Source organism: Tachyglossus aculeatus, chromosome 10 (assembly GCF_015852505.1).
Source record: "Tachyglossus aculeatus isolate mTacAcu1 chromosome 10, mTacAcu1.pri, whole genome shotgun sequence".
Lineage (NCBI taxonomy): Eukaryota > Metazoa > Chordata > Mammalia > Monotremata > Tachyglossidae > Tachyglossus > Tachyglossus aculeatus.
Window position 1 is genome coordinate 39,742,499 of NC_052075.1, and position 263,492 is coordinate 40,005,990.

At 42.6% G+C, this 263,492-nt stretch overlaps 4 protein-coding genes and 1 non-coding gene across 10 annotated transcripts; all 5 read right to left on the reverse strand.

Moving 5' to 3' along the window:
• Positions 1 to 6,598: 6,598 nt before the first annotated feature.
• Positions 6,599 to 96,371, reverse strand: SLC13A1 (solute carrier family 13 member 1). Of its 3 annotated transcripts, none has more exons than XM_038752622.1 (15): positions 96,293 to 96,371; positions 51,482 to 51,610; positions 48,291 to 48,427; positions 47,400 to 47,587; positions 45,700 to 45,757; positions 45,567 to 45,609; positions 41,108 to 41,259; positions 28,587 to 28,706; positions 22,336 to 22,434; positions 22,121 to 22,222; positions 14,582 to 14,688; positions 13,643 to 13,752; positions 10,259 to 10,420; positions 9,154 to 9,291; positions 6,599 to 7,172 (listed from the first exon to the last, which is right to left on the reverse strand). In XM_038752622.1, the coding sequence occupies exons 2-15, from the start codon at positions 51,578 to 51,580 to the stop codon at positions 7,038 to 7,040; spliced, it is 1,650 nt and encodes a 549-aa protein (XP_038608550.1). In that variant the 5' UTR covers positions 51,581 to 51,610; positions 96,293 to 96,371; the 3' UTR covers positions 6,599 to 7,037. The 3 variants fall into 3 exon arrangements, with proteins under 3 accessions (XP_038608550.1, XP_038608548.1, XP_038608549.1); XM_038752620.1 differs by lacking the exon at positions 96,293 to 96,371 and adding an exon at positions 62,040 to 62,196; XM_038752621.1 differs by lacking the exons at positions 22,121 to 22,222; positions 96,293 to 96,371 and adding an exon at positions 62,040 to 62,196.
• An 8,612-nt stretch (positions 96,372 to 104,983) lies between these two features.
• LOC119932856 (V-type proton ATPase subunit S1-like) lies at positions 104,984 to 154,689 on the reverse strand. The gene is made up of 11 exons (XM_038751978.1): positions 154,630 to 154,689; positions 153,572 to 153,698; positions 153,397 to 153,465; positions 151,119 to 151,312; positions 145,504 to 145,654; positions 141,959 to 142,010; positions 139,368 to 139,453; positions 121,304 to 121,545; positions 118,711 to 118,764; positions 107,842 to 108,079; positions 104,984 to 105,295 (listed from the first exon to the last, which is right to left on the reverse strand). The coding sequence occupies exons 1-11, from the start codon at positions 154,656 to 154,658 to the stop codon at positions 105,086 to 105,088; spliced, it is 1,452 nt and encodes a 483-aa protein (XP_038607906.1). The 5' UTR covers positions 154,659 to 154,689; the 3' UTR covers positions 104,984 to 105,085.
• Positions 154,690 to 155,159: 470 nt separating this feature from the next.
• On the reverse strand, positions 155,160 to 155,297 carry LOC119933867. Its single transcript, XR_005452735.1, has one exon. It is a non-coding gene; the product is annotated as a small nucleolar RNA SNORA7 (small nucleolar RNA).
• Positions 155,298 to 177,543: 22,246 nt separating this feature from the next.
• Positions 177,544 to 231,294, reverse strand: IQUB (IQ motif and ubiquitin domain containing). Of its 3 annotated transcripts, none has more exons than XM_038753221.1 (15): positions 231,213 to 231,294; positions 230,044 to 230,240; positions 228,713 to 228,904; positions 222,193 to 222,755; positions 220,561 to 220,695; positions 211,548 to 211,715; positions 211,263 to 211,435; positions 210,772 to 210,927; positions 209,295 to 209,505; positions 202,688 to 202,863; positions 192,178 to 192,348; positions 189,103 to 189,279; positions 187,869 to 188,120; positions 183,378 to 183,563; positions 177,544 to 177,950 (listed from the first exon to the last, which is right to left on the reverse strand). In XM_038753221.1, exons 3-15 carry the CDS (start codon positions 228,748 to 228,750, stop codon positions 177,747 to 177,749), a joined length of 2,610 nt encoding a protein of 869 aa, XP_038609149.1. In that variant the 5' UTR covers positions 228,751 to 228,904; positions 230,044 to 230,240; positions 231,213 to 231,294; the 3' UTR covers positions 177,544 to 177,746. The 3 variants fall into 3 exon arrangements, with proteins under 3 accessions (XP_038609149.1, XP_038609148.1, XP_038609150.1); XM_038753220.1 differs by having other exon boundaries at positions 228,713 to 228,907; XM_038753222.1 differs by lacking the exons at positions 230,044 to 230,240; positions 231,213 to 231,294 and adding an exon at positions 229,993 to 230,014.
• Positions 231,295 to 242,377: 11,083 nt separating this feature from the next.
• Positions 242,378 to 253,569, reverse strand: NDUFA5 (NADH:ubiquinone oxidoreductase subunit A5). Of its 2 annotated transcripts, XM_038753081.1 has the most exons (5): positions 253,417 to 253,475; positions 253,252 to 253,296; positions 247,722 to 247,838; positions 244,958 to 245,023; positions 242,379 to 242,539 (listed from the first exon to the last, which is right to left on the reverse strand). In XM_038753081.1, exons 1-5 carry the CDS (start codon positions 253,435 to 253,437, stop codon positions 242,438 to 242,440), a joined length of 351 nt encoding a protein of 116 aa, XP_038609009.1. In that variant the 5' UTR covers positions 253,438 to 253,475; the 3' UTR covers positions 242,379 to 242,437. The 2 variants fall into 2 exon arrangements, with proteins under 2 accessions (XP_038609010.1, XP_038609009.1); XM_038753082.1 differs by lacking the exon at positions 244,958 to 245,023 and having other exon boundaries at positions 242,378 to 242,539; positions 253,417 to 253,569.
• Positions 253,570 to 263,492: the final 9,923 nt, after the last annotated feature.

Genomic DNA, 263,492 nt, shown 5'->3' on the forward strand with positions numbered 1-263,492 from the left:
CTGTGTTCTAGTCCACTAGGCCACCAGGACATGAGACCACACTTGTCTTCTAATGAATGCACCTGAATGAGGTTGTCTTGAACTACAGGACTTCTAGTAGGAGCAGATTTTTCTTGCATTTAGTAGCTTTTGAGTAGTTTGCTCTCTGAAGGAAAAAGATTTTGCCTACTTTTTGACACTTCAGCCACAATTGGGGGAAGCAACAACACTTTTGAGTGTTTCCTGGATTACTCTTAGAATTTCCCAATGCTTTGCAGCCACTGAGCTTAATTCCACTGCTGAATAATAATGATGGTATTTGTTAAGTGCTTACTATATGCCAAGCACTGTACTAAGCGCTGGGGTGGGTACAAGCAAATCGAGTTGGATATAGTCCTTGTCCCTTGTGGGGCTCACAGTCTCGACCCCCATTTTACAGATGAGGTAACTGAGATGCATAGAAGTAAAGTGACTTGCTCAAAATCACACAGCAAACAAGTGGCAGAGCTGGGATTAGAAACCATGACCTTCTGACTCCCAGGGCCATGCTCTATCCATTATGGTTGTATATTGCTCAGTTGCTCACAGTTTAGACTGTGAGCCCACTGTTGGGTAGGGACTGTCTCTATATGTTGCCAACTTGTACTTCCCAAGAGCTTAGTACAGTGCTTTGCGCTCAGTAAGCGCTCAATAAATACGATTGATTGATTACTGGATGTGAATTAATTTAGTCTTGCAGATGGATTGAGAAAAACACTACTGGTCTCCTGGCAGTTTCACCTCAATTGACCTGCCCCTTAACCCTTTCCTACCTCCCTTTTCTTTCCAGGCCACTCATTGGTATGCTGGATATCTAAATTCCCTCTTCAACACACCCCCATCCTCACCTTCTAAAGGGGTGACAAGTCAAAGAAAAGTTTGATTTTAGAAAGAGAAATGATTAAATTAACCAACTCTCTGAAAAGAGAAGTGAATTTATAAGGATTTTTCAGGTGAAATGGTTTTTAAAGGGGTTAGGTGCAGATGTAGCATGTAGCATGCCCAATTTCAGTTCTTTTCCTGGGGAGTCAGATTTAATTTAATTTAATTTAATTTAATTATTTATGGTATTTGATAAGCACTTGTTAGGTGTTAAGCACTATTCTAAGCACTGGGTTAGAAACAAGTTTATCTGTTAGATTAACAAGTTAGAAACAAGTTTATCTGATTAGGCACAGTCCTTGTCTACCATGGAGCTGACAGTCTAAGAAGGAGGGAAAGCAGATATTTAATACCCATTTATAAGGATAATGAAACTAAGGCACAGAGAAGTTGTGACTTGTCCAAGGTTACATAGCAAACAATAGACAGACCTAGGATTAGAACTAAGGTCATCTGATTCCCAAGCCTATGTTCTTTCAAATAGGCCATGGTGTTTCTCATCGTAGATTTCATGACAAGGTGTTATTGTGATCTTCCCTCTTCCTGCTCAGGGAAATTGTGAAGACTTTTAGTACCTGTGCCATGGAAATTGAGGAGGGACACAATTGTCCCCTCTCTTAGAAACCTGGGAGTCACTGTGGAAAATGACTATTTCCCGAGACATAGAGGGTAGGGGAGAGGTTCCTAGTCAAATGCTTCATGGGTTAATCCTTTAATTAATCAATCAATTTGTATTTATTCAGTGCTTATTGTGTGCAGAGCACTGTATTAAGTGCTTGGGAGAATACAACAGAGACACTCTCCCTGCCTATGATAAGCTTACAATCCAGAGGACATATTAATATAAATAAATTACTATGTTCATAAGTGCTGTGGGACTGAGGATGGGTGAATAAAGGATTCAAATCTAAGTGCAAAAGTAATGTAGAAGGGAGAAGAGTAGGGGAAATGGGCTTAGAAAAGGAAGGAGTCTTGGAGATGTGGTTTTATCAAGACTGAAGGTGGAAGAGTGATCGTCTGTCATATACGAAGGTCGAGGGAGTTGTAGGCTAGAGGCAGGACAAGGGTGAGGGGTTGGTGGTGACATAGATGAGATCACAGAGAAGTTAAGAGACTTGCCCAAAGTCACACAGCTGACAATTGGTGGAGCTGGGATTTGAACCCATAACCTCTGACTCCAAAGCCCATGCTCTTTCCACTGAGCAATGCTGTATCCCCCAACATGTGTCTTCATGGAAGTCAGAGGTCATGGGTTCTAAAACCGGCTCCACCGCTTGTCAGCTGTGTGACTTTGGGCAAGTCACTTAACTTCTCTGTGCCTCAGTTTCCTCATCTGTAAAATGGGGATTAAGACTGTGAGCCCCACATGGGACAACCTGATTAACTTTTATCTATCTCAGTGCTTAGAACAGTGCTTGGCACATAGTAAGCACTTAACAAATACCATCATAACCTGATTATCATGTATCTGCCCCAGAGCTTAGTATAGTGTCTGGCACACTCTAAGTGCTTAACAAGCTGCGTGGTCTAATGGTTAGAACATGGGCCTGAGAGTCAGAAGGACCTGGATTCTAGTCCCAGCTCCTCCGCTTGTCTGCTGTGTGACCTTGGGCAAGTCACTTCACTTCTCTGTGCCTCAGTTACCTCATCTATAAAATGGGGAATAAGACTATGAGCCCCAAATGGGACATGGACTGTGTTCAGCCTAATTAGCATGCATCTACTCAGTGTTTAGAACAGTGCCTGCACATAGTAAGTGCTTAACAATTAAAAAAAAAATGAATTAACATGAAAAATACAAAGCAGAGTAATAGTAGTAACATTACTGAACACCCACTTCAGTTGGGGCTCCATACTAGGCATTTAGGAATTTCAGAATAAGGATGCAACATGTTCCCTGTCCCTAAGGAGCTTACATTTTAATTAGTACTAGTACTTGCATTCCTTTGAGGAGGAAAGAGATGAGTAGAAAACAGAACTTTGGACACCTTTGAGTAGGGCAGGGAGGCAGCTATCTTTGGGAGAAGCTGGACACCATCTTTCAAAAGGCTGTCCCCCACCATCCAGTGCCCTAAGGTGACAAGCAGAGAAGTGGCAGTGTCATATGAACTCTCAAAAGAATTAGCAGATATGATCCTCAATGCTCCTTTTCCCAAAATAATCATTTGTATGTTGTTTTCTTTGTTTTTAATTATTTTGCTCTTTCATTGTCCTTCACCCTATTGCTTGCCGCCCTCTCATTCTTAGATTGTGAGCCTCTTGTGGGCTAGATGGTATATGAATTATTCATCAATCACTAGTGCTTACTGAGTGCTTACCTGATGCAGAGCACTGTACTCATTTACTTGAGAGAGTACAATAGAGTACAATATCCTTGTACTTCCCCCAGCCCTTAGCAAGTGCTTGGCACACAGAAGGCCTTAGATAAAGATGAAATACATCTACTCAACTATCACCATGAATGAGGCACACTCAGTGTTTGTTTAATGCAGGAGTTGCATTCTTGTGTTAAGGAAAACTCCTGTTTGTAGTACGCACCTGGTCTGACCCCAGGTGCGTGTTGACAAACCTTTTCTTCTGACTCTGCGGCATGCTGCTTCCAAACAGGGTCATTTTTGTTTAACGCCATTTAACAAGAGTTTAATATGTGCCAAGCACTTTACTAAGCACAAGACAATCAGGTTGAACACAGTCCATGTCCCACATGGGGCTCGCAATATTAATCCTCATTTTGCAGATGAGGTAACTGAGGCAGGGAGAAATTAAGTGACTTGCTCAAGGTCACACAGCAGACAAGTGGCAGAGCCAGTATTAGAACCCAGGTCCTGACTGCCAGGCCTGTGCTCTTCCTACTAAGCCCCACTGCTTCCCAGCATGGAAAAACTGCTCCCCGGTGTTATAGGAAAAACATTCCCCAATTCCCTAATGACATTATGATCAAGGTGTTTAGAGAAGACACATGTTGGGGGAGACAGCGTGGCTCAGTGGAAAGAGCACGGGCTTTGGAGTCAGAGGTTATGGGTTCAAATCCCAGCTCCGCCAATTGTCAGCTGTGTGACTTTGGGAAGTCTCTTAACTTCTCTGTGCCTCAGTTACCTCATCTGTAAAATGGGGATTGAGACTGTGAGCGCCCCCGGGACAACCTGATCACCTTGTAACCTCCCCAGTGCTTAGAACAGTGCTTTGCACATAGTAAGTGCTTAATAAATGCCATCATCATTATTATTATGGTAGAACTGAATTTATTCATTCACTCATTCAATCACATTTATTGAGCACTTACTGTGTGCAGAGTGCTGTATTAAGTGTTGAATGGACTGTATGTGAGTCTAATTGTTTCTAATGCACAGTATACCCCATGCAAGCCTGAATATCTAACTAGGAAGTACACGGACAACTTAGACGTGTTTTTGTTAAATGGTATTTTCTTTGTACTCTACTGAAGGCTCTTAAGAAAAATATGTTAAAATCATTCAAGCTTCAGTGTGGGCATTTTTCTTGAGTGTGGATCAAAATTCCTTATTGCAATTGTGAACTATATTTTATTTTCTGATAGTTTGTCCCATACAATACGATGCAGCTGAGATAAACTCAATGACAGCAGAAATAGCAAAAAAATGTAGTAAATTACCTAGATAGCGAATAAATGGGTTGAACTCAATAAGGCAAAATGCATTTGGGAATAGAATGAATGTGAAATATTTTTGAAGATGAGAAACACAAAAAGTTGAAACATTCAGGATTTTTCTGCAAAACTGATTTAATTCCCCATTAAAAATGCTTCACCTTTATACAGAGTATGCATAAATAATTAACATTAAAAATGTACCACATTTTAAAATTCCTCAAAGTATGTTGTAAATACTGTATCAGTCAATCAATAAGATCCTTGTGGTCAGGGACTGTGTCTACCAACTCTGTTATTTTGTAATAATAATAATAATTGTGGTAATTGTTAAATGCTTACTATGTACCAAGCACTGTACTAAGCAGTGGGATAGATATAAGATAATCAGGACCTACTTGGAGCTCACGGTTTAAGTAGGATGGAGAACAGACACTGAATTCCCATTTTGCAGAGGAGGGAACTGAGGACCAGTTATTGTTAGCTGTGCTGCTCTTAGTCATTGTTGTTTCAGGAGTAAAGACAAATAGGAAAATGGAGACATACAAAGGGCTCTGCTGTGTGTAGGGTCTGGGATGAACTGCAGGGGGATGACTGGCCTTCAGCAGCTTCTGGTTCACCTACCCAGTCCACAGATCACCATGGCTCACTGAGTGAGGGCATAGACCCTATTATTTAGCAGCAGCCCCTGAGCCCGTCAGCTACATTTGGACCTTCCAGCCAACACTTGATACATGGTGGCAATAGGCAGGCATCAAAGACTCTAACTGTGGAGCATAAGGGGGGCAGGTGCAAAAACAGCAAAAGGGTCATTGGAGAGGAGGCTTGTGGCAACTGCAGAGGAGTTACGTTGGGGTGGGGCAGAGCAAAGCCTCAGGACTCTGATCGTTGGGTAAATACATAAAAATCAGTGCCTTGGGGTCAGAGTGCAATGCCCTAGAGTTACACACTTGTCTAACAGTTCAGGAAGTAGCACAACCTGATCTCTGAATTTTCGTGTTTCCATGGGTTCACACCCAACTATCAACACAATTGTCTCTGGTATCAGAACAATTACGCCTTTGTTTTAACACGGTTTTTTTGCATTTCACTGACTCCACCACATTAAACACAACTGGAGGGTGATTTTGATTTTTTTTCTAAATGCTGCACTCCCCCCCCCCCCCCACTCTCTCCCAAAACACACAGACACACACACACACAGACACACACACACAAACACACACACACACACCCGCCCACCCTCAATCACCTCAGCTCTGGGTTTAAAGGAGAGCCCCTTCACTAAAAATGACAAAAATTTACCACAACTGTAATTGTTTAGTTCACAAGTCCGTAACCTTAGTGTTATCGTTGACTCATCTTTCTCCACACACATATTCAATGTCATAAATTCTACCAGTTCAACCTTCAAAACATCATAAAAATCCACCCTTTTCTCTCTAAACTGCTACCACATTAGTTCAAGCGTTTAGCCTATCCCGCCTTGATTACTGCATCAGCCTCCTTGCTGACCTCCGTGCCTCCTGTCTCTCCCCATTCCAGTCCATACTTCATTCTGCTACCCAGATCATTTTTCTACAAAAACATTCAGTCCACGTTTTCCCATTCCTCAAGAATCTCCAGGGGTTGCCTTCCATCCCCACATAAAACAGAAACTCCTTACCATCTGCTTTAAAGCACTCAGTCACCTTGCCTCCTCACCTCATTACTCTATTACTACAACCCAGCCCGCACACTTCTCTCCTCTAATGCCAACTTACTCACTGTACCTCGATCTTGTCTATCTGCCTCTGGTCTGGAGCACACTCCCTCTTCATATCCGATAGACAGTTACTCTCCCCACTTTCAAAGTTTTATTGAAGACACATCTCCACCAAGAGACCTTCCCTGACTAAGCCCTTATTTCCTATTCCCCCACTCCTTTCTGCATAACCATGATCTATTCCCTTTATTCACCCCACAGCATTTATGTACATATCTGTAATGTATTTCTTTATATAAATGTCTGTCTCCCCCACTAGACTGTAAGCTCATCGTGGGCAGGAACTGTGCCTGTTATACTGTACTCCCCCAAGCACTTAATATTGTGCTCTTCACACAGTAAGCACTCAATAAATACGATTGATTGATTGAAGATTGCTTCTGTATTACATCTCCAAATTAGCACCAAAACACAAGGTCAAAACACACTTGGAGGATTCTTAATATAACTACCTGTCCAATAATGAGGCGACTGCTCATGTTTTAGTGCATAGCAAGGTACAAGTGACCAGAAGTAAAAAATCATGTACTGCTTTTTAAAACCGAGTTGTTGGTGAAGGAGACCAGGAACCGAGGACAAGGGCCTGGCTGGATCAACTTTGAGTTAAGTAAGGATTCCAGTTGTGAGAGTTCCAATGAGTTCTGCTCCTATTTCTGTCCATCATCTCAGTCCTGGTTGTGATGAGAGTGCTCTGGTGTTCCTCAAAACTTGCTGCAGGCCTTCCCGGAAAGTCACCCAGGTGCAGTATCATGGCCCCGTCTTATTTATAGGATTTGCCCAGCTGGGGAAGTTGTGGAGGTCAAACATGGGCACTGCCCATGTGGTGATGCCAAGCATCACTATGAGAACCCCAATGATATTAACGCCCAATCCAGCTTTTACCTAAAGCAGGAACAAATGTAGTAGTGAATATCTCAAGCAAAAGAAAGAAACAAAATCTACATAGTTTTTATGGTATTTGTTAAGCATTTACTATGTGTCAGGTACCGTACCAAGTGCTATGGTAGATACAGGCTAATTAGATTGGACACAGTCTGTGTCCTACATGGGGTTCACAGTCTTCATCCACATTTTACAGATGAGGTGACTGAGACACCGAGAAGTGAAGTGAGTTGCCCAAGGTCACACAGAAGTCAAATGGAGGAGTTGGATTTAGAATCCAGGTCCATTTGACACCCAGGCCTGTGCTCTATCCAGGTCAGGCTGCTTCTCATCTTGAGAATATAGTTTCAGGATGCCCTATTCTGAATTGCTCAGTTTGCTCACTTATGACCCAGAAACTTGGGGTGAAGGGCTGCATTAAATGAGACAGGAGAATTCCTCTAATTAAAAAGGTTGATGAACTATGCTAGAACAATTTCTTTGCAAGTTGATGAGTTTGACTGATTGATTGATTGACTGCCTCCAGTTGGGACTAAGGCTAAATTGTCTGATCCTAGTGAGCATCATCAATTGCAAATTTAAAAAGTTTGAGCACCTCCCTTGGAATGTCACTCTGGTGATGGGGAAAACCCTCCTAGTTGGGGCAGATCACTCTAATATATCATTTAAAGCTTTCCTGTTTCCTTTTGAGCTGATTCCATTGGTTTTCTTAGCTGGTCACCATCCACTGTATGTCCCATCTTCATGTAGTTGAAGAGCATTATTGCACAACTTCAGCAGTCTTCTTTTAGAGTGGAATAATTTTTTCACCCTTCCACCAACTCTAGACTGTATGCTCTCTGTGTGAAGGGAAGTTGTCTATGACCTTCCCGTTGTTGGTTAGGGATTGTCTCTATCTGTTGCCGAATTGCACTTCCCAAGCGCTAAGTACAGTGCACTGCACAGAGTAAGCACTCAGGCTATGACTGAATGAGTGAATGAATGAACTTTATACTCTTCCAAGCACTTAGTTCAGTGATGGACAAGCAGCAATCACTAAATAAATACCATTGATGATGATGAGGAGGAGGAAGATGATTTTTTCAAGAATCATTTTTCAACTCTACTCCTCTTCTTTGATCTCCTCTGAACCTTATTCAAATTCTCCACATCCCTGAACTGAATACAGCAGAGTCTAGCCAGCCCTAAGATAAAGGTGAGGATGACAACCCATTTCCTACATATTCTACTCCCAAGCATACAAACAGTGCTTAGTGCTCAATGAAAGTCTCTCCTTTAGTTTGTGGTTCACTGGAACCCCTTGAACTTTGAATTCCAGGCTTGCCCCTAGGCAGATGGTTCCTATAATTTAAGTTTTTAACCTTTTTTGTTTATCCTTAGTCCCCCAAGATTTCCCGTTTCCACCCTTAATCGGTTCTAATCTCGCCACCCTGGGAACAAGTAATTAGGGTCAGCTGGGATCTTAGGTAGTCCAGCAGCATATTGTAGTGGATAGAGCATGGGTCTGGGAGTTGGAAGGTCATGGGTTCTAATCCTGGCTCTGCCGCTTGTCTGCTGTGTGGCCTTGGGCAAGTTATTTCACTGCTCTGTGCCTCAGTTATCTCATCTGTAAAATGGGGATTAAGACTGTGAGCCTGATGAGGGACAGAGACTGCACCCAACCTGGTTTGCTTCTATCCACCCCAGTGCTTAGTACAGTGCCTGACACATATTAAGTGCTTAACTAATACCACAATTATTGTTATTATTATTATTATTCACTCCATCCCATCGCATTATATGGCACTCCAGAGCTAATTGCTGGGCTGCTCCACATGGCAGGTACCTCCAAGGTTAGCTCTCTCTGAAAATAACCCCCCAACAAGTTGTGCAGCTCCTTAGCAATGCTTCAGGCAAAATGGTATTTTTTTCTAGTTTATCTCAATTCTAAAGTACAAATAGAACAGTGCTAAGAATAAGAGAATTCCTTACGTTTACTCACCATGTCAGTGACTTTTAGATGGCCATAGGAATAGATAATGGCATTAGGTGGATTTGAAACTGGTAGGAGAAATGCAAAGGAAGTACAGAGAGTTGAAGGTATCAGAATGTAAAGTGGATTCACACCAATAGCTTCAGCCTGTGGGATGAGAGAAACAGAAAGAACAGAAAGATTTTTAGACAAAGTAGTTCCTTTAAGGCAATCTAACTTTATAGACAGAAATCTTCATTTTTGGTGAGTCCTCAAAGATTGACCATTATTGAGCCAGTTTATGAAAGCAGTTTATCCCCTTCATCATATGTACTAAGGCTTAATTTTGGCATTGCTAGGATGAAAGGATGTGGGGGAGAGGGGAGGTAGGGTGGGACTCTCTTTTGTAGCCAGGTCAGGATCGGATGGTCGGGTGTTCAAGAAGGAGATTCCCCATGGCCCTTCTGGGCTCCAGACTTGCTCCTCTCCCCTCTCCACCCCTTGGGCCTGGAGACAGAGCCAAGGTCCCGTCTGGGACAAGCAGGAGGGAGTTCTGGGTCATCCTCCCAATTGTTTCCAAACTGGACCGGAGGAGTCAATGGGCAGATTTTCCTATCAATCAGATGATGGTGAATACTCAACAGACAGATTTACCCACCGATCAGATCCTGCCTAAAGGAACCAATCACAGGAGGGGGCAGGAGGGGCAGATGGTAAACCAATTGTTTTTTCACTGGAAGTATCTAAATAACAAAGGCTTCCCAGAAGCCTATGATTTGCTGTGTGAGCCATAGATTAATAGGCCTGCTAGGTATCTGATAAAATCATCTCGTCAATGAAACAAAATCAACTTATACATGCCACAGTAAAGAACCACAGCAGTACATTCAATTAAAACTTGAATGGGTCACATTTATTTGTTGCAAGATCTTAGCGAGAAAATTGAATTTGAATAGGGAAAGTGTGACAGTAAATTCCCTGAACATCTTGGCAGAACTGACTGGCATTTATTTATTTACCAAGACCTTTTCCTTTTGCTAAAACCCCTGTCAAATGGATTCATTTCTTGCCCTTTTCTTACCTTGGAAAATGCTACCATCATTCTCGTAGTACACGGTGCAAATGAGATACTCACCAGTGGTGCTAATATAGGCATAAGTATAGTAATGGTAGCCGGATTGCTGGCTACTTCTGTCACAGTTGTGACCAACAAACATGAGATCAGGATTATTAGCCATGTTGGTAATGATCCCAGAGGTGTTAACTTGCTGCCTATCCATTTAGAGAGTCCTGACTCCTGTAAAAGGAATAAAATGTTATTAGCAGAATTTAACCTGGATGAAAAAGATACTGTTCAAAAGGCATTAAATTGGTACTCTGGGTCTGATTTAGACAACTCCATTTCTGGGTCAGAGCAGTTGTCCATCGACCCCAGGATTCTGTCTGACAGCGACCCCAAAGATATTTGGGGTTACTAGCTTCACATTAGCTTCTAGACTGTAAGCTCACTTTGTTTAGGGAACTTATCTACCAATTCTGTTGTATTGTAGTGTCCCAAGCACTTGCTCATAGTGTTCTACACAGCAAGTGCTCAATAAATATCATTGATTGATTCACATCCATTCTGGGGTCTTAAAGTACCATCTCTAACATTCCCTTTAGTGTTCCATTCTGGATATCTTGTCTCAATTTATCCAGACTCCTGGAATCTCTTGAGATTTTTGGACAACATAACTCCTCATCCTGTACATTTATGACCTACTTACTGTATGAAAGAAATTCTCCTTCTGTTTGTTTGAACCTACCACCTTCAAAATTCAGTACGGGTCCCCTCTTCCTAGGGATATGGAATTTGGTGAACCAATTTGTCAATTTCAACTTGTGCCTTTCATACTAAAGAGTACTAATCTTCACAGACTTTAAGTGGAAGTTCATTGGCATTTTTCCTAGTGCTTAACACAGTGCACATTCATTCATTCATTCATTCAATCACATTTATTGAGCACTTACTGTGTGCAGAGCACTGTACTAAGGACTTGGGAAGTACAGGTTGGCAACATACAGAGACGGTCCCTACCCAACAACGGGCTCACAGTCTAGAAGGGGGAGACAGACAACAAAACAAAACATGTGGACAGCTGTCAAGTCATCAGAATAAGCAGAGGTAAAGCTAGATGCACAGCATTAACAAAATAAATAGAATAGTAAATATGTACAAGTGAAATAAATAGAGTAATGAACCTGTACAAATATATAAACAGGTGTTGTGGGGAAGGGAAGGAGGTAGGGCTGGGGGGGATGGGGAGGAGGAGAGGAAAAAAGGGGCTCAATCTGGGAAGGTCTCCTGGAGGAGGTGAGCTCTCAGTAGGGCTTTGAAAGGAGGAAGAGAGCTAGCTTGGCAGATGTGTGGAGGGAGGGCATTCCAGGCCAGGGGGAGGACATGCCTGGGGGTCAACGGCAGACAAGCGAGAATGAGGCACAGTGAGGAGGTTAGCGGCAGAGGAGTGAAGGGTGTGGGTTGGGCTGTAGAAGGAGAGAAGGGAGGTGAGGTAGTAGGGGCGAGATTATGGAGAGCCTTGAAGCCGAGAGTGAGGAGTTTTTGCTTGATGAGTAGGTTGACTGGTAGCCACTGGAGATTTTTGAGGAGGGGAGTAACATGTCCAGAGCATTTCTGTAGAAAGATAATCCGGGCAGCAGCATGAAGTATAGACTGAAGTGGGGAGAGACAGGAGGTTGGGAGATCAGAGAGGAGGCTGATGCAGTAATCCAGTCAGTATAGGATGAGAGATTGAACCAGCAAGGTAGTGGTTTGGATGCACAGCTCAGTGTAGGCACTTAACACCAAATACCACAGTCAGTCACACCCTGCAATGATGCAGGGGAGAAGTTCTAAGGATTTCTGATAGTCACTTCAAAAATCAGACACCCCCGGCTCCTGGCCTGAAGTGAGCTCTTTGCCTCGGACTCCTCGTTGCTCCAATTTCCAGGAAAGGACTTCGCTATAGGGTTTATTATTATTTCAGCTGCATGTTGAGTGTCACTGAGGAGAATTTCCATTTCTTTAATTTCCCCAATTTGAAATGCTGAGGGCCTCAACCATCTCAAAGAAACCCAGGAAGAGAGTGAGTTTAGTTCTAAATTCAGCTCATTATAGGCAGGGAACATGTCTGCTAATTCTGCTGCATTGTACTCTTCCAAGTGCTTAGTACAGTGCTCTGTACATAGTAAGTGCTCAATAAATAGCACTGATTAACTGAAACCTATTTCAGACTGAAGCAGACACTTTGGATTGCGCGCTGTGGTGACTAACCTCTTAGTACAGATTTCAGAGTACAATTTTTGATCATTAGAGTTAGTACTGACTTGCTGCTCATGCAGTCCCAAAGTACCCGAGGGTTTTTATGGTATTTGTTAAGTGCTTACTAAGTACCAGGCACTGTATTAAGCACTGGGGTAGATACAAGCTAATCAGATTGGACACAGTCCATATTCCACATGGGGCTAACAGCTTTATTCTCCATTTTACAGATGAGGCAACTGAGGCACAGAAAAGTTAAGTAACTGGCCCAAAGTCACACAGCAGACAAGTAGAACCGGAATTAGAACTCAGATCCTCTGACTCCCAGGCCCCTATTCTTTCCACTAGGCCATGTTGCGTCCAGGGTTAGAAATAAACTGTGAAGGAAAGGAAAACCAAAATCCAGCCCAGGCCACATGGATCCTGCATGTTTCCTGGACTGCAGCTCCCTCTAGACTGTAAGCTCGTTTTGGGCAGGGAATGTGTCTGTTATAGTACTGTATTGCGTTGTACTCTCCCAGGCACTTAGTACAGTCCTTGGCACACAGTAAGCACTCAATGAATATGGCTGATGGATTGTTTGAGTGAATGATGTCAAGCTCACCAGACTGGGGCTTTGGGAACAAGGACTGATTCCAATGGAGAAACCTTTTCCTTCAGCTCTACTAAATTCAAAGCAGGAAAAAGATCTCCCTGGCAACGAGGAACCTAACAATAAAAGGGTTTTATAGCCCATCTCACAGAAAGGGAAATGCTAGAAAATCAACATTTGTGACCACCTTTATTCACAGTGTCAAAGAACTGTTGTATAACGCTTCCCATCTTTGTATAAGGCCACATTTAAAATCATTAGAAGCCACATACATTACATAGGAGGGTTCATAAATACATGTGCATGTGTATATGAAATGGCCTCTATAAAGACTCTGCAGTGTGTCTGATGCACATATATTATTTCATGTATGGAGCTTTTAATTTTTACTGTACTGGATTGTTCCCTTCTGTCAAACCAAAATATCACTAAAAAAAGAGGTATCTTATGCTTCTGCCTTGAAATAATGCTAGACCTCTGAACTCATCTAAGTCTGTGTGTTTTCTAAGAGGTCTGCCTTGTCTGAAATCTACAGCAGAAGAACGACCTTGAAAGAGTTGGAATCTCCTTGGCATTGTTCTTTAGAAAAGTCAGGAGACTGATTCGATATCTTGAACTCCATGTATTACCTCACAGCCGTCCGCCAAGGCAAAGCCACCACCAACAAGAATAACTATGTCCCAGGGCATGAAATTCTGAAATTCTTTCCAGGTAATCAGTGGAGAGTAATCAAAAGCAACTGGAAAAAAAATTAGAAAGAATTCAATAGACTGCCACTTGAAAAATAGCCACCTGACAGGAAAACTTTCTGAGAAACATGTGGGTCATCTCTAAAGTTAACACTGTTTTCATCATCTGAGGCAGTCCCTTTTTCAATTCAATAATAATAATAACAATGTTATTTGTCAAGTGCTTACTATATGCCAAGCACCTCCTACTTAGACTGTGAGCCCCATGTGGGACAGGGACTATGCCTAACTAGATTAACTTGTACCTACCCCTGCACTTAGAACAGTGTTTGACACATAGTAAATGCTTAACATATACCACAATAAAAAAGTATTGTACTAAGTGTTGGGGCAGGTACAAGAGAATCAGGTCCCACATGGGGTTAACAATCTTCAGTAGGCGGTAGAACAGATACTGTAATCTGATTTTTGCAGATGAGGGAACTGAGGCACAAAGAAGTTAAGTGACTTGCCCAAGGTCACCCTGCAAGTAGATGGCAGAGCTGGGATTTGAACTCAGGACCTCTGATGCCCAGACCGGTGTTCTTTCCACTAGGCCAAGCTGCTCCCCAAGTTTCACCTGGAAATTGAATTCTCTAGGCTTGCTGGGGACACTGGTGGAATGAGAGCTCTATTCCTTCTGGGGCTAGAATGAGCTTTGATCTTCACAAAGTGGCTCAGGAGGAGATTGCACACTAAAAGGGGGGAAATCGGTTCAAAATAGCAGCATGGAGAACAGTCCCTAAGGTATTTCCCCACTTCTCGAAGGAAATATTTTGCTGGTAGAATGGACAACTGTAAATACAAAATCACTATAATATGGAATTCATAATACTCAACTGATTTCTCCAGTGGCTGTGGTCTTGGTCAGTCTCTTGGCTGGGATAAGGAAGAAAAGAATGCCCACTATTAAGGCGACTGTTGAATCTGTAGCGTAACCTTTATACCTGAGGGGAAATTACAAGATCTATTTATGGCCTGCAGCATCAAGCTCTTGTCCAAAACACCAATGAATTATGCTAATACCATGGCAGCCTTGGAGCCACAATTAGAGCATGAAATAAAAAATCACTCACCATAACCCTGAACTGTGGACTCCTCCCAAGACTATTCACAACCAATCACAGTACCACATCAAATGGTAAAAAAAATCAGTGTTCCCACCTTTATTCAACTAAGCCTCCTAATAGTAGCAATTGGTATCCACTGGACAAATTAATTCTTTAAAGTTTTATCACTCGCATGTTCAATGTCTATTTTTTTTAACATCCAGATTGTTGACCAAAACATTCAAAAATGAAGTCCTCATTCTAGCATCATCATCACCATCTTCATCCTCGAGGGTATTTTTTGAGGACCTGCTGTGGGCACAGCCCAGCACTCAGCATTTGGGAAAGTCAAACAGAAGAAAACAATCCAGTCCTTGCTTTCAAGGGGCTTAAAATCTAATTCAGCCACTCTCTCATTAATCATTGAGAGTCTTGTACTCACTGACCAAACCTGCATAGGGAACGTGATGATTTGGAAGGGGACTTTTCTAGGGCAAAATTCCATTTGTGATATGTGTCTGCTTGGAATAAAATCTTACCCTCAGTATTTGTTTGAACTTAGTGCTTCTGGTTGGGTTGGAAGCTTCATGTTTTTAGGTCACTCTCTCCCTAAAAATGCTGCCCAGTCCCAAAGGCATTCAACTATTTTCTTTATCCTGGTTTCCTTGCCTTCAAATGTAGCCAGTTCAGAGGTTATCGTCCCTGGAAGGGGGAAGCATTTTTCTATTAGGAACTGATGTTTTCATCATCATGTGTGATTCTTCTTATTCCTCTCTGGTGAGTCAAACAGGCATTTCATAATGAAATTCCTAAAAGTGACATAGTTCATTGTGTGTATCTCTGAAGCTGGAGCATCAGACCTCTCCAAGAAAGATTTCCTGAAAACAAATTTTCAATTTGCTGGATGGCCATCTGCAATGTGAATTGGGTGGTTCTTGTTCTAGTGGCTCAGCTGGATTGTCAGCTTTAGGTTGCCATAGGTAATAAAGAAGCATATCTCTGGGGGAAGAAGGGGAGAAGAACAAGTGGAAGAGGAAGAATGATTGCTCAAAGCTCAGGACTTCAGCACTGTTATCACTGGACCAAACTATAATGAAATACGCAAATCAGAAATGAAGAAGCACATCTTGATGATTTCAAGACTGAATGGTGTAATCCACCAGTGCCCTCAAATTGTCCTTTTGTGTCTTTTGAATTGCACATTGGAACAGTGGTCATCATCCAGACAAAGCATTTTTCTCCAAGCAAGTGTGAGTCCATTGAGAGCTAGAGCAGATTTGATTTTCTTTGGTTATAGCAGCAAAAACAATCCATTATGAGATGAGTCACTCCACTGAAGTAACCAGGGTCTAGAGTGCTCTTTGTGCTGGGTTTCATTTATTTCGATTGCAGTCACTAGCTTTGGAGTTTGCTGAGTTGGTCAGGCACTGTGTAACATGACTGCTTAATATGAAAAGACCCACTTGCTTTCAGTCCAGATCCCAACAGATGGGCTCTAAAGGTTAGGAGGTATCCATAAGACACAGAATTTAGACTGCCCAATTCTGAGGATTCAGTATCTCCAATTTATGACCCCAAATTCTCTATTCCCAAAAGATCCAACAGAATGCTCATTTAAAAAAAACCTTGCTCCATTTGCTCCAGTGAGACAAATCCTGAATATCCCAATACCCATTTTGTTCGAGAATTTTCCTTGGCCTCTTGGATGAAGGCTAGGATGAAGTTCGGCAAATTATTTTAAAAAAAATTGTCCAGTGCCCATTGTTTCTGTATAACCCAGGCCCCACATTAAGGAAAACTCACATGGTACAGTTGACCCTGTGACCTCTGCTATGAACATGTACTCAGTTCCTTCTCACCAACTCAATCTCTGATCCCTTCAACCATCATATTCACCCTCCCATCCTTCCTGATCATTGCCCAAGAGAAGTTTTGCCAACTCATTTTGAAATCTTTCTCTTCCCCTTCACACCATAATAAAAACACTTGTGCCCACCCTCTGGCTGCTCTCTTTAATGGCTCACTCTCCATGACTCCTTCCCCTCTGCTTTCAAACACGCCAATGTATCCTCTATCTTAAAATATCCCTCCCTTAACTCTATCTCCCTCTTACTATTCCTGATCACACTCCTTGAACAAGTTGTTTACTTCCTCTGTGTCCACTTCCTTTCCTCCAACTTCTTCTTGATCCTCTGCAATTTGGTTTCTAAACCTTCCACTTCACTGAAACTGTCCTCTCCAAGTTTACCAATGACCTTCTTCCTGACAAATCCACAGACTCTACTCCCTTCTAATTCTCCTTGACTTCTTAGCTGCTTTTTAAAAAAAATATTTACCAAGTGCTTACTATGTGCCAGGCATTGGAGGCACAGTATCAATTCTCATTTTAGAGTTGAGGTAACTGAGTCACAGAGAAGTTAAGTGACTTGTCCAAGATAAGACTTGTTCTGATAAGTGGCAGAACCACCTTATGATTCCCAGGTCCATGCTATGTCCATTGGGCCTTGCTGCTTCTCACACTGCATTTGACACTGTGGACTACACTCTTGTTCTGGAAACAATATAAAACTTTTGTTTCACTGACACTATCCTTTCCTGGTTCTCCTCCTATCACTCTGTCTGCTCTTTCTAGTAATAGTATCAATAATGACAATGATAATAATAATAACAATATTTGTTAAGCACTTACTGTGTATCAAGCAATGCCTAGGCTCTGGGGTAGATACAAGTTAATCAGTCCCAACACAGTCCCTGTCCCACATTGGGCTCGTAGTCTAAGTAGGAGGGAGAACATGTATTGAATCCCCATTTTACAGATGAGAAAACTGAGGCACACAAAGTGAAGTGACTTGCTCAAGATTATGCAGCAGGTGATAGGTAGAGCTGGGATTAGAACCAGGTCCTCTGAGTCCCAGGCCCAGGTTCTTTCCATTATGCCACGCTGCTTCTTAGGATCACTTACCAGTTCTTCTTCTGCTCCCCAACCCCTAACTGTAGGGAGTCCCTCAAGATTCAGGTCTGAATCCCCTTCTATTCCCCATTTAATAATAATAATATTAATAATAATGGCATTTATTAAGCACTTACTATGTGTAAAGCACTGTTCTAAGCGCTGGGGAGGTTACAAGGTGATCAGGTTGTCCCACGGGAGGCTCACAGTCTTAATCCCCATTTTACAGATGAGGTAACTGAGGCACAGAGAAGTTAAGTGAATTGCCCAAAGTCACACAGCTGACAACTGGTGGAGCCTGGATTTGAACCCCTGACCTCTGACTCCAAAGCCCATGTTCATTTCTACTGAGCCACACCATTTACATTCACTTCCTTGGTGAGTTCATCCACTCAGGGCTTTGACTGTCATTTCTATGTTGATGACTCCCAAATCTACATACATCTCTAGTTCCAACCTCTTCCCTTCTTTGCAAGCTCTCATCCCTTCTGCCTCAGGACATCTCTACTTGGATATCCTACCAACATCTCAAATTCAACATGTCCAAAATGAACTCATCTTCCCTCCAAAACTTTCTCCCCATCAGAACTTTCTTATCACTATTGGCAATACCCTCACCTTCCCTATCTCACAAGCCTGCAACCTTAGCTTTATCTTCAACTCATCTCTCTTCTCCAGTCCTCATATTCAGTTAATCACTAAATATTGCTGATTCTACCTTCACAACATCTCCAGAATTTACTTCACACGGGTTCAATTACTTATTGTATTACATCTCTATTATTGCATCAGCCTCCTCATTGACCTCCCTGCCTCTAGCCTCTCCCCTCTCCAATCCATACTTCACTCTGCTACCTAGATCATTTTTCTAAAAATATTCATTCAATCAGTCGTATTTATTGAGCACTTACTGTGTGCAGAACAATGTACTAAGTGCTTAGGAAAGTACACTACAACAATAAATAGTGACATTCCCTGCCCACAACAAGCTCTCAGTCTAAGGTGGGGGAGACAGACATCAATAGAAGTAAATAAAATTACAGATATGTACCTAAGTGCTTTGGGGTTTGGAGGGGGAAGAGCAAAGGGATAAATAAAATTACAGATATGAACATAATGTACAAGTCTCACCAGTCCTCAAATACCTCTGATGATTGCCTATCTAACCCTAAGCTCTCATTCCCTCCACCTTATTTTCCCTCCCTACTGTGTGTCATCCATTTCCCTCAATCCTACCTCCTATGCATTTATGTATGCCCTCCAATATTTAGCCCCACAGCATTTAAGTACATATACTGGGTTGCTTTCCTGAGCTGTATTGCATTTGAACACCTGCCTCCCTATCAATCAATCAATCAGTTGTATTTATTGAGTGCTTACTGTGTGCAGAGCACTGTACTAAGCGCTTGGGAAGTACAAGTTGGCAACATATAGAGACAGTCCCTACCCAACAGTGGGCTCACAGTCTAGAAGGGGGAGACAGAGAACAAAACCAAACATATTAACAAAATAAAATAAACAGAATAGATATGTACAAGTAAAATAAATAAATAGAGTAATAAATATGTACAAACATATATACATATATACAGGTGCTGTGGGGAAGGGAAGGAGGTAAGACGGGGGGATAGAGAGGGGAACGAGGGGGAGAGGAAGGAGGGGGCTCAGTCTGGGAAGGCCTCCTGGAGGAGGTGAGCTCTCAGTAGGGCCTTGAAGGGAGGAAGAGAGCTAGCTTGGCGGATGTGGGGAGGGAGGGCATTCCAGGCCAGGGGGATGACGTGGGCCGGGGGTCGATGGCGGGACAGGCTAGAACGAGGCAAGGTGAGGAGATTAGAGGCAGAGGAGTGGAGGGTGTGGGCTGGGCTGTAGAAGGAGAGAAGGGAGGTGAGGTAGGAGGGGGCGAGGTGATGGAGAGCCTTGAAGCCAAGGGTAAGGAGTTTCTGCCTGATGCGCAGATTGATTGGTAGCCACTGGAGATTTTTGAGGAGGGGAGTAAAATGCCCAGAGCGTTTCTGGTCAGAGACAATCTGGGCAGTGGCATGAAGTATGGATTGAAGTGGGGAGAGACACGAGGATGGGAGATCAGAGAGGAGGCTGATGCAGTAGTCCAGACGGGGTAGGTTGAGAGCTTGAACGAGCAGGGTAGCAGTTTGGATGGAGAGGAAAGGGTGGATCTTGGCAATGTTGCGGAGCTGAGAAAGGCAGGTTTTGGTGACGGCTTGGATGTGAGGGGTGAATGAGAGAGCGGAGTCGAGGATGATACCAAGTTTGTGGGCTTGTGAGACGGGAAGGATGGTAGTGCCATCAACAGTGATGGGAAAGTCAGGGAGAGGGCAGGGGATTGTGTTTCTCACAGAGTAAATGTTCAATAGAGAAGCAGTGTGACCTAGTAGATAGAGCATGGTCCTGGGAGTGAAAAGAACCTGGGTTCGTAACCCGGCTCCACCACTTGTCTGCTGTGTGTGACTTTAGTCAAATCGCTGTGCCTCATTCACCTCATGTGCAAAATGAGGATTAAGACTGTGAGCCCCATGTGGGACATGGACTGCAGATTATCTTGTAATCTGATTATCTTGAATCTGTCTCAGCACTTAGTATGGTGCCTGGCACACAGTAAGCATTTAATAAATACCATTAAATATACCATTGATTGTTTGATTGATTTTTCCCAACACGGCATCATGTTGAATCCAGACAGATGTGATTTGTTGGAAGTGTTACTTGGCAACTGAGATGACTTTCTCAGAATGCATCATTGTGGTTGGCTTATTGCAGACTCAAGAATCACCAGGCTGCACCTGTTAGAAGAACTTTCCCTAATTCTGCCACTTCATACCATCCAAAGCTCAGACTGAAATCAAGCACTGTGGAAGATGTGACTGCAATGAATTTACAGATTATTCATTGATCCCTGCCACACTTTTCAAATCATACTCTCTTTCTCTCACCACTTACCCTGCTTCCCATATCACTATGTTCACAAACATAGATTCCTATTAAAGGTGATATGAAGGAGAGGTAGAGTGGGTTGAATTTCTCATTAGGCCTGTTGCTCAATTCTCATTAGACCAGTCCTTATTTCTTTCAGACTCTGGTATGTAAGCCCATGCTAAATTGCCTATTATTTTTGATCATCTAGAGCTGATCAGACTCCTCAGTGAACCTCTTTCAAAAAAAAGGCCTTGAGCCCTGGTGTGGTGCTTATTTTCAAGGGCAGATCTTTGGAAAAAAGCTTATGTCTTGAAAAGGAAAAAGGAAACCAAAATATTTTGAAGTCTCTAGGTGTTCCATTTCCACAAAGATTTTCCCCTAGATTATAAACTCTTCAAGGGCAGTGTTTGTGTCTTATATATTCATAGTACACTCCAAGTGCCTAAAACAATGCTTTGCATACAGTTGTTCCTCAGTACACTGTTTTGCAGACAGTAGGTATTCAGTACAAGTGCTCTGCTCAGAACAGATACTCACTAGAGTGCTTAGCTCAAAGTAGGTGCTCAGTTCAATGCTCTGACACAGTAGGTGCTTAGTACAGTGCTTGGTATACAGCAGGGGCTTAGGCAGCACTGGGAACTGGAGGTGTTCAGTACAGTGCTCTGCACACAGTAGGTGCCAAGTAGAATGCTCTGCTCAGAAGAGGTGTTCAAGTAAAGCACCCTGCACCCAGGAGACATTTGATAAGAACTGTGTGAGTGGTGATGCTGTCCAAGAACAGTTCATGCCTCCCCATTCCTCAAGAACCTCCAATAGCTGCCTGCCCACCTCTGTATCAAGCAGAAACTCCTTATCATTAACTTTGAAGTACTTAATCAGCTCACCTCATCCTACCTCACCTTACTGATCTACTACAGCCCAGCTCGCACACTTTGCTCCTCTAGTGCCAGCCTACTCCTGTGCCCTGATCTCATCTATCTCACTGCCGACCCCTTTCCCTCATCCTCCCCCTAACCTGGACTCCTTCCTCTTCCATATATGCCAGACCACCACTCCCCCCACTTCAAAAGGTTTAAGGTCACAACTCTTCCAAGAGGCTTTCCCTGATTAAGTCCTCTGCTTGGTCTCCCTTCTGCATCATCTATACACTTGGATCTGTGACCTTTGTACATTTGATATTCACCTTACCTCCAACCCCACAGCACTTAAATGTACCTATTTTAAAATTATATATTATAAATCATTTATATATATTAATGTCTGTCTCCCCCTCTAGACTGAAAGCTCATTATGGGCAGGGAATTTCTGCTAATTCTGTTATATAGGGCAGGGAATGTATCTGTTCATCATTGTATTGTACTCTCCCAAACTCTTAGTACAGTGCTCAGCACACAGTAAGCCCTCAGTAAACAACATTGGTTGATCATGAGTGGACTGCATGTTACTTACTCTTTAAAAAGCACAGACCAGCCTGGAATGAATCCAGGATCTCTGCTGAACCATAACAAGGCCATTGCAAAGAACAGAACAAGGGTCACGATTTCTTGATACCTGGGGGAAAAGACCAAACGCGTGATCAGCTACTAAACTGCCGAGTAACAGACTTTCACATGCCTACTTGTTTCCTCTTTCTGTCTATTGCACAGATAAACCGGGGCCTGTACCTTATCGGTCCCAGTTTTCTGTACTCTTCTTTAATCACTTCTCTGGTGGATTTTTCTCTGATGGTCTTGGTCTTGCCACAGTAGAACACTTCTTTGAAGCTGAAAGGACAATCAGGATCAACAAGGGGAGTCCTTGGATTAAGGCCAACATTTTTCTCACCCACTTGATGACAAATGATCATTTTAAGAGGCTAGGAGCAGAATCTCTGCTCCCTCCTCCTCTTCCTCCTCTCTCTCCCATGTTCATTTGGCATCAACAACTGCACTTATTGAGTACTACTTTGTTCAAAGTCCTGTATCAGGCACAGGAAGGTTGTCCTGCTTTCTTCCAAGGTGGAATCAGATGCCTTAAAGGCCACATAATATCGTAAGCTTCTCCGCTAAGTAATAAGCTCCTTGAGGGCAGGGATCATGTCTACTTACTCTATTGCACTCTCCCAAGTGCTTAGTACAGTGCTCTGCACTCACAGTAAGCATAAGCACTCAATAAATGCCACTGCTATTGATTGATTGAACTGTGCATCCAGTACAGGAAAAGGTTGTAATAGAACAGGTGGGGATCTCTCTGATGAGCTACTGTGAGAGGGATAGGAGATATACAGGAGCACAGTCCTGGAAATATGCAATCAATCATTTGATGAATCATCAATGGTATCTATCAAGTGCTCACTGTGTGCAGAGCACTGTACTAAGTACTTGGAAGAGCAATACACTAGAGTTGGTAGACACACTCCCTGCCCACATCGATGTGGGGAGATTAGTGGAATGACAAAGGTCCTGGGAATCAGGAGATTTGGGTCTCAGGCCCACTTCTGCTACAGCTCTGTTGTGTGACTTTGGGCAAATTCCTTAGCTTCTGTATGCTTCAGTGTCCTCAGTTTTTAAATTGGGAACAATATATACCTTGCCGGATGGTGTGAGATTAACATGTGAAAACTGAGAGTATTTAGGAAATCTGAAAGTGTGTTACAAATTTAAGGGATTATAATCACAAACATGGAGTATTTCAGTAGATTACCCTGAGATGCAGCAATGACAGGCAGTCCAGCCTAGTCAAGATGAAGATCCTTTGGGAAGATCATTAGTGTAAGAGGCATAATCCAAAATGGGCTATTAGTAGCTGATATTGTGATACTACTGAGGATGGAATTTTCAGTACATAGAAGGGGTCATTCCTTCCTCCCTCCAACCACCCATTCCTGCCATAGACAGAGAGCAGTCACTATTTTAGATCCCATGTGAGATCATGAAACAGTTTACCAAAGATCATTAAATACTACTTCTACTACTACTAATAATAATTGTGGTATTTGTTCTGTTCTAGCTCTGGGATGGATACATGCAAATAATGTTGGACACAGTCCCTGTCATTCATTCAACCATACTTATTGAGTGCTTACTGTGTGCAGAGCACAATACTAAGCACTTGGGAGAGTACAATATAACAGACACATTCCTTCCCACAATGAGCTTACAGTCTAGAGGGGGAGATAGATAGCCCACCCTCGGCTGATCCTCCCTGAGCTGGAGGGCAGTCCTGACACACACACACACACACACACACACACACACACACACAGGTGGTTTAGAGGGTTCTGAACCCAGGTGTACACACCCCAGGGGTGAGGGGGGCAATGAAAGGCCACACATTTTGGGGCTGGACTCCCAACCTCACTGAATCCAGGTCTCTGACAAAACCTGAGAGTAGCCATTCAGGACTGAAAGAGCCCCAAGTGGCAACTTTTTGGCTGTCACTCCCAGGAAGCTTTCTGACTCACCTCTCCTTCCCTTACAATGATAATAATAATTGCTATTATACGATAATAACAATGTATTATATACTATATTATATATTAATATATTATATATTAATATATTATGTATTATCAATTATTATAATACTTATATTGTAATTATTATTATTATTATAGTATTTGTTAACCACTTACTATGTGCCAAGCACTGTTCTAAAAACTGGGGAAGAGACAAGGTAGTCAGTTTGGACACAGTCCCTGTCCAATATGGTGCTCACACTCTTAATCCCCATTTTACAGATGAGGCAACTGAGGCCCAGAAAAATGAAGTGACTTGCTCAAGGTCACATAGCAGACAAGTGGCAGAGCTGGTATTAGAACCCATGACTTTTTGACTCCCAGGCCCGTGCCTTATCCACTATGCTAGACTGCTTATAGAGCAGTCACCTAAGAAGAATAAAGCGTAAAATGATCAGGCCAAAGTTCTGGGTTCCAGTTTTATGCTTTCATCCTGGCGTATGCACCAACAATGAACGGCCTCTGGTACAAAGACGAATGTCCAGAAGTTCCTGCTTATGGATGCCTTCTGAAACTTAGAAATTGAATGGGCTCTTTTTCAGGTTTTCCCTCAGCCAGTGAGTACTCTGCAAAGGACTTGGGAGAGTAAAATATAACAATAAACAGACAAGTTTATTGTCTAGAGGGAGAGACAGACAAGAATCACTAGTTCTCCCCTCAGTATCCTTACTCTCCCATGAGATTGCTAGTTTTGCTCCTTTTCCTTGGAGAAGTAATATGGCCTTAGTAGAAAGAGCACAGGACTGGGAGTCAGAAGACCTGAGTTCTAATTCCAGCTTTGCTGCTTGACTGCTGAGGGACTCTGGACAAATAACTTATCTGAGCCTCAATTTCATTATCTGTAAAATGGGGATGCAACACCTGTTCTACTACTCCCTTAGACTATGAATCCTGTGTGGAACATGGTTCATGCCTGATATTACTGCCCTGTATATATCTACCCCAGCACTTACCACAGTGGCTGGCACATTGTAAGTGCTTAACAAATATCAAAATTGTAATTCCTTCCCACTCTTCCCTCCGTATCCAGACTTTTACTCCTCGATTCAGATTCCCCCTAGGTCCCCCAACAATATCTACTAGCTCCAGGAACCACGTATAAGCTATGAATTTACAAGACTTCTTTCCTCTCCCCAGCTTTGGAAGACTTTGGACTAGAAGGAAGTAACTAAGTCCATGGGGGAAGCAAACGCAGAACGAAGGCTAGTTTCTAAATTAAAGGGCACTTGGCAACCTTGTGCTTATCTGAGCCAAGGCACCAGAAAGTCAACTTCTACTACAAAACGGCTAAGCTGTGTTGCTCCCTATGAGATGACATGATGGAGAAAGCATGGAACCTTCTCTCTAGGGGAAACCACAGTTGAGAGACAACTGTCAGAAGGTTTCATTCCAATGATGCTCTTCTATCACAGAGCACCAGGGTCTAAGTCAGAAGCCAGACCCGCTCCCTGCAAACAAACATTAATGCATTTACAAAGGAATCAATGAAGCTCATGACAAATACATCAGCCTCTGCACTGGAATACATCCTGCGGCACTGATGAATGAGAATACCTCCCGTCCATATGTTTGGGTCATTTATAATGGGTGAGGTAACTGTGTTCTCAGCAAGCCCACTAATCAGGATGTAGGGTCCTGCGCCAGAGAGGCGGCTTATCATTTCTGTTTTTCAATCTCTCGCCTCTGGAGGTGACACCCCTGGAGGACTGAAAAGGACGCTGAAAAATTAGCTCAAGAATAGAACTGTGCAGCTGTGACACCATAGTGAAATGGAAGGGGGACTGTTTAACCATGCTGCTGATCATGATTTATGGACTTTTCATGATGAAGGCACCTCATGGGTCTGTTTTCCACGCAGGCTACCGTTAAAATGCACTGGCCCTTAATTTTCTTCATTTGTCTTTTTTGGGGTAATTGCAAACACATGCATCTTTCCCAAAGCATCCTGTAAGAGAGCAGCATGGGCCTGGGAGTCAGAGGATCATGGGTTCTAATTTTGGCTTTGCCACTTGTCAGCTGTGTGACCGTGGGCAAGTCACTTCACTTCTCTGTGCCTCAGTTACCTCATCTGTAAACTGGGGATTGAAACTCTGAGCCTCATATGGGATGGGGTTCTGAGACCAACTCAGTTTGCTTGTATCCACCCCAGCGCTTAGTACAGTGCCTGGTACATAGTAAGCACTTAACAAATACCATCATTATCATTGTTATAGCCACAAACCAACTGATTTTTCCCTCAATTGGGATGCTCAAAACCCCATTCTGTAGCATTACTCCCTGAAAACTGGTGGAGTTTCACCAACTCTGTGTGATTGGAGAAAGGAGTACAGGGTTAAGCAGGCAAAAATCTTCTCTCCTCCAATGTGCACCTGCCAATCCTTGTGACACTCAGTTTTCTCCCTCCCCCCGCTGCTCATATAATCTGGACACAAAGATTGGAGAAGTTCCAATCTCTCCTCGCCTTTCGGATGGAGACTCAGCAGCTCCAGAGAAAAAACAGGAAGAGGAATAAGGAGATATTAAAAATGTCAGCAATCTGGCCAGCTTGAAAAATCTGTGTCAAAAACTGCTTGGTGCAGGCATGCTTACGACCCAATGGAATGTAACACAACAAGCCCGTCCCCAAGGTAATAGAAGAAATAGCTCTTGTTCACCAATTGGAAGCACACCAACACTTGTGTCATTGACAGCACACCAATGGCTGCAGGAGCAATTAATCAATCAATCAATTGATGGTATTAATTTAGCTCTCACTATGTGCAGAGCACTGCACTAAGGACTTGGGAGAAGACAATTCAACAGAATTAGCAGGCCTGCTCCCAGCATGAAAGAATTTGAATCTTTGGTGGGGGGCTAGCTCTTATGCAAAGAATTGTACACAATTACAGTTTCTTATCTTAGAAAAGATCCCTCCAAGTTCTAAATCCAGGGGGATATTCAAAGCCTGTAATTTAAGAGGCTTATAATTTTCCAATGAAATCTACCATGGACGCCCACCTTCTGTTTTTATCGGGAATGTCCCCAAACAGGGAGGTGCTTGGAAATCTCCCCTATCTCACTCTCAACCCATCAGGCAAAAAAAAAAAGGATTTATGAATAACTTTCAGAGGGGACACATGAATGATATCGACAATATTTTCCATCAATCATTCAAGCATTATTTACTGAGCACTTATTGTGTGCAGAGCACTGAATTACATGGTGGGGAGAGACTGGGAACTCACTATGGGCAGGGAACATGTCTGTTTATTCTCTTGTGTTGTACTCTTCCAAGTGCTTAGAACAGTGCTTTGCACATAGTAAGTGCTCAATAAATTCCACTGATTGATGGATTACAATATAACAGAGTTGGAAGATAGGTTCCCTGCCCACAACGGATACTGCCTTGTGTGATATAAAAGTCCATGCATTGTTTTTTTTGAGAGACAGCATAAGAGATTTGAAGGGGATATTTTGCTGTAAGGTGATGAGATGAATGTGAAGTTATCTCTTGTAAAGGGGAGGCTGAACAGCATGGTTCACAACCATCAGAAATGTACTAGCTTTAATTGAGTTGAGGCTTTGGAAAGATTGGGATACCAAGAGGCAATCTGAAGACCATACAAAACATTGCAAATATCCCATTCCACAGCACAAAGAAAGGGCTAAGACTGTCAGTCACAGATCTATCTTTTCAGTCACTTCCACCAGCGTGGATGGATAAAACTTACAATCTGGGGCATCATCTTTGAACACGGAGAGAGAGCAAAGAGAAGCCCAGATTATTAAAATGTTCTAAAAATGTTTCAATGTCCAGCTCCCTCAAGGACAACACAGGCATAAGAATTAGTGTAAATAACTGTGACTGTGTGGTATTTATTAAGCATTTACTATGTGTCTGGAACTGTACTAAATGCTGGGGAAGTTATAAAATAATCAGGTTGAACACAGCCCTTGTCCCATAAAGGACTCACAGTCTTAATTCCCAATTTATAGATAAGGAAACTGAGACACAGAGAAGTTAAGTGACTTGCCCAAGGTCACACAGCTGTGTGCTCTAGATACATTTTCCTGGAATTTTTCATAGATGATTCATTTTTGTTTTAGCTTTTTGATTCAAAAGGTGTTAAAGTAATAATAATAGTAATATTTCTTAAGCTCTTACTATGTGTCAAGCACTGGGGTAGATAAGGACAATCAGGCTGGATATAGTCCTTGTCCCACATGGGACTCTCCATCTAAGAGGGAGGGAGAACAAGTATTGTATCCCCACTTTGCAGAGGAGGAAACTGAGGCCCAGGGAAATTAAATGGCTTGCCTAAGATCACATAGCAGGTAAGTGACAGAGCTAGGATTAGAACTCAGGTCTCCAGACTCCTGGTCCTGTGCTCTTTCCACTAGGCCACAGTGCTTCACCACCTGCTTCTCCTTAGTGCTTACCTGAAACCCAGGAAAAGCCACTGGAGCCAAATCCAGGACAAGATGAGCATGAAAACAGCAGCAGGAAAGGAAAGCAGAAACCAAGATCCAAAGTTGATGCACTGACAATCTGGGTAGCGCCTGAGAAAGAAACAAACATGATTAGTGTTGGGTCCGCTAGGGGAATTGAAACATACCATGTGGAGTAAACCCTAAAGGTCGGCAGCTGGTCTTACAAAGAGGGGAAATTCTTCAAACCAAGGAAATGATTTCTCACCATTGCTAGCTAAAGTGCAAAATTTCCCAGACAGAAACAGCAGGCTTACTGTCCTGGCCTGTTCTATTTTTGCACTAGGCTGACTCTGCTTTTTCTCCCCCAACACACACCTGTCATCTCTCCTTCTCACTCTCTCTTTCCCCACCCTCGTTACCTCCCACCTTGTCCTTTCTCAGTGTCCTCTTCCCCCCACTCCATCTCCTGTTTTTCTCTCTTTAAAATACACACACAGACACACACACACACACACACACACACACACAGTCACTGAGACATAATACCTCAGGAGATCTCCTGCCTTCTCTTAAAATCCACCTCGTCCAATTGCGCCTTTGACCCTTTCCCTTTGCACCTTATCAAAGCACATGCCCCCTCCCTTCTTCCCTCTCTGACTGCCATCTTCAACTGTTCACTCTCCAATGCCTTTTCCCCCCACTGCTTTCAAACATGCCCATGTCTCCCTTATTCTGAAAAAAAGTATCTTGACCTCATAGCTCCCTTCAGTAATCTCCTCATTTTCCTGCTACCATTCCTCTCCAAAATCCTTGAGCAATTTGTCTACTCCTGCTGCCTCCAGTTCCTCTCCTGCAACTCTCTCCTTAACACTCTTCAATCTGGCTTTCATCCCCTTCACTGTACAGAAACTGCCATCTCGATGATCTCCTTCTTGCCAAATACATTCATTCATTTATTCATTCATTCAATAGTATTTATTGAGTGCTTACTGTGTGCAGAGCACTGTACTAAGTGCTTGGGAAGTTCAAGTCGGCAACATATAGAGACGGTCCCTACCCAACAATGGGCTCACAGTCTAAAAGGGGGAGACAGACAGCAAAACAGAACAAGTAGACAGGTGTCAATACCATCAAAGTAAATAGAATTATATATATATATATATATATATATATATATATAAATATATATATACACATCATTACTAAAATAAATAGAACAATACAAGCAAAAGCAATAGAGTAATAAATCTGTACAAATATATACAAGTGCTGTGGGGAGGAGAAGGAGGTAGGGCGGGGGGGATGGGGAGGAGGGGAGGACAACCAAATCCAAGCACAACCAGAGGTAGAAACTGAATCAAGATCGCGTGAGAAAAAGAGAAGAAAAAATAAAAGAAAAGGAATCTGACTTCATATTTCCAATGGAACTGACGGTTCCAGAGGACTGTGGGCTCCATGCTTCAAAACTGCTGAGGCACCTGGATTCACCCCAATACCACCTCTGACTTGAATGATTTCATCTTGGCACTGGAGCTGCAATAGCCTTTACCCCATTTTAATCCTCCTTGACCTCTCATCTGCCTTAGATACTGTCGCTCATCCCCTTCTCCTGTGAACATTATCTGATCTTGGCTTCACTGACACTATCCTCTCCTGGTTCTCTTCTTTCACTCATTCATTCAGTTGTATTTATTTAGCACTTACTGTTTGCAGTACACTGTACTAAGCACTTGGAAAGTACAATTCGGCAACAGATAGAGACAATCCCTACCCAACAATGGGCTCACAGTATAGATCAAAAAATAAAACAAGTAGACAGGCATCAATAGCATCTTATCTCTCTGGCCGCTCATTTTCAGTCTCTTTCATGGGCGCCTCCTCTGCCTCCCATCCCCTAACTGTGGAAGTCTCTAAAGGCTCAGTTCTGGGTCCCCTTCTATTCTCCATCTACACCCACTCCCTTGGAGAACTCATTCACTCCCATGGCTTCAACTATTACCTCTTTGTGGATAATTCCCAAATCTCCATCTCCTCTGCGGTCTTACATTTCCTCTTGTTCTAGTACACCTCTACTTGGATGACCTGACAACATCTCAAACTTAACAGTTGTAAAATAGAATTCCTTATCTTCTCATCGAAATCCTGTCTGCCCCCAATTTTCCTGTCACTGCAGACAACACTACTATCCTCCCTGTTGAAAGAGCCTGGGTTTAAGAGTCAGAGGTAATCCCAACTCCGTCACCTTTCAGCTGTGTGACCTTGGGCAAGTCACTTAACTTCTCTGTGTCTCAGTTACCTCATCTGAAAATGTGGATTAAGACTTTGAGCCCCACGTGGGACAACCTGATTACCTTGTACCTACCCCAGTACTTAGAGCAGTGCTAGGTACATAGTAAGCGCTTAACAAATACCATCATCATCATCATAATCTTGTCATTATCCTCGACATCTCTCTTTCAACCCTCATATTCAATCTGCCACTAAATTCTGTCAATTAAACCTTCATGACCCTTAAAATCCACCCTTTCCATTTCATCCAAACTGCAACCATGCTAGTCTAAGCACTTTCCGTATCCCATCTTGATTACTGCATTAGTCTCCTTGCTGCCCTGCTTGTTTCCTGTTTTCTCCCCACTCCAGTCCAGATTTCACTCTGCTGCCTGGGTCATTTTTCTACAAAACAGTTCAGTCCATATTTCCCCACTCCTCTAGAATTTCCAGTGGTTGACCATCCACCTCTGCATCAAACAGAAACTCTTTACCATCAACTAAAATCAACTTGCCCTTTCCTACCTTTCCTCCCTGATTTCCTATTAATCAATTAATCAATTGTATTTATTGAGCACTTACTGTGTGAAGAGCACTAAGCGCTTGGGAAGTACAAGTTGGCAAAATATAGAGATGGTCCCTACCCAACAGTGGGCTCACAGTCTAGAAGGAGGAGACAGAGAACAAAACCAAACATATTAACAAAATAAAATAAATAGAATAGATATGTACAAGTAAAATAGAGTAATAAACATGTACAAACATATATACATATATACAGGTATATATGTATACCTATTAGAACCCGACCTGCAAAATTAGCTCCTCTAATGCCAACCTACTCACTGTATTTTGATCTCATCTATCTCAGTGTCAACCTCTCACCCACATCCTACCTCTTGCCTAGAATACCCTCCCTCTTCATATTCAACAGATAATTCCTATCCCCACCTCAGTGAAGGCACATCTCTTCCATGAGGCCTTCCCAGACTAAGCCCTTATTTTTCTTCTTCCACTCCTTTCAGGTTCACCCTAGCACTTGGATTTGCACCCTTTATTCACCCCTCCTTCAGCCCCACTGAACTTATATATATAACTGTAATTTATTTATTTACATAATGTCTAGCTCCCGCTCTAGACTATAAGCTCCTTGTGGGCAAGGAACACTTCTACCAACTCTTTTATGTTGTTCTCTACCAAGCACTTAGAACAGTGTTCTGCACACAGTAAGCACTCAATAAATTCCATTGATCGATTGATAATAGGAGCTTTCTCTGCTTTTAAGATCTGACTTTAGGACCTCCCTCTCAAAATTACCTCTCTCATTCCCTTCTTCCCTTTCTCCTCCTAACTAACCCTGCTTCCTCCTCCTTTCCCACCACCCCTCCTCCCTAATCCCCTCTTCTTTTGGAGTTGGAGTGGGAAGTAGGTTGGAGAGGAAGAACCTGGGAAGAGTTTATGAATGATTCAGCAGCCAAGGCTATTACTATTAGATTATGTTTATCTAGGGTCAAAGGGCTTAAGCTGCAGGGAATGCTAAATATAACTCTCCTTCGTGACATGGACTCTACATCATTTCTGTGGAACATCTGACAGCAGGACACCATCCCAAGCTTACACAGTTTCTCCTTCTGGCTCAATGACCCAGGTGAGGCATTAAGAGGAGAAGGAAGAAAGGGTGAAAACCCTTGGCATTCTAGAATGCCCCCACTTCAGGTTCCAGAATGCTAAGGAGTAAACTAACTTCAGTTAGTCAATCAATCGTATTTATTAAGGGCATGCTGGGTGCAGAGCACTGTACTAAGCACATGGGAGAGTACAATATAATATAGCTGGTAGGCATGCTCCCTGCCCACAAGCGCTCACAGTCTAGAAGGGAAGATAGACATTAAAATAAATTAAATGTACATAAATTCTGAGGGGCTGAGGGTGGAATGAATGAAGCATACAAATCCAAGCACAAGGACGACATAGAAAGGACTTCAGACTGAGTGTGAACCAGTCTGGATATGGATGTTTGGAAATTAAAATTAGCTCAAGCAGCTGGGAATAGAGGGGTGTTGACCTACTGGGCCGGAACAGTTCCCATCCAAGATGTACAGTTCCCATCCAGGATGTCAGCTTATTTTTCTCAAACTGTCAACTTTTAAAGCTGGAACTTTACCAGCTAAACGTTGCTCTATATAGAATCCACCTTGGAAGCATCGCCTCAGACTCTTCTGTTCTGCATCAGTTCCAAAAACCCTACCGAGCCCAGGGCAAACTCTTTTATTAGTTCTCCCCGGAATTACACTGGAGGAACATGGGAAGACTTCCCTGCTGCTCAGTGCTCTATCCAGGTGTAGGGCTGATTTATCAAGCAAACTGAGCACCACCAACTTCACTGTTCTCTTTCCGCAGGCTGTGCTCAGCCCTTGTACTTCCCACCCAAGGGACCATCCTCCTACTGCTGTTTCTATAGTCAGCCTGTGTGTTTTATCAGCAGCCTTCCCTAGCCTTGTTTCTGGTTCCTCATAGGGCATACTTGCCTTTGAGAAGCAGTGTGGCCTAGTGGAAAGAACACTAGTCTGGGAGTCAGAGGACCTGGGTTATAATAATAATAATAATGGCATTTATTAAGCACTTACTATGTGCAAAGCACTGTTCTAAGTGCTGGGGAGGTTACAAGGTGATCAGGTTGTCCCACGGGGGGCTCACAGTCTTCATCCTCATTTTACAGATGAGGTCACTGAGGCAAAGAGAAGGTAAGTGACTTGCCCAAAGTCACACAGCTGACAGTTGGCAGAGCCGGGATTTGAACCCATGACCTCTGATTCCACAGCCCGTGCTCATTCCACTGAGCTATGCTGCTTCTCGGATCCTGGATCTGCCACATGTCTGCTGTGTGACCTTGGACAAACCATTTAATTTCTCGGTGACTCAGTTCCCTCATATGTAAAATGGGGATTAGAACTGTGAGCCCTATGTGGGACAGAGATTGTATCCAACCCCATTATCTTTTATCTACCCCAGAGCTCAGTACAGTTCCTGACACATAGTAAGCACTTAATGAACACCACAATTATTATTATTATCATTATTTCCCAGGAATTATAGCACTGGGTGGCATCCTCTTTTAATGCTAAAGGTAAACAACAGATTTGGGGGATTCTAGAAGCAGTTGTTTATTGTTTATTATCTAGCCAGGGGGCTTTTTCAAATAGAGTATCTAGATTAGCAGACATGTTCCTAGTTAACCTGAAAGTAACACTGTGCCATGTTGACCTATAAATTAACTCTGCGTGGAGTCTGGAGGACTTGAGAATCGTTTATCAGTAAGACAGGAAGGAATTTGCCTGTGGGGACAGTTTTGCTGGTCATCTAGCTTTCTTTCTATTTATTTTGATGACACCTGTCCACATGTTTTGTTTTGTTGTCTGTCTTCCCCTTCTAGACTGTGAGCCCAATGTTGGGTAGAGACCATCTCCATATGTTGCCAACTTGTACTTCCCAAGCGCTTAGTACAGTGCTCTGCACACAGTAAGTGCTCAATAAATATGATTGAATGAATGAATGAATACACACACACACACACACACACACACACATACACAGAAAGTGTACTATCTATTACCCACAGTGCTCTGTACCTTCACGCTCAGGGTGTTCTTTGGTTCATGCCAAAAATGCAGGGAGATCTAATGGAAAGCCAGGGATTTGGTAAGACTCATATTCACACTTTTCCACTGATCAGGAAGAGGAAAGGTTTTTGAGACTAAATTACCTCATCTTCCAGAGCCCCTGATTTCTCAGTAGCACCTCAAGGTGCTATGTCCAAGGGTTTCCTTCTAAACATGAAAAAGGGCTCGGCCACAATAAATAGGAGATAGTTCCACCAAATTGGGGGCTCAAGGAAAATCTCTTTTTGCTGTCCCACCAGAAGCTCTGCTCAGGTCTGCTTATTTGTAAACGGAACCCTTTTCTTGGTGTTCCGTATGCATGTATCCCCTACCTAAGATAAGGAAAAATAACATCTAAAAAAGCTTAAATGTTTGGTTTGGAGGAGTTCATTAGATGGGGAGCTGATCAAGGTCTCCCCTCTGCCTTTTACCCAACATAACTGGCTTGTAATGACACTCTGGTGTGGTAAAAAATAATAACAACCAATTCAGTTTCACTATGCAGCATTTCACAACAAAGTTCTATAGCCTCTGCCTCCCTGCTAATTAATTAATCAATCAATCCGTGGTATTTATTGAGCATTTATTGTGTGCAGAGCACTGTACACAATTGGGAGAGTTTGGGAGAATACAACAGAGAGTACACATTTGGGAGAGTACAACAGAATTAGCAGATACATTCCCTGTTAACCTGAAAGTAACACTGTGCCATGTTCACCTATAAATTAACTCTGCATGGAGTTTGGAGGACTTGAGGATTGTTTATCAATAAGACAGGCAGGAATTTGCCTGTGGGACAGTTTTATTGGTCATGTTTAAGTTTGGAAGTCCTAAACCTTGTTTAATGTGGTATTTGTTAAGCACTGTGTGTGTCAAGCACTGTTCTAAGCACTGGAGTACTGTTCCAAACTCTGAAGCAGTGTTCGAAGCGTTTGTTTCTTCAGGGGCCAGGTGCAAACTGGAGGCGAATTGATCAATCAGTCAATGGAATCAACTTTGTAATTAATTTGATTCCTGTAAGATCTAGGGATTTTTTTGACAGAAACTCGATTAAGTCTTGAGATTCACAGATTCAAGTAATGCAAAGTTAAATGTCTAAAGTACTCTTGCACATCTGCTGCTCCTGCAGACCCCTGCTTCCAACCCCCCCCCCCAACTTAGGCGACCTTCCTTACAGTGCCCCCCAACCCCCCTTGCCGGTCCGGTCCTGACTGACTCTCCCCCCACCCGCCGCCACCCCGGGAAAAAGGCCCTTGTTATCACCAAGTTACATTAACGACAACCTCATTTGCACCTACTCAGCCTTTCTGTTCCACCATCGACCCCCGGCCCACGTCCTCCCGCTTGGCCTGGAATGCCCTCCCTCTGCCCATCCGACAAGCTAGTTCTCTTCCTCCCTTCAAGGCCCTACTGAGAGCTCATCTCCTCCAGAAGGCCTTCCCAAACTGAGCCCCTTCCTTCCTCTCCCCCTCGTCCCCCCCTCCATCCCCACCATCTTACCACCTTCCCTTCCCCACAGCACCTGTATATATGTATATATGTTTGTACATAGTTGTTACTCTATTTATTTATTTATTTTACTTGTATCTATCTATTCTATTTATTTTATTTTGTTAGTATGTTTGGTTTTGTTCTCTGTCTCCCCCTTCTAGACTGTGAGCCCACTGTTGGGTAGGGACTGTCCCTATATGTTGCCAGTTTGTACTTCCCAAGCGCTTAGTACAGTGCTCTGCACACAGTAAGCGCTCAATAAATACTATTGATTGATTGATTGATTGATTTGGGCACACAAAATGAGTATCTGGGGTAAAGGCAGACCTCATGTCAGCTCAGAGACCCCTGCCTCTGTCAGGGAAAAGTTTGGGATAATAGATTTGGTTCCCAATACTGGAGTTGTATTTTATCCTTGACACTTGAAAAATTATTAAAATGCAGGAAAATCTTATGCTGACAAAAACCTCAGGAAATGGTCTAAAAAATATGGAAGTAATAAGGGCATTTTACAGGGAGAGCACAGAATCTGGCCTTTTGAGTGACTCTAAGCTTAAGTCTAGGCCGATTATTATCTCACTGATTAATGTCCTAGTTGATTGTTTCTGAACTGGGGAGAATTCCTGGCTTCCTATCTCAGTGAGTCTTCAGAGGGTTCATTCCAAAATACAAGCAGAGATCACATGGACCCTTCTTTGGATGAACTGTCTATGAGAGACATGCCTTCTGAGCTGTCATCTCAAAAATGCCAACACCTCTCACTCTTCTATTTGGATCTTTTTTCCTGAATTAATCATATTTACTGAGCACTTACTGCGTGCAGAGCACTGTACTAAATGCTTGGAAGAGTGCAATATAACAGAGTTGGTAGACGTTCTCTAACCACAATGAGCTTACAGTCTAGAGGGGGAAACAGATATTAACATAAATAAATTACAGATATAACAAGTGAATCATGGATACAAATAAGTTATGGATATAAATAAATTATGGGTATAATAAATACATTGTGGCTATTATAAATAAATCTGATATATAAATAAATTAACTATATTAATAAATCATGGGCATATAAATTACTACTATGGATGCATATAAATTATGGATATGAATAAATTATGGGTATACTAAATACATTATGGCTGTAATAAATAAACCAGATATATAAATAAATTATGACTATATCAATAAATCATGGGCCTATAAATTACAGATATAATGAATAAATTACAGATGTATTAATGAATTATGGCTATGAATCTCCAGGATCATGCCAACTTGACAAGCAGGAATTTGGAATGTTCCTGGCTCCAGCAGGGAGAAGATTCCTGGGAGACAGGACTTACATGAAAGCCAGATGATTTGCTCACACTGCCTGTCAAAGCCCAGTATTCTCCACTGGTTTCCAAGTTGTGCATCTACCCAGAAATAATAATGATAATTATGGTATTGGTTAAGCACTTACTTTGTGCCAGGCACTATACTAAGTGCTGGGGTGGTTCAAGCAAGTCAGGTTAGGCAGAGTCCCTGTCCCACATGGGGCTCAATGTCTTAATTCCCATTTTACAAATGAGGTAACTGTGGCAGAGAGAAGTGAAGTGACTTGCCCAAGATCACACAGCAGACAAGTGGTGGAGACAGGATTAGAACCCATGACCTTCTGATTCCCAGGCCCGTGCTTTATCCACTACACCATGCTAATGCCCAGAAACTCAGCCCTTCATACTCCTTGAACACCAACCTACTCACTGTTTCTCACTCTCATCTCTTTCATTGTCAACCCCTTGCTCACATCCTCCCTCCTTTCTGGAACTCCCACTTCACATCCAGCAGACCAATCAATCCATCAGTGGTATTTCATGAATGCTTCCTTTGTGCAGAGCACTGTACTAAGGATTTGGGAGAGTATGACAAAGTTGGCATACATAGGCCCTGCCCTTAAGGAACTCACAGTCTAGTGGGACCTCTACCCTTTCTCTCTAGGTTGTAAGTTCCATGCAGGCAGGGAACATGTTTACCAATTCTGTCATATTGAACTCTCCCTAGTTCTTAGTATGATGCTCTTCACACAGTGTGTTCAATAAATACCACTTACTGATTGTTTCAAAGCCCTAGTAAAATTACATCTCCCCCATAAATCCTTCCCTGATTAATTTCTCTTCTCCCCACTATATTTTCCTTTCTTATTGTGCCGATTATGAAGTTGAATCCACACCCACTAAGCACTTAGGTATTCACTTCACTCCTTCTCCCTACAGTCCTTATGCATATATCCTTATTCTTGGATGCTTACTCCATTTATTAGGGATTTTAATGTCAGTCCCTCCAGCTGGACTCTAAGCTCCTTGAGGTCAGGGATCATTTCTAGTTACTCCACTGTACTCTCCCAAGCAGTTAATATAGTGCTCTGCACATTGTAAGTGTTCAGGAAATACCACTGATTGATTGATTAACTGATTGATAGAAGGAAACAAACATCTTGGATGAATGGTCCTAAATTTCAAAAGAGAAAACCCACAAATTGGCATCTCCTGCTTTAAATCTGAATTTTCAAACTTTTTCATTTTATTTGTTCTTTTCAATTCCCTAATGGTTAAGATTTGGACATGATATGGATTGGGATAGATTTGATATGGATTATACTAAGGAAGAGCAAGTGATTTAATGTCTCACATAGATGTGTGTTTCATCAAATGCTCGTCCACTACTAGATGTAAGTGGCAGCCAGACTTTGACTCCAATAGAGCTGCTGGGCCCTTCTGAGATGGGAGAGGCACAAAATGATCATCATCAATATTACTCCAAAAGGTGCCAGGAGAATTAGATTGCAATGTTTCAGCAAGGACAATCTGAGTCTAGTTCCAATCTTTATCCAGGAGAACAAGCCCTTTTCTTATGTTGGAACCAAATACCGTTAACATCTGTCCCCAGTGAAGCTAATGTTCTCTGCTTATAGGTATTTCAGGAGTGCACTCCATTTTGTGGGCAGACTGCTTTGACACTTTGAATATCGAATACATAGTCCAGCAAGACTTCCAAGACATCCATCTCCCGACTGGCCTTGCTTGGACCCTCAAAGCCAGGACCCTTGGCCCCTCCCTCTCTTTTAAATATCGAATGCATAGTCCAGCAAGACTTCCAAGACATCCATCTCCTCACTGGCCTTGCTTGGACCCTCAAAGCCAGGACGTTTGACCCCTCCCTCTCTTTTGAGTGTGCTTACATTCCCAGATGACAGTGTTTACATGGTGCTTTTAGGGAAGGGTGCTGGAGGGGTTTGGTGGCTGACATTGTTGCCATAGCATCAACCTGCCTCAGTTGCAGGTCCCTAGTGGCCTGAAAGCCACTAACCAAAGCCTCTAACCTAAAACCCTGAGAGAATTGACTTCAGTATTTCAAAGGACCACCCCCAGCCCCAAACCCCCTTGCATACTTCCTACATTTTTTTCATTCCTCCATTTTTGGCTGGGACATGCTACCTTTGACGTATGCAACAAAATAATACTAATTATAATAGTAATAATAATAATAATGGTACTTGTTAAGCACTTACTATATGCCAAATACTCTTCTAATTGCTGGGGGAGATTCAAGGTAATCAGGTTGGATACAGACCCTGTCCCACATGGGGCTCACAGACTCAATTCTCATATTACAGATGAGGTGACTGAGTCCCAGAGAAGTTAAGTCATTTGCCCAAGGTCACACAGCAGACATGTGAATAGGGAACATCATTTTTCTTCATAGACATAAGAACTGTGTGTGTCTAGGGTGGTATACAGGACAATCTTATCATTACAACTACAATAGAAGGTGTAACATAGTTTAACAGTTGTAACTCATAACTGAAGAAATAGTTCCATTTATGCTGAGCAGAATAATAATTATTAATAAAAATGATAACAACAACAATAATAGTAACAATACCTGTTGAGTACTTTCTGTATGTTAAGAACTGTCCTTAGCACAGAGGTAGGGGCTCACAGAGTAAATAGGTGGGAGAACAGGTATTGAATCCCCATTTTGCATATGAGGGCACTGAGGCACAGGGAAGTTTAAGTGATTTGCCCAAAGTCACACAGCAGGTAAGTGGTGGAGCCAGAATTCCTCTACTCCAGTTCTTTCCTTGACTGCTGCCAAACACCCTGCCCTTAGCCCCATAGCACTTGTATGCATATTGATTATTTATTTATATTACTGTCTGTCTCCCCCTCTAGACCTCAAGCTCCTTGTGTTCAGGAAACTTGTCTACCAACTCTGTTATATTGTACTTTCTTAAGCATTTGGTACAGTGCTCTGCACACAGTAAGTGCTCAATAAATATCGTTCATTGATTAGAATCCAGGTCCTATGACCCCAGGCCCAGGCTCTTACCACTAGGCCAGAGTATGACATAACCATTAGACCTCAAGAAGGATTTTCCTCCTGGCAGATTAAGGCCTGGAATCATCTATTTCTGAGTTTTAGTCAGCAATGCAACCAAAAGTAGAGTAAGAGGCCTCAGTAATGTTGGTTCTGTAGAAAGGAGCTTTGAACACTTGAATAGACTTTTGGTGGAACCAGAATTGCTTGTATTTTCGAAGATGCTCTTTGTACATTTATCTTAGACAATCTGTACATATGACATTTGCTGGGTCCTACTGGGTACATTTCAGTATTTCTCACTGGCATTATCAGTGGTATCTAAAATTCTTAACTAGCTTTCCTACAGAGAATAAGTGTTAAATCTATAAAGAATTCTGATGCAGAGATTCAGGACTGACTGACTTCAACTAAGAATATGAGCATGATCCTCAAGCTTTGAGGGTCAGGATTTTGGGAGACACCAGCATATATTACCAGGTGTAGCCTCTGGAAATGATTAAGAATGAGATAGACAACTACCTTTCTGGGATGTTTTAATGTAGACCACTTGGAGGGAGAGGATTGGATTAGTTGACCTACTGTAGCCCTCTAGACTGTAAGCATTTTGTGGAAGGAGAAAATATCTACCAACTCTGTTGTAGTGTACTCTCCCAAGTGTGTAGTCCAGTGCTCTGCACATAGTAAGTGTTCAAAAAATACCACTGATTGATAGATTGCAGCCCTGAATCAGTCAATGGCTCCACTCACCCGTTGAAATGTTCTGCAAAGATCAGATTGGTGGATGTGCCGGTGATGGTGGTCAGCCCGCCAATGGTCGAAGAGTAAGCAATGCATAAGCACATCAGCTTGCACATCTGGTGGTCCCGCTGGGTTCGATATTTCCTTCCTGGCTCTGGATCCTGTTCAAACAAGAGAAAGGGCTAACGTCAAGCTGGTTATATTTGCATTCCTCCCCAACTTTCCATTCCCTTCTAACATCTGCAGGAGTGCAATCCAAGCTCTGTTCATGAAATTGGAAATAATGTGGCATACATGACAGCAGGGGTGACGGCTTATCCTTTTTTGAGTCTGCGGCATGGGCCTGTCCTCCAAGACTCCCCTTCCCTCTAACCCATCACTTTCTTTTGAACCATCTCCTCTAACAATGATGGCAGAGGCTGGATCGGCTATTCACACTTCCAGGACACTGCTGTGTGGCTCAGGGCAAGCAATGATGGACACCAGTGAGGCTGCTGGGGTGGCAGACTTTTGTCATCCGAGCAGATCTGGATCCCTTCAGTAGTTGGTGAAGGCTCTGTAACTCCATCTTCAAGACATAGAGTGCAGGACATGGTCACACAGCCAGATTCTGCACTGGATTGTGGATCTCATAGTCTCCTGGAAGGTGGTGATTTTGTATCTTGCTTCTGTTGTATTCTCTCAGCCCAGGGCTTCACACTCAGTAGGCATTTAATAAGTACCATCAGTGATGCCAATCTTGCCCCTTGGTTGTGTCCACATGGTTGCATTTTTGCCCCACATTTGCCATAAGTCAGGTAGCCTTCCTTATACCTCAGATGTTAGAGTCAGCTCAGTCATTTCCTTTCAAAAGTGGGGTGGGTAATCTAAATCTCAAATGTTCAGTAATCAGCCAGGGTGTGGTAGGGGGATGATGATAAAGAGCACCTGAAGGCCCCCTTCACCCTGGAATCAGCTCTGAAAAATACATCACCTTTCCACTCGAGAGGAGAGACTTTTTTTTAAAGTGGTATTAAGTGCTATGTTCCAGGCACTGTACTAAGCACTGGAATAGATACAAGTTTGTCATGTTGGACATGGTCCCTGTCCCACATAGGACTCACATTCATTATCTCCATTTTACAGATGAGGGAATGAGGCACAGAGAAGTTAAGTGATTTGCCCCAGATCACACAGCAGAGTCAGAATTAGAACCCAGGTCCCTCTGACTCCTAGGCCCATGTTCTATGCACTAGGCCAAGCTGCTCCTTCCATAGGTTGTTGTTGATTCCCTTCTTTGGATGTCAGCAGTCCCTTCTCTCTAGACTACCTCCATTCCTGTTCAAGTCTCAGAGGTCTTTCCTAGATCTGGTCCTTTGATAAGGCCTAAAATGACTGTAGACTTCTTGTCAGTCAAGGTCTAGAGTTCCCAATACCTTAAAACATTTACTCTCTGCTTGTGGTTGATGTGCACCCCTTCAAATTCTTAGGGGATTTATAAACCCTCATCTGTTAGGAAAATACTCAGTTCCCATCGCAACCCCATACCCTTCCTACTAAATTAACAATGCTTGCCTTTACCAATAAGAATCCATTTAACTAGGGGATCATTACCTCTTTCAGTGATTTGAGTTTCTTGAACTACACAAGCGTCTGTCAAACTTTAGGAGTTAACGCTACCTCAAATTTCTGTTAGTACTTTTACAGGTAAACAATCTGAAAACCTGAGTAAAATATGCTTAAATTCATAATACCGAATAAAAACGATTATAATGTTTTTTTATTAAGAGCTTAGTCTGTGCCAAGTGCTAGGACAGATAAAAGATAAGGGCTCAGTTACTGTACCTCATGGGGCACACTTTCAAAGAGAAAGGGAGAGCAACTATTTTATTCCAATTTTAAAGATAAGGAAACAGTCATGAAAAGGTTAAGTGACTTGCCTAAAATAACATGGTAGACAAGCGATGGAGCCAGGACTAGAACCCAGGTCTCCTGGTTTTTCCAATAGGCCATGCTGCTGATTTTATGAATTGATTCTAGCATCTTTCATGGGAAGATGCCAGGAAAGTTTACCCTCTAAAGAGCTATCAGCTTCATCTTCAACTTCACTGACCCTTATCTTCTTTCCTAATTACCCCTTTTAATCTCCCATCTTTAATCACTTTGGTAACTTTCCCAGGGAATTCAACCAAGCATAGGTCTCCCAACCTCTTGAAGCAAAGAAAAGTCTCCTTTGCTCTGCGCCATCTGAGCTGTCAACATCCTCTCAATCAATCGTATTTTTTGAGCACTCATTGTGCATAGAGCACTGTACTAAGCACTTGGGAGAGTACAATGTAACATAGTTGGTACATATGTTTCCTCACCACAAGGAGTTCTCTGTCTACCTGAACTTTGAGGTACAAAAACAGTGTTACTCAAATTGAAAATGATGAAGAATCGTCATTTCAGTTTAGAATATTTTTAACTGCACTACTTGTCAAGCACCTTCAGAATGGAAGGCTTTAAGTCCACCGGGAGTCTCCTGGTTACACTGCAAATGCTTTAATTAGCCATTTTACCTTCTTTAAAGACTCAGTCTATGTAACTGAAATGTAACACATTTTTCTCAAATCAATCTGCAAATTCCCCTTTTCTTAAAGATTTTTGTGAACACCAAAGGATACTATTTCTTCCTAAGAAACTGTGCATTATTAGGCTACAGACAAAGTTATAACCCACACATCTTCCTCCAGTCACTATGGCTACCTGTGGTCTATTTTGAGACCAAATTACTGTTTCTGTTGACTCAAAGCATGCCACTTCCAAAGAAAGATGGTATATAATTTTTTATATGAAAGAGCAGATTGATTAGTTGTTTACAGAAACTGCATTTTCTGGGTTATGTTACTTGATCTTCCTCTTCTATTTAATGCCTGGAGGGAGATAGCAGAAAACTTCTTCCACTTCATCTTTGTTTGGAAAACAGTGGTTAATTCTTTAAACCAAGATGCCCACCATGATATAGTACACATGATGCATATATTAAGTGTGTAACAGTGACAACATATGACATAACTGAGTGACAAAATTCAAGAATGTTTTATAACCAGCCATGCAAATTAATGGCCTGAGGTAAGTCAGGAAGCATCTGATAAAAATTAGACTGTTGGTAAGCAGAATTAAAAAAATTAAAACATGAAAATATCAGCCACAGAAAATTTACAAGTATTGGAGCTGCCCTTGGAAACAAAGAGGATGCTGCTGACAGAGATTCTTTCTGAGTGAGAATGTTGAGGAGAGAGAATGAATACCTGCTTACTGTGGCCTTGAAAATGTAGCAGTGGACATTTTCTGATCTATTGCCATTTGGGGTGAATACTGACAAGGCATCAAACTACAGAATACAGATAACTAATTTAATAACAATGATAATAATAATATGCTTATAATAATTGTAGCATTTGTTTAGCGCATATTGTGTCCCAAGCACTGTACTATGCACTGTGGTAGATATAGGCTAATCAGGTCCCACAAGGGTCTCCCAGTCTGTAGGAGGGAGAACATGTATTGAATTTCCATTTTGCAGGTGCAGAAACTGAAGCACAAAGAAGTTACGTGAGTTATCCAAGATCACCCACAGGCTCATGGCAGAGTGGGGATTAGAACCCAGGTCCTCTGACTCCCAGGCCTGAGCTCTTTCCACTAGGCCACACATTTCTTCACTGAAATGCACTGTCATCATTACTGAACTAACTTAATGAGACAATGTTGGATGGAAATTTGGGAGTGAACTAAAACTCCTTGCAGGCCCGAAGATGTCTCTGAATTTAATAATTGTGTTATTTGTTAAGTGCTTACTATGCATCAAGCACTGTAATAATAATAATAATGATGGTATTTGTTAAGCACTTACTATGTGCCAAGCACTGTTCTAAACCCTGCGGGGGGTGGGGGAATAAAAGGTAATCAGGTTGTCCCACGTGGGGCTCACAATCTTAATTACATTTTACAGATAAGGTAACTGAGGCACAGAGAAATTAAGTGACTTGCACACAGCTGACAAGTAGCAGAGCCAGGATTAGAACCCATGACCTCTGACTCCCAAGCCTGTGCTCTTTCCATTGAGCCAAGCTGCTTCTCAAGCACACTGTACTAAGCACTGGGGGTAGATACAAGATCCCCATTTTACAGATGAGGGAACTGAGGCACAGAGAAGTTAAGTGACTTGCCCCAGGTCAAATAGCCAACAAGTGGTGGAGTGGGATTAGAACTCAGGACCTTTGACTTTCAGGCCCGAGTGCCTTCCATTAAGTCCATGCTACTTCCCAATTTACTTGAGAGATTGCATTCAACTATAAAATCACCTTCTGGAAACAATTGAAGCAAAACAATTCTCAATTCATAGCCAGAGAAAGGGTGCCTTGAGGAAAATTAAACACATGTGATGATTTGTCCACCTAGTATATACCATAGAGAATTATTTAGAAACAAATTCAGTACAAAATACCTTTTCCTGCTCGATCTTGCTTGCAGTTTGACCTGCATCGTTGCTGTATATAAAAACATATTTTCTCAGTTCATATTGTGGTTACAGTATTTTTAAGAAAAACATGATATAAAATCAAGTCTGTGCTCTTTACCATGTAACTTGTATGCTTTTCTCTTTACAGTCATTAGTTCCACTCTCGTTAGCACTTTCTGAAATATATTAATGAAAACATAGGCATGGTCAACAAGGAGATCTTTTGCGGGTGGGAGCCAGAATTCAATAATAGTTGCAAAGAGAGGTCACAAGCTCTGTTCTCTCTCTTGCTTAGATTGTGAGCACCACATGGGACAGAGTCTGTGACTGGTCTAATTTATTGCATCTATTCCAGCACTTAGCACAGTGCTTGACACAGAGCATCAAGCAGAAACTCCTTACCATCAGCTTTAAAACACAAAATCAGTTCGCCCCCTTACCATGCCTTGCTGATTTCCTACTACAACCCATTTTCTCCTTCAATACCAACAATTTTCTCCTCTAATGCCAACCTAATCACTGTACCTAGATCTCATTTATCTCACTGCCAACTTCTTGCCTATGTCCACCACTCTCCCCACCTTCAAAGTTTTACTAAAATCACATCTCTTCCAAGAGTCCTTTTCTGACTAAAATCCTCAACTCCCTTCTGCTTCTCTTATGCACTTAGATCTGTACCCATAGAGATTGATATTCACCCCACCCTCAGCCATGGCATTTATGTACATATCTATAATTTAGCATCTATCTCTCCCTCCACATTGTAAGCTCTTTGTGGGCAAGGAATGTGCCTCCCAACTCTGCTGCACTATACTCTCCTGAGTTCTTAGTACAGTGTTCTGCACATTTAGGAGGAAGGTAAGCAGTAGCAAAACGAAGTATGAGTGAGAACCCACTTGTTAAATCAAATTCAATTTTAGACGTAGGTCGCTGGGTGAATGATAAAGTACACTGTAATGGGATTTACTCTTAAAAAAGGTGCACAAAATGCATGACCTTAATCAAATGCCTTTCCATTCAGCTTTATTAACTTGCCCCTAAGAGAGCTGAGAATGAACTCCCCTTTCCCACATTTGAAAATGAGGCCTCCCAGATTCTGTTAAGTAGCACTTTTATTTTTCCAAAGCACTTTCACATCAAATATCTCATTTGGCTCTTAAAATGTCCCTTTCATTCATTTATTCAATTCATTCAATTGTATTTATTGAGTGCTTACTGTGAGCAAAGCACTATTCTAAGCATCTGGGAGAGTACACTATAACAATAAACAGACAAATTCCCTGCCTACAATGAATTTAGAGTCTAGAGATTATGTGCAGTAGGAATGGGCAGGTATTATTAACCCCGTTTTTTAGATGAGGAACTGAGGCCCAGTTCAAATCAAATGACTTACCCAGCAGGTTAATGGCAGAGCTAGGACTAGAATAATAATAATAATGAATAATTATGATCTTTGTTAAATGCACACTCTGTGTCAAGCACTGTACTACGTGCTGGGGCAGTTACAAGATATGAGGGTTTTACACAGTTCTTGTCCTACATGGGGCTCACAGTTTAAGTAGCCTAGGTCTCCTGATTCCAAGCCTTGGGTTCTTTGCACTAGCCCATAAGAACAAATGAATCCTGAAATTTTGGTTTTCCTCTCCAATAGGATGCTTGTTTTGGCCTTGTGCAGATGGGAACCAGAATGGTGCAAGTCACCAGAGCTCTCCAGTGACCTAGCTGGGGAAAAGAATCCCGACTCACCCTCCTCCAATACTCTACCCTAACCACTGCTCCTCCTTCCCACCCCTCCGCCACCCGGAGAAACCTCTTTACCTTCAACTTCCAAGCCGAGGTTGGTGGATCCATTGAAATAAGTCATCTGGGTGGCATCCACCTCTGCTTCCACACGCATTATCTGCTGGAGGACGGCCTCCACGATTGGCATCACCATGGCAGTAGTAGAGGTGTTGCTAAGCCACATGGACAGGAAGGCTGTGCTGACCATGAATCCCATCGTTAGCCTGGAATTAGAAGTCTCTTAGTATGCAGGGAATGTGTCGGTTTATTTTTGTATTTGTTTTCTCCTAAGAGCTTAGTACAGTGCTTTGCACACAGTAAGCACTCAATAAACATGATTGAATGACTGAATAGATGGTGACTGCTTCATCAGGGTGGGTAGCAGCACACAATAAGCCCTCAGCAAATACTATTGATTAAATAAGCAGTTATTGAATCCACATTTTATGTGAGGAAACTGAGGCACAGAAATCTCAAGTGACTTGCCCGAGGTCACACAGCAAGCAAGTGGAATTGAAGGCAATAAGCAACTCATACCTGAAATCTATTTAGATATCGACCCAGGGCATCTGTGGTGATTGCACATTCTTTTCAGCTTTTCCACCTGTGGTGCAGTTTAGGGGGAGTTAATACAGGTTTATTGGGATTGCAAGAAGGGAGAAGCCTCTCTAATTCAAACCTGACCTCCAGTTGCATTTTAACAAGAAAGAATCCTTATCACCATCATCATCAATAGTATTTACTGAGTGCTTACCATGTGAAGTTGGGAGATTATAATATGACAGAGTTGGTAGACACATTCCCTGCCCACAACCAGCTTACAGCCTAGAAGATCAAATACTAGACTAAGAAACTAGCAACATGTGATTTCCATGGCTCGGTGTTTTCAGTCAGCAATGAGGGTCAAGAAGTCATTTTCAGACTCACCGGGCTGGATTCACACCAACCATCATGACCATTCTCAGTGCAATCCTCTTGTGCAAGTTCCATTTTTCTATTGATGTTGCCAGGCAGATGACTCCAGTGAGCAGTATATGGAAATCTTTGAAATAAGACGATGCCACCTAAAATGATAATTAAACCCATCATCACTGCTGTCATTTGACAGAGAATTGAATTTATTCAATCCTTTATTCCCCCCTTCCTCTGCTGCACACCACTTAAGTACATATCTGTCATTTATTTATATCAATGTCTGTCTCTCCCTGTAGACTGCAAGCTCTTTGTGGTCAGGGAACACATCCTCCAACTCTGTTATAGCGTACTCTCCCAAGTGCTTAGTACAGTGTTGTGCACACAGTAAGTGCTCAATAAATCTGGTTTATTGATTGATTGATTAAATTTTACCTTGGTCCAACTAAACCCTGTTTTGAAACTGGGTTTGGAGGCGTTTTAAAAAGGAAAGAAAAACTTCATTCTTACAGACTTCTTTTAAGTCAACCAGTCAATCAATGATATTTATTGAGTGCTTACAGTGTCCAGAGCACTGTAATATGCAATTGGGAAAGTATGTTAACATAGGGTAGATGCAATCCCGGCCCACAAGGAGCTTAGTCTATAGGAGTTGTGTAAAATGTGTTTGATTTGTTTATTGGGACCATACAAAGTGTGACATGATCTTGAGAACAGGGGCTTTAGGCTCTTCTCTTTGCTAGTGGAGCTCCTTCAGAACCCTTAGGTTTGAGATGATGGGAGCGGGTGCACGTGACCTGAAAGGGAAGAGGAACTGGGGAGGGTGCAGCAATCTTTATGTGGGATTTATAAGGCTGTGTTATAATCCTTGTGTTTCTGTGGCTCCCATCCCATTGTTAATAGTCACTGAATGCCGGGGCAGCCTGACATTTTCTATACGGAACATAAAACTGAGAGCAATCCCTTGGACCCCAGTCCAAAAAGCGAGAGCAGCATTGCCTGCTGGAAAGAGCATGGGCCTGGGAATCAGAAAATCTGAACTTTAATCCTGGTTTTGCCAGCTGTGTGACCTTGGACAAGTCACTTAATTTATCTGTGCCTCGGTTTCGTCACCTGTGAAATGGGAATTCAATTTCCTGTTCTCTCTCCTACTTAGACTGTGAGCTAGTATGTGTGACTGGGATTGTGTCCAACCTGATTATCATCATTACTCAAACATTGGTATTTGTTCACGGAAGTGGTATGTGCTGAGGTGGGTAGTGCATGGGAGCTAAAACCAATTTCTCAGTGAAAAACGAAACTTTTTTTATGATATTTGTTCTGAACTTGCTTGCATGGGAGCTAAAACCAACTCCTCAATGAAAAACGAAACTTTTTTTATGATGTTTGTTCTGAGCTTGCTATGTGTCAAGTACTGTTCTAAGTGTTGGGCTTAGACACAAGATAATCAGGTTGGACAAAGTTCATGCCCCACCTGGGGCTCACAGTTTAATTCCCATTTGACAGATGAGGTAACTGAGGCTCAGAGAAGTTAAGTGACTTGCTTAAGGTTGCACAGCAGACGAGTGGCAGACCAGGAATTAGAATACAGGTTCTCTGACTCCCAGGCCCCTGCTCTTTCCAATGGGCCATGCTGCTTCTCAAACCTCTTCCTAGTGTCAGTTTGAGGAAGTGGAGAGATTTTTTCAGTGACAGATCGTCCAGATTCTTGAAGGAATGATACAAAGAAATCCTTCAAACACATGGGCAAGGGAGAAGATGAGAATAAAGATTGCAACTTTGGCTTTGTGCCCATTTGCTGAGATGATGAATTCCACTGACAAGGATCTTGAATAGACAACTTTCTCTCCTTAGCTTGCTTCATTGCTAGGGAACTTCTGGGTCTTGGCTAGCTAATGTCTGCATAGATACAGAGATTCTGGTTCTAATGGGTTTCAGATTATTAATGGGAAACCAAATGTATTTTCTTCAGAGCAGTACTCTTAAATTATGTCAAGGTAAGAAAAACCTCTCAACATGAATAAACTCCTCTCAGCATGAGCAAAGTAGAAATACATGAGAAACTTAATTTGGATTTCTCTTTTGAAATGTCAGGTTCTTGCAAAGGAAAATGGGTATGGTCCTTCCTTTTTTAAAAAAATTATTTTTTCAAACCTCTGGGGAAGATTGAATTCTGCTGAGTGGAAATGGTCTATTCAGTGTGAGGAGATCTTGTACTAGACACTTAGGCAATCACAGGTGTGTTGATGCCAGCACAAACAAATGGGTAGCTAGCATTTTCCCTGGCTAAAATGCAACTACCTTCATCAGTATCCTCAATATTTCCTGAGTTTCTACTGTGGGCAAAGCACTGTTCTGCTCCTTGTGGGCAGGGATAGTGTCTACTAATCATATTGTTCTCTCCCAAATGCTTAATATAGTCCTTTGCACATAGAAAGCGCTCAATAAATACTACTGATGGATTGATTTTACTAGACCGCAATGTAATTAGAGGACACAGTCCCAATAATAATAACTGTGGTATGTCTTAATTTCTTTCTGTCAATTAGTGGTATCTACTGAGTGCTTATGGTGTGCTGAGAACTGTACTAAGAACTTGGGAGAGTACAGTAATAATAGGGTTGGTAAACACATTCCCTGTTTATGAAGAGCTAACAGTCTAGAGTAAATAGTATATATGTATTTTACCTCTTTTTTACAGAAAAGGGAACTGAGGCCCAGAGAAATTAAGTGATTTGCCCAAGGTCTCACAGCAGGCAAGTGACAGAGACAGGATTAGAACCCAGGTCCTTCTGACTCTCAGGCCCATACTCTTGTCCCTAGGCCATGCTGTTGTTTCTGTAACATTAGAGTTTGTATACAGTTTGGGTCTGCCTTTCTCCCCCATTAGATTGTAAGCCTCTTCAGGGAAGAGACTTGCCTTCTACTTGTTCACTCTCACAAAGCATAGAAAAGTGGGTATTGGTTGGAAATGCCACTTGGAGGAGGTGGCTTTTCAGGAAGGTTTTGAATGTGGGGAAACCCGTGGTTTGGAAGATTTGAAGAGTAAATACATCAGATCCTCTTTCTCCTTGTTTTGGAAGAGCAGGTCAAAGAGCAGAGATCACTGGGAAAGATATAATATGATCTTAGGTGGCATGGGGAGAACAGTGTAGAATGTTCAGAATAATTCTGGGAAGTTATTAATTGAATGGCAGGGAACATACCTTCTTAGAAGACATGATTCCAAACAAAGGAAACATCAGAGCAGGGAGGAGGGCCGCCACAGACAGAGGAACAGCTTCCGTGAGCCAAAAGATGGCCATGACAAAGAGGGTGTAAGCACATTCTGCTTCCTGGAACAAAGGAAAAAAAAACAAGGTAAAATAGTAGAATTGTCTTTGCATACTACAAACCCCTCTCTTTGTTTATAGGACCTTGGTCAGAAATGAAAAGAGGCTTAGTAAGAGGCTAGAGAGTAGGGTTCCTTATGAGCTGGAGGGAAGCAGCAAAGAGGTGTTGAGATGAGTCATGGGCTCTGAATACTTCATGTGCATAAAAACATCAAGGAGAAGACACTGATGTTTTCCTGTAGAAGAAGGAAGTTAGCATGGGGCAAATGTCCCATGTTTACCTGTGTGTGTGTGTGTGTGTGTGTGTGTGTGTGTGTGTGTGCGTGTGTGTGTGTGTGAGAGAGAGAGAGAGACTGAGATAAAGAGAGAGAGAGAAATGGAGAGAGAGGGAGACAGAGAGAAGAGAGAGAGAAATGGAGAGAGGGAGAGAGAGAGAGAGAGAGAGAGAGAGAGAGAGAGAGAGAGAGAGAGAGAGAGAGAGAGAGAGAGAGAGAGAAAACCATTATTCCATTCTCATTGCACTTTAGGAGGGATTCCCAGATGCACTCATCCTTGGCCTTCAACAATACCAGAAAGCTTCTGAACAGGGATGACTATTACTCTGTGTTCCCGAGAGAGACCGACAAGATGGTAATCAGACTTTTAGGTTTGGGACTTTCAGCATATGCACAGGAAACCTAGGGGCCTCCCCTTGCACATTCTCTCTGCCAGCACTCTGACATATTTTTTTATGGTATTTGTTAAGCTCTTACTATGAGCCAGGTACAGTTAAGCTCTTACTATGAGCCAGGTACAGTTCTAAGCACTGGGGTAGATACAAAGTAATCAGGTTGGACACAGGCCATGTCCCACATGGGGTTCACATACTTACTCCCCATTTTACAGATGAAGTAACTGAGGCTCAGAGAAATGAAGTGACTTGCCCAAGATCACACGGCAGGATAGTGATGGATCTGGGGTTAGAACCAAGGTCCTTCTGACTCCCAGGCCTGTGGTCTATCCACCAGACCATGTTGCTTCAGTGATATTGGGGATTTTAAGTCCTTAGCTTCCTCCAATCTCCTCTCTTTCTTCCTGCTTGTCAGTAAAGGGACGGAAATGGAGAACTCAGTACAGAAGCTCCCTCAGAGCCTTCAGGGGTTCCATGATGGATTGACACCTTTTGCACTAAGACATGCTATTCAGGTGAAATCCTTCAAAAAGATATGAATAAACAAGTTGTATATATTGGTTCCTGGTCATCTGTCTTCATCGTTTAAATTATGAAGTTGGTGGCAGCTTTTTTATGGTATTTGTTAAGTGCTTACTATATGCCAGGCACTGTACTAAGTGCTGGAGTAGATACACGCTAATCAGGTTAGACACTGGCAATGTCCTATATGGGGCTCACAGTCTTAATCTCCATTTTACAGCTGAAGTAACTGAGGCCCAGAAAAATGAAGTGGCTTGCCCAAGGTCACACAGCAGACAAGTGGCAAAACTGGGATTAGAACCCAGGCCCTTATGATTTCCTGGCCCCTGCTCTATCCACTGGGCCCACTTGCAACCAGGGGATGGTGCTGGGGAAAAGGGAGGTGGGAATTTGTGTGGCTCCACTCCTCCCCCATTGCTTTCCTTCTTTCAGGGGTGGGTGCCAGACTGGCGTCAGATTGCCAATCATAATGGGACATTGCTCCCTGTCATCTAGACTATAAGCTTCTTGCTTACCAACTCTGTTGTACTGTAGTCTCCCAAGCACTTAGTACAGTGTCTGCAAACAGTAAGCGCTCAATAAATTCTACTAAGTGATTGATTGTCCAGTCATTATTCAACCCCTTCTATTAGGGATTGGGTAGATATGATAGGGTGCCTAGACACAGCATTAATCCAAACAATTGCTTCTTCTGCAAGTCACATTCCTATTGCATATCCCCTTCACACCTTCTAGTTCCAGCTCTGGGCCTTCCAACTTCCTCAAGACACCTCTCTTTGTCTCTCTGTCTCTGTCTTGCCCCCTTTTTTCCAAAACCAGAATAATATTCAATTTTTCTTTGCTACAGTATTTTTCTTTGCAGTTGCATCAATGGGAAGGGACGGCAAAAACCCTGCAGGTTAGTGATTGGGAACATTTCAATAGAATTCTTTCTGGCTAAAATTGCCATGGAAAATGTGCCTGATTTTATATATATATATATATATATATATATATATATAAGAAAATCACTCTATTTCTTTTTAAAATTAGATCTCCAAATGGAGTAGAAAGGTAAATTACTCTAAAAGAAAGTTTTCTTCCTTCTCCACTTTTTTATGACATGCTGACTGGTATTAGAGAGAGTAATTTGTCTGATGAATTAAGACCCATGGAGGCATGATCTCATCCCGGCACAGCTTGAGAAAACTATAGCCAATCAAATTCTGCCCTGACTGCAATTCATTTTCAAAAGATTTTAAAAGCAATTAAGAAAGAAGAGAAATCATGCATTCTGAATCTGTGCACTGAAAGAAAAACACTTATTATTTGACAGAGTCTGGAAAGGACTCTTATGATTCACTAGGCATGTACTTCTCCTGCCGCTTTACTATTAAGGGGCTCAAATTTAAGATTAACCCCAAGATCTTTAAGAATCTAAAATGTTCCCTTTCCTCAAACCTACACAGGAAGCTTAAGGCACAGTATTAGAACGTGAGCACGTAGGACAGGGACTGTGTCTGACCTGGTTATCTTGTACCTGCCTCAATGCTTAGTACAGTGCTTGGCACATATTAAGCACTTAACAAATACCATACTTGTTATCATTATTGTTAGAGTGAGAACTAGACATTTATGTCTTTGGCAAGAGGAAGAGAATAAACCCATGAGATGGTTTGGCCTTTAGCTAAGTGGTATTTTAAATCTTGGCTACATTACACTCTGAAGCATTGTTCATTGTGCTACATAATAATACCATGCTGTCCACTGTACCACAATGGAAAATAATCCCAATAACACCTTGACTTTGTGTGATACTTTTATTTTATCAAAATACTTTCACTTATGAGAAGCAGCGTGACCTAGTAGAAAGGACTCGGGGTCAGAAGACCTGGGGTTTAATTCCAGTTCTACCATTTGCCTGCTTTGTGACCTTGGGCAAGACACTTAAATTCTCTGTGCCTCAGTTTTCTCATCTGTAAACTGAGAATTAAGTACCCCTTTACCTATTCTCTTAGACTGCGAGCCCTGTGTGGGACAGGGACTGTCTGATCTAATTGTTTTATAAGTGCCACGGTGCTTGGCACGTAGTAAGCACTTAACAAATCCTTAGATTGATTAATCTTTCACATCCATTATCTTACTTTATCCTCCAACTATTCCTAAAAGACAGGGCAAGGCAGGTATTATTATCTCTATTTTACAGCTGAGGAAACTGGTCCCCTCAGTGATGAAGATGATGATTATTATTAGCAGCATTCAGTAAATACCAATTCGGTATATAATTACCAAAGTGTTATTAATGGTATTTCTTAAATATTAATAAAATGATACTAATGGTATTTCTTAAGTGTTTAGCATTGTACTAAGTGCTGGGGTAGATACAAGAAAATCAGGTTAGACACAGTCCCTGTCCCACATGCAGATCACAGTCTATGTAGGAGGGAGAACAGGAATTGAATCCCCATTTTATAGATGAGGCAACTGAGGCACAGGGAAGTTCATTGACTTGTCCAAGATCACACAACAGACGAGCAGCAGAGCTGAGATTCAAACCCAGGTCATCCGGTTCCCAGGCCTGGACTCTTTCCACTAGGCCGGACTGCTTCTCTAATTGACTTGCCTAACATCAGGTCCCAGATCAGGATAAGGACTCATTCAGACTTCCAGCCCCTTCTCCTTCTGCTAGACTAGGTAGTCTCTCAGAAGATATTTTCTGAATTAATCCCATAAGGAAGCTGCTTTCTTCAGTTTTCAATTGTTTCCGTCAAATTGCACGCTACAAATCAGTGTACATCGTAGCCTAGTGGAGAGAGCATGGGCCTGGGCGTCTAAAGGATCTGGGTTCTAATCCCAGCTCTACCACTTTCCTGCTGTGTGACCCTGGGCAGGTCACAACTTCTCTGTGCCACAGTTCCATCATCTGTATAATGGAATTAAGACTATGAGAGTCTATAAACCCTATGGGGGACAGGAACTGAGTCCAACCCGATCATCTTGTATCTATCCCAGTGCTCAGAACAATGTCTGGCACATAGCAAGCCCTTAACAAATACCACAATTATTAATATTATTATTTTCAGCCCTCTTACAGTGGCTGTCTGTCAGTCAGTTATATTACCTTTCCTCTTCAGACCCATCTCTTCAAACCCAGTCTCAGCCAGCCAAGTTGATCCTGCATTTTGGTGAAACAGTGCTCTAAAGGAGAAAAGATCTAGCTTTGGGTCTGTTCCTGATTCTTTTTGTGACTTGGGAAAAGTTGCTTGACTTCTCTATACCTCAGTTTCTTTAAATGGCATCAGAAGTATTTCTATACTCACTCCATGAGTGATATCGTAAAGACATTATAAATATCATGTTGCACGCTTATATGCGTCAACATTCTTGGAAGAGAGGACCATGAAACCAAAAGATTTTCTCCTTTCTCACATTTCCTGATCTCTTTTCACTCCTCATACAGCCCAGGCCCTCCTTTTTCTAGTTTCTCTCAAAGTAGAAATAGAAAGACAGAGAAGAAAATAGCCACAGGGAATAAGCAGGGCAGCATAATGGAAAGAGGATGGGACTGAGAGTGAAGAGACCAGATAATCTCAATTCTTTTACTGGTCTGCTGTGTGACCATAGGCCCTTAAGCCTCAATTTCTTCATCTAAAATTTATCATCTGTATATTTTTCCAGTGATTTGCATACTGGAAGATAAATGAATCTCTGCTTAGTAGTGATAAGGGCTTAGTATACTGTGCTGCGTGCAGAACATTTTCAATAAATATCAGTGATTGATTAATGAATGAATACCTGCCTTCCATGCCTCTTAGACTATGAGCCCTGGGTGGAAAAAGGACTTTGTCTGATCTGATTATCATCTGCTACCTACCCCAGTCCTTGGCATATAGCAAATGCCTAATAAATACTGATATTATTTAGAAAGGAAAAAATTAAATAAATGAAAAATTGCTATTTGAAAAAATGAATATAGCATTTAGAGTGCCACTGACACAAGACATAAGTTCTATGCCAATTTTAACTCTTGGATCATATTATGAAGTAATATATCAGGGTAACTTTCAATCTGAGTTATGGTTTTCAAGTTTAATATTTTTTCTTTTGTTTAAAGTGTTAGATTTACCTATGAAGCTAGAATAATATTCAAAATAATAATGAATACAGTAATAACTTGATTGCATCCCAATGATCTACTTTTATTATCAAAATGTCCCTGTGATATGGGGAAGGGTGGATATTTTTTAACCCCATTTTTCACTTCAATAGGACCTCACCAGCTATAGTGTCCTCTTCAAAACTGAAGGAGACCTAAGGGTAGACATAGAAATTGTTACTGTTCAATAAGTGAAATAATAATGGTGATGAAAATAGTCATAAAAACATGGCTGCTAATAGTAATGGAGAGAAACCTTAGAAAAGAGTAAGGAAACTTGGGTTCCAGTTCCAATGAGAACCAGTTCCAATGAGTACCAAGCTGTGCAATCTTGAGCAAGTTGATTAACCTCTCTGAGTCTCAGCTTCTTGAAGTAGGCCACTTGTCTACTGTGTGAACTTGGACAAGTCAATTCATTTCTCTGTGCCTCAGTTACCTCATCTATAAAATGGGGATTGAAACCATGAGCCCCACATGGGACAAGGACTGTGTCCAATTCAATTTGCTTGCATCCACCCCAGCACTTAGTACAGTGCCTCACACATAGTAAGCGCTTAACAAATCCCATCATTACTGTTATTATTATGTCACATTTCCTGGGACTGTGCTTCTTTACTGAATGGGGTGCCCTAATAAAGTTAATTAGAAAACCAACTCGGTAAAACATATAAAGGAAGGCAATTCTTTTCAAGATCGCATGATGTTTGTAGAGGAAAAATGAAGCACCCTTTCAGTGACCCTGATTAGCCTCTATCTACTCGGTACTTAGTAAAGTGATTGGCATAGTAAGAACTTAACAAGTTCCACAAAAAAGACCTCTACTTGCTTGATCAGTACCTGTCAGAACTCTGACATGCATTTTGTACATCTTAGTGACCTTTTACCAGCTGTCAGTATTCACAAATCCCTTTAGCATAATCTGCAACTAGGGAAGAGGGAAAACAAATTGACTGTTGAAGAGAGCACATGTGAATGCTCAAAAATACATCTGTAACATTTCCTCCCTGCCCTGCCCAGTTAGATCATCTATACTGTAAGCCTGTTGGGGCAGGGAACATGTCTACCAAATCTGTTGTAGTGTACTCTACCAAACACTTAGAACAGTGAACTGCTCACAGTAAGGGCTTGATAAATTCAACTGATTAGGATCATTTAAATGGTTGAGGCCAGTTTTTCACTGATTTCTCCACAATGATGTTCTTTTTGGGTTTTGGTTTTGAAAGAGTTTTATTTTATGATGATTTCTTTCTCTAAAATGAATTTCTGAAGGTATTCAAATGGGCAAGGTTTTCCCTGTTAAATGGAAAGATACATATCTGTTGCAACACTACTGATAAAAAAGTATGCCTCATTGAGAAAATATTTGGGTTAACAGAGCTAGACATATTGTAGGAAGTGGGATAACACAAAAAATAGAAGACAAATCAAAGGGCCTCAAAATTTTAACTCAAGCGGAAAACAGAATGACTTCCAATAGAAGGTGTCTCTTTAAATACCCACTGTTTACTCCAATGTCCTTCCTTCTCTAGCAGAAGAAATGATAGAAAAGACTGTTCCTCTCTACTATTCCTACCATTTCTTTTCCAAACCCAGTGGAAGAGAAAGAGTGAGTGAGGCCAGAAGGGGCCACCGGTGGCCATGGGACATTAGAAAAGACAGCTAAGTTTAAGGAGCAGGTCTGAGGTTGCCTGTGATGCTGTGTATGCTGCATCTATTATTTATAGTTGCAAAGATCAGCAATTTTTCCTCTCACTGGGAGAAAGGAAATATCCCTTCTCAAAGGGTATTTGTTAAGCGTTTACTATGTGTCAAGCACTGTTTAAGTGCTGGGTTACATACAACCAGTCAGATTGGACTCAGTCCCTATCCTGCATGGGGTTCACAGTCTAATTTTCAATCAATCAATCAATTAATGATATTTGTTGAGCACTTACTGTGGGCAGAGCACTGTACTAAGCACTTGGGAGAGTACAACAGAACTGATAGACACGGTCCCTGCTCGCAATGAGCTTACAGTCTAGAGGGGAAGACAGACATTAATATAAATAAATAATTTACAGATAAGTATGTAGGTGCTGTGGGGCTGAGGGTGAGGTCAATACCAAATGTCCAGAGGGTTCAGATCTCAGTGCACAGATACACGGAAGGGAGAGGCAGCTGGGGAAAAGAGGGCTTAATCAGGAGGATTAATATGGAGGGGGAGGGAGAAGAAGGAATCCCCATTTTGCAGTTGAGGAAACTGGGGCACAAAAAAGTTAAGTGATTTGCCCAAGATCAAACATCCTGGCACCTACTAAGCACTTAACAAATACTTTTTTTTAAATGTAATCTTCCACTAGTTGATGAGCAAGATGGGCCAAAGGCAAATGCATCATAAAACCCTGTTGAACTCATCCATTTTCTGCCTAGGACATTTTTATGCTGTATTTCCTTTTTCAGCACAAGTACTGCAGACAAGGACAAGATCTTCTCAGTGCCTTAAAAATTCCCAGTATAGATTCCATGTGTTAAAAAATAACAATCACACTACAGCCAGAAAGTCCAAAAAGCAAAAATAGCGGGCACTTACTGTGTGCGGAACATATCAGGAACACAGTAGGCCTTGAATAGTGTGATTGAATAGTTAGTTACTGATGTGAAAATGTTCTGTCCTAGATACTGATTGTCCTGGAGAAATGTACACACATTTATCTTCCAATCTTCCAAGAGAAGTCACTTTCTCTTCCAGAGTAGTATGAAGTTTGCATTCTGACCTCACATCTTGGAGATTTTTTGCCAGTGTGCTGTGCAGTAGGGGTGTGAGGCAGGGAACACAGATCCAGTGCATTAATAATAATAATAATAATAATAATACTTGTTAAGTGCTTACTATGTGCCAAGCACTGTTCTAAGCACAGGGGTAGACACAAGTTAATCAAGTTAGGTGAAGCCCCTGTCTCACATGGCGTTCACACTCTGTATTTTACAGATGAGGTAGCTGAGGCCCAGGGAAATTAAATTACTTGCCCAAGGTCACACAGCAGACATGTGGCAGACCTAGAATTAGAACCCAGGTCCTTCTGACTCTCAGGCCCGTGCTCTGTCCACAGAGCCACAGATTTGTTTGGGGCTATACTGCACAGCTTTAAGGGAGAGAGAAGAAATGGTACTTGTTAAGAGCTTACTATCTGCCAAACACAGTTCTTTAGGGAGCAGAGACCCCCTGAAACAACCTCATATTTTCAGATCAAATGAGGAGCTAAGACCCCATCTCACAAAGTGGTGTTTTCTTAAGAAATCAAGGTCTTCCATAGCCCTAGTGAGCTCTGCTTGAGGATACGGTCATTTGGGGACATGGCCTAGGGGCACATCCTCTTATCATCAACTGGACATGTCACCTTTAGGAACGTGTCTGTAGAACTAGTTAATGAGTACACTTTGAGTTCAAAATCAGTATAACAGTCTGAGGAATGTCAATGACTGATCAGTCGATAGATAATTAACAGGAAGGTGTTAGCTTACCAAACAGTTTCATTAAAGGGTGGAATTTTCATGGAGAAATCATTTTTCCTGCTCAAAATTTTGCTCAAAGCTACTCTAAATCTTGTTTTATATTCAATAGCTCCACCATTCAGAGAAATTCTTGAGTATTCTCAAATCAATGATTGCAGTGTGCTAGAGATCCTGCTGGGTATTTTAGGACCTGGGTTCTAATCCCAATTCCTCCACTTGTCTGCTGAGTGACCTAGGGCAAGTCACTTCACTTCTTTGTGCCTCAGTTACTTCTGTAAAATGGGGATTAAGACAGTGATCTCTTTGTGGTACAGCAACTGTATCCAACCTGATTAGCATGCATCTAACCCAGCACTTAGAACAGTGCTTGACACATAGGAAGTAATTAACAAATACCATCATTATTATTACCATTATTATTAGAACTGTCCAGCTGGGGCTCACCAAAAATAAGTTGACAACTTGAGTCCCTTGAATTGGGCATTAATTCTCTACTGGAAATTCAATTTTCACCTTTACAAGTAATAGCTTTAGTTAATTTTTTTCTCTAAAAGACCACAGTTCTATTTAGAAATGTTCCACTTTCCCTGCAAGTAACTGTTAAAACAATATTTTTCTAGTTTAATTAGGGGCAGATTGAATGATTAAATATGCATCCTAAGTAGCCAGAAAATAAAATAACTTTAGGGCACTAAGAAAAATCCTTTCATTAACATTAATTGAATTCCAACAAATGAGTTGATTAGAAAGAAAGGTGAAAAGAAAACATTACATCAAATACATTCTGATTTCATGCCATCATTTCCTATCTAATGTGTAGTCACGCGAGTCATGGTTATTTAGACAAATCAATGTTCGCACTGGCAATGACTTCTCATTTTCAGGTATATGAAAATTTTCTCTGAAAAGCATGGTGGAAAATGAAAGAAGGAGAAGGAAAGGAAGAGTATAAGGCAGTACCCACATATGGGACCAACGATATCTGGATATTTCAGTTGGCTTAAAAAGGATTTTGTCTTATCTTTGACATACTGTTGAACTTACTGCCTCATATAGAAGGAGTAGAACAGAGACTCATTTTTCTTATCAATTATGAAACAGAGATGAAAATGCTAAAGGGCGGCTGCAAATAAAATGCCAGAATGAATAAATTTTTATAGTATTAAGTGGGTAAACACAAAGCCTGTTGTTGGGTAGGGACCATCTCTATATGTTGCCAACTTGTACTTCCCAAGTGCTTAGTACAGTGCTCTGCATACAGTAAGAGCTCAATAAATACAATTGAATGAATGAAAAACCTTTGCATCACAGCATCATCATCAGCCCCAAATTTCCCCAATTTTGGACCAAGAGATGTCTTTAAGGATCTCAGGGAAGTGGGAATCATTTTTCTTGCATCATGAATATTTCTACCGACTTACCCACTACTGTGATAAACTACTAAGATTTGAAAATGGCTAAAAACACTAACCCAAATCACTGGGACTTGAAGCCATCTATTATCACAAATCAGTACATTTGAAGCAGAAAACATCTACAACACAAAGAGGGAACAGTTGAAACCAGTGAAAAAAAAACAAATCCGGCCGAACTTTCGCAGCTGGCTCACTTACTTTGGTTTTGAGTGTGAGAAGGAGTGGAAGGAAGAGCAATGGGGTGAGAAGGATGAGTATAAACCTGCGGTACACGAAGATGTGGCTGAGCAACTTCATTGCTGGGAGCTGGTGTCTTCACTGCCTTAAAGAAACTGCTACACCCCAAAAAACAAAAACAAAAACAAAACAAAAAAACATACGTACAAAACTGAGGAACACCTTAAGTAACCAGCCTGGATTAATATTTGGCTAGTCTATCATCTTTAGTCATTGCATCACAGCTTTTTAGTCAACATTAGTTAAAATTAAATCTCTCTTTATGGCTTTACTGTCCATATTACTATTTATAGATATGGACAGAATACTTACTAGACATCAAAGACTCTTGCTAAAAAAAAGTTGCTGAGATAGTGGAGAGAAGCTATACTTGCTAAGGGTTTTCTGACAAATTGAAATGTGGCCCTGTATAACATATTACCTTTGAACTTGCAACTAACCCTGGGTGGACTCCAGCCAGTTTGGATTCCTTTCCCTCACTCCACTGAAAAATAATGAAAAAACAGGGGTGAGGGGAATCTTGAAACAGTCCGTTTGGCAGGTGTGAAATAATTTCTTTTCTTGGCAATAAAGTTATTTGTTCAATAGTAAATAAGTGCTCTTAGCTTTATTGTCTCTAGCCAGGACCATTTTAACCAGTAGGCAGAGGCGGCAACTGCCTCAGACTAACGATCAATCAATCAGTCAGTGGTAACTATTGAGTGCTTACTGTGCATAGAGCACTGTACTAAGCTTTTGGCCAAGAACAACAGATATGTTAGGCACATCCCCTGCCCACAAAGAGCTTACAGTCTAGAGGGGGAGACAGACATTAATGTAAATAATTCCTTCATTCATTCAGTCGTATTTATTGAGTGCCTACTGTGTGCAGAGCACTGTACTAAGCGCTTGGGAAGTACAAGTTGGCAACATATAGAGACGGTCCCTACCCAACAGCGGGCTCACAGTCTAGAAGGGGGAGACAGACAACAAAACAAAACATATTAACAAAATAAAATAAATAGAATAAATATGTGCAAATTAAATAGAGTAATAAATACATACAAACTTATATACATATATACAGGTGCTGTGGGGAGGGGAAGGAGGTAAGGCAGGGGGGATGGGGAGGGGGAGGGGAGGGAGAGGAAGAAGGGGGCTCAGTCTGGAAAGGCCTTTTGGAGGAGGTGAGCTCTCAGTAGGGCTTTGAAGGGAGGAAGAGAGCTAGCTTGGCGGATGTGTGGAGGGAGGGCATTCCATAATAATAATGAGAAGCAGCGTGTTTTAGTGGAAAGAGCATGGGCTTGGGAGTCAGAGGTCATGGGTTCTAAACCCTATTCTGCCACCTGTCAGCTGTGTGACCTAGGGCAAGTCATTTAACTTCTCTGGGCCTCAGTTATGTCATCTGTAAAATGGGGATGAAGACTGTGAGCCCCACGTGGGACAACCTGATTACCTTATATTTACCCCAGCACTTAGAATAGTGTTTGGCACATAGTAAGCACTTAACAAATACCAACATTATTATTATTATTATTACTTAAATAAATAATTTCTGGGTATGCACATAGCACAGATCACTACCTTCAAAGGGTGTTTTCCTATAGGACCAGCTCATAGTCCACTCTTATTTCAGGCAGAGCTAAAGGGTGCTGGAGTCAAAGTAAAGACTCTGCTCAGTAGCCTGCTCTGGAAAGGGGGAGAGAGCAAGGTCAAGATAGCTTTGTTAGCCTCCTTTCCACCAGATTCTTATCTTCTCTTCTTTCCTGTTTTTACTGATGGGGCTTACTCTGTCGCTGCAACATCGTGACACCTCTGAATGTAAACTGAAAGTAGTTCAAGCACATTTTTATGAGCAAAACAGTGATGGTCATTTTTCAAGAACTTGGGAGGTTGGTCTAATAGAATGCAGGAGAAAGTTTAGTGTGGAGATGGGAAACTATCCAGTGCATTTGAGCCAAAGAAAAATCCAATTCCTGTTCTCACCACAAATTCACCAGATGGTAGCCCACCATCACCCTTTCTTCCCCACCCAATTCTATCACTCTCCTGTGCTCTTTGGTCCAGTCTAACATAAGAAATCTGGTTGTGTTCCTTTTAGGCACATCAGATTGGGTTTTCTAGGGTTCAGTTAGCTAGGAGAGCTTGAACCTGGGCAACAATATGAATTAGCTAGGCCTAGTGGAAAAGCTTAAAAATGAAATGGATTTCCTCTTACACTTTAAATTTCCTTGGACTGCTGAGTTGGGAGTAATCCTGAGTGAATGAGGGAAAAGTAAAAGCAATCCTTAGTCTCAAATCAGTGAAGAGCAAGAGGAAAGGAAACAAAGAAAAGAGGCTTTATTAGAGGAATAATAGTAATTTTAGTGCTAGCTCATAATTATGGCATTGCTAATTAATAATTATGACATTTATTAAGCACTTACTATGTGCCAAACATTGTATTACATGTTGGGGTACATACAAGATAATCAGGTTGCACACAGTTCCTGTCCCACATGGGGCTCACAATCTAAGTAGGAGGGAGTAGGATTTAATCTGCATTTTAAGGATAAGGAAACTGAGGCCCAGAGAAGTTAAATGACTTGTCCAAGGTCACATAGTAGAGCCGAGCAGAGCCAGTATTAGAACCCAAGTCATCTGACTCCAGACCCAGGCTCTATTCATTAGGCCAGGCTGCTTCCCTGTTTAATGAGAATAATGCATATGCAGGTTGTCTGAAAATCTGTTTCGCTGAGCCCATCCCAGAATTTTGTAGGCTGCTCTTAGCGGTTATAGAAAATTATACAAATGTCTCTGAATTGTAGGCTGCTGTTAGCGGTTATAGAAAATTATACAAATGTCTCTGAATTGGAAATATTATATCAAACTTTTCAGTGGGTCTTGCACAGGTCCTAGGCTGCTCTTGCCCAGACTAGACCATTCTAGGTACATGCTCAATGTTGGCCTCTGGGCATTTGGAGTACAAAAGTTGAAGAATGCTCAGGGCCTCCTTGTGGGCAGAGAATGTGTTTGTTATATTGTTGTTTTGTACTCTCCCAAGTACCTAGTACAGTGCTTTGCATACAGTAAGTGCTCAGTGATACCGTTGACTGATTAATTGACTGATGCCTTCACACATGCTTGCATGACCATTAGGGGAAGGGAAAGGCAGGTAAGCTAGGGATTGATTTGAGTCCCAGCTCGGCCATTGACCTAGAGACAGGAAACTCCTTGTGGGCAAGAATTGTCTACTATCTCTATTGTATTATATTCTTCTAAGTGCATTAATGCAGTGCTCTATGCTCAATAAGTGCTCAATAAATACCATTGATTGATCTATTGATATGTGCTTTAGGGCCATATATTTTAACATACTTTCATTTGATGATTTCTTCATGTCATGTGAAGAGTGTAATTTGCCAGGATTTCACTCTGGAGTAGTTCAACTAACCAGATAATGAGGTGGAAAGTTTGATACCCAGTGCTTAGAACAGCGCTCTGCATGTAGTAAGCGCTTAACAAGTACCATTATTATTATTATAAGCACAAACAGCTGGTGAGATGTGTTTGGCAAAAAAACACCTGATTGAATAATCCCTATTTTTCAATATGGACTGAATGTTGTTAGGGTATATCCCTCATATTTGCAGTACAATGCTGAAGTAAAAGAACTGAGGCTTCACAGAGTATATTTAGAGCTGTAACTCTGGTTGATAGGAATGGTACTCAGAGCTTAGAAATGTATCCCATAACACATGCATGGAAAAGATATTTCTCACAGCACTTTCAATCAGTCAGTCAATCATATTTATTGAGTGCTTACTTTGTGCAGAGGACTGTACTAAGCACTTGGGAGAGTATGATAAAACAATATAACACACATTCCCTGCCCATAATGAGTTTACAATCTAGAGGGAGAGCCAGACATTAATATAAATAAATAAAATTACAGATATGATGCATTAATACAGTGGGGCTGGGAGGGAAGATGAATATAGGGAGCAAGTCAGGGCAACACAAAAGGGAGTGGAAAAAAAGAAAATGAAGGCTTAGTCAGGGAAGGCTTCTTGGAGGAGGCTGTCAGATACGAAGAGGTAGGGTGTTTCTGGCCAGAGGCAGGAAATGAACGAGAGGTCAGTGGTGAGATAGATGAGGTCAAAGTACAGTGAGAAGGCTAGCATTAGAGGAGCGAAGTGTGAGGGCTGAGTTGTAGTAGGAGAGTAGCAAGGGTGTGGTAGGAGGTGGGCAGGCGATTGAGTGCTTTAAAGTCAATGGTAAGGAGTTTCTGTTCGAGGCAGAAGTGGCTAGAAAACCACTGGATGTTCTTGAGGAGTGGGGAAACATGGACTGAAAGGTTCTGTAGAAAAATGATCTAAGCAGCAGGGTGAAGTATGAACTGGAGTGGGGAGAGACAGGAGACAAGGAAGTAAACAAGGAGACTGGTACAGTATTCAAGGCGGGACAGGATAAGTGCTTGGATTAAATGCTTATAGAAGCAGCATGGCATAGAGGATAGACCATGGGCCTGGGAGTCGGAAGGTCATAAATTCCAATCCCAGTTTTGCCACTTGTCTGTGTGACCTTGGGCAAGTCACTTTGCTTCTCTGTGCCTCAGTTGCCTCACCTGTAATATTGGGATTGAGACTTTGAGCCCCACATAGGACAAGGGATTGTGTCCAACCCAATTTGCTTGTATCCACCCCAGTGCTCAGTACAGTGACTGGCACAGAGTAAGTGCCTAACAAGTACCATTGTTATCATTGTGATTAATAACGTGCTAGCAGTTTGGATGGAGAGGAAGACGTGGATTTTAGTGATGTTGTGAAGGTCAAACAGACAGAATTTAGTGATGGATTGAAAATGTGGGTTGAATGAGAAAGAGGAGTCAAGGATAACACTAAGGTTACAAGGTATTACTCTTGCTACTCTCAGTAGCAATTGCTACTGACACTGCCTAATGCCATTTTCACTCATTCCTCTAGGCGTTGCAGTATTCTTAAATTCAATCAATAAGTGGTATTTATTGAGTCTTTATGATGTGCAGAACATTGTACTAAGCACTTGGGAGAGTATACTATAATAGAATTGGTAAACACGATCCCTGCCCTTAAGGAGTTTATGGTCTAATGGGGGAAACTCTAAACTAAATTATGGGTAGAGAAAACAGCAGGATTTAAGGGTATGTACAGAAGTACAGTATTTATTGACCATCTTTAGGTTTAGTTCCTTGTGGGAAGTACAAAACAAGCATGGGACACAATCCATGCCCACAAAGAGTTTACACTATAACAGCAAGACAGATATCAAAGTTTCTGCTCTGAGAGAGTCAGTCATTCCTAATGTCTGAATGTCTGCAGTGGCCAAGACTCGTAATAATAATTATGGCATTTGTTAAATGCTTACTATGTGCCAAGCACTGTTCTCCGTGCTGGGGTAGATACAAGGTGATCATGTTGCCCCATGTGGGGCTCACATTCTTTAATCCCCATTTTACAGATGAGGTAACAGGCACAGAGAAGTCAAGTAACTTGCCAAAAGTCACACAGCTGGCAAGTGGTGGAGCTGGGATTAGAACCCACAACCTCTGACTCCCAAGCTTGGGCTCTTTCCACTGAGCCACACTGCTTCCTCACATGGACTGATCAGTGAACATGTGAGGTAATTAGTAAATAGTTTGAACCTTGTTTTGGTGATCTTGCCTTATTCTTTAAAGTCATGAGGGTATGCTCAGGAAGTAATTGGAATTGCATCAGTTGGTTATCGTCCCTTTGATAAGTCCAGGTCTTATAGCCATAAAAAGGTTGGATTTTACAATTTCTCTTTAAACCTTAATTTGGTTGGAATTTGATGTCATGTTGGTGTCACACTGTCAGTATCCCAAAGGTCATACTAACCTCTTGATTTTGTTTCCTACCTATATGTCCTTACATCACTGGAAAATTTCCTACCTAGGTAGCAGAATTCAATGGCAGCATCCTATTCTGTATTGCTGATGGAGATTTTTGGTTACAGGTAAAATTCCAGGTCTTGAGTGGTGCCCTGCCTAGTGAATAATATCCTGCCTCCTCTGTTCAGTCTGGTCACTTATTTGTAGCTTTTACTGGGTTAATTCTAAAACTGCAATCACATAAATCCAGAATTTCATTAACTCTCTAGTTTTAGTCCCCAAACCACAAAAATTTAAATTGCTGTCATTTATTAACAGGGATTTTCTTTGGTTGCTCTTCCTATATCATGAGGTAAATGGCTGATCACACAGAAGATGAGGCATGAACAGTTCCCTAAGTCACAGTAATAAATGCTGAGGTAAACACGAGATAATCAGGTTGGACACAGTCCCTGACCCATGTAAGGCTCACTGTCTAGGTAGGAGGAGGGAGAATAAATATTTCACCTGCATTTTACAGATAAGGATATTGAGGTAGAGTGAAGTTAAGTGATTTGTCCAATGTCTGCATGTAGGCAAATGATACAGTCATGATTAGAATCCAAGCCCTCTTACTCCCAGTCCCATACTCTTTCTATTAGGCCTTGCCACTTCTCTGTATTAACATTGAATTGTACTTTCCAAGCACTTACTACAGTACTCTGCACAGTAAGTGTAAATAAATACGGTTGAATGAATGAATCTATTGTAATAAGCTTAAGCAGCATAGCCTAGAGGATAGAGTGCAGGCCTGGGTGTCAGAAGGACCTGGGTTCCAATTCCAGCTCCTTCACTTTTCTGCTGTGTCACCTCAGGAAAGTCACTTAATTTCTCTGTGCCTTAGTTACCTCATCTGAAAAATGGGGATTAAGACGGTGAGCCCCATTTGGGATAGGGACTGTGTCCAACCTGATTAGTTTATATCTACCCCAGCACTTAGAACAGTGCTTGACACATAGTAAGCATTCAATAATTACCATCAGTATTATTATTTATCAAGCTTCACTGGCTATATTGCATTGTGCTAAATAGGCACATTCCCTATGCATTGTGCACTGAATTGTGCTAAATAAGCACATTCCCTGCCTACAAGGGATTCACTTTGGGAGTTAGATATAAAATATTTATAGAGTAATCAAAGTAAGTAATTGAATATACAATTGAATAACTTCTAGGGTGTGAGCTCCTTGTGGGGCAGGAACCCTGCCTATGCTGTTGTATTGTACTCTCCCAAGTGCTTAGCACAGTGATCTGTGCACAGTAGGCAACCAGTAAAACCTACTGATTGATGGAGAGCACCATAGACAGTCAGCTTTTAGGAAAGAGGGAATTCCAGGCCAGGAGGAGCAGTTTGGGAGAGGCAAGAGTGAGGTACAGTTAGAAGATTAGCTTGAGAGGATCTGTGAACTGTGGAGGAGTGGGTGACAATAGCAGATTTTTTTAATGGCATTTGTTAAGATCTTACTTTGTGCCAGAGCCTGGGAGTCAGAAGGTCATGGGTTCTAATCCCAGCTCCACCACTTGTGGTGTGTGCCCTTGGGCAAGTCACTTCGCTTCTGTGTGCCTCTGTAAAATGGGGATTGAAACTGTGAACCCCACATGAGACAGGGACTGTATACACCCCAATTTACTTGTATCCACCCCAGTGTTTAGTACACAGTTAGCACAAATAACTGGCACATAGTTAGCACAAATACCATTATTAATAATATTACGAAGTGCTGCAGTAGATTCAAAATAAAACAGGTTGGACACTCCATGTCCCACACGGGGCTCAGAGTCTTAATACCCATTTTACAGATGAGGGAAACTGAGGTACAGAAAAGCTAAGTGACTTCCCCAAAGTCACATAGCAGGCAAATGGTGGAGCTGGGATTAGAACCCAGGTGCTTCTGCTTCTCTAAATAGGTAAGATGGGTGAACTGGTTGAGATTCATGAAACTGTGAGTGAGGACTTTTGCAGACGAAACTGGGAAAGCAGTAAGGGGTGTGGGGCATGTGGGGGAGGCTTAAGGAATGGAGAGATGTGCTACAAACTCTCTAAAGAGATGATGTGGGCAGCAATGGGCCGAGTAGATTAGAGTTGGGAGAGGTTGGAGTCAGAGAGACCAGTAATGAGGCTGAAGCAGTAGTCTAGTCACACTGTAACTAGAACTTGAACCAGGATAATAGCTGTTTGGATGGAAAGGAAGGAATGCATCCAGAAAATGTCATGTAGGAAGAACCAGTAGTATTTGGCAATATATTGATTGTGAGAGTTGAAAGGGACTCCTTCATATCACTGAAGTTATAGGCTTCTGAGAAGGGGAAGATGGGCATGTTACCATTGTCAGGGATGAAGAAGTTAGTAGGAGGAAAATGGAGGTTTAGTGGGAAAAATGAGCAGTTTCATTTCAGGTGTGTCAATGGGGCATACAGTTGGAAATACCCTGGAGGCAGGCATAAATGGGAGATTGTAAATTAAGGAAGAGTTCCCGGCTAGAGAATGAGAGAGCTGGGAGGTGGGAGATGATAGCTGAAGCCATGTGAGTGAATGAGTCCTCTGAGGGTGTGAATGGAAAGTGAGAAGGATGTGGAACCCAAAACATAGCCTTGTGGAATCTTCCCAGGAAGAAAAAGGCAGAAGAGGAGCAAAAGAGCAAAACTGAGAAGGAGCAGAGAGGTAGGAGGAGAACCAGTTGATTCTTGTCAGCAAAATCGAAGTCTGATAGAATTTCAAAGTAAAGGGAGTGGCCCACTGTTTCAATAGCACGCAAAGGATAGAGATAGAGGAGGAACCCTTTAGACTTGGCTCCAAGGAAGTCACTAATGACCTTAGAGACTGAAATCTTGCTGGACTGAAGATGTTGAAAGCTTAACTGTAGTAGATAAAGATGAGAGTTAGTGGAGAGGAAATGAAAGCAGAAGTTTGGATCAGGGGAGGGGAAAATGGAGAGAATCGAAAGAGCTTTTTAAAGTATGAGTAGATGAGCATTTTTGAAGGCAGGGGAAGGAACCACTGGAGAGTGAGGGCTTAAAAAGTAGCAGACGTTTTATGGGCATTGAGAATGGGAGTGAGGAGTGGAGTGGTTTTAGAAAGTGAGAGGAGAGAGGGTCGGAGGCTCAGGGGGAGGGGGCGGATTTGGAGACTAGGTGGAAGACCTACTTAAGAAACAGCATGGAACCAGGAAAAAGATAAGGAGTTCGGTGGAGTGGATAATAATAATGATAATAATAATGGTATTTGTTAAGTGCTTACTATATGCCAGGCACTGTTCTAAGCACTGGGGTAGATACAAGATAATTGGGTTGGAAACTCCTCACCCTTGGCTTCAAGGCTCTCCATCACCTCGCCCCCTACTACCTCACCTCCCTTCTCTCCTTCTACAGCCCAGCCCCCACCCTCCGCTCCTCTGTCGCTAATCTCCTCACCGTGCCTCGTTCTCACCTGTCCTGCCGTTGACCCCCGGCCCACGTCATCCCCCTGGCCTGGAATGCCCTCCCTCTGCCCATCTGCCAAGCTAGCTCTCTTCCTCCCTTCAAGGCCCTACTGAGAGCTCACCTCCTCCAGGAGGCCTTCCCAGACTGAGCCCCCTCCTTCCTCTCCTCCTCGTCCCCCTCTCCATCCCCCGTCGTACCTCCTTCCCTTCCCCACAGCACCTGTGTATATGTATATATGTTTGTATATATTTATTACTCTATTTATTTATTTATTTATTTTACTTGTGCATATCTATTCTATTTATTTTATTTTGTTAATATATTTGGTTTTGTTCTCTGTCTCCCCCTTCTAGATTGTGAGCCCACTGTTGGATAGGGACTGTCTCTATATGTTGCTAACTTGTACTTCCCAAGCACTTAGTACAGTGCTCTGCACACAGTAAGCACTCAATAAATATGATTGATTGATTGATTGATTGATTGATTATCCCATACAGGGCTTACAGTCTTAATTCCCATTTTACCAATGTGGGAGCTGAGGCACAGAGAAGTTAAGTGACTTTCCCAAGACCACACAGCAGACAGGTGGAGGTGCAGGGATTAGAACCCATGAACTTGTGACCCTCTGGCCCATGCTCTATCCACTAGGGGGTCCCAGAAGGGGTTCCTGTTTGATGATTTCAATTTATTTGGTGAGGTTAGGGAGTGAATGGGTTGGGAGACTGGATATTCAGAAGGGAGTTCAATAATAATGATGATATTACTACTACTAATAATACTAGTGTTTGTTTATTCAGTTGCATTTACTGAGTGCTTACTGTGCAAAGTGTTGACTATGTTCTAAGCAGTGTTCTCAACTCTAGGGTTTATCAGGTTGATCACAGTCCTTTGTACCACAGGCATTCCCCATTTTAAGTAGGAGGGACAAGAGGTATTGAATCCTGTCACCTGTCACACGGGGACAGGTCCTAGGACTGGCTTGGTGAGAGGGAGAGTCTGGAATCAAACAGGCTGAGCCATGCAGAACTGATTTCACCCAGTGAATTGAATTTCCCTTTTGGGAGGAATACATTTACTCTTAGTAAATCCACAGGCAATTAGTGACTCATATGTGGTTAAGCGCTTAGTACAGTGCTCTGCACACAGTAAGCACTCAATAGATATGATTGATTGAATGAATGGCCACTGAACTCCTGCCCCACGAATGCTTCCCACTCAGGAGGATTCCACCTACGGTATTCTGCACATAATAATAATAATAATAATGATGGCATTTGTTAAGCACTTACTATGTACGAAGCATTGTTCTAAGCACATGTGGTGAAGCTCCTGGGTCTGATCCATGAACACATCCCACTCGGGGGGGATCCAGTTATGAGGTTTCCCTGTACATGGCGGAGCCCTGGGTGGGACATCCCTCACTCCGGGCAGGGCTGAACTGCACCCGGCTGCTGCAAGTCTCGGTCTGCTGCCCAGAAGTATTTTAATACCTGCCTTTCTGGAGACCTTTTGTGCTTCCAGATTCCTCTTTGTCCTGTCTCTCCTCGCTTCTCACTTCTCCATTCCTTATTTGGTTGGGATGGAGGGTGAGGGACCCCTACTTCCACTTTGTGCAGAAATGCTCTGGGCATGTTACTCCCCTCCTCAAAAATCTCCAGTGGCTGCCCGTCAACCTACGAATCAAGCAAAAACTCCTCTCCTCCTTCCCATCCCCCCCCCCGACTCTACCTCTTTCCCCTCCCCACAGCACTTGTATATATATTTGTACAGATTTATTACTCTATTTATTTTACTTGTACATATTTACTATTCTATTAGTTTTGTTAATGATGTGCATATAGCTTTAATTCTATTTGTTCTGACGATTTTAACACCTGTCTAAATGTTTTGTTTTGTTCATTCATTCGACCGTATTTATTGAGCACTTACTGTGTGCAGAGCACTGTACTAAGCGCTTGGGAAGTACAAGTTGGAAACATATAGAGATGGCCCCTTCCCAACAACGGGCTCACAGTCTAGAGGGGGGAGACAGACAACAAAACAAAACATGTTGACAGGTGTCAAGTCATCAGAATAAATAGAAGTAAAGCTAGATGCACATCATTAACAAAGTAAGTAGAATAGTAAATATGTACAAGTAAAATAAATTGAGTAATAAATCTGTACAAACATATATACAGGTGCTGTGGGGAGGGGAAGGAGGTAGGGTGGTGGGGAGGGGGAGGGGGAGAGGAAAGAGGGGGCCCAGTCTGGGAAGGCCTCCTGGAGGAGGTGAGCTCTCAGTAGGGCTTTGAAGGGAGGGAGAGAGCTATAAATTGAGGATATTAGAAATTAGTCAAGACAGGACTCTTGGAGGAGATCTGATTTCAGAAGAGTTTTGAGAATTGGGTGAGCTGTGGACTGTTGGATATGAAGGGGAAAAGGAGTTTTTCTCTACTCATACTATTACCAGCTGTATTTTCGTTTTTCCTACTCTGGCTGTTAGTCTAATTTGCGTTTGTCATACTTCCCCAGTAGATCAAAACCTTCTTGCAGACAGAGACCAAAAGGATCATGTTTTTTTTTACCTCTCTTGTACTCTCTTGACTACTTTGTTCAGAGCTTTGCACACAGTCAGTGCTCAATCTCTCTACTGATAGGTTGATTGATTACCGGACCTACAACTTTGCTGAGAAAATTACAGTTCAGATTGGGTTAATTCCAGTTGTGCAGGTCTTTCTCCCTTTTACCTAGACTGTGAGCCCCATGTGGAAGAGGGACTGTGTCTAACCTGATCTATTTGTATCTACTCCAGTGCTTAGAACTGTGCTTAACACATAGTAAGTTCTTAACAAATATAATAATAATAATGATAATACTAGTAATAATAATAATAATGATGTTACAACAGCAATGGGCACTAGTTCAATCCCACTCCAGATCTTTGTCTGTTATTGCAGTCACAACTGAAACACTATTCATCTTTCTCTCCTACTAGAAAAGATTTGATGTCCTCTTTCAATTTGTATAGCTTCCTGATCTCGATGAAATCCAAGCCAAAATGAGCCTTGTTAACAAAGTTTCTACTTGTGATTTTATCTCCAAGCTATCTGGGAAAATTGGCCCAATCAAGCTTGCTGTCAAGATGACCCTTTTCCCTCACCTATTTTTAAAATGAGTGTGGGTTATTTCACAATGTGTTATTAAGACTACGCAGTAGAGAATGCCCCACTCGCTCCCCGCCACAGTTTTCAGTTGGCATAGTTACAACATTCATTGTTTTCATTGTTCCTCAAATCTTGGCTTTATTGGTTATTTGGGTGTCTGTTTAAATCTTTCATTTTTAGGAGAAATTTTGTATAGTTAAAGGAGGAAAATGGAGATTTCCTAGATTAATTTCTTCCAACTCCAGTATTTGGATCTCTGGCCCCATATACTTAATCTGAGCTCTCCCAAAATTAAGGGCTTCAGGTAGTCCCCTGCTCCACTTGTAGATGGCCCTAGCTCTTAAATGATTTACAAGCCAGATGGAAAGCTAATGTATGTACTCAACATTCAAGTTCACTTATTGGATAATTAGGATGATGGTGGTAATGGCCATTAAGCAGTTTTGAAGGGAAATATGAATGAATGGCCAATGAATCTTTGCCTCTTCTCTACCCCCTGCCCTGAACTCCCTGCATATCCACCAAGTCTCCTCTCCAATTCACATTTTAAAAAACACTGTTGCTCTGGGTGAGCCTGTGATTTTGTGAATTGGCAGTGTCCTAGGTCTAATCATCTCAAAGTCAACTAAAAACCCCACTATACATTCTGGTCATTTAGAAGTGTCATCAGTCAGAACAACTATGAATTGAATGTTAATACATTTGGAAGGGAAAGAAAAAGGATTTCTTCATGCCAGACCTGTCTGCTTACCTGTTGCCTCCCAGTATTTCACATCTGTATCAAATGGTTAAAGATTGGGCTCTGAGGTGACTTTAAGTGATTTCCTCTGCCCACCTGCTGTGGTCACCCCTTATTGACATTTTCATAGGGTAGCTGTTTGGATATCCTATAGTGGTTTATCTTCTCTCCATGTCCTAGCCAGAAGAGCTGAGTTAATGATAATAATAATAATAATAGTATTTGTTAAGTGCTTTCTATGTGCCAGGCACTGTACTAAGTGTTGGGTCAGATACAAGATAATTGGATTGAACATAGTTCCTGTCCCACATAGGGCTCACAGTCTTAATCCTATTTTACAAGTGAGAGAACTGAGGCACTGACAAGTTAAGTGACTTGCCCAAAGTCACACAGGGGACAAGTGGCAGAGCGGGGATTAGAACCCAAGTGATTCCCAGGCCCGTGCTCTATCCACTAAGTCATGCTGCCTAAGTCATGCTGCTTCACTAACAAACAACCAACATGGCTTTGATTACCTTCTAAAAATCATTCTAACAAATTGAGAGGGAGTGGAAAGTTTGGTTAACTTTGAAATAACATCAGGTGGCTTTCCAACCGGTGTAAGCTTGTGTGGATCCTCTACTTTTGATTCACAGAAAACCTGGATATCATTGACCAATTCATTCTTTCAATCATATTTACTGAGTGTTTACTGTTGGCAGAGCACTATACAAGAAACAGCATGGCTCAGTGGAAAAGAGCCCGGGCTTTGGAGCCAGAGGTCATGGGTTCAAATCCTGGCTCCTCCAGTTGTCAGCTGTGTGACTTTGGGTGAGTCACTTAACTTCTCTATGCCTCAGTTACCTCAGCTGTAAAATGGGGATGAAGACTGTGAGCCCCACGTTCGACAACCTGATCACCTTGTAACCTCCCCAGCAATTAAAACAGTGCTTTGCACATAGTAAGTGCTTAATAAATGCTATTATTATTATTATACTAAGCACTTGGGAGAGTACAATATAACAATAAACAGACACATTCCCTGCCCAAGTCTTTTTGGCCTTAGTCTTTAGAAAGAAATGGATAAGACTGACACAAACTGCTATTCAGTGCACTTTCACAGGAAGAGCAACCCTCAGAATAATCTTTTCTGCCCCTCCGCCAACCCTCCCACACTATCTGTCTCTAGAGTTCTCTGTATATGCAGAGTGGAGTGTGGGGTATGGCAAGATGGATGAATTCCACCACTATGCCAACTGTGACTTTTTCTGAACTGCAAATGGCATTCAGACAGTGGAGTGAACCAATCTAATCAAGCAGTCAATGGTATTTATTGAGCACTTACTGTGCACACAGCACTGTACTAAGGGCTTGGGAGAGTAATATACAACAGAGTTGGTAGACATGTTTTTTGTTCACAATGAGCAAGCCTGTTACTTGCCAGCAAACCTGCAAGAGGGATTAATCTTGGGGGAAGGGTTACAAAGAGCAGTGCTGATGATCTCGATTGTCTCAGAATATCTAGCCTAGCAGTAAAATCAATAGCCATTGCAAAGTTTTGTCCAAAGGCTTCATGTTTCCTGAGACCTCACTGCTACCATCATGACTTTTAGCAGATGAAAGCAATTTCTTTTTCCTAGTAGAATCTGAGTGAGAATGATAGTCATTGGAAATAGGTCCCTGATGCCAGACTCAAGAAACATCTTCCCAGATTCCTCTCATCTGGCTGCCATCACATACCTGGCCAGTCCATTGCAAGGGTGGCAAAATGAACCTTCTTTAATTCTTTAAAATATTTCTCTCCCACCGATTAAACACTTCTCTCAAATTCTAATGGTAAAGGTAATCCTTAGTTAACACTGTGATCCTTGACACTCTAAAAGCCTTCTTTCAGAATCTGTATTATTTTTTCTTTGTCATCCTGTGAGGAATCCTCTTGAGGCAGTAACAAGTACCCTGGAATATCTTTTTACCCTGCTTTGCATCTATGAAAGGAAGTGAGGGAATACTTTATTAGAGACAGCAATTGTCAATGTTTTCCTAAGGTCAGGTTTCAGAAATCTCTACTGAGGGAGAGGAGCTGCAGCGAATGAATTGTTGACAACAGTCAATATGTCTGTGTTTCCCCTGGGAGGGAAGGTAAAACCGGATTTCAGCCATTAAATGGAAATTACCAATGGGGTTTGGTAGGGAAGAGATGAAAATAGATACAGAATGGGGTTGAATGGCAATCCACACATTGGCAGGTTTATTCCAAGGAGAAACTATCCACCATTGGAGAGATCGTCATATTTTCCACTTGTGTGGAATATGAAACAGCTGGCCTGAGTCATTTTAGAGAAAAATAGAGTTCAGTTCTACTATCAAACATTCATGGCCAAGAAACCTGGCTATCACCCATCGTGACAAGTACCACAGCAGCTCCTCCAGCTCTGTCCACCTTTCTTCCTCATGACCCAATTCAAATATGTGGCACTCCAGTTGGGATAGTAAGAGATGCCCGCCATTCACTGATCAGGCTGATGGACCATCTCTCACTATACAGTTTAAATATGTGGGTCTCTGAACAGTAACAGTAATAATAATTATAGTATTTGTTAAGTGCTTACTATATGCCAAGCACAGTCTAAGCCCTGGGGTAGATACAAGATAATGAGGTCCCATGCAGGGCTAACAGTTTTCAATAGGAGAGAAAAGGTGTTGAATCCCTATTTTGAGGGAACTAAGGCACAGACAAATTAAGTGACTTGCCCAAGGTCACACAGCAGACAAGTAGTGGAGCAGGGATTAGAACCCAGGACTTTTGATTACCAGTAATTCAACTGGATTACTGCATAACCCTCCTTGCTGACCTTCCAGCCTCCCGTCTCTGCCCACTCCAATCCATACTTCACTCTGCTGCCTGGAACATTTTTTTACAAAAACATTCAGGACATATCACCCCGCTCCTCAGAAGACTCCAGCGGTTGCCCATCCACCTCTGCATCAAACAAAAACTCCTCACCATTGGCTTAAAAGCACTCCGCCATAGTGCCCCCTCCTACCCCATGTCGCCTTCTCTCCATCTACAACCCAGCCCATGCACTTCACTCCTCTAGTGCTAACCTTCTCACTGTGCCTCAAGCTCTCCTGTCTTGCCACTGACCCCTGGCCCACATCCTTCCTCTGGCCTGGAATGCCCTCCCTCCTCAAATCGGATAGACAATTACACTACCCCTCTTCAAAGCTTTACTGAAGGCACATCTCCTTCAAGAGACCTTCCCAGACTAAGCCCCACTTTTGCTCATCTCCCACTCACTTCTGCATTGCTCTGACTTTCGCCCTTTCCTCTTCCCCTCTCCCAGCCCCACAGCACTTACATACATATCTGTAATTTTATTTTATTTATTAGTATTGACATCCGCTTCCCCCTGCAGATGGTAAGCTTATTGTGGGCAGGGAATGTGACTGTTCATTGCTGTAATGTACTCTCCGAAGTGCTTAGTACACTGATCTGCACACAGTAATCTCTCAATAAATATGATTGAATGAAGGAAGGCAAAGATGTTGTGGATTGTGATGTACCCACTTTACACAGAACGTGGGATTCATTATTGTAGGAAGTGGGGGAGACAGAAAATATCCAGAGGTTTAAGGAAGATTTGGATAACAATGAATGGATTAGAAGGAAATGTTAGGAGGTTGAAGGGAAAACTTCAGGAATCTTAGAAGGAATTTTAAAAGAATGAAAATGAGTTCATGAATGAGTGATCCATGATGGATGGATGGAGGTAAAAGAAAGCTCACCCCTAACCAGTGTTATGAGTGTCTGGAAGATAGTCACCATCACCCCATTCCTCCCATCCTTTTGCCTGCTGCCACTCTTAGAGTTAGAGGTAGAATACTGGCCTGGATGGGCCTACAGGTCTGACAAGTCAATGGCATTGGCTTTTGGACTTGTGATCATGGTGTTCATTTGTTTTCTCTTTAAGTGGACTGAGAACACAGCTTCCATTTGGAACACTATTCCATGTTCTATTTTGTCTACCTTGTTCCAGTTGCATGGCATCTAACTAAAACTGTAGAAGCATAATCATACAAAGCAAAAGTTGATATGCTAGGAAACTCTTACCAGAATCAAGACTTAGATTCCTGACTTTCCTGACTGTGAGTTTGTTCAACAGTTTCACCATGTGTCATTTTCTATATAACGATTGGGTAGGGAGGACCATTTCGTTATTTATTATGTTATTCTAACAACTGATTTATCTTCAGACTGATTCTTCTTTCCCTGAAACCATAAAATTTGTACGCTGACTCCATCAGGGATGTATAACTCTTATATCATTCTGACTCAAGAGTAATTAAGAACATTTAGTATTTTCTATAAAACATCAAACCAGAGGACAGATAACACGTCTTGAAAATAATAAGGAATTCGAAAAAATACGAATAGTTTTATTTATCCATTTATCTTTAAAATGGATTACAAACACTCTCACTGAAGTTTACCTCTGGGCATATGGACAGTATAAACTATGTAACCATGGGAATAGTCAGACTTTACTCTTCAAGAAATAAATATTAATAATAATAATGATGATGGCATTTGTTCAGCACTTACTATGTGCAAAGCACTGTTCTAAGCACTGGGGAGGTTATAAGGTGATCATATTGTCCCACGGGGGGCTCACAGTTTTAATCCCCATTTTTCAGATGAGGTAACTGAGGCACAGAAAAGTTAAGTGACTTGCCCAAAGTCACACAGCTGACAATTGGTGGAGCCAGGGTTGAATCCATGACCTCAAAGCCCATGTTCTTTCCATTGAGCCACTCTGCTTCTCTAATAAATGAGCTTTCTAAAGCTGTTCTGGAGTCAGGAGCTGTCATATATGATTATTATTATTTTATTATTCATTCATTCATTCGTTCATTCAATTGTATTTATTGAGCGCTTACTGTGTGCACAGCACTGTACTAAGTGCTTGGGAAGTACAAGTTGGCAACATATAGAGACGGTCCCTACCCAACAGTGGGCTCACAGTCTAGAAGGGGGAGACAGAGAACAAAACAAATTAACAAAATAAAATAAATAGAATAAATATGTACAAATAAAATAAATAAATACTGTCTGCAGAACGCTGGGTTAAGCACTTGGGAAAGAACCATACAATTTTATTCCCATTTTAGACATGAGAAAACTGAGGTCTAGAGAGGATAAATGGGTTGCCCAGGGTGACACATTAAGCCATTGTGGAGCTGGGACTCTAACCCAGATATCCTCACTCCCAGGACCAGAATTTAGGTAGTTGAAGGAGAACTTGCTTTAAAATCTATAAAAATGGAAAAGGCAGGTGTGCCCCTTTTTACTGCTGTAATTCTACTTTGATGGTGAACTGTGGACCACTGGCAAATTTTTACAAATACCATTTTCCTCACATCTTACCAGAACTTACCAGAGAAGCAGCGTGGTCTAGTGGAAAGAGATGGGCCTGGGAATTAGAAGACCTGAGTTCTAATCCCAGCTCTGCCAGTTATTTGCCGTGGGACCTTGGACAAGGCACTTAAATCCTCTCTGTGTCAGTTTCCTCAACTGTTAAATGGGAATTAAATACTTGTTTTCTCTCCTATTTAGACTGTGAACCTCATAAAGGACAGGGGCTGTATCTGAAATAATTATTTTGTACCTAACAGAGCTCGGTGCATAGCAAGCACTTAAACAAATTCCATAAAAACTCTCTATAAAATCCCCAACAAAAACCGGGTGTTAAAAATACCCACCACAAGAGGCTACTGTTCCCTACCAGAAAACTCCATTTTAGTTCCTCACAATATTTCTGCCTTCTGGTGGCATAGAGAAAACTAAATTAGTAATTACAAAACCCGGCTGCAAATTGGGTCCTTGACCCCCTGCCCTTCATGTAGCCCTAACCACAAGACTTTAGATCCATAAAGAGTCCTTTGCAAGAAGATATTTATGATTACTGGTCCAGGTGACAATATCATTATCTCTTACGTACAAGACAATAAAGGGGGAATCATCAGACATGTTTCTGAGAAACCACCAGGAAGAGTGAAATGCTTCATTGTCATCCTTGGGTTCCAGTCTGGGAATCAAGGGCAGTTATAACATTTTTGTTAACTCTGCTGTGGAGCAATTGGAAGAGATTGAGGGAATTTTTTTTCGAAGTAAATAGGTCTTAAATTTTATAAAAGCTCCGAGTCTAGCTGCAGGCCTGGGACTCAAATACAAGACTCAGAGAAAAATTCTTGCATCCAGCTTAGAATTTAAAGACTTGTGCTCTAGCCAATTTTCCTGGTGTTCTCTGCAGTAAACAACAAAGTAATTAATTGGGGATCTTTTTTTTTGCTCTTTGAAATTTCTCCATCCTAGGCATGGGCTTGGACAGGTTATTTCCTCCTGCTTTCTGAGCCTTAAGGGCATACCACCATGGCAAAAAGTAGAAAGTGGGAAATGATATTAAGCATGTAGAAAGTGGCAAACTTCTTAAAATTTAGAAAGAACTCCTAGGACTGCAGAAATCAGGAAGGTATATCAGTTCTTCCAGATCCTAATCTCTGTCACTTCTCACCTGGACTTAAATGTTCTCAACTCCAGTCCCTGCCCTATTCCCTTTTTTTTAAACGTGACTGCTAAAATCATCTCTTGAAGCTTTGTTTAGATCACACTCTCTTCCCCATAACCCAAACCCCTCCACTCTTTGACTTTACCTCCATGCACCTCTGATCTCTGCAACTGTTGATAGCGGCTCTTGGAAGAAAAATTTTGGCTCTTTGAAACTCTTCACTAGCTGACCCCACCCCTCCTCCTGGACTCCACTCCCTATGACCCTCCCACCTGTTTTCTGCTGCCCCAGGTGCAGCAACCAGCTTCATTATACCTTACTTTCTCCTCCTTCCTTTGAGCCTTTGTCCACCACTTTTGGATGGGAACAGCCTCCCTTCTTCTTCCCACCAATCTCATGTTGCAGCTTGAAAAGTACAACTTAACTGTTACTTTTTCTTGGAAGCCTTCTCTGCCAAGAAGGCCTTCATTCCGAAGCCAAATTCATACCATCGATCTATCAGTAGTATTTACTAAGCACTTGCTCTGTGCACAAAACTCTACTAAGCATTTGGGAGAGCAAAATAAATTCGACATTGTCCCTGCTCTCAAGGAGCTTACAGTCTAGTAGAACTGTGTAGTAGTGAATGGCTTCATGAGTGGAACAATGGGACCAAAATCTGTCACCAATGATTCCGTTTCCTTCTCCCTCTCTTTTGTGTCCTCATTTGTTTACACGTAATATATATCCTTACTTTAATTTTACTTTTTCCATTTTAACATTATCTATCATTTTTCCCTCCTTCAGGCTAGAGATGACAACTGTTCTCGTCTTCATAAACCCCTGAGGAGCCTACTATATTTCCACACAAATAGTGGGTGTTTATAAATATCTGTGATTGATGAATCTTCATCAGCAGCAGCATCATCATCATCACCACCAACCAGCTGGCTCTGGAAGCCCATTATCTGGATGATGCCTACTGAAAAATGAATTCCATATTGCAGTGCTTCATTTTCTGCTGAGTCATTTTAGTTAGTCTCTGTCACAGTGAATCAACTGTTCCATGTATCCAGTGGGTCTATACTCCCGATTTTGCTAAAGTAGTATTCATTTATAATGTCAAATCTGAAAGGAAAACAGATTTAGTTCTCTTGCTGTGTTTCCCTTTGGTGGGGGTGGGGGTGGTTAAAGGGTGTTTCATTTCACCAGTAATTTATGGCTCTTGAAAACTGGGGAATTTCCCTCCCCATCTGAACAGCAAATGAAGGAGATCAGGAGATTAAGATTTCTACCTCCCCAATCACCTTTCTCTACCCTGGTCACCTTCCTAGCTGTTTTTTTTTTTTGCTGGCTTCTGGGGAGAGATAGACAGGAAAGCCCAGGAGCAGGAAAAGTTCACGAGGGGTCAATCAATCAATCAATCATATTTATTGAGCGCTTACTGTATGCAGAGCACTGTACTAAGCGTTTGGGAAGTACAATTTGGCAACATGTCCCTACCCAACTGTGGGCTCGCAGTTTAGAAGGGGGAGACAGAGAACAAAAGAAAACAAAATATATTAACAAAATAAAATAGAATAGATATGTACAAGTAAAATAAATTAATAAATAGAGTAATAAATATGTACAAACATATATACATATATACAGGTGCTGTGGGGAAGGGAAGGAGGTAAGAGGAGGGGATGGAGAGGGGGACGAGGGGGAGAGGAAGGAGGGGGCTCAGTCTGGGAAGGCCTCCTGGAGGAGGTAAGCTCTCAGTAGGGCCTTGAAGGGAGGAAGAGAGCTAGCTTGGCGAATGGGCAGAGGGAGGATGGATTCCAGGCCCGGGGGATGACGTGGGCCGGGGGTCGACAGTGGGACAGTCGAGAACTAGGCACGGCGAGGAGATTAGCGGCAGAGGAGCAGAGGGTGTGGGCTGGGCTGTAGAAGGAGAGAAGGGAGGTGAGATAGGAGGGGGCGAGGTGATGGACAGCCTTGAAGCCCAGGGTGAGGAGTTTCTGCCTGATGTGCAGATTGATTGGTAGCCACTGGAGTTTTTTGAGGAGGGGAATAACATGCCCAGAGGGTTTCTGGACAAAGACAATCTGGGCAGCAGCATGAAGTATGGATTGAAGTGGGGAGAGACACGAGAATGGGAGATCAGAGAGAAAGCTGATGCAGTAGTCCAGATGGGATAAGATGAGAGCTTGAATGAGCAGGGTAGCAGTTTGGATGGAGAGGAATGGGTGGATCCTGGCAATGTTGCGGAGCTGAGACCGGCAGGTTTTGGTGACGGCTTGGATGTGAGGGTGAATGAGAGAGCGGAGTCGAGGGTGACACCAAGGTTGCGGGCTTGTGAGATGGGAAGGATGGTAGTGCCATCTACAGTGATGGGAAAGTCAGGGAGAGGGCAGAGTTTGGGAGGGAAGACAAGGAGTTCAGTCTTGGACATGTGGGTCCCTCGAGTTCTCAGAAACAATAGTAATGTTTTGATTATTGTTATTTTGCGATTTTTTAATGGTATTTTTTAAGCACTTACTACATGCCAGGCACTGTACTAAGTGCTGGGGTAGATGCAAGCTAATCAGGTTGCACACAGTCCCTGTCCCACATAGGGCTCACAGTCTTAATCCTCATTTTACAGCTGCAGTAACTGAGGCACAGAGAAGTGAAGTGACTTTCCAATGATTGTGCAGCAGACAAGTGGTGGAACTGGGACTAGAACTCAGATACTTCTGACTCCCAGGCACAGGGAGTCCCTGTCACAGTCTGCAGGGGAGGGAAAGTAGGTACTTAATCTCCAGTTTACAGATGAGGAAACTGAGGTATGGAAAAGTTAAGCAACTTGCCCATGGTCACATAGCAGACAGATGGTGGAGTCATGATTAGAACTCAGGTCTTTTCATCTCCCAGTCATGTGCTGTATCCACTAGGCCATGCTGCTTCTCAAGAAATTAATCTTAAATTAGAATTTAAAACAAATTCATCTTCAGCAGAGGACCATTTGGAAGCTTATGTGGGGGATAGATGTAGTTTTGCATGTCATGTTGAAGCCTCATATTAGGTGAAACATGCAGGGTTTCTGGACTGGTGCCTAGTTTGGTTTTAGTTGATGAATCTAAATGGCAGTGGATGACATACAGTGATAACTGAAACCCCATACTTCTCCATTCTGCCCCAAAATGCACTGTGGATCTTCAGATGTCTTGGGCATTAATAATAATAATAATAGCATTTGTTAAGTGCTTACTATGTGCAAAACACTGTTCTAAGCGCTTGGGGGATACAAACCAATCAGGTTGTCCCACGTGCGGATCACAGTCTTAACCCCCATTTTACAGATGAGGGAACTGAGGCCCAGAGAAGTTAAGTGGATTGCCCAAGGTCACACAGCTGACAAGTGGTGGAGCAGGGATTAGAACCCATGACATCTGACACTTGCCTTGTGAATTGGCATGTGGTTTGGTTCCCTGGTTACTATACAAGGAAGTACACAATATCATTGTTTTTTCCCTATTGCTCTCTTATGCAGTTGCTCCTCCTTTAGACAACTTCATTGACTTCTCCCAGTGACAAGATTGAAGGAGGAAATTGCTGTTATCGCCTGGGTCTTCCAACTGATCAGACAAATTGGCAAACAGAGTGCCAGAGTAAGCGAAACGGACTGCTGAGCACTACCGAGAGATGCGGGAGCCACGGAAAACTGGCTTTCATCTTGAACATGTGTATTTCAGAGCGAACTATTGATCTGATTCTGCAAGCCAGGAACATGAGGGCCAGAGAGTTTTGCCTTGTGCAAACAAATAAATCAAATAAAAAAGGACCAAGATGCTTTGCAGAAGGATGGAGAAGAGGTGAGATTGAGTGAATAATAGATATCATTCATTCTGGTGCACTTTCCCACATAACACATAGCCCCATGTGTGACGACCTGATCACCTTGTAGCCTCCCCAGTGCTTAGAACAGTGCTTTGCACATAGTAAACATTAACAAATGCCATCATTATAAGGTGCTCAATAATTCAAAAATGAATAAGAATACCTGGGGGCTTCTGAGGTACCTATTTAAGAGATTCAGATGGCCTAATCAAGAACCATTTGTAGTCAATCTTCAAATGTTCAAATGTCTGCTTTTGGACATCATTTTGGGGTTGAATAATTGGAAAAATATATTTTCCAATGGTGTGGCCTCTTTCCTCACTTATACAGAATCAATCAATCGTATTTATTGAGCGCTTACTGTATGCAGAGCACTGTACTAAGCGCAGAAGTAATAAAGGGTCACATGTGACTAGTAGTAAACTTGGTGCTCTCTGAGGACAACACTTTCATTATCTGCAGCCGCTCCCACACCTATTCCTTCTGCATCACCCTGATATGTTCCCTTTATTCACCTCTCCCTCAACCCCACAGCGATTATGTAACATCTCCGTAATTTATTTATTTATAGTAATATCTGTCTCCCTTCTAGATCCTAAGCTCACTGTGGGCTGGGAATGTGTTTACCAACTCTGTCATATTGTACTCTCTCAAATGCTTAGCACAATGCTCAGCATACAATAAGTGCTCAATGAATATGATTGATTGATTTCAGCCAGGACCCCCAAAATCTCATTGAGGACGGAGTCTCCCAAGGAATTTTTGGTCAGGACACTTACCTACCTCTAAATGCTTGGTACATAGTAAATGCTTAATACATACCATCATCACTAGTATTATTCCCAATTCCCACCTTGCTGTCTCAGACAGTCTCCCTCTGCATGTTCCGGTTTCAGAGGAGTTTATATGGGAGCATCGGCTGGGACTAGGCATTGTCTTAGTTGGAAAAGGAATAATGGGAATTGCAATCAATTCTGAGGTAGAGCAGTATGGCTAGTTTAGAGATCCTAGAAATGTCTTTCATGTTCCATAAAATAAAGGTGGTTTGCAGCAATTCCATATCCGCAAACACTCTCCTCCGCTCAAGGGGAGGAACTGTGGTTCAACTGACAGAAAAGCCTGGAGCATACACTGCCTGAGAAACTTAGCCCATGTGTCACAGACTCAGGTAAGGAGTCACTGGGTCTTCAGCAGAGTCAACCCAACTGGCCCCTCTAGCACTTGCATGTTGATATATCAACTAATCAATCAATCAGTGAAACCAAGTTGATTGAGAGCTTACTGTTTGCAGAGAACTCTACAAAGTGGTCGGGAGAGTTCAATATTACTGAGTTGTTAGACACATTTCCTGCCTACAAAGAGACTATAGTCTAGAGGAGGAGACAGACATTAATATACATAAATTCAATCATATTTGTTAAGCACTTACTGTGAGCAGAGCACTGTACTATTACAGATATGTACATAAGTGCTCTGGGGCAGAGTTAGAGTGAATAAAGGGTGGAAATCCAAGTGTACCCCCTCTAGATTGTAAGCTCATTATGGGCAAGGAATATGTCCGTTAATTCTATTGTACTGTACTCTCCCAAGTGCTTAGTACAGTGCTCTGCACATAGTAAGCCCTCAATTAATATCATTGATTAATAAAGGTGATGCAGAAGCGGGTGGGAGAAGAGAAAATGAGATCTTGGTCGAGGAAGTTCTTTTGGAGGAGCTGTGCTTTGAAGCGGGGGAGAATGAGTGTATGTCAGATATGATTTGCAGTGCTTAGAACAGTGCTTTGCACATAGTAAGTGCTTAACAAATGCCATCATTATTATTATTATTACTCATCCTCAGCCCTTGTATATGTACCCTTGTAAATGTACGAATATCCATTTGAACATTTGATTCATTTATTCTGATTCCACTGCTTGTAATTTTTATTTTCATCTCCTTCTTTACTGTTTAAGCTCCTTGTGGTAAGGGACTATGTGGTGGGCTTCTGCTGTTCTTTCCAAGTACTGAGTTTTGTGCACTGCACTCAATAGGTGCTCGATAAATACCATTACTTCTTACTGAGTATTCTACATACTGAATTTAAAATGAATACTTGCCCAGCCGTGGAGTTCAGTTCCTTAATCAGACAGAAAAAGCAGAGTTCATTCCCAGGAGGTATTTACTTAGCCGGGCTTGTGAAGAAGGACTTGGCAGATTGAGGAAAGGGATGGAACAAAATGCCATCAATCCTGCCTCCTCGGAGCAAATATGTTGCTTGGTTTATTTAGTAGCACAGAGGGCAGAGTCTTGTGGAAGATAGCATCCCCTCCATATTCTCTGACTAGCAAGCAGGATGTTAATGATCCATAACCCTCTTGATACAAATACGAATATGCCACCAGGAATTCAAGAATAATGGGATTCAGGAAGACTGTTTGCTGTTCCAGCTAGTTAACATTTGCGGGAAGGGCATACAACTGTAAAAAAGAGTAGTTTGGACTCTATCTATGGCTAAAACAAGAAAGAGGTATTGGATAAGGAATGAGCAGAGCAGTAGACAAGTCATTCTATTGACATCCGGAAGGTTCCCCAGCCTTGAGAGTTGAAAAAAGAAATGACATTACTGGACTTTTCAAATCTATAACCTAGTTATAAAATCATTGTCGCCGGACTTACTAGTGGCCCACTGTGCTCTTCTGTCAAGGATATTCCCATGCAGGCATTAAGAGTTTCTGATCAACCAACATCTATCATGCTGCTCCCCTTGAGATGTGCCAAAAGCCTGGGGACAGATGCCATGCTGGGGATCCAGCCTCTCTGAATCTCAGCAGGATGGCCTCGAAAATTCAGGAAAGCAGAGCTGATCTTTCCATGCCCATGCTTGACTGACTGTGCTATGGTTCTTTCCCAGCATTTCCTGGGGGAGTTCTCTCCCACTACTGTTCACCTCAATCAATCAGTCAATTAGTGGATACAGCACGGGCCTGGGAGCCAGAAGGACCTGGGTTTTAATCCTGGCTCTGCCACTGGTCTGGTGTGTGACCTTGGGTGAGTCACTTAACTTCTCTGTGTCTCAGTTACCTCATCTGTAAAATGGGGATTAAGACTGTGAGCCCCCTGTGGGACATGGACTGTGCCCAACCTGATTATTTTGTATCTACACAAGCACTTAGAAGAGTGCCTGGTACATAGTAACAAATACCATAAAAAAATTATGGTGTGTGCAGAGCACCATGTGCAGAGCACTGTAGTAAGCACTTGGGAGAGTACAATACAACACTCTTGGTAAACATGTTCCCTGCCCATAAGGAGTTTACAGTCTAAAGGGAGAGACAGGCATAAATATAAATTGTGCATAGATATATAAATTATGGATCACTCTGATGAGCCCCTTAGACTAATACCATATTTAAACTAACATTATCCTTTGCATATGGATTCCATGGTAATGGTCTTGGTTGGGGGATAATAGCAATTTCTAATTTTTTTAAAACCCTTTAAATTGCTTTGACTACAGACAGTTTTTATACTCTGAATATTCCCACAGCTATTTGTGTTAACAAATGGGATGGGATTTAGGGCAATTAGGCCAATTGAAGTTTAAGTGACCAAATCTTAGCCCCCGCTGCTGAATTTAGTTTACAAATGAGAGGGAGAGGATTAGATAAGGAGGCATGTGATTCTGCTCCTAAAGCTCCATTCCTTCTCTGCCACATTAGCTTGCTACACTAATCCAACCACTGAAAGCTCTCTGACTTGGAAGGTAATGGTTGAACGCTGATTGGCATAAATCTGGCATTTTGTCACCGAAGGGAATGAGAATGACACTATCATTAGGCAAAATAACAACAGCATGATGGGCTGATGTGATAAAGGTTCTGTCTTTGCCAGGTATTTGAGGAATGTGCACCTGCCTTTCCCAGATGTTTGCCAAATTCAGCCACGCAATCTGGCAGGTGACTGCAGAGTGTCTGAAATTGGAATACAGAAGCCAAGAACAGATCATTTCTAATGTGAATTCTAGACTGCATGCTACTCTCTAGAATATAAGCTCCTTGTGGTCAGGGAATGTGTCCATCAACTCTGTTATATTGTACTCTCTCAAGTGCTTAGTACAGTGCTCTACACACAGTAAGCACTCAGTAAATACCACTGATCGATTGACTGATCTGTGGCTGCTCAATCATAACTATTAAGTGTCTACTATGTGCAGAGCACTGTACTAAGCGCTTAGCACTGTACTATGCTTGGTGAGCATATTAAAATTAGCATTCCCCAATTGTGTCAAGGAGAGGAATTCTTTACTAATTTTATTCATCCCTTAGTTATCAGTAAGCATCCGAAGACTGTTGCTTACTTCCATGGACTAGAGTCTATAGGGTGAGACAGATATTAATATAAATAAATAAATTATGGAGATGTTACATAAATGCTGTGGGATTGTAGGAGGGGTGAATAAAGGGAGCATATCAGGGTGACACAGAAGGAGTGGGAGTGCCTGTAGATAATGGAAGTCTGCAGATAATGGAAGTGTTGTCCTCAGAGAGCACTGGAGTTCACTACCAGTCACGTGTGACTCTTGATTACTTTCATACAAATGAGGAAAGAGTCACACGTGACTGGTAGTATACTCAGTGTTCTCTGAGGACAACACTTCTATTATACAAATGAGGAAAGGGGCCACACCATTGGAAAAATACCTCTTTTGCCAATTATTCAACCCCAAAATTATGTTCAAAAGCAGAACTTTCCCTCAAATGATTCTTGATAAGGCCTTCTGAATCTCATAAATGGGCATCTCAGAAGTCCCAAGGTGACCTTATCCATTTTTTGAATTGAGTATCTTTCATGTGCTATGTGGGAGAGTATACCAGAATGAATGGTATATATTATTCACTCACTTTCACCTCTCCTCTGTCCTTCTCCAAAACATCTCAGTTCTGTTTTTTCCCATTTGTTTTGTTTTTATGTGCCTGGTAATGCACTAAGTGCTAGGGTAGATACAAGCTAATCAGGCTGGACTAAGTCCGTGTCCCAAATGGAGCTCACAGTCTTAATCCCCATTTTACAGATGATGGAAATGAGGCACAGAGAAGTGAAGTGATTTGCCCAAGATCACACTGCAGACAAGTAGCAGAGTGGGTTTGGAACCCATGCCCTATTGGCTCCCAGGCCCATGCTCTATCCACCACGCCACACTGCTTCTCATCAAGTGTTTATTGAATGTCTATAGGACGCTTATTGTGTACAGACCACTACATTAAACATCTGAGACAGAACAATGCAATGGAGTTGGTAGAAACAACCCCTACCCATAATCCACTGGGGGAGAAAGACACTAAAATAAACTGCAGATAAAGGAAACATCAGAGTGTAAAGAGATGTACATAAGTGCTATAAGTGCTGTGGGGTAGGGGGTGAGGTATCAAGTGTAAGAGGAACAGACACAACTGTATAGATGACACAGAAGGGAGGTAAAATACAGTGGAGAAGTGGCAGCTTAGTCAGGAAAGGCTTCTTGGAGTAATATAATTTTGGTAGGGCTTTGAAGGTGTGAGGGTTGTGGTATGTCAGATATGAATCGGGAGCGAGTTCCGGGCCAGGCAGATGATGAGAACAAGGGGTTGGGATGAGACAGATGAGATCACTGTAGAATGAGTCGGTTGTTAGAGGAGCAAAGTATGTGGGATGGATTGTAGAAGGTTAGTGAGGTTTGGTAGGATGGGGAGAGCTGAATGAGTGAGGTGGTTCTAATACCATGGCATAAATTTGGGCTCTACCTCATGCCATCAAAGCTGGGAGATTTCAGAGGGCAAATGGCAGCCTTGCTTGATTTCTGTGAGCCCATGGCTATGCAGACATTTATATGCCCACAGGTAACTCCAAGCCTTCCTATCAAATACTTCTAATAAAGAAGGATGACAGAATCCATTAGCCATTTTGCAATTCTCCTATTCCCCTTCAGGACAACATGTGGGGGTGGAATTATCTTTGTAATTCAGGAAGACTTTCAACTTCAGTCAGAACAAACAGAGAGAGTAAACAGGAAGCAAAGTAATTCTGAATAAAACTTCAACTGGCTGGGTTCTTTCCCAGAATACGACAGGTGAACAAACTTTTTTTGTGGTTTTGGACGATGCACTTATGCTTTTCTTGTCCCCAGATCGTTGGGACAACAAATCTTAATCTGCCTGTGAGACCCAGGTGAGAATCATGAGACTCTGCAGTCCCAGATTTGGTTCTGGGGGACTCTGGGATTCAGCAGATATCAGGGCTTTAAAAAGTCACTTTCCTCTGCTTAATTTGCCCCAGACTTCATGTTTGCCCTGTGGCAATGACTAGTAACATTTACCAACATCACTATTAACATTTATTTCTACCCAGTTGTAGAGGCAATTTCTGTTCCCATTTCTACCAAAGTCCTGATGATTAAAAAAGTCCTTCCTCTGTCATTGAAAAAGGAATCCTTTTTTTTTTTTTTAAAAAAAAGGTATTTGTTGGGCACTTACTATGTGAGGCACCGTACTAAAGGCTGGGGAAGATACAAATTAGTCAGGTTGGACACAGTCCATGTCCCACATTGGGCTCACAGTCCTAATCCCCATTTTACAGAGGAGGTAACTGAGGCACTTAAGTGAATTGTCCAAGATAACATAGCAGACATGTGGCAAAGCCAGAATTAGAGCAGAGTTCCTTCTGACTCCCTGGGCCATGCTCTATCCATTAGGCCACCCTGCTCTCGTTCCATTGTTAAGTCACCACTTCGGTCTATCCAGACTACAGGTAGAAGTAATAACACTCGTTGAGAATTATCATTTTCACCTGAAAACTGGGGTCATGGTATGTCCAACCCAATTTTTGCATTGGTGTCCACTTCTATCATCTTGTACCAGCCCAGGAAATGTGCATAGCAGAACTTTCAGTAGCTTTAACACTTCAGTGACAAAGTTGAAATTTTTGCCCCTAAAATTTTGAGAGAGGTCAGTAGCATTCAAGCATATTGACCAGTATCTTCTTTGATGTTTTTTTAATTTATGTAATACTAATCACTTTTTTTATTGTCAGCAGTAATCTGCATTGGGAATGATTAACCATACTAATGAATTTAACCATAGTAAGGTAGTTGGGGAAGCATTGTGACCTAGCAGATAAAGCATGGGAATGGGAGCCAGAGAACCTGGGTTCTAATTCCAGTTCTGCCATTTGCCTTGATCTTATACCCCTCTCCAGCATGTGTGTGCATGTGTGTGTATTTGCATTCAATTAATCATCATCAATAGTATTTATTATTTCACTATTTGGAGTTATTTGTATATCTGTCTTCCCTGTTAGAAGGCATGCTCCTTATAGTCAGAGAATGTATCTTGTGCTTCTGGTTGTACTCTCCCAAAGTTTAGTTGTATTAGTCTTTTAGACTGTGAGCCCACTGTTGGGTAGGGACTGTCTCTATATGTTGCCAACTTGTACTTCCCAAGCGCTTAGTACAGTGCTCTGCACACAGTAAGCACTCAATAAATACGATTGATTGATTGATTGATTGATTGACTGAATTCAGTGGGGGCTCATTAAATAGCATTACTATTGCTACTATTACTCCACTCCTGTAAACCCTAATTATTACTGCATCAGGCTAATGAGTGAGTGTATGGCTTTTGTTATCAGTTTATGCTGTAGAGTCTTCCAAATAAGAGGTAGGCTTTTCTCCATTTCATAAAAATAGGAATTGTAAAAAAAAAAAAGAGCTCAGATATGGGGTTAGCCACAAAGTAAATGACCCCTGGAGAACGTGTCGTAGATGATTACCAGAGGGTTTCATTCATTCAACCGTATTGAGTGCTTACTGTGTGCAGAACACTGTACTAAGCACTTGGGAGAGTTCAATACAACAAAAGACACATTCCCTGCCCACCATGAACTTACAGTCTAGAGAAGAGTTTACAGTCTAAGGTGTTGATATTCAATGAATAAACAAGATGAGTGAAAAAGAAATTTCCAGAGTTGCAGAAAAAGCTCACTTCCTCTCAAACTGTGAACCGCATGTGGGACAGGAGCTGCATCCAACCTGATTATCTTGTATGGCCCAGGGCTTAGTACTGTGCTTGACACATAGTAAGTGCTTAATAAATACCATAATTATTATTATCAGATTTAGCAGCAGGAGGAGAAAGCCACTGCATTGTCTGGCTTGGGCTCACAGAGAGAAATCTGTTGGTAAAGATGGCATATTTCATTCTTTCATTCCATTGTATTTATTGAGTGCCTGTGTGCAGAGTACTGTACTAAGTACTTGGGAGAATATTATATAATAGTAATAATAATGACGATATTTGTTTGTCATTTACTAGGTGCCAAGTACTGTTGTAAGTGCTAGGCAGACACATTCCCTGCCCACAGTGAGCTTACAGTCTAGAAGGGGAGACAGACATTAATATAAAAAAAGAAATTACAGATATGTACATAAGTGCTCTGGGGCTGGGAGGGGGGATGAATAAAGGGAGGAAGTCAGGGTGAAGCAGAAAGGAGTGGGAGAAGAAAGGCAGGCTTAGTTAGGGAAGGCCTCTTGGAGGAGATATGCCTCCAATAAGGCTCTGACGTAGGGAAGAGTAATTGTCTGTTGGATTTGAGGAGGGAGGGCACTTCAGGCCAGAGGGAGGACATGGGTGAGGGGTCCACAGAGGGACAGAAGAGATCAAGGTACAGCAAGATTAGATTTTCCTAAGCAAAATACAGCTGCTGCCTGGACTTGAGGTGACTCAGCAACTTGTGGACCCAGAAGATCAGGACCAATAAGGGCTTAGTAAAAGTGCCTGAATGCCACTGAATATAAAGTTCTAGGGTGCAGAGATAAGAATGCCAGCTCCGCTGACCCCTTCCCCCTTTACCCCATCCCCCCAACACAGACAGGAGGAAAAAGCAGTACCCAGGAGAGATACTCATTCATTCATTCCTTCATTCAATCATATTGATTGAGCCCTTAATGTGTGCAGAGCACTGTACTATGTTTGGGAAATACAAGTCGGCAACATATAGACATTGTCCCTACCCAACAATAGGCTCACAGTCTAGAAGGGGGAATAATAATGATGATGGTATTTGTTAAGCACTTACTGTGTGCCAAGCACTGTTCTAAATACTGGGGTAGATACAAGGTAATCACGTTGTCCCACGTGGGGCTCACAGTCTTAATCCCCATTTTCCAGATGAGGTAACTGAGGTCCAGAGAAGTGAAATAACTTGCCCAAAGTCACCCAGCTGACAAGTGGGGGAGCTGGGATTAGAACCCATGACCTCTGACTCCCAAGCCTGGGCTCTTTTCACTTAGTCATGCTGCTTCTCTAATGGTGCCCCTCCCCAATGGAAATGTAAAGACTTAGCCAAGACAACCAGAAAAAAAGGATTGGAGAGGAAATTGAGAGGTGAGGAAGAGGGCAGGTAGTTGGAAAAGAAGACCCTCAGTTATCTTGAGATGAGAGTTGGTGAGCTGGGTGGCTGGGAGAGCAGGACACAGAAAGGGCTTGTGCTGCGACCCTGAGTGGATAGAAAGCACAGGTCAAGTTTGAAAAGGAGCCTGAATTATGGTTAGGACACAGACATTCAGGGCATCTATCACCATAAACTCCTTGCTTTATGACTACCCATTCACACACAATAGACCAGCACTCTCCTTCTATCTTCAAAGCCCTTCTAAAATCATACCTTCTTCAGGAAGCCATCTTGACTTACTCCTCATCTCCTCATCCTATTTCCCTGTCTAATGTCACCCATGCACTTGAGTACATATCCCCTAAGAAAAAGGAAAAGCATTTGTGTACTTTCTCTTATTTTTGCTTGCTTCCCTATGTTAGGTAGTTTAATGTTTGTCTCCCCTTCTAGATTATAAACTCCTTGAGGTCAGGGATCAGCATCATTACTGCTCTAGTGTACTTTCTCAAGTGCTCAGTACAGTATTGTGCATGCAGTAAGCAATATATATTGTTGGTTGATTGGTTAGCAAATGAATAAAAATGTATTAATGTAGCTGGTAGAATTAATTAGGGAATACCCCTTGGAGGGGGTGTTTTTTGAAGAGGGCTATGAAGGTGGAGAGAGACATAATTTGGCACATTTGAGGGCAAGTCAACCAGTCAGTGGTATTTAGTGAGCACTTACTCTATGCAGAGCACTGTACTAAGCGCTAGGGAGAGCACAACACATAAAAATTAGTATGGGAAAGCATTCCAAAGAAATTTCTTTCTCCCGCCAAAGCTTATTTCAGAACTTTTGCCTTTTTCAGGAACCTACAAGTGAGAGCAGGGTTTCCTTACCTCTTAGTAATAATAATTGTGGTATTTGTTAAGCTCCTATGTGCCCAGCACTATACTAAGCACTGGGGTAGATACAAGATAATCAGGTCCCACATGGGGCTCACAGTCTAAATAGGATGGAGAGCAGGTATTGAATCTCCACTTTGAGTGAGGGAATTGAGGCACAGCGAAGTTAAGTAACTTCCCTGAGGTCACACAGCAGATAAGAGGTGATCAGGATTAGAACCCAGGTCCTCTGACTCCCAGGCCCATGCTTCTTCCCCTAAAGCCACCCAGACTCTTTAACATATCCTAGCAAGGGCATTAATACTTTGTTGTGGCAGCGTAAACCCAGAAAATAAAATGACATACCTTGACCAGATATCATGAAGAACAACATAAGTGTTTCCATACTCCGCAGCCAACTTAGAAAAGGTCTGAGGCCTATGGATAGTAAAGAGCAGAACTAACAGGGCTCAGAAAAGAGAGTAAGGATATGGTATGCACTGTGTGTGTGTGTGTGTGTGTGTGTGTGTGTGTGTGTGTGTATATGAGCGAGTGGATGGCAGAGGGGGAGTGGAAAAGAGAGGCACTGAAGAATACCATTGTCAGCCCTTCAGTGATGGATCTGTGCCCTCATAGGGGAGGGACGGAGAAACAGAGAGCGAGTTAGCCAAGAACAGAGTTTCACATTGTTGTCACTTGTTCTCAGCTGCCCGACCTCAGGGGGATTTGCTAGTGAGGAGAGACTCAGGAACCGAAACCTGGTTAGAAGTTACAGAGTTGAATGACAGGTTGGGTGACGGAGACGGAAATAAATGCTAGGTAGCCAGGAAGGAGTTTCGGTCAAATTTAAAGGTTTTAGCTCTTCATTCTTTAAGTTTCTCTCTTTAGAGGCTCACTTGCATGAGATAATAATCTACTTCCCTTGCAAGTCTGAAGAAACCAGGTTAAGAGTTGGTTACTTTGGCATCTCCAATATGGTTTTTCCTTGTATATTTGCAGGGACTTTTGGAACTGGGAGAGGTCCTGGGGGGAATGAGATTTGTGCTGCACAAAACTGGCTGGACCAAGACTTTCATCCCTCAGGGGATCCAGAGCCTCTATCATCATGGCCTTCAGCTGAGCCTGAGCACCACCTCGGAGCCAAGTGCTGCACTGGCTGGGTAGGAACACACAAGAACAGCTGAATTGGCTTCAGTGGCAGGAGTTTGGAGAAGAGCATGGCCTAGTGGATAGAGCATGGGCCTTGGAGTCAGAAGGACCTGGGTTCTAATCCTGACTCTGCTACGTGTCTGCTGAATGACCTTGGGCAACTCACTTCATTGAGTCTCAGTTTTCTCATCTGTAAAATGGGGATGGAGACTGAGCCCATGTGGGACAGGGACTGTGCCCAACTCAGCTTACTATATCTACCCCTATGCTTATTACAGTGCCTGGCACATAAGTGCTTAACAAATACCACAATTATTGTTTTTTTAATTATTATTATTTATAACAAAACCAACTAACATTCATCTGGAGAGATACTGGTACCCAAAACAAGGGGGCAACCACTGGCAAAGTGAGCAGACCTGTGATCCTGGTCTCAGCAGCACAAGGGATTGTGGGACTTCCGTCTTGGAGCCTGGAACTTGATCTCATGGTTGAACAGTTCCACCCCTGGAGAAGGAACAAGAAAAAAAAAACACAACCCAGAGAAGTGAGTAACCAATGCTCCAAACTAATTACACAGTAAGCACTCAATAAATATGATTGAATTGCTTCTTAGTGCTCCCTTCTTGCACAGTGATCTACCTCACAGCTTAGGACAGCCATGAGCAATTTAGTGATGAACATAGTATCTGTCTTCTTTTGACTCCTGCTGCTTCAGAAAAAGAACTATGCCAAGGAAAGAGGAGGAGGCTGCTACTTCAGAAAGAATGAAAATTAGTTCCTTCCCCTGCTTCACCGGAATATCCTTGTCTGTTTTTAGGAGTCTTTCCAGAGGTAAAGGTGGGAAGTTCAGGCTACCACAACTGCACAGACAGGATGCCAGCAATATGGAGCTATGAGAGGACATTGGTGTCACTGTGGCAATCAATTGATCAATCAAATGCATTTATTGAGTGCTTACTGTGTGCAGAGCTCTGTACTCGACACCTGAGGGAGTACAACATAACAGACTTGGTAGACATGTTCCCTGCCAACAGATGAGCTCACCACAGCTAGCCCTCACACTCAGGAAAGAGAGAAGAAACACAGGAGGAGATTCACTCCCAAGTGACCCTCCCTGAGGGAGGTTTAATTGGCAGGTGCTAAAGCCTTACATGGAATTGACTTGGAAACCAGCCAATCACACTTAAAGTTAAAGGGGTAAAGAGTCTCAATCACTTTAAGAGTAGAAGATTTAAGCCATGATACTGGGAGGTTAGGACACAGAGAGGGCTCAGAACAGGGAACCTGAGAGGATCCAGGGCATTGGGAGATGAAAATCACCATTGGGTCAGGTAGAGAGGGATCAAGGTCCTGTGGAAAAGAATATCATTAGATCCATATAACTGCAAACAGGTGACTGGAATACCAATCCTCCAGAGCAGCACTTCAGCATTTGCAATCAAGAGAACAATTCCTCTCCTTCCTTGCATCCACTACCCCCTTGAAAAAAAAAAGAAGCGAAAACTTTGCAGATTGAAAGTCCAGGAATGTAATTCAGCTCCAATTAGGTTCTGACTAATTAATCCTTTAATTAAAAGTGCAATTTCAGAATGGTCCTTCTGACCCATAATGTTATATAATGATCCCAAACTTTCTAATGATCTGTGCCACTGAAATTTAGACAAACTGAAGGGATTTAGAGCCATAGGTGTCTATTCTTCTTTATGGCTATGTGCCAGGAACTGTGGTAGGGACCTGCTGATTCCAGGAAAGTTCCACCCATACTACCTAGGTGCTGTATGGAACTTTAAAACTAATTGCAAGACAGGATCCCAAATAATGAGTTCCTAGAAGCTGTCTACTTAAATTGAAGTTTCTCTGATAATAATAATACTAATCCTTGTGGTATTTGTTAAACACTTACTATGAGGCCAGCACTGTACTAAGCACTGGGGTAGATACAAGATAATCAGGCTCCACATGGGCTCAAAGTCAAAGTAGGAGGGATAACAGGTATTGAATCCCTATTTTGCAGATGAGGGAACTGAGGCTCAGAGAAGTTAAGTGACTTGTCCAAGGTCACGCAGCAGTTAGGTGGTGGAGCCAGAATTAGAAGCCAGATCCTCCTACTCCCAGGCCTGTACTCTTTCCACCAGCCTACATTGCTTCTCTGAATGGAACATGTGAGAATAATGATTATCAGCCTTGTCCAGGAGACCTTTCCTGATTGATTTTTCATATCCCTTCCTTTTATCCTCCCAACTGCTACTTCAGCATTTGAGGTCTGTGTTGGCTAGTGAAAAGAGAACAGGCTGGGAGTCAGAGGTCCTGGGTTCTAATCCCAGCTAGACCAGTTTCCTGATATGTAACCCTGGGCAAATCACCCAACTTCTCTGTTCCTCAGTTTCCTCATCTGTAAAATGGGGAATTCAGTTTTTGTACTCCCTCCTACTTAACCTATCTACCTCAGCACTTAGAACAGTGCTTGACACATACTAAATCCTTAACAAATAGCATAATTAATTCAGCACTTCTGTACCGCTGTAGTATATGAGAACTCACCCCGCCTCCCTTAGCACTTTTGTGCATATCTTTATATTCTATTACCCCTTCCCATCTGTAATCAATTTTAGCATTTATCTTCCCTGCTAGATTTTAAGCTCCTTGAGGTCAGGGATCATAGTTACTAACTCTATTGTATTCTCCCACAGTGCTTAGCTCAGTGTTTTGTACAAAGTAAGTGGTCAGTGAACACTACTGATTGATTGACTGATGGATAACAGCATCACATTCAAACAGCAGCTCTATGGAGAGTTGAAATTGGGTTATCATTACCAAGGTGATCGGAACAAATGTTTTAGCAACACATTCAGAAAACTTTAAAATCATGTGGCACAATAGTGGATGGTTGAGAGACAGCAGCAGAAAACAGATCATCCCAACACAAAGCAAAGAGAAATGGGATTTCTGGCTTGAAACAAAGGCTTTGGGAGGTTCATGACATCCAAGGAATTGAAATGAAATCAGAACCACACTCTGTGGGTAGCAAATGCAACTGTGATCATTACAGGCACACAATGGGGAAGATAGTACATGACACCCATTGATCTTTTCAGCCACACTCTCACACACTGATAAAAATCTAATCAATAGCTTAATTTCATCTATATAAATAGCTATATAGCTACACAATTATAGATATATAGCTTTAGATAGATAGCTACAATATGGTGTCCCATTCATTAAACATTACGGTCATCTAAGTAAATGCTAATAACCTATTTCACATCAATCATGCAGTCGATCCAGAACACTTAGTCCACTAAAACGATTTTCTCTGTGATCCTTCATGGGAAGTATGGCAATCTGAATCACCAGAAAAGGAGCGATATTATGGATCTTGGATCCATTCCTACCAGCCTAGCAATCTAAAACTCTTTTCCCCTTGATAATAGAAATCATGACTACACAACTCATAAAGTATGAAATGATCATTCTATAGGTATTTGATATCATAAATGCCCAGTCATTCTGTGGCTATGATAGTAGTAAAGGAATGCCGGAAATTTCTTTTCTTGACTGACTGATTTAAGAAATAACATCCCAGAAATAGTGGGCTGGGAAGCCAGTGATTCCGGAACTCTTTAGAGTCCTAAGAAACAATACGTAGGACTTCTTAAATTATGTGTGAGCCAATATATCCCCTTCAGTTTGAAGGAACCATCCTCCTTAAGGCTAATGTGAGGCACCCAGGGCTTCACTAATTTCATGTTATTCCAAACTGCAGGAATAAGCTCATTTTTAAGCAGTGAGTCAGTCAATCACATTTATTTTAGCGCTTACTGTGTGCAAAGTAAAAGCTTGGGAGAGTACAATAGAACAATTGGCAGACACGTTCTCTGCCCACAGTGAGATTACAGTCTTCACATTGGGGACAGAGAGGGAGAGAGAAAACACTGATGCAAAAGCCATTTGTGTACTTTGCCAGCAACTTTTTGAATTCCCATTTCCATTTTCTAAGCTATTTCTGATTCTGCACTGAATTTCTGGGTTTGTTACATCAAAGTCTGTTGCTATGGAAATGATGGAGTGAGCACAAATTCACTGTGATGGCTCATTTTCCAAACAGATAAGCAGCTTTCCCTTACATAAAGGGAGCATAAATGGTACTTACACCCTTCTCTGATCTCTCTGGGCTTTCGCTGGGCTTCTGAGAAATGAATACAGATCCTCAAGCAGTTGTTTTAACAAATATGAAAGGCAGGACTTTAGGTGGGGCCAGACTGACTATCAAAATGACTTACACATGGAGGAGACATGTATCTGGGTGGTTTCACTGCATTTTATGCAGCTTATTTCGTAACCCAAGCATATTTGTCACAGATTCTATATGTATCCATACACTCTTCTGGGTTAATAAATTCTATTCCTGTGGAGAAAGGATAAATGGACTGTTTTTAAAGCTCACTCTAGTTTCACTGCCCCATTTTCAGAATATTATTATCCCATTTCTCTGGGTCTAGGGCTGACAAGAGGAAATGATGTCTTGTGTCTTAAAGTGAGGTTGAAAAAGATGAATGTGGTGTTCTAAGGAAGGCTGGGAGCTAATAGGATGCTGAGACGGGAAAGGAGAAGAAGGTGGTTTCTCAGGGTGCCTTTTTTCCATTCCCCACAGTTTTTGAAGGAGATGATATTAATGTAAGCCATTCTGACATTTTGCAAACAACAAGAGCACATAACCTTGACCTTTCCATAAATGATGTAATTACAATTCTCCCCTCCTTTTGGGTCTGAAATAAAGCTATTTCTGTGTTGGGCAGATTCACTCACTTATGGACCACCTACAACTGATGGTCCATATGTGGGTGAATTTGCCCAATAAGCCATTTTTAAAGGTGAGCTTTAAAGGGAAAACAGGACATAGAAAGGCCCATAAATCTGATTTGGGCTACCAATTTTTGATAGGCATTAACCTAGATTGTGAGGGAGGGAAGGGAAAGACCTGGGCAATACCTGCCGCAGGCTTTTGACCTGTCTAGTTAGTCAATCATATTTATTGAGCATTTACTGTGTGCAGGGCTCAGTACTAAGCGCTTGGGAGAATACAATACAACAGTATAACAGCTTAAAGTTTAGAAGGGTAGACAGACATTACTATAAATAAATACATTACAGATACGTACATAAGTGTTGTGAAGCTGGGTGAGGGGATAAATAAAGGGAGTAAGTCAGGGTGACACAGAAAGGAGTAGAAGAAAAGGAAAAGCGAGCTTCCCAGTGGACCTGAGGTTGCTCAGATATTTAAAGAACTATTTGATCCCTGAAAATTTAGGGAGAACTAGAGGGAAGTCTCAAGAAAGAAGAATGCCAACCTGATCTCTGTCAGGCATAAATATAAGCACGATTCTGGGAGATTCACCTCTGGATGTCAGCTCTAATCATTTAGTGCAATGATGGGATGATATTGAGGGAAGATATGTGAAGATCTTAATCCTAAATTGTCTTGAGGATTTGTAAAGGATTAAAAGTTATTGTGTCCAAAGAACTTTTCTCCCTCTACTGAATTGCAGAATTGGTTGTAGAAAATTGGTTGAGGTAGTAGCATGGCTGGGTGGAAAGAGGACCTGAGTTCTAATCCCGGCTCCACCACTTGTCAACTAAGTGACCTTAGGAAAGTCGCTTAACTTCCCTGTGGCTCAGTTACCTCATATAGGGATTCAGATGGTGAGCCCAATGTGGAACAAGGACAATTTCCAACCTGATTAGCTTGTACCTATACCAGAGTTTGGTACAGTGCCTGGAACACAGTAAGCGCTTAACAAATACCACAATCTTTTTTTCTCTGTGGTATTTGTTAAGGGCTTACTATGTGCCAGGCACTGTACCAAACACCACAAACAAAAAAAGAAAAAGATGTGATGGCTATTATGTGGATGGACTTTAAAACATTTGCTCCAGCATGCTGTTACATTTTACTAGAGATATTAATTCAAACTGATTTACATTCTGTCATGTGGATTGAACACTGGCTGAAAATCTGTGGGGAAAAAATAAAAGGGGAAAAACATAGCAGGATTTTTAGTTTGAAAGAAGTGCCAAGGAGGTGGCCACTTGAAGGAGGATCACCCAACCTTCAATTTAATTTGTTTACAGAAAACTGGAAGAGGGAGAAGGAATGACATCACCACAGAGCCATAGTTTATTCTAAATTGGAAATCATTCCAAGTGCCAGCCAGGAAACAGTCCTCTAGACTGTGAGCCCCAGTTGGAAGAGGGACTGTGTCTAAACTGATTAACTTGTATCTATCCCAGCTGCTTAATACAGTCGTTGGTACATAATAAACGCTTAACAAAAAAACATTAAAAAGTAATATAAAAGTGAGTGAACATGAGGATGGAGAAAAACAAAGTAGATTCGTTTGAAGGGAAAGAGAAAGGAACTGCTCTGTCTGCCTCAGTTAGTGACTGCACAGGAGAGCCTCAGTAGGGATAATTCTCCAAGCCCATGAAGCAAATGGATAGCAAATTATTCCACCATTTCAGACAATAAACCAAGCATCTTGAAAGCATTATAGCCTAGACGTCTTCCCTTACGGTGCTGAGTGGTACACTAGAGTCTCTTCTCATGGGCAAGCAGGCAAGAACTTGCAGTGGCCTCACAAGCTGAAAGATGTAGACAAGCTGGAGGCCATTCATGGAAAAGTCCCAGAGGTGGTATAGGATTGGAATTCTGGGAAATTCAGATTCCCAGACTTGAGGGCATTGTTAGTCTGTGGCAGGGAACCAGGGTCTGACTGAAGCAGTCCCTAGAAACTGAGATGGGACTGCAGAATTGCCAACAACCCTGTCCCGAAACTAGGGGAGTAATAGTTCCTCTGGATATTATAATAATAATAACCAGAAGAGGCTCCATGTCACTGTGGCCACAGGTGGGTCAAGCCCAGTGTGGTTCATCTGCCCATGCCCTACTTCCTCTGGGTTCCAGACAACTTATTTCTGGTCTACCTCTCCAGCTCCTTTCAATCAATCAGTGGTATTTATTGAGTACTTATTGTATGCAGGGTACTGTACTAAGCATTCTAATTTGTGTGGCTGAATGGATGTAGAAGGTTCTTACCCCATCCTTGGGGGTTGTTGGGGAGGGGAGGGGGAGCAGTGGATGTGTTATTACTAAGACCCTATCAAACTGTACAGCAACCAAAATTAGAACTGGTATTTTGTGCAAATTCCTGGGAGCCAGGTGGACCAGCTTACACTAAAAGTAGAATAAGATGGTGTTTTTCCACCTGTAATTCCCCATGGACTGGGTCTAAATTTCTTATACATGTATAGATATTTTGAGAATTATCCTAGCTCCTAAGGAATTTTACTACTAGGAGAAAGAGGCACTCTTGGATGCAAAAATCCCCACTATTATTCACCTGAGTTTATTAAAATTAGAGCGTATTATCCATCCAGACACTTCTATTCCAGAATATCATTAATCTCCAACATTTCCAACATGGCTGACTTCTTTCTTCTAGGTAGAAAAAACATCTTTCAGGGAGACTGAACAGCTTTCTGCATATAATTTCTTAATAAACACTTTATTTTCCATGAAATGAGAGCCCTTGAGCATAACTTGAAAATGTGCTTTTCTAATAGCAGCAATGAATCTGCAGGCAGACACCGCTGGTCATTTTAATGACTGTCTCGGGTCCTGGGGATGGTTGACTTTTCCTCTGGCCCTTATCTCCACCTGTGATTAACTAGCAGGTAACAGCTGGCAGAATTATCATTGTTGATGAGAGCAAGATTATTTTTTCAGGGAAGCTTTTATTGCCTGGAATTCAATGTATTTGAGACTAATATTTTCTCATCATTATGCTAATGAGCCATTAGAAAAAAATACAGATTTGCCATGATGCCTTTCAGGAAGAAGAAGGAGATGGCCATAGAGAATTGATAAAGAGATTGAAGGTAGCCGCGAATCGAAGCAGGGCTAGTCTGTCATTCATTCAATTAATCAGTCAATCAATCAATTGGTATTCATTCTGCGTGAGGAATGGACAGTGGGTTATCTCTGGGGTTGTCAAATCTACTGCTGGTGGTCAGCTGCAAGATCATATGGATTCCATATATCAGGATCCAGAGGAAGACAATGGATACCACGAGACCCATCCAAATTCCAGGAGAGAAGAAGGCAGTGCAGTCACTGGCACATGGGAACAGGTTGTTTTGGACTCCAAATGCTTGGATCTGAAAAGACATAGGGAGAAGTTTTTGGTGGTGGGCAGAAAGATTCTTCAGCTTTAGGACAGATAATGTTAGGGTTAGGGTTAGCCTTCCATCATCTCTCTTCCTTGCCTGGATGTTTAACAGATCTCCACTCACAGGGCTATTTCTTACCAAAGGACAACTATGATGTTTGTTTTAGAAATTCTGTCAGGAAAAAAGCCTTTGTCACAAACGGGAAGAGCAATGGGTAACAAAAAATCATTGCATTTTAGGTTTGGTTCTCTTACAAAACCTGTTGAATCTCTACAGAATATATTTCTCTAAGGAGAAATGAAGTAAGAGTTTGTTCTCACCTAATATAGCACATCACACTGATTTCTCATTATCAGGCAATTTATTGTCAACTTGAGCCAGAAGCCTCTGTTGAAAAGCATCAACCAGAGGATAGTGCAAGGTGTCCACTCTGCTAAGGATACCATGCATGATATTCTTTCAGATATTTCGTAGTCACAGCAGAAATGAGATCCAGAAGGGGAAGTATGGCTAGTGGAAAGAGCACAGGGCTGGGAGTCGGAGGACCTGGGTCCTAATCCTGGCTCTGCCACTCATCTGCTGAGTGACTCTGGGAAAGTCACTTCACTTTTCTGTGTCTCAGTTACCTCATCTGTAAAATGGGGATTAAGACTTTGAGCCCCATGTGGGACAGGAATTGTCCCCAACAGGATTATCTTTTATCTACCGCAGCACTTAGTACAATGTCTGGCACATATTAAGCGCTTAACAAATACCATGGAAAAAGAAAAATATTGATGTGGGTGACTTTGTGGAATAATTACAACAGGCCTCCATTCAGAAGACACATCAGGCTCTTTACAAAATTATTTTCCATAAATATCCATTCCTGTGGGTCTGCCTTTATTTCTTTTCCACTTGGGTAGATAAGACACTTTGCCTGGAAATCTGTTTCTGAGTTATGCGACAAATCATCCAACTACACACTAAGGGAACCTGCAGAAGCATTCTGACCGTAGGTGTTATGGGTATAGATCTCCTCTTCCCAGATAAAAGTATTGGGAGAACACATGTCCTCTGGCCTGGCTTTTTTTTTATTTCTTCACTAAGAGCAAGAAGCCATTCTTGGCAAAGGAAAACCTGCTTTTTGCATCCACTCACAGAACAAGTAATTGAGGTAAAGCCATTTTAGTTACTGTTCATTCAGATGGTGGACCTCAAAATATTAGCAGTTCAGGTAGATTGGCTTATAAACCATAACGGTCATTCAGACCATTCCTCATTTCCTTGAAGGACTCTATTCCCTGTTCTATAAATGACTGTGGATCCTTCTTACTGGATTCCAACACACACACTCCCATTCAGAATTGGAAGGGACCCTACTAGGAATCTTTGAGAATCCTGTCTGTGGCTCTGCTCAGCCAGCTTGGGGGAAGAGTTGGGCTGGAAATGCTTACATAACCTGAAGCAGGGTGGGCTAGTGGAAAGAGGCACAAGTCTTAGAGTAAGAGGATCTGGGTTCTAATCCTGTCTCTGCCACTTGCTTGCTGAGTGACCTTGGGCAAGTTGCTTAATGTCTCGATGACTCAGTTTCCTTATCTGTGTGACCCTTCTAGACTGTGAGCCCATTGTTGGGTAGGGACTGTCTCTATTTGTTGCCGACTTTTAATTCCTAAGAGCTTATTACAGTGCTCTGCACACAGTAAGCGCTCAATAAATACGATTGATTGAATGAATGAATGAATAAAATGGGGATTCAATTACTGTTCTCCCTCCTACTTAGACTGTGAGCCCCATATGGGAAAGGGACTGCATCCATTCCAATTAACAGTATCTACCTCAGGGCTTTGAACAATGCTTGACACATAGTAATTGCTTAGGAAATACCATTAAAAAAGATGTAAAAATCGTGGCCAGCAGGCATTAAATGCATGTGAGGCTCTCAGGAAGTCCAGGGAAAGTGGTTTCTATAAATGTATAAATTCTAAACCCTAAAAGTTCTCCCCCACTGCACTGAAAAGAAAAATTTCCCGGTTGGTCAAAAGAGGAGGAGAAGGGCACTCAATAGCAACAGCATTATCAAACACCATGCATCTGGGATTTGGACCACTGGGGATCTGGTTCCAGCTGAGCCATAGGCCTCCCGTGTGACCTCTGACCAGTCTTTTGACCTCTTTGAGCTTAAGTTTCCTCACCTGTGAAAAGGGAATAATAATGATACCTGCCATTCCCTGCCTCACCACGATGCTGTGAGGCTAAAATGGGATCACTGTTTTGAAAGCGCTTTGGAAAAATAAAAGCATTATACAATTTTCAGACATAATTACTGGTTTTTCTAAATGTGAAACTGAATGTGGCCCCTTTCCCCCGATTTAGACAGTTGGTTAGGTCACATTGCAATAATTCACCTCCAGCCAACTATTCATGGCAAAATACTTTCTATTTCCTTAGAGTTGAACAAGAAATTAGGGTGTTAATGAATAAATGGTAGACTAGGCACACTCCTGTCAATGATAGCCATTGGAATTGCAACTCAGGTGAATGAGGGTACTCACTTGGAATTCAGAAATGACAATGTCCCAGCTCCTTGCTTCATTATTGGAGGGAATCAGCCAGGCACCATGGCGAGGACTGGTTCCCACCAGCTGACAGTGAAATGAATACTCCACAGGAGCTGAGATGATTGATGCCTTAAACTGAGCAGTCTCTCGATTGTCCTGTAAAATCTCCACCGAATCTAAAGTAAACCATTTGCGAGCAGAACTTGCATAGAACTTGCTGGTCATTTTAAATCTGGAGGAAAATTGTGACAGAATAAAATAAATGAGGCAATATGTCATGACGTAGCAGACGACTCAATTTCATTTTACTCTATGCAAGTCTGGGAAAATTGGGCAGCTCATTTGCTTTTAAGTTATTTTATTTACTCCCAATGAAGAGTCACTTCATGCTACCTTAGTAAAAAGACAAACAACCTAAAAGCAAATGAACTAACTCTTAAACCAGGGCTCTTTACCCTTTAGCAGGGGAGATAAAGTAAATGCTAAAATGCTTGGCTCGATGTCTTTTTTCAGGTAGAACAAGAGGACTAGTTTCTCTGCTCCTTTTTAAACTATTCATCTTCTAAATGATGATTGCATGTGGTTTGCAGGATTTGACCTTTGACCTGCCCAGAAGAGCCTGGTAAAGAAGTCTAGGAATAGTACTTGGGTGCAGAAATAATTAAAAGCCTCATTTCCAGCAGTGCCCGACAAAGTCCTACCAATAAAAAATAATAATTATAGTATTTGCTAAGTACTTACTATGTGTCAAGCACTGTACTAAGCCCTGAGGTAGAAAAAAATAATCAGGACCAACCTGGGGCTCACAGTAGGAGAGAGAACAGATACTGAACCCCCATTTTTCAGATGAGGGAACTGAGGCACAAAGAAGTTAAGTGATTTGCCCAAAGTCACAAAGCAGACAAGTGTAGTGGGGTCAGAATTAGAACCTGGGTCCTCTGACTCCCCAGCCTATGCTCTTCCCACTAAGCCACACTGCTCTAATTAGGCCATATAATTGCCAAGCCAAACCACAGAGAAACCTGTGAGAAGTGGACCCAGGACAGGGCAGGCTTTCCCTTCCTGGCTGGCGGTGCTGAGGATGTAGCTCTGAAGTCCTGAACCACTACCTTGCTCCTCACCATCCTCCATGGGACACTCCTCCCCTCCGACCCCTCCCCACAGTCTGTGGTAGATGGAAGGCAAGAAAAAAGCCTGGAGAACTGGTGGTTTGGCCATATTGGACTCTGGAGTATTTTTTCCCATCTGTATGTGGTGTTTTCAACCAAATTTGGAGAAAAGCAGCAGTAACCCCTGTCAGACCTGGCCTGAGACAGGTGTGTCACCCAGCTTCACTGGCCATGCCACCAATCTGGCACCAACACTGGGAACTGGCAATGTCCTCTGTAGGTAGTTACAGTTGGCAATCTGTAAAGCCACCTGCTTAAAGAATATTTAGCTTCTGAGTGACAAAAGACCACACCTAACAGGGAATGAAGAAAATCTCCTCTGGTTGCTTATGTGCTATTGGCAACAGCAACAACAGCAGCAAAAATGGTAGCAGCAGCAGCAGCGGCAGCAATAACATCAACAGCAGCAGCTACAGCACTTAATGACCTCCAGCTTCCAACAGAAGTAAAATAAATCAATAAATCAATCAAGTCTATTGAACAATTACTATGTGCAGACCATTGTACTAAGTCCTTAAGAGAGAGTACAGTATAACAGAGTTGGTAGATACACTCTCTGCCTTCAACAAGCTTACAGTCCAGAGGGAGAGACAGACATTAATATAAATAAATACATTACGGATATGTACATAAGTGATTTGGGGATGAGGGTGGGATAAATAAATGGTACAAATCCTTCCTGATGATGAGGAGCTTACAACCTGAGGGGTTGGGGACCTCGTGTCTCCCCCACTTCAATCCATACTTCATGCTGCTGCCCAGATTGTCTTTGTACAGAAACGCTCTGGGCATGTTACTCCCCTCCCCCAAAATCTCCAGTGGCTACCAATCAATCTGCGCATCAGGCAGAAACTCCTCACCCTCGGCTTCAAGGCTGTCCATCACGTCGTCCCCACCTACCTCACCTCCCTTCTCTCCTTCTACAGCCCACCCCACACCCTCCACTCCTCTGCCGCTAATCTCCTCACCGTGCCTCATTCTCACCTTTCCCAATGTCGACCCCTGGCCCACGTCATCCCCCGGGCCTGGAATGCCCTCCCTCTGCCCATCCGCCAAGCTAGCTCTCTTCCTCCCTTCAAGGCCCTACTGAGAGCTCACCTCCTCCAGGAGGCCTTCCCAGACTGAGCCCCTTCCTTCCTCTCCTCCTCATCCCCCTCTCCATCCCCCCCATCTTAACTCCTTCCCTTCCCCACAGCACCTGTATATATGTATTTATGTTTGTACATATTTATTACCCTATTTATTCATGTATTTATTTTACTGGTACATATCTATTCTATTTATTTTATTTTGTTAGTATGTTTGGTTTTGTTCTCTGTCTCCCTTTTCTAGATGTGAGCCCACTGCTGGGTAGGGACTGTCTCTATATGTTGCCAACTTGTACTTCCCAAGCACTTAGTACAGTGCTCTGCACACAGTAAGCACTCAATAAATATGATTGATTGATTGATTGATTAATTATGACATCCTCTAGACTGTAAACTCATTGTGGGCAGGCAACACACCTACTATCTCTGTTGCATTGCACCCTCAAATGCTTAGTATAGTGCTTTGCAGGAAGTAAGTGCTCAATAAATATGATTGATTGATTGATTGATTAATTATGACATCCTCTAGACTGTAAACTCATTGTGGGCAGGCAACACACCTACTATCTCTGTTGCATTGCACCCTCAAATGCTTAGTATAGTGCTCTGCAGGAAGTAAGTGCTCAATAAATATCACTCATGATAACGATATTAAACTAACTAGAACTCTTTGTCTCGTCTTCCAAAGTCTCTCTTACCCCAACTTTCCCTTCACAGTTGACATGACAACCATCCTTCCTGTCTCACAAACCCACAACCTTGGCATTATCCTCAACTCATCTCTCTCCCTCAACACATAAATCCTTGAGTGTTTACAGTGACTTTCTACCTGATTCTGCTACACATAGTCCACTTCTCCTCAGAGGTCTAACACTCTAAATTGAACAGCTTCAAGGAAGAGTACCATGTCACAGCATTAGACTGCCACCTTTCTAAAAGGATGTCAATAAGCACTGGTCCACATATTCAGGAACTGAACATAATTAGGCAGACTTGGGAAAATCAAGAAATGAACCCAAAAGACTAGTCTGTAAGCTTGTTGTGTGCAGGGGAAATGTCTACCAACTTTGTTATATTGTACTCTCACAAACACTTGGTTCATTCATTCATTCATTCATATTTATTGAGGGCTTACTGTGTGCACAGCACTGTACTAAGCACTTGGAAAGTACAATTCAGCAACAAATAGAGACAATCCCTGCCCACAATGGGCTCACAGTCTAGAAGGGGGGAGACAGACATCAAAACAAGTAAACAGGCATCAGTAGCATCATTATAAATATATAGAATTATAGATATATACACATCATTAATAAAAATAAAAATAAATAGAATTATAATCATAAGTATGTACATATATACTCTGTATATAGTAAGAGCTCAGTAAATACCAAAGATTGATTGAAAAGAAATGCTAGGTCATCTGCTTCACTTTTATTTCCCTTATTCTCTCTTTATGTTTTCTTTCTGTGGGAATTTATTTGGGATCGGTGTCCAAGAGTTTGTGCTGTCTGTTCTCCTAGGCTGTAAGCTCGTGATGGGCTGCTACTTCTGTTGTACTGTACTCTCCAAAGTGCTTAGTACAGTGCTCTGGACATAGTAAGTGCTCAATAAATATGATTCATTGATTGATTGATTAGACTTGGGAAATGGAGAGCCTTAGAGAAAAGAAGGGAAAAGGAAGGGAGAGGAAGGAGATTTTATAAATGAGGAGAGGCCTATGCAAATTTTACAACTGGAGTTGAAACTGGAATCTTCAGTTTCCCTCTCTCCTAATCTTTCAGTCTTGTTAGCATAGTGTTACTCAGAAAGTTGAAAATTCACTGCCACTGTTGTTAGAGGCTGAAATATATGGGGCATTATAAAATGTCTCTCAAAGTCAAGTTGATTTCCCCTCTGTCCCTATTTTAACCTACTGCAGCTGCTCTAATGGGAGTCATTGCTGGTTTATTATACCCTTGTTTGATTTTCTGAGCCAGCCATTTCTCTACCCTTGGAAAGGGAGTCTCCAAATGCTTACTGGTAGGAGATTTCCATTTGCAGTTTCATTGCATCCATTCTAAGGATGCAATGGTTTTCGATGAGGTTGCTTGTAGGGTGCTTTGAGTCCTATAAATTCTGTTTTGGGCAACAATCTTTATAGAGCATATTTTCCCTTTTTTCATCTACAATATTAACTATTCTTGACATCTTACACTAATTAGAATTTCTTTTCTCCCTTCTCAAACTCTCTCCTTCCCTGGACTTTCCTATCATAGTTCACATCACCACCTCCCTCCCCTGTCTCCAAAGCCTACAACCTTGATGTTATCCTCGACTCTTCTCTCTCCTTCAACATATGTATTCTGTCAGTCCCCACATTTTGTTGGAATCTGCCCCTTCCTCTCCATCCAGTCTGCTACTACAGTGGTACAAACACTTTTCTTATTCCACCCTGACTACTTCATTAGGCTCCTCACTGATCACCCGGCTGCCAGCCTTTCACCTCTCCATACTTCCTTCTGCTGCCTGGATCATTTTTCTGAATAAAAAATTATATGCATGTCTCCCCACTCTTCAAAACCCTCCAGTGGTTGCCTATTCATCCTTGCATCAAACAAAAACTCCTCACCATTACTTTTAAGGCACTCAATCACCCTCTCCCTCCTGCCTATTTTTGCTCTTCCTTCTAGACTGTAACCTTGTTGTGGGCAGGGAATGTGTCTACCAACTCTGTTAGAGTGTAGTATTCCAAGCATTTAGTACGGTGCTCTGCACACAGTAAGCACTCAATAAATATGATTGATTGACTGATTGATTGATTGTTCCCTCCCACTACAACCCAGCCCATATATTTCACTCCTCTTCTACCAACCTACTGATTATGTCTCAATCTAGTCTCTCTTGAAGTCAGCCTCTTGCTCACACTCTCCTTCATGCCTAGAACTCTCTCCCCCTTCATTTCTGACAGACCACCACTCTCTCCATCTTCAAAAATGAAAATCATATCTCCTCCAGGAAGTCTTCCCTGACTAACCTCTGGCTGGTCTTCTTACCCTATTCTTACTTCTTTCTGAGTCACTTATGCACTTGTGTCCATACCTCTAAGCACTTTGATAGTCATCCTTTTCCCACTACCACAGCACTTATGAACATGTTCATCACCAATGGTATTTTTTGAGCACTTACTGTGTGCAGAGCACTGTACTAAATTCTTGGGAAAGGACAATACAACAGATTTGATAGGTAGGTTCCCTGCCCACAACAAGCAAACAATCTAGAGAATGTACATGTCCTTTTACTCTGTTCTCCTGCTATCTGTAATTTATTTTAACAACTGCCTACCTCCTCTTATTGTAAGTTCCTTGAGGGCAGAGATCATGTCTACCAACTTTATTGTACTTTTTCAAGTACTTACAGAGTGCTTTGCTAATAGTAAGGACTCAATAACTATAATTGATTACTTTATTGATTATTCATACTATTTTATATGTATAAATATACATATATAGATTGCTGTCTATACATATATAGATTGCTTGTACTTTTTAAGTGCTTTCTACATGCCATACACTATTTTAAGGGCTGGGACAGATACAAGGTAATCAGGTTGGACACAGTCCCGCATGGTGCTCACATATTTATCCCCATTTTACAGATGAGGGAACTGAGGCATAGAGAAGTTCAGTGACTTGCCCAAGATTACACGGCGGACAAGTGGCAGAGCCGTGATTAGAACCCAGGTCCTTCTGACTCTCAGGTTCATGATATAACCATTAGGCAACAATGCTTCTCTAAATTAAGACACCAGAAGGGCCTCTTGTTTTGAACCACTATTTTTAGTTTTTTTTCTCTCAATTATATTTGAAAGGCAAATGATTTCTCTCTTTTGGTGGGTTCATGGTAGGAGCAAAGCACAGACACATTTATTGCCTGAAACTTTATTCTGGGATTTTTTCAAAAGCTGTTTCTAAGAAGATGCCTGGCCCCAGTAAATAATTTACCAAGAGAGCAGAGGTCCAGAGAAATCACTCTTAGGAAATTTCAGATCATGGAAAGTACAGCACCTGGCTCTGAACTTCAACTCTCAAAACTTCTGGTTGGGCTTTTGCTTTTTTGTTTACTCGCTTTCTGAACACCTGCATTTTCCTGTCTGAACTGTGCTTTGCAAATATAAGCAGAGGTGGAATCAGTGCCCCTGGGATTTGTCAACTAATGTACTTTGGGGAGCATATTTAGAATTTGTTTAAATGCTTCCTCCTTCTTTAAATGGAATTTCAATTTCTCCTAATGCTCTTGCAAAAGCCCTGGATTCTTTGTTCATTGCACTATTCTTCCAAGCATGGTAAAAAATATGTGTTAATTTTCATAAAAAGACTATTTTCAGGATGTATCTTCCAGAACATGGATTTTTCTGTTTTCAATATGTGTAGGCAAGGATATCAAAATAAAAATATTTGTCGGGGTCAAAATCAATCCTCAAACCATCTGAAAAGCTACTGGGGAATCTAGCAAAGAAAATGCAATTATTGTAGAAAGATATTTATGTGGATGCTCCCACTTTAAAATTTTTTCTTTAAATTTCCAGGCTGATTAGCCCTTGAATTCTTTTATAGCCAATAAAAACAAAATTTTAGTTTGTTCCCAATCCTTCTAATAGAAAGGCAAATAGAATAAAACCAACTTCTCACCAGTGTCAATCCCTAATAACTCTAGGGATTAATTAAGCATTTTCTGCCAAATAATTCAAGTTACTTTCCCATTTATTATCTCATGAACCAAATTTCAAAAATCCAAATCCCAGTAAGGTAAAGCAAGGGAAAGATGATTGTCCCCATTTTTCTGATGCTGGCTAAATTGCCTAATGTAGCATCATAGCAAGTCAAAGAAAGATCTGGGATGATAATCCATCAATCCATATTTATTGAGTGCTTATAAGTGCAGAGAACTATACTAAATGCAAAGTACTAATCCTAAACAGTAAGCATTCAGTCTTCTTATTCCCTATACCTCCTTTGTCCTCTCACAGTTCCACTTTGGCAATATATTTGCCCAACTATTGCTGCTTTTGTTCAAAGGGGTTCAGAGCACCTACATTAATTAATTTTGGCATTTATTAAGCCTTTCTTATGTGTTAAGCACTGGGGTGGTCACAAGGTTATGAGATGAGACAGAGTCCCTGTCTGATGTGAGACTCACAATTAATTTTATCCCTATTTTACAGACAAGGAAACTGATCAATAAGTCAATCAAAGATATTTTTGATTGCCCATTGTGTGCAGAGCACTGTACTAAGCACCTGGGAGAGTACAATGCAACACTGTTGGTAAACATGTTCCCCACCCACAAGGAGCTAACAGACTAGATGGGGAAACAGACATTAATAGAAATACATAAAATAGAGAAATATACAGTGCTGAGTAGTTGAGGGTGGAGTGAATATCAAATGTCTAAATGGTATGGTGCCCAGATAAATTAAAAGATTTGTCCAAGGTCAAAGAGGAGGCCAGGTGAGGAGCCAGAGAAAGAAACAGGATCTTCTGATTTCTAGTCCTATGCTCTTTCCACTAGACCATGCTAACTCTCTTTAGAGATATCATTTCATTTACCCTTACATCATCCCTAACAGCAGACCTGGAGTAAATGTTAACCTCTCTTCAAATGGCAAATACTAAGCACACCAGACTTATGCTTTCTGTACATCTTGTGGGTCAATGGAAAGAGCAAGGGACTTGAAACCAGTAGACTTTGGTTCAAATCCAAGATCTGCCACTGGCTAGCTGTGTAAGCCTTGGCCAAGATACTTAGCTTCTTGGGGCCTCAGTTTCCCAGATCTATAACCCAGCCCCTATGCCATGATTATAATAATAATATTTGTCTAGTACTTACTATGTGACAAGCACTGTAATAAGTGCTTTTGTGGATATAAGATCCCTGTCTCACTTGGGACTCACAGGCTAATTGGAAGGAGAACAGCTACTGAATATCCATTTTACAGATGAGGAAAGTGGAGCACAGAAAAGTCAAGGTCCAAGGTCACACAGCAGGCATGTGGCAGAGCTGGTATTAGAACACAGGTCCACTGAATCCCAGGCCAGTGCTCTTTCCAACAGATCCCAGTACTTACCTGTACTTCCCATTAGTCCCTGCTTCAGTCACGGAATGGTGAGGAAACATCAACCTCATAAGGTCTTTTCAACGTTTTGAACTTTGGGAATGGCCACGACTATGGCATAACTGTTGTGAATGTAAGGCTCTGAGTCTAGACTGTAAGCTTCTTGTGGACAGGGAACATATCTACCAACTCTATTGTGCTGTACTTTCCCAAGCACTTAGTACAGTACTCAGCAAGCAGTAAGCGCTCAATAAATACCATTGATTGGTATACGGGCTAGAGGGAGAAGGGGCCTGAGAGTTAGGGGACCTGTGGTATAATTCTGGCTCTGCCAGAATTTTGTACATATCTGTAATTTAATTATTTATATTAATGTCTATCGCTCCTCTAGACTGTAAGCTCACTGTGGGCAGGGAATGTGTCTGTTTATTGTTGTATAGCACTCTCCCAGGAACTTAGTTCAGTGCTCTGCATACAGTAAGCTCTCAATAAATAAGATTTACTAATAAATACTATTTCTGCTTCTACCCCTAAATTTCCCATTATTGATATTATTTTAAACTCAGTGCTTTGCATGCATTAAGCATTCAATAATACAATTGCATGAATGAATGAAGTGCAACTTGGGTTTAATTATAGAGTATTAGTCATCAGCAGGCCTGTTAAGAAGCACTACACTGAAAAATTCTTCAAAAAGAATCACTTCTCTATTCTTGTATAAATGGCCACTCTGGACAATTATGTTTACATCATTTTACTTATTTATTCATTTTATTCACTTTTCCATATCAAGCAATTAATCAGTGGTATCTATCGAGTTTTTCTGTGCTCAGAGCACTCTATTAAGTGCTTGACAAAGGACAATATAACAGAGTTGGGAGATGTGATTACTGCTCATAAAGAACTTACAATCAGTCTACTCTTACTATTAATGGTATTTTTAATGGTATTTTGTTAGTGCTCACTATATACCAGGCAGTGTACTAAGCTCTGGTGTAGATTCAAGCTAATCAGGTTGGACACAGTCCACGTCCCACATGGGGTTCATAATTTTAATCCCCATTTAACAAAGAGGTAACTGTGGCACAGAGAAGTTAAATAAGTTATAATGATAATAGCTGAGAAGCAACATGGCCAAGTGGAAAGAGCACAGACCTGGGAATCAGAGGACCTGGGTTCTTCTCCCAGCTCTACCACTTACCTACTGCAGGATCTTGGGTAAGTCACTTAACTTCTCGGTGCCTCAGTTCCCGCATCTGCAAAATGGGGATTCAGGACTTGACCTCCTTCCTACTTAGACTGTAGCTACATATAGGATCTGTTTATCTTGTTCTACCCCAGTGCTTAGTACAGTGCTTACCACACAGTAAGCACTTAATGAACACAAGTATCACTATCATTACTAGTTGTATCTATGTTTTTCCTATATTTTTCTCCTGTTCCCAGTGCATTTTTACTACTCATGTCTGCCTAAGCCCCCTATTAGATTGAGAGCTCCTCGAAGACAAAGACAAAGGCCAATCAATCAGTAGCATTTATTGAGCACCTAATAAGTGCTAAGCCCTTGGGAGAATTCAACAGTAGCAAGACGCAAGTACCTTTACCTTCACAGTAGGAGGTTCAGAAAATACTAATACTTTGAATTGAAGGGACTGAATAAAGAGGCTATTTTACCTGAAGTTACTTCTAAGATCTGTTTTACTTGTTCCCCTAGGACTCTGCTGCCAACTCTTACTAAACAAAATTCATTGGGTCCTTAAGTGTAGTCAAGTCTATCACTGCAGCTAAAAAATTCCAAACCTGTCTCTTGTTCTTCCAACTTGAGAATCCCTGAAATCTATGCATTTTTGGAGAAAATTGGGAAGAGAAAAAAGAACTAATAAATGAAGGCGGTTCCTTTTGGTAATGATCTCAGTTTGCCTCATCCTCACAGCAATTAAGACATTTTTCATCAATCAATCAATCATATTTGTTGAGCACTTATTGTGTGCAGAGCATTTTACTATGCACTTGGGAGAGCACAATATAATAGTTGGTAAATATTCCCTCCCCTAAGGGTCATACCTGGAGTGTTTCCAGGACTCTACCAGTCTCAACTATGGGAGGGAGAGTCAAGCAGAGGCCTACCCATTCCATTCCTAGCTTGACCAGTGGCTGATGAGTGGAAGGCAATACGCTACAAGTTAAAACTCACCTTTGCTGGGCAGCAGTGGCATGGGAGAGAGTTGAGGTCAGAGGCTCAAGTTCACTGCACAGAAGGAGGCAGTGGTAAACCACTTCCATATTTTTACCAAGAAACCTCTGTGGATACACTATCAGAAAGACTGCAGATGGAGGTGGGGTGTTCTGGGAGAGATGTGTCCATAGCATCACTATGGGTCGGACACGACTTGACAGCATAAGACAAGACTAGATACATGTTCCCTTCCCACAATGAGCTTATAGTCTAAAGGGGAGTAAGTTAATTTGTGAGTTAAGACCAAAGATTTTTTAAATAAAGTCATAAACATACTGTATTTCCAGGCTGTTGACTCCCTCTGTGGGTTCTGTATACTTCAAGGACAACCTAATAGGGAACAAATAAAGAAAGGTTTCAGAATTTTACAGGTTTTCATTTCAATTAGATCCTTATGGTGCTTGGTAAAGAAGTTTCCAGAAATGCAATGCAAGTACCAAGATCCAAAACAATGAAATGAAAGTCTGTGGGGGGAAATATCACATTCATATTCAATTGATCAACCAATCATATTTAGTGAACACTTACTGTGTGCCGAATACTGTAATCAGTAAATCGATCAATGGTATTTATTGAGTACTTTTCAGAGAGTACAACATAATAGAGTTGGTAGATACTTTGCCTTACCACAGTGAGAAAACCTGGATTTCCCTGTATCAGGTGAGTCAGAGGGAAGAGACACCAAGAAGGAAATTGGCCCAATTCTTGTCTTGCAGCGATGCTCAGTACTGTGTTATTAAAATGAAATCAGATTCTCCTCTGTGACTGTGGACATTTCAGAACAGTGGAACTGAAAGACTGAGCCAACGGAGGAAATGATGAAAGGTCATGTGTTATCCCAGAATTTTTTCCTAACAGAATTTCATATAGCTACTGAAGAGGAGGAGGAGAAACTGAAAAAGCAATGACACATCAGAACCCAGGAAGAAATGTCATCCAGGCAATTAGAATTACTCCAAAACCATATTTACTGTAGGAAAAACTCAGGGAAAATCAGCAGGAAGCTCTGTTACTGGTAGTCAATAGCTATTTATGCCAAGGCCCCTGTCCTAATGGATTCATCCCTATTTTTTCATTTATTTAATTATTCATTCATTCATTCATTCATTCATTCATTTTTTCCACATTCTTAAGAACAATTATATCCAATCATATCTGTACTTTCCCTCCAGTTCCTACCATATGTGTACAATGTACAGTGTATGGCTGCCAGTCATTGGCTTTAAAGCATTCAATCAGCTTACCCCCTCCTACCTTACTTCACTGACCTCTTATTATAGCCCATCTCATACACTTTGCTCCTGTAGTGCCAGCTTGCTCACTGAATCTCAGTGTTGACTATCTCTCTGCTGACCCCTTTCCCGCCTCCTACCTCTAGCCTAGAACTCCCTTCCCTCCATATATGCCAGACCACCACTCTCCCTGCCTTTATAGTAATAATAATGATGGCATTTGTTAAGTGCTTCCTATGTGCAAAGCACTGTTCTAAGCACTGGGGGATACAAGGTGATCAGGTTGTCCCATGTGGGGCTCACAGTCTTAATCCCCATTTTACAGATGAGGTAACTGAGCTCAGCTCAGAGAAGTGAAGTGACTTGCCCAAAGTCACACAGATGACAAGTGGCAGAGCCGGAATTAGAACCCATGACTTCTGACTCCCAAGCCCTCGCTCTTTCCACTGAGCCACGCTGCTTCTCTGGCTGCTTCTTTAATGCCTTATTAAGATGACATCTCCTCCAAGAGGCCTTCTCCAGTTAGGCTCTCTTTACCAGAGCTCCTTCTTCCTTCTGTGTCATCTATGCACTTGGATCTGTACCCCTTGAGCATTTGCTTTTCACCCTACCTTCCACCCCACTGCACTTATGTATACATCTGTAAATTATTTATTCAAATTAATTTCTGTCTCCCCCTCCATTCTGTATGCTCATTGTAAGCTGGGATTATGTTTGCCAACTCCGTTGCATTTTACTCTCCCAAGTATTTAGTACAGTGCTCTGCACTCAATAAGCACTCAACAAATATTATTGATTAACTGATCCCTTTAGACTGCAAGCTTCTCAAGGGCAGGGATAGAGTATTTTACTTCAGAGGCATGCTTCCAGGTGCCTAGTCTAATGATCTGCACAAAGTAAGCCCTCAATACATAGTTATTATTAAATAAATCACTCTTTAGCTCCTATATCATCTATCTTGCTGCTGATCGTTCACCCACATGCTGCCTCCGGCCTGGTATTCCCTCTCTCTTTATATTGGACAAACCATCACTCTCCCCTCCTTCAAAGCCTTATTAAAATCACATTTCCCTCAAAAGGTCTTATCCAACAAAGCTCTCATTTCCCATATTCCCTCTCCCTTCTCGATCGCCCTTGGACTTGGATTTGTACTCCTTATTCATTCCACCCTCAACCCCACAGCACTTACGTATATAATATATGTAATTTATTTTAATGTCTCTCTCCCTTCTAGACTGTAAGCTCCTTATGGACTGGGAATGCAACACTTATTTCTATTGCATTTTACTCTCTCAAGTGCTTAGTACAGGGCTGTGCACATAGTAAGTGCTCAATAAATACTGTTGATTGATTGATTGATAGACCGCAAGCTTCTTGTGGACAAGGAACATGTATACCAAGTCTATTACACTGAGCTCTCCCAAGCACTTAGCACAGTGCTGTGCACTTGGTAAGCACTCAATAAATACAATCGATTGATTGATGGGACTGTGTCTATTTATTATTATACTGTACCCTCCGAAGTGCTTAGTATAGTGCTTTGCACACAGTAAGCGCCCAATAAATATGATTGAATGAATGAATGAATTGCTATGGTCATATTTATTTTGAACTCCAGGGCCTTGTCCAAAACTCACATGGTTTGGTTGGTGGAACACATAGATGCATTCAAGTTTACTTTCTGAGAAATGAAGGTCAAGTTGGTGAGCTCCACCCGGAGCGAGTGGTTCATCACCAGGGTGATTCTACTGGCGAAAAACAAGATGCAGGTTGTTATGCCATCAGTCACGCTCAGCAGAGGATATGGAACCTTCTGCTCAGCTCCAACCTCCAGTAATTGTCGTCGTGATTGCACTTTCACACTGGGCCGTCTGGGAATCTGGAATCATGAATCGCACAGGAATTTAGTCTTTTTGGACTCCCAACAAGGGAAATGACATCATCAGGTGTAGATCTGCAGAAAAGGTGAACACTGGGGAATTTTCTGTTCTTCCACTATGCAGATCCGGGTATGTAGAGAAAGGCAGCCCAGAGCTTCCAATTGTTGTAAGCCCCTCTACTCGATTGTAAGCTCCTTGAAGTCAGGGATCATGACTCCCTACTCTGTTTTATTGTATTCTCTCTCCCAAATGTTTAGGACCATGTTCTGCATCTAGAAAGTGCTCTATTAATATCACTGATTGATTAAGGCCCCATGAGAAGCATCACAAATCCCTGCCTTCAGAGGTTTATAAAATCCAATAAAATCCAATACAGTCCTGAAACTAAGCACACAAGCAACGTGGCATTATGGAAATAACACAGGACTGCAAATCAGGAGACCTGGGTTCTAATTTGTGAGCCCCACATGGGACAACTTGATCACCTCGTATCTACCCCACCTCGTAGAACAGTGCTTGGCACATAGTAAGCACTTACCGAAAACCATTATTATTATTATTATTATTATTATTATTATTATTAATTCTGGTTCTGTCACTAGCATACAGTGTTAACTTGAGCAAATCACGTAACGTCTCTGTGTCTCAATTTCCTCATCTGTAAAATAGGGACAAGGGGACATGGACTGTGCCCAACCTGATTATCTTAGAGTAGTTCATTCATTCAATTGTATTTATTGAGCATTTACTTTGTGCAGAGCACTGTACTAAGCACTTGGAAAGTACAATTCAGCAACAGATAGAGACAACCCCTACCCAACAACAGGCATCTACCCCAGTTCTTAGAACAGTGCCTGATACATAGTAAATGCTGAATAAATACTATTAAAAATACAGAAGGATTCTGGCCTACGTAGAACTTCAGCTCAGATGGCTCTCTGCAGTAAGGTCATCGCTGCCTTTGACCGAACAAATTTCTAATCATTCAAGGACTGAATTTTCTACCTCTATTCTTGTGGGATTCATTGTCCTCTGTTCAGGACTGATTTCCCTTCATTCAACTAACATGTTCTTCAGCACATTTCCAGTGCATTCATTATCATTAAGAGTATCGATTAAGTGCATTATGTGTGCAGAACCCAGTACTATCTGAGAAAATATAATTACAATGAAGGATACAGTTTCTGCCCTCAAGGGGTTTATAATCTAATGGCTATCTCATTGTTCCTAGTTACTGCCACAGGAATTAATAATGCACACTATTCACAACCTTTTTCAGATTCATAAAATTGACAAAGCTCTCTTTCACTCATTAGCCAAGATAATTTTGCTTATTTCTCGTACTTTTCTTAATGAATCAAACCCTCTGAACTCCTGAAATAAAATCAAGAGTCCCTTTCTGCAGATATAGTATGGTGATATCTAAGACATCTGAATCCTCACCACTATAGCTGTCCTCCAATTCAAAGAGCCTATACCTTGCCCCTTCCTATCTCAACTTGCTACTGTCTTAATTCAGCCCAGCCCCCACACTTCGTTCCTCTAATACCAACCTACTCATTGTACCTCAATCTCATCTATCTTGCTGCTGACCTATCACCCATGTCTTGCCTCTGGCCTGAAATGCCTTCCTTCTTCATATCTGATAGACCATTACTCTCCCCACCTTCCAAGCCTTATTGAAGACACATCTCCTCCAAGAGGTCTTCCCTTCACTAAGCCCTCTTCTCTTTTTCTTCAACTCCCTTCTGCATTACTCTTATTTGTTCCCTATATTCACCCCCCTCCCAGCCCCACAGCACTCATGTACATATCTGTAATTCATTTATTTACTTATATTAATGACTGGCTCCCCCTACACACTGTAAGCTCATGTGGGCAGGGAGTGTGTCTGTTATATTGTTCTCCCAAGCACTTAGTACAGTGTTTTGCACACAGAATATGTGCTCAATAAATATGACTGATTGACTGACTGATACAAGATTTTTTTTTATTTCCAAGATCGTGATGTTAAATGTATCTTTATGACAAAATATTAATTGTTGATAAGCAGTATGGCCTAGTAGAAATAGCATGGGGGTGAGAGTCAGGAGAACTGGTTTCTAACCCTGATTCCACCATTTGCCTATTGTGTGACCTAGGGCAAGTCACATAACTGCCCCGTGCCTCAATTTTCTCGTCTGAAGATGGAATTTAAATATCCATTTTCCCTCTTTCTTAGACCATGATAGTGTCTGATCTGATTTTATTGTATCTACCCAAGTGCTTGGCACATTGTAAGCACTCATATATTATTATTATTATTATCATTATCATTATTACTCTAGACTGTAAGCTCATTGAGGGGAGGGAACATGCCTTCCAACTCTGTTATATTGTACTTTCCCAAGATATAGTGGTCAGCATATAGTAAATGCTCAGTAAATATGATTGATTGATATTATTCACCTCCAGCACCTGGAATAGGCAATGTGACTCTTCTGCAAGATGAAATGAAAACTGATTGCTAAGAGGAATGCCCTTCTTTATGTTTGCAAGTCAGATGAGCCCAGTCAGGAAAAAAATAATCAAAAGTATCACACCGTGGTCTTTTGTGAACCACTTCATATACAAACCATTTCATGTATGGACTATGATGTGTCCATGCAGGATGACTAATGTTTCATCCTATTTTCCTGTAAACGAGCCAGCAATATCTCCTTTCACAACAAATCTACCTCCTTCTGGAGCTAGCGTCCCAGCAAGACTGTAAGCTCACTTTGGGCAGGGAATGTGTCTGTTTATTGTTATATTGTACTCTCTCAAGCGCTTAGTCCAGGGCTTTGCATGCAGTAAACACTCAATAAATATGATTGAATGAATGAATGGCTAGAAACAGGCTTTGACCCTTTATCCTTTTTTTTTTTTCTCTCTAAATGGCTAGCCAGCCCTCTTCCAACACAATATTGGTTTCCATGCTCTGTTGACTCCCTAGAAGGGTAGATTAGTGTAGACCTGTGGAGTTTGTTTCTGCTGAATCCCACTCCATTCCTATTTCCCCTGCCACTCTTTCCCTGAGCCATTCCCATTTGAACCCTTGGCTTTTGGGAAATGAGATATTTCACTTCTACTTGAGTATCCCTGCTTGCCCCCAAAATGAAAAGCAACAACTTTAGCTGAGGGTTATGATCTGATTTCCAAGAGAAGGACTCAGATCTTGATAACATTTTCTTTGTTAATTTTTTTAGCATGGACTGAAACCAATAGAGATCCTTCTCATAACAATTATGGATTTCTACCTATTTTTATTTTGAATTTATTTTTGTCCTTTCATCCAAGGAGGCAAAAATTAAATTTACAAAACAAGCTGTTCAATTCTAGACAGAACATTCTTTTCATTATTTATGCTTTTGTCTAACGGTTCTCTATGGATTTGAAAAAATATATATTTTCAATAACACATTCCCAAAATAGAAACATTTGAATAGCCACATCTCCTCTAAATCCATAACCCTAAGTGGCAGACTGATTGTTGGTTAAAGATAAATTCAACCCAGAACATTTGTCAATATACAATATCTAGTCTATGTATTGCACTTTTTCTCTTTTCTGTGTAAGAAAATCAATGAGCAAAGTCATCAAACACAATAATGTTAATACCCCAAGCTTCATGGTTGAAGCAGCACTGGTGTTTCAGAGGAATGCAAATAGAGAAAGTATTGTCCCCTATTTGGATCTGAGTATTTAATAACTCAGAGTGCTGACAGGGAGGGATAATTATGTAATAATTATGTAAAGCTTACGAAAAGAAATCAATGAAAGACACTACAAGCAAGACTGTTGAAAGAATTCTTTATGCACAGACTCAGCTGAGTGCAGAAATCACTTCCAAAGTGGATGAAATGTGTATTTTTCAGCCCTGAAAATGGGCTAAGCTGCCCTTTGGAAACGGTCTAGAAAACATTTGTTCCAAGAATTTCACTTTGTCACCAGACAGCCAAGTTAATTATCTGTTTCCATGTACCCCCCCAGAGGTGCTAGTTAAACATTAGGAGATTCCATTTAACCTTAGGATATTCTCTTTTTCCTTTAGGACCACTGTTGGTGTCGGTGTTATCTGTCCATGTTCTAATTCCTTCTACCTCTGTCCTCTCCTCTCACCTAGCCCATTGTGCTCTTTTAACTAGTTAAAACTCCTAATCTCAATGGGTGATGAGTAGGCAAAGCAGTTGTGGCATGAGTTACCTGACTTGGACCACTATGGGATCAGAAGAGGTGATAGGTGATAAAAGTAGTCAAGGAAATTTGTTCCACCCCTTTAGAGGAAATGGAACTGTGTTTTCCCTCATTTTTAGTCTCCCCTCATTCAACATCGTTTCAGCAAAACCAGCTCTTACTGAATGCTTAATAGGTGACCTCTAGACTATGAATTCCCACTAGGCTGTCAGCTCCTTGAGGGAAGAGAAGTTGTCTATCAGTTCTGTTCTAGTGTACTCTCCCAAGGGCTTTGTACAGTGCTCAGAACACTGCTCAATAAATACCACCGATTGTTAATTGATTGGTTACACTGGGGTCATTTCTGAGGAAAATTTGGTAACTTTTTTTTGCTTTTATTTGTTGGCTTGTGTTTTTGAGAGAGAGAGAAAGGTGAGGAGAAAACATACACCCATAAGAAGAGAGGAAACTTATTTACAAACATGTGCAGTTCCCACAGCATATGGTAGTGAACAAAGACATCAAAGAACAAAAACAACAGCAGGTCTCAGGCGGAGTGATGACACAGATTTCACATCCAAACTGCTTCTCTAGGAAATAACCCTCTCAGCTTGTTCATGTCCAAGCACTTCTGGTGCCAATACCACTCCCCATGTCTGCGGGAAGCCTTGATGACCTTTCCTTAAGGCTGAATTTTGCTGAGGCACAAATTTACCTCCCTAAACCCCGAGGACAGGGTAGGCTGCTACTGCAGCTGCTTGTAATAATAGTAGTATTTGTTAAGCACCTACTATATGCCAAGCACTGTACTAAGCACTGGGATAGATGCACTGTAAATATATTGTACACAATTCATGTCCTGTGTGGAGCTCACCGCCTAAGCAGGAGGGAGAACAGGTATTAAATCTCCATTTTGCAGATGAGGAAATTGAAGCTCAAAGAAGTTGCCCTTGGCCACACAGAGGTAAATGACAGAAGCGGGATTAAAGGCCAGGTCCCCTGACCCCCACTCTTGTGCTCTTTCTACTAGGACACACTGTCTTCCCTTGTATTTCTTCGATAGCCCTCTGACAATCTCTCAGAATGCTCCTAGGGAAATTAATGATTGTCTATTCTATGATTATCTATTCTTCACATTTTAACAGGGAAATCAGGGGAAATCAGAAATGGAAAGTGGTAATAGTAATGACATCTATTGAGCACCTACTGAATGACATGAACTGTACTAAACATTTGGGAAGTAGTAGAACAGAAGCATAAGGTGCATTCTTTGCCCACAGAGGGTCTACTGCTCTGATGGAGTGGAGAACTCAGAGGGGAGAACCTTTGGGATGGAAAGAGGGAGAGGGATTTTGCTGATTTTTTTGAGCAAGAGATGAGGAAGAGATGAGGACAAGCAAGAAGATGAAAGAAAGAACAGATTGAGGTGTGTAGGGTGAAGGAAAGGAGATGTGTGGAGTGTGGTTAATTCTCCATGGGAACCCTTTCAATCAGTCAATAATATTTATGGAGCTCTTATTGTGAATTGCACCCCAGCCCCATGGCACTTATTCTTATATTCTAATTCTCATATTATACTACTTCCCCTATCTGTAATCTTTTTCAATGTCTGTCTTCCCTTGTAGACTGTAAGCTCTTGTGGGCAGGGATCATGTCTACTAATTCTGTTGTATGTTCTCAAGTGCCTAGTTCAGTGCTCTGCACATGGTCAGGTCTCCGTAAAAGCCTTTGATTGAGTAATTGATGCAATACAGCAGGATTAGCAAACATATCTCTGCTCGCAAGGAGTTTACAATCTGAAGAGAAACCTTGAAAACTGCATTTCTCCAAAGAGTGCCTGGAAAGAAACAAATTATGGGATCCTGTCAGTACTCCCACTGCCTGTCTTTCTAATGAGTCAATCTCTACCCGGGCTTTGAGGTCCTTTTAATGGATAACACCTACTCTCAGCTTTTATCTCTGCCACTTGTTCAGGAACCAAAGACCTGTCCATCTGTGGTTTGAAACAGTGTGTTGCTCAATGGAACTGTAATGCACGTCCAGACAAGTGGTAGAATAATCGAGTTGGTTACTGATCACAAGCTAATGTGGACAAAGGGCAGGGAAAGTTATGGAAGCTGTGGTTTGTCCTCAGTTTCTGCAACACCAGCTTCTGGGAGGAGCTGAGAGAATGGTTAGAGTCGATACAGTCTTTACTAAATCAGTCAGTCAAGAGTATTAACTGAGTGCTTAGTGTGGACTGAGCACTGTACTAAGCACATGGGAGAGTGCACTGTAACATTAAAACAGACACATTCCCTGACCACAATGAGCTTACAGTCTAGAGGGGGAGACAGATATTAATATAAATAAATAAATTAAATGACAATTTAACTGGGATTCTGGTGACTTTGAGTGAGATGGAGACTAAAGGGAGCAGAGCCAAAATGTGGGCAGGGCAGAGTGGGTGTAGGGGAAACAGAGAAATGGGGAAGGACTAGGAAGGGGCTGAGGGTGGCAGAAAGAAGGAGAAAAAAGAGAAAGGAAAGAGAAGGAAAGGGATATGGAAGGAGTTGAGAGAGGTAGAACAGGGAGAATAGGGCATCTTTCGCCCTCTGTGTCCCTCCACCCCTGCCCACCTACATGAAGAGGGGTCAGATTTATACTGGACAGTCCATTTTTCAGTTGGTGTGTCCCCTCCATATCGATACAGACCTGGATGCCTTTATGCCTGCTCATTTTATTTCAAGTACTCATCCTCCTTGCCCCTCTGCTCTTTCCACTGAGCCCCACAGTTTGGTAGCCATGCCGTGTTTACAGGGACCTGGGAGGAAATGACATGACCCCACAGCAAAGGGGACTCGAGCTCGAAGCTCTGTGAATTTCCACAGAGAACGTTTCCTTGTTTCCTGAAGATGCCATTACATAACTCATGGAGCAATGTGTTACGAATATCTCTCTCTGGTGGGTGGGCAAATATATGTCTAGTATTAAATGATGCCATCCAAAGCCACCCTATCTCCACAGGGAGGGAGGTGTCTGACAGTGTACCCCTGTATCTCCTCTCAATATCACCCTTCTCATCAGCTCATGCAGGCATTTCTCACTTGGCTATTGCTTTAAAGGACCGGTGTTTTGGCAGGGGGGCACAAAAGTGTGCCTGGAAAAATTTATTGTGGATGGCAGGGCAGACAGGCAGATTTTAGGACTATCTCACTGCAGCTGGGACATTTGGTTACTTAAATCTTTATACCATCTGGGGTGCGGTGCCCTCTCCTGGATGACATTTGGTAGTTGTTAAGCACTAACTTCACGCCACATGTTAAACCAAGGGTTGGGGTAGATACAAGACTATCTGCTTCTGGGGAGGGAGTTGGGAGGAAGGTTGCAGAGGAGAGACGAGGGAGAGTCAGAGAAAAGTGCGACAATTGTGGCCTATCACTAGCCTCCCCCAGTTCCTGTGGTATCTGCCTACTTCCTCCATCACCTCTGCCAAGCCTCTTTTGGCGTTCGAAGTAGCTACCAGATTATTTTAGTCACAAGTGGAGGAGGTGAGCCCTTCCCTCCCAAACCCAATCTGCTACAATTTAGCGGTTCTGCCCTCCTCAGGAACCCTGTCCAGAGTTGGCTTCGGATATTCGGCTTCCTCGAGGCAGGGAAAAATTTTCTCTTTCTCTACTGCTGCTCCAGAGAATGTCATATAATAATAATAATGGTATTTGTTAAGTACTTACTATGTGGCAGGCACTGTACTTAGCAAATTGGGATGGACACTGTCCCTTTCCCACATGGGGCTCATGATCTCAATTCCAATTTTACAAATGAAGTAACTGAGGCACAGAGAAGTTAAGTGACTTGTCCAAGGTCACACAGCAGACAAATGGCCAAACCAGGATTAGAACCCATGAACATTTCACTCCCAGACCTGTATTCTATCCACTACATCATGCTGCTTCTCATGGCACAGTGGATGTAGGAGAACTGGGTGTCCAATCCCCATAACGTAATGATGTAATAGTAATAATAGTGCAGTTTGTTAAGTACTTACTATGTTCCAGGCACTGTACCAAGTCCTGGGGTGGACAAAAGCAAATTGGACTGGACACAGTCCCTGCCCCACATGGGACTCACAATCTTAATCCCCATTTTACAGATGAGGTAATTGAGTCACAGAGAAGTTAAGTGACTTAAGGTAACCCAGAAGAAAGGCCAGGGAGCCAGGATGCCATTTTGAAGACACTTTCAAACCTCCAAAACTAGAGCATTTTCCCAGGGGGGCCCTTTGTTCCCCAATTGGGTTCCCGTTACCACAGGATTCAACCATCCCACCACTACCAATCCCCTCCAAGGTTGTGCCATAAAGCAGGTATCTCAGTTACTGAACATCTGGAGCAAGTCCAGACCCTGTGACTCAAAGACCTGCTTAGCTGTTCCCTATCTAATTTTCTGACAGAGGGGACAGAACAGGACTGAAGGATTTAAAGAGACCTCAGAGTCAACTGTATCTATGGTGGCATTTGTTAATTGTCTACTACTGAGCTGAGCAATGAGGTATCTACCCTCGATCTTGTCTATCTTGCCCCCGATCCCTAGCCCACATCCTGCTTCTGGCTTGGAACACCCTCCCTCCTCAAATCCGACAGATAATTACTCTCCCTGCCTTCAAGGCTTATTGAAGGCCCATCTCCTTCCAGAGGTCTTCCCAGATTAAGCCCCACTTTTCCTCATCTCCCACTCCCTTCTGCATTGCCTGACTTGCTTCCTTTGATCTCCCCCCTCCACAAGCCCCAAAGCACTTCGGCACATATCTATAGTTTTATTTATTTGCATTGATGGCTGTCTCCCCCCATCTAGACTGTAAGCTCGCTGTGGGCAGGGACTGTGTCTGTTTATTTTTGTATTGCACTCTCCCAAGCACTTAGTACAATGATCTGCACACAGAAAACACTAAATAAATACGATTGAATGAATGAATACCCAGTCCCCGTTCCTCTTGGGGCTTGCAGTTTAAGGGGGAAAGGAGGACAGGTTTTTAAATCCCCATTTTACAGATGAGGACAAAGGCACAGAGAAGTAAAGAGACTCACCCAAGGTCATTCAATAGACAAGTGGCAGACCTGGGAGCAGAACCCAGGTCTCCTGACTCCCAGCCCTGTGCTCTTTCACTAGGCCACATTACTATGGATCACAGGGAAGGCTTTATGTGGGCATAAAGCCTGACTTCCAGGCTTGAATGAGAAGTACTGTGGCATAGTGGAAAGAGAATGGTACTGGGAATCAGAAGGACTTGGGTTCAAATTCTGCCCCCACCACTTGTCTGCTGTGTGACCTTGGACAATTCACTTCACTTCTCTGGACCTCAGTTACCTCATCCATAGAATGGGGATTAAGACTGTGAGCCCCATGTGGGATATGAACTGTGCCCAACTTGATTAGCTTGTATCTACGCCCATCACTTAGTGCAGTGTCTGGCACATAGTAGCGCTTAACAAAAACCATAAAGAAAAAAGATGGAGGAGCTTCTAAACCCTGCCCTAAAATGGCTCCTACCACCTACTAGGCCTTGGGATTGAAGAAATGGCAGCCCTTCCCTGGATTCAACCTCAGCTCCCACTCTACCTTCCCTCCTGCCTTGCTGAAAACAAGCAACTCATTTTGCCTTGAACCACCAGGAAGGGGGATCGGGTACAGTGTGGGAAAAGAGAAAATTTAAATCTCCTTTAACAGGAAGCTAAAGGATATGTATCTTTTCCCCAACCCTTTTCCCACATTGCCTACTTGGCTTGAAATGCTGATGGATTCACACCCTGATTGCAAATAGGAAGAAAGAATTTGCCATCGAGTGTGTTTACATTTTCAAATGTTTCTACACTAGCCTGACCCTGTATAAACATTCTATAGGGATGAGTGAAGTAGTTTACTGTTGCTCTTGCTGATGCTACTGCAGTCAATCAGCTCTCCTGCCAACTTATCATCACTCCTCTCCCACTAAATCTCAGCCCACACACTTCATTCCTCTAACACTAACTTACTTACTGTGCCTCCATCTTGTCTCTTTCACCATCAACCTCTTCTTCACACCTTCCCCCACACCTGGAAATTCCTCCCCTTTCCTATGTCCCCACCTTCAAAGCCCTCCCAAAATCTCATCTTCTCCAAGAAACTTTTCCTAACAAACCTCTCATTTGCCCTCCCTTCCGCATCGCCTATGCACTTGAATCTGTACCCATAAGCCCTTGTTAGTCACTCCACCCTCAGCCCTACAACACTTATGTCTAGCTGTACTTTATTTTGATACCTGTCTCCCTCTCTAGGTTGTAAGCTTCCTGTGGACAGGGAAAATGTCTACCAACTCTGTGCTGTTGTACTCTCCCAATACTTAGTACAGTATTCTGCACACAATGAAAGCTCAGTAAATGCTCTTGATTGATTATCTGCTACTGCTGCTGCCGCTGCTGCTGAGGTATAGGAACATGGCTTGGAAGGTCTCTCTGGCAATTACATGAGTTTTATCTAAGCCACTATACAGGGGAGCATGTTTTTTCTTCAATTGGTGAAGTGTGTTTCATATTGGATTCTTCACTTTAGGGAAATCTCTGGAGTACATTCATTGAATTTCACTCCAAAGAATTTTCATTTTTTCAGGGTAGAGGAGGATCTGACAGAGCTTGGATAAGGCTGTACTGTGGGCCTTACAATTATTTTATCATTTTTCTTTAACATCGATTAATTGTTTGGAAATAGCCACCCCAACTCTCCTACACTGTTAGATCAGATGATGATGATTTTATTGAGGCACGCAGTTATTGACAAATGGGACTTGTTAATATTCACACAAAGTGAGGCATTTGAGAAATATAACAAGGGTCTTGTCTTAATGAATTTAATACAGCAACGACGCAAGGTATTGACTTTGAAAAATGGAGACTGCAATAGGAAGGTGGAAAACTAAAGGAAGGGAAAATATTTTTGCCAAGATGTAGCAATGAGTGTCTGGAACAGCAAGACAATTGTAGAATAGCCTCGTAAATCCAGAATGTTCAATCAATCATATCTATTGAGCGCTTATTGTGTGTAGAACACAGTACAAAGCACTTGGGAGAGTACAGTGTAACAGAGTTGTGACTGGATTCATTCATTCATTCAATCGTATTTACTGAGTGCTTACTGTGTGCAGAGCACTGTACTAAGCGCTTGGGAAGTACAAGTCAGCAACATATAGAGACAGTCCCTACCCAACAACGGGCTTTCAGTCTAGAAGGGGGAGACAGACAGCAAAACAAAACATGTGGACAGGTGTCAAGTCATCAGAATACCCAGAAGCTTCTGGGGCGACCCCCCTACCCAGAAGCCTCCTCAAATGCCCTCCTCGGGGGCATTGTCCCAATGGCCCAGGACTAAGGGGCGAACCCCGGGACTGTATATAAGCATGAGTTGGATATACAAAAAAATCTGGATTGTCTGGAGAAATCAACAAGGAAAAGTCCTATTCCCCTCCTCATTCCTGGCTCTAGTTCTCCCTCTTCCCTCCTCAGCCAGTGACTTTGTGAACACCACAAAATCCTGAAGGAACCTGTTGCAGAGAACCTGGATGTTCCCAAAGAGAAGGGCTGGGAAAATGAATTGTGCTGTAATAGCTAGAAACACCATTCATGGCTTATTTTATTTTTCAGAGTCCTAGAGCCATCCCCTTGTTATAACAACTTCAGGGCCCTGATATAAATTTCATAAGGATAAATGGTATTTTAACATCATTATCCATCACCTCGATGATGACTAAGCATTAGGATTACTAAAACTCCAATTGCTAACAAACGTTAGCAATAATGAACGGCACAAAATGCTCTGATTATGAAAAAAGTGTAGAAATGCTTCTTGTGGGCAAGGCTTGTGTCTTATTTAACTCCCTTCTCAGGCCCCCTGTTCCTCCCCTGCCTCCTTCCCTCACCCCTAATGATCTGGCCTCCTACTTCATAAGTAAAATTAACTCCATCGGGTCTGAGCTCCCCAAAGTCACTCCTCCCCCTTCTCCAACCTACCTGCTCTCAACCCTCTCTGCTACTCTCCCATTCTTCTCAGCAGTATCCTCAGATGAGATCTCCTCCCTCCTCTCAAGTGCTACTCCAGCCACCTGTGCTTATGACCCCATTCCCTCTCATCTTATGAAATCTCTTGCCCCTTCCCTCCTCCCCTACTTAACTTCCATCTTCAACCACTCACTCTCCAGTGTTTCCTTCCCCTCTGCCTTCAAACATCCCATGTCTCCCCCATCCTAAAAAAAGCCTCTTTTGACTCCACCTCCCCTTCTAGGTATCGCCCTATCTCCCTTCTACAACTTCTTTCCAAACTCCTTGAATGAGTCGTCTACACCCAATGCCTCGAATTCCTCAACGCCAACTTTCTCCTCGACCCCCACCAATTTGGCTTCCGTCCCCTACATTCCACCAAAACTGCCCTCTCCAAGGTCACCAATGACCTCCTGCTTGCCAAATCCAACAGCTTTTACTCTAGCCTAATCCTTCTCGACCTCTCAGCTGCCTTCGACACAGTGGACCACCCCCTTCTCCTCAACATGCTATCCAACCTTGGCTTCACAGACTCCGTCCTCTCCTGGTTCTCCTCTTATCTCTCCGGCCATTCATTCTCAGTCTCCTTTGTGGGCTCCTCCTCTCCCTCCCATTCCCTTACTGTAGGGGTTCCTCAAGGGTCAGTTCTTGGTCCGCTTCTGTTCTCTATCTACACTCACTCCCTTGGTGAACTCATTCGCTCCCACGGCTTCAACTATCATCTCTACGCTGGTGACACCCAAATCTATATCTCTGCCTCTGCTCTCTCTCCCTCCCTTCAGGCTTGTGTCTCCTCCTGACTTCAGGACATCTCCATCTGGATGTCTGCCTGCCATCGAAAACTCAATATGTTCAAGACTGAACTACTTATCTTCCCTCCCAAACCCTGCCCTCTCCCTGACTTTCCCATCACTGTAGACGGCACTACCATCCTTCCCGTCTCACAAGCCCGCAACCTTGGTGTCATCCTTGACTCTGCTCTCACGTTCACCCCTCACATCCAATCCGTCACCAAAACCTGCCAGTCTCACCTCGCAACATCGTCAAGATCCACCCTTTCCTTTCCATCCAAACCACTACCCTGCTGGTTCAATCTCTCATCCTGTCCCAACTGGATTACTGCATCAGCCTCCTCTCTGATCTTCCATCCTCCTGTCTCTCCCTACTTCAGTCTATACTTCACGCTGCTGCCCAGATCATCTTTGTGCAGAAATGCTCTGAACATGTTACTCCCCTCCTCAAAACTCTCCAGTGGTTACCAGTCAACCTACGCATCAGGAAAAAACTCCTCACTCTCGGCTTCAAGGCTCTCCATCACCTCGCCTCCTCCTACCTCACCTCCCTTCTTTCCTTCTACAGCCCAGCCCACACCCTCTGCTCCTCTGATGCTAACTGCCTCACTGTGCCTCATTCTCGCCTGTCCCACTGTCGACCCCCAGGCCATGTCCTCCCCCTGACCTGGAATGCCCTCCCTCCACACATCCACCAACCTAACTCTCTTCCTCCCTTCAAATCCCTACTGAGAGCTCACCTCCTCCAGGAGGCCTTCCCAGCCTGAGCCCCCTCTTTCCTCTCCCCCTCCCCATCCCCCTGCCCTACCTCCTTCCCCTCCCCACAGCACCTGTATATATGTTTATACAGATTTATTACTCTGTTTATTTTACTTGTACATATTTACTATTCTATTTATTTTGTTAATGATGTGCATCTAGCTCTACTTCTATTTATTCTGATGATTTGACACCTGTCCACATGTTTTGTTTTGTTGTCTGTCTCCCCCTTATAGTGAACCCGTTGTTGGGTAGGGACCATCTCTATATGTTGCCAACTTGTACTTCCCAAGCGCTTAGTACAGTGCTCTGCATGCAAAATATTCATTCATTCAATCGTATTTATTGAGTGCTTACTGTGTGCAGAGCACTGTACTATGTGCTTGGGAAGTACAAGTCTACTGACTCTACTGTGTTGTACTCTCCCAAATGCTTAGCAAAGTGCTCTGCACCCAGAAGGAGCTCAATGAATGCCATCGATAGATTGAAATATAAGCAAAGACACCTAGAATTAGCCTGTCCCTTAAGAAACACCTAAACATTACTGAGTTACTCTGTCCTGCAGGCTAAGTCAAAGAAGCTAGTCTTCCCACTACTCTAAAACTCAATAAACTTGGGCTATTCTGGACAATGGGAGCCAGAAATTTACAGTGAAAGAACTCTTGTGGCGTTATCTCTTCCCATTTCACTGCAGGGGAAACTTGGGAGCCATAAACACAGGCAGGCTGGAGAAGCAAGGTAGCTTAATGGAAAGAACATGGGCCCGGGAGTCACAGGACCTGGGTTCTAATTCAAGCTCTGCCACTTGCCTGATAAGTGATCTTGGCAATTCACTTCATTTCTCAGTCCTTGGTTTTCTTCATCTGCAGTGATTCAATATCTGGTCTACTTCTTATTGAGACGTTGAGCCCAGCTTTAACTACCCCAGTGCTTCATACAGTCCCTGGCACATAGTAAGTGCTTAGCAATACCACTGTTCTTAATATTGTTATCAATACAAAGCCAGATGATTGATAACCAGTGGTGTTTACTGAATGCTTACTGTGTGCAGAGCACCGTGCTAAGCACTTGGGAAAGTATAACACAGTTGGTAGGCATGATCCCTACCCACAAAGAAATTACAGTTTACAGGGGGAGACAGATATTAAAATAGATTAGAGAGTATATGTATATGTACATAAGTGCTGTGAGGCGGGGGTGAGTATCAAAGAGCTGAAGGGGCACACAGTCAAGTTCAGAGTCAACTCAGAGGAATGTGGATAGGGGAAATAAAAGGCTTAATCTGGAAAAGGCTTTTGGCAGAGATGTGATTTTAGGAGGGTTTAGAAGGTGGGGAGAGTGGTGGACTGTCAGGTACAAGTGGGAGGGAGTTCCAGCCCCAGGGGAGGACATGGGTAAAGAACTGGTGATGGGGTAGATGAGATCAAAGTACCAAGAGTAGGTTGGCAGTACTGGAGTGGGTTGGGTTATAATGGGGAATCACCAAGGTTTAGATAGAAGGGAGAGAACTGATTGAGTGCCTTAAAGCCAATGGTTAGGAGTTTCTATTAAATGCAGAGGTTAATGGACAACCATTGGAGATTTTTGAGGAGCAGAGAGATGTGGATCAAATCGTTTTTCAGAAAAAGTGATCTGGGCAGCAGAGTGAAATATGGACTAGGGAGGGGAGAGGTAGGATGCAGGAAAGTCAGAGAGGAGGCTGATGCAATAATCAGGGTGGGAAATGATGAGTGCTTGGTTCAGCATGGTAGCAGTTTCGTTGGAGAGGAAAAGGTGGATTCTAGAGATGCTGTGGCTATAGTACCAACAGAGGTTCATGAAAGAGAGAGACAGAGTTACAGAGTTGTGAGATAAGGAAGGATGGTGGTGCTGTCTTCAATGATAGGAAAGCCAGAGGGAAAGACAGGGTCTGGGTGGGAATCTAATGAGCTCTGTTTTGGACATGTTAAGTTTCAGGTGTCGGCATGACATCCAACTAGATATGGAGGCAGGAGGATTTGCTGTGTGATCTAGGACAAGTCACTTAACTTCTCTGGGCCTCAGTTATCTCATTTGTAAAATGGGGATTAAGACGGTGAACTCCATGTGGGACAGGGACTGGGTTCAACCTGATTAGCTTGTATCTATCCCAGAGCTTAGTACAGTGCCTGGCACATAGTAAGTGCTTAAATACCATTAAAAAAAGAAATATGAAACTGCAGAGAAGGAGAGTGGTCAGGCCTGGAGAGGTAGATTTGGGAATCGTCCATGTAGAGATTGTAGTTGAAGCTATGGGATTAAGTGAGTTCTCTAAGGGAGTGGAGAATAAAAGGGGACCCAGAACTGAACCGTGAGGAACCTACACAGTTAGAGGAGGAAGGCAGAGGAGGAGCCTGCAAAAGAGAATGAGAATGATCTCATTGCAGTATGACTTCCCTTACATGTTGCGCTTCTTTGAGTGACACCTCTTCTTCATTCTCATTTCCTCTTCCCAAACCAAACCCTCATCTAAAAAGATAGACCTGCCCTTACTCTCTCCGTCTGTCACTGCTCCCAGACTGCATGGGATTCCATGGAAACCACTCATCCTGTTCTGTCATCAAGAGCTAGTGTGTTTCTGGAAGGCTCAAGAAAACAAGTAGCTGAGAATCAATCTTCCCACACACAAACAAAGAGAAATAATAGACATAAGAATGTAAATAAATTTCTAGGACTCGACCATGAGAAACCTGGGGGAGATTGTGGAGGGTGGAGGGACTGTTGGTTTTTAGAAGCCTGTCATTCCCTGAACTATGGCAGATAAATGACTAATATACAGTAATAAGGTTCAGTGAATCTGTCTCGTTCAAAATGATTTGGAAATTATTTGGAGTGTTTTCAAATGATTTTGATTGAAGGATGATTACAATCCCACGCTGAAGAATTCTGGGTGAGCTTAGAGTGGCTGCATTTTTTCAAACATGGTCTTGCTTCTTTCCCCTGGACTGTGTGCCTAAAAGTCTAAAAATGTTCCATCTTATAACTTTGATTTCTTCCTCTTAATTGAAAATGAGCTCCCGCCCACACTGAGGTAGAGTGTACACAGTTCCAAAGTCAATCAGTAAATCAATCAATGGTATTTACTGAGTGCTTACTGTGTGCAGAAAACTGAACTAAGTGCTTGAGAGTACGATACTTGGGAGAGTTGGTTGAAGTGATTTCTGCCCTTAAAAGAGAACTCCTGAGATTAGGTTATGTGCCTTGCTTCTGTTTCACTTTCCCAAGCATATATTTACAGGGCTTTGCAAGCAGTAGGTGCTCAATAAATATTTTCGATGACTGTAAACTCAATGCGAGAATGAAACGTTTCTGTTCCTTGTTATATTATACTCTCCCAAGTGCTTAGTAAAGTGCTCTGTAAGTGCTCAGTAAATATGATTGAATGAAAGATTGAGTTTCACAGTAAACCCAAGCCATCAATCAATCAGTGGTAATTTTTGAGCCCTAGCAGCCTCAAGGATGGGACATTCTTGTTAAGGATTTGATTTCCTAAAAAGCCTAGTAATAAATTTGTATTTGCTTCCCTCTCAAATGGACTATCACTGCACCCTTTTGAACGCTGCCTCTAATCACTTTAGGCATAGGGTCCCTAAATATGGGAGACTGCGTGGCCTAATGAGAAGAACTCAGAATTTGGAGTCAGGGAATCTGGGTCCTAGTCCTAGCTCTGCCTCTTGCCTGCTGCATGAGCTTGGTCAAACATTAACCCCTCTGTGCCTCAGTTTTCTCACCTGTAAAATAGGGATCATATCCCTGTTCTCTCTTCCTCTTAAACTGTGAGCCTCTTGTGAGCCAGGGCTTAGTCTGATTTTATTATCTTGTATTTATCATATAGTGCTTGGCATATAATAAGCGATTAATAATTAAAATGGCATGTAGAAAATCTGGCATTCTTAGTTGGTGCTTTCCATGTGGTAGACAAAGAAGGTTTCATTTTACTCAGACATTGGAAATTTTTCTTAAGACTTCTGTACATTTCTACAGCTCCTTTAAAAAATCTCTCATAGCACTCACCCTTGAAGATCTCACTGCAGTGTAGATAGCAGAAAATGGAGCTCCTTGATCCTGCAAGATAGTGGTCAGTCTTCTAATTACTCTGTCTATAAAACAGAGGATGATGGTCATTTCCCTTCCCATATAGACATTAAAAGGATATTGTTAGAAACTCATCATGTAATCCAAAGATTGGGGCTATCCTGGGGGCTAGTGACCCTCCGAGTCAAGCTGAACTCTCTGCTGACAAAGGAAACATAGTCCTGAAGAACCAGTAACTTGAGTTTATAAAGAGGTCCATTCTACCCTTTGTTCTTTACCTACAACTCTAAGGTCAGAATCAATGCTAAAGCCAAACTTCTTCCATGCTGCAGAGGCCCAGTCTTCATTCATTTATTCATTCAATCGTATTTATTGAGCACTTACTGTGTGCAGAGCACTGTACTAAGCGCTTGGGAAGTACAAGTCAGCAACATATAGAACATATCTTCCTGGTCACCTGGAGCTGACTCCGGCTGGAGCTAAGGATGGGGAAGGCTGTTTGGGCAGAAAGGGACAGCTGATATCTGGGATCAGTGGAGGCCTGAGTAAACATCTGCAGATGAAATGTGGTCTCGGAGCTGGGGGACATAGCTGATGACCCAAACTGAACCCCATACTTCTGTTGCTCTGCAATTTTACTCCAGATAATTCAAATTAGAGGGTGACTGTGAATTTAAGGATCCACCAATCAGTTGACTCCCAGCCTCATGCTCTTTCCATTAGATAACACTGCCACCTCTCCCAGAATCCTCTGTAGCTACAGAATGACCTCCGACACGTCTCTCACAGCCCGAGGTAGGGCTGGGGTGGCTGGTCATCCTCTTTATACAGGACAGTTTTCATCTAGGCAGTTCTCCATCTGTTGTTTATACAGCACCAGGTGCCTTTATGGCCAGCATTTTTATTTTCAAACATCCAAACTACTTTTGCCTCAGCTCTTGCTGTTGAATGCAGTGGCTTGGAAGTGAATACTGTGTTTATAGGAGCCTGGAAGGGGATCCAGAGGCTCCACATGTGGTAATTCACCTCTGCTGCTTAGGGAGTCAGCAAAGTGATGTCCTGTTTTCTTAAGTGCTGTAAGTGGCCACACTGAACGTCACTTTTACTCACTTTCCTGGAATAAAACCATTGTTGACTCTTCAGAAGCACAGGGGGTCAAGTAGGAATTCTTAGCTTACTTGGTTGGGCTTTGAGAGTCTTTGATCAATCAGTGGTGTTTATTGAGCACTTAGTTTAGGCAGAGCACCATAATAAGTGCTTGGGAGAGGAAAATAGAGTAAATGAACATGATCCCTGCCCTTTCACAGTCCTTGCAAAGATAGAGGGATTATCCCCTACACCCCACTATCAATCAATCAATCAATCAATCAATCGTATTTATTGAGCGCTTACTATGTGCAGAGCACTGTACTAAGCGCTTGGGAAGTACAAATTGGCAACACATAGAGACAGTCCCTACCCAACAGTGGGCTCACAGTCTAAATGGGGGAGACAGAGAACAGAACCAAACATACCAACAAAATAAAATAAATAGGATAGAAATGTACAAGTAAAATAAATAAATAAATAAATAAATAGAGTAATAAATATGTACAACCGTATATACATATATACAGGTGCTGTGGGGAAGGGAAGGAGGTAAGATGGGGGGGGATGGAGAGGGGGACGAAGGGGAGAGGAAGGAAGGGGCTCAGTCTGGGAAGGCCTCCTGGAGGAGGTGAGCTCTCAGCAGGGCCTTGAAGGGAGGAAGAGAGCTAGCTTGGTGGATGGGCAGAGGGAGGGCATTCCAGGCCCGGGGGATGACATGGGCCGGGGGTCGACGGCGGGACAGGCGAGAACGAGGTACAGTGAGGAGATTAGCAGTGGAGGAGCGGAGGTTGCGGGCTGGGCAGTAGAAGGAGAGAAGGGAGGTGAGGTAGGAGGGGGCGAGGTGATGGAGAGCCTTGAAGCCCAGGGTGAGGAGTTTCTGTCTGATGCGCAGATTGATTGGTAGCCACTGGAGATTTTTGAGGAGGGGAGTAATATGCCCAGAGCGTTTCTGGACAAAGATAATCCGGGCAGCAGCATGAAGTATGGATTGAAGTGGAGAGAGACACGAGGGCCCCCACTGGGGAGGCTACCGGGGTTCTGCGTGGCCAAGATTTCCAGAGATCTCCCTGCAGCCCTTTCCCTCAAGTCAAGATTTGGGAGCCTCGTGGTTTGAGTCCCCGCCATGACCCCGTGGGGCCTCAGTCACGTGCATGACAGTGTGGTGACAAGGTCACAGAGAAGACATCACCAAATCCCATAATTGCTCTCAATCCTCTTAACGTTTCCAGGGCACTGTGATTGTCTCTCCTTGCTTGGAGGCCAGCTTGGAGTGCAGTGGCCTGAGTAAAGATCAATTTTCCATTAGACTTTGGTCAAGTCTGGGGAGCTTAGTGATAATAACTTCAAAAATGATGATGGTTATCTGGAATTAACTTTTAGAATGATCATTAAATGGAGTCCACTGTTTTTAAAAGAGGAAGATAATTGTTTTTTCAAGAAAATAATTGATTTGTACGAAAATGAAAACATGTGTTCCTGACATTTCAAGGAATTAACACTCGTACTTCGTTTCTCCTGAATTGGTTGATGGCCCTTTTATCATTTAAAAAAGAAAATCATGACTAACTCTCAACTCTGGGAATGTTGTCTGGTAAACAAGTAGTTGTTTCACTGAGGCTTTCAAATAACTTATGAGGTGAAGATAAATTAGTTAGCATCCCATGACAAGAGGAGTCAACTGTAACTATAGTTACCAAGAATATCAGTGACCTCTGCTTTCTGGAAGAGCCTCATGATGATCTATTTCTTCAAGGAAGTTGTCATTTGAACACAATCAAGGGCAATAGGTTAGGGAATGAATTCAAGAACAAATATTTAAATATTCAATATTCTTTCATCTTATTTTTCTCCATTCAACCCACTGCACATTTAGGTGCACATTAGAATAAACAGACATAAACCCTGCCTGATTTCTAGGTTAATCTAGAGGAGTTGTTAAGTCAGGGGACAGGTGACATTCTAGAGTTCATAGGTGATGACTGAGTTCTTTCAGTTCTGACAGTCAGCCAGATCACTGTGGAGTAACCCTACAGTGAGATTTAATGATAACCTCCCAATTCAGCAACTATCATAACCTCTCTCCAAATATCCTGCTGCCACAGTTGGAGGTAGGATAGCCAGTGTCCAAAGAAACCGGATCCAGAGAGGCACCTGGTGGAAGTCTGCCTATCTCTGCTTGAGTCTGCTGAACCTAGGGTACCCTGCCCTGCTCCCCAGTTGCTCCACTGTGCTTCCCTTCCTGGTCCCTATGAATTTGGGTGTCCCTTTTAAGTCAGGGTACTTATCTGTAAAAGCCAAGTTGGAGAAGGTTTGGAAACTGAAAATAGAAATACTGGACATAAAGGCTTCAGTTGCCACATGAGGGCTGGGCAGGAGGCTGACAGGTTAATTATGGTATTTGTTAAGTGCTTACTATGATACTAGTACTAGACACTGGGATAGATGCAAGATAATCAGGTCTGATTCATTCATTCAATAGTAATCGTATTTATTGAGAGCTACTGTGTGCAGAGTACTGTACTAAGCGCTTGGGAAGTACAAGTTGGCAACATATAGAGATGGTCTTTACCCAACAGTGGGCTCACAGTCTGATGCAGTCCCTCCCCGACGTGGGGTTCACAGTCTAAGGGGTTGGGAGGACAGGTATTCAATCCCCATTTTACAGATGGGGAAACCAAGGTAGAGAATAGTTAAGTGACTTGCTGTAGGGCTCTAGAATTTTCCTAGGTTGCCCTAGGATTTTCTTTTCTAAATGATGAAGGGGCATCAGCTAATTCAGGTAGGGAAAAGCCAGGAATAGAACTCAGGTCTTCTGAGTCTCAGGCCTGTGCTCTTTCCACTAGACCATACTGTGTGTAAACCAGACTGTCTGGTAGAAACCCAGAGGAGTGGTGACCCTGTTTTTCCAGCCATCCTTCCATTTGCAATTAAAACCTCATCACCTATAGCATCAAGCACCTATGGCATCGGCTTCAAATCGAGAAGCCAGGGGTGTGATGCTGTGTCAGAACTTCAGTTTGTTGTGGCTGTCGCTGGACATTTACACAACTTGACTTCATTTGCGGGCCCCATTCTCGGCATTCATTCATTCATTTGAATTTACTGAGCACTTACTGTGTGCAGGAGCACTTGGGAGAGTACAATATAGCAATAAACACATTCCCTACCCACAACGAATTTACAGTCTAAAGGGAAGAAGGCAGAAAATAAAAAAATGCATTTTCACATCCATGTTCAGGTTACCAGAACAAAGATCCATTGACTAGGTAGCCTCCTGGCTTATCCTGCTGCCCTTCCCTAATGTGCTTCTCAACCATGGCCACCTAGGGTCATGCTAATTGAGATTGCTCGGCCCCTCGTTTCCCCCACAGTACATACTGAGCCGTGACCAGAACATTTTGGGCAGCATGGCCTAGTGGATAGACACAGGCTTGGGAATCAGAAGGCCCTGGGTTCTATATCCGGCTCTACCATTTGTCTGTGTTTACTTGGGCAAGTCACTTCACTTTTTGCCTCAATACCTCAACTGAAAATGGGAATTAAGGCTGTGAGCCCCGCATTGGACTGGGACTGTGTCCAACCCAATTTGCTTGTATCTACCCCAGCACTCAGTACAGTGCCTGGCACATAGTAAGTGCTTAACAAATCCTACAATTATTATTATTCTTATTATTATGTTGGCGCTCCATATATTTCCAGTCATTATGATGTGCATACACAGAAACGGTCTGAAGCTATAACAACTTCTGGATAAAACCCAAATTGTGCATGAGCATTGTTTATAATGCAAAATATTTTGATAAAACTGGACTTCACACTTAAAAATTGAGGCACTTTTGTCCACACCTTGCCCATCCAGGAAGAGCCTACCTCTTCTGGGTCTCCGGAAAAAACGGAATTCACCTTATAGTCCAGAAATCAGTTTCCGACCAGGAGGTAGCAGACTAGAGTGGTCATTTTCCTGGGATCATACTAGGCAGCCTGTTTTTCAACTGGTCTGACCCCTGTCCTGTACGGGTCTGCCCCTTGTCCACATCTCTTCTGGTCTGGAACTCCCTCCCTTTTTATATCCAACTGTCCACCACTCTTCCCACCTTCAAAACCCTCCTAAATTCACATCTCCTCACTATTGGCTTCAGAGCTCTCCACCACCTTGCCCTCTCCTACCTCACCTCTCTTATCTCCTTCTACAGCAAAGCCCTCACACTCCGCTCCTCTGCCACTAACCTCCTCACTGTGCCTCATTCTCGCCTGTCCTGCCATCAAACTCTGGCCCACGTCCTACCTCTGGCCTGGAATGCCCTCCCTCCACACATCCACCAAACTAGCTCTCTTCCTCCCCTCAAAGCCCTATTGAGAGCTCACCTCCTCTAGAAGGCCTTCCCAGACTGAGTCCTCCTTTAACTCTGCTCCTCCTCCCCCCTCCATTGCCCCCACTCCCTCCTTCTGCACTACTCCCTTACCCTCCCCACAGCACTTGTGTATATTTGTACATATTTATTACTCTATTTTATTAGTGATGTGTATATATCTATAATACTATTTATATATTTTGATGGTATTGACATGTCTACTTGTTTTGCTTTGTTGTCTGTCTCCCCCTTCTAGACTGTGAGCCCGTTGTTGGGTAGGGACTGTCTCTATCGCCAAATTGTACTTTCCAAGCGCTTAGTACAGTGCTCTGTACACAGTAAGCTCTCAATAAATATGATTGAATGAATGAATGAACATTTTCTTCGAGAGGCTTTCCCTGACTAAGCCCTCCTTTCCTCTGCCTTTCCTTTTGCATTGACCCTGCACTTGGCTATGTACCCTTTAAGCACTTTGATGGTCATCCCAACTCCACAGCACTTACATACCTATCCTTATACTCTGCTATTTCTGCTATGGTAATCTATTTAATGTTTGTCTCCCACTACAGACTGTAAGCTCCTTGTGTGCAGGGCTCAGATCTACCAACTCTGTTATATTGTACTTTCACACGCACCAAGTATAGTGTTCTGCACACTAAGTGCTCAATCAATACTATTAATTGATTGCTTGTTCGGATGCCTTTATGTCCACCATTTTTTTGTTTTAACCTCCAGCCTCCCTCCATTTCAGTTCCTTTTGGAGAGTCCAACATCTCCATGGTGGTGGCTGGGATTATAGGGAACTGATAAGGGGTTGTAGTGCCTCTGGAGGAAAAGAAGAGCTCAGGGGTCCACACAGAGGTGCACTGGGCAATTAAACAGATTCCATGAACTTCTGCAAATAATCTTTTTGTGTGTGTCCTTAAGACACCCCGATGGCACATTGTGTTTCATTACTTTACGTGTGTTACATGCAACTGAGATGGGTGTTGGCAAAGGAGCATCTCTTAATCTTTGGTGTCACCAGTGGTCCCCTTACTTCAGATTTTCTTTCTCATTCCTAGACATATAATAATAATAATTGTGGCATTTGTTAAAATAATACTAATAATAATAACTGTGGTATGTGTTCATTGTTTACTATGTGCCAAGCCCTCTTCTAAGCACTGGAGTAGACACAAGATAAACAGGTTGGACACAGTCCCTGTCCCAAATAGGTCTCACAGTCTTAATTCCCATTTTACAGATTACTGAGGCACGGAGAAGTGAGGTGACGCCAAAGGTCACACAGTAGACAAGCGGCAGAGCTGGGATTAAAAACCAGGTCTTGCTGATTCCCAGGCCTGTGCTCTATTCACTAGGCCATGATGCTTCTCATTTGTTGAGTGGTTACTGTGTGCCAAGCACTGTACTAAGCACTGGGGTAGACAAAAGATTTGACACAGCCCTTGACCTGCATTAGGCTCACAGACTAAGGGGGAGGAAGATCAGATATTTAATCCCCATCTGACAGACAATTAAACAGAGGCATATAGCACATAAGTGACTTTCCCAAAGTAATACAACAGGAAAGTGGCAGTCAGGATTAGAACCCAGGGTTTCCTGACTCCCGGACCTGCACTCTTTGGACTAGGCCATGGTGACAGAATTCCATTCATTCATTCAATCGTATTTATTGAGTGCTTACTGTGTGCAGAGCACACTGGAAACTACAATACAGCAATAGAGACATTCCCGGCCAGCAACGTGCTTACAGTCTAGAGGAACTGGAAAGGTGGGGAAGGAGAAGGGAGAAAGGGAAGCAACAGTCAAAAGGGCTTAGAAGCATCAGTTTCTTTAGTTTCATCCCTTTCTTTCATTCCAGACAAAAACTAGGGCTAGTGGCAAGGCAGAGGTGGAGACACAGGAACATGGGGAAAAGATCAGTCCGCCAGAGGGTAGGAACACTTCATCCAGATTGCTGACATTTTTGAAGTGCCAGGTTCCAGACCCGTGTTGGTGGATAGGAGGCAAAGAAGGGAGAAAGGAAGCCTATTTATTATGCCGCTCTTGAAAACCTCAGCAGTAGCAGCTCCTTTTTGCTGTGACAAGCTCTCCTGCCCCCTGCTGTTGCCCGGATTTCGCTGCTGTTGTTGAGAGTGGGAGAGAGAGCAATAAAAAGGAAGATGGTTTATAAATCAGACTCTTAGGGTTGGTCCTGTTTGAGGAGGTGAGGACTTGGCCTCCTGTTTAGCGCTGTCCACCTGTTCTAGATGTTGATGTACTGAACAAAGCTCACTGAGCGTGCATATTAGAGGCAGCGTGGTCCAGTGGGTAGAGCCCGGGCCTGGGAGCCAGGAGGTTTGGGGTTCTAATCCCGGTTCTGCATAGAAGCAGCATGGCTTAGTGGAAAGAGCCCAGGTTTTGGAGTCAGAGGTCATGGGTCCAAATCCAGGCTCAGCCAATTGTCAGCTGTGTGACTTTGGGCAGCTCACTTCACTTCTCTGGGCCTCAGTTCCCCCATCTGTAGAATGGGGATTGAGACTGTGAGCCCCACGTGGGACAACCTGATCACCTTGTAACCTCCCCAGCGCTTAGAACAGTGCTTTGCACATAGTAAGCGCTTAACAAATACCATCATCATTATTATTATTATCTGGTTATAGGCCTGGCTCTGTCATTTACCTCCTGTGTGACCTTGGACAAGTCACTAAACCTTCCGGGGTCTAAATTTCCCCATCTGTGAAAAATAGGAATGAAATACCTGCTTTCACTTCTTCTTAGACTGAGCCCCATGTGAGACAGGAACTGTGTCTGATCTGCTTGTATTACATCTAACGCACGCTTAGTAGAGTGCTTGGCACACAGTCAACACTTAACAAATACCACAGTTATTATTATTAATATCAATAATAATAATACATCTACCCCACTCAATGCAGTGCTCAGCACATCGTAAATGCTTAACAAATACCACAATTATTATTATTATGAGATGTAGCATGGCCTGGCAGTCATGAAGTCTGGCAAAAAGGAACTTCGACAGGAAAAGAGGAAATTTGAAAGGGGTGACAAAGGAAATTGAAGCGGTTTTTTTAGAGGCAACAGAATTGTTCTAGGGATAGAGTAGGTTGTTGATACAATGTATAGCCCCAGTGCCACTGATTTCCTCTTGGGGATTTGTGGATTCTACTCTATGAATCCCTGCTGTGAGGGCCATAAACAGGAGTTGTTCTGACTATAGTCCTCAGGGAGATTGGTCAGTTTGGGGACTTCAGAGTCTGGGTGGTTCTTGAGTGCAGAAGCAGAAGCAGCGTGGCTCAGAGGAAGGAGCACGGGCTTTGGAGTCAGAGGTCAAGGGTTCAAATCCAGGATCTGCCAATTGTAGGCTGTGCGTCTTTGGGCAAGCCACTTAACTTCTCTGTGCCTCAGTTACCTCATCTGTAAAATGGGGATTAAGACTGTGAGCCCCCTTTGGGACAACCTGATCACCTTGTAACCTCCCCAGTGCTTAGAACAGTGCTTTGCACATAGTAAATGCTTAATAAATGCCATTATTATTATTATTATTATTATTATTATTATTATTATTATTATTATTATTATTCAGTTCAATCTGGGGCAATGGATCACGAGCTCAAATCCTTCCCTCTATTGCCCCTTATCCTCCTCCAATGACCCTAGGTCTGGAATGATTCAGGCTCCATTTGAACCACCCAGTAGCCCCTGGAAGAGCTGCTTAAATCAAAGATATGTGTGTGTGTGTGTGTGTGTGTGTATATATATATATCAAGGCAGATTTCTCTCTGTCTCTGAGGATATTTAAGGCATACTGTGACTGACTTTTAGCTTTGCCAGCTCCAGGTCATGAAACTCCAGAGTGTGGGCTGTAGTAGAAGTAGTAGTATTTATAAAGCACTTATTGTTTCAAAGCACTCTACTAAGTACAGGGGTACAGTGGTGGGAATCAGACATGGTTCCTGGCCCTCAGTCTATTCAGAATCATGAAGCAGTGTGGCTTAGTGGATGGAGCACAGGCCTGAGAGTAAGGAAGACCTGGGTTCTAATCCTGATTCCTCTACTTATCTGCTGTGTGACCTTGGGCAACTCATTTAACTTCTCTGTGCTTCAGTTACTTCATCTGTAAAATGAGGATTAAGACTGTGGGCACCAAGTGCGACATGGACAGTGTCAATCTGATTAGCTTGTATGTACCCCAGCACTTAGTACAGTACCTGGCACATAGAAAGCACTTAACAAATGCCATAAAAAATACCAGGGGAGCTTTCAGATCTGACAGTAAAGTAAAAACAAGCATTGCTCACCATTCTCAATGAAGGTTTGGGTAGGAGACTTGCCACTTTGTCTAGAAAAGGATCAGAATATTAACTTTACACAGAATTCCTCAACACGAATGAAGAAGAGGAAATAGTATTGATTTCCTGTAATCCATGCTTAAGACCAAGTTGATGTATATCATTGTGTTTATCATTGTGGGGTTGTTTTAGAATTTTCCAACCAGTATAATCTTGAGTTGTAAATTGGAAAGATTCAATTCATCCCAAAAAATTATTTTCATATTGTAATGATTTCATCATAATATGTCTTGTCTCTATCACCCTTTTCTCCCAATCTTTAGAAGGTTATTAATCATCAGAAGATCCCTGAGAAATAAGTGTGGATGGCGTTATCCCCATTTTTCAGATGAGGCAATGTATACTCATATACAAATTTGTCAGTCTTGTCCCACATGTATATAGGTCAACAATCAATCACTCAATCACTTCATCATTGGTTAGAGGGATCTTTTCTATGTTCCAAAAGGACCACGTCCCATGAGAGGACTTAGTAAATGTAAAATTACTTCTCTCTGACATTCTTGCTTTGATTTAAGATGGTCTCAAACTAGTTTAGCACAGGAACTGGGAATAAAGCCAGTGAATTTGGGATCTCTATCCAACCTTTTTACTGGATACAAGAACTCACCTCTCAATCCAGCAAAATGCTCAAGAGATGCCATGTGCCAGGTGACTACTGCCAAAAAGCTTTGCAAATTTTACTTATTCACAAAGTAAAATGCAGGAAAGCTAATGCAACAGATCCTGGGAGATCTGAAGGGACAAAAATAGCCCAATAGCAAGGATCGCATCTCAGAGCAATTCATCAGCATGTACAATTTTCAGCTGTAGAAGGCACCAGCCAGTCACCCTGAGTACTTATAATCATTTTTTAGTTGAATTTTTCCCTAGAAATCAACAAAGTTCTGTAGAACACTAGGATCTCAATTCCTTAAATATTTATTCTAGGAGGAACTGTCAGGGCCTGGTGCAAGAGAAGGTCTTCGTTTCAATTCATTCAGAGCAAAGAAATTAGCCCAAAGTAACAATTAGCCAGAACTTCCTGATATCCTACTATGGATAGAGTATTGGTCTCATGACCAAGAAAGGAAATTGGCAGTTGAATATTGGAGTCACAAACTTGACTGAGGCAGGTGGAATTGGGCTTTAAATGGAACATGCTGTAAATGAGCCAACATATTGATGGATTTAATTCTGACCTTAAGAAGGCTATAAACTATAGATATCAACTCTATGGCGGGGATGACTCCCAGGCTCTTTGAACGTTACTGCCAGGCTCACACATGCAAAGTCTTTGACAAAATCTTAGAGTTTACAGACAGGGATGAAAGACCCAAAACTGTGGCTTTTTCTCCCATTAGCTCTTAAAAGCATGTACCCTTCCAGTCTCTAGCCTCCTCCCCCAGCCTCCCTGTCCCCACTGTCACTGCCCTAAAAATTAAAAGTTGGCCCATATGCTGAACTAGTGATTAGAACAGTGCTTTGCACATAGTAAGTGCTTAATAAATGCCATTATTATTATTTAGATTGCCAGATAATTATTTAATTTATTAACAAAATTAATTTATGTTGATATTTGCCATCTAAAAGCAATGGGTTTTTTTTCCTCGTGGGGGAATATTTCAAGTTAACTACTGTTTTAACTTTTTCATTTGGTCTAATTATTTTGCTATTTATTGCGAATCAGGCAGGCAGTCAATTGTATTTACTGAGCACTTACTCTATGCAGAGCACTATACTTTGTGCTTGGGAGAGTACAATACAGTAATATAACAGGCACATTCCCTGTCTACAATGAGTCTAGAGTTCCTTGAGGGCCAGGCACCCTGCTTAATTCCCACCTGAGAATTATTTTCCCATGGTTACCAAATAGAAAATAGATAAGTAAGCACCTAATAAATACTATTACTCCTAAAGAAAAAGATTCAGGTGTTTTGAATGTCATTCTGTACCTTTTGACAGGCTGGAGTGTCACTATGACTAAGTTAGGCTTTCTGGTATCTACCTCCAGGTGAGATAGATTAAAGCCTTCTATGTGTGTTAGCTTCCAGTGGGCCATTTTGGGGAGGTGGTCCATCACGTGACTGATAGCCTTGGAGTCCACAGAAGGTAAAACTAATGCCGATGCTGATGTTGAGAGAATTTCCTGTGATGCAGAAACGGAAAACTCAATCATGTTTCTCATTCAAGTGATCACTGTCCTAATTACAAATGGAAAGAAGTGGGATGAAAAAAACTTGAGGGATCCCATGCAGAGTGTGGGAAGGGTTTGGATTTTGTGGTGCCTGCTTGCTGTGGACTAGTGAAAAGGGGCAGTGTGGTGTAGTGGAAAAAGTTCGGGCCATGGAATCAGAGGACCTGGGTTCTAATTCCCACTCCGTCCATTGCTTGCTGTGCCTCACTTTCTTCAAATGTAAAATGGGGAACTCCTTCCTGCTTAGACTGTGAGCCCCATGTGGGGCAGAGACTGTGTCCAACCTGATTAACCTAGATCTGCCCCAGCACATAGTGCTTGATACATAGTAAGCATTTAACAAATATAATCAATCAATCAAGCATATTTATTGCATACTTACTGTATGCAGAGCACTGTACTAAGCACTTGGGAGGGTACAATACTACAGAGTTGGTAGACACATTCCCTGCCCACAGCAAGTACACAGTCTAGATGGGGAGGCACACATTAATATAAATAAATTATTGGTATGTACATAAGTACTATTACTATACTACACAAATATATTATTATTAATGTTAATAGTAATTGTGGTATTTGTTAAGTGTTTACCATATGTGAGGCACTGTTCTAAGCTCTGTGATAGTTACAGGACAATAGTGTTGGAGACAGGCCCTGTCCCACCTGGGGTGTACAGTCTTAATCCCAATTTTACTAATGAGGCAACAGAGGTACAGAGAAGTTAAGTGACTTGCCCAAGTTAGTATTTGTTAAGCACTTACTATGTGCCAGGCGCTGTACTAAGTGCTGGGGGGGATCCTTCTGCACATCCGCCAAGCTAGCTCTCTTCCTCCATTCAAAGCCCTACTGAGAGCTCACCTCCTCCAGGAGGCCTTCCCAGACTGAGCCCCCTCCTTCCTTTCCCCCTCCTTCCTCTCCCCCTCCTTCCTCCCCCCATCCCCTGCCTTACCTTCTTCCCCTCCCCACAGCACCTGTATATATGTATATATGTTTGTATGTATTTATTACTCTATAGTAATAAATTTATTTTATTTGTAAATATTTTTTCTATTCATTTTATCTTGTTAATATGTTTTGTTTCGTTGTCTGTCTCCCCCTTCTAGACTGTGAGCCCTCTGTTGGGTAGGGACCGTCTCTACATGTTGCCAACTTGTACTTCCCAAGCGCTTAGTACAGTGCTCTGCACACAGTAAGTGCTCAATAAATATGATTGAATGAATGAATACAAGCAAATCAGGTTGGACACAGTCTCTTGTCATATGTAGGGCTCACAGTCTCAATCTCCATTTTACAAATGAGGTAACTGAGGCACAGAGAAGTTAAATAACTTGCTTGAGGTCACACAACAGACAAGTGGCAGAACCAAGATAATAATAATAAATCTGTTTGGGAATCTGTAGGTCCTAGGGCAAGAGAGGGCTCATGGGAGGTTGAATTTCCTCCTGGCAGGAAGTTAAAGAAAGGTGTTGGTGCCTTACTTCCGTTCCCTCCCTTCCTGGCCCCAATTTCCCATAAGGATCACCACAAAGTTAGCAGAGGACCATTTCCGGACCAAGAATCTTGCAGGCATTCCTGGACAAGTGGGAGGAAGAAAGGAGGAGGAGCCCCCCAGAACTGCAGGGCTCTTTGCACTCACCCCAACTCACCCTGGCCCAGCTCAGTTTGAGCCTGTCTAGGGCAGGGCAGGCAGTAAAGGAAGCAGGCCCCGAGCCCAAAAATCGTCATGTAGGAATAGGAGTGGCTGAAAGTTTTAATAGCTAAAAGTTTTTTGAACAATTGTTTTTGGGTTGATTTTACCCAACCATGTTATGCCCTATTTACCAAAGGAGGATTTCAGTAAATGATGTCCAATTAGAAAACCAAGCCATTTTACCATTCTTCCTCCAAGACTGAAACTTGATTGTTCAGTTTTTTTCCATCCTATTACTCGACTCTGTTAAGAAAATATAAATTCTGCCACTTGGTTCAAACATCATTTATTTTTCCAAGAAGTCAAACTGTGTGAAAGCAGCATGTGAAAGAGCAGTACTTGCCTGAATATTGCTGAGTGACCCCTCAGATTCACAGTCATTGCTGAAATATGTGAGGTCATCTACACTGAGCTGAAAAACAACAAAAAAATAAAAATGAAGTGTCAGCCGGGAAGTGGCATCCCAGCTCATTACACAGGTAGCCCTCTGGATTTAAAAGATGGAACAAATTACGTACCTCATCTTGAAGGAATAAGACAAGATTCTGGGAATGCTGAGTAATAGCTGGTTTCAGGAACAAGTGTAGCTCCTGCTTTGAGATAATATGTCCTTCATGAAATGCAGGCTGAAGAGGCCATAGTGAGCTGCAAATAAATTGGCAATTATTCCTCTTCACACTTGTTCCAAAAGTAGAAAGATTTGTGGTGACCTCTAGTAAATACTTTAATAAAGTTAATAAAAGTGGCATAACACATTTTCTTAAAGCAGAATTTAGCCTTAAGGATAAACAATACAGTACTTTTTAAAATCAAATGCTCAGTAAAGTCTCAAATTGATATAATTGTCTCCAAAGGAGTTTTTCAATTTGTTAAAAAAAAAGAATGATCCCTTATTCTGTACTGACATTTCACCCTTGAGGAGAAGAAGTCTAAACAGTCTTCAATTTTAAGAGGAAAAAAATTATGGATGGGATCATTAAGAACATTATTTTTGCAAAGGGACACCTTAAAAAACACACAACCTAGTATTTTAAATGACGTGAAGCTAAATTCACACTTCAGCCGACTTCACTGAAGTTTTAGTTTAATAAGAGAAAAACGGTAGCATGATTGAGGAACTAGGACTTGACAACCAAATAGAAAACACTCTTATACTGGTAACAGATGAAAGCAATATCCAAACTACTTGGAGACTTCCTCAACTACTACTCTTTTGTAGCACCTGGAGGGTAAAAACAGTGTCTGCTTTAGTGTTCTGTGTCCCACAAGCCCCAGGCAGTGTTTATCCTCTGAGGCTCTCCATCAGTTCTTTCCATCTTACATAGCAGCTCTCTTAAGCTTGCCTTCCTCCTGCCTTCTAAATTTATCTTCTTTATGTGCCACTCTCCCACTCTGATCTCTTGCCCCGCCGTTTCTTCCTGCCTGCGACTCCTCCCCCCTTGAAATCCACCAGGTCACAACTCTGTTCATCAATCTATCAATGGCATTTATTGAGCATCTAATGTGTGCAGAGCACTGTACTAAGTACTTGGGAGAGTAAAATATAACAGATTTGGTAGACACTTTCCCTTTTCACCTTTGTCTTGTCTTGTGCCGTCCAGTCATCTTCGACCAATAGCTATGCCATGGACACCTCTCTCCCAGAACGCTCCACCTCCATCTGCAACTGTTCTGGTAGTGTATTTGTAGAGTTTTCTTGGTAAAAATATGCAAGCAGTTTACCGCTGCTTCCTCCTTGCCACGAGAAGCAGCATGGCTCCGTGGAAAGAGCCCGGGCTTGGGAGTCAGAGGTCATGGGTTCTAATCCCAGCTCTGCCACTTGTCAGCTGTGTGACTTTGGGCAAGTCACTAAACTTCTCTGAGCCTCGGTTGCCTCATCTGTAAAATGGGGATTAAGACTGTGAGCCCCATGCGGGACAACCTGATCACTTTGTACCCCCCCAGCACTTAGAACAGTGCTTCACACATAGTAAGCACTTAAAAATTCCATTATTATTATTATTATTATTATTATTATTATTATTATTATTTATTCTGCACAGTAAGCTTGAGTCTTTGCCCTTGATTCTCTCCCATGCCACTGCTGCCCAGCACAGGTGAGTTTTGACTTGTAGCAGATTGCCTTCCACTTGCTAGCTACTGGCCAAGCTAGGAATGGAATGGGTATGCCTCTATCTGACTCTCCTTCCTGTAGTTGAGACTGGTAGAGTACTGGGAACTCTCCAGGTGTGACCCTGAGAGGAAATTCACCCTCAAAACCCTCTGAAATATCTCAACTCCCCCAATAATTCTACCCTGATTAATTTTCAACATCCCATAAGTCTCTTCAACCAAACAGCACTTAGGTTTTTATATCCAACCTCCCCAACTATTTACATACAGTGAATGACACAGTTATATAGCTATTCCATCCTGTCATACATGAGCTCTTGTCTTTTATATCTTCATTCTTTCTTTGTCTCTCACTATCTGTGAATAACTTATCTCTACCTTTTTCCTCCATTAAATTGTAAACCCCCTGAGGACAGGGACCAAATCTGCTATTTTTATTGTATGTTCTCAAGGGCTTAGGACAGTGCACTGCACACAGTAGGCTTAATAAATACTGATGAAGATGATGATGACAAAATTAAAAGAAAAAGGAATGCATTTTACTAAAAGAACTTCCAGGTTATTAAAAACAAACTCATAAAAAGAAAATCTAAATAAGGGTTGAAAGTCTTAGACTTCCTAACAGTTTTATTTCAACCTAGCCACAGTGTCTGGGATATAAAGGAGATGTATTAAAAATGATATGCAACATTATCAAGACAATTTCCTTAATTAACATAAGATTCTTGGTGTCAGAGGCAAAGCTAGGTATTACACTGGACTGTTGGACAAAGTCCCCATCCATATTGATTGTTCCTTTGATTTCTTTTAGACTTGATTTGATGTCCTTTCCAGAATTTTACTCAGGACCTTTGACAAGCAGTAAATCCTCTTAAACAGAGGCAGAACCCCTCGACACACACCTCCCAAAAAAATGAAAAGGGAAGGAGAGATCATGTTCCCTATGGTCTTATTTAATTTACATTGATTTCCCATTATAGCCAACATTACATCTCTCAACTATTCTGGAAAGTTCACGGGGAACTAAACTACAAATCTATTTTATTAAAAGCATAATTTCATTTCTCAGAAGCATCTGCTTTTAAATACCCCTACTTACTGACAACTGCATAATGGCAGTCAGGGGATAGGATTTTTCCTTTTAATTTCACTATCCATGGCAATTTGGCTTACAGTGGATGTTGTGCAGATAAAGAGATTGTGATTCAGTTCAATAAAGAGTTTGAGGACACGAACCTATTCTGTGCTTGCAGATTTTAGTCATGTTATTCTGTGGTTTTTTTTTTTCATTGCCTTTATTAGTCAGCAAGAGACAGAGAAAAAGGGGTTAGGCCTGCTGCAAAAAGGTGTTCATATCTAGTCAACATTATTGTATTTATTGAGTGCTTAATATGTGCAGAGCACTGTAATAATAATAATTATGGTGTTTGTTAAGCACTTACTATGTGCCAGACACTGTACTAGGTGCTGGACTAAACTAAACACTTGGGAGAGTACACTACAAAAGAATTAGCAGACATGTTCTCTGCCCTCAGCAAGCTTACACCTCTAGAGTGACATTTCAGTAGAAATCATCAAGTACAACTAATGGTTACTAGATTTTCATGTCACCATTATCAGTAGAAAAGGAGCAGCAGGGTGTATAGCAAAATAGATACTGGCGTTCAGTGTTCTGGGATTTTAATTTGTGGCTGAACTGTCCTTGTTCAGAGTACAACCATGACCACCCAATACTACTACTATTACTACTACTACTAATAATAATAATAGTAATTGTGGTTTTGTTAAGCACTTACTATATGCCATGCACTGTACTAAGCTTTAGAGTTACAAACTAATTAGATCAGACTCAGTTCCTGTCCTATATGGAGCTTAGATTCTAGAGGACTGTAAGCTCCTTGTGGACAGGAAACATGTCTACCAACCTTATTGTATTGTACTCTCCCACGCATTTAATACATTGCTCTGAAAATAGTAAGTGCTCAATAAATACTATTGATTGATTGATTGATGGGGCTCATGGTCTAAGGGGAAGAAAGAACTGATATTTCATCTCTATTTTACACATGAGGGAACTGTGGCACAGAGAAGTTAAGTCACTTGCCCAAGGTCATACATTACGCAAGTGGTGGAACCAAAATAAAAACCCCAAAACCCTGATTCCCAAGCCTGTGTTGTTTCCATTCATTCATTCATTCAATTGTATTTATTGAGCACTTACTGTGTGCAGAGCACTGTAATAAGTGCTTGGGAAGTACAAGTTGGCAACATATAGAGACAGTCCCTACCTAACAGTGGGCTCACAGTCCAACTTAACTAAAGGTGAATATATACAGTTGAGTGCCAGTGAAGTCAAATGTCATCTTTGGATCTAGTATCTTCAATTATCCTTGGCCATTTCCTCATGGAAGCAATGAGACTTCCCAGCTTCTTGACATTCACTAGATCACCTCACTGGGACCTGAAAGTCAAAGTTCAGTGAATGCATCTCAGGATCACTGGGGTGGTTAAACTTCACAAGATTATTCCATCCTTCAAGAAGGCATGATCTGCTGCCATTTTCATCCTTCTCAGAGTCACATCCCCACCCTGACAGATTCCTTTTTCTTAATGATCAGTGAGGATTTAATGAGCTCTTCATGTTTAGGAACCCAAAGTCTACTGACCTCATTGTTCCTCCAAGCTCTTGGTGAAAAGGGGAAGACAAGGAGTTACAAAGTGAGAGGGAAAAAGAGAGAGAAAGGCAGAGACAGAGAGGCTCAGGTCTGGCTGCTGATTCTGCCTCCCCTGTTCCATGCTCCAGAACTACTCAGAATCTGTAAGAACTCATCATCTCTGACCCCAGTTGCTCCTCAGAAGACACTGATGTGGCTCAGGACAGCCCAGTTCACTAGTATTTTCCCTGAATCCAATTGGGTAGCTTAAGCATTATTCAAAGAACTTCTTTTACCTTATTGTTAGTTACCCCAAACTGCCCACAAAGGATTGGAAAATCTCTAACTCGTTCAAAAAGTGAAAACAGCACGAGCAGTGAGAAACAACTCCACCTAGTGGAAAGAGCATGGGCCTAGGTTCTAATCCCTCTCTGTCATCTGTCTGCCATGTGACCTTGGACAAGTCACTTCACTTTTCTGTGCCTTAGTTACTTAAACTATAAGTCTGTGGGACATGGACTGTGTCCAACCTGATTAACTCGTTTCTATCATAGTGCTTAGTTCAGTCCTTGACACGGAGAAACACTTAACAAATACTATTTTTAAAAAGCACTAAACAATATTATGGTATTTATTAAATACTTATTAAGTAGATGAAATGTTATCAGCTAGGACTCTGGGGCATTGGTCTGACAAAACGGGAGCTGCAACCATGGAAGTATCTCGAGTCAACACACATACAAACACATGCTCTCACACACAAACACATGTACATATACTGCACATATACATTCTCTTTCTCTCACATACACACAGACATACTCACACACCTTACTCTTTCTCTACAATATAGACACACACACCCACTCTCCCTCACAGAGATATATACACCTATTCTTTCACACATAAAGACACAGACGCAGATCCTCACCACACATACTCTCTCACACACACAGACCCACACTCTCTCACACCAACACACACACACATACTCTCGTTCTCTCAGACTCACACATTTTCCTCTCTCACACATATAGACATGCACATGGACCACACACATACCCTCTGTCACCCACAGACACACACACTCATACATACTCTCTCTCTCAAACACCCACCCACACAAATGACAATAGAGACATTTCTTAGGTTAGTTTCCAGCTGCTGTGAGGTGGGGGTAGGGTCATTTAGATGACCAGAGTGTCCATGTAGTCAATTTCCCTTACCACAGAGTCCCTCAAAACATGGGGCTCAGGGGAAGAACCTCTTTGCCTCAAAGAGATAGTAGTCATGGTTCACTAGCGTTACCAACTTGGCATGCTTAGCTCATTAATGAATTTCTCCCCAAGGGGTGGCCCTTGGGGAAATCAGCCCACAGGAATCAGCTCCTCTTAAGCATCACTGCTTGGACAGTAAACAGGCAGAAATATGCCAGAGTTGCCATGTTCAGTACACTATCTTGAATTAATCTTTAACTCTTACTGATAAATCATTCGAGAATTCTGCAAATCTTCTCCTGTTGGAGAACGCTAATACCCTGCTTTTAAACAAGTCTGGTTGTAGGTTGTGGTACCCCAACTCGTAGTTCTTCTGTGTTTTTTTGTGCTTCAGGTAAAAACAATTAAATGTTTCAACATACATAGGTTTTTGAGACCAGATATGCTGGATGACTGCAGTCACATGCAGCATTATTGTTGTCATAGCAATAGTGAGCATTGTTGGTTTAAAGTTCATCCAAGCTAACACTCTGCCAACTTTGCTCTCTGGTACTTTGGGCAACTTTCTGGGAATGCAGTTCTTCTTCCTTGAAATTCCTCCCAAATTAAAGCTTCATCCTCTCGCTGTTGTTTCCTTCCCTCTGCTTCATGACACAGTAATTCATCATTATCACCTACCAGCATATCTATTCAATCCCCTGGCTCACTCGTTTCACCTCTCTATCCATTAGATTGTAAACACCTTGTGGGCAGGCACTGCACCTTTTACACCTTTGTGAACCTTAATGTGGGGCAAGGACTGCATCCAACCTGATTATCTTATGTCTACTCCAGTGCTTAATAAACTTCTTGACATTTAGTAGGTGCTTACAAATAGCACCATGATTACTATACCAAGAACCTAATCATCATCATCATCATCATCATCAGTGGTATTTATTGAGCAATTACTATGTGCAGAACTCTGAACTGTTTGGGAGAGTACAATACATAAGTCAGTAGACACGTTCTCTGCCCGCAGTGAGCTTACAGTGCTCTGCACATGGGAGATTGCCAGTATATTTCTCTGTTCTTCATAGTTTCTTGATATTTCTGTCCTCAGTACATATTGCTGGGTGAAGGCATGCACCCCTTCTGGAGCAATGACTCTGAGTCAGTTCTTCCTCGACTCTAAACCCAAACTCCCAATGGAAGAAATGTCCTTTCCTAAGATTCCTGAGCTGATGTTGATTGAATCAGAGCATTGAACAGAGTGACCATAGCTTAATACACTCTTCAGAGAGCTTTGAGACCTTTTTCTCAAGGCCAGCCATCTACTGGTCCTGGTAAGTCATTTGCCTCTGTTTCTTCACCTGCAGAATGGGTAACAATTATAATAATGTTGGTATTTGTTAAGCGCTTACTATGTGCCAAGCACTATTCTAAGCACTGGGGAGGGGGGGAATACAAGGTAATCAAGGTTGTCCCACGTGGGGCTCACAGTCTTAATCCCCATTTTACAGATGAGGGAACTGAGGCACAGAGAAGTTAAATGGCTTGCCCAAAGTCACACATCTGACAAGTGGCAGAGCTGGGATTAGAACCCATGACCTCTGACTCCCAAGCCTATGCTCAATGGAAACACTGAGCCACGCTGCTACCTTCCTCAAGGTAGCAAACAGGGAAGACCATTCCAGAACCACTGGGAGGAATGATCTTAACCAGAATACCAATATGAAGTTCAAGAGGAGATTGAATGATGTCATGCACAATGGAGATAATTAAAGAGGAAAGGTTAAGACTATTAGAAAACTTGAGAACGTTTCAAATGGATTATCTGATGAAAAGTCTATGATTGGAAGGGAAGGTTAGGGATGTACTTAAAAGATGTACATCAAAGAGAATAACTGTCCAGTTCATTGATTCTCCATCCCTGTCCCCTTAGGAGAGAGCATCGTGGGCTGGTTGGGGATCAGTGGACCATCGATTTATCTAATCTTTCTAATGCACTTATGTGCTAGAAAATGATCTCCTCCAAGAGTTCTTCCTCAACTCAGCTTTCCTTTCCCCTTCTCCCACACCCTTCTGTGTCATTCTCGCACTAGGATTTGCACCCTTTATTCACCCCTCCCTCAGCCTCATAGCACTTATGTACATATTCATAATTTATTTATTTTTAATATGGTATTTACACAGATCCAAGTTCCAGGTGACGCAATAGAGTTAGTGATCTTTTTCCTCAAGGAACTTTCAATCTAGTAGTTTTAATAATTGTGGTATTTGTTGAGTGGGTATTACGTGGCAAGCACTGTTCTAATCACTGGGGTACTGGGGTAGATAGGTCAGATCAGACACAGGTCCTGACCCATAAGGGGATCACAGTCTAAAGGGGAGAGAGAACAGGCATTGTATCCCCATTTTTATAGATGAGGAAACTGAGACACAGAGCTATCACACAACATACAGCAAAATGATGACAGCAGGATCCCCTCTAGATGTAAATTCGTTGTGGGCAAGGAATGTGCCTGTTTATTGTGTATTGTACTCTCCCAAGTGCTTAGTACAGTGTTATGCTCACAGTAAGCACTCAATAAATATGATTAAATGAAAGTGTGAATGAACGAACACTAAATGGCACATGATAAGCAAAGAGGGCAGAAGAAATAGTTTAGCTGTTCAGTGGAATTCAGTTTGAAACAAGACTGCTTGATCAAGGAGTGCAGAAAGACCACAGCAGCAGACAGACCAGGCAGGCATGTAATAGAAAGGGGTTCTTTTGGAGCCGAGTTCTTAGTTTTGTTCTCAAGCTCCCTGTCCTCTTTAGAGGACTGCCCCCCGAATGAAGATTGTTGCTATCAGAAGGAACCTCTCAAGCCAAGGCACACTACATCAGGACCATCAGTTTACAGCCCCCTCTAAAAATCCTCAGCCTGGGAGCAGGGGAGGAATAACTCAGAATGGTAAGAAAGGCCCTGGAGGCAGCACAGAGCAATATCTGTCCAGATTCTGGCCTTTAGAAAAGATAGTGCCTTAGTTTGGGACCCAGGGTATTGGAGCAGGAGCAATTAGGAGAAGAATCATAACATGCAGCATCAAGGCCCGTTTTTCCCTTATGTGAGGTTAAGGTCTGGGTTCTTCTGCATGCAGTCCATTAGGAAAAACACAGACTCCAGGGGAGAGAGGAAGGATTCTGTCGTGTATTTCTGTTAAAAAGGGATGCGAGAACAGACAGCTACCAAATTCATCGACTTCAACCAGCACAGACTGTGACCTTCTGATGGAAATTAAAGTGGTGTTGCTGAAGATCTTTTTCTCGCAAAGGATGATTGTGTGTCTGCACATTAGACATGAGCTCTGCCTATAAAGACTAGGGTGGAAGGCAGGGCCGGGGCATGGGTGAAGAGGAATGTGCAGTTTCCCCTTGACATGAAGGTTGAGAGATGGACCAGAGGCAATATGCTAACTGGTTCAGCCAAGGTATTGTCATTGTCAACATTATCATCGATGGTATTTATTGAGCTCTTACTATGTGTAGAGCACTGTACTAAGAGCTTGGAAGAATACAATACAGGAGTTGGATGACATGTTACCTGCCCACAATGAACCTACACTTTAAAGAGCCCTAATTCCTAGACACACACATATTTTTCTAAAATTGCCTGATACAAAAATTCAGGACTATCCCAGCTAAACTGGGACAAATGGCCATCTTTACTGTAGGAAATGCATCCCTGAGGAGACTATTGACAAAGCCATTTTAAGCTGCAGTTTCCCTGTCAACAATAGGAGCTTGCTGCCAATTCACTCCCAGTCTTGTCTGCAAAGATATAATCCTGAAAAACATTTTGCAAGTGAGAACACTTTTTCACAAACAGCCCCATCCTGTCCTTAAATTCCATATGGACTAGCATCCCAGTCTGCCTTGTCTCTATAATTCAAGCAAGGTCATTTTTTATGGTATTTCTTAAGTGCTTACTATGGGCCAAGCTTACACTAAGAGCTGGGGTAGATACAAATTGGTCGGGTTGGACACAGTCCAGGTTCCATATGGAGCTCACAATCCCCATTTTACAGATGAGGTACTTGGTTACCTTCCATGTACCCCAGCGCTTAGTACAGTGCCTAGTGCATAGTAAGCGCTTTACAAATATCATTTAAAAAAGGCAGAGAAGTTAAGTGATTTGCTCAAGGTCACACACCTGAAAAGCCGCAGAGTTGGGATTAGAAGCCAGGTCCTTCTATCAGGCCTGTGCTCTATCCACTAGGCCATGCTTCTTCATAGGAAGGTCTGCTTTCTTCCTTTCCCAGAGATATAGCCTTTCCCAGAGAGTTTCCCCCATTTCCCACCGGGGCTCACCTGATCTCCCTTTGGCCTCCCCCGAGATCTCTGCTTCAGGTTCAGGAAAGAGGGATGCTGGGTTTGGTCTCTACTCACCTATGGGTGGACCAGAGCATCCAAAGGACATGATCGGCTGCCTGCTTGGCTGGAAGCAGTCCCCCAAGGAGGCTGAGCAGAGAGGCGAAGGACTTCAAGCCACAACCTGCCATAGCCTCGCAGGGTGAGCGGAGGACTGAACCAGGCTGTGGAGATGGCAAAGAGTTGGAGATTGTGAGGGGTGGGGTTAGGAGGGAAGAAACATTGGTGTTTTCTGGCTGAAGCTGCAGTGGCTGGAACCAGCTAGGATATTGCCTGGGGCTGTTTTGTGTTAACAAACTCCAGTCCCCTCAGGAAGCCTAACTTGGGTGTTGGAATGGCCAACAGCTCTGTCCATAGGAGGGGAGACCATTCTTGCTGGAGCCAAACTCTGGGCCGATCAACCCAGGAAACTCCATTCACGTCTGACCCACAGGGTGTCCTGACCTACTCAGCTTCCTGCTATTTCACTGCCTGACATGGAACCATATGAACATTAAAATCCCTCAAGCACCAAACCCGAGGGTAGGGACGAAGACTCAGGCTCCACCTTTCTGCCTTTTTACTCTGCTGCTTATTGTCAAATGCTGCGTGGTTTAATGGAAAGAGCCAGGGATTGGGAGTCAGAGGATGTGGGTTCTAATTCTGGCTCAGCCACTTGTCAGCTGTGTGACTTTGGGCAAGTCACTTCATTTCTCTATGCCTCAGTTCCCTCATCTGTAAAATGGGGATAAAGACTGTGAGCCCCGTGTGGGACAACCTGATTACCTTGTATCTACCCCAGCGCTTAGAACAGTGCTTGGCACATAATAAGCGCTTAACAAATACCATAATTATTATCCCCCCCTTCTAGACTGTGAGCCCATTGTTGGGTAGGGATTGTCTCTGTGGCTGAAGTGTACTTTCCAAGTGCTTAGTACAGTGCTCCGCACACATTAAGCACTCAATAAATATAATTAAATGAATGAATGAATGCTCCTTTTTGACCCTTTGGGTTTTCACAAGGACCATTGCCTCAGCTTTGGGCTAGGGCTGGTGGGAGACTGCAGCGAGTCCTTGTTCAGCAGTTTCCTGGGGAAGTGAGAAGGATGAATAATGGAAATAGAACAAAGAACTGCCCATTTGGTCCTTTGAGATGAGTATGGAGTGGTGGGATGAGGGGGAGCCTATCAACCCATAAATCGAAATCTGCTATCTCAAAAGGAAAGTGGCCCAGAGAAGCGTCATGGTCTAGTGGAAAGAGCATGGGTCTGGGAGTCAGGGGATCTGGGTTCTAATCCTGACTGTGCCACATGCATGGATAGAGCACAGGCTTGGGAGTCAGAAGGACATGAGTTCTAAACCCAGTTATGCCACTTGTCTGCTGTGTGACCTTGGGCAAGTCACTTAACTTCTCTGTGCCTCAGTTATTTGAACTGTAAAATGGGGATTAAGATTGTGGGCCCCATGTGGGACAGGGACTGCGTCCAACCCGATTTGCTTATATCCACCCCAGCGCTTAGAACAGTGCCTGGAAAATTGTAAGCGCTTAACAAATGCCACAATTATTATTATTCTTATCATTATTATTATTATTATGCCCGTCCTTGAGTTGCTTATAATCTAATCAGGGACACTGACTGTATACACACAAAAGAAACTGAAGTAGAAAACATAGATATAATGGAAAAAGAAAAAGCAAACAAAAACAAACTAAAGAAGACATTCATTATGGGCAGGGAACATGCCTGCTAATTCTGTTGTATTGTCCTCTTCCCAAGGGCAAGGGTCAATGCTCTGCACAAAGTAAGCGCTCAGTAAGTACCACTGATAGATTGATTGATCGATCAATAACAAACAAGTGCTAAGGATGGCTGATGGAATGTCACTTCTGCTAAGTGTTTGTAGGGGATGAGTAGTGTGCCAGCTCTTTTCACCACTCCCTACCCGCCTTCAACTCTACTCTAGCTACCTGTCACTCTATCAGAGCTGTATCTGTCACAGTGGTGGGCAGTGGGGCTCTAAGAATGGAGGTCCTGGCTTGGTGGTTCAGTGGCTGGCCCACTGGCTATACGAGGTGTTGGGAAACCTCCACCCACTTTTCTTCCTTTGCCTCACAACCAGATGGAAAACCCCCAATGGGTCATGGGCACTCTTTCCTCCTGGACCCAGGTTGTTGGCAGTGATTATCTTCCCCTTCCTGAGGTCAGAGGTCAGGAATCCTAGGACCTGGACCATAATCTCCCTGAGTGGGATCTTCTGGGGATTTTATGTCCAAATTGTAAACTTTCTGAGGATAGGAACTGTGTCTTCAGTTTTATTACATGCTCACCATTTCCTAGTAAAGTGCCCTGCCCATAGTCGGGTATCGGGAAACAATGTTTAATGAATGGGAATGAAACAGGGAGAGAAAACAAGGAGCCCTACTTTGGGATGTAGAGATAATTCAAGCGTGACACTGAGGAAGAGCTGGAGTGAGTAGCCCAGGACTAATTTTATTGCAAGGGCTGAGAACATGCTAAAGAGTACTCGAGGGACAAGAACCAGAGCCACTGAACCTTAAGGGTTTATGGAAGGGGGTGATGAGATGAGGAAAATTAGCTGTATCCTCTGGGGCTCAGAGGACAGTAGGTGAAAGAACACTACTCAGTATTTCAATCTGCTCAGCCCCTATTAGCTCATCTACTGTAAAAATATTCATGAAGAAAAAATGTTCACAGTAAACTGGAGGTTGGCTCTTCTACATTCCCCTCCCCTACTCCCAAGAGCCGTGAAGCCCCCTTACATATTTCCTGTTGCTGTTAGCTCCTGAATTCATTCTTGCGATTCCTTCCAAAACCTTAGCGGAAATACGAACTGGGATTTACATTTCTTCAGAAGGGAAGAAAGCAGAGCAGGCCAGTCTAAGACAGAAGTGAAAAGCAGAAAATCAAGAAACCAGGATGGTGTTAGAGCAAGGAAAGACCACTGGAAATCACCATGGTCTGGTGAGGAATCTAGCCCAACCCAAAGCCAAATGGGATTCATTGAGTTCTGTGAGAGTTTGGGTATCTCCCATCCAGACCTACCTACATGCCATAACAGCCCCTTTTATCAGTAGTAGTAGTAATAGTAGTAGTAGTCGTAGTAGCAGCAATAGTAGTAAGTAGTACTAGTAGTGGTAGTTGTCGCAGTAGTAGTAGTATATAGTACTAGTAGTAGTAGTTACTGTCACAGTAGTATTTGTAGTAGTAACCAGTACCATAGTAGTTATCACAGCTCTGCCACTTGTCAGTTGTGTGACTTTGGGCAAGTCACTTAACTTCTCTGTGTCTCAGTTACCTCATCTGTGGAATGGGGATTAAGACTGTGAGCCCCACATGGGACAACCTGATAACCTCATATCTACTCCAGTGTTTAGAAAAGTGTTTGGCACATAGTAAGCACTTAACAAATACCATCATTATTATTAGTAGTACTAGTAGTAGCAGTAGTAGTAAACAGTACAAGTAGTAGTAGTTGTCTTCAGAGTAGTAGTAGTAATATCAATCCCAGCATTTGCAAAATGCCTATTTCATGCATTGCTCTGTAATAGGTGCTTGGGAATATACAAAAAAAAAAAATACAACTTGTAGGTATTCTCTGTCCATGAAGAGTTTACAATCAGGAGGGAAAGACAAACACATACAACTCTAACTTTCAAGCCTCCCTCTAGCCTGTAAGCTCTCTGTGGGCAGGGAATGTGTCTGTCAGCTCTGTTGTACTGTACTCTCCCAAGCACTTACTACAGTGCTCTGCACATAGTAAGTGCTCAATAAATACTATTGCTTGATCGATTGATCAAAACTAACCTCCCCTCCCCAATTCCAGACCCAGAACAATAAAGTCCCCAGTGCTCTAAATACTTATTAAAATTCCCTGCTCCATGCTTCATTCATCAACCAAACCAGCCACACCAAGGGGGTAAAGCCTGCTGCAACATGCAGCATGAATCTCAGTACATCAGTCCCAAGGGTGGAGGGCTTCACTTCTATCCCCATTCTTCCTACACATTGGCAGTTTGCCCTCTACCTGTAAGTACTGTTCTGATGCACTGTTTTCTCTGTCTTGAAAATGGTTCTGATGCATCACTTTCTTCCTCTTGAGAAAGGTTCTGATACACTACTTTCTCCCTCTTGAGAAACGTTTTGATGCACCATTTTCTCCTGTTTGAGAAAGGTTTTGATGTGCCATTTTCTACCTCTTGAGAAAGGTTCTGATACACCACTTTCTCACTCTTGAGAAAGGTTCTCATGCACCATTTCTCCCTCATGAAAATGGTTTTGATGTGACATTTTCTCCTTCTTGAGAACAACCCCACTGCACCATTTTCTCCCTTTTGGGGTGTTCCTTAAGCAATGGTGACAAAACGTTTTGAACAACAGCCACCTGAAGTCAAGGAAGCTTCTTGTACAAGGTTTTCAGTAACTTTCAAAGTCTGTGAAAAGATATTAGCCAAGGCAGAATGCTGTGAGAGTGGAGAGGGGTACCAACGACTCAAATGCAGTCTCAACCTAAAGGAAGCATTTTGTTTTAATCCATACCGAGCCAGAATAAAATGTGCTCAATACTAAAAATAAAGTGATGTTTCCTAGTGGAGCCCACTGAATGACTAATTTGAGAAAGCTCTCCTTCCTTCCTCTCTTCCCTTCCAGAGAACCATCATTTCCAGAACACAGTAAGTTTTTCTGGAGGAATCCATCGGGCTGACAATTCCAAAGCACAAATAGAATCGAATTTGGGATGCTGAGGAAGCTTTTGGTGTTATAATTAAAAATCTCAAGTCAGGGGCAGACCAATTCCAGTTAGGAATGAGCCAGAAATTAGCTCACTAGGTGGAATTTGCATCCATGAACAGCAGCAGGAACTGCACCTACACCGTGGTGATCAGGGGTGTAGTTTTGTTGAAGAAAAGCTTGGAAACTCTTGCATCTGTAATACATAATACTTTGCCAACACAGAAAAATATGTAAAATAAAACACATTAATGAAAGACAATCCATTGCAGTTGTTTTCAAAAGTGAGATGCTATGCATAGCTTACAGATGGATTTCACACAAATGCAAAAGAGATTGGGAAACTTGGCTCCCATTAGAGATGAGCAAGATGAGGAAATTTCTGAAGACAGCAAGCTTCTCTTACTTTCAAAATGCAACTCAAAACTCATTTCCTCCAAGAAGTCTTTCCAGATCAGCCCTGTCTTGATCCTGTCAATCGGGGAGAGATTCTGGACTTCTCCAATGAGTGTGAATCGAGGCCTGTGGAAATGGTCAGCCTCTGGTTAGTGTTTGGGCTGGAAAGATTCCAGGGCCATTTGGCCCTTATGTCCAAACCCCACCTACCCAATAGGGTGAGGGGCTAACTAATGTACCCTGTTCTATTATTGTGAATACTCTGTTGAATTGTACTCTCCCAGGCAGTTGGTACAGTGCTCTGCTCACAGAAAGTGCTCAAAAAATACCAGTGATTCATTCATTCATTCAATCGTATTTATTGAGCGCTTACTGTGTGCAGAGCACTGTACTAAGTGCTTGGGAAGTACAAGTTGGCAACATTTAGAGACATTCCCTACCCAACAGTGGGCTCACAGTCTAGAAGACAGACAACAAAACAAAACATATTAACAAAATAAAATAAATAGAATATGTACAAATAAAATAAATAGAGTAATAAATACGTACAAACATATATACATATATACAGGTGCTGTGGGGAAGGGAAGGAGGTAAGACGGGGGGATGGAGAGGGGGGGCGAGGGGGAGAGGAAGGAGGGGGCTCAGTCTGGGAAGGCCTCCTGGAGGAGGTGAGCTCTCAGTAGGGCTTTGAAGGGAGGAAGAGAGCTAGCTTGGTGGATGTGTGGAGGGAGGGCATTCCAGGCCAGGGGGATGATGTGGGCCGGGGGTCGACGGCGGGACAGGCGAGAACGAGGCACAGTGAGGAGATTACCAGCAGAGGAGTGGACGGTGTGGACTGGGCTGTAGAAGGAGAGAAGGGAGGTGAGGTAGGAGGGGGCGAGGTGATGGAGAGCCTTGAAGCCGAGGGTGAGGAATTTTTGCCTGATGCATAGGTTGATTGGTAGCCACTGGAGATTTTTGAGGAGGGGAGTAACATGCCCAAAGTGTTTCTGCACAAAGACGATCCAGGCAGTGGCATGAAGTATGGATTGAAGTGAGGAGAGACAGGAGGATGGAAGATCAGAGAGGAGGCTGATGCAGTAATCCAGTCGGTATAGGATGAGAGATTGAATGAGCAGGGTAGTGGTTTGGATGGAGAGGAAAGGGCAGATCTTGGCAATGTTGCGGAGGTGAGACTGGCAGGTTTTGGTGATGGATTGAATGTGAGGGGTGAACGAGAGAGCTGAGTCAAGGATGACACCAAGGTTGCGGGCTTGTGAGACAGGAAGGATGGAAGTGCCGTCAACAGTGATGGGAAAGTCGGGGAGAGGGCAGGGTTTGGGAGGGAAGATAAGGAGTTCAGTCTTGGACATGTTGAGCTTTAAATGGCGGGCAGACATCCAGATGGAGATGTCCTGAAGGCAGGAGGAGATGCGAACCTGGAGGGAGGGAGAGAGAGCAGGGGCAGAGATGTAGATTTGGGTGTCATCAGCGTAGAGATAATAGTTGAAGCCGTGGGAGCGAATGAGTTCACCAAGAGAGTGAGTGTAGAGAACAGAAGGGAACCAAGAACTGACCCTTGAGGAACCCTTACAGTAAGGGGATGGGAGGTGGAGGAGGAGCCCACAAAAGAGGCTGAGAATGAACAGCCAGAGAGATAAGAGGAGAACCAGGAGAGGACAGAGTCTGTGAAGCCAAGGTTGGATAGTGTGTTGAGAAGAAGAATGAATCAATTGAATGATTGATTTATTGATACAATGTGGATAAAGATAGACAGTTTTTCAGGGATACCCATGAAAGAAATCCCTGTCAGTAGCTCTAAGACTAGTACAGTGCTTTGCACACAGTAATCACTCACTCACTCAATCAATGGTATTTGTTTAGTGCTTACTGTATGCCTAGCACTATACCCAGTGCCTGGGAGAGCACAATTCAACAAAGTTGTTAGACACATTCCTTACCCTCACAGTTCAGTCTCAGTTTTCTGTTTGATCTGAGCTGCTATTCAACCAGTCTGCTGTTATTCAACCAGGACCTCCTTTCTTTGTTTCTCTGATCAGAGCACCTCTTCCACCATCCCTGAGGACCAGAAGGGCTTTCCTTCTTTGCTGAGAACCACTCATCCTTTGCCCAAGAAAACATTCTTTTATGGAATTAGGAACTTCAAAGTCATTGAATCCTGAGGGGACACTTGGAGACGACCAGTAGTCAGACTTGACCTGTTCTACTTGAAATTATTTTTTTTTCTGCCATAAGGGAACAAAAGCATTCATTATGGCTAAAAGGAATGAACAGGACTGTTCCCTCAAGGAAGTGGGGCGGAATGAGGAGGAGACAGTGAGCTGTACCAAAGCGCCTTCCTGCTTAGATCACCCGTATGAAAGCAGAGACCTTGAGCTCTGAAAAGATGCACCCTGGGACTTTGAGGGGGATCATCTATTTTTATTTCCTCCACCTTCAGACAGGATTCTACCTCAACCCCCATCTCTTGACACTCCATCCTGAGAAGACAACTTCACCGCCTCCCTCAGCCACCGCTTTCTACTTCTAAAAGTCTGCGCTGCCAAGATATTTTTCCTTCTACATAGCCCCCATCACTCATGCTGCCACCTAATTCTATTTCCTCCTGTTCTATTCTCAGCAGAGGAGGAAATAGCTTTCATCATCACCCCGTGGATAAGCACCCATCCTCTAATAAGTTGAAACTGTGTATTAGTGGTTATTTTCACCTGATGTTTATTCGTCATTATTTAACAAAAGTGTTGCTACGGTAATGGACTGTGGATTCTTTGTATAAGAACAAAAAGCTACTTCTATCCAAACTTCCTAAAACTCCCAGTTTATTATGTGGGAAGTACCATTTGGTTAGGTTTCCTGGGGCCATGCGTGATTTCACCTAACAGAAGCCACCTGCTGTTTTGTGCTTTCTAGTTTTCTTTTTAAAAATTAGACGGAAAGTCTCCACTCTGCAGATCTCTCCACCTAGGGAAATCTAAATGAGGAAGCCTGTGTGAGATGGCCAGCAAGGAAATCGGAAAGGATGCAAAGAAAAGCCGTCTTAACACAAACCATTTCTGGAACTTCCCTTTCATGATTCTGCACTGCAAAAATGTCCCAACAGTCAGTGTGTGAATGGCGGATCTGTGGGTGGTTGGAGGGATATTTAGGTCTTCTCTGAGGGCGTTCCCCCCAATGAAGGCAGGATCCATGGTGTGGGGGGAAGCACCCCAATTAGGATTTTACAGTTCTTAAGCAGGAAGAAAGTTAATTTGGCTGTGCAAATTTATGCATCAATTTTGCCCATGAGATATATCTTTAGAAGTTACCATATGGCCCACAGAACTGCATATCAGGAAATCCAACCTAGGAATCTGAAAGACAGTTTATTTTTACTTTCAGTTTTATTTTTAAAGGCGAGCTTATTACCTACCGGCCCAAATGATAACTCCATGAAAGAAAGGCATGGGTGAGGATGCCCATCACAGGTCCCACCAGGATACTTTCTGTGACAGAACAGCCCCATCCCATCTTCACCAGAGATCATTGCAAAGATCTGGTCTTCTGATGCTGGGTTCAGCTGCCCTCTGAGGGTCAGATAGGGAGACTAGCCTCACTGACTTACTATCTGGCTTTCTTAAGATCTGAATCCCATGTCTCTTTGCCTCCTGTGGACCCCTTCCTTGTTTCCAAGATTCAGGAGCTTCAAAAGAGTCAGCACCCTGAGAACCATTGGGAATGCACATGAGAACCCAGTACGAAGAGTACGAAGATTCCAATCTTGAACAGCACGTGCTCAGTCAGATTGCGGATCTGTTGTGTTGTACTCTACCAAGAGCTTAGTACAGTGCTCTGCACACAGTGAGCATTTAATAAATACCATCGATCTACTGATTGGATCAAGAAGCAGTAGGATTGGAGTTTCTTTGGGGAAGAACTCAAAAGGAGGAATTCTGGAAATGGATGTGGAGACAATCCATGAGTGATCCTCCAAAAACCGTCAGCCCATTAAAAAACAGGAAAGGAGAACAAGAACCTAGATTAGGGAAGGTTAAGGAGAAGGAAGATTTTTTTAAAGAGTTGAGTATCCCACCGAGAAATCCCTCAGAGATGTTCAAAGTCTCTGAAACCAACATAACTGAGGACATTTCAGCCCTCTTGTAGCCAAGCTCAGACCCAGAAGTTGGCCTTTTTAACTCACTTTTCTTAGGAAAAAATACCAGCAGTGGCAAGTAGTGCATAATCCCAAATTGTTGTTGCTCCTCTTGCTTTCAACATTAGCTTTAGCAGATCATCTTTTACCAAGCAATCATCGCTGCCCCAAGTCAATCCACATGAGTGTTTAATGAAAGGTTGAGAAACAACCCTTATGTTAACAACATTACAATCTAAATAATCATCCTAAAGGACAACAAACCTGGATGCTCAAAGATGAAAGGAGCATCTGGGAAGAATATGCCCCAAGCATGTCATCTTGCCATTTAAGACAAGCAATCTCTTCCTTCAGGGGCTTCAATAGGTAGTTCCTTTATGTCTCATCTTCACAGTATTTGTTTCCAGGAACTAGAATAAAAGGGGCTGGGAAATCAATGTCTTTCTTTGTGTGATGATTCTGCAGCCAGTGGATGAAACATACCAGTCTTTGAGGCTGCTCTCTGGGAGCCTCTGGCCTTTTGAGAAGATTAACTCATTCAGGCCTTTGGGTCCAAAGCCAGAATACACTATGGCAGCCTTGTCAACAGCTCCTGACCTGGGGTAGCTGTGGAGTGGGGGCAAGGGGCTGTGTTTGGGGGAGGGGGGCAGAGGGGAAAGGCTGGGCACGCTTTGAGGAGAGAAGAAGCAGATAAAAATATTTAGGGTTTAGTCTTCTCTTTCTCTGTTGGCCCCAATGGGTTAAACTTTTCCTGAGAAGTCTAACTTTTTCTGGAGAGCGAGGACAGAAGAGCCTGCATTAAGGAAAAAATCCAAAAGGTTATTTATATTGTATGATCGATACCTACTTGGTTATAGGTCATGCTAACAACTATGTGATCTTCCAGCCAACTCTAATACGCACCAAGTGAGGTGAGCTATTAAGAATCCTAAAGATAACAAGTAAAAGATGGAAAATCAAATTGACATTGGCCCTTATCTTTATTTTAAGGAGATGAATGGAAATTCTTTGCAGGTGGCCTTCTTTTTTAAGGGGCCCAGATGATGCCCTGGTTATGAAAGGGAGCAACACATCCATTGAACACTATCACACCTATGGCATCTTCCCCCAGTCAAATCAATTTCCTGTAGCAATTTGCTACAGCCACCACCTTCATAGCATTTTGGCCTTGTTGGTAAAGATCATGAAACAGAGAGGGAGTCAACAACAGCCAGTGCCTCCTCCCCACTTTTTTCCTCAGTATGGCAGTCCTCTGGATGGGTCTCCTTCAGGTTCGCTCTTCCACCCCCTCAACCCTACCCTGCTCCTTGAACTTGGGTCCCTTGGCCCTGGGGAGACCCTGAAATGCCCTTCCAGATTCATCTGGAACACTGTCATGGGCTCTGTGAAGAATTCTTTCCACTCCTAACTTCTGGCAAAATGGCAAAGTGGAAAATGGTTTCTGGTACTGAGGTCTTGACTGAACATTAAAATGCAAAGAATAAAAATACAAACTGTAGTTTCCAATGAGCTCATTCTGATTTCTTAGAGGGAGGACTTTAAGCAGCAGATAACTGAAAGTAATGGGAAACATGAATGGATCAGTTTGAAACAGTACCTTTTTTAATGATACTTGTTAAGTACTTACTATCTTCCAGGCACTGTACTAAGTGCTGGAGTAGATACAAGCTAATCAGGTTGGACACAGTCCATGTCCCACGTGGGAGTCACAGTCTTTATCTTCATTTTACAGATGTGGTAACTGAGGCACAGAGAAGTTAAGTGACTGGCCCAAGGTCACACAGCAGACAAATGGCTTTTTGTATGCAACATCACCCAAGACACACTCATAAGGGAAATATCAGGAGAGTTACATTAAATACAGCTGCACTAGCAGTCTTCCCCAACTCTGCTCAAAAATACGCCTAGCAAACAGTCTTTAATGGAGTCAAGTGAGTATGGGAACCTGAATCTCTATGATGCCAAAATAAACTGATGAACAAAAACCACAGTGAGGTGAGCCTGGAAGAGAACAGCCCAGCTTTGATCTGGCTGGCTCAAACCAGAAGAACTCAGAGTTCAACTCCATTTTTCCCATGAATGAAACACTTAGCCCTTTTGTTATTACCTGCTAAACAGGTTTCTGTCTTCCTCCCTCTTGAGATTTTTATTTATTCAAAATAGTGAGAAACGCATATTTTCAGAGCAAATAACCATTTTCTTTTTTACAGTTCTTAACTAGAAATCCTCACAGCAATAGGTGTATTTTTTTAATTGTATGTAGCAAAGGATAGAATGAAGCACAAGTCTGTGCTGTTAACATTTCAGTAGTTTTTAAAGCAAAATTACTTTTTTACAGCTCGATAGTTTTTTTAAAATAGCTTTTATGACTATTTTACCGTAAGTCCTTAGATTTCATAGCTTGGTTGGGGAAATTGCTTTAATTAACAGGTTGATGCTTTATTATCCCGGTTGTTCTTTTCGAGAGCAATTACTGTAAAATGTTTTGCTTTTTAAAACAGCACTAGACAGAGAGCAAACAGTGGATTGCCCAGTTTCCAGTTCTCAGCTCTGCCATGCATTCCCAGGGCCTCTGAGGATCCTCCTGGTTGGGAATATTCCTTTTTGCATGCAGCATGCCACTAAACTGGGGGAGAGGTAGCAGCGGGTGGGGAAGGAGGATGAGATGAGAGGGAGGCCAAATTATAGAGTGATTAGAAATCTGAAACAAGTGGGGAAGACATCAAATTAGAACTAAGTATAGCTAATCTTAGCCATGTGATTTGATCTGAGGGAACAATAAGATGAAAAACACATTGTGACAATGAGACTGCAGCTGGGCTTTTTGCTTATCCTAAAAAATGTTTCGTAGGTGTTCAACTTCAGGGTTCCTTTCTGTTTCTGGACTTTCAAAACTGTTAGCTCTCTCTGTTTTTTTAAAGGTATATGTTATGCACTTACTATGGGTCAAGTACTGTTCTAAGCGCTGGGGTAGACTCAAGTTACTCAGGTTGGACACAGTCCCTGTCTCACATGGGACTCACAGTCTAATTGGAGGGAGGAGGATTTAATTCTCATTTTGCTGATGAGGTAACTGAAGCACAGAGAAGTTAAGTGATCTGCCCAACATCACACAGCAAGCAATTGGTAGAGCTGGGATTAGAATCCAGGTCCTTCTGACTCCCAGGGCCATGCTCTCTCCACTAGGCTGCTTCACTGTGGGCAGGGAATGTGTCTACCAACTGTGTTGTGTTGTACTCTCCAAGAGCTTGGTACAGCACTCTGCACACAGTATACACTCAGTACATACCACTGGTTAATTGATTGGATTGAAAAGAGCAGACACTCACTCATACCCATACTGGAGAGTCCTTTCCAGGTGATGTTCAATAACCAGTGTTGAAAAAAAAAAAAAGATAAAGAGTATAAAAACCAGGCGCCTGCCTCTAGTAGAAAGAGCCCAGGCAGAGAGTCAGGAAATTGGATTCTAGTTTCTGCTCTGATACTGACTCAGTTTCACAATCCACAACATGGAACTAATAGTACTTACCTCTTCCTCCCTTTCAAGAATGGTAGGTGGATAAAAGGAGATAAAAATGTGAGCATAGAGCATTCTTGGAAGGAAAGTCACCCTATATCAAAGGAATGTTATTATTACCATTAGATGGTCTCATGAAATATTCCATTTGATCCCTTGAAAATCCACACGTCTGACAAATTTTACAACATGTAGCCATGAAAATATTTGCTTGAGGATTTCTGTTTAAAGGTGGAATGAGTCCCCTGAAGTTCTTGGGAGGATTACTGGATTTGCACAATAGAAATTCAAAGATTGGTGAGATTGTTATTTGGCTCAAATTGCTTAGTTGCTAGTAATTGGGAAAAAAAATAAATACAGGTTGAGAAGACTATTGAGAACTGCCAAGTGCAAGCATTAGCAGGGAATAAAGTTAGAGGAGAATGGACAGAAGGAGGGAAAAGAGGGGAGAGAATGTTGGAAAGAGAAGGAAAAGAAAAGAGAGTGGAGGTGGGGCGGAGAAAGAGAAAAGGAACAGTAAGAAAAGGAGGAGAAAGAGGGAGAGGTAGAAAGGGAGAAGGAGGCTAGGTTCAATTAAGCAAGCCATTTTCTTTTGCTTGGAGAAAAAAGGGAGTTTATCTAGAGTAAAGAAGGCAAAGTCCAGGTCATATTCCACCTCAATTGTCATGATGTACACTCTGGGCATCACTGGCCCGGTTCCTGGACTTCACCAGTAAACAAAGTATTATATCACCTCAGCATATGGCCCTGTTTCTTTCCAAATGAGGGGTCTGTGAGGGGAAGGGGCAGGCACTGTAGAGAGGTGAAGAGGATCAGGCCTGGTGTAAGTTCTCCACTCAAGTAAATGACTTGGTTGAAGAAAAAGAGATTGTTTAAGGCTTCATTTGTAGGGAGCAAGATCTTCCAAGGATCCTGCTTTCTTTGCCCGGGAGAGCTGCTTCTCCCTCCTTTGCTGCAGGCAGCTCCTGAGACCATTCAAAGTGAGGCATGATGGGAAACTGCTCAGGTAGGGCCCACTGCCAACCAATCAGAAGATAGCTTTACAGGGCAAGATATGAAAAACGGATAACAAAAGCCTTCTCAAACTAGACCTAACACTCTCCATGCAGAGATGGTATCTAATCTAATCCTATTTTTACAAGTTTCCAAGAAAGGGGATTCCAGCCTATAACAATCACTGCCAAGGAGTTCGTCTTTATAGCCAACTAATTCCTTATGACATCTCAAATTCAGCTCTTCTTGTCTTAGAAAGATATGTCATCGGTAGTGTATGTTTTTTATACAAGTTTCAAACAAAGAAGAAAATTGCAAGTTTTGAAATAATATATCTTGATATATTAGGCTCAATACTTGCTTTTTAATTTGAAAACCCATCAGGCAGTTTCGCATTAGATTGTAATCTTATTGGTCTTGTCAGGAATTGAGCACTACAGCAGGGAAATGTGACTTTTTACAATTTGCTGTATTATCCACAAGAATTATGCCACCCCAAAGAGTCACCATGTTTTATGCTACCTAACTACCACTCTCTCAAATCATTTACTGAGGACACTGCTGCTGTTTGAATGATTTCGTCTCTGAATTAGCGTGAATAGCCCCGGCCATAGAAAGAGCAGCCGTGCTCATTTTTTCCTCCTCAGGCTGGCCGAGTAAAAACGAGGACACCTCTGGGATGCGAGCAAAATGATTCCTTGCGAGGATGTGCTTCTGTTTGATCCTCTGAATAAATAACGTTTCATATGCCTGAAATGGAAGAAATCCCAATTCTGTTAAGCATCGCAGGTATGGCTACTTAAAACAACAGCACTCTTGTAAAAAGCCAATTACTCTAATTCAGCTAGGCTTCTTAGGTGAACATTACTTCCGTGTCCTTGGTGACTTGAGCAACCATGTTGGTGACCTCCAAATTCATCTTCTCTGTCTTAATTCTTCAACCTCTAGTTTGTCACTCAGTCAATCATATTTATTGAGCACTTACTGCATGCAGAGTGTTGTATTAAACGCTTGGGAGAGTACAGTACAACAATATAACAGACACATTCCCTGCCCACAACAAGCTTTCTGACCTGGAAGAAGCATCTCCATCTTAATGTCCCTTCCATCAGATTAGCAATCAATCAATGGTAATTACTGAGTACTTACTATATGCTGTGTGTACAATGTAACAGAGTTGGTAGACACGTTCCCTGACCATAAGGAGCTTACACTTTTAAAGAGGAGTTTACTGTCTAGCAGGCTTCCCTCTGGACATAAATGATCAGTGGGAGTCTTTTTGGCATTTGAGGAAGTGCATAACCCTTTCAGATTTAGCTCCTGTTTAGGCACTACTGCAGAATTTGCCTGAAACAATCCAATGCCCCTGGCAGAAATTATTTCCAGGTCACTGAATGGATCTGGCTTGTGTTGGGGCAGTACCTTGGTTCATCCAGAGAGAGAATGAAAAGAAAAAGGTTTGATTTTTTTCAGATTTCCTGTTCTTTGTCTCCCTTAAATCACTCACTTTTCTATTTGGTGTATCCCGCTCCTTCCATGTGGCAACTAATCCATTAATATTTCTGACATCATGCCAACTTGTACTTCCCAAGTGCTAAATGTGATTGAATAATGATGTTTTTTTCAGCCTCCTTTGACTCTCTTTTCCTGGTGCTTTTTCTATACTAAAAATTCCCACTCTTCAGTTCTATTTCCTGAAAATAATTGTGGCATTTGTTAAGCTCTTACTATGTGCCAGGCACTGTACTAAGAGCTGGGGTAGACACAACTTAATCAGGTTGGACACAGTCCATGTCCAATATGGGGCTGACAGTCTTAATCTTCATCTTATAGATGAGGTAACTGAGGCACAGAGAAGTTAAGCGACTTGCCCAAGGTTCTACAGCAGACAGGTGATAGAGTCAGAATTAGAATCCAGGTCCTCTGGCTTCCAGGCCCATGTTCTTTCCACTAGGCCACGTTGCTACTCTCCGAATTCTGCTAAACGTCTCAGAAGAAACTTCCATCTCTATTTAACTACAGCATCCATCAGGTCAGCTGGGGAAGCTTCTTCCTTTGTGGCTAAATGTCACCTCTTAGACTACTGTTCTTTTTCAACAATCAGGTCACATTTCTCCATTCTTCAATCCTTTTGCTGGTTCACATTGGTCTTCCACATCTACACTGTATTTCCTCCACCCCCACTTCCATTTCTGCCTTTCATTTCCTCCCAGTATTAACCCTGCTCTGTTTTTTTTTCTCCGTAGCCTCCCTAACATCTACATCCCTTCTTTCCTTTCATCACTGTGCTTTTTTTTTTCTTTGCTGCCACCCTGTATGTGGGAAAGCTAATGCCTTTTCTGCCAGGCAGTTACCAGCCACCCAGCAACCTGAGGGGGCAATTTGGGAGAAAGAAGGTCATCTTGGTAGAAATCTGGCTAGGGCCTGCTGTCCTCCAGAAAGCTCTGCCCCCCAGGCCTGCAGAGAGACTCCCCTCAGAGGAGTTGGGCCTTGTTCTTTAAAGGGTCACTGGACTGTCCTCCTCACTGCAATCATCCTACTCAAGGAAAACAAAAGCCCTTCGTTCTCGAGCTGAGTCACCTTCCAATCTGCTTTGTATTCAGTCTGAATCATTGCTATCAATTTTCTAGCAGTCCATAGAGTCAAGCCACGTCTTTCTCTATGACTTGTTTCCTGATACTAAAGACATTTAACCACTAATAAACATTAACAAGATTGGAGTATTGATATGGGGACTCCTTTTTATTTCTTTATTAAAATGGACAGAGTCGTCTGAAAGCTGAAGAGTCTGAAAGTGTTTAGGCCTCCAGAGCAAGGATGAATGTGTGACCTTCTCTGGTCCTTGACTGGAGAGAGGAATTGTAACCAGTGACTTCAATTCCTCCAGACCCTCTCCCTGCCTTTAGCCACTTGTGCATAACAATGTACAACCAAAACTTGGGGGGGGTCCTATCTGTGTCCTTGGATGTGACCGCACGTGTCTCTTCTCTCCAGTAAGATATTAATATTAATGATAATAGTAGTATTTGTTAACTGCTTACTATGTGTCAAGCACTGTTCTAAGTGCTGGGGTAGGTACAAGCTAATTGGGTTGGACACAGTCCCTGGCCTACACAGGGCTCACAGTCTTAATCCCCATTTTACAAATGAGGCACAGAGAAATTGATTGTCTTGTCCAAGGTCACACAGCAAAGTGGCAGAGCTGGAATGAGAACCCAGGTTCTTCTGACTCACAGGCTCATGCTCTATCCACTAGGCAACACTGCTTCTTGGAGGCGGCTGGCTCTGTGACTTCTTTCCATGTGCTTCCTTCAGAGTCTGGAACTGTGCTCTGCCTCAGTGGGCCCACATTACACCCTGTGGACCGATTAGGTTATAAGGCCACACTGGGAAAATTGCCTGAACTGGAGGTACTTTAGACCTAAGATGTTTTGGCATAATACTGAGCACCCTATAAATAAGCAACAGAACATTTCATTTGATCCTCCAGTGATCAATTGCTTTTACTGAATGCTTTACTGTGTGCAGAGAACTGTACTAAGTCTCTCTTTCCCTGTAACATTATACTCTCCCCACTTCAGTCCATCCTTCACTCTGCTGCCCGGATCATTTTTCTACAAAAACATTCAGGACATGTCACCCCGCTCCTAAAAATACTCCAGTGGTCACCCACCCACGTCCGCATCAAACAAAAACTCCTCACCACTGGCTTTAAAGCACTCTACCACCTTGCCCCCTTCTACCTCACCTCACTACTCTCCATAGACAACCCAGCCTGCACACTTCGCTCCTCTAAGGCCAACTTTCTCACTGTGCCTCGATCTCTCCTATCACGCTACCGATCCCTAGCCCACATCCACATTCGACCCCCAGCCCACGTCATCCCCCTGGCCTGGAATGCCCTCCCTCCACACATCCGCCAAGCTAGCTCTCTTCCTCCCTTCAAGGCCCTACTGAGAGCTCACCTCCTCCAGGAGGCCTTCCCAGATTGAGTCCCCTCCTTCCTCTCTCCCTCCTCCCCCACCCCATCCCCCCCTTACCTCCTTCTCCTCTCCACAGCACCTGTATATATGTATATATGTTTGTACATATTTATTACTCTATTTATTTATTTATTTTATTTGTACATATTTACTCTATTTATTTTCTTTTGTTGAAATGTTTTGTTTTGTTCTGTCTCCCCCTTCTAGACTGTGAGCCCACTGTTGGGTAGGGACCATCTCTATATGTTGCCAACTTGTATTTCCCAAGCGCTTAGCACAGTGCTCTGCACAGAGTAAGCACTCAATAAATATGATTGAATGAATGAATCCTGCCTCTGGCCTGGAACACCCTTCTGTCTCAAATCCACTATATAAATTTCTCTCCCCAACTTCAAAACCTTACTGAGGGCACAGCTCCTCCAAGAGGCCTTCCCAGACTAAGCCCTTCCTTTGTTCTTCTCCCACTCCCTTCTGCGTCACCCTGACTTGCTGCCTTTGTTCTTTCCCCCTCCCAGCCCCACAGCACTTATATACATATCTGTAATTTATTTATTTGTATTGAAGTCTGTCCCCGATGTGTCCCCCGCCTAGACTGTAAACTCATTTTGGGCAGGGAATATGTCTGTTTATTGTTGTATTGTACTCTCCCAAACTCTTAATACAGTTCTCTGCACACAGTAAGCGCTCAATAAAAACGACTGAATGAATGAAAGGCTGGAGGATGGTCAGCAACTTTCTGTTTTTGAAATGCTTTGCCTTTCGATGACAGACGGGAAGGGAATTAATGAACAGGTCCCGGACACCTCCACGAAGGACGGACCCATGTCTGGCCAGAACTGTTCCCAGTTTCAAAGTATAACTTTTTCATCAGAGAGCAAAACCCCTCCTCCCACCACTTTTTTTCCCCTCTCTACTGCATTTACAGCTTTGAAACCTCACCCTTGTGAGTGTACCCACTGACTGAACCTTGCCCCTTTCTCCCTTTCCTCATCATCTGGATCATCGGCCTTTGTGTTGCGGAGGCTGTGGTACAGATTCCCAAACAGCATCAGAGAACTCCTGTTCTGAAGGTGACAGCCCTCAGGGAAGAGGGTAATTTATTCAGCGTGGGCTGCTTCATCCTGAGCATCTCTATTAATGAGGGGGTTGCTTTGGACCCTTTGCTGTAGGCCAGCTGCCCCCTGGAATCCAGGCTGAGATTAGAGGTTGGCTGACTGACTTAACTACTGGCAGGCTGGGGGCCGGGGGTGGGGGCCAGAAGGGAAGACAGAACGGGAACTTGTGAGGCAAATGGGCTCTCCAGCTCGCTGCCACTCTTGGAAACAGCTAGCCTTTAAGTACACTTGTGAACATGGGAAGAATTAATTTGCTACTCCACAGGACCAAATGATCTGTGCCTAGAGACTTAAGAGTCAGAGAGCACACTATTACAGGGGTTTCTTTACATCAGTCTTTTCCTCCACATGTGGGATTATTGGTGTAAAACCTCAATACCCTCTGAGGACCAGCAGATGGGTTTCTAGATCCTAAACAAGCAGCAGATATACCTGGTCTGTGGCTGCAATATACTACTCATCAAGAATTTCACATGTGCATTATAAGGTAGTCTAGGTGCTTCTAATGGTTGCTGTTCCCATCTCAGCAATATCTTCATCTTTGGGAAGGACTGTGGCCTAGTGGAAAGAGCAAGGGCTCCGGAGTTAGAGGATCTGGGTTCTAATCCCAGTTCCATCACAATCTTCAATCCCTCATCTGCAAAATGGGGACTCGATACCTGTTCTCCTTTCTACTGTGATCCCCAGTGATCCATGCTGCTGTGAGAAGTAGCATGGCCTTGTGAAAACAGCACAGGCCTGGGCGTCAGAAGGATATGGGTTCTAATTCTGGCTCCGCCACTTGTCTGCTGTGTGACCTTGGGCAAATCATTCACTTCTCTGTGCCTCAGTTCCCTCATCTGTAAAATGGGGATTAAGACTCTGAGCCCTTTGTGGGACAGGGCTGTGTTCAACTGATTATCTTGTATCTACCCCAGAGCTTAGAACAGTGCCTGGCACAGAGTAAACGCTTAACAAATACCACAATTATTATTATTATCATACAGAACTTGATTATCTTGTATCTCCCTCAGTGCTTAGTATAGTGCTTTGCCCATAGTAAGCACTTAAGTATTATTATTATCTCCATTCTACCTTACCTTTTCAACACTGTTCAAGTTGAGATGAGCAGTGGCCTCGTCTTTGGTTAGAAGGATGCAGTTCCAAGGTGACCACTCAATGTTCTTATCCCATCTGACCATGGTTAGATTATAGAGATCATTGCAAGCACTGAGGGCTGACTGACATTTCCAGATTTTCTCCACTATGTACTGTAGGTCTGGTAGCTGGAGGTAGAAGCAAGCCACAGTCAATCAGTGGTAATATATTGAGTGCTGACTGGGTGCAGAACACTGTACTAAACCCTAGGAAGAATACAATAGAGTTGGTAGAAAGGATCCCTACCCTCAAGGAGTTTATAATCTTGTGGACTGCTCGCAAGCTTGTTTTCGAGTGAATGGCTATTCTGAGTTCTGACCACATAGCCACTTTAATGGTCTACTATGGGAGTGTTGCTTTGGATGAAATGTCTTTGATGTTTATTTCATTAAATCTTATGGCTTGCAAGTGATATCTAATGGCTCTTATCCCTTCCCCTGCATTAGCCTTGGAATGTTTTTATTTCTCCTTAGTTATTTAAAAAATAATCAGATAATAGTGTAGCTCAGGTGACAGTCTAGCAGACCATCTATGACATTTTCTGCACATCGGTTCATCACTATTAGCCCCATCATCATCATTAGTATTTATTAAGTGCTGACTGACTAAAAGTGGAGAATAATCCTATGACTTTGCAGTTTAGCTGCGGGCCTCCAGGATACACGGTGGTAGAAAGAGAGTCAATTCTATTTATTGAGCACTTACTGTGTGCAGAATACTGTGCTAAGTGCTTGGAAGAGTACAATATAAAGACACATTCCCTACCTGCATGAGTTTACAGTCTGGAGGAGGCAAGGGCTTACACTTTCTCAAAGACCTTGTGGAAAAAATTTAATCTCTCTCTGGAATCTGTGCCTAAAAAACTGAAGATAACAATATTGATCTATGGCCAACACTCAATTCAGTTATTCAGGGGGCTGAGGATAACCAGGTGAGTTTCTGGGCTGAGATCAGGCAGATTTTCTCTACCTCCTCCCTCCTCCTGCTAGCCTTTGGGCATTTTGCAGCTTATTAGCATCTCTTTCTTTAGTAAAGATAAGAGGAGAAAAAAGAGGGAAATTTTATAATAGCCAATTTTGCTGCTTGTAAGTAGTTCTGGTAAAAAAACAAAAGATGGGTGAGAAAGGCATTTAAATCAATGGTTAAGTGAAGAGTGAGATCAATGGGCCTTCTAGACCAGAATTCTGAATAGCAACCAGTTGCTTGGAAGAATTGAGTGAGGGTGCCTTCCATATCTTTAGGGCTGAACCAAATAAATTCTTGCACTTTTTCCTACTTCATCACTTAATTTCCTTCTAGTAACCCATTTCTGAATGCATCCGCAATTTTTTATGGTATTTATTAAGCACTTACTATGTGTCAAGCACTGTTCTAAGTGCTGGGGGAGATACAAGTTTATCAGGTTGGACACAGTCTCTGCCCCACACGGGGCTCAGAGTCTAAGATGCAGGGAGGATGATTTAATCCTCATTTTACAAATGAGGTAGCCAAGGCACAGAGAAGTCAAGTGACTTATCCAAGGTCACATACCACCGATTGGCAATTGGCAGAGCTAGAATTAGAACCCAGGTCTTTTGATTCCCATGCTTTTTCCATTAGGCCATGATATTTCTCTAACCAAACCCTTTTCAATCTGCTTATACTTTCATCCTTCCACAAATTCCTGTGAAAACAAATACCATACATGTAATCACCTACTGGGTAAAGAAGGGTTTTGTTTGATGTGAAACTACCTCTTTGGGCTTTCAATCATGTCCCCTCAGAGTTTTTGTCTTTCCATTCATTCATTCAATCGTATTTATTGAGTGCTTCAACTGGAGTCCTAATGTTTTCAGCCTACCGTCATACAGAAACTACTCCTGCCTTCACCAAAATCATCCTGACTGTTCTCTTTCTTTCTGTCTCCAGCTCTATTCTGTCCTTCCTAGGATACAGCAGCCAGAACACCATGTAATAGTTCAGTATTCCAGTCTTCCACTAAGGCTCACCAGAAAGGTGGTGTAGCCTAGTGGAAAAAGCACAGGGTTAAGAATCAGGAGATCTGGGTTCTAGTTCCCGCTCCACCACGCTTGCTGGGTGACCTCGGGCAAGTCCCTACACATAGAATGGGGATAAAATATCTTGAGAAGCAGCATGGCCTAGTGGATAGAGCATGGGCCTAGAAGTCAGAAGGACCTCAGTTCTAATCCACTTGTCTGCTGCGTGGCCTTGGGCAAGGCACTTCACGTCTTGTGCCTCAGTTTGCTCATCTGTAAAATTGGGATTAAGACTTTGAGCCCTATGTGGAACAATGAGTGTGTCCAACCTGATTAACCTGCATTTACCCCAGTGCTTAGTACAGTGCCTGGCACACAGTAGTAAGCATTTAACAAATACCATAAGAAAAAACTGTGGAATGGCACGTTGCACCCATATGGGTTGTTCAGCCCCTCCAACAAGCAAAGACAGAAACCCACCTTTCAGCCACATAATCTTCAGATAGAAAAGACAGCTCTCTTTACTGAGTTGATACAAGGAGCATTAGCAATTTATAAGAAGATTTAACATTAAAAAACCCACTAATTCAAAACAGCCAAAATCCTCCCCGATATTAAAACAGAAAAACTGACGCAGTTGAAAAAAAGTGAACTTATAAACTTGTCACCAACTGCTGTTAAAATAATAGTCTGCTACTGGAAGACAGAAAGAAAATGACCCTGTCAGAAGGCTTACGATGAGCAATCTATAGTAGATTTTGATGTTTAATCCACACTGTACATGGGAAACCATTTCCAAAGTATTCCTTTTTGTTCATAACAATCCTTTCAATTTTGTGACACCTACACTTTTTCTTGATGACAAATACAAAATGACACCAAGCCCTGGAAACTAGATTTAGTGACATAAATTGCAAAAGCGAATTTATGCAATAATGAATACATGGACACTGTTCCATAGGTCTCTGCTGGGATGAAAAGAAGAAGTCATTTCAGGAAAGACAAATTTCCAAGAGGTACCTGATAATAGCTTATCCCCCAGGGCAATGGCTGCAATAATGGACCAATCCTGGTTGCAGTGGTTGAACTCACTCTTAAAGGTTAATGACATCTTAGAGATAATCACATAGGTAGATGAAGAAACTACTAAGTAGACTTCTTTTAAGTAGCTCATCTTTTTCTTCATTTTAATCATTGTACATTTGCTACTGATAAGCTCTGCCAGTCACTATTCCCTCCAAATTTGAACTATTAGATTAGAGAACTGGAGGATCTAAAACTCGACATAACAACAGCCTAATCATTTACTTATTATGGATAGGTACTAATGGATGCTCCACCAAGCCAGGACACATTGGTTCTGACTGTGGAAACAAGATGTTTGGAGGCATCATGTGATAGTTGCCCTCCTGGACTTCATCCTCATCCTCATGGTTAGAGCTGGACAACCTTCCATCCCTAATTTTCCTCCAGTGATCCATTACGGTAAATTCCTTTGTGGGTTGGGAACGTGTCTACCAATTCTGTTGTACTGTACTCGCCCAAACTCTTAGTAAGGTGCTCTGCACACAGTAGGTGCTCAATAAATACCATTGATTGACTGATTGATTGAGACAGTCTGCTCATCCATCAATTAATCCAAACCCTTCTAGCATCTGCTGGTATTTCCTGCTCCCTGTGGGAACAAATTCCATTCACTCTCTACCAAGTAGGTGAAGAAGAAGTGTTTCCTTCAAAGGACTCATTAGAAATTAGGTAAAATATAATTGAAAGTATCCTTTGTCTACCCAAGCATCTTTTTAATCTCCCAAATACAGAGTTTTGCAGAAAATTATTTAGACTGTCAGTGTCATGGGGGGCAGGGCCTGTGTCCAAACTGAATATCTTGTTGAATCTATCCCAGCACTTAGTATGGTGCTTGCACATAGTAAGAGCTTAACGAGTACTGTAGTAATAATAACAGTAATAACAATAACTACAAAACAGTGCTATTCGGTGAAGAAGCTTCAGAACTGGGTCAAGGTTGGGTGAAGGCAGCATCTGCCTGGGACCGATCTTTTAGAGGGCTTGCAGGGTTGGAGCAAGGATGTTTACAAACCAGAATCTCTAGCCATGGCAGTAATTCTGCTCCTTAAACGACTTTCTCTCCATCTCAGGTCCTGGGCAGTGTTAGACTTGGGAACCAATCTCAGCCAGGGGAGGGGGCAGTTTAAGGAATGGAATTACTGCAGGACTAGGAAGTTCTGCTCTTGATTCCCTCACCCTCTTCTCCTCTTAGCAAAGGACAGCATGACCAGTGCACCCTGCTGAGAAGAATTAAATGCCCAGGAGAAACACTGGCCCCACTGCTCCCTATGGGAGAGAAAACCAATAGATCAATCCAATAATGGTATTTACTGAACACTTACTGGGTGCCAAGCACGGTACTAAGCACATCTCTGGGGCCCCAGTCCATACCTGTATGAGGAAAATGATGGTGGATTTGTCCTCGTAATTGATTTCTGACTTCCTGAGGTTGTTGAGGAGCAGCTTGAACTGGAGGAAGGCCTCTCGGCACCGCGCCTCGTTGTCCAGCTTGCAGCACTGGCGACAATGGATGTCCTGGCGCAACGTGGTGGTGGAGATGGAGAATTCCGTCGAGGGCAAGTAAGTTTTGCAGCTGCGGCAAAAGCGAATGTTCTTGTAGAGCTTCAGTGGATCTTGGGGCACCTAGATGTGAGGCGAGATGAAGAGGCGCAGAATCATCCAGGTGAAAATTGATGGAGAAAGACAACCGAATGATGTTCATTTAGCAGCCCAGTCTATCAGTGGTATTTACTGAGTGCTTACTAGGGTGCAGAGCTCTGAAATAAGTACTTGGGAGAGTACAGTATAACAGAGTTGGGAGACATGTTCCCTGCCCAAAGCATATTTACAGTCTAGAGGGGAATACAGACATTAATATAAATCAATAAATTATGGATATGAACCTAAGTGCTGTGGGGCTGAGGGATGGGTGAATAAAGGGAGCAAATCCAAGTTAAAGGGTGACGCGGAAGGGAATGGGAGAAGGGGAAATGAAAGCTTAGCCGGCGAAAGCCTTTTGGAGGAGATGTGTTTTTAATATGACTTTGAAGGTGGGGAGAGTGATTGTTGAACATGAAGAGGGAAGGAGAACTAAGAGGCTTAGTTCCTGGCCTATGGCTGAGGCAGGCCTGCCTGTAGCCTAAGGAGATGCAGAACTTGTCTAAGTTTACTCTCTCCTGCCTCTCATTTCCCTTTTGAACTCCCCTTTTCCTTCTCAATTTCCCCTTCTGAGTGCTCTCTCTCTCTCTCTCTCTCTCTCTCTCTCTCTCTCTCTCTCTCTCCCCCCCCTCCCCCCCATCTAGCATGGTTCTGTAGGTATATAATGGACATGTAATGTTTTTCATCCAACCACAAAGAATTAGAAGAACAATCCTTTAGAGATGAAATGTCCTGAGGATGAGGATTTACTGGATGACCCATAAAAGGTTGTTTATCTCATTTGGGTGCCTCTCAGGATAGATGACTTGCTAGATGTTACACTGGAGGCTCACTGAATAGCATGGTCCTAGTAGGCCAACACTGTTTCAGGGCATAGCCATCCAATCTTATAACTATTTCTGTTTTCCTTCCCCAAAATCAGGTATTGTAATTTTAAGGCTAGGACCCAGGTAAGAAGGGATAGTACCTTAAGTATTCTTGCCACTTCAGGGTTAAACATGGGTGTTTTTATGTACTGCAGAAATAATGTGGTGATTCTTTTTCTGAGTCCTTCCAGATTGCAGTCTTTTACTCCTCTCATCATAAGGTCAACCTCTCTGTCAATCAATTCAAGTATTTCCTGGGTCAGCTTGCATTCCTGTTCCTATGATGAAAGCAATGCTACGTGAAACCAAATTGGTATAGAAGAATCACTGAAATAAAGGAGGACACTGAAGTATCAATGGCCAACTGTAAAAGCACCAACAAAATGTTATCTCTAAAACAGGAAAGCAGGTGGCTGCGAAGAGATGGTAGGCTCAAAGCAAACTGAAGGAAATCATTTTCAATCTGCATTTGGCAAGTATACAATATTTGTTACCATAGAAATATGGGAAGGTCGAAAATACCAATTGCAGGAAAGGTTTGGGATAAACTCCAGATCACTATGTACCCAATGGAAAAGTCAAGGATTTTAGATGGGACATCTATAACTGCAGTTATTACACAGTGAACATAGTTCCATAGTCCCCATAGTTCACGAGAAGAACTGTAGAAGAACTGAAGAAAGAGAAAGAGCCTGGAAGTCAGAGGATACAGGCTCTGCCACTTGCCTGCTGTGTGGCCTTGGGAAAGTAGCTTAACTTATCTGTGCCTCAGTTGCCTTATTTGTAAAACGGGGAATAAGACTGTGAGACCTATGTGGTATGGGGACTATGTCCAACCTGTTTATCTTGTATCTACCCCAGTGCAGAGCTTAGTACAGGGCCTGGAACATAGCAGACACTTAACAAATATCATAAAAAAAATTCCTTCAAGTGTCTTATTGCCACAGTCAGAGACGTAATATTAGGTTGCCTGGGTCATAGGTCTAACCCAGTATGGAACTGTATCTGCTTGTTCTTTGGGGGCCACTATTTTTTTATGGTATTTGTTGAGCACTTACTATGTGCCTGGTGCTGTACTAAGCACTGGGGCAGATATAAAATAATCAGGTTGGAAACTGTTCGTGTCCCACTTAGCACTCACAGTCTTAATCCCCATTTTACAGTTGAGATAACTGAGGCACAGAGAACTTAAATGACTTGCCTGAGGTCACACAGCAGATAAGTGGCAGAACACCAATATTAGAACCCAGGTCCTCTGATTCCCAGGCCCATGCTCTTTCCATTAGGTCATGCTCTTTCCATTAGGTCATGCTGCTTCTTGGGGCGAGAGATGCACTGGAAAGAAGTTGGGTGATCAGTGATCTAGGTTGGACCAAGATGCTGCCTGAGGAAAAAGGTTTTCTAAACAAAGAATTCCCCAGGTTACAAAATTTCCACTACAAAGTCCTTAATTCTGCTATTCAGAGTTTTTTCATAATATGTAGACTCTGTCAACAGTGTGTGCAACAGTAGATCTAGAGTGATTTTTCCTGAGCTCTATTTATTGACAGCATGCCCTTTAGACTGTAGGTAGGGAACATGTTTACCAGCTCTGTTGTAGTATACTCTTGCAGATGCTTAGTACAGTGATCTGCACACATTAAGTGCTCAATAATTCCACTGACTGATTGATGGATTGACTGAGCAAAGTGGTACAAGAGGACTGTGAACAGAGAGAATCAGATGAAGTAATCAGGTAGAAAACGGAGGATTGGATGGTAACAGTGTCAGTAATAGAGCTTAGGAAAAATCACCCTACATCTACTTACACATATGCTGTTAACGTAAAATGCCAAATCTACATATTGGAAAAAGCTTTCTCTAGTAAAATTGGTGTTTTACTAGACGTGGAAACTTCATAACCTAGGGGGATACTCTGTTTAGAAACACTTAAACCCTGCATCAAATTTCATGGTGCTTTTTGGGGATCAATTCAAACTTTTATTTGGATTTTTTTTGTTGGGAAGGTATTCATTAGGGAAAACAATTCCTCTTCACTGCTTCTTCATTTACAGAATAAGTTATAAGCCCAAAAATCATGTTATAGTGTTTTCCAGTGCCAGCAAAGCAGATCTCTACTGATGTATTCATTTGTTCAATCAATCCTATTTATTGAGTGCTTACTGTGTGCAGAGAGCTGTACTAAGCGCATGGGAGAGTACAATATAATAATAAAAAGACACATTCCCTGCCCATAATGAGCTTACAGTCTATGCTCCCATAACTGAATTTTCCAGAGAGATGGGGATCTAGGCCTGGAGGCTTGGGCTGGGGTCTGTGGACTAGTTGAGATTCTGGACTCAGAGCCTTCGGAGAGCTCATGCCAACTAGTTCCCAGATAGGTGAATCAAGTCAATCCTAAGTAGAATGGAGAAAAGGAAGAACCAAAAAAATACCAGGGGTAGATGTGGAAACAAAATGTAAATATATAAGTAACCATAGTAATAGTAACAATAATAGTATTTGCTAAGCATTTACTATGTACCGTACACCGTACTCTTACTATGTCCACTGTATTAGGCACTGGAGTAGAGACAATACGTTCTCTGTCATTCATTCATTCAATCATATTTACTGAGCTCTTACTGTGTGCAGAGCACCAAAGTACAATACAACAATAAACAGTGACATTCCCGCACAGGCTTAATAGTCAAAGGGAGAGGAAGAACAAATATTGAATCCCCATTCTGCAGATGATGGCACGGAGACCCTGAGACGTTATGTGACTTGCCCAAGGTCACACAACAGGAAATTGCCTGGTCTCCTACTTAGACTGTAACCCTCACGGGGGAGAGGGACTGTGTCTGACCTAATTGACTCGTACCTACCCCAACACTTAGAACAGTGTTTGACACATAGTAAGCACTTAACAAATACCATTTAAAAAATGGAGGAACTGGGATTCTAACCCAAGTCTCCTGACTTCCAGACCTACACTTTTCCCACTAGGCCACCCTGCTTCTCTAAGCAGTTTTTATACACACATCATTTGGCTTCACTTCCCTTTCATTTTATTTCCAAATTTCACATATCATTAAAACACTACAGCACTTCAATTTATGGGTTCCACCACAGGAAATCCCTGCAAGTTTACAGCCAAACACTCCACCTGAGAGCAGGAAGAAAAAGCGAAGTACCTTCACTGTGTGCTTGAGAGTGAGCAGCACATCCAGTCTCTCGTCCTGAGAGAGGTTTTTCATTACTATGCAATTGTAGATGTCCCGCAGCTCTTTGGCTCTGATCGTGTACTGGGTATCCATTTCAGTTATTTTCCCATCAAGCGCTCTCCAGGTCTTTGGTGCTGCACACTTCAAAAACATTGGCATCAATTAATCCTAGGGAATTTGCACTCTATGTCTTCAAAATAGTTGTTCTGTCCTCTCTCTAGACTGTAAGCTCCTTGTGGGGAGGGAACTAAGCTCCCAAGTGCTTAGTACCAATGCTCTGCACATAGTAAATGCTCAATGCATCAGCTAAAGCAGCAAGAAGAAAAGCAGGAAAAAATGTGTGTTTGGGGCTCCTGAATTGAATATTATCTATCCTCTGACTCCACGATCTCAACAAAGCTTCACATTCATCATCAGGGTAATATGCCTTTTAGAAGAATTCAGAACTTTCACCTAAAGTCAATCAATCAGTGGTATTTACTGAGTGCTCACTATGCACGGAGCACTATACAAAGCGTTTGGGAGAGAACAATACAGCAGAATTAGCAGATACATTTCCTGCCCATAATGAGTTTACAGTCTACAGCACATTTATTTTAAAACATGGGATTATATAAACTTAGACTCATAGCTAAGCTGTCCTTCACTTTGTCAGAGGATGCGCGCATTGGTGAAATCTTATCCACGTGTTTGGGCTGCAAAAGCTGATGTACCATCAGCCCTCAGCCGCATTGGGTGCATGTGAATACCGTTCCTCACTGCACTGGTGCATTTGCAGTCTCTGAGAGCTAGCTCTGTTTTGAGATGGCCTCTTAGGATCCCAGTCTTGGAGAGACCCCTCCACCCAGGCCCCTACACCCAAGGAGAACACTCCCTTACTGCCTTCCAGGCTGACCTTTATGTTGCAATTGTCTCCCAACAGCCTGCACCTCTATCATAATTCCACAGAATGTGCTTCACTGGGTCTGTAGAACATTGCTTCTGCCCTCTCAGCTCACCACAAGTGTCCCCCAGCTATAATCTAGCTGGGACATCCGTTGAATATGTATGTTGTATCTTTCGTATGGAAAAATACATTTCCCTGGAACCTAACCTCCTTGTTTACATGAATTCTTGTGGAAAAATGGACTTTGCTCAATAACCAGTCACATTTTTCACATCCATAACCAGGGCATTAAGTAGCGAGTCACTGAAAACATAATCTACAGAGTTAATCAAGGGACTGGATGCTAGAGTAGTTGAGGGCAGTCCAGGTTAATGTGGAAAATGACAAACACTTGATCAGAGAATCAATAATAGCCTAGGGGATTATTTCACAGGACTAGAAAACAGTATGCAAGTTTTACATGGGACAAAGGCATAAACATAGCTGGGAACTGCTCAGTCTGGGGAAGAGCAAATAAGATGGGACATGATAAACTAAGAAATCTTTGGAGACTCTACTGAGTTTCAGTGGTATTGGAATAGCACAGAAACACCACTGGGCAATAGAGGAATGGAAAGGGGTTCAAAAAAGGTATAGGGAAGAAAAAAAGAAAAATGGGAAACATTGAAAGAACAATGTGATTTTTTTGTGGCTGCCAATCATTTTCTATCACTTGTCATGACACATCTCTCATCCCATGATCGCTTATTGTGGGCAGAGAATGTGACTATCAATTCTGTTGTATCATACTCTTCTGAGTGCTTATTACAGTGCTCTGCACAGTAAGTGCTCAATGAATGTCATTGATGAACTGAATGGAGGCAGTGATCACCCAACTTCACAGAAGGACTTTGCTGCCTGTCTATTTCCTTCAAGGTTAGGTGACTTTATCTGCACTTATTTTTTGAATCTGGGCTAGCCAAGAGACTAGGCTTCTTCAAGAGTTTGTCTCCTGAAATTATTTATTAATAATAATAATAATGATGATAGTAATAATGCTGTTTGTTAAGTGCTTACTATACTCCAGGCACTGTACTAAGTACTGGGGTGGATACAAGCAAATCGGGTTGCAAACAGTCCCTGTTCCACATGAGACACAGAGTCTCAATCCGCATTTTAAAGATGAGGTAACTGAGGCCCAGAGAAGTGAAGTGACTTGCCCAAGGTCACACAGCAGACAAGTGGCAGATTCAGAATTAGGGCCCATGACTTCTGACTCCCAGGCCCATGCTCTATCCACTATGCAATCCTGCTTCTTTATTAATAGCTTGTTAATTGTTTACAGGTTGAATGCATTTTTAAGCTGATTAGTGCCTGATATTAGCACCTGTGACTACTTGAAGCCACACTTTGTTCCTGACTGCTTTGCTGGTCTTGAATTTCTTTCTTAGTAAAGTTCAAATCAGTACGGAGTTGGGATGTTGGGGACAGTTGGAGGGAGGCATGGAGCAAGGCAGAAATTAAAGGTCCCAGGTTGATATGCGAAGTTTTCATTCTTCAACTGGAATTTATGTTGCTTTTCTACAGCACTCTAATAATAATAGTATTTGTTAAGCACTTATGTACCAAGCACTGTATTTACTCTTATTAATGGCTGTCTCCCCCTCTAGACTGGAAGTTCATTATGGACAGGGAATGTGTCTGCTAGTTCTGTTGTATTGTACTCTCCCAAGTGCTTAGTACAATGCTCTGCACATAGTAAGAGCTCAATAAATACCATTGATTGATTAATTGAACTTCCAGATTCCCAGGCGTGGTATGACACCAAGAGAAGCTGACAGGATTTATTTGAACAAGAATGAAGGAATGCTAATTGGGGAAGCGATCGACAATGAACATGAACAGAGCAGAGGTAGAGGACAGATAAATTGAGGGATGAAGATTTTGAAGAGATGCCTTGCCTAGGCTATCTTTGAAAATCTAGTCAGAGCCTCAAGGCAATGTTATCAAGGAATCTGATTATTCCATGCCCTTCCTCATGCTTTTGTCCATCCCCTCCCTCCCCTTTCACCCATGCCCTTCCCTTCCTCCACCCAACCCAACACTAGCTTCTTAGGCTCTGAGCTGGAGGTCAATCATTTCAGGACTTTTTTCCTGTTCAAATAAAACCACAAAACCCCCAAACCAGCCACATTTTATTACCAGATGTAAATCTGAAATGAAATAATTTATATTTAATAAAGAAACCTACTGAACAAATGTAAAAGTCATTAAAATATGATGGAGACCTGAAATGTCCAATTATAACAACCTAAATCATTCAGGATTCCCTGAATTAAAAATAGCCAATTGTCACGTTAGTTGGGTTTTGCTTTTTTGGTTAATGTCGTACCTGGTATCAAAGTCTAATGTTTGCTTCAAAGTACCGAATAAAGAAGACACTTTTTTAATGACTGCAGAATCAATCAATCAATCGTATTTATTGAGTGCTTACTGTGTGCAGAGCACTGTACTAATGCTTGGGAAGTACAAGTTGGCAACACATAGAGACGGTCCCTACCCAACAGTGAGCTCACAGTCTAGAAGGGGGAGAGAGAGAACAAAACAAAACATATTAACAAAATAAAATAAATAGAATAGATATGTACAAGTAAAATAAATAGAGTAATAAATAGGTACAAACATATATACATATATACAGGTGCTGTGGGGAAGGGAAGGAGGTAAGGTGGGGGGGATGGAGAGGGGGAGGAGGGAGAGAGGAAGGAGGGGGCTCAGTCTGGGGAAGGCCTCCTGGAGGAGGTGAGCTCTCAGGAGTGCCTTGAAGGGAGGAAGAGAGCTAGCTTGGCAGATGTGGGGAGGGAGGGCATTCCAGGCCAGGGGGATGACGTGGGCCGAGGGTCGACGGCGGGACAGGCGAGAACGAGGCACGGTGAGGAGATTAGCAGCAGAGGAGCGGAGGGTGTGGGCTGGGCTGTAGAAGGAGAGAAGGGAGGTGAGGTAGGAGGGGGCTAGACGATGGAGAGCCTTGAAGCCGAGGGTTAGGAGTTTCTGCCTGATGTGTAGGTTGATTGGTAGCCACTGGAGATTGGCTATGCATTCTTATTCATAATAGCACTAATAAAAATGACAATAATCAGGTATTTATTGAGCATTCCTTATTAAAACCATACTAAATGCTAGGGTAAACATGAAATAAACAATTAGGATACCATTTCTTGTCCCTCAGGTTGGGGAAAGGCAGATACATCGAATAATAAGGTCGAATTAAGAAAAGGAATAATGAGAGCTAATTAAAGGTAAAAAGAATTGAAACTGAGAACATCGAGATCTAAACCTGAACAGTACTTGTAGGGGGATGGGTTCTTGGACAGTAGTCCTTACTTACCACGGCTACCAGAGTCCTGGTATTTTGACAGCTGGGAAGATAGGCTTCCTACCCACAGTCCCAGACAAAAGAAGGTAGGCTGCCCCAGAGACTAAGTAGCTAAATCAAATGTTCTAAAACCCAAAGTCTTAATGATCATACAATGTGGTCCATGAGACTGTCTTAGGCATGAATATATTCCAGTTGAATTCCTCTCCCAGTCCCCAAACTCAGACAATTCACTCAGTCGTATTTATTGAGCACTTACCATGTACAGAGCACTGTGGACATCCCAGCTCAATTACCCAGGGGAGAAATGGGAGAAAAGAGTGGGCTCTTCCCGTAAAACTGCATGCGCTTCAAGGTCAAAGTTTCTAATTGGCTCAGTCTTTAAGAACATATTATCATTGAAGGGGGTTGGGGTTTGAAAGCTTTGTCCCGTTATCCTGTGAAAGGAGACTGTGCATCCAAGGTAAAATAGTGGCCTCATCGATCTCAATCCTGATACATCGGGTTGGGACCATCTGGATTTGGCCTTCCAGATCAGATTGTTTGGCTTGGCAATGTTTGTGGTGGGCACCAAAAAATTTCAAGGGGTGGATTTTCTTTCCTGCTCCCTCCTTCTCACAGGTGCACTGGCAGCAAGAAGAAAAGCATGATTATCTCATTCTCTGAATTGCTTCAAGAGAGTGGGTTATTGTGAGATGCACTTTAATACCAATGAATGAAAAAGAGCAGAGCACTGGAGGAAACACTAGAACAGCAAGTTGGAATAGAAAAGGGAAGGAAACAAATGCAAAAGAGTGTTTGGAGATGTCTCTGAAGAAAGTCACTGAGGGCCTAATGCAAGGTTTTTATTCTCTTTTCTGAAGCCTTTCAGGGCACATATTAGGCCTCTTTTAAAAAAAATTAGTCAATAAGTAATTTTCCTTTTCCAAAAAATTATGGCTGAGTCCATAGAAGAGCTCTCTGCTCAAACCAAGTGCAACTGTACTTGGAAAGAGACAAAGTGAAGCTGTGTTTTTGTCTCAAATTAAATCATAATTTAGAAAAAAATCTAAATAAAATGGCACAGCTAACCCAGAGTGGTATTTTAAAAGGCAGCAGAGTCGAGCAGTGAAAATGGTCAGGGGAATGGTTTGGACTCCAGTAAAACAAAACAAAACAAAAACCCACTGAGCCAAACTCAGCCCTGGGTCCAGTTTCACTTCATTCATTCAATCATATTTATTGAGCGCTTACTGTGTGCAGAGCACTGTACTAAGCGCTTGGGAAGTACAAGTTGGCAACATATAGAGACGGTCCCTACCCAACAGTGGGCTCACAAGGGGGAACAGGGAATGAAAATCTGGCTGATGGATTTGGCGCGGAGTTCTTGTAACTTGGGAAGTCTTGCAGACAGTAAGACCAGGAGTGTTATTTGTTACATGGTTCAGAGTTTCAAATTCCTCTACAAGTGTTCTAGAAAATCTTCCAATCGATCCTTTTTTTCAAGAATGAGAAAAGTTGAGGGTGGGATCAATATTCATTGATTGGTGAGTCATTGGGCTTTAGCTAATGGTGATCATTTATCGCATTGTTCATTGAAACACCACACCACAGAACAAAAAGTTCCTCATGCAGGCTCAACAAATCACCATCCAAAGCCTGGTCTCCTGGTCTGGCATGGCCAGCCTGGCCTAGGGGCTGGGGAGGGCAGCCTGGCCTTGCGGGTGGGCTAAGGGAGGTGGCCCCAAGACCCCAGAGAGAGAGAGGATTAGTGGGTGGGCTCGTGGCAGAAAGGGAGGGTTCTCAATGGCTACTTTGTGCCAGTTCACTCACAAACAGCTGACATCAGTCAATTGACCAGTCAGTCAGTGGTGTTTATTGAGCACCTACTGTATGGAGAGAGGCTTAGGAGAGTACAATAGAATAGTTAGTAAAAATAGTAATAATAATAATTATAATTATGGTATTTGTTATGCACTTACTATGTGCCAGGCACTGTACTAAGCGCTGGGTGGGGGTGTACAAGCAACTTGGGTAGGACACAGTCCCTGTAACCATGTTAGGCTCATAGTCTCAATCCTCATTTTACAGATGAGGTAACTAAAACACAGAGAAGGGGATTTGCCCAAGGTCACACAGCAGACAAGTGGCAGAGCCAGGATGAGAACTCATGACCTTCTGACTCCCAGCCCCATGCTCTATCCACCACACCATGCTGCTTCTGTAATAATTGTGGTACTTGTTAAGCACTTACTACCTGCAAGGCACTGTACTAAGCACTGGGGTGGATACAAGTAAATGGGGTTGGACGCAGTCCCTGTCCCGCATGGGGCTCACAGTCTCAATCCCCATTTTCCAGATGAGGTAACTGAAGCACAGAGAAGTGAAGTGATTTGCCCAAGGTCACACAGCAGACAAGTGGCACAGCTGGGATTGGAACCCATGACTTTCTGTCTCCCAGGCCCATGCTCTATCCATTGTGCCATGCTACTTCTCTATCGATCTCCTCCTTCAAGTTCATCCACTCTAACATTGATGTTCCCAAAGTGCTACTGGGCTTAGACCCTGTTCTCGGCATAATGGCTGGGAAAGGGACTTAGTCAATCGTATTTATTGAGCACTTACTATGTACAGAGCAGTGTACTAAGCACTGGAGAGAGTACAGTACAACAATATAACAGACACATTTCCTGCCAACAAGTGTCCAGCCTGATCAATTTACATCTACCCTAGCGCTTAGAACAGTGTTTGACACATAGTAAGTGCTTAACAAATATCACAGAAAAAGGATATTTCTCTCCCCAAAAGGAGCAATAATGGGTTCTCTGGAAGGCAGAGCAAAAGAGAAGCAGTGCGGCCTACTGTAAAGAGCATGGGCCTGGGAGTCAGAGGACCTGGGTTCTAATTCTAGCTCTGCTGCTTTTCTGCTGTGAGACCTTGGGCAAGTCACTTAATTTCTTTGTACCTCAGTTACCTCACACCTCAGTTACCTCACCTGTAAAACGGGAATTAAGACTGTGAGCCCCATATGAGACATGGACTGTATCCAACTTGATTAGCTTGTATCTGTCCCAGCACTTAGTTCAGTGCCTACTATAGAGCAAGCACTTAAATACCATTAAAAAAAAATTCTAACTGAAAAGTCACTTCTCTGGAATGATTTCCATTATAAGAAAATTCAGTTTCCTCTCTAGTTGATCCCATTACTCAAACATTGGAGTGCCCAGGCTGGGTTTTACATTTATTAATGCTTATGTCTGGACTTTTTCATTTGTGTTTTTGGAAAAATGCAGAAACTCTAGTCTGAACCAGTCCTTTGGAGGAGCTGCAGAATGGTTTCTCTCAATATTCTTTCAGGTAAATAAAATGCCTCCCACCAGTCAATTTATTTAGAACAATGAGCTTGATTTTTTTTTCCCTCTCTTCTGAAGGGCACAGAAGTGCAGATTCAAGAGACTGCAAAAGAGGAACATGTGGTAAACATCCAGAAACCATCACAATGTTCTGCCCCACGCCACCCTCTAGTCCTGAACTTCAACCCCCTCCAAACTCTGAGCAATCAGGGCTCATTCATCATTATGTCTACAGAAAAAGAATCAAGAAGCATGGACTAATGGATGGAGCACAGGCCTGGGAGTCAGAAGGACCTCGGTTCTAATCTCTTCTCCACCACTTGTCTGCTGTGTGACCTGGGGCAAGCCATTCAATTTTTCTGTGCCTCAGTTCCCTCATCTGTAAAATGGGGAGTAAGACTTTGAGCTCCAAGCGGAACAGGGACTGTGTCCAACCTGATAAGCTTCTATCTACCCCAGCGCTAAGTAAAGTACCCGGCACATAATGCTTCAGGGACAAAACAAGCCAGTCCCAACTCATAAATTCGCAAATTTTTCCTAATAATAACAATAATAATAACATTTATTAAGTGCTTACTATGTGCAAAGCACTGTTCTAAGTGCTGGGGAGGTTACAAGGTGATCAAGTTGTCCCACATGGGGCTCACAGTCTTAATCCCCATTTTACAGATGAGATAACTGAGGCACAGAGAAGTTAAGTGACTTGCCCAAAGTCACAGAGCTGACAATTGGCGGAGCCGGGATTTGAACCCATGGCCTCTGACTCCAAAGCCCGGGCTCTTTCCACTGAGCCATGCTGCTTCCCTATCCTTCATCCATCAGTGGTATTAAATACTGAACATGACTTTCGCCTTCTAGCTTCGGAGACATTGTAATTGCTTCCTCCCCTCCACTGCCCTCAGGCTCCAGGGCCTTCCCTTGCCACTGGGCAAGACAGCCACTTTTCTCACCCTTGAGAGTTGAGGCAGGAAATGGTGAGAAGGAGAGTGAACTGGCCCACTCGGTCGTCCCAACAAACCTCTGTGCCTGTGCCTCCACACACTCTCCAGTCAGCTCATCACCACGGAAGCAGCCTGGTCTAGTGGATAGAACATGGGCTGTCATGGGTTCTAATCCCAGTTCCACCACTTGTTTGCTGTGTGATTTGGGGCACGGAATGTGTCTGTTTATTGTTATTCTGTACTCTCCCATGTGCTTAGGACAATGCTCTGCACACAGTAAGCACTCAATAAATATGATTAAATGAATGAATGAACTTCTCTGTGCCTCAGTTACCTCATCTGCAAAATGGGGATTGAGACTTAAAGCCTCACATGGGGCAGGGATTTTGTCCAACTCGATTTGCTTGTAGCTACCCCGGCACTTAGTACAGTGCCTGGTAAATAGCAAGTGCTTAGGAAATACCATCATCATTCTTATTACTAAGGCGTTGAGGTGCTCTAACAAGGGACAGGATCTGTGGACTCTTATACCGAGTCTCTTACAGAGGGGTATACTCTTATAATCAAATATACTCTTATACCCCTCAACAATTACTGGATAATGGGAGAATTACATAAGTGCCCTAATTGTTTTAACTCTTTCCTGGACTTGGTTTTGACTGTGAGGGAATGATCAGGCTGAGAAAAATAATTTAGTCTGAATTTAGTCTCTATGGCAACAAGCAGTTTAACATCCAGCAGGCAGTCCCAGTATCTAAACTATCTAATCTATTATCATCAGTTAATCTACTAGCTAATTATGTACAGAACTATAAATTATGAATTATAAATTATTTAATTTTAATATTAATTTCCATCTCTCCCTCTAGACTGTAAGCTCGTTGTGGGCAGGGAACATGTCTATCAACTCTGATGCATTCTACCCTCCCAAGTGCTTAGTACAATCAATCCATTGTATTTATTTAGCATTTACTGTGTCCAGAACACTGTACTGAGAACTTGGGAGAGTATATCATCAGAGTTAGTAGACACATTCCTTGCCCATGATAAGTTTACATCTCTGCACACAGTAAGCACTAAAAGTAGTTTCCTTGTGTCTTTCATTATGGGCAGGGAATGTGTCTTTCGACTTTGTTGTACTGTACTCTCCCAAGCACTTATTACAGTGCTCTGCACACAGTAAGGACTCAAATACCACTGATTTGATTTCTAGGACCAGGGAGGAACTTTGGGTCAGAATTCTCAGCTCAGAACTGGTTGAATAAGGTGCAACTGACCAAACATCTCTTTGTGGAAGTCTCTTTCAGCAGGGAATTGGTGGATAGCAGGGCAATACGGTGAAGCAGTCATTAGAATATCCACAATCAATCAATCAATCAATCAATCAATCGTATTTATTGAGTGCTTACTGTGTGCAGAGCACTGTACTAAGTGCTTGGGAAGTACAAGTTGGCAACATATAGAGACGGTCCCTACCCAACAGTGGGCTCACTGTCTAGAACCACAGAATACTCTACCTACCCTACATTCAGAGCAGAAACATCATACAATGACTCAACCTATAAGCTTGCTGTGGGGAAGGAATGTGTGTTATATTGTTATACTGTACTCTCCCAAGCGCTTAGTACAGTGCTGTACATACAGTAAGCACTTAAAAAATACAACTGACTGATTCTGCACTCCAATACATATTCCTCTGAAATTAACATATTCTGAGCAAATTTTAATCCAGTAGTTTTAATTTATCCTAGATTGTAATAATGTTCAGACTCCCCAGTATAAATTTCCCTTCTCAAGGGTCAGTTTAAATGTAGACTCTCATATTACCCTCAAGCAAGGCCACCTTTTCAAAAAACCAAACAAGCCAAACGAATTTTAGGAAATCAATACTCTCTGCTAGTCAGTCATTTTACCAGGTTTTGAACTCTAGCAACATTAACATTCAAATCGCAATGACTTCACTAACCTTATCCAAAAAGAACTGAATTGACTTGTGCTGGTTCTCCTTATTGGCAATGAACTTATGTTCCCCGATTGAAGCAATCAACTGAGTTTCTTCCTCCAGAAGTTCACAGAGAGCTGCTTTCCTCTCTGCCCCAATATAAGTGTGGTTAATGTCATCAATTTGCTGCAGTCTCCAGACTGTGGGGAAATTATGAAAGAACCTTGATAAGGAACTCCAACTCTTTGCAAGCTGAATGCTTTTTTGGTCACACTTTGTCAAAGTGTATTTATTTGTCAATGCTTTAAAACCGTAAGATTCAATTCCTTTTAAAAATAGCTTTCATGCTTTGAAATTGTCAGGAAGCATCACATATTTGCTTCACACCTGATAAATTAAAAAAATGCCTGCCACTGATTAATCATCTGCAAAATGAGATGGTCATTTGCCCCAAACAAAATGAAGTGGAAAAAAAAAATCAGTCCACCTACCCATTACAAACAATGCAATCATGGAACAGAGCCTTTAAAAGCCCACTGCTGAATTTATGGGCTTCCCTTATTTATTGAGATTAAGGAACCGTTTCCATTTTTCTGGGCATTCCCAAATGAGGCCACTTAATCCTACTTTATTATATGTCAGGAGCATTGTTCAAAGTAATTTTTATTTGCTGTAATTCATGTCCAACTATTACGTTATAATGGGTGGGGAATGGGCAGCAGTAATTGGTAAACAATGTATTGTGGGACATGCAATTCCAACAGGACCAGATCACATACAATTTCAACACAAAGAATGTCACTGGGGTCTCATTTTATTTTGAATGAATATTTCATTAGATTACCACCTTCCTAGAAATACATACCAAAGAGTTCACCACAAACTATTTGTAAATAAGAAAGCTGAAAGAACATTATCAAGGCACTGATTCAAAACTTGGTGTAGTTTAAGTAGTCATAGTATTTATTAAAAGCTTACTGTGTGCAGAGCACTCTATAAGTGCTGGAAGAGAATACACAGTGGAAAGTTGACGTGATCCTTGTCCTTTGAGAGGCTCACAATCTAAGAGTGTAAGCAAGGAGAAGCAGGATCAGGGAAGCAGTGTGGCCTAGTAGATACAGTGTGGGCCTGGGAGTCAGGAGGACCTGGGTTCTAATCCTGACTCTGCCACTTGTCTGCTGCATGACCTTGGGCAAGTCACTATACATCTCTAGGCCTAAGCCACCTCATCTGTAAAATGGGGGTTAAGACTTAGCCCTAGGTGGGTCACGGACTTTGTCCAACCTGATTAGCTTGCATCTACTGCAGTGCTTAGAACAGTGCTTGACACATAGTAAGTGCTTAGCAAATACCATCATCTTTATTATTATTAGGAGTGATGAAACATTAAAATTATATTTACCCATTACGATATGTTTGGTCCATGACATGAAAGTGTCTCATGCTGCTCTGTCTAAAATAATCAACTCTTTTTCTTACGTTCATGAAAAAGGGGGGCACAGCCCATTGATTAGATCAATAGACTGTGTATGACCTGATTATCTTGTATCTTCTCCAGTGCTTAGAAGAGTGCTCGGCACATAGTTAGCAATAAACAAATACCACAATTATCATTAATCAATCAATCAATGGTATTTATTGAGCACTTACTGTGTGAAGAGCACTGTACTAATTGCTTGGGATTTATTGAGCATTTACTGTATGAAGAGCACTGTACTAAGTGTTTGGGAGAGAACAATACAACAGAATTGTATTAGATGGTCTCAAAGCTCTCAATCTCTCATTGGGTGCATTTATTCCTTTGACTGCACAAAATGTAAGCGTTCTACTTTGCCTTTAATGTGTGTTCACTCGTCCGAATATCCTTGATGTCTCTGCCTGTGACATTACTGTCTGTCTTGGGTCGTAAGCTCCTGCAGTGACCAGAATCATAGTGTTGGACAAGATATGGAGAGATTACCTGATGCGATCTCCTGTCTCCAAGCAGGTGACTTATACATCACCCCAAGACAGATTTGGTCTGTTGTTTCTTTGAAGAATACCAGAGATGAAGACTCTACCTGTTGCCTACAACCTCTCTTGGAAGCCCTTCTTCAAAAATGACATTAAGGTGCAACTATGTACTGGATCCTGGAGTAGACACAAGGTTATGAGATCAGACCCAATCTGATCCTCACAGGATTCAGTCTAAGAGAGCAGGATTTGAATCCCCATTTTCCAGATGAGAAAACTGAGACTTAGAGGAGTGAAGTGAATTACCCAGGGTCACACAGTAGGCCAATGGAGGAGCTGGGCCTCGAACTCAGGTCTCCTCTGAGTACCCTGATCTTTACACTAGGCCATGCAAGGTCTATTTCAGGATTTCTCATCCTGATGGTCAAGAAATTATTTTTTGTTCTGTCAAAATTTTTCCTGAATTAATTTAGGCCCATTCCTTATGTGAGGTCCTCATTTGACATTGAGAATAGCTGGTTAACATCTTCCATATAAAAAGCCATATATTTGAAGGCTGTAATTAATATGCCCCTTAGCTAGGATGCCTAGCTTGACCCATCTGAACTGTAAGCTTGTTGTGGGCAGGGATTGTCTCTATTGCTGTACTGTACTTTCCAAGTGCTTAGTACAGTGCGCTGCACACGGTAAGCGCTCAGTAAATACCTTTGAATGAATGAATTACTGCATTACCCTCATCACAGGTCTCTCCATCTCCAGTCTTTTCCCTTTCCAGTCTGTATTTCACTCAGCAGCTCAGATTGTTTACCTAAACTCTTCATTCTACACAATCAACAAGTATCCCCTCTCCTCAAAATCCTTCAGGGGTTGTCCATTCCTCTCAAGTAGAAACTCCTGACAATTGACTTTAATGCACCAAATGAGCTCACTACTCACTAGTACTCATTCTCTTCATTCCCCTCACTCTAACCTTTTCATTACGACTCCTGTAGTCTCCTTGCCATGACCCCTTGTTAATATTTTTTTGTGATTTTTATGGTATTTGTTAAGTGCTCACTATGTGCCAGGCACTGTTCTAAGTGCCGGGGTAGATAAAAGCTAATCAGGCTAGACAGCGTGCCTGCCCCACATGATGCTCTCTGTCTTGGTCCCCATTTTACAGATGAGATAACTGAGGCCCAGAGAAGTTAAATGACTTGACCAGGGTTACTCAGAAGACAAGCGGTGGAGCCAAGATTAGAACCCAGGTCTTTCTGGCATGGCTCAGTGGAAAGAGCATGGGCCTGGGAGTCAGAGGTAATGGGTTCTAATCCCAGCTCTGCCACTTGTCGGCTGTGTGACTTTGGGCAAGTCACTTAACTTCTCTGTGCCTCAGTTACCTCATCTGTAAAATGGGGATTAAGATTGTGAGCCCCATGAGGGACAACTGGATCACTTTGTATCCCCCCAGAGCTTAGAACAGTGCTTTGCACATAGTAAGTGCTTAACAAATACCATCATTATTATTATTATTATTATTTCTGACTCCCAGGCCTGTGCTGTATCCACTAGGCCATGCTACTTCTCATGTACATGTCCTTCCTTCTATCTGAAACTCCCTTCCCCTTCAAATGTTCCGGACCATAACAGTCCCCATTTTTTGTGTGTGAGACATTCATTAAGCGCTTACTATGTGTCAAACACCGTCCTAAGCAAGTGAATTAGGTTGGACACAGTCCCTGTCCCACAGGGAGCTCACAGTCTAATTAAGTTTCCACCTTCAAATCCTGCTGAAATCTCTGCTCCTCCAGGAGGCCTTCCCCAGTGAATTTCTTCTCTCCCCTGATCTTACCCCCACAGTTACCACCACAGTATTTTACTCCAGCCACACAGTTATGTATTCACATATATCTTATACATATCCTATTACTTTAGCCCTCACCAATAAATACACTACTCTTCTTCAGGTCTTCTTTTGACCTGTAAATTTTTTTGTGTTGTGTCTATCTCCCCATCTAAGCTTCAAGCTGCTCAGTAACAGGGCTCATTTCTCCTACCTCTACTGTAGTCTTCTAAATGTTAAGTACAGTGTTCTGTATACAGTAGGCACTCAATAAATACTATTTGACTGATAAATTTAGTACTTTCATACGCAGCCTAAACTACCTCAATTCATTTAATGTTTCTTCCAAGAACCCATTTTCCAGCCCCTCTCCATTTCTGCCATTCTCCTATGTACCCTCTCCATTGTTCATCTTTTTTAAAGGTTGCTGACCAAAATTGAATTCACGATTCTAAAAAGAGGTTGATCTGATCAGTGTAGAATATAGCAGAAGAGTTTCTCCCAACAAAACTGTGAGGTAAACCAAGGTTGTGGTGGCTTTTTAATCACAGTAAGACATCATTGGCTCAGTTATGGCTTTCTCAGGGCTTTCTCTGCTGAACTGTAGTTTTATCATCCCCCCAGCCTGCATTCCAGTCAGTTTGCTTTTTTTTCCTGCTTTAAGCTAACTCCCTTGTGCTTGGTCTAACTGGATTTCATCCTGTTCTTAGCAGGATCATTTTTCCAAATTATTGTCCTTTGAATTCTATTCCTTTCTTCCAAAGTATTGATAACCAACCTTACCCAATTTAATCTCATCTAATTTGATAAACCTGGTTCTCAATTACTTTACCAGGCTCATCAGTAAAGATGTTAAATAGAATTGATACCAGGATTTATCTCCTTGAAACAATACCCAATACAACCTCCCAACATGACTGGAACCACTGAATATGTTAACTGTGACCCAAATTTCACCCCCTCAACAACCCCTCCCCATTAAAGTCTTCCCAAGCTTTTTTATGGTATTTGTTTGGCACTTACTTTGTGCCAGTCATTGCACTAAGCGCTGGGCAGATTTAAGTTAATAAAGTTGGAAACGGTCCATGTCCAACATGGGGTTCACAATCTTAATCCCCATTTTACAGATGTGATGTAACTGAGGAACAGATAAATTAAGTAACTGGCCAAGGTCACACAGAAGACAAGCGGCAGAGCCAAAATTAGATCCCATGTCCTTCCGACTTCCAGGCCCATGCTCTATCCACTAGTCCACACTGCTCCTTAAGAGGATGCCATTTGAGATAGAATCAAAAGTCTTATTCAAAATTTCTGAAGATTATTTAAATCTGTAAAAGTTGACTTCTCTTTTGCCTTGAGTTGGTGGGTGCAGAAGTCACGGACCAAGGAGCTTTCTGAAGGACCTGAAAAGAGGCCTGTGTATTTCTCTTCCATTTCTGTAAGATGTGTTTCATTATTTCCATTTCCCCCCCTTTTTAAACACATATAAACTTGCTGTGGGCAGGGAATGTTATACCAACTCTGTTGTATTGTACTCTCCCAATAAATAAGCACTCAATAAATACCATTGATTGACTGATGAATTGATTGATCCAAATATTGTATCCTAAAGTTCGTATTTTATACTGGAACATAAAACATACTGTATCAATCTTTTTTATTCCAGAAAAACATAGATTATTTTGATGTTTATATATCCTGGCTTTGACTGGTTCATGAGTTTTGGAATAGAGTTCTGTTTCAGTGCTGACTGGCCTTGTAAGTGAATCCCAGTCTGGCAATCAACATTATAGCTTTTCACAGATCTGTGGGGAGCCATAATCTCATTCTATTACTGTCTCAGTGACTTAACCTCTGGACTCCGCTGACACCAGGAGAATGTGAATGAATCTAAAGTTTCCAGGAAAACAAAATACAGTTCTAGAATTGCTTAGTTTGGTTCAAGCGAGAGAGGGGCTGCAGACTTCAAGCCAGCAACATCTCTCTCTGTCTCTCTGTCTCTCCCTCCCTGTACCTGAATACAAGGTTTAAGTGGATGGTTCACATTTGGGACTTTTAGACTGTTAGCTCTTTAACAGCAGGGATCATGTCTACCAACTCCACCATACTGTACTTTCCCAAGCACTTAATACAGTCCTTTGCATACAGTAAAGGCTTAATAAATTTCAGTTAATTGATTGATTGATTAATTGCTTTCCTCCTGGATGGAACTTCTAGACCCCTTATGGGAAGATTATCCTGATTTTAGAACTTTCACCCAGCCTCCTATGGAATCCTTTTGGAATGGGCCTGGCTAAGTCTGTATGAGGCAAAACCAATACTTACTTGAAAATGGGATTTTAAAAAGGAACACACCACATGTTCCTTAATAACACACACTCAAGTATCCTCCTTTTCAGTCCCATTAAATGGGATCTACAGCCATTATTTTGTGCCATAAGATTTTGTGGCTGGCTGAAAATCATTTGTTTGAACCCTTGAAGGTGGGTATGTTGGCCATGTGACTGTCTGTATGAACGTGCCTCCCAACTGGGCCAGGGGTGGATTTGCTTGACGGCGGCTTTGAGCAGCTCTTCTCACCCCACCGATGGTACTGTCACGAGAACCCTCCTAAATGTATTCCTCCTAAAAGTGCTTTTCCTCTGTGCAGTCTCAGCCAATAGGTTCCTTTTCCACGAAGAATCAGTTCTCCAATAACATGGGTTTTACAATCTTGACAAAACTCATGTTAAGAAAAACTCTCCTTAAGGTATGTAGGTCCTGACTAAAACCAAGTGTATGTGCCCTATCATTTCTCCCCTGCTGGGGAGAAAAATGAAAGCCATTTACAGGAAATCTGCCTTGAATTACATTTACCTTCTAAGGCATGGTAAAGCAGTTCGAAGTCTTCTTTCACTTTGGGGTTACACCTCCGATCATACTCATTCTGTAACTTTTCTGCCTTTTCTTTTTCTTTCCTCTTCTTTTCTTCTTCTTCCCACTCCAACCTCACCCTCTTAATGTTTTTTAAGTTCTTCACTACTTCTTGAGCGTGCCACCTTCGGTAATAGGTCTGGATCACTATTATCTTCAGGGAAATCAAAGTGGGGAGACAGTGAGGACTCAAAAGGCAATGCTAAAGAAAAGGGCAGATCTCTGACCGTTGAAAAGGCATATGGCTGCATTCAGTCCTGTTCTTTTCAAAAAGTGCAGAGGGAAAGACACCCTTTCATGGTAGGGGGTGGGGTTGCCAGATTTTGGTGTTGGAGTTTAATAGGAGTTGATGACGTGATCAATTCTCTGACTTCTGAAATAATAATAATAATAATGGTATTTGTTAAGCGCTCACTATGTGCAAAGCACTGTTCTAAGCGCTGGGGGAAATACAAGGTGATCAGGTTGTCCCATGTGGGGCTCACAGTCTTAATCCCCATTTTACAGATGAGACAACTGAGGCATGGAAAAGTTAAGTAACTTGCCCAAAGTCACACAGGCACAAGTCACACAGTCAAATAAAGACAGCTAGGATCTAAAGCCAGTCAGGGTGGAAATTCTTGAGGGCCTGAATTCACCACCCCATATTCTAAGACTCTGAAATTCTGTATCTTCATATTTTTCTCTAAAAGTCATTAATTAAATACGATTCCCGTTTCTGCATTGTATGTATTTGTCAACCAGCTGCCCTGGAAAGGGGCTGTCCTACTCCTCTGTGCAGATTCTACAGGGGGCAAAGGCATTGGAGAAGCAGGAGGACCCTTTTCCCCCTCACTTTTAGGGCAGGCTACACCACGGAGAAACTCCCCTCTGCAGGAGCAAAGAGTAGATGGTTGTCTTTCTGGTTGGGAGCACCTTGGCCTGTGCTCACACATTGGGGTCCACATCCCAGACAGGGATAACTGTGAGATAAGTGCAGGCAGAACCTCTTCCCCAGCTCCACTGCCCTCAGGAGGGACCACCACAACAATCCCATAGTGCACCATCCCTTTCCTCTCTCCTTAGCCCCACCTGTTCTGAGTTTAAAAACAAAATAAAAACAAAAATAAAAGGGCTGGGAGGGGAGTTGTGATGAAGTAGGAAGGTCAGCTGCTCTGGAGAGGAGGGAGAGGAGGAGGAGAAGAAGGGGGAGGGTTGAGGGGAGAGAGATATGCTCTGGGTGAGGCCTTGCAAGAAGGCCCTGTTCCAGAACATTCTGGTAAAGCAGAAAGAAATCTTTCCCTTGGAGCCCCCCATTCCATTTCCACATCAAGGGTGAAGGCCCACACTGAGGCACAAATGCAAAATATTCATATTCTCTTCCCTGTTCATTTTATCATTATTGCTGATGAGCAATCGTGCAAAATAGAAATGAACTCACTGCTTTCAGTCGCCGTGCGTGGTATTCATCAGCTGTAAAATACGTCCCTGGTTCTATTAGTTTGTCGGTCAGGTTGGACACGTACACACCAATTTTAGTCATCTGGGTACATGTGGTATTTCTAGTTTGTTGGATCTTATTCTTCTCTGTAGCTGTCTGGAATAAAAATCTAAATGGTGTCAAGACAAACTTTACGGCTGAAACAACAATGAAAGCTGAGCTCTTAGGATTTTGTAACTGCTATGGTGAATTCCAGCAATATAATGCCAAACCTGAGTGAACAAGAAATTTAGGTTCCCAGTTTTTATTCAATTCAATATATGTATTTAAATGATATTCTCTATTTAAACAATATTGATTATAATGACATTATACATTTTCTATACTTAAATGATAGTTATTTCTTATCATTATAAACTTCTCACCATTTCTTCTATCAGGTTAACTTTGACATTTATTCAAAAATCCAAGTGGAAGGTGGAAAATATTACCTGAGTTTCTCTGCAGAATATACCTGTTCTTTCAGGTATTTTTTTGGGAACCGTCTGTGTCCCTGCATTGTGAAATTCTATTCCTGTTACTTTGTGTCTGTATCCACCCAGAAATGGTTTATGATAGGTTGGTTTCTCAATCTCAACAGCTACATCTTGGAATGTGTCAGAATCTGCCCAGATGAAATCAAGAGTCCAATGATCAAGTGAATAGAGAAGTAGACACTGACTTTTCCCTGTGGAAAAATTTTCCAACAGACATGGGAAGAAAACCAAATAATTTACCTGCTTGCACTCTGACTGTTATAACATCTGCCATGACTATTTCCAGTGGAATCCCCATTGTTTTGATGGGATAATATTCTGGATTTACAGAAAACATTTCTAGCTGGATGGTTCCCTGGGGCTTCACTCCAACACTCATTAGGGTCTCATTGTCCTTAATAATCCGCCCTGAAAATAGAATTCAACCATCAATTTTATTTTCTCCGAAAGGTGGAACCAAAAAAAGTCCAAGTTTCCCAACCTTGATTGTAAGGTCTTAGCTGTTAGCACTGCAACACTTTCAATAGTCTTTTTCTTTTTCAATGGTATTTGTTAAGTGCTTACTTTGAGTCAAGCACTGTCCTACACACTGGGGTAGACACAAGTTAATCAGGCTGCATACGGTCCCTGTTTCACATGGGGTTCGCAATCTAAGTAGGAGGAAGGGCAGGATTGAATCCCCATTTTACTTTTGAGGAAACTGAGGCATAGGGAAGTTAAGTGATTTGCCCAAGATCACACAGCAGGCAAGTTGCGAGCCAAGATTAGAACACAGGTCCTCTGGCACCCAGGACCGTACTCTTTCCACTACACCATGCCTGCTTCACTTTTACCACCCATTGATCGATGACAAAAGGACACATGTAAACTGGTAGTCTTAACCTTTGAATAACTGGTTGGTCCAGTGACAATTCCTTGTCTGCTCCTTTTTTCCCCTACTTGATTTCCTGTGATCCACTGAATACTGACCGTGGATACAGAAAATTCCAGGGTGAAGATTTCACCACTTTGGGGCTTGTATGGGTTGGTGAGGGCAAGGTAACTGCTTTTCCTCAGGAGAACTTTCACTCTGACCATCCTTCCTCTCTTCCTCTGCCCCTTGCCCCATCCTGCATAAATCCCAGGGTGACAGGATCCCTGCCTTACTTGTGCCGCTTTCTCAACCAGCATTCCACAGAGAGCTAGGAAGTGAGGAGGCCATTGTGAATCATAAAACTTTTTCTGGCCCTGGACATGAGAATGCACAAGCATCTTATCATCTGAAGCTTCAAACTCTCGGTTTAGAAATGGCAGAAGGTAAAACACCTTCTGAAGTCTGTTATAAAACTCTCTGAGACTTTTTAAATGAGTGTTGGTATATGAAGCAGTACAAAGAATCATTTCGGACCAGGCTGAAACTTACCAAGTTATTTTGAGAAAGGGAGTCATATCTTCCATTCTTTCCCAAAGCTCAATTCATTCATTCATTCAATTGTATTTACTGAGCACTTACTGTGCACAGAGCACTGTACTAAGCGCTTGGGAGAGTACAATATAACAACAATAAATGCACATATTCCCCACCCACAACTAGCTTACAGACTAGAAGTGGGGAGAAAGACATCAATACAAATAAATGACAGATATGTACATAAGTGCTTTGGGGCTGGGATGGGGGATGAATAAAGGGAGCAAGTCAGGGCAACACAGAAGCGAGTGGGAGAAGAGAAAAGGAAGGCTTAGCTGAGGAAGGCCTCTTGGAGGAGATGTGCCTTCAATAAGGCTTTGAAGGGGGGCAGAGCAAGAACCACACACAACAACTGAGAGTGTTTAAAAAGACAAAGAATTGTATAGAACAAAATTCAAGACCATCTTGGTAAGAAATAAAAAAAAATAGGTTGGGAAAATATGACTCCATTCAACAAAAGTGCCAGGTTAAATGGATATAATTCTCATGAAAAAAAGGCAGAATGAAACCAAGGGGAGTGAAATTATTTTATCCAGCCATGTGGGAGGTACTTTAAGTCCCAAAAGAATCAAGGAATTGGCTTGCCAGATGAACAATGAAATAAGTGGGGGAGATAGCTATTGCATGCGAAACATGTAAGGCAATGAAAATAAAAAACAGGACTCAAACAGATTCCCAAAAAAGACATTCACAGTTAAAGTGAAATTATCAATCGAACAGCTCCTATGCTTCTCTCTGCATGCATCCTCAGGGCCTTTGAAGGTTCCCTCCCCAACCCCAACCTGCCATGGTTTCAGAGCCCGCCCTCTTCCCTTCCATATAGCATGGCCTAGTGGATAGAGCATGGGCCTGGGAGTCAGGACCTGAGTTCTAATCCTGTCTCTTTCACTTGTCTGCTGTGTGACTTTGGGCAAGTCACCTCCTCTGGACCTAACCTCATCTGTAAAATGGGGATTGGGAACTGTGAGCCTCATGTAGTACAGGGACTGTGTCCAGCCTGATTAGCTTTTATCTTTCCAGTGCTTAGTACAGTGCCTGGTATATAGTAAGCACTTAACAAATACCATAAAAAAGGAAGCAAACAAGGTGTAGAACAGACATGAAAGGGTAAGCTCTTCAAGAGTATGAGCCATATCTTTTCTTTCTATTGTACTCTGCATGTATTAGGTGCTCAAGAAATACTACTGGAAGAATGAACAGACAGCCATAGTCACAGAGAAGGTAGAGGATAAGAGGCAGAACATTCAAAGAAGCTGAGAAAGACAAAGTGAAAGCAGAGAAAAAGAGGGCACAAAATGCAGAGAATATGCATGCCGCTACTCAAACTTGATCCTTTAGAATGGAAAATAATTTTGTAGAAGAGTCAACTCCATTATATTGCACTCTCCCAAGCGGTTAATAGAGTGGTCGGCACACAGTTCCTATCATACACATATACCAGAGTTGATTGACTATTCTATCAGTTAATCAGCTCACAGTCCTTGTCTCACATGGGGCTCAAAGTCTACGTAGGATAGCTCACAAATATTGAATCCCCATTTTACAGTTGAGGAAACTGAGGCACACAGGAGTCAAATGACTTGCCATGGGAGCAGCTGGAGAAAACAGTGTAAGAGCTGAAGAGATGTGAACAAGGTATCAGTCAATCAATCAATGGTATTTATTGAGCACTTACTGTCTGCAGAGCATTAGACTAAGCACCATACAGTAGAGTTGATAGACACAATCCCTGCCCTCAAGAAGCTTATGGTCTAGTGGGGGAGACAGACATTACAGGAAACTACAGATAGGGGAAACGGGAGCAGAGCACAAGGCCCAGGGAGGGAGGAGTATCAAAGTGCTTAAATTACCCCAGAGGAATTTTGTGCATGCTACTACATAAAATGACTAATGTTTGGTCAGAACACAATTAGTGGATCACATAAATCAAGACCCAAATGAACAGCACCATAGATAGATCTCGAGGTAGATTCGAGACATTGCCTCTCCAGCACTTTGGCAAGGTAGAAATCAGAAATGAGAATAAATTGTACTGTCATCGGGCCTTTTAATAATAATAATAATGGCATTTGTTAAACGCTATGTGCAAAGCACTGTTCTAAGCACTGCGGAGGATACAAGGCGATCAGGTTGTCCCACGTGGGGCTCACAGTCTTAATCCCCATTTTACAGATGAGGTAACTGAAGCACAGAGAAGCTAAGTGACTTGCCCAAGGTCACACAGCTGACAATTGGCGGAGTCGGGATTTGAACCCACGACCTCTGACTCCCAAGCCCGTGCTCTTTCCACGGAGCCACGCCTGCTTCTCTTCTCACCAAATGGCACACAGAGCTCAGTGGGGTTTGCTGAAAATTAACTCAATTAACTCATCAATCTTCTAAAAGCCAAAGCCAGGTAGGGAGAAGGCAAGTCCTGAAAGAGATTCTCATGTTGAGTGACAGCATTGTTTTACAGGAAAGTAATGGTGCTTACACTGGGGTCCCCATGGATTCCAGGGCTGGAATGTGAACCCAACCAACCCTCTCCCCACCAGTGTTTAAGTCCCTGTCCCAAGCCCCTGGGCAACTTTGCAAGGTTGCTGTCCTTGTTCTCTCCTTCTAAACCCCATGCACAGTTTCCAAGAAGCTGCTTGGAACTTGGAGGCAGCATAGCCTACTGGAAACAGCATGGGACTGGGAGTCAAGGGACCTGGGTTCTAATACCAGCTCCACCGCTTGCCTGCTGTGTGACCTTGGGCAAGTCACTTAACTTCTCTGTGCCTCAGTTACCTCATCTGTAAAATGGGGTTTAAGACTGAGTTTCCATGTGGGACAGGGATTGGGTCCAACCTAGTAAGTCTGCATCTACCCCAGCACTTGGTTCCGTGCCTGGCTCGGAGTGAGTGCTTAACAAGTACCATAAAAAAGTCACTTACCTCATTGTGCCCCAGTTTCCTCATCTATAAAATGGGGATAGGATCCCTGATCTCCCAGTCTCTTAGAATGTAAGCCCCATTTAGAACAGACACTGGGTCCAATCTGATATCAATCAATCAGTGGTATTTACTGAGTGCTTACTGCATGCAGAGCACTGTACTAAGTGATTGGGAAAGTACAATACAACAGAGTTGGTATACACATTCCCTGCACACAACAATATCTGATATCTACATCTACCCCAAGGCTTGGCATATGGTAGGAGCTTAATAAACCAGGATTATTATTAACTAGGGGCCAGCAGTCACAAGAGGAGGGAGGTCAGTGCCCCTTACAAAGTCTCATGCCCCTAAAAAGTCTCCCTCGCCAAATCCAGCCACAGAGTCCTTCTCCTCCATGTCTAGTTCCCATGTGGCTCTGTGACCTTTGGACATTTGACATTCGCCACCCCACCCTCAACCCCACAGCACTTAGGTACATAACTATGAATTTATTATAAATTACTTATTTATATTAATGTCTGTCTCCCCCTTTAGACCATAAGCACACACATATACCGACTCTGCTGTATTGTACTCTCCCAAGTGCTTAATACAGTGGTCTGCGCAGAGTAAGCCCTCACTAAATATCAATAATGATGATGGAAAAGACTTGGGGTCTAGGGGGGTAAGGGAGCTTCAGGTCCTTTACTCCATTAAAAAGATTTGCAGAGCCCAAAAGTTGGAGATTTACTGAGATACAGAAAATATGATTCAGGCTGAGGCATTACAGGAGAAGAAAAACAGACCCTGCTGCCGCTCGGAACTGCGAGCTACAGCTGCTCCTACCAGTGATCAGGGCCATGTGAGCAGAAACTACAGATGTGAAGGATGGATAGATTTGTATGTCTGCATCTGTCAATCAGTCAATCAATGGCACTGATTGAGTGCTCACTCTGTGCAGATAAACATGCAAGCCCCGACTGGTTAAATATGCCCAGAGCTCTAAAGCAACCCAGGAAGAGAGTTAAAAAATGTCTGCTTTCCATTTCAAATCAGGCGCTCACACTCCGAGCTAATGTCTCTGACCCATTTCAACTTCTTTCCTCCCCCTGGAGCTCCTGACCCTCTCAATTTCACCTCACCGATACCCTCCCATCCCTTTCCTCCTTGTCCCAGCAAAGCCAACATCTTTTTTTTTGCCCTCCGCCGAAGCTGGGAAATAAGCAGAAAAAGAAATCTGGTGTAAAGTGTCACAAAATCGATTCCTTTAATCAAGATCCATTTGTCTGCTGAGTTTTATGCTAATGAAACTTAATATCCTGTTTTGCCTCTTCCATTAAAACCAAATCGGGTTTTCAAAATGGAACAAAATTATTCTGATGATATCAAGAAATTTCTTTGAAGAAATCTTAATTTCTCATTAAAAAATGTGCCCCGGGGAACAGAATTGGGTTTCTTTCCCACTTTGACTCAGCAGTCCGAAAGATACCGTAGGCATACGGTGCTTGTCTCTAAAATTCTATCAATGTGGATGAGAGGAATTCTACAGCAAGCTGCAAATACCCTATGCTGAGAAGGGGAAGAAAAGTCTGGTGAGGAAATAAATTAAAAATTCAGGCTACCGAGTTTCTTGAAAAATAGGTCTTTTGTAATGAGACGAGTTCTCACATTATGTAAAACGTTACCATTGCCCCGGGCTGCTGTTACTTGCAAAAAAAGTTTTAATTTAAAACTAAGCAGGTCTCGTTTTAATTTGAAAATGTTGTTCCTCATTATCTTTTAATTGAAATTTTCTCTCCATGCTCTAAGTTGTAAGGACAGATTTAAAATCTCACCAGATACTTAGGGTTGTTAATTTCTATGGGTTCTTCAAACTGACCCCTGAATTTCCCTTGATTGTTTCCCAGAAGATGGAATGGATGAAGTGGTTGAGCTGAAAGCACAAGTTTCCATTGGCAAAGCAAACAGAGAATGGAGACAGCTGAGTAATACAGGCAAAAATCCTTCTTGTACATGAAAAGAGAATGAGGAAACAGTATCAAAAATGTTCAGTGACAGGAGCTTAGCTCTAAATCAAAAATTGTTAAGCAAATATTAACACCCAAGGCAATTACAATATGGCAGGTAATTGAAGATGCCGCACAGCATTTATTATTTACTATTTCAAAACACACAAACCCACTGTTCCTTGGAATCCTGTGATTCTACCCCAAACATGTTTATTGGTTTCTCCTCAGATAGATATTTCCTAGGTAACGGTCACTATTAGCTCAAAGTCTTATCTCTTATTGCTCAAAGTCACTACTGAATTTCCATCCCCTTTGCAGATTGGTAGGCACCCCCCCTTACCTCTTCTCCCTCCCTTCTGTATCACCCTGACTTGCTCCCTTTGGTTACCCCCAAAACCTCCCAGCACTTATGTACTTATGTGTAATTTCTTTATTTGTACTGATGTCTGTCTCCACCCTGTAGACTATAAGCACTATGTGGCAGGAAATGAGTCTGTTTATTGTTGTATTGTACTTTCCCAAGTGCTTAGTACAGCACTTTGCACACAGCAAGCACTCAATAAATACAATTGAATGAATGAACTGATGTGTCCAACTAAGGATGGAACATCTGGGCTGCCTTCTCTGCACTGCAGTCCCAAAACAGCTCTGGGCCTCAAATACCTGAGAGACTGTGCCTCAATTACATACACCTGTGGGGACTCGGCCCCTGTGATGAAGAAAAGCATGATTTCATAATTCTAATATTTTTAGGGTCAGCTGTAGTATAACCAGCTTATTTTTTAAATGGAATTTTGTTAAGTGCTATGTGCCGGGCACTATTCTAAGCACTGGGGAAGACATAGTTGGACCCAGTCACTGTTGCACTTTGGGCTCACACTCTTAATCCCCATTTTACAGATGAGGTCACTGAGGCACAGAGAAGTGAAGTGATTTGCCCAAGGTCACACAGCAGACAAGTGGCGGAGCAGGATTAGAACCCAGGTCCTTCTGATTCCCAGGCCTGTGCTTTCTCCACTAGACCTTGCTGCTTCCTAAGATAATAATAAATACCACTGTTAATATTAGTAGTAGTAGTAGTAGTAGTAATAGTAGTGATAGCAGTCATAGTAGTAGTAGCATTAACATCAGCTTGTTCAGCTCTCAGGTCTCATGTAGAGAAGCCTGAGTTGAGAGGTAGCAGCAGCTGCTCTCCCTCCTAGGCCAAAAAGCTGACCATGCCTAGACTTGCCCTGGGGAGACCAAACAACAAGGCATACATTTTCAGAGAATCCCTGTGCAGTTTAATAGACTGAAGAATCATTCCCCCAGCTGTAAATTAATCCGGAGATACCTTGGGCAATGGCCTAGTGGATAGATCACTAGGCTGGGAGTCAGAATGACCTGGGTTCTAATTCTGGCTCCGCCACTGGCAAGTTGCTTCACTACTCTGGGCCTCAGTTCCCTCACCTGAAAAATGGGGATTAGGACTGTCAGCCTTACATGCGACAGGGACTGTGTACAAGCTGGTTACCTTGTAACTACCCCAGTGCTTAGAACAGTGCCTGGCACATAGTAAGTACTTAACAAATACCACAAATACCACTTCTCTGTGCCTCCGTTTCCTCATCTGTAAAATGGGGAGTCAATATCTGCTCTCCCTCCTACTTAAACTATGAGCCCCTGTGGGATAGTGATTTTGTATCTACTCCAGCATTTAGTTCGGTACCTGGCACACAGTATGCGTTTAACAAATACCACTAGTATTACTGTCATTAGTATCCTAATTAATATTGATTATTGAGCCAAGATCTAATGAGCCTAAATCACCTATCGGGTTAATAAAACTGGAGTCGCCTGGCCAAATTTCTTGGATAAACTCTAATAGCACTCAAAGACAATTAGTGATGTCCAACAGTGAAGGATGGGAAAGGGGCAGATTTGGGTCCTAAAGCAGGGTCTGTTTAACCCAAAGAATACTTTAGAGTGGAGTTCTGAAGGCTCTGCTAATGAAAGAAGAACAATCTACAGAGGGAGCCTGATAAATGTCAACGGCAAACACCCAGGCAAGGAAGATACAAATGGAGGGAGGGATGGAGGGAGGAGGGCTTAGCTTCGTAAAAGGAACTGCTCAGTCCCTGGCTCACCCAACAGTCGCTGGGTCTTCTAGTTTATTCATTCATTCATTCATTCATTCAATCATATTTATCGAGAGCTTACTGTGTGCAGAGCACTGTACTAAGTGCTTGGGAAGTACAAATCGGCAACGTATAGAGACGGTCCCTACCCAACAACAGGCTCACAGTCTAGAAGGGGGGTGACAGACAACAAAACAAAGCAAGTAGACAGGCATCAATAGTATAAATAGCATAAATAGAATTATATATACACATCATTATTAAAATAAATAGAATAATAAATATGTACATATATACATAAGTGCTGTGGGGTGGGGCAGAGGGTAGAACAGAGGGAGGGTCAGGGCAATGGGGGAGGGAGAAGAAGCAGAGGAAAAGGGGGGCTTAGTCTGGGAAAGCCTCCTGGAGGAGTTGAGCTTTCAGTAGGGCTTTGAAAGGGGGAAGTGTGCTAGCTTGGCGGCTGTGAGGTTCTGGTCTCTGGAACCAACAGGATGGATGATTCTTCTACACCTCAGAGCTGGGATCTGAAATCCACAGTTCCCGCTCTGTTTTTGCTATAAAGATTTTCTGCTCTGAAGCATATAAATCACAAGCCCCCGGTGAGATGGGGACTGTTCCAATCTTGAACCTACCACCATGCTTAAAAGAGTGCTTGGGACCTACTAGGCACTCGATCGATAGCACTCATTTTTATTATTGTTATTCTTTCCCCTATTGTGAGAGATTTTCACGCTAAAGAACTTAGAAAAGTCCAGGAGATATTCTCTGGTTCTTGGGACATACCTCCAAATGTGAACTGCAGGACATCGTGAGGAACCTTTAACTGTGTGGCAAATTGTTGCTTGAGGAGTCCTAGCATAAAGCCAACGTTAAAAGACACCGTGATCGTCTGACGATCAGGGAGTAGCAGGACTTGAACTAAGAAATAAAAAAAGAAGAAAAATGCATCCCGTTATGTCATTTGGCCTGGATAAATCAGAGGGGTTAGCTCTTACTACTGTGACTTGTCAATGCATTAAACCTCTGTCACTAGGCTTCACTGTCCGTGTGAACCAGGAGAGGCCAGCCTTGTTCTGGCTCCACTCCACCGGGCAGCATACATCGTTCAGAGCAACGGATTGTGGGCAGCAGAAGTTGTAAGCACTGAGAACACTACCCTATTTCCAGTCATCTGAGGGGTTCCCCTCCAACCGCCAGGATGGTCAGGTGTCCTGTGTCGCTACATTATCCAATTTCTGCTCATCTGGACAACCCGAGAGCCCAGTGAGTCTGGATTACTGCGAGTCTACCGTCCACTATGTTAGAACACTTTTATTTAAATGCCATTGGATCACAGCTTGCCAATTTAAATCTCAGTTCAACCAATCGTATTTATTGAGAGCTTTCTGTGTGCAAGAGCACTGTACTGTTGGAGACTGTTTTTTGATGGGAATGCAGATTTACAAAAGTGAATCTGCACTCCAGTTTCCCCCTTCCTTTCCCTCTAAGTCCCTCCTACTGTGCCCATGTCCTTTTGTCCAATTTTTCACAAGGATGTTTGCATCTACCAACCCTACTGTACTACAGACAGTCGAGTGTAAGCTCCTGGTGGGCAGGGAATACGTCTACCAACTCTTCAGTTTTGTACTCTCCCAAGAGCTTAATACAATGCCCTGCACACAGTAAATGATCAATAAATGTCATTGATCGATTGCCGCCACTCCTCACAATGTCCCCCAGACGCAGGTCAAAGGCAACTTCAAGATTTGAGAAACAGCGTGGCCTGTGGAGAGGACAGGTCTGAGAGTCAGAAGGACCTGGGTCCTTAACCCAGCTCTGCCACTTGTCTGGTGGGAGACCTTGGGCAAGTCATTTCACTTCTCTGTTCCTCAGCTACCTCATCTGTAAAATGGGGATTAAGCCCCATGTGGGACAGACAGTGTCTAACCAAATTAGCTTGCACCCACCCCAGTACTTGGTGCAGTGCTTGGCACATAGTAAGAGTTTAGCAAATACCATGGGGACAAAAAAAGGCAGTCCAGGGCTGCTTCAGCTGGCTTCCTGGCTGGGATAGGAGGGAGCAGGAGCAGCATAAATTAGGGAATCTCCGGTTGAAATTCCAAATGGCCACAAAGATGTCTCCATGAGGAATACCAAATGGATTAACCAATCAATGGCATTTATTGAGCACTTACTAGTCAATCATATTTATCGAGTGCTTACTGTGTGCAGGGCACTGTACTAAGCACTTGGGAGACTACAATTCAGCAGAATTAGCAAACATGTTCCCTGCCCATAATGAGCATGGAACTGGGCGAATCCTTTCCTTTGCAAAAGGATTCTTCCCCACCTGTCCCTTGTGGACACCCAACGATCAGTGTCCACCATTTTAGGAAGCCATAAAAAGGTCCACACTTCATCTTCCAGAGTTGATACCTGTTGCAATAGCTTTTGTCATCTTTTCTGACAGAGTTCTGGGAGATCGCAAAATCTCCTGGACCGCCTTCATCTTAGTTAGAAACATCTGGGAAAAGTCTTCCTCCAGTGGCTCAGACTGGAAATCTGTGGGGCCTGGCCCCTGTTCCTCTGTCACCTCTCCCTGAATTTCAGCAGCTTCTCTTCCGATGTCTTGTTGCTTGTCTCTGAGGAATTCCTGGCTTCTAGGCTGGACGTCTGTACTGGGCAGCTCCTGATCTCCAAATAGTTCTCCTGATTCCCCAGGTCTTACTTCCTGGTACACGCCTGGTGCCTCTGGTTCTTCCTCTGCCTCCCCTGGCTCCTCTCCTAGTGGTTCTAATTCCCCAGGGTGAGGTTCTAGGTCCCATGAGGTGACAGGCTTCTCTTCCATCTCCTCCTCTTCCGCCTCCACCTCTTCTGCCCTCTCCTCTTCTGCCTCCTGCATCTCAGGGGCAATCTCGCTCCCAGCCCCTTGTTGGCCTGCATCTGCGGCATCTTCTCCATTTTGATTCTCACCCCTTTCCTCTGGCTCTTCCATTTCCCTGAAGCAAGAGAGGGAAACGGATTGATCACACTAAGGCAATAAATCGTTTCTGGAACAATAATGCCCTGCCATCCAGTGCAGATTCTCTGGGCTACACTTGAGGTCAATATGTTGCAACTGGGCAGTGAGTGTGACTGGACACTTTTGTGCCCAGGCAATTTCTCAAACTCCCCTGGCTCAGCCTTGTCCCTTATTTCTTCCCTTCACTGACCAACAAAGCTGCTGCAGACCAACAGACCAGGTGGACAGTATTGGGGTCTGTGCCTTCATTCAATCGTATTCATTGAGCACTTACCTATGCAGAACACTGTATTAAGTGCTTGGGAGAACACAATATAACAGGTTTGGGTAAACACATTCCCTTCCCACAGTGAGCTTACAGTCTAGAGGGGGAGACATTAGTATAAATAAATACATTATGGCTATGTATATAAGAGCTGTGGGGCTGAGGGTGGGGTGAATAAAGGGTTCAAAACCAAGTGCAAGGACAATGCAGAAGGTCCCACCCTCTTAGTACAGTGTTCTGCACTCAGTCAATGCTCAAAAAATACAATTGATTGATTGAGAAGGGAGTAGGAGAAGAGGAAATGAGGACAGCTTAGTCAGGAAAGCCCTCTTGGAGATGTGCATTAAATAAGGCTTTGAAGGTGGGGAGAGTAATTGTCTTTTGGATATGAAGTGTTGAGGGAGAGTTCCAAGCCAGAGGCAGGTCGTGGGTAAGGGGTCAGCAGTGAGATAGATGAGATTGCGGTACAGTGAGTAGGTTGGGGTTAGAAGGGTGAAGTGTGTGGGCTGGGTAGTAGAGTAGGAAATCAGACAGGTAAGATAGGAGGGGACAAGGTGACTGACAGCTTTATGGCCAACAGTCAGGTGTTTTTGATGGCCTTGACTGGCCCCGCCCTTCCCCCCCAGCAGTGGGTGAGGGGATGTCACAGACAAGCCCAGCAGGGCCTCTTTCCTTGCCCCTGCCTGGTTAAATCTTGATCACCAAGTCATTCCGGCAGGAAACCCCATCACCAAAACCCTAACATTGCCTGTGGATGGGTTTTGCTGCAGTGACTGAGTCATGGAAGAGTAATTAACTTTTAATAAAAAGAGAGGCCTTACTACAGGCACTCACCTTTAAGGAAACAGAATTCATCAGAAAAGTAATTACTCCAGGGCCAAAATTAAAAGAAAAATGACCATGTGGGGCTGACAAATCAATACCGTGTTTATTGGAGTTCCTCACCCTCTTTCTGAAAATCATCAGCCTGTGTCTCAGTAAAAGAACATGAGTCCCTGTGGGATTTTCAGGTTCCACAGGTTCTCGGGGAGGGCGTGTGAGAGGAGCAGGGGCTGAAAAGACAAGTAGGCCCACCTGGACAGCCCTCCCCTTGACATCCCCCCCGCCACAGGGGGCACAATGGCAGAGTGTGCATGTCATTCCAATTCCAGTGTGCTGGGCCTTCCGCAGGAGAAATCGGGTGGGCTGCAGAACTCTGAGTCAGTGAAGCTACAGAGCATGAAATGTACGTACAGGCAAGCGCTTCCCTGCTCCAGGTAAAACTGAAGATTATTTAGCAAATGGCGGAGGAAATCTAAACGGGCACTAGTTATGGGCCCTTTTAAAGATGGATGGATGTCCACAGAGATCGAATGAAAAGTTTGACTTCAAGACCAGCCAAGAGAAGCTTGAATGGAGAGGCTGTTGGGTTCACAATCAACCCCAGACAAAAGCTTACTCTCAAACTTTTCACTGCTGTGCATCTTAATCAATCACTGGTATTTATTAAGCACTTACTATGTGCAGAACACTGTACTAAGCACTTGGGAGAGTATGATATTACAGAATTAACAGATACATCCCCTGCCAATAACGAATTTACAGTCTAGAGGGAGAGACAGACATTAATATAAATAAATAACTCATATTACTCTGGAAGTTCCCTTGAATTTATTATTATTATTAGTGATTCCCTTGAATTTATTATTATTATTACAAGTGATCATTCTTACGGAAGCAGTGTGGCCTAGTTGAAAGAGCATGGGCCTGGGAGTCAAAGGACCCAAATTTGAATCCCAGCTCCATCACGTACCTGTTGTGTGACCTTGGGTAAGTCACTTAACTTCTCTGGGCTTCAGTTCTCTCGTCTACAAAATGGGGATTCAATTTTTGTCCTCCATCCTTCTTAGCCTGTGAAACTCTTGTGGGATCTGATTATCTTGTATCTACGCAACGTTTAGTACGTTGTCTGGCACATAGTAAGGATATTCATTCATTCAATCAAATTTATTGAGTGCTTACTGTGTATAAAGCACTGTACTAAGCGCTTGGAAGAGTACAGTATAACAATAAACAGACACGTTCCCTGTGCACAACGAAATACCACAATTTTCATCATTATTATTATTATTATTAAGCACTGTGAGCTAAGCACTAAATATTCAGCACTTCTCCAAGAGGCCTTTCCTGACCCTAAACAGATGGGACAAAGTCCCTTTCCCCCATGAGGCTCATTGTTTATGGGGGAGAGGGAACAAGTTTCTTATCCTCATTTTTACAAATGAGGAAGCAAGCTCGGAGAAGTTCAGTGACTTTTCCAAGATCACACAGCAGGCAAATAAATGATGGAGCTGCAGGTCTCCTGACTCCCAAGCCTGTGCTCTTTCCACTAGGCCGACTGCTTCCCCCCGTTACTGTAAGTCCCTCTGGGAGAAGAGTAGAAGAGAAAATCACTGCAGGGACAAGAACATCCCTACACATGAAGAGATTCTGAGGCTTCAGGAAAAGACAAAGAGGAGACACAGGCAGTTCAGAAGAACCTCTCTTCCACAGACCTAAAATGTTATTTTGCTGTGCAGATGAGTTTAACAAGAATGTAGGAGACAGGGTCATGAAAGTTCTCACAGTCCAAAGGCGCTTTTCCCCATTCAACTTCCATTGATTTTGAAATTTTCAAAGCCATTTCACAGCGCTTAGTCTCAGAAATGTATCTGTCTAGACTTCAGAAAGGAAGTAAATCTAGACCCACTTAGAAGTCACACAAAATAAAATGGGAACAATGTGTTTTGTCGAGAAACCTGTGGATGGATGAGTGTTAGGTAACAGGATGAGGCGAGAATGGTTTCCCTCAGGAGTAATCATGGATGTTTGCCAGGGGAAGGAAAAAGAGAGAACATAGGGGCCAGTGATGACCACCAGTATCATTAAATAGTCTCCTTCTTTGGCAAGAATAAACAACAGACCCTCTGCACATTTACTGTTTGCAACTGTAACAGAAAGCTTAAAGGAGAGGGTATTTCTAGGGACCTAGGAATTAAAACATCAGATAAATTTGAAGAACTAGTGGAAATCACCAGAGCACGATGCACTTGGGACTATGATACAAAGGTCATGCACAGTAAGGAAAAGAGAAGGGAAGTAGAAAGTTGGTGAAGGGTTACTAGTTTAGTAAGACATTAAGAAGTGATAATCAATCAATCAATGGTATTTATTGAGTTGTTACTGTATGTAGAGCACTGTACTGTGCTCTTGTACAACGGCATTACTAGAAAGGATACCTGCCCTCGAGGAGCTGATAATTTAGTTAAAATCAATTACAGGTAGGGAAAGCAATCGAGTAGAAGGATACATACTTATGTGCTGGGGAGAAAGGGGTGGGTAGTGAATACCAAAGAGCTTGAGGGTGAGGATCCAGGGGCACAGGTGATGCAGTATGGAAGAAAAACAGGGTGAGGAGATGAGAACTTAGGAAAAGCTTTCTGGATGAGATGCGATTTAAGTAGGACTTTGAAGATGGAGAGAGTGCTGGTCTGTAGAATAAGTAGTGGGAGAGGAGTGAGGGTAGGTAATAATAATTATTAGGGTAAAATTCATTAAGTGCTTACTATGTGCCAAGCACTGAACTAAGTGCTGGGATAGATACAATATATTCAGGTTGGACACTGTGCCATTCCCATGTGGGGCTCACAGTCTAAGTAGGAGGGAGTAGGATTTAAATCCCCATTTTACAGATGAGGAAATGGAGACAAAGAAAAGTTGTTACCTCCCCAAGGTCACACAGCAAAGTGGCAATGCTGGGATTAGAACCCAGGTCCTCTGACTCCCAGGCCCATGCTCTTTCCACTAGGCCATGCTGCTTTCCTGGCAGGTAAGGGGGAGAGAATGGATTATTTAAAGCTGATGGTGAGAAGCTTCTGATTGCTTAGAGAAGCAGCGTGGCTCAGTGGAAAAGAGCACGGGCTTTGGAGTCAGAGGTCATGGGTTCAAATCCTAGCTCTGCCAATTGTCAGCTGTGTGACTTTGGGCAAGTCACTTAACTTCTCTGTGCCTCAGTTACCTCATCTGTAAAATGGGGATTAAGACTGTGAGCCCGCCCCCCCGTGGGACAATCTGATCACCTTGTAACCTCCCCAGCGCTTAGAACAGTGCTTTGCATGTAGTAAGTGCTTAATAAATGCCATCATTATTATTATTATTATTACTGACGTGGAGATGGATGGGCAACTCCTGGAAGTTTTTGAGGAGTGAAGAGATAGGACCAGAGCCTTTTTTTTTTTTTTTTTTTTTTTTTTAGGAAAATGATCGGAGCAGCAGAGTGAGGTATGGACTGGTAAGGGAAGAGGCTGATGCAGTAATTGAGGCAGAATGTGCCAAGTGTTGGACCAGCGTAGTAGCAGTTTGGATAGAGACGAAGGGATAGATTGTAGAAGTGTGAAGATAAAACTGACAGGACTTGGTGACTGACTATGCGGATAGAAGGAGAGAGATGAGTAGATGAGTCAAGGAAAGGAACTGTCTCTATATGTTGCCAACTTGTACTTCCCAAGTGCTCAGTACAGTGCTCTGCACACAGTAAGCGCTCAATAAATACGACAATGAATGAAGGAAAATGTCAAGTTCGCGGGACTGAGACAGGGAGGCTGGGGATGGTGTCAACAGTGATGGGAAAGTTGCTGGGGAGGGGAGGGTTTGGGGAGGAAAGACAAGGAGTTCAGCTTTGGAAATGTTGAGTTGGAGGTGACTGCAGAACATCCAGGTAGAGAAATCCTGAAGGTGGGAAGAAATACTAGAATACAGAAAAGGAAAGAGGTTGAGGCTGGAGAGATAGATTTGGGAGTCATTTGGGCGCACTTAAATTAAACTTGAATTCTCCAAGGGAGTGCATTTAGATGGCGAATAGAACCAGAATGGAGCCTTGAGGGGCCCCTACAGTTAGGGGTGGGAGGCAGAGATAGAGTCAGTGAGAAAGAGAGTGACTGAGAAGCAGGGAATGTGTCTTCCAACTCTGTTATACAGTACTCTTCCAAGCTCTTAGTAAAGTGCTCTGCAAACAGTAAGTGCTCAGTAAATATGACTGAGTAGCCAGAGAGGTTAGAGGGGAACCAGGAGGGGACAGTGTCAGTGAAATCCAGGTTTGAGAGATAATTAGCACTTACAAGGATAGGAATGCTCCCAGTTCTCCTATAATGTAGGCGCTCTGTTCCTGCAGAAAGAAGCCTGTGCTAAGAAACACTCGAGTTGTAATATTCTCCCTGGATCCTATGCCACATGCATGAGCACAATCGTTTCTTCTGACACTGAGACACGTCGTATCCATGGGTGATGGTGAAAGAATGTTCCCTAATTCAGCTGACACGTTCTATGCAACACACACAATGAAGTGTGTGCTGGCAGAACTGAAGGTACCTCATTGTGATGTTTCTAAGAAAACCACTGGGGCATCAAGCTAACCATTCTAACAATACCTTGTTCATGACTCCCAACCCATTAGTCACGCCTTTCTGATGATCGCCCTTCCCTCCCTGCTCTGTCAAATTAAATTCTGTCCCTCCTTCAAAGCCCCCCCCAAATAGCTGCTTCCACCAACAAGCGCTCTCTGGTTGATCCCTACCATTCTAGTCAGGCCACCCCATCAGCTTCTTCATAAGCCTGTCTAGGTCTGCTTGCGTGTTAGTAATTTAATTACTTACTTGTGGGGCTCTTTTTCATCATTTGCTTCCATGCTCATACTCTTTTACCAATGGTTCAGTTGGTAACTTGTGGCCACTTGCCTCCCTCCTTGGAGGGTAAATTCTTCAAGGGTAGGTTTCGTGTCTTCTACTTATTATGTATGTTCCTCAAGTCCACAGAATAGTTCTCTGCATACAGATGCTTAGTAACTGCTGCTGCAAATGGAAGTTCAACTGCATGGTATGAAGAACACAATCACTGAGCCCAATTCCCCCTGGCCCCAGAGTTACTCCCTGGTAATTGGCCCCATGAATAGAGCATTACCTCTACAGGAATGATTAGTGTGCAAGGAGGCAGTGTATGTACTAATGCCCCCACGCTCCCCCTTCCCGAGGTGGTTGAAAGAGTTACTACTCTTCCCAAAGGGCTGATCCCCGGGGCTCTATTTAATTTCTGGCTCCTTTTTCACTCCAAGGTATTGAGTTGATTCAGACTTCAATTCTCGTTAGAGGAAGCATTGACACAGTTGGAATTGTAACAGGGGTTCTCAAGCTCAAGGATTTAGAAAGGAGCAACCCACAGTGATCAAAATGGATGAAAGGTCAGCGGTGTTTCCATCCAGAAAAACATACGGGATAATGCAGACGTGCAGTCCATTTCATTGTGCATCCATTCAGAAGGAAACTGGGGAATTAAATGAGCTTTGTGCATTCTACCTTGACTAGAATGGGGGTTCAATCCCCGTTCTCCCTCCTATTTAGACTGTGAGCCCCAAGTGGGCCAGGGACTGTGCCCCACCTGATTAACTTGTATCCACCCCAGCACTTAGAACAGTGCTTGACACATAGTAAGCACTTAAACACGGAAGCAGCACGACTTAGTGAATAGAACACAGGCCTAAGAGTCAGAAGGACCTGGTTTCTAATCTCTGCTCTGCCACTTGTCTGCTGTGTGACCTTAGTACAGTACAGTCATTTCACTTCTCTGTGCCTCAGTTACCTCATCTGTAAAATGGGAATTGTGAGCCCATGTGGGACCTGGACTCTGTCTAACCTGATTAGCTTGTATCTACCCCAAAATTCAGTACAGCACCTGGCCCATAGCAAGCACTTAAAAACTATTTAAAAATGCAATAATAATAATAAATAATGAAAATAATAATAGAACGACTATTCATCCTTTCATCCAGTCTGCAGCTGGTCTATACCTTGCCTGGAAATGTGTTTGGAGGGGAGGAAGATGGGTTGGCAAATGGATGCATTGTCTAATATTCTTGGGTGCCATCAATGGCCACTCTTACCTTGACCCCTTAGGGAAGCCTGATTATACAGGAGCTAAAGAAGAATCTCACCTTCGTATCCTTCACCAGAAACCAGCAATCAAAAATTGCAAAGCTTTCCTTGCTGCTTGAGAGAACAAGAGGGAGGAGCTGATCTGTTAATTTAAGAATATCAAGGCCTTCTAGGAGATTTTTTTCTTTAAACAACCAGGCCAGAAAAACACTGTATGTGTCCAAATCATGAAGTTTTCATATTGTCCCACACCAGCCTGGATCAAATGAAACGTATCACAGTGAAATTCCACAGTCTTTTATTTGGCAAAGAAAGTTGGGGTGGATTTAAAATAAACCATAAAGGGAATTGGTGTTTTCTTTGCTACATCCAGCAGGGGTGAAGCTCTCCCTGGGCCTCATTAAGGAACTACCGTTACAGGGGTTCTCCATACAAAACAGGACCTTTCTTTTGTCCTGCACTTCCCAAGCTCTTAAAACAGTCCATTGTACCCAGTGGGTGTTCAATGAATACTACTCCTACTGCCAGAAAACACAAGGTGCATATATTAGGACTGTCTCTATATGTTGCCAATTTGTACTTCCCAAGCGCTTAGTACAGTGCTCTGCACATAGTAAGCGCTCAATAAATACGATTGATGATGATGATGATATTAGGTGTAGATCGCATTTACCAACTCTGTTGAACTGTATTTTCCCAAGCACTTAGCATAGTGCTGTGCACCCAGTAAGCAATTAATTAATACCACTGATGGACATAAAATGTTGACTATCCAGCCATCACATTGCAGAGCCGGGATTTGAACCCATGACCTTTATTGAGCGCTTACTGTGTGCAGCAGCGTATGAGAAGCACCGTGGCTCAGTGGCCCGGGCTTTGGAGTCAGAGGTCATGGGTTCGAATCCCAGCTCCGCCAACTGTCAGCTGTGTGACTTGGGGCAAGTCACTTAACTTCTCTGTGCCACCGTTCCCTCATCTGTAAAATGGGGATGAAGACTGGGAGCCCCACGTGGGACAACCTCATCACCTTGTATCCCCCCCCAGCGTTTAGAACAGTGCTTTGCACATAGTAAGCGCCTCATCACCTTGTATCCCCCCCAGCGTTTAGAACAGTGCTTTGCACATAATAAGCGCTTAATAAATGCCATCATCATCATCATCAGAGGCACTGTACTAAGCGGGCCTTTCCCCCCCGGGGGGTTGCCAATGGCTGAGCCGCCTCGCCTACCTGGTTGTTCGCAGGCCGCCCCTGCCTCTCCGCGGCCTGTTGTCAGGGTTGTCATGGCAACCGAGGCCCCGCCGCCCGGGGAACGGGCCTAAGAGGAAAACTCTCGCGAGAAGTGGGAGCGTGGCGAGAGTTGAGGGAAGGGCCGCCCTGCGCGGGCCGCGGGTGGCTCGGCGCTTCGCTCATCTCGCCACCAGGCGGCGCCCTGCCACCCGGCCCTCGTGTTAGCCAGCCCCATCAATCAATCAATCATTCATTCATTCATCCATCCATTCTAAAATGACATTTATTAAGCGCTTACTATGTGCGAAACACTGCTCTAACCCCTGGGGGATACAAGGTGATCAGGTTGTCCCACGGGGGGCTCACAGTCTTAACCCCCCTTTGACAGATGAGGTCACTGAGGGACAGAGAAGCCAAGCGCTTAGTACAGTGCCCTGCACACCGTAAGCGCTCGATAAATACGATTGAATGGATGAAAGTGACTTTGTAGCTTTAATTCTATTTGTTCTGAGGATTCTGACACCTGTCCACGTGTTTTGTTTCGTTGTCTGTCTCCCCCTTCTAGACTGGGAGCCTGTTGTTGGGTAGGGACCGTCTCTAGCTGTTGCCGACTTGTACTTCCCAAGCGCTTAGTACAGTGCTCTGCACACAGTTATTGCTCAATAAATACGATTGAATTCATTCATTCATTCTTCCCCTCCTCCCCCTCCCCATCCCCCCCGCCTTACCTCCTTCCCCTCCCCACAGCACCTATATATATATATATACATATAAATATATATGTACATATGTTTGTACATATTTATTACTCCATTTATTTATTTTACTTGTACATATTTATTCTATTTATTTTATTTTGTTAATATGTTTTGTTGTCTGTCTCCCCCTTCTAGACTGTGAGCCTGCTGTTGGGTAGGAACCATCAATATATGTTGCCAACTTGTACTTCCCAAGCGCTTAGTACAGTGCTCTGCACACAGTAAGCGCTCAATAAATACGATTGAATGAATGAATGAATGAATGACTTGCCCAAAGTCACACAGCTGACAATTGGCGGAGTCGGGATTTGAACCCATGACCTCTGACTCCAAAGCCCGTGCTCTTTCCACTGAGCCACGCTGCTTCTCTAATTGAGTGCTCTAATACTAATACTCTGAGTATTTATTGAGTGCTTACTGTGTACTAAGCACTTGGAAAGTACAAATCAGCAACATATAGAGGCAGTCCCTATCCAACAACAGGTTCACATTTACTGGGCTCTGGCTCAATGGAAAGAGCACAGGCTTGGGAGTCAGAGGTCATGGGTTCATAACCTGACTCTGCCAATTGTCAGCTGTGTGACTTTGGGCAAATCACTTAATTTCTCTGGGCCTCAGTTACCTCCTCTGTCAAATGGGGATTAAGACTGTGAGGCCCACGTGGGACAACCTGATCACCTTGTATCCTCCCCAGCACTTAGAACAGTGCTTTGCACATAGTAAGTACTTCTTCATCATTTTTGCTTGTTCCTTATTATGATTTAAAGAACACTGAAAGACTATGGGGAATTTTAAAAGCATGCTAAAGACTAGATTTTTGCCATGAAGAATTTATAGCCTAGTTAAATAATAGGCTTTTGGACATAGTTTCATAAATTTTTATTTTGCATTAACAATAACTTTTAATTGGATTGACTTTCAATGGTTTTGGTAACTATGGTAATTTATTATTCAGTAAAAATGCTAGTAGTTGCCACTGTAATATTTCAAATGTGACCCTTGCTATGTAAGATTATGAATATAGGCCTGTCCCATAAAAAAGCTGCACTTTGTGTTTAGGAACATCATGCGTCTTTGCCAAAGTGTTCATATATTATCTTAGAAACTATAAATCATAAATCTATCCAACAGTGTTATTCTTTACTAATCTTATTCTCTTATAATAACACAGTAAGTGCTCAATAAATACAAGTGATAATTGTGGTAGTTATGCCTGTACTTTGTGCCAAGCACTGAGGTAGGAGCAAGATGATTAGATCAGACACAGTCCTCGTCCCACACGGGGCTCACAATCCAAGGGGGACGTAGAACGGGTATTTAATCTCCATTTTAGAGATGAGGAGATGGAGGCACAGAAGTTCAGCAATTTCCCCTAGGTCACACAGCAGGCAAGTGGCAGAACTCAGATTCGAAACTAGATCTTCTGACTCCCAAGAATGGGTTCTTTTCACTAGGCGACTCTACTAATCCTAACACAGTTTGAGGGGGTGGTATATCTTATTTTTTTCTAACAGGCTGTTTTCTGTAGACAGGCCAGGGTTTACTGATCATAGCAAAAACCAGTCCTAAAAAAGCTACCTGCAGGAAGCATGGAGAGAGAACTGGGAAGAAAAGGCTCTGAATCAGGTCCAGGCAAAGTGACCTAACTATGGCAGGTCAGGACCAAGAGAGATCGGAGACTGAAGTGGGTCAGGAGCCCCTTATGAGGAAGAAGAAGAGCGAAGGCATCTGGGTCAAAGGAGAAAGGGTTTAAGGGGGTAGTGATGAGGTCAAAAGATGGAGAGGGAACTTTGCCTTGAAAGCAAAAGTTGAAAAAGGAAGTGACTGGAAAACCAGGAGTTACATAGGGCAGCCAAGCAAAGGAAATTAGGGAAGAAAAAAGAAAGGAAAAGAAAGAAAAAATGAAAGAAAAATCAAGCATTTCCCTTGGTAAAAAGTGAAAAGAGGTAAACTTAATCACTGGATTTAGACTTGACTTTGATTTTAGTCATGATTTTTCCTGTTGGTCATGAGTAAGGAGTTCTGTGTGAAAGGATCCTCTGAAATATAACTTGCTGGTTTTGTTTCTCTGGGGATTTTAGATTGCCAGAACACAAGGTCTCTCTATCCATGTACTTATCTGTCTCCTTTTCCACAAATTAACAGGAAAAATTATTATTCTTTGTCATCAACCTCTTCGATCCTATGATAACTAGACTGTAAATTCCTTAAGGGCAGGGATCATGTCTTCCAACTCTGTTCTATTGTACTCTCCTGAGTGCTTATAGTACAGTGTATTGGCTGATTGATTACTAGGATTTCTTTATATTGTGGCTCAGTGGAAATTCCATATATGGAGAGAAAACCAAACATCTATTGGGTATACAGGCAAGCAACTCAGTTCATGCTTCATAGTATGATCTCTCATTAAGCTCACATTAACACCAAAAAGTTCGGAATAGAGTCAACTCTATTTCCTTGTTTGTGGGTTTAATCAGACCCTTAACAGTTTCCTTGACATATTTATTTTGGCTTAGGTATCTAACATATATCTTTCAATTCAAGTGTAATTGCAAAGAGATCAATAGTCCCAAAGCAAGAATTCTGCAAAAGTATAAAGGAATTAATGAGCTTCATTATGAATCAGCTGTGAGGCTTCTGCCTACCTATCTATGGGATGAATTGAAATGAATGTAAATAATACCTCTGAATAAGCACTGTATTGCTTAATCAAATGTTTGTAAATGCCGTTTGAAGCCCTTGGATGAAAAGCCCTATAAATGGTTTTGCACTAATATGCGTTATTGGTGTAGTAAGCTCCTGGTATAATATTGGTTTTCTGTGAATTAAAGCAATCTAATTATAATAAATATTAATACATTGGTTCTACAAGGAAAAAAAACTCAGCTCTAAAATATATGCTTAATTTTCTTCCAGGATGGCTAAACACAGCATCAAGTAATCATAACATCTATTATTCAGGTATTTTCATTATGGTTGGTATAACCTGATAATAAGTGCTTACCAGCCAGCCCCAGATGCTAAGATACTTGCAGAGAAGTTGCACTGTTTTTTGTTTCCAAACATACAGTGAAAATTTAATTTAACACTACATTATAACCTTCTCGGCAAACTCCGCTATGTAGTATTTGATCCTATGGTGACTAAGATTTAAATACCAATTCTGCATTTTAATATTTTTTAACATTTCATTTCCTCCTGCATGACATATGCAATGTTTTATAAAAGCTGCAAAAAGACTGAAGCACTTTTTAAATGTTGCCTGCAATATTTCCTCTGACTTCACAGACAAGTTCCAGACTAAAAATGACTTCCAAGAGAATTTGCAACCTTTTATTTTATCATATTCAATTCCTTTTGTATAAGGACTTCTCTCCTTTGGCTTCCTTTGAAGCCTCTGAAAAATCCATTCAAGAAGGAACCCAGGAGTCTTTGAGCTCTATTGAACTTGGACCACATATGGACTTCTGCCTGGCTTTTACATTTCTTGTTGAACTGTTTTCCACTGAATCTCAGGTAACCTTAATTTGTTGCATTAATGTCACATTTCGGCTTTGTTCAATATCAAATATCAAGACAGAATCACAAACAGTGAAGTCTGTCTCCTAGCACTGAAGCTTTGCTCAGCCAAACACAGCTCCACTGGGTGGAACATGAGAGGAGAAGGGATGACGGAATAACCAGAGAGCTGTTGCCTGGTGATCTGAAATTGAGAAACCAAAAGCCAGGAGGACAGAGGAAATATTTTAAGGATTGTAATAAATTTTGTAATAAAGATTGCAATATTTTAAGGATTCAGGAGGGAATATATCTACCAACTCTGTTGTACTGTACTCCCCCAAATTCTCACTCTGCACACAGTAAGTGCTCAGTACCATTGATTGATTCAGTAAAATATTGCAGATGATGCAGTTTTTCAGCAGAAAACTGGGCGTTATTAGCCTGAGATAAACCAGCGTGGTACACTGCAGGGAAGGAAGATGCAGCTCCTGGAGCAGCTTTGCAAGGACTGAGACAAGGAAGGCAAAATCAAAAACAGCACCAGACCCCATAAACAGCAGTACAACCAAGAAATGTTTTTTGTTTTTGCAGTGCGGTTATGACTGTGAGTCCTGCACTGGCCTTTTCAGCAACCCGTACACACACTCCTATAGGTGAATTTTACCACTAGTTGCCTCTTTTTCAAGCATGAAAGACTACAGATATATAAACCTAGATTACTAAAAATGTGTTTGACAAATAAATACTATTGTAGAAATTGAGAAGCAGCATTTTCTAGTGGAAGCACGGGCCTAGGAGTCAGTGGGCCTGGGTTCAAATCCCAGTTCTGCCAAATTGCTTGCTGTGTGACCTTAGGCATGTCATTTAAACCTCTCTGGGCCTCAACTGTAAAATGGGGAGTCAATGCCTGTTCTCCCTCCTACTTAGACTGTGGCTCTCATGTGGGACAGGGACTGTGTCCAACCCGATGTATTTCAGTCTCCCATAGCACTTGGAACAGTGCTTTACATATAGTAAGTGCTGAACAATTACCATTAAAAATAAAATTGTGAAAAACCTGGAGATCTCACTGAGGAGTCTAGGGATTCTGATATTACAGCAGGATCTTATGGAATTGTTCCTTTTTTTAAAAATTCTTTATCCTTCCACTCATAGTCTAAGCAGAATAAGTCTGAGGGAGAACTGTGCTCTGTGAGAGCGGAAAAAAAAAGTTGGCCTTTCTTATAAGTTGTGAGTTGAGAAAGGAGGTGAGAATTAGCTGGAGGGAGTAAAAGCTGAGCAAATAGTTAAACCCGTGAAAAGGCTGGGCAGTGAAAGGGTGATAAAGTCCTGCTTCAGGTTATAAAGTCTAAGGAGACTGGCCCAGAGGTCCAATGGTACCTGCTCAGGTGAGCTGTTCTCATTTCCTTCAAGTGGGACAGAATCAGGATCCTTCATGTATACAATGGCTAGTATTCCCCATTTTTGTCTTTATTGGCTGAGGACAAGGCCACTTGTCATCAGATCTAGAGAAGAGAGTGGCCACCCTCTTCTGATTTGGTGAGGCTGATGCTGCAGCAGGGAAAAGACATGACCTCTGAAGTGGAAGAGAACTCTTGATGGAGTGGAAATTTTTACCGTTTGGAATCGCCAGCCCTCGTGCGAGCTGTATCTCGTGTACCAAATCCTTGAAAAGAAGAAATAAAAAGAATTGGCGGCATCATTGTTCCAGGGTGAAAAAAGTCTTGCCACCCTTCCTCCCTCCTATGACTAGACCTTAACCAAGGAAATTGACTGAGACTAGGCAGGAGGTGTGATTTGGTTAGGAATGTGAGATGTGCCATAGAGTAGTATCTTCAGTGGTGTGGGTAGAATTTTACATAGTCTTGTGGGTGGGAAAAGATTTACCTTTTATAAAAGGCAGAAAATCCCATTTTAGCCTCCTAAAAAGAGATGGGGGATAGGGGAGATGAGACTATCAAAGATATCAAACAAATCTTCAGTTTTCAGGTGGCAGTACTCATCACTGCATGGTGAATGAGCACCGTTTCAGATTCCAAAGAAGAAATGTTTGCATTTCACAGGCTAAAAACAAAGAAAAGTCTAAAGAATAAATACCAGTGCAAGTAATTCTCCTGGGCTTTGTAAATTAACTTTACTTTCCTTAATATAGTCATTAGTCACTTCCCATCCCAGTGTTTACTGCCCTAAAAGTGACTCCTCAAACACCCAATAACGCTCCCCTTCAAAACGGATCCTCATTTACTTTAGAAAACGAACCTTGCTTAAGCTTTTATATAGACTGTCACCTAGTGGCATAAACCAGAAAAACATAAATCTTATAAAGTGCGAAGCCTTGTTGCTACTTTTGGAGGGCTGATGAATGAAAATGTTTGAAAAACATTCGTGTCTCCAAAAGCCACACCCTAGCAATAGAATAAAGGCTTAAGGGAGGATTTGCCATAGTACTGGGTAGACAAAATATTCGTCATTCCAAATACAATCTTGGAAAATACCTACTTGAATAGCTTGAGGGAATTTTGCTGCGCAATTTTTCTAAAGGTATTTACACACTTTTTTTAATGGCATCTGTTAAGCACTTTCTAGGTGCCAGGCATTCTACTAAGCACTGGGATAGACAGATGAGAAGCAGCGTGGCTTCGTGGAAAGGGCACGGGCTTGGGAGTCAGGGGTTGTGAGTTCTATTCCCGGCTCCAGTGACTTCAGGAAAGTCAATTACCTTCTCTCTGCCTCAGTTACCTCATCTGTAAAATGGGGATTAAGACTGTGAGCCCCACATGGGACAACTTGCTTACCTTATATCTACCCTAGCACATAGAACAGTTCTTGGCACATAGTCTTAGTATATTTCCTAAGATATCTTACCTCCTTCCCTTCCCCCCAGCACCTGTATATATGTTTGTACATATTTATTACTCTATTTATTTTACTTGTACATATCTATTCTATTTATTTTATTTTGTTAGTTTGTTTGGTTTTGTTCTCTGTCTCCCCCTTTTAGACGGTGAGCCCACTGTTGGGTAGGGACTGTCTCTATATGTTGCCAACTTGTACTTCCCAAGCGCTTAGTACAGTGCTCTGCACACAGTAAGCGCTCAATAAATATGATTGATTGATGGATTGATTGATTTCCCAGGAAAAGGAACAGGTGCTTGAGATCATTTGTGGGTGGGAAGATGCTGGAGACTCCCATCCATCATCTGCAGTCCAAGTATATCATTGCCCAAATCAACCCAAACTGACATACATTTTTGCCCCATCATCATCAATCGTATTTATTGACCAGACCATCCCTACGAAGCATACATCAGAGTTCCAGTCTGACTCGGTCCTATCATCCTACTTATTTTATTTTATTTTGTTGGTATGTTTGGTTCTGTTCTCTGTCTCCCCCTTTTAGACTGTGAGCCCACTATCGGGTAGGGACTGTCTCTATGTGATGCCAATTTGTACTTCCCAAGCGCTTAGTACAGTGCTCTGCACATAGTAAGCGCTCAATAAATACGATTGATTGATTGATTGATTGATCCTGGCCAGCACATTCACATGCTAGCTAGAACTGGCAGCGTGGCCTAGTGGAAAGAACACATGCCTGGGAGTCAGAGGACCTGGGCTCTAATCTGGGCTCTGCCAAATGCTTGCTGTGTGACCTTGGGCAAGTCACTCAACTTCTCTGTGCCTCAGTTCTCTTGTCCTCCCTCCTACTTAGACTGTGAATCCCATGCAGGACGGGGACTGTGTCCAACCAAATTAACTGTAGCTATCCCAGTGCTTAGAACAGTATTTGACATTTAGTTAGCACTTAATACCATTAAAAAACACCAAACAAAATAAAAAAAAACGCCTGGCAGTATAAGCTAGAGAAAAGAGCACAGGCCTGAGCACCAGAGCACCTGGTTTCTATTCGACTGCCTCTTGCCGGCTGTGTGACCTTGAGCAAATCACCTAATTCTCTGTGCCTCAGGTTCCTCATCTGTAAAATGGGGATTTAATACCCAATCTCCCTCCCTGTTAGACAATGAGCCCCATGTGGGACAGGGACTGTGTCTGGTCTGCTTATCTTGTCTCTTCCCCAGGGCTTGTCACATTGTAAGCATTTTCACCACTAGACTGTAAGCTCATTATGGGCAGTGAACATGTCTGCTAATTCTGTTTTATTGTACTCTCCCAAGTAGTCTACACATAATAAGTGCTTAATAAATACCACTGGCTGATTTAATATGACAGTTTTTGGTCCTTAATATTGCTGCGGGCAGGTACAATGTTTTAGGATGCCTGCCCTGCTCACGTGCCATGGTGCTTTGGTAGCGGACCCTCCTGCAAGATGAAAAACACATATTTTGGGGCACTGAGCATCAGAAGCAGGCAGCTGCACAAGTTGTGTTCCAGGACTGCCTGCCTGGCTAGTGAGGGGTGGAGCCTACCGTAGAAAGCAAGAGTTGGGCTACGAACCTGTTACCAAGTAAACCCCTGGAATGATGAGCTAGGCCTCTCCATTCTACAACTGGCCCAAAGTATAGCACCAGTCTCTACTGTACCAGGACTAATGCAGAGTAGCTGACAAGGCACTTCTCGGGTTGGGATCTTCATGGCACATCACTTGTGAATATCACTTGATAACACAGAGCTTTGTAATGTTGAATGTGAGGAGTCACATAAAAAGCCTACAGGGACAAGAAAGGTGTGGCTTCAGAGATTAGCCAACCCACTGTAAACATTGGGAAATGATATAATAAAAACTTATTGGGAATAATCTTAATCTGTCATTAATAATTCCAAGAAGAGAAAAGCCAAGTTTTGCTCTCTGATACTGTTTGGTCAATTTATTTCCAGCTCAACTCATTTGCTTAAGATGAATAAATGGTTGTCAGAGCTGGATGATTAGCTGGGTGTTTAGCTCAGTCTGGAGTTCATCACCTGATGTCTAGGAGCCTGTGGCTCACAAATACACAATGAAGAAATCGGGTCAGTCGATAGAGTTTATGAACTTTCAGTTATGTCTGATCAGAAGAGGGAGGTTGGTGATGGTGTCGATGGGGAAGGGAACGAGGAAGGATGGGAGGGAAGTGTGGAGATGGTGCCTTCACCCTCACTGGCAACTCACATGAGGTTTGCTCTGAGGGTTAGGAACTAGGGGAGAGGGCAGTGAGCTAGGGATTAAATGAAGCTCACTTCCCAGAGTCAGCAACTGGGGTCAGTTTATGACATTCCACCAGCCATCTCAACCCCTCAACTGCATGAAGGCCTCGAGGGCCTCTGTCTCTTCAGCTGAGTCCAAGATGAATGGGCAGAAATTAAGTTGTGATAAAATCAGATGAGTAATTCAGACACTTAAAGGCAGAGCAGAAACCCTAGCTTTTGGTCAAATGAGAGCTTCCAGGACCATCTTCTTTAGCAAGCTTCCCCAGCCATAAAATGGCTTGCTTTTCTTTGCCTGTTTCACCAGACCTTCCTCTTCTGGGATAAGGGAGTTAAATGCTGGTAAAAGGGTATAGTTAAATTGATAATTTGGCAGTATGTCCGCTTCAAAAAATATGAAATTTAGGTTTTGGTTCTTTCACTAGGTCAAGGGATCTAAATTAAGTTCTGGCTCAATCTTCAATTATTTCCACTTTAACCAATAACATAAGATTTTAGGTTTTGGTTCTTTCACCAGGTCAAGGGATCTAAATTAAGTTCTGGCTCAACCTTCAATTATTTCCACTTTAACCAATAACATAAGATTTTAGTTCACAAGCTTTTGTACCTTTACTAATCAGGAGGCACTTCTCAGCCACTCATTATTGTTAAAAATACACCTCTATTCATTATATCCTTTTGCTAAGACACTTTGCTCTTCCTCAGGAAGGGAGCACACTTAACTATAGCCTATGTTTGTAACAGGATGGAGGACAATACCAAGAGATGTATTCCAGATAGGACTGTGCTCATATCAGCACTAACAGTTTTACTTAGAGGTTTTAGTGGCCTGTCTGCTTCCCTTATTTTCAGATAGGAGACTTGAGGCTTTTTTTCCCCTTCTAGCTACTTTTTCCAAATGGCTCTCCTGCAATCTTTTCTCTGAGGAAATGTCCCTCTTCAAAATTATTCTATAAGCGAGCATGTTTCAATTAAACAAAGTGTCCCAATGTAGTTAATATAATCCTGAATTAATTTTAATTTTCAAACTTTCACTGATTTGGGCAAGTCCTTAACCTCTTTGTCCCACTTTTCTTGTCTTTTAAAACATGAATAATGCAAAAGAGGACTTTAATGAAAGATTATTTGATCTGACCCTTTCCTTTTCAAATTACTTTAAGAAAACCTTTAAAAACTCCTTTTTTAAAACCTCCCTGACATGTTTGTTTTCTAGATTTTCCTTTTTGCTGCAGATGAGTATTTATTTTGTAAATAGCAGTTGTCTGGCTTGGACTAGCTTTCCCCAATTCATTCAAAATGTCTCGATCTCAGACATGTGACAGTACATCACCTTCTCATGGGAGTGTAAAAGAGATTTGTGAAGTCATTAAATAAATAAAAGGGATCCAAAGGCTTTGACAAAAATGCCATGCTATCACCAGAAGAGAAAGTTTCTCACTGAATTTGAAAAATCTATAATTGTATCCAAAACCAAAAGGACCAAACTGGGAGAAACTCCTTGAGGGCAGGGACCGTGTCTCCTGACCTCCTGTTGTCCTCTTCCAAGAGCTGCTGCAAATGCTCTGCACACAGTAAGCACCTAATAAGTACGATTGAGAAGGGATTACATGGGGAGTTCTTTAGAGTGGTATTTTGAAAGAGTGCTCAGGGAGTTTGGGAAACTTCATCTTCCACCATTTTTGTTATTAAAAAGGGATTTTACTCCCTTTGAACTCGATGAACCCTTTACCAAATCCTCTTTTCATTTAAAGAAATGCATGTGCCATACTATTTGACAGAAATATTTATTTAAGTGTTTTTACAGTAATGTGAGGTAAATACAGCAGATTATATTGGCCATTTCCACTGGTTGGCAGGAGGTTCTTCCACTAAAGGTTCCCACGGCTTCCACTGCAACATCTTCCTGGCCAGATGCAACTCACTTTCAGCCTGTGGATAAATGGCACAAACACAAAGTTCATCTACTCTAATCAAATTTATACTGAAAGTTCATAAACACTATCAATTGTCACGATTTTACCGTTGCACATTGTGAGCCACAGCTCCCAGACATCAGGTGAGCTAAATGCCCAGCTAATTATCCAGCTCTGACAACCATTTATTAAACTTGAGCAAATGAGGTGAGCTGGGAATAAATTTTCCTATAACTCCAGTGTGGACGAAAACTGCAATGCTGCCTTTGACCTCAAAATTAACATTATTCAAGAAGACATCTTTACACCATTATGCTGAGAAACTTTGACCGCAATATAGGGATGAAGAATAAGCCTGTCAAGTGACATAGTCAAAACTATCAGCCTCTTCAAATGTTTATTTTAGAAAGGATCCAACCGCAGAGACCAGACTTATATTTCCATTTAGGATTCTTAAAATAGTTTTTGTAAGTGTTTGTTAAGCACTTAACTATGTGCCAGGCACTGTACTAAGTGCTGGGGGTAGGTACAAGATAATCAGGTTGGTCACAGTCCCTATACCACATGGGGCTCACAAGTCTCAATCCTCATTTTACAGATGAAGTAACAGGCCCAGAGAAGTTAAATGACATGCCCAAGGTCACAGAGCAGATAAGTGGCAAAGCCAGGATTAAAACCAGGTCCTTCATTCAATCTAATTTATTGAGCATTTACTGTGTGCAGAGCACTGTACTAAGCACTTGGAAAGTAAAATTCAGCAATAGAGAGAGAAGCTCTCTGCCCACACCGGGCCTGAGTCAAGCTCTATCCATTAGGCACGCTGCTTCTCCAGCATTTAATAATATGCCTTTATTATTAAAAAAACTTACACTCAAATTAATCAAAGAACAGCTATCACAAAGAACAAGTTTTACACAGTCAGGTAAGACTCCAAAACAGACCTGAGTTTAGGCCACATCAGGCAATAGGAGGCTGAATAATATAAGAGGCAGAAATATACGAGGGAATCTGAAGCCCATATTTCTGAAAATGCCAATTTCCTAAATCCAAAGTCCCACCATAAGAAGGCCTTGCACACACAACCAAACTTGAGCCTTAGCATCTCCCTCCTAACAAAGGCAATAAAGCTGGGGGATTTGGAAGCCTTCCCTCAGGAGAACCAGGTCCTTGCCCACTCTGCCTGAAAAATGCATCTCCACTCAGCCACAGGTGCAGAGCCATTTGAAGGCAGGGCTGGGGGCATGGCTGGAGTGTGTTCTGTCCCTCTATGGCCAACCTGAGCTTCCTTCCAAGGAGTGTCAGTAGGAGGGCCCACAAGAAGACACAGAAAAGGACTTTGAAGGATTTGGAATCCATCCCTAAGAGATCTGGCCCTGAAACCATCCCAGCCCTAGGGACAGTTCTCAAAGAACCACGTGGGGTCTGATGCGGATCCTCCAACCCTGCCTTGTCCTTCGTGGGGGTGGGGGGGTGGGGGAGGAGGAAGAGGAGAGGACATGCTAGTTACAAGTAGTCACCACTGGGCTGGCAGGAGTGTTCAGTCGGTGGTCAGAGCTTCAGCTTCGCTAACTAAGGAATGTTCCATAGCCCAACAGTTTTGCCACAGAAGCTCACAAGCACCATTCATTCATTCAACTGTATTTATTGAGCGCTGTGAACAAAGCCCAGTACTAGGCGCTTGGCAGAGTACAATATAACATCAGGCCCATTCCCTGTCCAAAACCAGCTCTCTAATGGCAGACTACAGGCTGGGTGGGGAAGGGGTGGGGGTAGAAGGAAGCTGGACTGCACTATAAGGGCTCAGAATGCTTAGCTGCTCTTTCTGGATTTGCACCCACCAAAATCAGGTTCCCGGGGGATAGGTTACAGGAAAATCTCTATATTTCCTCATCTGAATAATAATGATGGGATTTGTTAAGCGCTTACTTTGTACAAAGCACTGTTCTAAACATGGACCTGCCCTCTGACAAGGGCTTCAAACTAGATTGAAATCTAGCAAGAGAAAGGAATTTCAGAAATTAGAACACTTCTTTGTGATTATTAAAGGACAATTTTAAGATCCTGCAGTCTGATTCCCATCACTGTTTTAGCTCCCCATCCTAATACAAACTTCACCAACCCTAGAACAGTTGCACCCACATGCTGATGCAGGAGACCAGTGGGATTTTCATCTGTTTCTGAAGACCCTCGTATATATGAAGAGGAGCAAAGGTAAGTTGTAGTAATGGGTATAGTTTTTTTTAATACTGCATAACCCCCACATTTGCAAAAATGCAACAGCCTCACTCAAGGGGAGGTAGCTTTTCAAAGCAGAATACAAAATGAAATGACACGAGAAGTCCTGGAATCACAAGAAACTTATCACCTTTCCTTTCATAAGGACCATCTGAGTTTTTTGTTTAACAAACACTCAACACTGACATTCTTCATTTACCTGCTCAATCACCTCTTCAATCTGGCCTCCCTGAAGTCTGTCTTCCAGTTTTTGTACATCTCTTTCCTAGAATTTCAAATACAAGCAAAGTGCAGAAAAGCATTTGAACTGGAGATCAGGAGAAACAATGTGTTTTTGTCTGAAGACAAACCTGAGCCCCAACAAACCTACAGGCTCCTCCTACTTGAATGGCGCTGACGTGATGGCATATGCCACAGACAGAAGGGGAGTATGCAGCAGACCCCAGTGTGGGATTGCCGGGTACGGTTCCCCCCGACTGACTCATGACTGTGCCTTGCTGACAATGGCTGCCCTGAGGTTGCTGGTGGCCCTGGGTTCTCCCAATCCCCACCAATCTGCTCGGGGCCCCAGAAATGGTTTTAAGTCATCCCGACACTTCAGGGGACTGGGAAGGCTCACACAGGGAGCGATACGGGGCCCAAGTCTGGAGAGAGCACTGTGCTGGGAAGCCTCCATTGCAGCAAGGGGAAAGCTGAAACAAGAAGGAATCAGGGCCAGATGGGACAAGCACTGAGCATTTTTTAAATTCAATAACAAGCACGGTTCTGAGTGCTGGGGTAGATACAGTTTAACCAGGCTGGACATAGTCTCTGCCCTACTTGGGGATCCCAGTCTGAGGAGGCAGACAGGTTAATGAATCCCCACTTTTACAGTTGAAGAAAGGGAGGCACAAAGAAGTTAAATGACCTGCTCGAAGTCATACAGCAGGCAAGTGGCAGAGCCACGATTAGAACCCAAATCATCTGATTCTCAGGACCATGTCTGTCTCCCTCTCTAAACTATAAGCTCCTTCTGGGCAGGTAGAATGTCTATCAACTCTTTTGTATTGTACTCTTCCAAATGCTTAGCACAGTGTTCTGCAAAGTAAGTGCTCAATAAATAAAATTGACTGATTGGAACTCTAAGAGAGGGTAATAATATCCTATGCATACAGGGCTTTTTTTTTACATCTTTACTATAACTGTGTTCCATTCAAGATCCATCCCAAAACGTTTCACCTTTACTTTATTTGTAAAATTCAAGACGACAACCAAATTACTTGCTCATATGTAAGTCTCAGCTAAAGGAGAGGCAGAGCTTCGTAAATGCACTTTAAGTTTGCCACCTGACTCTAAGTTTTAGAAACAGGCTAATTTGCGCCACTATTCCAAACTATAAGTTGCAGAGAAGACTTGAGGTCGTAGAATCTGACTATGCAGAGGGTAAGCAATGTTCAGTCATCTGCCTTCAAATACAGACCCCGAATCTAAAATGCACATGGTGCTGGCACTTATAACCAGGTGAAGGTCCCAAAGTCTTTTGAAGAGTTAGATATTCAGATAGCTGGATAGGAAATCAGAAAGCGTACCTTTTGAATTACACTTCTGCATGATCTGGCAACCATTTCTGTAATGCTGAAGTCAAGGATTTTGATATTAAATCAAAACCAAATCGCAGTAATAGTCTGTGATATGCTGTGATTCTTCACCCTTCTGAGTGTGCCAAGAATGCAAGTTATAGACCCAGCCCCTCCCAGCAAGATACTTCAAAATCAACGGTCACAAAAACAACACATACTGCCCATTTAAGCTTACATTTAACAGCTTAAGAACTGGTCTGGGGCTCGGTAGATTCCAGTAACATCTAGCCATGGGTTATAAAGACAGTACATCCCCTTGAAATAGTTTGCTCTCTGGTGTTTGTGCTTAAATCATGTCCTGGGCCAAGGCCCCACTGCCTATCATGGCACGGATACCTGTCCCAATAAGAGGAGAGAGCAAATAAAGGCATGTAGCCTTTGGAAAGGTTAGACTGGGAAATTTTTCTCTATAATGGGCTGGGGGAAGAGAGGAGTAAGGAGATGGTAAATCTCTGTGCCGCTCTGAACAATCTTGCCCAGAATCAACTATGGGAAATGTTTCTAAGCTCTACCCCTGGAATGGGCCTTGCTTTATGCCTTAGCCCAGGACGAGTCTCTTACAAACTGACTTGTGGGGTTCAGAAGACCTAGCAGGGTGGGGTTTCTTGGCTTCACTTTGGTTTTTTTAAGCCTGGACTGACCAAGTCTTCAGGGAGAGGTAACCTGGGATCCATGAGCCAAGCCACGCCTGTCTCAAACAGCCCCTGTATAAATGGTTTTAGAAAACTATCTAACATTTTCTTTTCCATATTTTATTTTGAAACTTGTTTCCATTCACTACTGAAGCCTCTTGCATCAGTAATGGTCTAAGAGAAGAGAGCAGAGTGAAGAGAGGGGAGTTGGAGAAAAGGCTGAAAAGGTGAAAGGGAGTCAGTGATGAAGGAGAGGAAGAGAATGGAGGTCAGCTAATGAGCCAGCAGTGAAGAAAGTGGTAGAGAGAACCCCTGGAAAAAAAGGGATGGCATTGAAGGATCTCATGGACAAACACCTGGCAACAAACAAGACACTACTATTCATTATTCCAGGGACCAACTACGCCAGGAAAACAAAATAAGACTGACTGAGGAATTTTCCAACAGAACAGACCCTGGGAGGTGCATTTGCTGCCATCAAGCAAAATTCCCACAAGCCCACCATCATCAATGGTATTTATTGAGCATTTTCTGTGTGAGTGCAATACAAATTGATAGGCACTCTCTACCCACAAAGAGCTTACTTTGCCCATCAACTGTGCTTTCTGAATTTTGGAGTTAGATATACAATGAGGCAAGTACACATTCATTCCCTGAGTGAATACATTCAGTATAAGTATAAATTTATTGAGAAAGAGAGACTTGAACTTACCTCTTTTACCATCTGCAGTTTTTCATTTGTAATCTGTTCAGTATACTTTCTATAAGCTGCATTTTGAGGGATGTGCTCAAGAGCATCAAGAATTTTGGTATATAATATCCTCAGCCTCTGCAAAGACAAAAGAGCATGAGTTACATGAAGGGAATGTGTCTACCAACTGTTATATTGTACTCTCCCAAGCTCTTAGTATAATGCTCTGCACAGAGCAGGTAATCAATAAATCAATCGTATTTATTGAGCACTTACTATGTGCAGAGCACTGTACTAAGCGCTTGGGAAGTACAAATTGGCATCACATAGAGACAGTCCCTACCCAACAGTGGGCTCACAGTCTAAAATAAATGCGATCGATTAAAAAAGCTAAACAGCCACCCATTGAAGCCTTATTGAGATCCTTGAGGATAACTTACAAATCTGCCTCACCAGTTCCAAGCACTCTCTTATTTTGCAATATCACACTAGATTTTGAGGAGGAGACAGATGTGAGCAGAATGATATTGTAGGAAGATCAACTCAGCTGCAGAGTTTAGTATAAACTGAAGAAGAGAGAGGTTGGAGGTTAGTGAGACCAAGGAGGAGGCTGGTAAGGCATTCTATTATTGACAGCTTGAACTGGAGCATTTGGGTAGAGAGGAAGAGGCAGATTCAGAGAGGGTTGTGGAGAAACGGAAAATAATTTTGGGTCTATTTCCTGGTTAGATTATTAGCTCCTGATTCATTGTCTGTTTTACCTCTACTATACTCTCCCCAGTGCTGTATAGTTCTCTGTCATCTACATGCTCAATCAATACCGTTAATTGACTGTAATCGGTGAAACCTCATAAAAAGAAAACTGAATTGAGAACTGCTGAACTGCTCCTGGTCTTACTCCCTACTATAAATGAGATGGACGGGTTAATAGCTACCTAATTCCTAAGGCACTGGTAATAAAAACGAGATTATGTACATTAAAAATGCTCTGGAAGATGCACATTCAATTAATCAGTTCTCCTATAATGTGGGACCTACATTCCTGACCTTGAGAACAACTATGTTTGGTGGGGATCAAAAAGTTTGGGACTTGGACCAAACATGGTTTTGGCTAAACGAGGAAAGACAGACCCTACTAAATTCCTTAGGATAATGGAAAGGGCGGACAGACACAGAACTGTTGTTCACAAATCCCCAAAACCTAGATACCCACTGAAGCTTGAAAGTGCCAGGTTCAAAACAAGGGGGGGACATTTCATCCAGTGGGTGTGAATGAATGTCACTCTAGGAAGTTATGCTAGCAGCAGGTTCAAGAAGGTTTGGGATAAATGAGTTAGTAGAGGGAGAGTTAGGGATGTTAGACTGTTTAGTCCTAGCTTTAAGGCTGGATGTCATCACCCTGTTCTTTCAGGAATACTGTTGCTGGGGTAATACTGGGAAGCAGCATGGTGCGGTGGAGAGAGCCTGAAGTCAGACGGGCATGGGTTCTAATCCTGGCTTCACCACGTGTCTGCTGTATGGCCTTGGGCAAGTCACTTCACTTCTCTGTGCTTCAGCTGCCTCATCTGTAAAATGGAGATTAAGACAGTGAGCCCTGTACGGGACAGGGACTGTGTCTAATCTGATTTGCCTGTATCCACCCCGGCGCTTAGAACAGTGCCTGCCACATAGTAAGTGCCTAACAAAAACCATCAATATTATTATTACACAAAAGAGAATCAGGTCAGACAGTCCCTTGTCCCACATGGACCTGTCAGTCTAAGGACATCAGGTATTTCATCCCCATTTTACAGCTAAGGAAACAGGTACAGAGAAGGGACTTGTCCAAGGTCCCATGGCTGGCAAGTGGCAGAGAGGGATTAAATCTCAGGTCCTCTGACTCCCAGGGACGTGCTCTTTTCACTGGGTCATGGATCGATCAATAAAAGTGAAAATGAACGAAAAATAAGGAGGTAAATGAATAAATAATAATAATAGTATTTGCAAAGTACTTATTTACGTGCCAGGCACTGGGAAGCAGCATGGCGTAATGGATAGAACACGGGCCTGGGAGCCAGAAGGTCATGGGTTCTGATCCTGGTTCTGCCACCTGTCCGCAGTATGGCCTTGGGCAAGTCACTTGACTTTTGTGCCTCAGTTACCTCATCTGCAAAATGGAGTTTATTAAGACTATGAACCCTCTGTGGGAGAGGGACTATGTCTAACCCGATTTGCTTGTAGCTACCCGGCGCTTAGTGCGTTGCGCTTAATACCATAATAATAATAGAACAATGCCAGCACTTAGAACAATGCATAGCACATAATAATAATAATAATAATAATAATAATAATGATGGTATTTACTAAGCGCTATGTGTAAAGCACTGTTCTAAGCATTGGGGAGGTTACAAGGTGATCAGGTTGTCCCACAGAGGGCTCACAGTCTTAATCCCCATCTTACAGATGAGGTAACTGAGGCACAGAGAAGTTCAGTGACTTGCCCAAAGTCACACAACTGACAATTGGCGGAGTCAGGATTTGAACCCATGACCTCTGACTCCAAAGCCCTTGCTCTTTCCACTGAGCCACACTGCTTCTTAGCCACGCTGCACATAGTAAGCACTTAACAAATACCATCATTATTATTAGCAAATACCATAATAACTAATATTATTATTACCAATAAATCGAGTGGGACACAGTCCCCTTCCCATGTGGGGTTCACCGTCTCAATCCCCATTTTACAGATGAGGTAACTGAGGCACTGAGAAGTGAAGTGAATTTCCCAAAATCTCACACCAGGCAGCGTGGCTGAGTGGAAAGAGCACGGGCTTAGGAGTCAGAGACTGTGGGTTCTAATCCCGGCTCCACCACTTGTCAGCTGCGTGACTTTGGGCAAGTCACCACTTCTCTGTGCCTCAGTCACCTCATCTGTAAAATGGGGATTATTATTGTGAGCCCCACTTGGGACAGCCTGATAAACTTGTATCTGTCCCAGTGCTTAGAACAGTGCTTGGCACATAGTGAGCACTTAACAAATACCATCATTATTATTAGGTGACAGGGTCGGAATTAGAACCCATGACCGGTGAATGTGCGAGATGGATAAAAGACGGGAAGCAGCGTGGTTCAGTGGAAAGAGCCCGGGCTTGGGAGTCAGAGGTCATGGGTTCTAATCCTGGCTCCGCCACTGGTCAGCTGTATGACTTTCGGCAAGTCACTTAACTTCTCTGTGCCTCAATTACCTCATCTGTAACACGGGGATTGACTGTGAGCCCCCCGTGGGCCAACCTGATCACCTTGTAACCTCCCCAGTGCTTAGAACAGTGCTTTGCACATAGTAAGTGCTTAATAAGCACCATCATCATCATTATTATTTTCTGTGCCTCACTGACCTCATCTGTAAAATGGGAATGAAGACTGTGAGGCCCATGTGGGACAACCTGATGACCTTGTAATCCCCCAGTGGCTGAGAACTGCATCTTGCAATGAGGGGCTAAATTTGGACCCTTCTAGTCCCCTCTAGACTGTAAGCCCATTGTTGGGTGGGGACCATCTTTATATGCTGCCGATTTGTACTTCCCAAGCACTTAGTATAGTGCTCTGCACACAGTAAGCGCTCAATAAATACGACTGAATGAATGAATGGATGAACAGTACGTGGCACATAGTAAGTTAGAGAAGCAGCGTGGCTCAGTGGAAAGAGCCCGGGCTTTGGAGTCAGAGGTCGTGGGTTCAAATCCCGGCTCCACCACTTGTCAGCTGTGTGACTTTGGGCAAGTCACTTAACTTCTCTGGGCCTCAGTTACCTCATCTGTAAAATGGGGATTAAGACTATGAGCCCCCCATGGGACAACCTGATCACCTTGTAACCTCCCCAGTGCTTAGAACACTGCTTTGCACATAGTAAGCGCTCAATAAATGCCATTATTATTATTATTCATTCACTCACTCAATCACATATATTGAGGGCTTCCTGTGTGCAGAGCACTGGACTAAGCGCTCGAGAAGTACAACTTGTCCACATACAGAGCCGGTCCCTACCCAACAGTGGGCTCACAGTCTAGAAGGGGGAGACAGACAACAAAACAAAACATATTAACAAAATAAAGTAAATAAATATGTACAAGTAAAATAGAGTAGTCAATCAATCAGTCGTATTTATTGAGTGCTTACTGTGTGCAGAGCACTGTACTAAGCGCTTGGGAAGTACAAGTTGGCAACATATAGAGATGGTCCCTACCCAACAGTGGGCTCACAATCTAGAACGGGGAGACAGAGAACAAAACCAAACATATTAACAAAGTAAAATAAATAGAATAGATATGTACAAGTAAAATAAAAATAGAGTAACAATATGTACAAACATATATACAGGTGCTGTGGGGATGGGAAGGAGGTAAGATGGGGGGGTGGAGAGGGGGATGAGGGGGAGGAAGGAGGGGGCTCAGTCTGGGAAGGCCTCCTGGAGGAGGTGAGCTCTTAGTAGGGCCTTGAAGGGAGGAAGAGAGCTAGCTTGGCGGATGGGCAGAGGGAGGGCATTCCAGGCCAGGGGTCGATGGCGGGACAGGCGAGAACGAGGTACGGTGAGGAGATTAGCAGCAGAGGAGCGGAGGGTGCGGGGTGGGCTGTAGAAGGAGAGAAAGGAGGTGAGGTAGGAGGGGGCGAGGTGATGGACAGCCTTGAAGCCCAGGGTGAGGAGTTTCTGCCTGATGCGCAGATTGATTCGTAGCCACTGGAGATTTTTGAGGAGAGGAGTGATATGCCCAGAGCGTTTCTGGACAAAGATAATCCGGGCAGCAGCATGAAGTATGGATTGAAGTGGGGAGAGACACGAGGATGGGAGATCGGAAAGGAGGCTGATACAGCAGTCCAGACGGGATAGGATGAGAGCTTGAATGAGCAGGGTAGCGGTCCGGATGGAGAGGAAAGGGCCGATCTTGGCAATGTTGCGGAGCTGAGACCGGCAGGTGTTGGGTAGGGACCGTCTCTACAGGTTGCCAACTTGGACTTCCCAAGCGCTTAGTCCAGTGCTCTGCACACAGTAAGCGCTCAATAAATGCAACTGAATGAATGAATGCCATTATTATTATTATAGTAAACACTTAAAAAATGCCGCCACTATTATTATGATTATTGCCGATGTGTACTTCCCAAGCGCCTTGTACAGTGCTCTGAATAATAATAACAATGGCATTTATTTAGCGCTTACTATGTGCAAAGCACTGTTCTAAGCACTAGAGAGGCTACAAGGTGATCAGGTTGTCCCACGGGGGGGCTCCCAGCCTTCACCCCCATTTTCCAGATGAGGTCACTGAGGCCCAGAGAAGCGAAGTGCCTTGCCCGAAGTCCCACAGCTGACGGTTGGCGGGGCCGGGATTCGAACCCACGACCTCCGACTCCAAAGCCCGGGCTCTTCCCACCGAGCCACGGTGCTTCTCCGAACACAGTAAAGCGCTCGATAAATGCGACTGAATGAATGAATGAACAGATGAATGAATGAGAGAGTGGTGTGTGGGGATGACGGACAGGTGAAGGCCCGGGGCTTCCCGCGCAGGCGCAGAACACTCACCTCGTGAGGGGTCGCGCACACGGCCAGGCCCACGAGGCCGGTGGTCTGCACAAACCAAACACAACGGTCAGTCCCGCTCACCCCGCCGCCATTGCCCTTCCCCTCGTTCCTCCTCCTCCTCCTCCTCCTCCAAGAGCTGCCCCGCCATGACCTCCGCCCGCTCACCTTCTTCAGCACCCCCGCCATGGCGCTGCCTGCGGCCACCGCGCATGCGCCGCCCCCGCCCTCTAGGGAGCGAGCCCAGACCCGCTCAATCTATCCCCGAGCAGTCCCTGTTTCCCGCTGGATCCCTCAGAACAGGAGGCGCGGAGACCTAGGATTGATTAATCCTCCCTTCGTGGGGCGGAGAGGGAGAAAGACGGAAGAGTGACGGATTGGGCGGGGGGCGGTGGTAATAGGAATGCGCATGCGCTCCCCAAACTTGTGGGGAGTGAATGGCAGTGAAAATAAGGCGCATGCGCAATAAACGCACAGGCGGAGGGGGGTCAGTCCGCTGTTCTCATTCATTCATTCATTCATTCATTCATTCATTCATCCATTCATTCATCCATCCATCCATCCATCCATCCATTCATTCATTCATTCATCCCTCCCTCCCTCCATTCATTCATCCATCCATTCATTCATTCATCCCTCCCTCCCTCCATTCATTCATCCATTCATTCAAACCTCCCTCCATTCATTCATCCATCCATTCATTCATTCATCCATCCATTCATTCATTCATTCAATCAATCATTCATTCATTCATCCCTCCCTCCATTCATTCATTCATTCATCCATCCATTCATTCATCCATCCACTCATTCATTCATTCATTCATTCATCCCTCCCTCCCTCCATTCATTCATTCATCCATCCATCCATTCATTCATTCATTCAATCATTCAAACATTGTCATTCATTCAATCATATTTATTGAGCGCCTACTTTCATTCATTCATTCAATCATATTTATTGAGCACTTCCTGTGTGCAGAGCACTGGACTAAGCGCTTGGGAGAGTACAAGTTGGCCACATAGAGAGACGGTCCCTACCCAACAGTGGGCTCACAGTCTAGAAGGGGGAGACAGAGAACAAAACCAAACAGATTAACCAAATAAATAGAATATGTACAAGTTAAATAAATAAATAAATCGAGTAATAAATATGTAAAAACATATATACAGGTGCTGTGGGGAAGGGAAGGAGGTAAGGTGGGGGGGGATGGAGAGGGGGAGGAGGGGGAGAGGAGACTCCCCCTTCTAGACTGTGAGCCTACTGTGTGCAGAGCACTGTGCTAAGCGCTTAGTAATAATGATGGCATTTATTAAGCGCTTACTATGTGCAAACCACTGTTCTAAGCGCTGTGTTTATTCATTCAATCGTATTTATTGAGCGCCAACTGTGTGCAGAGCAGTGTACTTAGCACTTGGGAACTACCCAGCGTTTAGACCAGTGCTTTGCACATAATAAATGCCATCATCATTATTATTATTACAATCAATCAATCAATCAATCGTATTTATTGCGCACCTTGTAACCTCCCCAGCGCTTAGAACAGTGCTTTGCACATAGTAAGCGCTTAATAAATACCATTAAAAAAAAATAACGGGCTCGCAGTCTAGAAGGGGGAGACACAACAAAACAAAACATGCGGACAGGTGTCAAATCGTCAGAACAAATAGAATTAAAGCTAAATGCATATCATTAACAAAATAAATGGAATAGTAAATATGTAAAAGTAAAATGGAGTAATAAATCTGTACAGACATAAACAGGTGCTGTGGGGAGGGAAAGGAGGTAGGGCGGGGGGATGGGAGGAGGAGAGGAATTGAGCGTTCTGTGTATGCAGAGCATTGTTTTAAGCGCTTGAGAAAGTACACTGTAGCAATAGATAGACACCTAATAATAGTAATAAGGATGATGGTATTTGTTAATTGCTTACTATGTGCCAAGCACTGCTTACAGTCTAGAGCACAGTGTGAAAGGTTAGGGGGGAGTAGAAGGGAGTAAAAAGGACCTGAGTTCTAGTCCAGGTTCTACCACTTCATTCATTCATTTATTCATATTTATTGAGTGCCTACTGTGTGCAGAGCACTGTACTAAGCGCTTGGATGATGATGATGGCATTTGTTAAGCGCTTACTATGTGCCAAGCAGGGTTCTAAGTGCTGGGGTAGATACAAGTCAATCAGGTTGTCCCACGTTGGGCTCACAGTCTTAGTCCCCATTTTACAGATGAGGTAACTAAGACCCAGAGAAGTTAAGTGATTTGCCCAAAGTCACTCAGCTGACAAGTTGCAGGGCCGGGATTAGAACCCATGACCTTCTGACTCCCAAGCCCGGGGTCTTGCCACTGAGCCACGCTGCTTCTCTAAAGGACAATTGGGCAACCGATAGAGACCATCCCTACCCAACAATGGGCTCACAGTCTAGAAGGGGGAGATAGACAACAAAACAAGTAGACACGCATCAATAGCATCAAAATAGATAAATAGAATTATAGATATATGCACATCATTAATAAAATAGAGTAATAAATATGTACAAATAAACACAAGTGCTGTGGAGGGGTGGGGCAGAGGGAGGGAACGGGGGTGATAGGGAGGGAAGAAGGAACAGAGGAAAAGGTGGGCTTAGTCTGGGAAGGCCTCCTGGAGGAGGTGAGCTCTCAGTAGGGTTTTGAAGAGGGGAAGAGACTTAGTTTGGCAGATGTGAGGAGGGAGGGCATTCCAGGCCAGAGGTAGGACATGGGCCAGGGGTCTTGTCTGCTGTGCGAACTTGAGCAAGGCACTTCACTTCTCTGGGCCTCAGTTCCGTCATCTGTCAAATGGGGATTGCTGCTGTGAGCCCATGTGGGACATGAATTGTGTCCAACCTGATTACTCTGTATCTACCACAGCACTTAGAACAAGTAACCACAGCGCTTGAGTGCACCTAGTAAGCACTCAACAAATACCGTAAAAAAATAAAAAGTAGAAGGTGGAGCATATTGTAATTGAAAGCTGAACCTTGGCCTGTGGCCCTCATTCTGTAGTGCTCTTCAGGCAACCCACCAATCAGTGCTATTTATTGAGTGCTTATTATGTACAGAGTACTGTACCTAGCACTTGGGAGTGTACAATACAACAGAATTAGGAGACATATTCCCTGTCCACAATGAGCTTACAGCCTAGAGGGGATGACAGACATTCATATGAATGAACAAATAATTTATAATATATAATTTAAAGATATGTACGTTAAATGTGGAGGATGGGGGAAAATACTCATCCGTTCCCATACTGGGAGATGAACCCGGACCGCCTGGAATCCTAACCACTAGACCTCAGTGGTCTTCACCTGCTCTTCCTGGGGTTTGTGCATCCAGTGTTTTTTTTTTGAGGAGGGACTTGGAAATGGCCAGGGATCCCTGCACAGAGATTCAGGATTAAAATCCAGGAGCTCACCAAATTTTATCTGGTGCAGATTAAGAAATGGTGTGAAATTATATAGCACTTTTGTTTTTCCATTGTCAACTCATTTAATCCTCTCACCAACCCCATGAAGTGTCCAGAGCCAAGTATTCTCCCCATTTACCAGTGAGGAAATTGACACATAGAGTAGGGTGGCCCCTCACAGCCCTCTCAGATGCCGCACACCCAGACCTTCGTAATGTTGCGTGAGTTGGGCCAGCTAGGCATCATAACATGAAGATGTCAATCAATCAACTAATCATATTTATTGAGCACTTACCATGTGTAGAGCACTGTACTAAACTCTTGGGAGAGTACCATATAACAATATGACAGAGTTGGTAGACACATTCCCTGCCCACAAAGAGCTTACAATCTAGCGGGGAAGACAGACATTAATATAAATCAATCAATCAGTCAATCACGGATATGTATATAAATGCTGTGGGGCTGAGGGAGGAGTGAATAAAGGGAGCAATGCCAAGAGCAAGGGTGACAGAAGGGAGTGGAGAAAGAGGAAATGAGGTCTTGGTCAGGAAAGGCCTCTGGAGAAAATGTGCTTTCAATAAGTCTTTGAAGTTGGGGAGAGAAATTAACTGTTGGATATGAAGAGGGAGAGTGCACCAAGCCAGAGGCAGGACATGGGCGAGATAGACGAGATCGAAGTACAGTCAGTAGGATGGTATTAGAACATTTCAGCTGACAATGCTACTTATCACAAGTGTTGTGAATGTGTGAAGGAACCGGAGGAGAAAACCCTGAGGTGGACAATAAGATAGTTGTAGGGAAGCAGGGTAAGTGGGTTTGAACTCTGAACCCAAAAAGATGGGCAGTGTTGGAGCCCCAAATTAGAGGGAGATGAGAGAACGGATGCAGAGGAGCCCATGGGAAAATGAAAGGGAAAGAAAGGAACAAAAGAAATAAGGAAAATAGGGGGAAAATGAAATTTGGTCCCAGAAGACTGTACTAGTAAGAGGGCATGAACAATCTGCTTTAAGAATGTTAAGCAGAGTTCATCATCATCATCTTTTTCATCAACAATGATATTTACTGAGTGCTTACTGTGTGCAGAGAACCTCTTGGGAGAGTAAAATAAAAGAGAATCGGTATACACATTCTCTGCCCTCAATGAGCTTAGAGTTTAAAACGTTTTTTATCTTTGTGCATCTCAAATCATTCCTTATAAATGAACATAATGGTCCTGAATTCAAAAAATTTGAAAAGTAAAATGAAATCGGTGAATTTATTTGCCAGGATAAAATTTCATCTAAATGCCAAGTGATATTTACCTCTCTCAAGGAGCCTTTCATCTCCCCAGGAGCACAGCTAGAACTAGGATAAAGTGATATAAATGTACTTCCTATTACTCAGTGATCGTTTGCTACACAATCCAGGGGACTCAAGCCCAGGTCTGTCCAGAATGCTCTTTGTCGTGCCTTGTGGGTTCCCAGAGAACCAGTGCTTTTGCATGGCATCAGAGTTGGCTGCAGGAATCTTACCAGAAGGTGGTGATAAAGGCACAGATCACACGGCATCCCCAGTGCTATCAACCAGCCTGACTTCTGTTCTGGCTTCCCAAGCGCTTAGTACAGTGCTCTGCACACGGTAAGTGCTCAATAAATACGATTGAATGAATGAATGAAATCATTTCACTTCTCTGGGCCTCGGATGCCTCATCTGAAAAACGGAGATTAAGACTGCGAGCCCTATGCGGGACTGGGACTGTGTCCAACCCGATTTGCTTGTATCCACTCCAGCACTTAGTACAGTGATTGAAATATAGTAAGTTCTTAACAAATACCATTATCATTATTATTGTTATTATTACACCTGACTGAAGGGGGTTCAGGAACAATGAAACGACTGTCATCAGACCATTCTCAAACCTTAGAATGATGCTGCTGGCTGGAATTGATATATAGTCTCCCTACTGGATTTGGATTTGCACCCTTTATTCACCCCTCCCTCATCCCCACAGGACTTAATGCACATACCCGTAATTTATTTACATTAATGTCTGTCTCCCTCTCTAGACTGTAAACTCACTGTAAAGCAGGGAATGTGATTACCAACTCTGCTATATTGCACTCTTTCAAGTGCCTAGTACAGTGCTCCGCACACAGTAAGCATTCAGTACATATGATCTATTGATTGAGTAATCCTACTTAGACATGAGCCCTATGTGGGACAGGGACTATATCTTAATTAATTACCTTATCTTATATCTACCCCAGTGCTTACTTAGCACTTACCACATAGCAAGCATTTAACAACTACAATTATTATTACTAGTAGTCTTTCTTTATGTCATCATGCTGAGGAGTTGGGATGGGAAATGGTTACATAGACATCAATCAATCAAATATAGTATTCATTGAGTTCATATTTTTGATAGGGTACGTCGAATTGTAATCTTAGCTTGCAATTATATTGAGGAATCATGTAGGGACAATCAAGGAATGAAGGTCCATCATGTTAAAGTTTTAGCTAATATGGAACTCTAATCTCTACACTGTGAGGAAGGAGCATGACCTAGGGGAAAGAGCATGGGCCTGAGAATTACAGGACCTGGGTTCTAGTCCTGACTCTGCTACTTCTCTGCTATGTGACTTTGGGCAAGTCACTTGACTTCTCAGTGTCTCATTAAAGCTATGAGCCCCATGTAGGTCATGGACTGTGTCAAACCTGATTATTAGTACAGTGCCTGACACGTATTATGCACTTAACAAATACTGTTAAAAAAAGAATTCTCTCCAATAGGAAAAAGGAAGCCTATTGCATTCTCCTCCTCCTGGACTCTTCCCTTTGTCCTGATTTATGATCAAGGCCTTTCTTCATTGGGTCTCTGACCAAGAATTTAGGAAAAGGTCAAAATCCCAGGTAATCTAACAAGAAGACCAGACCGATACTATTTACATTTTCTGTTACACTAGATGGAGCTAGTTGACATCAATGTGCTACCTGCATCCCGTAGCTGGATGGAACTGACCTCTGTTTTATTATTGACCCTTGGTGATTCACTGGCAATCCGCTCGGCAGTCATGAGTTTGAAGTTTCATCTGCTCATTGCCTTCAGCTCCCAGAAAATAGCCAGGGACTCTCAGCCTGGCTCTAAGAGCTAGGAGTGAACAGCAAGCCTCCACACAGGGCTCTAGGGAGTGACCCTCACATTAGGGCAAAACAGCTTCCCGGCTGCTTATTGGCAATTATAAGGGAGCCCTCTCGGCTCCCCACACCCTCATTTTCAAATTTAGCATCACGGGGTAATTAGTGTATTTCAATTTATTCACTGGCATGCTAATTAACTCACCAGACTGTGTTTACAGCAGTCGGAAGGGAAGAGGAAGTGGAACAGAATAAGCAGGGCTTTAATAGGAAAGTGCCCACTCAAGGTATATTCCTCAGCCTTCCCACCTGATCCTACCCAAGTCTACCTGAGTCAACCAGAGGTGAGATCCTTGGGGAATCTTACTCAATTGTAAGTCGTGTGTATATTTGCGTGTGTGTGTGTGTGTGTGTCCTAAGCCCACCAGACTGCATATGCTTGTAGCATGGCTCCACCACTGGTGCTCCTTCTTTACCCCTCCCCTCACAGCTTTTTCAAATTGATAATGTCTTGACATGTGTAGCCAGGCTTAGGCTATGGGCCAAGATGACGGGAAGTTGCGTCTTTGTCAGAACAGTCACACCGTTTGGATTTCTATCCCATCACCCAATAAGCTGAAGGAGGAAGCCATTAAGGGTTCTGCTTAGAGCTAGGATGACCGTTGGTGACTGCGGCGGTGGCAGTAGCAATAGCAACTATTGTGTCCCCCTCCAGGCTGTAAGCTCCTTGTGGGCAGGGAACATGTCTACCAACTCTGTTACTTTAGTGCTAAGTACAGTGCTCTGCTCACAGTAAGCATTCAGTTTCATTAAGCCGTTCGAGTTTCAGCTCAGTTTCTCTGGGCCTTTGTAAAATGGGGATTGAGGCTGTGAACCCACGTGGGACAGGGACTGTTTCTAACCAGATTTACTTCATCTACCCCAGAGCTTAATATAGTGCTTGGCACATAGTAAGCACTTAACAAGTACCATTATTATTATTATTATAAACCTGGTCTCTGTATTCATTCCTCTGCTTTGCTGTCTAATTACCCTTGAAATAGGAAACTGCCAGACAATAGATAGTGTCCTTTCCCCATTTTAGAACCATTTTACTCTGGATGGGGCCAAGGTTTCTTTTGTTTTTGGGGGTTCTTTTTAAAGGATAAGTCTACTTGACCATTTGGAGATGTTCCTCAGAGAAGTTGCTATCTCTAGAATTCAAATTGCCAGTCACTTCCCTCCCTTGAAGAAGCTTCCTAAGAATCTGAAAACCCTCAGCTAGGCCAGAAGATAGACCTAAACCAGCCTGAATCACATTATATGTTGAGGCCAGTCCTGCTAGGAGGCAGAGGGCCCCTGCCTTAATACTGCCCAGGGAAATGCTTCCCAGTGATTGGACTAGAGGTTGGCTGTGTGCTTATTGTCTTCTAATATAACAGGGCAAGGGAAAGACTGGGAGGGGAGATGGTGAGGAACCAATATTGAGGTTGAAATTCTTCAGAAAGGCAGGCTGATCTTGTGGTTCAGGGAAATTCCAAGAGAGCCGTTCAATCAGCCTTTTTGTCAGGATCAGCCACTGTTATCTAAATTTATGTTGCAAAAAGAGGCAAAGGAACAATTTAGTTTTACAAAAAGAAGGTCTGCACTGAACATAGAGCCTGGGAAACCGAAGTAAACTACTGTAATTGTATGTTTTAAAATCTCCATCTGTTTGAATTTACCTAAGACCCTGGTCACCCTAGCTTTTCCACTATCCTCTTAAATACGTTTGGCTTCTCCACCATAGTGAAGGGGTACTTAGATCTGAAAACTGTGTTACTTCAATATCTGAATGTGTCTCTAGCCATATGTAGTACTTATATACATAGCCTTATACATAGCTGCTAACCCTACCTTGTAATGCATTTTAGTATCTTTCTCTCCCACTAGATTTTAAACTTCTGGAGGACAGGGATCATGCAGCGTGGCTCAGTGGAAAGAGCCCAGGCTTTGAAGTCAGAGGTCATGGGTTCTAATCTTGGCTCTGCCACATGTCTGCTGTGTGACCTTGGGCAAGTCACTTAACTTCTCTGTGTCTCAGTTACCTCATCTGTAAAATGGGGATGAAGACTGTGAGCCCCACGTGGGACAACCTGATTACCTTGTATCCCCCCCAGCACTTAGAACAGTGCTTTGCACATAGTAAGTGCTTAACAAATGCCATTATTATTATGCCTAATTACTCTAAGAACAGTGGTCAACAAATACCATTGACTGATTGATGACTGATAGTTTTTCCCAAAGAGTTTTTCTTGGAGTTGGAGTGAATGGATACCTATCTGACCTTTGATTTGGTTAAATGAGTCCTTCAAATTAGCATTTTACTATGAATATTTTGGAGCATGGGTGAGTACATAACAAATACGGTTTAATGTTGATGGTAGGGATGATGAAAACTCACTTGTTATTTGATGCAGCCTGAAGTTAATTAATAATAAGAATGATAATAATAATAATTATGGTATTTGTTAAGTGCTTACTATGTGCCAAGCACTGTTCTAAGCACTGGGGTAGATACAAGGCAATCAGGTTGAACACAGTCCCTGTACCACATGGAGCTCACAGTCTCAATCCCCATTTTACAGATGAGGTAACCAAGGCACAGAGAAGTGAAGTGGCTTGCCTAAGGTCACACAGCAGACAAATGGAAGATCTGGGATTAGAACCCACGACTTCTGATTCACAACCCCATACTCGTGCCACTAGGCCATGCTACTTCTGTAATAATAATGGTATTTGTTAAGCACTTACTATGTGCCAAGCACTGTTCTAAGCACTGGGGTTGATACAAGGTCAGACTGTGAGCCCACTGTTGGGTAGGGACTGTCTCTATATGTTGCCAATTTGTACTTCCCAAGCGCTTAGTACAGTGCTCTACACACAGTAAGCGCTCAATAAATACGATTGATGATGATGATCAGGTTGTCCCATGTGGGGCTCACAGTCTTAATCCCCATTTTACAGATGAGGTAACTGAGGCACAGAGAAGTTAAGTGACTTGCCCAAGGTCAAACAGCTGACAAGTGGTGGAGCTAGGATTAGAACCCATGACCTCTGACTCCTGACTCCTCTGACCTCTTTCCACTAAGCCAAGCTGCTGGTCGTGGTCCAATTAAAAATAGATCTTGCTTGAACCAGAATTGTTCACTGATTTTTGGAAAGCTTGAAAACTTGCATTATAAGGAGATGTCCTTTTACAGCTATCAGATACACAAAGAAAGGTGTATTTATTCAGAGGCTAATATTTTACAGCCTTTATAGTGTAGCTTTCTTCACCCTCCTAAACACTCATGTGTCAAGAACAGGAACAGGTGCAACGGTTTGGAGACAAAGGAAGGATCTCTTTTTAATGACAACTGATACTACAGCTAAACAACTCACTTCTTTTTCCAAAAGTCATCAAATTAATTGTCACTGCCTAATGTAGACCCAAATGAGAGGAAGCAGTGTGGTCTAGTGAGAAGAGCGTGGGACTGGAAATCGGGGAATTTTATTCTAATCCCAGGTCTCTCATGAGCCTTCTGTTACTATGGGACAAGAACTTTATCCCATCTGATAACCTTGTATCTATCCCAGGGCTAAACACTTAATAAGTGCTTAATGAATGCTATTATTCTTTAATTCATTTTAAAGAGGTAAACATTCACTAGGATTGAGAAAATCAAGTTGTGAAAAGTCA

Excerpts from the sequence above, each read along its gene's own strand:
- SLC13A1 (XM_038752620.1), bottom strand. The coding sequence starts at position 62,138 with ATGAAGTTGCTCAGCCACATCTTCGTGTACCGCAGGTTTATACTCATC. Across the intron at positions 51,611-62,039 it reads TTCTCACACTCAAAACCAAA|GAAGCAGAATGTGCTTACAC; the intron begins GTAAGTGAGCCA and ends CCTTTGTTCCAG. Across the intron at positions 10,421-13,642 it reads CCTTGGCGGACGGCTGTGAG|GAGTCAGGACTCTCTAAATG; the intron begins GTAATACATGGA and ends TTCCTTTTACAG.
- IQUB (XM_038753221.1), bottom strand. The coding sequence starts at position 228,750 with ATGAGCATGGAAGCAAATGATGAAAAAGAGCCCCACAA. Across the intron at positions 211,716-220,560 it reads CCTGCAGTTCACATTTGGAG|GGCGGATTATTAAGGACAAT; the intron begins GTATGTCCCAAG and ends TTCTATTTTCAG. Across the intron at positions 192,349-202,687 it reads TTCAGTTCTTTTTGGATAAG|TGTGCAGCACCAAAGACCTG; the intron begins GTTAGTGAAGTC and ends ATGTTTTTGAAG.
- NDUFA5 (XM_038753081.1), bottom strand. The coding sequence starts at position 253,437 with ATGGCGGGGGTGCTGAAGAAG. Across the intron at positions 247,839-253,251 it reads TGTGCGCGACCCCTCACGAG|AGGCTGAGGATATTATATAC; the intron begins GTGAGTGTTCTG and ends TTGTCTTTGCAG. Across the intron at positions 245,024-247,721 it reads AACTGCAGATGGTAAAAGAG|GAAAGAGATGTACAAAAACT; the intron begins GTAAGTTCAAGT and ends TTGAAATTCTAG.
- LOC119932856 (XM_038751978.1), bottom strand. The coding sequence starts at position 154,658 with ATGACTGGACGGCACAAGACAAGACAAAG. Across the intron at positions 118,765-121,303 it reads TGTTCCACCAACCAAACCAT|GTTGTCCTTGAAGTATACAG; the intron begins GTGAGTTTTGGA and ends GTTCCCTATTAG. Across the intron at positions 108,080-118,710 it reads GTCAACAGCCTGGAAATACA|ATTTAAAATGACCAGCAAGT; the intron begins GTATGTTTATGA and ends ATTTTCCTCCAG.